This window comes from Mauremys reevesii, linkage group 24, assembly GCF_016161935.1.
Source record: "Mauremys reevesii isolate NIE-2019 linkage group 24, ASM1616193v1, whole genome shotgun sequence".
In the NCBI taxonomy this organism is placed as follows: domain Eukaryota; kingdom Metazoa; phylum Chordata; order Testudines; family Geoemydidae; genus Mauremys; species Mauremys reevesii.
Window position 1 is genome coordinate 6026176 of NC_052646.1, and position 276388 is coordinate 6302563.

General features: G+C 46.4%; 3 protein-coding genes and 1 long non-coding RNA gene across 7 annotated transcripts; 2 read left to right on the plus strand and 2 right to left on the minus strand.

Annotated features, from left to right (window-relative positions):
- Window positions 1–4905: 4905 nt before the first annotated feature.
- OTUD7B (OTU deubiquitinase 7B) lies at window positions 4906–88564 on the minus strand. Of its 4 annotated transcripts, XM_039513091.1 has the most exons (13): window positions 88391–88555; window positions 57966–58116; window positions 49775–49945; window positions 48459–48674; window positions 36603–36704; window positions 32992–33119; window positions 29780–29892; window positions 28194–28321; window positions 27374–27523; window positions 26358–26472; window positions 23945–24029; window positions 20839–22199; window positions 4906–5094 (listed from the first exon to the last, which is right to left on the minus strand). In XM_039513091.1, the coding sequence occupies exons 2-12, from the start codon at window positions 58048–58050 to the stop codon at window positions 20874–20876; spliced, it is 2619 nt and encodes an 872-aa protein (XP_039369025.1). In that variant the 5' UTR covers window positions 58051–58116; window positions 88391–88555; the 3' UTR covers window positions 4906–5094; window positions 20839–20873. The 4 variants fall into 4 exon arrangements, with proteins under 4 accessions (XP_039369025.1, XP_039369023.1, XP_039369024.1 ...); XM_039513089.1 differs by lacking the exon at window positions 4906–5094 and having other exon boundaries at window positions 16386–22199; XM_039513090.1 differs by lacking the exons at window positions 4906–5094; window positions 88391–88555 and adding an exon at window positions 70666–70682 and having other exon boundaries at window positions 16386–22199.
- An 8669-nt stretch (window positions 88565–97233) lies between these two features.
- LOC120390745 lies at window positions 97234–99718 on the minus strand. The gene is made up of 3 exons (XR_005591128.1): window positions 99495–99718; window positions 98113–98146; window positions 97234–97521 (listed from the first exon to the last, which is right to left on the minus strand). It is a non-coding gene; the product is annotated as an uncharacterized LOC120390745 (long non-coding RNA).
- Window positions 99719–118739: 19021 nt separating this feature from the next.
- VPS45 (vacuolar protein sorting 45 homolog) lies at window positions 118740–173427 on the plus strand. Its single transcript, XM_039512672.1, has 15 exons — window positions 118740–120138; window positions 121008–121142; window positions 123229–123289; window positions 125489–125568; window positions 126113–126181; window positions 128332–128469; window positions 128890–129000; window positions 131331–131465; window positions 131876–131989; window positions 132652–132819; window positions 140304–140462; window positions 141662–141769; window positions 142310–142431; window positions 152340–152471; window positions 172625–173427. The coding sequence occupies exons 1-15, from the start codon at window positions 120046–120048 to the stop codon at window positions 172710–172712; spliced, it is 1713 nt and encodes a 570-aa protein (XP_039368606.1). The 5' UTR covers window positions 118740–120045; the 3' UTR covers window positions 172713–173427.
- A 20770-nt stretch (window positions 173428–194197) lies between these two features.
- Window positions 194198–228476, plus strand: PLEKHO1 (pleckstrin homology domain containing O1). Its single transcript, XM_039512644.1, has 6 exons — window positions 194198–194472; window positions 195278–195424; window positions 213515–213655; window positions 214630–214734; window positions 217241–217342; window positions 217865–228476. Exons 1-6 carry the CDS (start codon window positions 194443–194445, stop codon window positions 218615–218617), a joined length of 1278 nt encoding a protein of 425 aa, XP_039368578.1. The 5' UTR covers window positions 194198–194442; the 3' UTR covers window positions 218618–228476.
- The last annotated feature ends 47912 nt before the right edge of the window (window positions 228477–276388 follow it).

Genomic DNA, 276388 nt, shown 5'->3' on the forward strand with positions numbered 1-276388 from the left:
ATAAAGCCCTCGTGGTTTTCATTCATGCTCATGCAATATAGATCAGCCAGCTCCAGTGGGCCGTTCCAGGGGAAATAGAGCATGCCGTGAAATTAGATTGGAAACCGAAAGGCAGGCTCCCCGCCTCACGGGCATCTCCCCATCTCAGTCCCGAACCCAAAGGCCTGTCATGGTACCACAGAGCCACCGGGCAGCGGCAGACACCCCCTCCCAGCTGAGATATAAAGCCATAGGGCCTGGCATCCCATAATAATTAACATCCCCTGGTACAAATAGCTAGAGTGAGGATGCAAACTCCGGTGTCCCAGCCAAATGTCAAAACACTAATCTCATATGTTCCTGCCCTTCCTTGTCTGTTCCATCCCTCTCCCCTAGCCTGCTAGTCTGGGCTCTGGGGCAGGAGCTCTCTCCTACGCGGTGATTGTGCAGCACCTAGCACAAGGGGACCATGTTTTTGACTGCTCCCTCGGCACTACTGTAATGAACATTAATAATGGAGAGCCCAGTCTGCGTGAGCTCTGGGCCTGGTCCCATGGCGACTGCATTCCAGGGCTGGGTGAGACGGGCGCTTGCATTTGAGCAGATGCTCCTCTGGAAAAGTGCAATAAAACCAGGTCACGACTGCTCCAGGGCAATTCATTAGGTACTCAGGGCCTGCCTTTCACCCTTGCTCTGCCCCCAGCTTCACTCCTGCTGGCTACAGCCCCACAGCAACTCCGTGGCTAGAGTAACGTGCACAGAACAGCAGGGGCGAGATCTTGGAGCAATAGCTCAGGTGTGAACAATCCCCTTTCATCTCACTGCGATGTTGGCTTTGAAGCCTGGTGGTGGTTCCAATGCTCACGTTAGCTATTTCGTTCTCTAATCCAATACTTGCAGAGGTCATTCCCACCGTCTCCTTGTGCTCACGTCAGGAGCTATTGGCCTGAAAACGAGAAGGCCACGCACCAGATTTGCTGAGGGAGGAGACTCCATGCACCGCAGCAGCACTGGCATTGTGATGCTGCAGAGCCCTGGGAACAGATAAGCCCGGCTTATTTGCACAGGCTCCAGGGTGTGAATAAGCATGTAGCTCCGCTGGGGCGTTTGGTTCTGGTGACACGGAGCAGCTGTGGGTCAAAGCCCCAGTATAGGCGGACTGCCCTGGGGTCCTCCGGCTAGTCCGTTAACCCATTTCTGGCCGTCTTTAGCCCAGTAGGGCTCATGCCCTTTCTATCACACTACAAGTGTAGTAGCATCCACTTCCATCAGTAGCATTTTGCTGGTTACTGCATAGAGAGAGACTTCCAAGGCTATTGTAAGTCAGTACGGACCCATGGACAGCAGTGGACTATGCCAATTCACACCGCCTGCCCCCACCCGCCCCCGTGCATGATCCACGGTGTCTGTAAACAGAGAAGTTCTGGAACTTAGTTCATTAACCAAGGCGGGGAGAGAGCACAATGGTAAAGATTTTGATCTTGTTTTGCATTAAGACTCATGCATCGAGTACGGCCTGGCTAGCAAGGAACTGAGCAGAAGCCATCATAGGTTATTGAGCTCAATACAGAGCTAACTGAGTGAAATTCTCTGGCCGGGTGACTGTATGGTCCCTGCCAGCCTTAACTGTGTTGAAGCTCTGTGAGGTGAGCATTTGCACCCCGTTAGAGGGTCCAAGTGACTTGCCCATGTCCACACAGCAAGGCAGTGGCATAGTCAAGACTAGAACCCCTGGCTCCAAGCACCTACCCCTGCAGCTCATACCCCAGACCCTGCCCCCGATCTGATGAGACCCCCGTTGAATATAGCACAATGTTGCTGTTACAGTTCCGGCCATCTGTGCCTATATGGATTTCACTTTTCTTCCTGAAGAGGCTCCTGCATGCTATATCAGCCCTTGTCTTGACGGATGAAAAGGAGCTGTTCCCCACGCTGAAAATTACTGGTAGCTTAAGTACAAGTAGTCATGACTTGATCACACTTATAATGTGCAAACAGAATAAAGTCCAGAGCAGTAATATAGATCCTGGGTGCTTTAAAAGGGCCAATTTCACAATGCTGAAAATAATTATGAGCCAGATCTGCTGGGAGGAAAAATTTAATCAGAAAACGGTTACTGATCATTGGGAATTGTTTAAGACTTTAGTAGATCCAAACAGCCCTGACTGAAGACAACCGCCCTATTGGTTAAAAACCTGATTTAGAGGGGAAGTGAAGGCAGCTATAAAAATAACATAACAAATGGAAGAAAGGGGAAGTTGATAGTACTGAACATAAATCAGAAGCTAGGAAGTGTAGAAGATTGATAAGGGAAGCAAAGAGATACGAGGAGAAATCTATGGCCAGCAGAGTTAAGGGCAACAAGCAGTACTTTCTAAAGTATAGTAGGGACAAAAAGAACTCTGACAATGGTATCGGTCCATTACTCGATGGAAGTGATAGGATTATCAGTAATAACGCAGGAAAGGCAAATATTTCTGTTCTGTTTTGTGGGGGGGGAAGAGACGTAATCACATCACATGATGTTGCTAACACTCTTCCCATTCCCCTAGTATTGCAGGAGGATGTCAAACAGCAGCTACTGATGTTAGCATGAAGAGGGGTTTAGCCAACTCTGCCAGGCTCTCAACCTGAGCTCTCAGGGCTTTCAAAGTTACTGCCTAGCCCAGTCCATCAGTTTATTATTTCCCTACTAGATGCACTCTCCCGCTTTGCTCCATCTTGTATATTTAAAAAATAAATACAAAGCTTAAACAGAAATGAAACAAAATTTCCAGCCACAAAAATGTCCCTCAGGGTAAGGTCAGGGCAGGGCAGAGTAAAGGGTAAAATAAGTTTCAGACTCGAGTTGATTTAGCTCTGCCTTTTGGAAAGGAAAATACCCACATTGTTTTCCCAGCTTACACAAATATTATCTGCTCCAGGTCTAGACAGGCAAGCTGCTGTGAAGAAGCCGGGCAGTCACTTGCGTTATGCAACATCTGCTGCAAATCAGCGTTCGACCATAAATTCTAACGGCACAGAGGGGTTTGTTCCCTTGCAGAGAGAAACTCCCCCAGCCCTGGGTCTGCGTTCCCTTGAAAGACAAACTTAGCCCCAGACAAAAACCACATGAGGCGCTTCTGTTCTTTTAGACACTGGCCAATTATGGTCTGAAGCAGATTATTACGGCTGAGAGCTAAGAGGAGATGACGCTTCAGAGGCCAGGCAGTGTGCGTGGAAGGGGGGCAAGCCCGTTAATGGGGAGAGTGGGAGTCACACATGATTTAGGACACAAAGAAAGGGGTTCATTCAGCCACCTGGCCACATGCATTCCAGGCCACGGGAGCTCTGTTCATGGAGGGTCAACGGAGCAGCCCCCCAATAAGCCTGGGGGTTAAAACCAGCTCCTGATGTCCTCACGCACAAGTAGCAGGCACTCTTGTTTATTAGGATAGCGCTTCAAGGCTCCAAGAGAGATCAGGGCCCTGCCGCGCTAGGCGCTGCACGTTCGCCGACTAAGAGGCCATCCCTTCAGGGCAGAGTTCCTAACCTACACCAGAAGCACAGCTGTGCCGTCTACAGTGCTGCCAGCTGTGAGTGAGAGGAAAGAATTTCTAGGCCTGGGCTAGGAACCTTATTTTTGCTCCGTTACTGCAATGCAGTTGCAATGTCACTTGCACCACAGGCCAGCCCAGTGACGGCGTAGCGTCCGAGACAGGTTGCAGCAGGTTAGAGCAACCGAGTAAACACAGAGCTATACATAGAGGGCGTGGTCAGCAGGTGAGTTTCCCCAATGAACAAGGTACCCAAGGCAGGCACTGCTGTGCTATAAAAATCACAGGGAGACACCAGTTCTAATTATATTTTGCTTGTCTGTAATGTGGCACAGCTGGGCTCTCCAAGCGCTTGGCAAAGGAATGAAGTGGTATTATACTGAAAAGAGAGATGGGGAAACTGAGGCACGGGGCACAGCAAGACACCATGACTCTCCTGAGGTCACACAATGAGGCAGGGGCCGAGCTGACTTCCAGATCCCTGCTCTACCCAGCGGATCGATCGCACGCGTGTATATATATATATGTATATATATATATATATATATATATATATATATATATATATATATATATATATATATATATATCTCCTTCCAGCTCAGATTCCTAGAATTCAAGGGTCTCAATCTGACATGCAACTTTAACGCGAGGTAAAGGAGAGGTAAATGCTTTCCCACCGAGCCACAATCATAGAAGGACCTTTGACTTGCTGGGGAGATGGTGGCCAGGGTGAACCAATGCTACAGATCCAGCAATGGCAGGGCAGCTATCCCCATCCTTGAACAGTAAGTTAGGCCCAGCCCTTAAAGCCAGGTTAGACTGTTTTGATTCTACACGGAAATAGTTCCCTCTGCTCCCGCACCAGGAGCTGGCTGTGTGTCTCCAAGACAGGGCTGGTGCTAGAGCCAAACACCCACACAACCCCCTGCACCCCCATTTCGATGCGGCCGTGCGCATTGGAGAGGGGGCTGGAGTCCAGTCGGCCTTGCACATCCTCCACAGCCGTCAGCTCAGGCTACGCTGCAGCCCCAGAAGCTAGAAACATCCTCTGGTGAGCAGTGTGGACATCTCAGGACAAACACAGGAGCCTGGGGCCTTTTGCTAGAGTCACTCACTCCTGGCAGGGGGCATGGACAGGGCACTGTTAGCTGCACACATTAGGACACCCCACCTTTTCCCAGGCAAAAAGCACCTACCCTTACCCAATCCGTAGGGCTCAGGGTGCAACACGCCTGGTCAATGTAAGTACCCACCCCCTTTTCCCAACACGTAGGACTCCAGGTGTATGTGACTTCTGCAGGTGCGCAGGACCTTTCACCAGTGAAAGAGCCTCACACAGTAATATCCTACATCACCTCAATTTATTAACCACCACCAAAACCAGATGGCACACGCTACCCAGACGGTGCTCACCGCTCCCAATAAGACAGGTGGCCAATCAGGATGGCCAGGCAGGATCCGGTCCATCTGGGGGACTCCAGTCTCTGCCCGGCGTCATTGGCAGTGTTGAGGTCTGGCCGCTCTGATCTTTCGGGCTGTGTCCTGGAGCTGGTACCCAAAGAACTTCCTTTTGGACCTGTTTATATGGTGAAATTTGAGTCTTTCAGCTGTACCTTAACCAATCCTAACATTGTGTAACACGATTCTTTAACCAGTCCTACCCCCCTTCCCTTAATTCATTTACACTGACCAAAATTAATTATGTAACAGACAGAAACAATTAAAGACCCAGAGACCATACAGATAAACAACAGGGAAGTGGGGACCAGAATGACAAAGCAAAAAAGAAGTGAGATTTCACAGCCACAACTCTTGAGAAGTGATTTCTTGCCAGACAGATACTGACCATCTTAAGATCTGGTTTTACCTGGTGACAGTGGGGGCCATTAGGACGGGGTCTCCTCCTTAACAGCCGGATGTTACCGTGTTTGAATGCAATTTAGATGGAATGTGAGGATGTGACTCCTGCTAACGGCTGCTGCTCGGCTGCTCTTTTCATCTGGCTGCAGACGAAGGCCTGATCCTTACAGCACCGGCTTGGCATTCGGGAGACCCGGTTTCCAGTCCTGCCACTGAGCTGTGGGTGACCTTGGGCAAGTCCTTTCCCCCTTCTACCTGTTGTCTGTATAGGTTGTAAGTTTCTGGGGACTGGGCCCTCCCGTCTCTTGGTAGGTTGATCCAGCTAGGCTGATGGGAGAACGGTTCCGGCAACCTAGCTACTGGCACCTGGGGGTGGGGAGTATCTAAAGGAACAAAAAACCCATCCGTTGGCGTAGGATGTGTCTACACTATGGTGGGGGGGGTATAGGGACATAGCCACTGCGTGCATAGCTATAAGGGGATTACTTCAAGCAAGAGGTGAGCGGAACACGGGCCCTGATCCCGCGCCGCCTCTGCCTCAGAAACGGCTTCCTTTTCCGAATCAAAAACGTGCGTGTCAGCCCAGGAAGCCGCCTCGGAGAGAGACGAGCCCAGGGAAATCCCAAGCCTGGCTTCAATGAAAGGGGTCATTATGCAAGACACCATCTGTTGGAAATTGCAGGAAGCTTCGGTACAGCCAGTTCTCAGGCACGGCTCCCACCCAGCGCTCACAGCAAAGCCGGCTGCCAATAGCCAGGGTGGAAAAAAGCTGACTGCAGGCGACGTCGTCTCAGCTGATGGGGAACGGCTCCCGGGGGTGTGTGTTGGGGGGGGGATTCTGTCCCCTCCAACTGCCGGAAGGCGTTGGGGAATCTCAGCCGCCTCTCGCTCCTAATGAAGATAGAATAAAAGGAGGAAACCGTTCAGCTGGAAACGGAGAGGCTTAGAAAGGTTCTGTGGCGCGCCCCGTGGAGCGGAATGTTAAAAGCAGGGCCTATTATGGACAGCGGATAAAAGGAGCTGGGGCTTTCAAAGGAGAAAGGTTTGGACGGCTGCTTTCGACGCAACCCGCTGTGCGATGAAAAGAACTCGAAAGGGATTAACCATGTGAAGACTAAAATACTGAGCAACACCCTCGTCCCACAGCCTGGGAACATAACCCCAGAGAGTCCCAAGTCCCATTTCCGTCCCTGAGTCAGGAACAGAACGCAGGAGCCACCCCGCTCTAACCATCAGCCCACGCACTCCCCTCCCTGAGTCAATAGAACCCCAGCTACCTGATGCCCTGCTCTAACCACTACACAGCACTCTCCTCCTCCAGACAGAAAGAGAACCCAGGAGTCCTGACAGCCTGTCTGCTGCTCTAACCACTAGCCCACACTCCCAGGAAAGCATTCCCAGTTTGCCAAAAAAAGGTGTGGGGGCTTCAGGCACATGCAAATTGCAGCCCTCAGACACTAGGCCACTTGAGCACAGAGGGAATGGGAGGAAAGCAGCAGGCATTTCTTTGCACCTCCTGCTTGCTGGAGGGACAGTCTAGACTGCACTGTACCAGCATCTGACAGCAGATCAGGCATCGGTCACCACCAAACGAGCCTTTTAGACCATCACCGGATTGCAGTCGCAGATCACGACCGTGACGGCCCGGCGCTGAAATGCAGCAGGCCTGGGGAGTCAAGGTGAAACTACAAGGGCTAGCAGAGGGGCTGACCTCTTGGGCTGCAGCTCTCTCAGGAGGATGTAGGCAAACAGGTTGCTCTGGCCATACTCCCCTTCACCAGCTGCCTGTGGGCACATGGAGCAAGGGCTAAATTCTGGTTTAGTCGAGGACCCTTCCCTCGGGGTCTCTGATTGCTAAGTTCGGAGCTCCTGGTTCTTCTCTCTCCCAGTCCTGCAAAAGGACTATAGGCTGCTGGTATCTGTCAACCTGCAGCAGCAGGAAGAATATTTGGTTCTATGTCCGTGATGGAGGAAATCTCCCCTTTTCCACCCCAGGAACATCAGCGGCTCTTTCCTTTGCAAAACACCTTTAACAGCTTTTTTTCCCCTGCACAAAGCCTTTGGGAAATCCCATTGACTCGATAGGATTAATGCCACTGAATTGTTTTAACCTTGCAGGTGGCATCATCGACACACATTCTGCTGCAGGATGCTGGCAGAACACAAGGGGCACCGGGTTCGAACCGGGAATTGAAGTGCTGATACAGAGAGGAAGGATGACAAGACACTGGACTAGCTCTCAAATCATCTGGGTTCAGTGCGCGCTCTGCCACACGTTCCTCCCACGACCTTGGTCACATCACATCAAGCCTCAGTTGCCCATCTATAATATGGGTATAACCCCTCCTCTCTCTGCCCCCTTTGGCTTGTCTGTTTAAATTGGGAACTCGTCAGTGCAGAGACTGCCTTGCACTAGGGGGTGGTCTTCACTGCAGAGCTGGGGTTACTCCTAACCCCACTCCTGTCCACACACCAAACCCTCTCACCCAACTTTGATTGTGCTTTCAACCCAGGCCAATTGGCACAGGTGAGACAAGTCCCCCAATGTCTTCCCAGTCCCCTCCCCTCCAAAGGGCCCAGGAAGGCAGAAATTCTCCCACAATTCACCGGGAGAGACTCAGCTAAGAGCCAAGGGTTGTGTCCCAGAAGCCCTAGCGACACACACGGGGAAAGCGCCGTGCTAGTGAGGCCGGGGTAACTCAGCCAGGGCGGTGCAGCGTGGCTGCTCTCACACACGCTAGCTCGGCGGTGTAGATGTCCCCTGTTCGCCTGGACAACAGGCAGCACCATGGGAAGGGCCAGGTGCTGCCGGAATAGCGTTAGAACTAGTCTTTTAATTACCCTTGTTTATTCTTTTCCTTTCCCCTTTTAAGTCAATCACGTGCAGGTTTTTAAAAAGTTAAGATTCTTTCACTTTACCCTCTCCCCCACACAGCTGTTAGTCCTGACTGTGAAATCTGCCTTATTAACTTGGTTTGGGTCCTGCCTATGGGATTCCCTGTTCAAAATGCAAGCTGTACTTCTGAACTGCCACCTAATACTCTAATGTATTTGGACACCAGCCTCCGCCGGCTCTGGCCAGTCAGTGCAGCTTTTCACCGCTACGTGTTTTCAACAAGAATCTGAACAAAGGCAAAAAGTTGAAGACCACCCCCTCTGGGATTGGCCAGTGAACGTGCTGTGAAAGTTCACCCGAAGACTAGGGGGATCCGATGTCCCGATTTTATAGGGACAGTCCCGGTATTTGGGGCTTTTTCTTATATAGGCGCCTATTAACCCCCACCCCCCCGATTTTTCACACTTTCTATCTGGTCACCCAACCAAAGACCCTGCTAAACTTTATCATTCAAACTTCGTGACTGGTAAAAAATTCCACAGGTTAAGAGTCAAGCAAGCGTGAACTCAGCCCTGAATTGGAACTCAAGTTTGATGGACCGGCTGTAGATTTAAGTCTAGGCTAACAGATACCATAAGGGATGCAGAGTTAAGAGAGATTTTCCCCTGTAAAAATCACAAGTGCTTGTGAGGGGGAGAAAGCAGGGGGAATCGCTGGAGAGGTTTGTTCTTTCCCACAGGGAGGCGCATTTAGGATCATTAACTCAACAAAATGTTTTTTCCTGTAATCAAAGATGGGTAACCGAGTTTAGAGCTGAAACAGTCACAACAGCTTTGCAGAAATTGGCAGTGTTGGGCCACAGGTTGGTATCAGAAATGTCTTTATTCACCCATCACTAGCATGTCTGCAGCACAGGACCGAGGCCAATGGAAGCAGAAAGGCCTGGTAGACACAGTTTTTGTCCCAGGGTAACTATGTGGGTTAGGTGATTAATTTTACCGATACAGTTCTAACGGTACAACTTCAAGCGCAGATGCAGTATAACTGCCTTATAGCCAGATAACTTATTTCCTTTCCCATATGGAAATAAGCTACACTGGTATAAACCCCTTTATCCTGATCTAACAGCATTCAAACGAAGGTGCCGCACTGCTTTAACTGTACTATAGTTCATTGGGAAGCTGTGCGCGTTTAGACAAGACCTTACTGCTGGTAGATTGCGAACAGGGACGTAGCTCAGTGATCTTGTTCTCTATGAGCCGAACAGCTGGAGCAGAAAACCTCGTGCAAGCTGCACTTTGCATTTAGACAGTCAATAAATGCCGAGCCCCATTGTACAGACAAGGCACAAGTCTTACTGAAGCCCTCCCCCGCCCCCCAGCAAGGCAGCCGTAGGTTTAGGTGGGAGGTGGGATGGTTTAGTGCACAGAGTAGCGGTCTGAGAGCCAGCTCCCTGGAGTCCCAGATGCTGCTCTGGCCACTAGCCCATACCACCTCCCCCCTGAGATTTGCAGAGGGCCATTTTGTAAGTGCACTAACACGTCTGATGCTAAGTTACTGCAACTTTTTAGCCGGCCACGGTGATCTACCGTAACTTACAACCCTCACTGCCTGTATCACAGCGTGGGGAAGCCGGCCCATAGCATTCAAAGCGCAGGCGTCAATCTAAACGGGAGTCGCCCAACGACAGCCAAGTCAGACAGAGAAGGGAAATTTTATCTGGTCGTCCCTGGCTTTGGTAGAGGAGCCGTGGCAAGACGGCACTAAGACTGAATGCAAGCAAGGACAATGAAGGAGAAGCTCCTGGCGAGTGGAAGATTTAAGATAGTTGCTCCCTTATCCTAGCTTGCTTTTGGTGTGAAAGTTTTTCCACCAGTGTTGACTGCACATATTCCTTTTATTTAGGCTTGTGCTCCCAGATGCTTGGTGTGCGTTTTGACTCTCTTTCAAACATTCAAGCAGCAGGAGATCATTAAAGCCAGGGCAGGGGACTGAAGCAAAGACCCATTAAAGAAAGAAAAAGAAAAGAAAATTGACAGTCCAACAACTTACGCCAATTGTGAACTCTCCAGTCAATTCCAGCCATTCCATTTTCTGTTCAGGGAGAACTTGGCTGCTGTCTGAACTTAGCTAAGAATCTGGCACCTCGCGAAAGAGGAATTTCCTCCAGGGTTAGAAAACAAACGCATTCTTTTCAATCGTACACGAGCTGGAGAACCCCAGCCCTCGCTCCCGCAATGGTTCAGTGCCACGAGTGCAACATTGAGACCCTGGGGCTTATTCTGGAAGTTCCAATGCCGCCACGAATTGGGCTGTAATATTTAAGTCTCTGCCAAGTTACTGGGCTCAGTGGCAGGGTAACAGAGCACGGGTTAGTGGCAGGAGGTTAGATGAGCCGGTGGCCAGTTCTGGCCTCAAATTCTATAACTCTCTGGCCAAGTCAGAGAGCGCACAGAGGTACAGGGTGCCCAAGGACATGTACCATAAAGGCCCGTTTCTGCTCCTATTAAAGTCAGTGGCGAGACTCCCATTGGCTTCAACAGGAGCATGGAATTGCCATACTGCCGTGGTTCTCAAGCGGGGGGTGGGGGAGGAGACACAACCCTGGGGGTACGCAGAGGTCTGCCAGGGGGCACGCAACTCCTCTAGGGATTTGCCTGGTTTTACCACAGGCTACACAAAAAGGACCAGCAAAGTCAGTACAAACTAAAATTTCATACAGACTTGTTTATGCTGCTCTATAGGCCATACCCTGAAACGCAAGTACGGTATTTATATGCCAGTCGATTTATTTTATCATGGTATGGTTAAAAATGAGATCAGCACTTTTGCAGTACTAGTGCGCTGTGACGCTTGTGTCTTTTTAGGTCGGATTTTGTAAGCAAGTCGTTTTTAAGTGAGGTGAAACTTGGGGTACGCAAGACAGATCAGACTCCTGGAAGCGGGACAGGAGTCTTGAAAGGTTGAGAGCCACTGACACACTGCAGCAGTCTATTGTGGTAGCACCTAGAGACCCCAACTGAGATCAGGGCCCCATTGTGCCAGGCGCTGCCTAAACCCACAGATTCTGCCCCCAAAGAACTTAACTAGACAAGCTAGCTAAAGGGTGGGTTATAAAGGATGGAAGGAGACCAAGGCAGACAAGGGGGATGACTCATCCAAGGTCACTCAGCCGGAGAGGGGCAGAGCCAGGAATAGTACCCGTGTCCTGCTTCTCAAATCCAGTGCCCTAACCACTAGACCACACTGCCTCATCTAGTCCAGTGTCTGAGTGGCCAACACCAGCTGCTTCAGAGGAACCTGTAAAACACCTACAGAAGGCGATTATAGGATAACCTATCCCCAAGGAAAGCTTCTTCCTAGTCCCCAATAGTTAGCCACTGACATGTGCTCTGACACAAGGGTTTATTATTCCTTCCAAATATACCCCTACTAGTATATTTACCCTTGTCAATCTGGATATTTTTGTTAGCTATATAAATGTCCAGTCCTGCTTTAATCCAGCAAAGCTCTTGGCTTCGCTGATATCTTGTGGCAAGGAGTTCCACAGTTCCAATGAATTGCACACCGAGTAGAAAACTGGAATATTACAGTTTGGACTATTGTATCTTAAATTCAGATGCTGACGTTCAAAAGGATTTCACAATAAATGCTAAACCCAGATCAGCACAGTGCAGTGTAATGGAAAAACAAGACAGTATTTATACATGAGCACACAGCAGATGCTGAATCTCTTTTACAGGGTCTGAATTTCTACAGCTATAATGGTATTACTGGGCGGAGGTTTTTTTTTAGGCTTACTCAGTTCACAGCTATGGAAAGAAACCGTGCTGCGTTCCATAAAGTTAATATCATCCAGTCCTCAGAAAAAGGGATCAACTCAGAAAATTATTTTTGCACCGGAGGGTGAGGGACAGGAAGTGAAGTGATGCTAAAAAATGGTTTGTGCTGGGAAAAAAAAAAGAGGTGACAGTTTGCGATCCTCTCCGCTGTGCTCAAATGTCTGCATGCGGCTACTAGAAGCTGTTGAAATGTTGGCTTTCAGTATGTTCCTATTGGAGGGAGAATTCACAGGCACAAGACGCGTAAGTATGTTTCAACCTCTCCACTTTCAGGGTTGGAAATCTATGGTCACGCAGTTTCACTCTAGCAGCCAGGCTATCATCCTTGATCTCACTGCCCAGAGAGAGTTGGTAGCATGGTTTGAGGAGGGCGCACGCCAGTGCTTGACAACTGTTTCAGTTTGACACACGGCCCAGCCTGGGACTTTTGCCCATCAAGTCAAGCTAGATGGAGGGTAACAATGGGAAGCAAGGATGACTAGCAATAGTCCAGATCCTCTATTGGGGGGACTTCCCGCTTTTGGAGGCTAAGTAGAATCCAGAGAAAGAGGAGGCCACAGAGCTGAGGATGTTTGGTTATGGTCAGATTTAGCTGGAACATATCTATTATGCTGTCATTAATATTCACTGTAAGCAGTGCAGGGGAGGGTGGCTAGAGACGCATGCATGGAACAGTCAAGGAGATGTTGGGCTGGGTGGAAAAAAAACTTTGTGGGCCTCTAGGAGTTTAGTCAGAAACATAATTGCAAGGAGTCCTTGACCATCACACTGTGCTCTGGTTGGGCCAGGTAACCAGGACTCTCTCTGGCCATCTGTGTGACCACCACACGAGCGCACGAGGGCTGAGAAAGCAGCAGCCAACCAGAAGGGCAGAGCAGTTAACATGAAGCTCTGACACCACACAGCAAGAGGATGCAGCTTTGGTACATGGCAGGTTTCGGTTATGACGAATGAGTGAAAGGGTGGGGCGGGGGGGGAGGAACCCATGGCGGAATGTCTCAGAGCCCGGGTCAAATGAAAAGCAGTGCAGACATTCCTGCTTGGGCTGGAACCCATGATCTGGAGACCCTCTCCTCTCCCCAACCTTGCTGGTTCTCAGAGCCCAGGTTCCAGCAGGAGTGGGACATCTACACTGCTATTTTTAGCAACGCAAGCCCAAGTCAACTGACCCAGGCTCTGAGACTTGCTGCCGCAGGGTTTGATTTGTTTTTTTGCAGCGTAGATGTACGCTGGGATGCTTAGAACCTTTATCTTGTGTCTGCAACAGGTTGAGGCCAATCCCTCTCCGGTCTTAAAGATGGGTGAGAAAGGGACCAGTGAGAATAAAAATAAATCAATCTAGGGATAAACATCACAGGATAATCCCAAGGTGCTAATCCAGGATGAGTGGTTAAGAGAAGGATAGAAAGTGGTGGCTCATTTGATACACCAACTGGAAAGCCAATATACTTTATTCATTTACTAAACTGCTAATTCATAAAATGTAAAACTACTACCAGGTATGGAGGCAAGACAAAGTTAGGAGACTGGCAAACAGCAAGAGATGCGCTGCTAAGCAAATGCATCTAAGTCTGCTCCATGCAGGTAACATCAGCATCCGAAAAAGGGGGAGGATTTGGGCAGGAAATCTTGGCATTCCACAAAGACCTTCCATTATTCATGCTCTGTGTTTCTAATTTAACACAGCTAACAGTGGGCACAATTCCAACTTGGTAGCCGATTCCAGCCCAATTGTCGACAATCCTCCACAAAGAATAATAAAAAACTAAAGTAGGATAAAGTGTGGATTTTCCAAACAGTCATCTGAAAGCATTTGCAAAAGAAACTCATGGTAAACCCGAGGCCATTTAACCCGGTTACTTATTACAGGCCTGACTCAAAGCCCATTACACTGAGCAGAAATCAATTGATTTCAGTGGGCTTTGGAACACAGGAGAGAGCCAAAGGAATTAATTTTGCACCCAAGTCAAAGCACTTAAGCATTGTTTAAAGTTAAGATGCACTTAAGTGCCTTTAAAAAAAAAAGACTCTGGGCCTTAAATCTTTATCTCATCACTAAAGCCATCCCCACACCTTCGACACTATTTTTTTTTCAAATTGACTCCTTTCCCAGATTTATATGGTTTACTTTTCTGCATTCCTCTCAGTTTGGATGGGGAAGTCAGTTTCACCATCTTGTTCTTATGTGTTGGCGCCAGCACGGCTGTGGTTAATCTTCTAACACGTCCGAGGACAGTTTACATTACAAAATCCTTTTAATTCAAACAACTGCACAGAACCATTTATGTATCGGCAATTGGAAGCTTTTCCCTGCCTTGTTTTTAGTAGAATAACCAAAATTTGTTACCCAAATAAAGGGAAACTGGACGTTTAGCACAATCCTATATAGTAGCACTGTCAGCTAGTACGAAATGGGATGCTACGTTACATACTTAAAAAGAGCCAACAACTAAAGTGAAGAAAATGGATACAAAAGCAGCGTAGCAAAGGCTGGCTAAGGTGGAAGTTTGAAAAGGTGCCAAGGGGGAGTGCAAGGACCAGATACACATCTAAACCCATGTCCTCTGGTCACAGAAGTTAGTGCCACGAATGGACATTCAGGAGAAAATGCCACACAATTTGTACTCTTGCACCACACTTCAGGAAAGATGTGGACAGAGTCCAAAGCTGAGCAACAAAAATGACTAAGGGGTTAGAAAACTTGACCTCTGAAGAGAAGTTTAAAAACTGGGCTTGTTTAGTCTTCAAGAAAGACAACTGAGGGGAGACCTGAAAACACTCTTCAAATACACTAAAGACCGTTATGAAGAGGACAGTGATCAATTGTTCTCCATGTCCACGGAAGGCAGGACAAGCAGCAATAGGCTTAATCTACAGCAAGGGAGATTCAGGTTAGATATTAGGAAAAACTTTCTAACTCTAAGGGCAGTTAAGCTCTGGAATAGGCTTCCAAGGGAGACAGAGAAACCCCCCATCTCTGGAGATTTGTAACAAATTGGAAAAAACAAATTGAAAACACAAAACTTTGTGGGCCTCTAGGAGTTTAGTCAGAAACATAATAGCAAGGAGTCCTTGAGGGTCTAAGTTTATTTGCTCCTGCCTCACTGTAGGGGGTTGGATTTGATGACCTTGCAAGGTCCCTTCCTGGCCTTCATTTCTATGATTCTAGTGTCTACTTAAGAGAATTCACTACAATTCCAGGATGAAAGATCTTGGTTGGGGTCATTGTGGATCGTTCTCTGAACCCATCTGCTCAATGTGCTGCAATAGTCAAGAAAGGGAATGTTGGGAACGATTAGGAAAAGGATAGATAACCGGACAGGAAATATAATGCCACTACATCATTCTGTGGTGTACACACACCTTGAATACTGTGTGCAGTTCTGGTCACCCAATTCTCTCTTTTGAGATGGGAACAGGTACAGAGAAGGGCAACAAAAATTATGCGTAAGGAACAGCTTCCATATGAGAGATTAAAAAGACCAACTGTTCAGCTCAGAAAAGAGATGACTAAGGTGGGACATGATAGAGGTTTATAAAATCATGACTGGTGTGGGGAAAGTGACTAGGGAAGTGTTATTTACCCCTTCACGTAACACAAGAACTATGGATCACCCAACGAGATTAATAGGCAGCAGGTTTAAAACAGAAGGAAGTACTTCTTCACACAACACATAGTCAACCTGTGGAATTCGTTGCAGGGGATGTTGTGAAGCCCAGAAGTGTAACTTGGTTCCAAAAAGAACTAGATAAATTTGTTGAGGACAGGTCCATCAATGGCTATTAGCCAAGAAGGTCAGAGATTCAACTCCATTCTCTGGGTGTCCCTAAACCTCTGACTGCCAGAAGCTGGGAGTGGACGACGGAATGGATCACTTGATAAATTGCCCTTTTCTGTTCACTCCCTCTGACACTGGCCACTGTCAGAAGACAATATAGTGAGCTAGATAGACCATGGCCTTCCTTATGCAAGAGGTTGACAGCCCTCCACACTGTCAGCTCGTTGGGTCAGGAGGACCATCTTTTTGTTCTGTTCGTAGAGCGCCAGGCATGACTAGTATCAGCGGGGTAGCCGTGTTAGTCTGGATCTGTAAAAAGCGTCTGACGAAGTGGGTATTCACCCACGAAAGCTCATGCTCCAATACGTCTGTTAGTCTACAAGGTGCCACAGGACTCTTTGAAGCATAACTAGGGCTCTCCTGCAAAACCAATAAATAATCACATACCCAGGCCGTTTGGTTTGTGTAGTTGCAAAGTTGCATCCCTGAGATCTGGTTTTAGCAATCCAAGAAAGAAGCAGACAAAACAGCCACGGCTGCTCCTCAGCGGTTGTTAGTTGAACTTTTCTTTTTATTGGTCAGTGAAATCTATGGTAGCATAAATGAAAGTATACCGTGTAATAAGACCGATTACAAAGCGCCATCTAGTGTTCATTACAGCAGTGCATTTAAACTAGAGTAAAAAGTTGCCAACCCAATATTTAAATAAAAAAAGTTTTTTTGTCAATAAGCAATTGAAGAATTAATTCAGGTCACTTCTCTCATGACTGGTGAAAACCAGACTATGTGCTAAACCTTTCTATGGAGATTCTCCAGGCCTGCTAATCAGATCCATGGCTCTAAAAGTTGCTCTTTAAAATCAAATGATGCAGCAGGGCTTGTAGAATTAAAGTCTAGTAGGTGAAATACTATAATGATGTATCCTACGGTGCTTTCCCTGCAACCGAGCTGGAGTGTAAAACAAAGGTGTAGGACAGTTAAAATGCTCTTTAATGGTTCATTAAATATTTTAACCTATAAAAAAGCCTCTAGTGTATCTCTCAGGAGCCAGGAGAGTGCAGAATAAGAGGCTGCACAGGAATATCCAGGTCTCAATAGCAAGCAACGTTTCTTCCAACTGCACCACTAAGTGCACTTGTTTTTAAGACCAAATCAAATGGCATCCTCCTCTTTTTCCATCTCTTATGCAAGTTCTCCAGGAGCCTGTTCTGCCTCTGGAGCGTGTGCATCGTCCCCACTAGTAACTGTGGGAATCCTGCCAGGCCAGCACAGAAAGGGAAAAGCCTTCTCCCGTTTGGTTCTCGGAAGAGCGGAGCGTTTGGTGCTCATTGTAAAACAAAGGTGCTTTGGAGTCCACACTGCTGCTCTTCCTCCCACCCTCCCAACCCACTCCCGTCCCCTTTAAAAAAATAAAGTACCATAAAATACTCAGCCCCACCACAGGAAGTTTAATGCTCCGTGAGCAATTGATTCAGTATGTTTATGCAAAGGAAAACTGATGGTTAATACTGTCTTTCAATAAATATAAAATTTATATTTAATCATCCCTTTTTCAAAAAAAATATTTTCACTATAAGGAAACATAAATGACCTGAAAAAATCCTAGCAGCTCTAAAGAAATTAAATCGATACCTCTCTAGTCAATTCATTATGACATAGCTCAGGCGGGAAAGCTTTGGAATCAGTTATACTCAGGGTAATAGTTGAAACTCTGTAGTTTATAGAAAAAATACTCTTCAAATTTTTTTTTTATTGGAAACTTAACTTTGTTTGAAGTTCAAATTTTTCTTTTGATTTAAAAAAAAAAAGCTATGAACTACACCTAAACCGCAATAAAAAATGTCAGACAAGCAAATGCCAGAAACTGACTGCGAGGGTAAGATCCTACAGAAACCTGTCTAATAACGGACAACACACAGCAGCCTGCGGTCAGGGCTCCATCCTGCAGTCTCAGCTCCCAGGGTAGTTAAGGGGAGTTCTTCTTGTGCAAAAATTGCAGAGCTGGGTCAAATGGGAGAACAAATGTTTGAGGAAACTTGCCCTTCACCTGCTAAACATCCACCATCTCTTTGCCAAACGACTGAGCAATCGGATCCTGGCATATGAGAGTCTGACTTTGTGTTTCTCTTTCACGCTTTCAGACTCCTATCCACTATGTACAGGTTTACATTCACACCACAGTACAGCAAGCTGGGTTCAAACAGTCTTCAGAGAGGGATGACAATACAGTCAAACTTCATTAATAAGAATATACTGTCAGTGAACGCTGCCACTGGAGAATTAAAGCACCCAGCTAAGCTGTTTTTAAAAAGATTAAAGGAAGAGCAGTGAATCTTTGTAGCAAAAGCTCAAGAGATTTCCAATGAATTTCTTTTAGATGAGTGAATTGATTCAGCTCGCCACTTCCTAGCTAGTCTGTTATTTTTAACTAGTATTGCGTGTGTGGAAGTCAGCCTACAAGATAAGTGAAGCTGCCCTAAAACCGGTGGGTTAATTTCAATTTACTCTGTATGGATAAGATTTTCTGACGCACCTAGTGCTTTTGGGTCTCAAGTCTTGGGGGCCCAGCTTCAGACACCTTAGAGGGGTCTGACTTTGAGAAAGTGCTTCTGAGAGCGAGGCCTTAGCTGGGTGCCCAAAAATCACTAGGCACTTTTGAAAACCCTTGGCTTACATCATCCTCCTGAAGCATGCTGCAGACTCGTTTCCCTGACAGCAGGGAGAACAGCCACTGTTCTTTCATCAGTTTGGTCTGGCTGGAACAACGCTGATAGCATACTGGAATCAACCCAGAACGGGAGACGAATCCCCGCTTAGAAAAGGACACAAGACAGAAGGCTGATGTTTTATCAGCGTAGGAAATATGGAGCTGCTGTTTCGGTTCCTGGGAAAGAAAAAGGCAGCCAGGGAACACGATGAGCATATAACACTCAAACTAAACACCTAGGGCATTATTCTGTTACACTCAGGCTCGGATACACCACTCTGGCAGTGTCAAGTAGTATCCATCAATTACAGTTACCCTACAGCTGTGTACAGGGGCTTCTGATTGTCTAAACACAAAGCAGAACCAGTTTAATTAAAAGGTGCGATTTAAAATCAATTTAGTGAAACCAGTGGAAGAGGCCAAGTGGACACGCCTATCAATAGTCACCTGGCTTCTAGCTTCAATCAGTTAGAAAGAAGTTTAAGCTAAACAGAAATAAGGCATTCCAGTCAAAATAATATCCACAGGGGGTTGGCACCATTTTAAATAAAACCTTATCTACACAAGAAAGTTACACTGGTTTAACAAACCAGTGTAGTTACGCTAGTGCAAACTCCTGGATGGACACTTATTTTAGTTTAAGAGCAGCTTCTTTCGGTTTAGCTTAAGCGGATTCCTCATTGGAAGAGAGTCCATCCATTTTAAAAGCACACCTTGAGTTAAACTGGTACAACTTTTCCCTATAGACAAGGCATCAATCAGTGCTTTAAAAGACATTTATGTTAAACTGGTGCAATGTGTGTGTTCAGACACAGCCTGTGTGTAAATGAGAATAAGGCTCGAAGGTCATTTTCCAGTAGAAGTATACTTTCACCTTCTTTGCTGATCCTTCCCTTCCCCCAAGTTAAGGACGATGGACAGACTTAAAATGGAAAATAATTGCATAGTTACGCCTTCTTAAACCAAAAAGGGGATGTTGCAAAGCTTTTAAATTTATCACTATGATTCGCATTTTATTTCAAATGTTCGCCCCTGCTCTGTACAAGACTGGAATGGGACAGCTCCAGTTTGGTTTCTACAGTTACAAATGTCTGTGCAAACACTGCAGTGCTAAAGTTATGCCCACCCTAATGCTGCAGGGGACTCAGGGAAGGTGGGGAGGGAAAGTGTGTTTAAAATTCTGCCATAGCTACGCTTTACTTGTCACAGCTCCTTTCGCCCTGGTATCAAAAAATATCTTTATTCCCCATTGTTCAAAAGTGAGCTGTGGCTCAATAAAATAGAGCCAAATTAATGCTATTCAGCAGAACAGAGGTAGTATAGAAACAGCTTGCGCAAGTAGAAAAACCAAGTTAGAGAGAAAGAAAGAGTGTGTGTGTTCAAATAGCAGCAAACTGGTATAGATTTAGCTTCCAGCGCTGCAGGGGCTTGACACATCCTCTCTACTTCGACTTCTCCACACTGATGGTTATTGCTGGGTGGAGACACCGACTTCATTTTCACATTGATTCTTACTAAGTAGGTTTGACTGTATCAGTAACAGAACGGTTTTGCACAGTACTTCTGTAAGAAAACGCAAACACTCGGTATTGCTGCCCTCCCACCCCCACAAAAAGTTGAAAAATAAAATTTAAAAAATATAGTCAAGCCCATCTAAAGGTTAGAGTCCTGAACCTGCTGCTAAGAGGCACGCTCAGAAGACATCTGATGGAGATGGGTCTTGAGGAGATGGCCCCCCTCAGAGCCACTACCCTGAAACAGTCCATTTCCAACTTTCAATTCTTTTCAGTACCAGCAAAGAATAAAAACAATGTTAAAATCTCTTATTAAAAAGGTCCATGATATTTCAACTAAAATTGCTGGGCTGTTTTGCTAACTCCTCTGAAAAGCTAGTTTAAATTAGTTTAAAAGTTGGAATCCAACTAAAAGGACACAGTCATGGTATTCTCCACGTGCCTTCACTTAAAGCTTTGGTCTTGTTGATTTGATCATTTTATAAGAACCTGGTGTCTTACTCCCTGCTTCGCCATGTGCTCTGACCCAACCATGCCTCCTACAGGGGCTTGCTAATCTTAGTCACCCTTTGCCAGAAGAAACCTGTTTGATAGCATCCCCCTCTCTCTTTCAGAGTCTCCTGGAAGGAAAGGTTTGTTCCCCCCACACCCCCTCGTTTTAAATGGATCACCACTATAACACTGTAGTGGAATCACATTTGCCACCCTAGCCAGCCATCCCCACCCTCCTATGAAGAGGGAGAGAGGAGCATGGAAAAAAAAGATTATTGCATTCCCCATACTTCATGGGTCCAAATGTCAGCATGAGCCAGACTCTTCAGAACCTGTGTATTAGTGCTTCTCGTTCCCTTTCTTTGCGTTTCAGTTCCTCTTTGTAACAGCAGGAGCAGAAATTCCCAGTTTCCGGATGCCCGTAAAAACTGCAGTTCGGCTGCTTGCATTTGGTCTGCTGAACGTTATAAAGTATTCGGCTTTTGCTTTTGTCCCCGTTTGCTCCCTTCTGCAAGCTGTCCTGCTCCAGGGGTTCCCTGGAGCCATTGCTGTGGGGGGGCGCGCAGGTAGGGCTGTCGCACTCGACGGGGTAATTTGGGGGTACATCCATCTCTGTTGGGGAGAACCTTCCCAGGTGGGAAGGGCTGGTTTGGTATGGGTGAGGCCGCCCCTGAGTGCAATGTCTGGGTAAGGTAGCATAGGGAGGAAGGCTGCTGCAGGACCCACCGGCTACCTGCCTCCGGGTATCTTGATAGCTGGGGGGATGTGCGCCTTCTACACAGTTGACCACAGCGGGCCGGGGAATGGTGAAGACCCCTGAGTAGCTGGAAGGAAAAGTTGTCATTTTAGCGCCTATGGCATGCTCCGAGGTCTGGATGCTGTAACTAGGAGGCAACTGGGGGTAGGATGGATTCAGTAGCACGTCCTCGCTTTTGTGAAGATTAGCCTCCGGCTCCAGCTTCTTGGCAGCGGAGCCGTTCGCAAAGGCCTTCTTCTCCACCTCCTTTTGCTTCTGCTCGGCCAAGAAGCGCTCCTCGGCGTCGGAAAGGTACCTCTCGATCATCTCTTCCTGGTACTGGTGCCGGTTGCTGGTCTTGAGGTGGCCAGCGAAGATAAACTTCCGCTCGCCCTGCATGGCAGCTCGCAGGATGCTCAGGCTAAGCTTCACATCATTGCTGTATTTATAGGGATCAGACTGCTTCTCTGTGGTCACTTGGCCTGGGCAGGTTTTCTCAGCAGAGACTGACAAATCCCCTTGGGAAGTTTCTTCTTTGCTGCCTTTCCTCGACTTTAAGGATCCTTTCTTCTTCTTCTCCAAGGTTTCCCCCTGCCCATTGCTCACACCTCCTTTGACGGTTTTACTGTGCATCAAGCCACCCATGTTCTTTTTTAGCTTACTTCCCAAAGTCTTGCCAAAGCTGCCCAGCTTATTAGCAACCGAGTCAGCCCGTTTCTTCTCTTTCTCCTTGTCTTTGTCCTTTTCTCGGTCTCTCTTTGGCTTCTCTTTCTCCTTGTCCTTGCTGCTCTTACTGCCACCGTTGCTGGTGGTACTACTGCAGACAGATTCCTTGTCCGACTCCCCAGATTCCGCCGCTGAGCGGGCGTCATCTCCGGCGGAAGCAGTAGGGGATTCTGGCTGGGCTAGCGGGGCCTAAGGACAAAGAAAGCAACCATTAGAGAAAGACAATTAGTTCAGCAGTTACGGTCTGCAGGCCAAATTCTGAGTGCATGCAGGTGCTCACGAGAAAGGCCTAAACACACACCAGGGGAGCCTTCTCCACACCAAAGCTGGCTCTCCCAAAAGCCGCAGACAGGAGCTGCAGAGGAGCATGCTGAGCCTCAAGGCTGCAAGTACATCACTGTCTGCTCCATAGCAAGCCCCTGCTCAGTTAAAACACAGCCCTGACATTACATTTACAAATTAGGCTCCGCAGATGCATCAACTTAGTGCAAGATTTAAATGGGGGAAAGCAAGACTTTAACTAGAGATGTCAGCGCGCTCTACCGGGGTGACCAATCTCCTTCTGGCCAGCTACAAAGGGGGATGCGTTCTGGAAATAGCCCTCACAGGCTGCAAGGAAGGTCACCACAAAGGACAAATGCAGGAATGTATGTAGCCCACCTAATAAAACAACCCAGGAATATAGTGAGGTGGTTCTTTATAGTGTGTCTGTATGGGATACAGAGCAGCCGTTTGAACGCTGGGATTCTGGAAGTCTGACGCAGTGGGTATTCACCCACGAAAGCTTATGCTCCAATACTTCTGTTAGTCTATAAGGTGCCACAGGAGACTCTGCCGCTTTTTACAGATCCAGACTAACACGGGTTACCCCTCTGATACTTGACACAATCTACAATAAAATGGTAGATATTGCTCAAGCTCAGACCTGCAGCCCATTTCACTAGGGGGCACTATACCCTCATAGTTCACTAATGTCATTTACTTGTAATGACCTGGGGCCGTCATGGCAGGTGAGGATTTAGACTCAAGTATTGTGGGCAATCTATGAGGGAGAGGGAGGGGGGCGTGGGACAGAAGGAAAACCATTACTTTTAAATGCAATCATTTGAGCTTTTTCCATACAGACCCGCATCTTGGCAGCATCTTGTTCTTTAAAATGATCCAAACTGAAATTTAACAATTCACATGGAATTTGGAGGAGTCATTCCAGGTCCTGAATTACCAACCCCACAACTTCCTTTTAAAAAAATATCTACGAACCTGGAAGAATTTAAGCCATGTTTTCACTGTTAATGCAGCTGTTGTGACTTGGCGAGATGACAGCATGGGGATTTCTGAAGTATGCTGAAGTATTCAGAACACTACACATGATCCCTTAAGGTTTAAGGCCCTGAAGTTCTAGCTGAATCACCTTAATATCTTCATTCACTTTCTGGCAGCTGGAAAGCAAGTGTCCAGATCCAGCAGTGTACAGAACATAGAATATCAGGGTTGGAAGGGACCTCAGGAGGTATCTAGTCCAACCCCCTGCTCAAAGCAGGACCAATCCCCAGACAGATTTTTGCCCCAGATCCCTAAATGGCCCCCTCAAGGATTCAACTCACAACCCTGGGTTTAGCAGGCCAGTGCTCAAACCACTGAGTTATCCCTCCCCCGCAGGTGGTGTAGTGCAGTAGGTTGAATTATCAGCTCTGTGTATTTTGAGTTTTAACATTTAATGTAAACTATTACTAAAGCGTGCACAGAATCCAAGAGGTCCATCTGCACAGCAATTTCTCTGCTCTTTCTGACCAAAACGAGGACAGCCAGGCCTTCTAATGGCAGGTTAAAGAAATGTACAAGAATGAAAGCAAAAGTCCATCCCCCCGTCTAGTCCTCTGTAGAAAGAAAGCATATCTGTGTTCAAAGGAGTAACATATTTCCTGTTTCTTTACCTGCATTTCACAGGGCAAGGTGATCCATTTAACATTCATGTAACTGTGCAGCAAATGTAGTTTTGCTTCCAACGATAATGTCACACTGAAAAAAAAAAAAAGATATTAAACAAAGTTACAATCCAGGGTCATTTTAGTAACTGCAGTTCGATTTTCCATATGTGGAGATTTAATTACATTTTAATTGCCTTTTTCTTCTATTAAAATTTACTTGCTAATTTTTATAATGTAATAACTGGATCAAAAGATATTTTGGAGCAGGGGTTCTCAAACTAGGGGTCGGGACCCCTCATCCTCTACCCTCAACCCCGCTTTGCCTCCAGCATTTATAATGGTGTCTAATATATAAAAAGTGTTTTTAATTTATAAGGGGGGAGGGGAGTTGCACTCAGAGGTATGCTATGTGAAAGGGGTCACCAGCATAAAAGTTTGAGAACCACCATTTTGGAGTGATACCTGTACTTATTTTTGTATATGAATTTCCTCCTTATATAATTAGCATTTATGTAAAATGTTAACTGGACAAATCAGCTTAAATTAAGCCCCATATTCTGGGTTTGTGTAAAAGGAATTTCTCAAAAACACTTCTGTTCACACTAGATTTGTAGAAGTTATTTCACTGAAGTTTTTAAATTCGGATTCTTCTGCAGTTCTGGAAACTTCAACAAAACTAGTGCATGAGAACCAGAAAGGAAAAAACTGACCATGCGCTAAAAATTTTAGTTTTATCAGCAATTTTATCAACAAAAAAAAGCAGCAATTTTCTCGTCTCTTTAAAGATAAATGTATCTTTGGAATTCATTTACATTTTTCTGATTTTACATAACGTGAAGCAAACAAATGCTACATATTCTTTCCATAAAAGAAAATAGTTTAAATATTGGCCACAATGATCTCAGTTAACTGAAGCTGAAAAAATGAAGTGGTCACATACATTTGCTGCATACTGATTTCTATCTTGTCGGTGTCCCTTTAAAAGGTAGCAGCAATACAAGAGAAATTTGAGCATCGTCCAGCATTCTAACTCAACCTTAGTAGCACACAGACATATCATGGCTCTGTTCCTGCCTACACAGACAGGGGAGTTATGTTGTTCTTTGGCATACCAGGGGATAAATTCCTATGAAATTAACAACTCACTTAAGAGATCCTGAGGAAGCAGGGATTAGGTTACAGCAAACATGCACGTGCAAAGTCAAAGAACAAATACATCATGCCTTCAATTATTCAGGAGAGCTCTATCTTAACTGGCTGAAGTTTGAGACTGTAAAATGTTAAGACACTTGAGCACACCTAAAGGGTCTTAAAGAGCAAAAGGTTAGTTAATTTTGTCCAGCAGAGGGGCCTTTAATAATAAACCCATTTGAAGTTCTGGAACTGAATAAAATAAGGCTTGTTTAATCCTGTGCAAGAATAGACACAAGACTGAGCTGTAGAAAGTTAACTAGTGCTATTGAGTTTTCTGTAAGCTTCCAAGGTCCTGAATGAGATTCTTAGGGCTGGTCTACACCAGGGGTGGGGTCGATCTAAGTTACACAACTTCAGCTACGTGAATAACGTAGCTGAAGTCGACGTCCTTGGCTGGACTTACCGTGGTGTCTTCACCGCAGTGAGTCGACAACTGCCGCTCCCCTTTCAACTCTGCCTGCGCCTCTCATGGAGCTGGAGTACAGGAGCTGATGGGAGAGTGCTTGGGGATCGATTTATCGTGTCTAATCTAGATGCGATAAATCAATCTCCACTGGATGGATCGCTGCCCGCCGATCCGGCCGGCAGTGAAGACATACCCTTAGTATCAGACACTGTTTTGTACTGTAATTATTAAAATTAAAATTATTGTATGTGAAATTGTCCAAATTCAAAAATATTTCTCTGTATTCATTTGGCATACAGGATTATTTTTGTATTAATGTTAAAAGGCCAGTCATTTGTATATGATGTGCACTTATTCCTGAAGCAGGTATCACAGAAAAAAATCTAAATACAGCTGGTTGGGAAATAAGCGTTTCCCTCCATAAAAATATGACTGTTTTCAATCAAAAGCCATTTTTCACTAAAATATCTATTTGGTCAAAAGGCAGTTGGCCCTTGAAAATACAGTGCTAGAAATTTTTCTACCAGCTCTAGATTTATAACTTCAGAGAGGTTACGTGTTCCATATAATATCGTACCTACATAAACCTGCTCCTACCTTAAGTACTTTGATCTTAAATACTTATTCCCACAGAGTCCTACGGCCTTACAATAATTGATAGCAGTCCTTTTTTCAAATGCTACATCTCTGATGATTTTCACACACCAAGCACAAGTTTGAAACAAGATGCTAGTAATTAAAGTTTCAGTTATTAGCTGGGGGATGCTAAGCGACAGAGCAGCTGCAGTCCGGCGGTTTAATTTCCAGCTGAGAACTCACCTTGCTAGTTTGACATTATCAGTGTCATCTCTGTCCCACTCCCATTCTTTCCCAGGATCCACAGCAAAGTGCACAGGAAGCAATTTGTGTTCAGAGTCAGTCAGAGGGATCACCGCTGCGATGGAAAGAGGAACGACACAGCTTGTTTAGGGCCAAAAGGGACAAAGGCCTGGCCAACAAGGTGGAAGTGGACAGAGGTCATGGGGAGCAGAAATGGCAAGTCACCATTTACTATTTCTACAGGGCATCATTTTCTTTGGAAAGCGAACAGAGCGTTAGTGAAAAGCTCTGGAGGGTGAAGCCAAATGTTTATCTACACAGTAAGTACAGCACGGACAAAATAAGCTTCCTTCATATCACCCAGCCCTCCAGTGTCCAAACCCTATCCTGGGAGGGTCACCTTTTGCAGTCAGTGATTCACAGTCTCTCTGGCTCAGCCTTTGACTGACACTACTGAGGAGGGTGTCAAATGCCAAAACATGCCTACGGTCTGGGACCTGTAGCATCTCTTAGATTGGCAGCCTTATTGCACATGACTTAAAGTCACCGGTCTTGTTCTATAAATAGAGATTCTGTTTTTCAGGGTTTATTAATTTAATTTGGGGATGGGTGGAGGTGTGTTTTAGGCAATTTTTGAGTTCTACGTAGATGTCTAAAAATTAGGTTTTTTCCCAGGGCTCTCTTTGTATATACTGTACTGAACTGAGTAATCTGTTTGCAACATTCCCTAGTGTGCTTTAACATGGTACTGTTTCAAACAGTACCACATTAAAAACGCACTAGGGAACCTTTAATGCGCACCAGCGAGGTCTACATGGACCAATTAACATGCAATACATTAGTGCTCTTTAGAAATCACCCCCACCCCATGGTCCACATGACTGGACCATGAAGACAAGCCTTTTGACACAAGTAACCATTTCCAGTGATTTGTCTACTGGATTTTAAAAAAAACGACTTTTTTGTATTGGGGCGTTAATTGGTGAAAACCAAAAATCAGAAGCCTTATGAGGTACCTTGATCTTTTGTGGGTTCCTTCTGCTCCATGGATACTAGTGCAGAAAAATGGGCTTGATCATACGCCAATACCAAAGGAGAGCGATGACATTTGTTGGCTGGAACCTCCAGGGGCAGATAGATGCCTCCAAACGGTATAGGAGCAAATGCTGAAAATAATTTAGAGTGCATTATTTTTCAGAATAGGTTATTAAGAACCATTCGTACTGAAACCTCTGACAGACTGAACCAACTTGTTGCACCTCAACTTTCACCTTCACATTAGATCCATTTATCTAAATTATTTTACCGGGGAGGAGGTAGACAACACAGGATAAAAACAGAGGTGCACAATTGCAGAATTAAATTTATCGACGCATCCTTCTTTTCTCCTCCACAAACACCCAAAACGTATACACACGAGATCAGTAATTGATTCATCTTTTCTGACAGGAAATGAAAAAGTCTGCTAGTGGAAAATTATGTTAACGGGGAGTGGAATTTCCCTTCTGCACAGGAGTACATGGGGGCAAAGAATTTGGAAAAAAACAACACGTACATGCTGTCTCAATGCCTTCTTTGAGACCTCATATTATAAGGTGTTTGTGGTATGCCTTAGCGCTTCCATCGGAACCAAACTGGTTCACTGCGGCAGCTCTGCATAACCCAGAGCCAGCGCAATGCATCTTTTCTCCCTGTCAATTTCAAGGCACAAAAAGCCCCTGTGGAACTGAGTGAAGGGAGGAAGGAAGCATTCCACTAAATTGCACCACATACATTTGAAGTAATAGAAGCAGCTTGGCAGTGGAGCGAAGGGAACTGCAGATCTGTGGGACTTACCTTCTCCCCCAGAGTCTCGCAGCATAGTGTCTGCCACTACTACAATAGGCCTCTTCAGCACATGGGCAAGAACAAAGACATGGAATTCCTCCAGGCTCTCGTACACTGGCTCTTCAGAGCTGTCAACACTTGGGAAATAATGGAGAAATGCGATCAGCCCTTCACCTCTTTCACCTTTAAATCGCCTGCTTTACAGACTTTGAACAAAGTATATATAAAGCATCCGCATAGCTCATATTAATATCAGATCAGAGATGGGTGCAAGCAGGGACTTAACCGATTTGAACTTTGGGCCCGCATGGATCCAAATCCAAACAATGAGACAATGACTCATCTCCAATAATACTAAGACGTGGCACTTCTAAGGATCTCAGAAGGTGGCTATTATTCCTGTTTTTCAGATGGGAAATGGAGGCAGACAGCCAATCCCTAAACCAATTAGAGGGCTGTAGTGCTGCTGAACTTCCCTGCCACCTGGAGCATCAACACGTCTGGTGCTGCAGTGCTCATTCTGAAGCCTCAGTGTTCCCAGGCAGAAGAAAGCTGGAACAAGGCTACACAAACACGAGTTGTGAGCCAACAAGATCCCTCTGAACTAGAGAAACACGCCTCCTTAAATGTTGTCCAATGCTGTGCGTGTACTGTGAAGAGAAAGCGTGCTCCACCATCAGAACGTAACAAGGATTTCATGGTAGCCTTTGCAGAGACATTAATCCTTAGGAACACAAATACGTAGAAGATTAAATTTCTTTCCTCTTCTTTGTTAAACTCGGCGTGTGGCTATTTTTACTTTCGTCTCTGCCATCTGGCTGAGAGGTCAGACAATAAATGAGAATTGTACAAACACTAGAGGGCATCAACTAATTCATCCGGGCCTTACTCATGAGTGAGGATAAATATTTTAGATTTAGGGCTCACCTACATAAACAATTCATTCATGACAAGCTGGGGTGTGACTCTACCTGCACTAGCCTGCCGCAGCCTGTCTGTGCAGACCCTGCTGATGTGCACTCACACCGTAGATTCATACCCCAGCTTGCTGCGGACTAAATGTTTGTCCAGACAAGCCCTTTGCTAGTATTTGTGAAGCATCAGAGGGGTAGCTGCGTTAGTCTGGATCTGTAAAAAGCGACGAAGAGTCCTGTGGCACCTTATAGACTAACAGACGTACTGGAGCACAAGCTTTCGTGGGTGAATACCCACTTCGTCAGACAAAGCGCTGGCTACAACTAGGGAACACGGAGAGGTCCTGCTGGCAGTAGCACTGAAGAGGCTCCCCATCACGGACCACTGTGCTCGCCCTAGACATACACACCATAAAAAGATGGCCTCTTGCCCCAAAAGTTCACCGTTTAAGTAGGGATGCGCCTGCAGCACCTTCTGGTCCCAGTCCTGAGCTCCCCACAAGTAATTACCACAAGTCACACACCAATGGTGTCCAGTGAGTTTTATGAGACCACTAAACTATTTTGATTTCGAACCGAGGGCATCTCAGGGGAAAAGAAAAACAAAAGCCTACTGAATTATGACTGGGCCACCAAACCCCTGTGGCATCTGCCATCTTTACACAGCTGTCTTCTACCTACCCTCCACAGTTGCCTCCGTTTGTACCATAATGCATGCGGGGCTCGCTGGATGCAAGCTTGATTAGCTCATTCCATTCCTTTTGCCACTCCTCTTCTGTGTAAACAAGGCCAGACTAAACAAAAAACAAAAAACCCACACAGAATAAGGCTTTACCAACTTGCCGAAGCAAGCTGCTTTAATTTGCCCCAGCATCGATTTCTCTACAGAATTTTGCAAAGGCTGCCAATATATTTCATGCAAAAGAGTATACAGTGATATGATCTGGAGGGTATACCAAGTAACCAGAACACACAATATGGTTAGAATCAGAATCTACAGTTCATGTGAAAGATAATACATTTGTAATGCACTGGAAATATGAATATTTAAAGCCAGAGAATTGGAATAAAACTTAAATATCCCAATATTACACCAAAGGCATCTTGATTCTAAGCATTAAGGATTGCATAACCTATTGATGAGAGAAGGTAGCAGGAAATTATAACTGGATTAGCAGACATGCAGGTTTTGCTTTAGAAAGCAATTTCCCTTCCCTTCCTACTGAACAAGAAAGCCGGCAGCAAAGTGTCCAGAAAGGTCCCACGTGTAAGGGCAGATTTTCAGAAATTATTGATTCTTTGAGGTGTTACAATCAAACTGAGTTTACATTTTCAGTCCCACTTTCATTTTAGTCTGCACACACTATAGTGCTTTCATTTATTCATTTCATTTCAGTTCACTTATGAGCACAGATTGGTCTCACTTGATGTACAGCACAATTCTGAAATATCACGGGGTCTTCCAAAAGAGATTGGTGCCCTATTGGACTGAGCACTGCAAAAAAACACATATGAAAGCACAATCCTTGCCTTGAAAAGCTGATACACCTCTACCTCGATAGAACGCTGTCCTCGGGAGCCAAAAAGTCTTACCGCGTTATACATGAAACCGCATTATATCGAACTTGCATTAACTCGCCGGAGCGTGCAGCCCCGCCCCCACGGAGCACTGCTTTATCGCATTATATCCGAATTCGTGTTATATCGGGTCGCGTTATATCGGGGTAGAGGTGTAATCTAAAAAGATTATTGGCAAATGGCATTACACAGGTGCCACCTTTACTACGTTTTCATTAGCTGTGGTTTTCAGAATTATATCATTCAGTAAGAGTTATATTTTGAGAATAAGGAATCTTCAACCTGCCCTCTTGGCTGAAGCTGGTATGTTGCTATGTTAACATCCAACATGCCCACAAAAAGGGACAATTTAAGGTAAAAAGTACCAGAAACCATCACATTGCCAAACAAAAAAGAAGTCAGACTGATTTTGAAGTTAGACTACACAAGATGTTATGCCAAACTTACTAAATCAGATTTCAGAAATCCCATTTCCCAGGACTGGAATAGGGGACTGCATGGTGTATTCACACCTCTCTGCTATCTTGTGCTCCAGAATCTGAGCTTCGGTTTTAGAAAATTAAACCACTAGTCTTATGAAATCATTCAAAATGTGAACCAAGAGTAACCAACGCAGCGATGTCTGCCCCTGCTGGTCTCAGGGAGGTGCTCACTCAGAAGTATAATGATGATATAATTTAATCGTCAGCATTGTTAAGTATTTCACAGCTGATCTAAGCGTGTAAAGAGGGGGGAGAGGATTACATTGTGGAGAGCGGCACAGTTCACTGTGCATCTACAATGTACATCTCATTACAGTGAGCTTATTTTGGGGAGGAGGGGGGAAGCTTGCACCACTAACCTTTTTTAATCCAAACCCCAATTTACAAGTCAACAGTTCAACTGCACCTTTAATATTTCAAACTGGATGCTCCACTTCCACTGAAATGAAGTCACTCCACTCAGAGATACCAATGCTATTTTAGTATCTTACTCTACACCCAAAGAATGTTTGTGCTTGTTGGATAACATGCTTCCCCAATTCTACTAGGGCTTTTACTCATGAACATAAGAACTGGTGGCAGTCATCACCTGAACTCTGGAATGTCAGTCAGTCACCAGGTGAACAATCAGACAGATCTTCCGAACAAAGGGACTAGCATGAGCCTGTCTTTCACAATACTAGAGGTCCGCATGGGGGGCAGAGGACGGATAGCTCAGTGGTTTGAGCAGTGGCATGCTAAACCCAGGGTTGTGAGTTCAATCCTTGAGGGGGCCATTTAGGGATCTAGGGTAAAATCTGTCTGGGGATTGGTCCTGCTTTGAGCAGGGGGTTGGACTAGATGACCTCCTGAGGTCCCTTCCAATCCTGATATTCTATGATTAAAGCACACGGATAATTGTGCTTTATTAGCAGTTTATAGCTGGAGACTGCACTCAGATGCCACAGACTGATGAGGTGCTGAAACTTATGCTTTTAACATTAAATGATGACAGGTCAATTTGGTTTTTTAAATATTCAGTTTTAACAAGGATGGCTCTCTTTCTAAAGCAGGAAATATTAATCTTATAGTCTTATTTACTAATTACCTTTTTTAAAAAAAAATATCAAACAGCTCTAAGGAAAACTTACTGTGTTCTTTAGCACCTAAACACAATGGTATTCTATCTAGCTACTCAAGGACATCTGGTAACTTTCCACCCTGACAAACATATGTCCTTGCTTTCTTGGGCTAGTGTCACAACTGTGATGGTCTTTTAATGTGGTGAGTGCGCGAATTTCCTTTTTTGGTGGTAAAGTCCACACAGCGCTCAGACAGAAGTGTCTCTCTGATCTTATCATAAGAGAAGCCTACACAGAGTATGATGCATTTCTTTTCTCTGAAAGAACTGTTTTGTTGGTAGTGACAGGATGTGATCCCTAATGCAGGCACAGTAGGAATGGCTGCAGCAAATTGTAATGTAACAATACAGGAAAGTATGAGCTTTCAGTAACGTTGTATTATCCTATTTACACTGGATCTCACGTGGGAACCTAACATTAAGAATAACAACGTACACCAATGCTGCTAACACAGCTGTAAGTCCACAGAACATCCTTACCATATGAAAATAATTTCTTTAAAAGTTTCACAACTGTACTGAAAATGGATGGCTACTTCCCTTCAGAGGAAGCCAATTCACTGTGTTACTGATTTGCCCAAAATACCCATTAAATGTTTAAAAAGCAAAGCTTTCACCCAAAGTGGAAGCAGCCCCCAGAACCATCTAAAATTCTGCCTGGACATGCCTCCTCGAGTCATAACTAAGAACTCAGTCTTCATTCCTTCTCTTACCTCTTTGTTCTGCTGTGTTTGTTGCCATCGCCACCGCCGCTTGAGAGCTTCCCTTTCCACACCTTTATCCATTAAGGTATAAAGCGATTTGCGAAGCATGAGATCTCTATCATGGAAACCCCACATACCTACATGCGGGGGAAGGAGAGGGGGGGAAAAAAAAGTATGAATAGCCACTGGCCTTTCTCCAGCCTCTGCCTTCTGAAGATTTGTCACACCAAAGCCTTGCAAGAGCCCTGTGAAGTAGGGAAGTGCAGAACAACCTCAGAGTTACGAACACCTCGGGGGACTGGAGGTTGTTTGTAACTCTGAACAAAACATGATGGTTGTTCTTTCAAAAGTTCACAACTGAACATTGACTTAATACAGCTTTGAAACTTTACTATGCAGAAGAAAAATGCTGCTTTTAATTATCTTAATTTAAATGAAACAAGCACAGAAAATTTCCTTACCTTATCAAAAAAAATTTAATTTTCTGTTTTAGTGGTTTATGTTTAACACAGTACTGCACTGTATTTGCTTTTTTGGGGGGGGTCTCTGCTGCTGCCTGATTGCATATTTCTGGTTCCAATGGAGGTGTGTGGTTGACCACTCAGTTCGTAACTCTGAGGTTCTACTGTATCCCCATTTTACAGATGAGGAAACCATGGCAGGTAGATAAAGTGACTTGCCTAAGGACATCTCAAGAGTCAGTGACAAAGTTAGGAATGGAATCCAGGAATCCTGACCCCAAGCCCCTAGATTATCCACAAGACAACAGCTGTTCGGCATTTTTCTGTAGCACAGAAATATGGAAGTTCGAGTTAAAGTTGCCACTTTTAATTTAAAATCCCAAAAAACTCAATGATAGTAAAGTATTGTGTCCATAAATTACTTGAAATCAATCAAGGGGCCAGGATAACACCTATTTACATGAGGCAGGCTGGCTTCACTAAGTATGAACGGCACCAGTCCCGTGTAGGAAATACTCCACTTCTGTTGACTTAACTGCAGAAACCTCAGAATATTAGAGCAACACTCAGAAGATTAGATCACTGGGGACTAAAACTTGGGCTTCTAAAATGGTCCCAGCCCAGGAGGCAGCATTCCTACACTACAAGTGTGTGGGGAAGGAATGGGTGGTTCTGCTACTTTAAATTCCCTTTGCAGATACATTAAGCTTTGCCAGAGGGAAGGGTAGAGACGAGTATTCTCAAGCTTCTGGTATCTTAGGTGCTTATCTGGCCCCCCATCACAGCAGAATCTGAGCACCTCACAATCTTCAACGTCTTTATCCTCACAGCATTCTTGCTATTAGCTTCATCTTGCAGATGGAGAACCGAGGCATTGCGAGACTACGTGAGCTGCCCAGGGCCACACAGGAAGTCTGGGGCAGAGAAGGAATTGAACCTGGATCTCCGAAGGCCCAGGCTAGGTCCCTATACCACTAGACTATCCTTTTCTCTCTGCATAAAATGGATTAAAACCAGAAGATAAGCTACCCTAAAGCAGAAGAGGATCCTGTTTATACAGCTCCCCAGCATTGAAGTTCCTTTGGTCCACTGCAACCAATGCCTTGGGATGCAAGACTTTTACTGTTCTTTATTATCCATGCTTTCTCCTTCACTATTATTATTAGCTTGTCCCACCCCAATCTGAAAGCCCATAATTTCAAAAGCTGACCACCGCTATTAAATTGCAGCTAATTTGACCCTATGGAGATGTCACCTATTCTCAGGGAGTTACGGAAGTCATAGTGATTAACCCTACTCCACAGAGGCCTTCAGCAGCTCACTTTTGCAAATCTTGGTGGCAGGCACGGTTCATGCCACACATATCAAGTCCATACAATCTTATCCTGAGATCTGAAGTCTCACCGCAAAGGTGATAAAATATTTAACACTATGATTTTTATGCAAGATTGACTATAAACCTCAAGCTACATTATTTCAGCATAACATTACTGGTTTCTAAACCAGGGGTGGGCAAACTTTTTGGCCCAAGGGCCAGATCTGGGTATGGAAATTGTATGGTGGGCCATGAATGCTCACGAAATTGGGGTGCAGGAGGGGGTGAGAGCTCTGGGGTGGGGCCAGAAATGAGGAGTTCAGGGTGTGGGAGGGGGTTCCAGGCTGGGGGAGGGGATTGGGGTGCGGGTGAGGGCTCTGGTTGGGGGTGTGGGCTCTGGGATGGTGCTGGGGATGGGGAGCTTGGAGTGCAGGAGGGTGCTCCAGACTGGGACCTAGGGGTTTGGAGGGGGACCAGGGCTGGGGCAAGGGGTTGGGGTGCAGGCGGGGATCAGGGGTGCAGGCTCTGGGCAGTGCTTATCTCAAGCAGCTCCTAGAAGCAGCGGCATGTCCCCCGCCTCCGGCTCCTATGCAGAGGCATGGCCAGGAAGCTCTGTGCACTGCCCTGTGCAAAGGTGCTGCCCCTGCAGCTCCCTTTTGCCGGGGTTCCTGGCCAATGGGAGCTGCGGGGGAGGCACTTGGAGCGGGGGCAGCATGTGGAGCCCCTTGGCTGCTCCTACGTGTAGGAGCCGGAATGGGGACATGCCGCTGCTTCTCGGAGCCGCGCGTAGTGGGGCAAGCCCTCGACTCCGTTCCCCAGCTGGAGCTTGAGGGCCAGATTAAAATGTCTGGAGGGCCACATGCAGCACCCGGGCAATGATCTAACCACCCCTGTTCTAAACACTGCTAAGGATATTCATTTACTACCAAAAAACCACTTTCATAGTGGGAGAACATATTTACCCTTCATTCATTTTGTTCCGAAATCCATGTCTAAAAATAGAGACACCGTGGTGGGGTGGGGAGAACCAGGAGTTTTAATATAATGGGACTAGGACAAAGTGGGGAAATGCTCCAGGCTTCACTTTAAAAACAAACAACAACAACAAAACCAGAACTAATCCTTCTCAAGTAGGGATGTTGGCACTATAAGAACTTTTTATTTCCTTCTGCTCTTAGTTCAGTCTTTCTTGGAAACACCAGTTCAGAAAATCATCCATGACTTCCCCACAGCTGCATATCTACCTCATTACTCTGACAATATAAATCCTTCAACCTAAAAAAAACCCATGCCCATTAAAAATGAAAGACAGGCTTAGCCTGCATCATCCTGCAAGGACTAATGCTGTTGAGGAAAGAATAAATCTCTTCTAGGGGTGGGTTCAAGAAAAGGCAGACAGGTGCAGAAACCAGAATTCACTGCCCCATCCTAGGTTATTCTGGACTATGTAGGTTTTCAGGAAGGGAATAACATACTTACACAGGGCCTTTCAAACCTTAGTCGTGTCACCCTCCCGTGAAGTAGGTGGAAAAATGGAGGCACAGAGGGCTGAAGGGATGTGCCCAAAACTATAAATCTAGGATTGGAAGTCAAATTCCTGACTCCTACTCCTGTTCTTAGATCATCTCCCTCTCTGAAATGTGGCAAGTTTTATTTCTCTCCTTTGATGACCCCACTTTATTTCCTTTATAACATGCTATGCTATTAAGGGAGGAGATAAAAATCAAGTGAGCGGTTGGAAGTTGTGCCTGCAAAACTTCTCTGCATCTGTTGATACCCAAGTGTCAAAAACTGATCAGTCACGACTGTTATTCACTTCACCATGAATTGTTTTGAGGTCTTACCCAGGGAGGCAGCATGAAGCAGGCAGTTCCCGTCGCCGGTCGTCGCCAAAGGAAGTAGCCTTTGGCAGCTGGGATCAACGTTAGCCCACCAGTTCAGGCGACCTGTGGAAATATTTCAGAGACCCCCCCACACTGTAAGCTCGTACTTGACACAGGAAGAACAATCATTGTCTTTGCCTGTTCAAAGGCGAAAGGTGGAACGGATTGTAGCTTGGGCTGTCGCAGAGCGCCTGACAAACAGGAATAAGCAGTTCTGTATCCACTTTCCAGTGGGGAAGGGAGAGGGGAACAAACATATTTCATTGAATTTCTGACCTAGATGACCCTTCCCCACCCCCCATCTGTTTTTCAGCAGAGAACAAATCTATCAGAAGAAAAAAATAAGGAAGGAGCTCAAAGTAACAAGTAAACGGCAGAGAAACCCTCTTACAGAAATAGCTGAACAAATAAGGCAAAGTGCCATTATGGCTCAGCTGATACCAATCATGCCTCTGAGCCAGAAGGATGTGGGACTCAAGTTATGCCTAAATAGATCGAGGTGGCCCACACTGCTGGCTGTGTCGGCTTTTGAACGAGACATTAGTATTCTCTCTGGCAGGGTCTGATGTGGGCCCTTGTAGACGTTAAAAATCCCTATAACACTTTAAACAAAAATAGCAATTGGTGTCTCCAGTATGAGAGAGAAGCTTCCCTGGCCACTCTGGAAAGCCAAGCCCTACCAGCTGTAAGCATATTAAAGATGTAAAAGGGAGGGATAAGAGTTGCCGTAAGCGACAAGTACATTAGGCGACACTGACGGGGGACAATAGGGGAAGTACAGGGATGGTGGGGTTTTATCATCTTTTCCAGAAGGTGAATGGACAATCAACTACTGTCTAAACTAACACGCACGCCAAACAAATCCATTCAGCACGACACTCAAACATTTAGTGCCTTTCATCAGACGTCAGGTTCTTTACAAGCTTTAATACAGTACATGAAACCACACAAACACCCAGGTGAGCTAGATTACCACACTGACCCCATTTTACAGCTGAGGACACAGGCAGAGAGGGTGAAGTGACTTACTCGAGGTCACACGAACTAAGGGGCAGAGCTGGAAACAGACTCCAGGAGGCCTGGCTCCCAATCCTGAGCTTTTTAGCCTTGAACAATTTTTCTGCTGATGTTCAACTGCAAAATGCTATTTTTAGTGTCTCCTGGTGGGTTCATCATTCATATCTTAAGCATGCAGGAGTATACTGTACCATGTTCTTTTTCTCTGCTCACCAGTTCAGGAACAGTACTTGGGAAAATTCATTGATCTCACCAACTAAGCAGCTTTGAAAGTCTTTCCCCACATGATTTTAGCAGCCAATATGTGAACTGTCAGATTAGTGCTTTAGACAGTTTAAAGCAGTGGTCCCCAACCTTTTTGTGGCCAGTAGCACATTCATGTTTTCAGAAGAGTGTGGCGGGCGCCAACACTTTTTCAAGGCTTATTTTGTATTTGTACATTAAATAATACAAAAAAATCATGTTTAATATTACATAATATATGAATCCATAAGATAAAAAGGGTAATTTTACATGTAAACGGTATTAATTAAATTATTCGGCAATTACTCTTTCACCTTACCATGGGAATTTGCTCTTTTTTATCTACTTGTAAGAAAAATTAAGGCGTTTTTACAAAATAAATATCAAACAGTTTTCATCTTAATCATTTTAAACAAGTAAAACACTGTTGAACCGCTGGTCCAAATATATTTATTATTCTTACTTTAACATAGAATGAAGCCTGCAGCCCCAGAGTTCTCTGTCCCCGGCAGGGGTGGAGCCCCGGCTTCTCTCCCCTGCTGGGCACTAGGTGGGCGCACATAAATGCCCCGGCGGGTGCCGTGGCGCACGCGGGCACCACGTTGGGGACCACTGGTTTAAAGACTGGGAATCCAAGCTCTCAGGTAGTATAAAGCATTTGAAATCACTGCAAATCAAGATATGGCCTCTCAGATCATCTGAAAAGCAAACTGACTTTGAAAAATTAAATATTAAGAATTGTGGTCATGTGTAGTGTAACTAGAAGAAGCTGAACACTTGTTTATACAAAGAAAACTAAGTTACTTTACAGTAGTATCCAGCAGAAAAATCTACAGAAGTGTTCCAAGCCATCTTTAAGCAGGATTCGGCTCGCCCTGTATTTTAAACCATGTCCTCTAACCAACGTGTTCCCCAGCTCCCAATGACCACTGTTAACTTCTCCACAATAGACCAACTGAATGTCAATCAGCAGGCAATAGGCTGGTGTGCCTCTATTCATACTCCAAATAAGTTGAATCAGCATGTGAGCCAGTCTTTAGAAAAACTAGGTCTCTTCCCAGCATTACAATTTAGCTTTCTAGTCCACAGAGTCAGTGAAGAGTCTCTGCTAATTATTAGCTACAGACAGTACTTAAAACTTAGGAACACACATTTCTTGTGATTTTTCTTTGCAGTCTGACCATCAACAGATGCAGAAGAACTAAATTAAGGAAGTTTTAACAACACAAAGGGATAAACAGAGAGAGCACAAAATGGAGCACTAACTGCAATCTGATGCCAATAATTTCTTTTCCTGGGACTAGAAAAGGAATCCACTCTAGATGAAAACTGTTTAGAACACAACCTCTCAAGACAATAGCTCCACTCAGAAAAGCAGGCTATTTTCAGTCAATATAGCTTCTGGCACAGCAAAGTCACAACCCTTCGCCAAGTGGAATGGTGCCAGAAGAGTAAATTGAGAAACAAAACAGCTTCTGACAAAAGCTAAACAAAATTTAACACGGCTGTAGTTACTCTTAAGCCTTTTGTCCACTTTACATGTTTTCCTGGGAATCTGTTCTCCTTTCAGCTACTAAACTTTAATGTGTACAAGGAAGTTAACTTTCCTGGCTTTTAACTGTAATGCTGGTTAGTGTCTGAAGAGATTGTGCCATCTCAGGCCTGGGCTACATATAAAATTTAGATCAACATAGCTATGCTGCTCAGAGGTGTGAAAATCCTTACATCCCTGAGAGCCAAACCTATGCAGACCTAACCTCCAGCGTAGACACAGGTAGGTCGATGGAAGAGTGCTTCCATTGACCTAGCTACTGCTGCTCGTGGAGGTGGATTACCTACAGTGACAGTAAAACCCCTTCTGTTGCTGTAGGAAGTGTCTACACTACAGCATTACAGCGGCACAGCTTCAGCACCATAGCCTAGACATGGCCTCTCGCAATGCAACACCAGTTTAAAGTCAGAGGATACACTTGAGAGGCATTTTCTATTTGCAGCCTGTAATCAGGATGTCCTACATACACCCAAAGGGACATACGAGTAGCAATTCGTACCTATTTCCACATGTGCCAAGTTATGCAAAAGTGGGCACCTCAACTCCATTCCCTTAAAACATTTCCAAAACCCATTTCTGAATGTTTTCCTTTTTCCAAGGTGATGGAAAGACCAAGATACCTGCTAAAAGTCTTGAAAACAAGACACCCAGACACAATTAGAGAAGCCTATCTTAAGAAGCTGTGTACTCAACGCTAGCCCAAAAGCAGGCCAGTTCTCTCTGCAACCTTAGCCTCAGAGATACAATTACACTACAAGTGGCTTTGGTTAGCAAGTCAAATGAATATGAGCACTGAGAAGTACAGCTAACAATAACCCAGGAATAGTTTTTTATACTTGCAGTGAAAATCCCAGTTTGCTCTTTTCCAGCCTCAGCGCTATTACGCTGCCTTACCATGGCTTAGAGATGGATTTCTGGTAATAGGTAGTTGAACGCTGCGGCAGACTTAAGTGTAGGGAGAGAGTAACCACAGGAACCTAAAAGGTGCCATCACTCAAACCACCTGTCACCCGAATTGCAGTAGCTAGTGGCTTTAGAGACTAGCAGGAGATGCACATTTCAAAGGGTTCGAAGTTTGTGTCAAATGCCAACACCCAAAGTCTTAATCTGATTTTAAACACCTAACTGTCCATCCATTTTTTTTTTAATTGTTATATTAAAAACCTCTGTAGTCACTCTTAAGCCTTTTGTCCACTTCACATGTTTTCCTGGGAATTTGTTCTCATTTCAGCTGCTAAACTTTAATGTGTACAAGGAAGTTAACTTTCCTGGCTTTTAACTGTAACTCTGGTTAGTGTCTGAATAGGTTGTGCAGTCTGGCTGAAACTACAGTAAAGAACAGAATTATCAGACACAGATGAACATTATTTGTTGGGGTAGAGTCAACATGGCTTTTGCAAAGGGAAATCATGCCTCAACAATCTATTAGACTTCTTTGAGAGTGTCAACAAGCATGTTGATTAGGGTGACAGTGGATATAGTGTACTTGGACTTTCAGAAAGCCTTCAACAAGCTCCCTCACCAAAGGCTCTTAGGCAAAGTAAGCAGTCATTGGATACAAGGGAAGGCCCTTTCATGGATCAGTAACTGGTTAAAAGACTGGAAACAAAGGAATAAATTATCAGTTTTCACAGTGGAGGGGGGTAAATAGCAGGGTCCTACAAGGCTCTGTACTGGGCCAGTGCTAAACGCATTCATAAATGATCTGAAAAAGGGGCTAAACAGTGAGGTGGCAAAGTCTGCAGATGATGCAAAGTGACTCAAAAAAGAGTTAACTCCAAAGCTGACTGAGGCGTTACAAAAGGATCTTACGAAACTGGGTGACTAGGCAATAAAACGGCAGATGAAATTCAGTGTTGATAAATGCAACTCTACATATACAAAACGATGAGGTCAAAATTAGCTGTTACAACTCAAGGAAGATCTTTGAGTCATTGTGGAGAGTTCTCTGAAATATCCGCTCAATGTGCAGCAACGATCAAGAAAGCTAACAGAATGTTAGCAAGGGATAGATAAGACAGAAAATAATGCCACTAAATAATTCCAGTGTATGCCCACACCCTGAATACTGCATGACGTTCTGGTTGCCACAAAAGGAAGTATTTCTTCACACAAAGCACAGTCAAACTGTGGAACTCATTGTCAGGAGATGTTGCGAAGGCCAAAAGTATGACTTGGTTCAGAAAAGAATGACAAGTTCATTGAGGACAGGGCCATCAATGGCTATTAGCCAAGATGGTCAGGGACACAACCTCATGCCCTGGGTATCCCTAAACTTCTGACAGCCACAAGCTAGGATGGGACAACAGGGGACCATCAATGATTGCCCTGTTCTGTTCATTCCCTCTGAAGCATCTGGCACTGGTGACTGTCGGAAGACAGGATAGTGGGCTAGATGTACCATTAGTTTGACCCATTATGGCCATTTCTTACTTTCCTAGTATTTGTATTACAGTAGCACTTACAGGCTCCAACTGAGATCAGGGTCCTCTTGTATTAAGTGTGGTACATACACATTGTAAGAGTCTCCTCATCCCAAATCTAAACAGACCAGGTAAAGCAGGGGTGGGCAAACTACGGCTAAGGGCCGCATCCAGCCCTCCAGATGTTTTAATCCAGCCCTCGAGCTCCTGGTGGGGAGTGGGGGCCGGGCCCTGCCCTGCTTGGGCGTTCCAGCCAGGGAGCCGGGTTGGGAGCTTGCCCTGTGCTGTGTGGCTCGGCTCCTGGAAGCAGCAGCATGCCCTCCTCTGGCTCCTATGTGTAGAGGAAGCCAGGGGGCGCCTCATGCTGCCCCCGCCCCAAGTGGTGCCAACGGGAGCTGTCGGGGTGGCGCCTGTGGACGGGGCAGTGTGCAGAGCTGCCTGGCCACGCCTCCGCATAGGAGCTAGAGGCAGGACATGCTGCTGCTCCTGGGAGCTCCTTGAGGTAAGCGCCACCTGGAGCCTGCACCCTGCCCGCCTCCTGCACCCTAACCCCCTGCCCCAGCCCTGATCCCTCTCCTGCCCTCCAAACTCCTCCATCTTATCCCGGAGCACACTCCTGCACACCCAACCCCTCATTCCCAGCGCCCTTACCACCACCCTGCACCCCAACCCTGTGCCCCAGCCCTGATCCCCCTCCGCCCTCCAAACCCCTCGGTCCCAGCCCCATAGAGCCTGCAGGCGGAGCCCTCACCCCAACCCCCAATTTCAGAAGCATTCAGGGCCCACCTTACAATTTCCATACCCAGATGTGGCCCTCGGGCCAAAATGTTTGCCCGAGATAAAGAAAGGGTGGGGCAGAAAGACAGACATTGCCATTCCCAATTTACAGACGAGGATCTGAGCAACAGAGAGATCAAGGGAGCTGCTCATGGTTCAGAGAATCTGTAGCGGAGCCAGGGACTGAATGCAGCACTCGAATCCCACTTCCTTAGCCACAACACCATCCTTCCTCTGTAACGAGAGAGCACAGCAACTACCACGAGCTACTTGTCCTCTTGCGTCTCAGACTGACGCGACCGATTTAACATCAACGCCCACCACCACATTGCTCATTTACTGTTGAGCACATTTTTTCCTCATACTGAATCACTGAGCATTGGGTGTGTTGGGTGGAATCAAAATTTAAAGTAGGTTAAGAGAGCGAAGAAATGAATAAAGAACAGCTTGGAAAGTGCAATTAAGAGAACTGGTGTCTGTACTGAGGCGAGTTCTTTTAAATATTAATCATAGCTTCTGCTTTTTCATAGTTTTTGATTATATATTAAATCGTAGTTAACTCACCCACTATTCTCCTCATCACAGCTAGGAAAGCCCACACAAAACGGATTTGACAGTCTGAACATTTTTACCTTTGAAATTTGACAGCTATGATGAGAGCCTATTCCAATGTACTGATGCATTTACAGTTAGCACTCTCCTTGAGCACAGGGCTTTTTCAACCTTCCAGAAAGTTACGTGAATTTAGGGCTCATATAAGGTGCTGAGTGACAGCCCCAGAGACACAAAGTCCTGTATCTACAGAAAACGTACAGTAGAGGCAACGGTGTAGTACAAACTTCATCCACAACTTGATCCATGTGGCTTAACCCTCGAGGAACCGTCTCTGTGGGATTAATTCCATGCCAGGGCCCATTCAATCATTGGCCTCTCCACTGAGAATGCCAACAGAGGGTCCAATTAGCACAAAAGGCAGTCGGGGATAAAGGGGTGGGGTTTGCAGCGTGGGCACCTGACCAGCAAGAACTGGAGAGGCTATATATTTTATTACAAATTCCTTGCGTGATCCAATTCCCAGAGAGCCATTAGAGACCCTTTTGAAACAGTACTGAACTAGCAATGAATCCGACTTAACTGTGATCCTAGCTCTACTCTAGCCAACATACTAGCCAGAATATTTGCAGCACCTCTGAAAGCTGAAAATGCATGATATGTAGTGCTTTGGAGGATGGCTTGGAGAAGTGTGTATGCATGTGTTTGTATATTAAACCTAGGCAAAAGGTAACATCCTGATAGAAAGAGACCTTTATTAAGGCCAGTGGAAGTCCTGTATTGATTTCTTTTATCACCCGATAACAAATGGGAGGTTTCTATTCTGAGCATAAGGCATCTGTTTGCCATTCACTCGCTACTCTTCATCAGTAGGGTAAATTGCATTCAATGACAGGACATGCTTAGTCCTAACCTCATCACACAGCAATTTCTAATAGTCTGCCTACAGATGGCAATTCACAGATGTATTACCATAACTTATAAATAGAAGAAAGCAGAAGTTCTCTTGCCAATATGCGGTGGGTCTTTTTTAAAAAGCTACTCAGCATTGCTCAACTGATCTCTAGGGAGGACTGACGGTCATGTGATTTAGGCACAAGTCTGGAAGAGAAGATCTGGAGCCTATTTCCAGCTTTTCCACAGTTTTCTATGCAATCTCGAGCAAGTAACTTCACCTCTAGCTGTAAAGGAAGGAAAATCCTTACAAGATGTGTAGTAAGACTCAGTCCATTAGCGTTTATGAAGTGCTTTAGGATGCTCAGAAAGAAGAATATTAAAAGGTCTGATTCTCAGGGCCTGGTCTACACTAGGAAATTAGGTCGGTATAACTACATCGCTCAGGGGTGTGAAAATCCACATGCTCTGAACAACGCAGTTAAACCAACCTAACTCCTCTAGTGTCAACAGTGCTAAGTCGATGGGCGAGTTCTCCTGTTGACCTAGCTGCCTCTGAGGGAGATGGATTACCTGCACCAGAGGTCACCAAACTGTGGGGTGCAGCCCTGTAGGGGGGCATGGAGGAAAATACAGGGGGACACAGCGAGCCCAGGCCAGTCCCCATGGGGTCAGGGAGGGAGCACCACCCAGCCCCTCCCCCAGCCTCAATTACCGTCCCGGCGCCTGTCCCTGTCCCCAGCCTTGGAGCAGTTCTGCCCCTAACCGGGGGCCCAACTGCCAGGTCCCACCACAGCCTGGCGACGGCTCCGTTCCCAGCCCCAGACCTTCCCCCAGCTATGATCCCCTTATGTCCGCACCCCGTCCCCTCCCCTCCCGGAGCAATGGTGCCGCTCCCGGCCCTGGTGGAGTGGGAAGGCGAGGACAGGGTCAGTGGGGCCATGACCCTCAAAAGTTTGGGACCACTGACCTACCCCACCGGGAGAACCCCTCCCATTCGCGTTCGTAGCATCTTCGCTGTAGCACTACAGCCCGGCATTGTTTTAAGTCTAGACAAGCCCTCAGTTACAAGAAGGCCTGTTTTCACCACTCTGGCAGTGTAAAGAAGCTTTAAAGTGGTTGTCAGTTACACTGCTCTTTTTACACAACCAGCAGCGCAAAGGGTCCTTTATGTAACTGAGAATTAGACCTTAAGCTTATGTCATCCACTAACGATACTGCACACTAAACTCATAATGAAGGAATTAATTTAAAATCTGAGAATGAAACTCAAATGTTCTGAATTAAGTTTGGAACATTAAAAATTTTGTTTCATACACAGGGTATTTCTATATTATAAACAAATGCCTACGGTATTTAAGTTAAATAAATACAGAACGTAGTTGCATTTCATCTTCAAAGCACTTTCTAGACATCTATTAATTCAGTCCATCACCACTATCACCCCTCCAGTCTGACAGGAATTACCCTATTACGGTCAAGGGTCTGCTCCAGCTCTATTGAAGTCAATGGGAATCTTTCCACTGCCTATAACCATAGTAATTCAGGAAAGAATCCAGGAGTTCTCACTCCCAGGTCATTGGTCTAACCACTAGATATGTAACGGGCTCCAGAGTACATAAGTTCTGCAAAATCATTTGAATAAAATATATTTGAGTCACCCAGTTACATTTTGAAACAAAATTATCCTCAATCATTTGTGTGTCACACATTCCAGATTAAAAAAAATGCGTATCTAGATATGACCCCAGGCTAAGATACATGAAATTTATTCTCATTAGAAAGAACGGCTTCACTACTGCTGAATGGCAAAGCCACAAGTAACAATATCACCCGTATCAAGTGTCAATTTCCAAAACCTCAGAATATTTATTACAGAGACACTCAAGCAGATTTGGTCTAAAATTTGACCTACCTTAAACTTTGTGTTACCCATTGAGGAAAAAGTTTTTTATTTAGAAATGTGTATCGGTGGTACAGGCAGAAAAAAGGATGAGGTAGAGTGCAGAGAGATTTAAAAAAAAAAATTCACACAGCAAGTGGGTGTTAGAACCATATTAGAATTTAGAAGACTATCTCCAAATCTCAAGTTTATTAGCTTGATTCACCCAGATTGTAAAATAAGCTTCTAAGACACCAGAATTCACTAGTCCCCTCTCCTACTTTATTCAGGGTTTCCCCACACCCCACCGCCAATGCTTTTATTAAAGCAGTACAGTATCTGAATTAAGCATCCACTACTGAGATGTAGGCTCTACCCTGTGCGCACACATAAAACATGCCTACACTGCTGGTGATGATTATATTTGACACAAATTTTCTGGCTGCTGGAGTGTGGAGATCAATGTCTATCATGCTGACCAAAACCGTCTCATTGTTTCCTTATACTCTCCTGTCAATTTGTATCCATCTGTTCTCTCTCATTATCTTAGATTGTGAGCTCTTGAGGGCATGGACTGTCTTTGTTCTATATACGTACAGAGCCTAGCACAATGGGGTCCTGGTCCACAACTAGGGCTCCTAGGTACTTTAATAATACAAATAAATAATAATAAAATACAATACATGTTGGTTTATACATTTCATGCTTCCCCCCTCTAGAAAGCCCTGGTAATGTACGTGCGTCCTCTCATACACAAACCAAATCTTACTTGCAGACTGCATTGTAACCTTTCATCAGTAGTGTGATAGGGAGATAGTGTGTTGAAACAATAAACACATCTGCACTCACTACGGGCATGTCTACACTACCCGCTGGAACAGCGAGCGAGCCAGCGGGGGGTGTGTGTGTGTGTGTGTGTGTGTGTGTGTGTGTGTGTGTGTGTGTGTGTGTGTGTGTGTGTGTGTGTGTGTGTGTGTGTGTGTGTGTCGATTTATCGCGTCTAGTCTAAATTGACCACTGAGCGCTCTCCTGTCGACTCCAGTACTCCACCAGAATGAGAAGTGCAAGCGGAGTCAACGGGAGAGCATCAGCTGTTGACCTACTGCAGTCAAGGCACCACGGTAAGTAAATCTAAGTACATCGACTTGGGCTATGCTATTCATGTAGCTGAAGTTGTGTATCTTAGATTGACCCCGCACGGTAGTGTAGACAAGCCCTGTGAGGTTTCCTCCTCAGGAAAACCAAAGTTTAGCATGCAGCTCTACTTGCACTACTTATGCATCAGTTTCATGTGTATTTTCAGGTTGCTGCACTAAGGTAGTTACCACGCATCTTTTTCCAAATCGTGCATTTTAAAATGTATTAACAGGCATCAATTGTGATCTGCTATTGTATATATTGGGTAAAAACCTCTCCCTCCTTTCTCACATCAATCACTGAAGAAATAGTACACAGAAGAAATGAAATCTTAGGTGAGGGAGAAGTAGGGAGTACTGCTGGGTAATTGTGAAGGGGCATCCACCCCACGCTGGCCTGTAAGGGGTTAATGAGCCCTAGGGAGGCTGTGCAAAAAGCAGCCAATAGGAGGTGGGTCTGTGCAGAGCAGCCAATCAGGGCCTGGTAGGCCCATATAAGAAGAGCTGCAGGGCAGAGCAGAGTCAGTAACTGCCTGGAGCTCAAGGAGGGACTATCAGGCTCCTAGCAAGAGGAAGGAGAGCCAGCACCCTGGACAGAGCAGAGCAGGGACCAAGGAAGCTAGAGAGAGCTCCTGGCTGGCCGCTAAGACTGGCACGCTGAGGCCCTGAGGTAAGGGTGAAGGTGCTGGGGCCGCAGGAAAATGGCCCAGGGAAATGTACTGCGAGGTTGGAGGGGACACAAAGTGGCTGCCATCTAGAGGGTCCCTGGGCCGGGACCTGGAGTAGTGGAGTGGGTCCAGGTTTCTCTCTCCCCCCCGCCTCCATGACAGGGTGGCTGGACAGTTGGACTGCAGTACTGGCCCCCCAGGAAGGGCAGAGAGCAGACTGTGCCATGACCAGAGAGCTGTGCCATGAATAAGATGCTGCAGACTTTGGAGTGACGTGGGTCCGGGAGCAGAAGTGACGGCGGGTGAGACACCACCGGGAATGGGTGTACCAACCTACAGAGCTGACCCCCAAGACGACCAGTAGGAGCCCCGTCACAGTAATATTTAGAAACATGATGAACAGATCACATACATATAGTGCCTACACACAAAAACAAAGTAGCTTTAGGCCCGTTTATGGCCTTCTCTCTTAACTCTATGGTTTGTTTTCATACTAGAGAGAGGAGCAAACAACTTTATCCTTCGTAGATACGGAGTGCATCATCCCCATAACATGTTCCATTCTTTACAGCCAGAAGCTTGTAAACCTGAACATTTCAGTCGGCACCGGCACAAATTGCTACTCCTGCACCAAAATTAGTGTTAAGAACAAAAACAACAGGGTAACACTTACCAGCCTGTTCCAACGCTACCAGCATAGACTGCTCGATGAGATCTCGCTCAATGAAGCTGCGAAATTCCTCTGTGTACACGGTGAGATCGGGTAACTGGAAAGTGCAAATAGGCATCTCCAGCAGATGTTCACTGCTACCATTGCTGGAGACGTGGGAGCGGGCCAAAGAGACAATGGTGGAGCTAGCATGGGAAATGCCCCGAGAGAGACGTTTCTCTGAAGCAAGAAGAGAAGAAACATTCAGATGTGAAGATAAGGCCTTATTTGTATTTCCTGGACCACTTTCCCTCGAAGTAAAAGCATTTTACGTAGTCTTCAACTAGCGTTTTAGTTTTGTGGCAAGAATCTGAAGTGCTTTAGCATACAGAATTGACGAGCACTTCTAATTCCAAAAGGGAAGGAAGGAAAACAAAACTGGGTTGTGGAGAAGGACCATAACCTACTCGTTAAACCACCGGTCTCTTGACTCGGTCCTAAGCTCCACTCCCATCTCTGCCCCTACATCAGCATGTGACCCTGGACAAGTCATTTCACTTCTCTATGCCTCAGTTTCCCCAACACTGAAGTTAAAGCCTTCATCAACCAGGAATTAAGGCTTAATTCATGGAAGTGCTTTGAGACCCTCAGATGGAAAGTGCTACAAAAGTGCAAAGCAACTTCAGTGAAGTGATTCTCAGACCACTCACAAACTGCCCGGACTGTACAGAGCCTCACTATCAGTTCACAGCAGCCTAGACTAGTGGCAGGTAAGGAACAGCACTATTTTAAAAGACCGAGAAGGGGTTCCAGCTTGAAGATTAAAAAGAGGCAACATCTCTTTGCTCTGGATTTGGCACTCATACAGCTTGTTATCAAACCACCACTTGAAGACTCACTAGGCTCAGTTTCTGTGCTTCACTTCCAAAAAGGTAAAGCCAATGGAAGTGGGTGGCAAACATGGCTTTGTGCCACCTTTTGCAATCTGTGAATTCTGGGCAGCTACAGGTGCTGAAAACAGCCTCTGACGTAAGTGGGAATGGCCCCTAGTTGCTCAAATTCTGACTTTCAGTATCTCATCCTTGACTGTCTATGGACAGCAATGCAGCCCTGAATCTGCTGAGGCTTGTAAAGGAGTAGCTTAGGATCACTTCTAGTGGCCCTACAATGTGTGTCTGCATCAGGGGAGTTTTCCCCTACCTAGATACCATCCCCTATATTGCCAAAGCAGGGGACAGAATCTGTCCCACTATATTTTAAAAAGGTTTGAATTCTCCTTTGACACATGACTGAGCGCGAATATGATCCAGTCGAAAATCCATCTAGAAATATTGCTTTACCTTGAATAATGTCATCTTGCCGCTGGAGCGGTGGCCGCACTGGTCGAGCAGCTTCTTTTTCCAAGGATTTAAAGTTGCGCCCTTCGTTGAAGGAATGCGGCAGGTTCCCAGCATGCACTTGCCTCAGCTGTTCAAAGTCACTTAGTGCTGCATTCACATCCCAGTTTTTACCTAGTTTGGAAAGTATAATGCAAACTCTCAGTATCAGAGAAAAAGAGTTAAACCACTTTTGAAACATACGCCCCAGAGGAATGCCTTAAATGCAATTTATCAACCTTATCAAAACACGAATTCTAATCTGGAAATAAACCATGAAGACCATGTGACAGAAACAGCCAGCAAGCCTAAAGTTCAATAGTACTCATTGTATATGCTTAGGAGTAGAAGATGGAACAGGGGAAAGCCTCTAACAGTTTTGTATTTACATCAATTTCACACTTTGAAAGATGCCTGTTGTGTCTGCACTGATCTTCAAACTTCCTTCACATTCACCAAGCACTTCCTATGCAGACCAGTTGGTCAGCTGATTGAGGTCAGACTCAATATTGTTTTGTAAGCCTCTTCTACTGTATTTAAGAAATTTATTACAATGTAAGCACCAATTGCTCTCCAATAAAGCTAACAGCACACAGCTTTCCATTCATCATCCACATCAGTGCAGGGCAACACTAGGCTCAAATAGTCATGCATGGTCAAATTCAGTTCTTTTAAAAGTTGACAATTTATTTGGAATTTAAGGTTCTGATCATTCATGTCAGGGATAGGAGAGATTTCTCCCAATAAGAGATAAAACCAAAGTATGAAAGCATGAAGAGTTGCCAGCCACACTAGTTAGCTGGAATACAGAAAAATCAGATGCACTACTAACTGAATGAGAAACAATGTAGCTCAATAGCAAATTCAGTGGGATTGACTGCATCCTTAAAGTCCTCTTCATTTTAATACTATCCACCAATCTGAAAGGATTACAGATAAGATTTATCATCAATATAAAATTAAACCATGTAAATCTTTCAGTATGCAATAAATTGACCTTTTAGAAACAATTGTAATTTTAGATACAGAAAAAACAGATGCCACCAAGTGGGTTATTATGTATGTTGAACCTGCAATACTGAGGATTTATTAACCTCTCTAGAATCTTAATACATTGTTCATTTACTGCTTTAAAACAAAGCCAACACATGCAGTACATTCATTAAAAGGAAAATAGTTCAACTGCTGATTGTCCATGACCCATTATAAGCCAAATCAAAGCAAGTTTCACAATATCTAATTTCCTAAGGCAAATATGCTTCTGAAGTGTTTAACTTCTTCTGAGAGATTTAATTGATAATGTTTAGTGACCGACTCTGCACAGCAATCTGCTTGGTAAATGATCACTTTTTTGAGTCAAGCTTTTTATTTAAAAAGAACTAGCATCAGGAATTTACTGACCCATTAAATCAAAACTTAATTTGCAATCACAAGTCAAAATCTGCCTCACTGGCAAACATACAAACCCAACAATTTCTACTGTTACATTGCTCAAACTTCTGAGCTTTTGAAGCAATACACATCTGTGAATACTTAACTATTATTACAACTTCTGAATTTCTATATTAGCCAAACAATTCACCAAATGCACCCCCATTTTCACAAATAAGACCTTAAGTTTATATGGAAGGATCCCATAGAGTATCAGTTGTGAGGATTCATAAGTATTCACAGATTTACAGGTTTCAGAGTAGCAGCCGTGTTAGTCTGTAGCCGCCTGTTCTTTTCACAGATTTACAGTAAGTTCTGCTTCCTAAAAGCAAAATCAATAGCTAGATCTAGTGTATTTTATTTTTTAAGTTGGCTCAGCATTGAATGACTTCATTATTCTAAATGCAAGATGGAGACAGATACAGCTGTTCAGTGAAACTGCTGCCCAAACTAAGTTTTCACCAGATTTGTGTTATAAGATGCAGCTGTTGGTCAAACTTCCTTTATATTTAAAAAAAGTGAATAAACTATGAAGTCAGCTAAACTAGTATTAGCTCACAAAGTAACTCCCCTGCACAAAATCCCAAAATATGAGAGCGCCTAGGGGCTTGTTTTTGGCTTCAAGTAGAAGCTGCAGGAACTCAGCACCTTTAAATAAGGCCTTACACGCATGCCCTGAAGATGAAACTCTAGCTCTGTCAGACTTAGGGCTTGTCTACACTACCGGATTGACGGGCAGTGATCGATCCAGTGGGGGGTCGATTTATCGCGTCTAGTCTAGACGTGATAAATCAATGGCAGAGCGCTCTCCCGTCGACTCCGGTATTCCACCAGAACGAGAAGCGCAAGCGGAGTCGATGGGAGAGTGTCAGCGGTCGATTTACCGCAGCGAAGACACTGCGGTAAGTAGGTCTAAGTACGTCAACTTCAGCTACGCTATTCGTGTAGCTGAAGTTGCGTGTCTTAGATCAACCCCGCACGGTAGTGTAGACAAGCCCTTAAGGAGAAAGGCAGAGTAAAGGGCCCTGTCCACAGACATACGTCTGTGGGACTGAGACGGACAAGGCAGGTGAGGGTAATATCTGCTATTGGACCAACTTCTGCTGGTGGAAAGAACAAGCTGTCAAGCATCACAGAGCTCTTCATATCTGGGGAAGGTAACCAGAGTGACCAAGCTAAATACAAGTTGGGATAGATTAAGCATAAGGGGATTCACACATGAAGGAGATCACTTAAAAAAAAAATCTGTCCCATTTCATATTTAGCTTGGATACTCTGGTTATCCCCACACCAGAAAAAGAGCTCTGTAAAGTTCAAAGCTTGTCCCTTCCGCCAACAGAAGTTGGTCTAATAAATTACCTCACCTACTTTCTCTCTAATGTCCTTGGACCAACACAGCTACAACACTACAAATAAATATGTAGGTACTGTCAACTCAAGTCTTCCAGCCAACGATAGCTGCTAGGTTAAAATACAAGGAGAGGAAGTTTGATATACATATAAACAAAGACTATAAAGGATTTTATAGATCAACACTAAACAGCTTAAAAGCTAAGACCAGCAACCACTAGATTGTTTATTGTAGAGTATCCTCTTACAAAAAACAGCCAGTTATCCTTAAATCACTGAGACTGCCTGAAATAATGGTTCAAATTTTCTGTCTGAATCAGACTGATACCCCCTGAAACTGTTATGAAAAGAAAGAGTCATGGTGTTTCTGCCCAAAGCCTCATCTGCAGTTAGCAGCAATTAAATTGGATTAATAGCATTCTTCTATATTGAGCCATTCCAAGTTTTAGGAAATAATTACTAAGTTTTAAAAAGCAACATTTAGAATTTAACCTGGAGGAGATTAGTGTGCTCATTTCTGTTACAACAATAATTCTGTTACCTACTACACCTCTACCCCGATATAACGTGACCTGATATAACACAAATTCAGATATAACACGGTAAAGCAGTGCTCCAGGGGGGCAGGACTGCGCACTCCGGTGGATCAAAGCAAGTTCGATATAACGCGGTTTCACCTATAACGCGGTAAGATTTTTTGGCTCTCAAGGACAGCGGTATATCGGGGTAGAGGTATACTGCATGAACAATTTTATATTCTGCTGCTACAAACTGCATTTCTCCTTTCTAAATAAAAGCCTGCATGAGAACTGATAAAACTTAGTTCAGCTACACAAGTGCCTGTTAGCCATCCCCAGATCAACTGCTCGTGTTTTACTTTAAATTAATAGTTCAAGAACTAAAAAGTTGGCCAAATATACTGAAAAAATCTGAGACAAAAATTTACACCAACCCTGTATTCCATATGCTCACAATTGTAAGAAACTTCACATATGTAATACATCACTACCATACAAACTGATGAGAGCAGATATGCTAACTTAATAGATCCTATACAAAAAACATTACAGCGCCTTCAGGTCATCAGCATTATACAGTACAATGAACTGCTTGCTTAATATAAGTAGATTTACACAGCTCTACTCCAGACAAGTTTTATTATTGAAAAAGTACATTTTATCTTATGCATAAAATATTGAACTAGACAAGGATGGGAAGGAGCCAGATAAGGAAGCCAAGAAAAACTCTGGTTATGATATTTTATATTATCTTCAGGGTGTCCTACAAACTCCCAGACTATTTGGAAGAGACAGTCATGCCACTAGTCTTTCAGACTGTAGCTGTCCCTAGATTAGCAATAAAGTCTTAGATTTAACCCCACCACAACACTGCCATTTTTAAACCACCACTAATATCAGATATTTATATAAATAAACTCTTACTATAACACATTAGTAAAGTAATTTAGAGAGAAGAGGAGTGATGTAATATCTTTTATTAGACCAATTTAATAAAAGATATTACCTCACACACCTTGCCTCTAATATCCTGGGCCCGAGACAGCTACAACAACACTGCATAAAGTAATTTTGATAGACATGTAAATAAATATTGTGGAAACTAAATTTTGCATGCAGTTATTTTGGAGAAAAGGGTGCTCCACTGGGCACTACTGTTTAAATATTCTATTATAACTTAATATACATGTCTGTGAATGATAGTGCACTATTTAAGTAGAGGCTAAAGAAAATTTTCATTGAAAAGTGAGCGTGGTTTAAGTAGCTCATACCCATATGGTTTCTGAAAGCAAATGGCAACATGAATTAATCCAATTTCACACACAGACTGCATTGACATCTGAATAACCAGACTGAAAATAAAGGGGTATTCCAGAGGTTAGAACTTCAGTGGAGACAAAAAGGAAATTCACCATGGACATCTGAGATCTGTCAACTATTTCTCCAGAATATTTTGTTTCTGGAGGCCACAAAAAGAAAATCTAACAGTGCACACTAACTGGAAGACAAAAGAACTTAAAACATTAAGCATGGATGATCTTGCCAAATGACATGTTTTCCAGATTCTTTATTTTTGTATTGAAATCCTTACACCTGAAACTTAACACCAGGTCTTGCCAAGCAAAGCCATTTACACTTAACAGCATTAGTAAAGTTAGATTCTAATCAAACTACAAAGCAGGTATAAAAAACTGTAGCTGTGTGTCTGGGTGTAGGAAAGGTAATAATTAAGATACAGGATAATGTGTAATCAGAGTCAGACAGCTTGAAATTCATATGTTCAGCTCCGTATAGTGGACACAAGCATATGGCTCTTTATACACAAAAGGGGCCATACTGCATATTTTCAGCCTTCTTAAATTGTCAAGGTTTTGGATAATTTAACTTTATAAAATATTTCTATTCCAAAAGAACACAGAACCACCACAGGAATCCCCACCAAAATCAACCTAGCTGCCTTGCTCGACCTCTCAAACACTGATTGGCAAATGCAATTAAATAAGGTTTTGTATTAAACAGACTACACATTGCATAACATCTCACTAAGGTATCACCTTTCCTATTCATCCACACAGCTACAACTCATCACCTCGCATCTCGATTACGCAACATCCTTTCCCCTGGTCTTGACAAATGCAATCTTGTTCCCATCATATCCATTCAGAATGCTGCTGCAAGGATAATTTTCCTACCCACTGCTTTAACTATGTCATTTTTCTCTTTGCATCCCGCCACTGGCTCCCTCTTCTCCATCATATCAAACATAATCTACCTGTCTTCACTTACAAGGCCCTTCACGGCCTATTCCCAACCCTACATCTCTCTCATTCAGTATCAAAGAGTCAACTTCTATCTGTCATCAGCCTCCATCACTCGCTTGTTAAATATTTAAACAGGCAACCTCATGCTTTCTTCCATGCTACTCCCCACACTTGGAAGGAGTGCCTCAAACATCCACAGAACAAACTCATTTTCCTTCAAAAAACTCATCTCAAAACTCTCCTTTGCTGCCATGCTGACAGAAAGACTGGACAACATTTAGATGGATTGTGTGCTGAAACCACAGTCTACAATGCTGACCCACATGGTCATATTGCTTCCCTGCTGGTCTCTCTCTACCCCTCTGTTATCTCATCTTATACTTAGATTGTAAACTCAGGGACTATTTTTGTTCTGTGTTCATACAGTGCCTAGCACCACTGATCCTGGGCCATGTCTGAGGCTCCTAGCCACTATGATAATGCAAATAAAAAAACCAGAAGACTGCAGTTGTTCTGCTAGTGTATTATGAAAATTAATTAAGATTACAGCTGTCAAAATAAATAACCACATAAGTATTGGAGTGGGAGAGAAAAAAAATCATAAAATACCTCTCCATCCCAAGCTCAAATATTTCCCCTGAAAGACAACATTCAAAATCCTTAAATGAAACAGTAACTTAAATTAGAAACCAGAAGACATATAAACACACCACAAAACCCACACTCGACAGACTTCCTTCCAGACAACGTTACCATCTGTAAACACAAAGTGAAATCCTGGCTCCAGTAAAGTAAATGGGAACTTTGCCCATCACCCAAAGTAATTTGAAGAGCAAAAGCTCTCTCTCTATATGAATTATCAAGGGGGAAAATGGGAGCTAAGAGGTGAAGCAATTTGCATCTACATTGACAACTTTAGGGCCTGTATATCATTACTGCTGTAGCTCCAAAGTGGTAGTAACCGCAGAGACACTAGTGCAAGTTGGGTGTAGATGTTCTCTAAGTGGGCTACATGTTAGCACTAGTAGTAAACTGACAACATGTCCCATTAAAGAACAAAAAGCAGATGCATCCTAGCATCGTAACTTGATTATAACTTTAAAAAACCCACACTGAAGTACTACCTACCCGAAACTGGCATTTTAAAAACATCTATAGTTAAGATAGACAGTGGTTGGGAGAAGACTTGCTCATTTTTCCCCTCAATACTCTGCTACTAGGTTGAAAGTGTTTATAAATATTAGACGGGAGACTGGACTGAAGTGTGATGTCATTTTAAACAGCTAAAATGATACACACAGTTCTGTTCATAACAAAGATAGACGATTAATCTACACCAGTGGTTCTCAGCCTTTCCAGACTACTGTATCCCTTTCAGGAGTCTGATTTGTCTTTTGTACCCCAAGTTTCACCTCTTAAAAACTACCTGCTTACAAAAATCAGACAAAACATACCAAAAAAAAAAAAATAAAAGTGTCCCAGCCCACTATTACTAAAAAATTGCTTACTTTCTCATTTGTACCATATAATTATAAAATAAACCTACTGGAATATAAATACTGTGATAAACAAGTCATTGTTTGTATGAAATTTTAGTTTGTACTAACTTTGCTAGTGCTTTTTATGTAGTCTGTTGTAAAACTAGGCAAAGCTCTAGATGAGTTTACGTACCCCTGGAAGACCTCTGTGTACCTACAGGGGTTTGTGTACCCCTGGTTAAGAACCACTGACCTACACTATGCTTCTATGAAAAAAAACCCACAAAAATTGCATGTTATCAGAACTGCTACATAGGCAAGAGCTAATATTCATACACTGATAAGAAATGTAGAATTAATTTAATGAGAAATAGCTGTTCCGAACTAGATTTTACAATTCAGATTGTATTTGCTTTGGGATCTGTATGTCTAAAAGCACAACACATCCCCACGGTTGTATACATTTTTGGAAGCTGTAATTTTTAGGATAAAAAGCTGTCCGAGTACTAAATGCATGGACGATTACTAATCTGAGAGATGAGACAAATTTACTGCATTTGTATAAAGCCTTAATCCAAGATCAAGGTTAGGGCAAAGTAACAGAGTAATAGCAGAACTTTTCTGCTAACGTTTGCAAGTGAGTAGTTCAGAGGCAAAAAAGGCACAAGTGAAATTCACACCTTCACAACACGATCACTCACAAAAGTCTGAAACAGCCATATGGTAGAGTACACTGAAACTACACGAAAGGCTCTTTTCCCAGTACAATTTGTTCAAGCTTTAGAAAACACCTCTGATCAAACCGATTTTTTTTAGCCCTTTAGATGGTTGCTTATGGTGTGCACCATGCATGAACAAAAAGGCATATTCCAACACTATACTTTTGTTTTATGCATTCTACCCCAGCAATCATTTGAGGTCCGTTACCGTAGTGACATGGAACATGAGATCAAGCCAAGATTTCACTAACTGTACTACAAAGGTAATCTTAATATGTGTAGTACTACCCCCACTGACAGCCGACCTGCCCCTCTCTTGACTCCTTTTTTCTATCATTTGTACCAATACAAAACCTACTGAAGAATTAACTATTCCTACCCCATCACTCACTCTTTACCTTCAAGTAGGTCTCTGGCCAGTCCTGGCTCCGCCCCCGTTGAGCGAACAAAATCCGACAAGACGACATCCATATCCAGGGTCATGTGATCATGAATTCCTTGCAGGCAGTTGGAAACAGCTGGGACATAGATCAAAGCTTAGTCTTCAATCTAAGAATGAAATGTACACAGCTCATGTTACAAAGTATAAAATAATTAGCCTGGCAATGCAGGCTATGAGCAAACTGGGAAGTATCCAATAGCAGATGGTTCATTCTCATCTTTTAAAAACTCATTTTGTTTCAGGATTAGAGGTGGCTGCTTGCCTGACTGTTCACTAATTGATAGCGAATATGAATTATGTTGCTATTCCTGTTTCCTGGAACACCACCCTAATTGTTTCAATACACCTAAATTATGTGACAGAATCATAGAATCTCAGGGTTGGAAGGGACCTCAGGAGGTCATCTAGTCCAACCCCCTGCTCAAAGCAGGACCAAACCCAACTAAATCATCCCAGCCAGGGCTTTGTCAAGCCTGACCTTAAAAACCTCTAAGGAAGGAGACAGGAACCATAACGGCTTGTGAGACCAGAACTTTTTAACTAAACCTAAATTAGATGTTATCCAAAACCAGAAACAGAGTGGCAAAGAATATTCAGTGTACAGATATGTGGCTTTACTAACTAAAGGAATATAAAAGCTGACTCACTTAAGAACAGCCATTCCTTTAGTCAGTAGGACTTATTTCAAAACAGTAGCCGAGTAGTTAGCAAAATAAATTAGTTTATCTAGAGAATTTGCAGAAAGGTTTTCTTATCTCGATATCTGTACTGAGAGCAGTTCATCCTTGACCTCTCATCTAGAGACATTCCTCTTCAAAGCATGTTTGTAATTCACAAGAAAAAAATTACAACAAACCGATTTTCATTACTAGATGCAGTCTATACAAAACAAACTACTTTTCAGGCTAAAAAATTATCCTTCCTTTGGACTAGAACAGTTTACCAATCAAACTTTGTACTAGGCAGAAACCATTTCAGCATGCACTTGCTTTAAAAAAAAACAAACCATTAATAAAGCTTTGAAATAGACAGTGAACAGCTTTATTTGCAAAACTTTCCATTCACATTTTTCAGTTACAAAACCCTCCAAGTCCACCTTGTAAAGACAACAATGATGTACTTCAGGCTTGGTGGAAATATGAATCAGCTTAGCAGCCTTTGCAATTTTCCGTGCAAGACCTCTTTCTGCCTATAGTCACTACCCTCCTCAGTAAAAGGCCTCTGGAAAGAGGTATACCAAAAAAAGATCCATCCAATGGCTAAATCTCTTCCTATGAATCAAACAAACAAGCCAATCCTAAAAATTTAAGTCCAGGCGCAAGATTTATGTAATTTAAATGTAAGCAATTCCAAAGATTTGAAAAGTCACATGTAAGGTATGTGCTCCTACTTAGACATACAACTCCAGATTTGCTACGTTCCTCTAGGTAAAAATCAAAGTATGCATCCACAGAAGTTTGGACCAAGCAAATATCCTGGAGAAATTAAGCAGCACTGTAGCTAAGGGGCTAGTTTCAAACCTCTATTTTCGGGGAATATAAACAGTTTGAAAATTTCATTCTAAACTGAAACTTGGCATACAAATCAGAGCGGAGGAAAAGTGCGTGTAAGATTGATTAAGATAAGATATTTCCACTACTCTACCAAGACAGACTAACCCATTTACCCTACCAAATGTCAAAAGTTTCTAGGCCTATGAAAGATGAGAACTGCAAAATGGCATGAAGATCTCAAACTCTAACTAAAGTAAGCAAACAAGCAAGCATTAACTTTGAATTTTCTGTCTTTTTTGTTATCTTAATGTAATTGTGTGTTTGCTAATTACACATGGATTAACTTCACACACAGAAAAACCACAATATTTATCACCACTTGTGCAATTTCTGGACTGTCCTCATTTGTAGGCTATAAAAATATTAGCATATGCAAGTATAAAGCAATTTTTTTTGCTGGCAATATGTGGGGACCCTTGCTTTGGTTATGATAATCAGGTGTAGAAACGTCTCTACGTTCTAGCTCTGGGTCACACACTCATATCCTTTACATGCCACCTAACCTCTGACAGATGCTATATTCCGTGTTTACACAGCTTTTAGATGAGAGCTTGTGTATTGCTGGAACCAAAGATAATCTCATATTTCCTTTTGATGGTTTCAGCAATTTTTTAAAAAGTTACATAGCAAAGCACTGACCTTTGAAATGTAGAAAAAAAGCAGCAAAAACAGCCTACACCCATTCACCCAGAGCATTTACAGTTGCTTAGAAAACTCCCTCATGCAAACGAACGTCAATATCTCAGAAGCGAAGCAGACGGAAAACTTCAGTTCCGAAGACACAGTAATGAACTTTAAGCAGACTAATTGCCAGGGTTCAAATGAAGAAACATCCACACCCTCATTAGTTTTTGGGTTGTGTGTTTTTATGTAACACATCTACTTGCGGTTTCACCATCACTATGGCTACAGGGAGGGAAAGCTGGAGCTGCACCATGCAGACTAGAGGTCACGATCTCATAATCCAGACCAAACTAGACCAAGACCTCGAAACTCTGTTTAGGATAAGAGTGTGCTTTCTACTCACCACACCAATGCCCAATATTTTTACAACAAATACCTCAAAGAACTGAAGCACAAGCACACATGCTGGCCATAAAAGCAATAGCTCATACAGAGATTAAGGTCAGAAGGGACTGCCGTAGTCAACTAGCCTGACATCCTGTTTAGCACAGGCCATTGAATTTCACCCAGTAATTCCTACATCCACTCCAATGACTGGTAGCTGAACTACAGCACATCACTAAATCAAGCTTGGATGTCTTAAAGACCTCAAGTGATGGAGAACCTATCATATCACTTAGTTAATTGTTTCAACAGTTAACTACCCTTACAATTAGAAATGCACACTCTGATTTGAATTTGACTAGCTTCAACTTCCAGTCATTGATCTTATTTCTTTAACTGCAAAATTATCTGATTGCTTCACAAGTGTAAATATATTCATCCTCGACACCTCCTGTGAGGCAGAGAACTACCTCACCTCCTTCTTTCCCAGCCCCCAATTTAACAGACAAGCAAAGCACAGAGATTTGGTGGTTGATTCAAGGTGACACGGGAAGCTTGCAGCAGATCTAGGATCTCCGAATTCTCAGCCAGTGTCTTAAAACAGAAGAACTAACACCTCCTCATCTACACATGCTCTAAAGCAGATTATAAATAAGATTAGCTCAACTGAGGAATGTAACCCATGAGTTGGGTTTCCTGCTTGCTGTAAAAGCAACAAACACTAATGCAAAAAAGTGTTAGGACTGGTTTTAACATACACAACATTTACATTGCTTGCAGGATGCACTAGTGGACGCTAAGTCCTTTCTGTGCTCCCTGAAAGCTCATCCACAGAATCAAAGATGCTTCACAGGAAACATTTTGTTTTAATCTCTTCCCTTCAAAATCCAGTTTACGTAACACTTTTCACTGCAAAACAAAACAGGTTTTAAACAGAAAGTCTAAGTGTCCTTTTTTTATTTTAAATGTACTTTTCACTATGTATTCAGTTTTACTTTGCAACTGCATTCATCCTGCATAATAAAAGTTAGTTCAGTCAGTTTCACTTTCAAGACACACATTAGCACAATGCTGAAGTTACTGACCACAACCAAAACAGTGAAGTGGGTTAAACGCAAATAAACATCTCACTATTTTTGTCTTTTTTTAAATTCAAGACTAAGTTATTTTCCATCATGTGTTTTTTAAAAACCAAGGCCCACCTTTTGGAAATAAATGACCCAATCTCTCCCCTCCACCCCCATTAGTGCTTCTCTGTTAGATTCATACGACTAACACTGTAAATAGGATCAGAAAAGCTTCAGATAAATCAGTATCTGAGACTTGTTTTATCATTGGCTTCAGATTTGGCTATACCCCAAATATGATCATAATTCACTTTCTGAACCCAAATTTGCCGTGAGTGAGATGGGATACCATCACTTCTGTTTAAAGTGAGCCAACACTGAAGTTAAACCAGACAGTCACAACAGAGGTTAGCCTCTACCTCCTCAAGTTCCTCACTAATTCCTAAGCGATTGTTTCCAGCACTGTGTAAACTCTGAAGTCTCTCTCTCACACCAACAGAATTTGGTACAACAAAAGATATTTCCTTACCCACATTGTCTCTTAAATATCCTGGGACCAACATGGTTACAACACTGCATGCAGAGATCAGTCTCATTCACTCACTGAGAGATAGTGCTACCACCTCTAACACACAAAATATAAGAGGAGGAATTACTGACAAGTCACAACATTTACCCACACACTCAGATTAAACGGAACTGTTGAAGGCTTTCCTACAGCCAACACATTCACACCTAAAAAAAGGTTTCAGTGGTGGCCGTGTTAGTCTGTATCATCAAAACGAATGAGGAGCACCTGTGGTACGTTAGAGACTAACACATTTATTTGGGCATAAGCTTTCGTGGGCTAAAAAACCCTCTTCATCAGATGCACGCAGTGGAAAACTGAGCGGGGGGGGGGATGGGATAGCTCAGTGGTTTGAGCACTGCCCTGCTAAACCCAGGGCTGTGAGTTCACTCCTTGAGGGGGCCACTTAGGGATCTGGGGCAAAAAATCAGTACTTGGTCCTGCTAGTGAAGGCAGGGGGCTGGACTCAATGACCTTTCAAGGTCCCTTCCAGTTCTAGGAGATGTGTGTGTGTGTGTATACACACACATACACCCAAATAAATGTGTTAGTCTCTAAGGTGCCACAAGTACTTCTCATTTTTTACACCTAAAACAGTTGTTACTCTTAACAAGCTATTATGAGACACCACCATTTTCTTGTCTTTCCTTGCCTTTTACAATGGATACTTAGTTTATTCTACTTATGCTAGAGAAAGCAGACATCTTGGGGTACCTAGTTACTACTACACTGTACACCTACTTACTATACAGGTCAACCTCATTTAGGGACTGGCATACAGACAAACCGCAACAGTTTAAAATCAGATTGAAAACTGATTCAGTGACACTAGGGCAAACCTTTATGTGGACACATATTGATCTAAAACGGGTTAGATCTGTTTAGCTTGCACCTATAAATGTACTAATAGAAGCTAAACCCACATAAACCAGGTTTAAACCCTATTAGGAGAGTCCACAGAGCCTTTTGAACCAATTTAACTGAATGGATTTAAAAAAAACAACAACAACAACACCTTTAATTAAGCCAGTGCGCAAGTTGCATTTAGACAAGGGCCTAAACCACAACTCCAAGCTGCGCTGTAACTAGGTCCCCCAACACAATAGCTTTTTGTATTGTGGATGGGACCAAAGTGCCTTTCACAATGAAACAGCTGTGCCGGACAGTATCAATGCAGCAGTGCTCAGATGCATTTATTTCTTGTATCAACAGTACCAATGGAAGTGCCACACACACAGCACTTAAAGGTCTTTCAAGGTTAATCAACTCCAGAATTCATCCCTGTCAAGATTTCCAATGCAGTGAAAATTTCAGATGCAGTAACAGAGTTGAGAATAAAGCACAGGAAACACAGCATCAGACCTCTTTAGCATGCTGAGCTACATCAGCCGAGACCATTTAAAAAAAAACAAAAACAAAAAAAACAAAAACAAAAAACCAAGCTTTTGTTAGCTTCTGAATGGCCAGAAGGATAAGCTTGCATTGCAATAGGAATAATAAAAATAAGTGAGGCTTTGTTTTTTCTTCCTGTCAAATGCAGGATAGGCAAAAACACACAAAAATCCTCTTATGGACACAAACGAATAGTACTAGTAAAGTGATGAATACAGCTTCCTTGATCTCCAGACAAACGTATTCAGTACTTCAGAAAGATGACCAAATGGTGCTGCCATATAAGTGAAGGGAGCTCAGTAAATATTAAGGGACTGGGGAATGCTTCCTCTTGTTTCTGCCGCCAGTAATAGGAGTATGTCTTCAAAATCAACACTAAATGCAGCAGCTGAACATAAACATCCTCCCTCAAAGTTCTTTACGGAACCTATTTTCCTTCTCCAGTTGACATCTCAAGTTCTCTAGCAGCTTGCGCCTAAAGGCAAAGGCATTTACTCCAAGGCTTCTTTACATCACTCCGGCAGGGTAAATGGGCCTTAAAGTGAGGGTATGTCTACACTATGGAGGCTATGAGGCCATGTGTTGGCACAACCCCATAGCACAGATGCAGTCTACACCAACAGGAGTTTCTGGCAGTATAGGAACACCGCCTTCCCAAATGAAGTTAGCTCTGTCAACGGAAGCCCTCTTTCGTCAACATAGCTGTGTCTGCTGAGGCTTTTGTTGCAGAGCTACATCGGTATTTTTCTTCCATACCCCTCACCAACATACCTATGCGGATATATTTTTCAGTTTAGACCAAGCCTTAGAGTAATTATACATATAGAGACAGATTCTAAGGCTAGAAGAAACCACTGGGGTCATTTATTCTAGTCCTTCAGCCTGTGTTATACAGGAGGTCAAACATTCCTGAAATAATTCCTGTTCGAACGATACCATCTCTTTCTTAAAAAAATCCAGTCTTGATTTAAAAGATTCCAGTGATGGAGAATTCATCACAACACTTATCTGTACATTAGTTTAATTAAATTGGTTTGAGTAAACCAATGCAAACTCCTGTGTTGACGATCATTTCAGTATAAAAGCTCGTCTATATGCAGAAATGGTATCGTTAACTACACTTGTACGGTTAAAGCAGTATAACCTCCCCTTCACTCCCCAGATGGATGCAGTGCCTTCTACTAGTATAGCTTCCCCTGTACAGGAAAAGGAATAAAGCTAAACCAGTCTAACTGCTTCCATACTAGATGAGCTGGTATAACTATTTTGGCAAAAAAAATTCACATCCCTATGCAAAATATTTGTACCAGTACAAAAACTGGGTAAAAGTGTAGTTTGTTTGGTTTAACTTAAATGTGTTCCCAACCAGCTTGAGCAAAGTTGAAGAAAACCAGTCTTAGGGCATGTCTACACTGGGTTCACAGTGGCACCGCAGTAAAAATCGCTCGTGTAGCTGCTCTATGCCAATGGGAGACAGCTCTCCCATAGTCTAATAAAAGCACTCCATGAGCAGCAGTAGCTACGTTGACGGGAGAAGCTCTCCCGCCAACATAGCATTGTGCATACTACCACTTATGCCTGCAAAACTTATGTCACTCGGGAGGTGTTTTTTCACACTCCCTGAGCTACGTTAAGTTTTGCCAACATAAGTGGCAGTGTAGACATGGCCTTACTCTAGCTCAGGGATCGGCAACCTTTGGCACGCGGCCCATCAGGGAAATCCACCGGCAGGCCGGGCCAGTTTGTTTACCTGCAGCGTCTGCAGGTTCGGCCAACCGCAGCTCCCACAGGCCGTGGTTTGCCGTTCCAGGACAATGGGGTCTGTGGGAAGCGGCGTGGGCCGAGGGATGTGCTGACCACCGCTTCCTGCTGCCCCCATTGGCCTGGAACAGCAAACGGCGGCCAGTGGGAGCTGCGATCGGCCAAACCTGCGGACACTGCAGGTAAACAAACCATCCCAGCCCACCAGCGGATTTCCCTGACGGGCTGCATGCCAAAGGTTGCCGATACCTGCTCTAGCTTATAAAAGTGTCCACATAGGCATTTACATCGGTTTAGTTATACTAGTTTTAAATTCACTCTAGGTTATACCAGTGTAACTCTGTGTAGATTTACACCACTTTAACAATGCCAGAAGTGTGTAACGGGGCCTTAGCGTAACTGAGAATCAAATCAATAGTATTTAGTACCCAAGGCATAATTTGTTTCCCTGGATGCTATGACCCAATCATGTAACTACAGAAAAATTTAAGAAATGTAAGAAAACAAGCTGTGTAAAAAAATTAGGGTGAAATTTAAAAGGCACTTAACTCACTTAGAAACAGGGCCCCACTGGAAGTCAATGGGATATGCAATCATAAGTTACAAAGGCATTTTTTTATTTATTCTTACAATGTTTTAGTTTGCTTTATTTAGTCTGTTTTACGCACACAGGGATTAAAGCATACTGGGTTTCTGACTTGCTTTTTTTTTTTTTTAGTTTCTTCGATATTACAACAGGTTATATAATTCCATCACATTTACGATTTCTGATTTGCAAACTTACTGTATAAAAAACATTCAATTGATGCATCTGAAGAATTGAGCTGTAGCCCACAAAAGCTTATGCTGAAATAAATTTGTTAGTCTCTAAGGTGCCACAAGTGCTCCTGTTCTTTTTGTGGATACAGACTAACACGGCTGCTACTCGGAGACCTGTCAATTGTTATACGTTATCCTTCTGAATTCTACAAATACTCAACATATTTAATAGTTGAGAAAAAATATTTTTCTATTTGGCTACTTACATTTTAAGCCTTTTGAGGATGTTATATGTTTATAAATTATGTAAACTATAGTGCTGTGTGTGAAAAAAACAGGTTTCCGTTTTTGTGTAAAATGAAAATAATTTGAAAATGCAGTTCTCAAATTCTCCTTTAGTGGGGTCCAATGCATTCACTGTCCTAAAGGCCTGTGGTAAGATTCCTAACTGATAAAATACACTTTGGCAGAAACAAGTATCCCAATGATTTGGGCAGGTTTTTTTCTACAGAATTTTTTCTTCTTGTGAATATTTGCCAAGTTCTATATTCTTTTGGGAGATCTGAAAATATCCCATTGATGCTTCCCTTGAATATGTTTCTCTCTACTCATTTAATTTCACTGTTGAGCTTTCCAGGAGTAAGCAATTTATTTAAACATTAAGGGAAGCATGCTGGCTTTCCAAATTACATTTTCAGACAGCCATAAAAGGCAGTTCCTTAACACATTTTTTCCCCCCAAATCAGGATGTTTGTTATTTTGAAACACTTTGAAATGATTCCCACTAACTTAAAGGTTTAGCCTTGGAAGCTTTAAGCCCATGTCTGTATTACGGACAACAATGACACTGGAGCTGCTGTAGCACCATACCCTAGATGCTTTTTCCAGCGACGGAAGTGGTTTTTCCCATTACTGTAGGTAATTCACCACTCCAAGCAGCAGCAGCAGCATAATTCTTTCATTGACCTAGCTGCGTCTACACTTTCAATCAGGTTGGCAGAGCTCTGGGGTGTGAATTTTTCACAACACTGAGTGCTGTAGCCATGTCAACCTAACTTTTAAATATAGATGAGACCTAGGTTTGGTTTACAAAGATACCAGAATCAGTGAAGCTTCATAACTGATTACACTAGCTATATTAAAGAAGTATTTCACAGAATTTCAAAATGGGCATCAAGTATATGAACCAGGTGAGAATTCCTTACAATAACCCTCCTTGCTGTGAAAAGACCAGGCGGTTGCCTCCCAACAATTCTTTGCACTCCTTTTTGGTACTGATATTAAACCCTTTGCCCAAAGAATCCAGGATGAACACTGAGATAAAATAATCAAAACTGTCAAACACAATGCCCCTGGGGGCACCTGCTTTGTCAATAGATTTCTGGTACCAGAGCCATCGAACATTACAAATCAGATCTATTTCACCCATAGGTTAGATACCTGTGGGTTTCTTGGCTCAGACTTGGTAGTAGTGCCAGATACTTCAATGTTTCAAGTTGGCCAGACCATCTAAAAATAGGAGTGGCAACTACTTCACGGAGTAGTTGGGATACTTAATTCATTAATATTTACAGTGCTTTGAGATCCTCATTTGGAAGGTACTGTGTAAGAATGTATCAGGGGGTAGCCGTGTTAGTCTGGATATGTAAAAAGCAACAAAGAGTCCTGTGGCACCTTATAGACTAACAGACGTATTGGAGCATGAGCTTTCGTGGGTGAATACCCACTTTGTTAGACGCATGTATAAGAATGGTGCATTATTGATTTTCCCCTAGAGAGGGAGCTCTATACACAGAGGTTGAAGAATTTAATTCTAAACTGGACCTCACAAGAAGTGTTTACCTTCCATCTGGAAACGTGCATGGAATAAGGACTTCAGTAGTCAGATCACCTGAGAAGTAAAGAGCTGCATCAGGAAGTCAGTATGAAAATACTTCCTATGGTTTGAATGGCACAATAAATATAAGCTTTCCAGACTGCTTATCCTCAGATACGGTTTTCCTGACATTATTTTAGATAACATGTTTTTTGTGGCAGGAATAGTCTTCCAGCAAGTCTGCACAGTTTCTAGCACTTAGGGTACAACTGTCAAAAATACCACAACCAGACCTTCAGATTTGTAAGAGCTGTAAACCCAAGTGACAGTATCCTATTTCCTCAATGAAAAGACATGGTAAATTGGTTTTGGGATATCTTAGCATACATGACATTACAATCTACACAAGTTAATGTTTCTATAGTTATTTCCACTCCTTCAGAGCCAGCTCCACCTAAATCAGCCTGTCGTTTGTAGCCCAATTTAAGGAAGCACTTTGCATTCAGACAAGCAACTTGCAGAGATCATTCTAGCAATTAAATTAAATGGGCCATTGGGCCTTCAGTTCATAAATGTTATAGACTATTATAGTCTCCTCTGCTTTGGTCCTCTAGTCTCTACCCTCATTTTCAGCTCTTATAGCCTGTTTTTTTCCTTCTAATGCAATTCCCCATAAATTTGCTCTGCTCCCCTTCCAGTCTTGGGGTACATCCACTCTAGAAACGCTGCAGCTGCACTGCTGGAGCATGGACACCGACAACAGCGATGGAGTGGCTTCTTCTGTCACTACAGTAAATCCTGCGAGAGGCTGTAGCTAGGTTGACAGGAGAATTCTTCCATCAACCTAGCAATGTCTACACTGGGGTTCGGGCTGGCATAAGTACATTGAACAGGGAGTGAATTTTTTTTATTTATTTATTTTAAAAACAGCCTTGAGCAATGTACTTTAAGCCAACCTAACTCTGTGGACCAGCCCTTGTTCTCCACACGGGACCCAGTCACAACTGTATTAAAGTAAAGGTCTAGCGGCCTTGCTGCCATCCTACTTTTGTCACTGTTCTCACATGCACTCCAGTTGACTTACTGCTTGTCAATGGCACGACACTGAGATCTATGTTCTGTGAACTCGGTCTCACACATTTCTGTGTTCAGCACATTAAAAACAACTGAGGTATAAAACTTATGTAATGAAAACAGGAAAAATAGTTAGTCACCAGTGCACTGAAAATGCAGTAAATTATAACTCTAATACAGAGGTCGGCAACCTTTCAGAAGCGCTGTGCCGAGTCTTCATTTATTCACTCTAATTTAAGGTTTCGTGTGCCAGTCATACATTTTAATGTTTTTAGAAGGTCTTTTTCTATATGCCTACAATATATAACTAAACTATTGTTGTCTGTAAAGTAAATAATGTTTTTAAAATGTTTAAGAAGCTTCATTTAAAATTACATTAAAATGCAGAGCCCCCGGACCAGTGGCCAGGACCCAGGCAGCGAGCGTGCCACTGAAAATCAGCTCACGCGCCACCTTTGGCACGTGTGCCATAGGTTGCTTACCCCTGCTCTAATGGAATACAGAGACCATAGTAATGCTCACTGATTGGTTACTATTGAGAACATTACATCTTTACAGCTTGCAACTTTTAAGACACTTTATTTTCTTGACATTTTCGCTATTATCCATGGTTTATGCCAACAATAACCACCCCACTAGATCAGACATTTCATGGTAAATTGACTGGTTTGACAAAAGGCCGTAGTGGAGAACCATAGAGCCCACCATAACCACTTAGCAGGAAGTGCCCTCCCACTAGAATAATACATTAATTGAAGCAACTTTAAACCCTTCTTCCTCTTGGTCAAACACTTCAAAACAGTAATAGTTTATTTGTCTGGACATTTCCCCTCCTCCAACATTTAAGTCTTGCTTGAATTTATGATATTACAGACTCAAATCCTACTGTATACAACCCCAGAATTTGGCAAAACAAATCTCACTAAAATTCAGTTTCGGAACCTGGCACTGGTAAATACATCTTGCAATTATGAAATTCATACAAAAGTTCCATATATGCTCACTCTAATCCTCTCATTTTACTGTTTTTGTCTTCTATTCTGTTTCAGGCAGCCCCTGGGGCAGTCTCTCCTTGTCCCCAAACACAGTATCTTCCCCCTCCTTCAAATCTCTCCTAGCAATCCCCCATAATCAATAAGCCCATCACAATATCTTTTTTCAACTGCTGTCCTGTGCTCTTCTGCTTTATCTACTTAGATTACCAGATCTTCAGGGCCCAGAACATTTTACCTTTGTAAAATACTGTAAGTATTTCCTCAATACAGCTTTCATACATATTTTCCTAAAATGCTGCCTAATTTCAAGGTACAGTAGGTCCTTCCAAGTCTAACCTACCAGTTTGGTATGTACACCTCTACCCCGATATAACACAAAATCAGATATAACGCAGTAAAGCAGCGCTCCGGGGGGGACGGGGCTGCACGCTCTGGCAGATCAAAGCAAGTTCGATGTAACGCGGTTTCACCTATAACATGGTAAGATTTTTTGGCTCCCGAGGACAGCGTTATATCGGGGTAGAGGGGTATTAAATTCCAGCCTTCAAAATCAAAAAGAGGAAAACCATGAATAAAAGATTTAATGCAATGAAGTTTGATTAAAAAGGCAATCCTCAGAGTCAAAAGAAGAGCTGTTTAGTAAAAAAACAAGCAAAAACAAACCTCCCACAGTTGTGGCAGTAGCAATGCCACTAGCATCTCAACAACTGGAGACTTAGCGATGTAAACAACACCCCAGCCTTATTTTAGACTATTGAGAATGATGTCAATATTTTCCTCGAATGGAGCAGGACTAGTCATTTTAAAACCACAATGCCCAAGACTGTTAGGAATTCTCAAAGTTCAACGCCTCTTCTGCTATGATGCAAACTCTGAAATATGCATGCAAAACATGAGGAGTGATCCATGTAGTCAGGCTGATAAAATGTCTTGTGCTTCTTGATTAAGAAAACCTCTCTTTGAGACGAACACTGGAAAAAATTCCAAGTCTGTAGAAGACAAACACCAAATAGCAGGAAACAGAAGGATCCACTATAATTTAAACAACCTAATTTTCAGACACACCAAACAAATTACGGTACTATAAAGATATCAAATCAGCTATAGAACTTTGCTAAATATTGAAGGAACTTGTAAGAGAACGTCAAATGCTGCTAGTTCGAAAAAATTTTGATTTTTTTTTAATTACTTTTTTCTGGTTTTTATACAATTTAAATGAGCACTGCTCATCTTGACAAGATTACAACAACGCTGCTTACAAAAATCTCATTTTGTTTTAAGCAGTCTGAAGTACTATTTATTAGCACCATTGCTGATTTGTTTCTGAAAGGCATGTTAGGATGAATATATAGGTGCACCTTTACATCTCTGCAGATGAGAAGCGTATACAAAACAAAGTATTCAGCTCCTGTCAGTACCTCAAGCTTCAACAGCACATTACAATGAAAATTAATTTGTAAGCTACTGTATCTTTACCATCAGCCTCTTTATCTTCACTGTCTACCACATGGACACCTATTATAAGCATATTAACATGACAGCTCATTGCAGTAAGTTCAACTGGCAAGTTCTTCAGGGAAGCCTATTGAGAGGATGAAGTATCTCAGGATCTCTCTATGAAATCTGTATGATTTCACTAACTTTTTTTTTAAAAGCTAGAACTAAATTATGACTTAATTTTATCACTCTTCCTATTCACTACAAATGGGCAGTAAGTCAGTTCAACCCCAGTTTGGTCTCGATTACCCAAAGCTGCTGTTAAGTTTACTGAAGTCTGGTTACATCTCAGGAGGGATGGCTTTTTATGCCTTCTCGTAACTTTGCTTGTTCATAAACAGACATAAGGTTGCTTAGCACTGCCTTGTGCCCTTCTAGACGGCGAAAGGTAACTAAACTTTACCGTAAACCTCTGAAAACCCCAAAACATACATTTAACATGTTCCCCCACACCCCTAAATATATTCAGAGGTGTGAAGGGGCTCAATCAACAAAATGGGATGATCTCAGCAGAATGAAAGCACAACATGGAGATGTATATAGCCAGAAACAACAGCTCTAAGCCATGTAAATTGTACCATTCATCTCAATGGGAGTTCTCCATCCCCTTCTGAATTCAGAGGTATGTGCCTATAGCATCCACTTAGCCACTGTATCTACACTCTACCCCATTGCAGACTTCAGGGGTGTGAATACAGAGTGCACCAAAATGTTGCACTCCAACAGCCCTTTGTGGATGCTGCTGCAAACTAAAGGTACCTAGCTTGCGTTAACACAGTCCACGTTTTGCAGGGAGCGCACAACATTTTGGCACACTACAATTTGCACCCCTGTAGTCTAAACCAGTGGTTCTCAACCAGGAGCCTGGGGCCCCCTGGGTGGCCACGAGCAGGTGTCAAGGTCTCTGCCAAGCAGGGCTTGCATTAGACTTGCTGGGACCCAGGGTAGAAAGCCGAAGCCCCACCACATGGGGCTGAAGCCTGTGCAACTTAGCTTCGTGGGGCCCCGGGTAATGGCCCTGTTTGCTACCCCCTAATGCTGGTCCTGGCTTTTATATGCTAAAAACAAACAAAAAACAGTTGTTGTGGCACACATGGGCCGGGGAGTTTTTATAGCATGTTGCAGGGGCCTCAGAAAGGTCGAGAACCCCTGGTCTGAACTGCAGTGCAGGTAGACAAGCCCAACAGTCTCATCTCCCCTCAATACTGCATGCCTGTGGCATGCACTGCGCATGCCTGTTCTCAGCTCCCCAGCCCAATCTCAGCACTGCATGCCTGTGTCAGGCACCAAACAGCCCTGTTCTTACCTCCCTGCACAGACTCAGACTGCAGAGTTCAGCGAACCCCTCCTGGCACAGTTCCATCCTGTTAAGGACTCTTGGGTACATCGCTCATCTCATTTTCAGTATGGCAGCCTAGCCCCATGTCACGGTACCAGGCTTCATATCCCAGACAGTACCACCCACCAAATTCTCCCAAGGGGAGGCTCAGACAGTCAGATGGCATCATGGGTATGCTTACAGGCTGCTGACCCTCATCAAAATTGCACTTACAGCTGACACTATTAAGCTAACGTGCTCAGGCTCTTGTACAGCAATACCTTGACACATTTCTGAATGGGTCCTTCATTCCACTGAATAGCTGAGATCAGGGGCACTCCAGCAATATGAGTTTTATGACGGTCAAAGATTAACTGCTTTTCCTAGCTCTGCCCCAAGAAATGTTAAAAGAATTGAAAAATCTAAAAGCCAGATCATTTTTAGGTGTAGCTTTATCTTGAGAAACTTCTGGACCAAATGTCCCCCAAACTCGTTCCACTAACCCTATTCCAGGCCCCAGCGAGGCATACCAATTCTCAAAACAATCAGAGAACGCACATGGCGTTTATAGCATTCAAACATCTGCCCTTAATGTGGGAGCATGGCACAACCTTAACTATGATGCAGCATGGGTGACCCCCATAAACTAAAAATATATATTAAAAATAGATCATAGATGTAGCCTTGCCTTCACAGATCTCCATGTGCTTTGCAGACATCCGTTAGTTATCCTAATAGAACCAAAATACCCATCTCATAGTGATGTCATGATGGCTACTTAGCATTTTACAGACATTAGCTAAGCTATAAAAAGGCTAATTAACTTCACTGTTATGACACATTGGTAAGTATTTGCTGTCTTATTTTACAGATGAAAAACTGAGAACACAAGGGAACGGTCACACAGTGACAGCGTGAAGTACAGCCAAGAACAAACCTCAATTTCAGTACCTTGGTCAAACCTCTGGACAACATTCCATGATTCATTTTTCAAAAGTAGCTTAAACTCAAGAAAATAGTTGGGAAAACAGAAGTCCTGTTATCTTAGTACACACAGGAATTGGTTTTATTCAATATTCTACTTCTACTGCAAAACACGAAACAAAGAATATTTTTAAAGGCGCACACACGCAAGCTTGAACTTATTACAGCTGACACTGAATTATAGTAGCAAATCACCTTGCAGAGGGTCTTCTCAACTTTTATCACATCCTGTTTAAGCAGTTTATTACTTGATTGTGTCAGGCTGAGACCTGAATATTTGACTAACTTAAACAACTGTAGATTTAAGTCTGGGTAATCAGTGGGGGAATCCAGTCCTGATAAGTGTTCCGCATCTCCAAAGACCAGGTGCAAAGTGTCAGTTCAGTTTCAGTTGCTTTTCTCTGCTCCTCTAACTAAAAACTTTTAAAATCCCAGTGGACTTTCAAGAATTGACCTATGTCCAGGGATAACTCAGTGGTTTGAGCATTGGCCTGCTCAACCCAGAGTTGTGAGTTCAATCCTTGCGGAGGCCACTTAGGGACCTGGGGCAAAAATCAGTACTTGGTCCTGCTAGTGAAGGCAGGGGGCTGGACTCAATGACCTTTCAGGGTCCTTTCCAGTTCTATGAGATAGGTATAAGGGGCTTGCCCACTATACTAAATTTTTTTCAGGAGGTTGGACTAGATGACCTCCAGAGGTCCCTTCCAACCCTAATATTCTATGATGATTCATGTATTAGGTTTAAAGAATTCTGCCCCAAAATGAAGTTAAAAGAATTATTATTGGGATTGAAAGAAAAAAAATGAAATACTTCTAAAAAGATACAATAACCACAGGGTCAACAAGAATGAGGAAAAGAGTAGAATAAAGGCTATTAGTACATCCTGCACTTATCCGGTGGTGCGCATAGGTATTTCAGCCATGGCATATCATTATACATCACAGAACTACATGCTGAGGGTTTCAGTCTGATTCATGGATCGTTCCTTTGTATTTGGATAGAAGATGATTGGATTTTTGGTTATTGGATTTTTAATTTGGTTTGTCCTACTCTGTACATACTGTCACACTGCAAGAGTGTGATTCAGGCACCAATATCAGTTGAGGAAACCAGTTGCTCCAGAGTCGTACATCATTTTTTAAATAAATTGCAGTGCACTAAAAAGGGAGGGACAGGATGGCAGCCATGCTAAGTGAATGAATTAGGCCTGGTCTCTGATTAATCTCTGGAGGCATATGGTCAAATCAAGATTTCCTTTAGCAGATCAGTTTGTGACATTTTAAATGGTTGATTTTTTTTCCTAGATGCGAGCATTATATTTTAGTCAGTCATTAGAAGTTCAGCACCTTCCTCTGATACTGGCTCGTCGCTGACCACCATGTGCTGTGCTCAAGGCATATCTCTCACAAAGCAGAGATCGGCAAATTGAGTGAGGGCTGCTGTAAATTGGGAACTTACATCAGTGTAGCTACATCTCTCAGGGGTGTGAAAAATCCACACCTCAGACACGGAGCTATACTGACCTAACCCCTGATGTAGACGCTGCAAGGTCAATGGAAGAATTCTTCTGTCGACTTAGCTACACAAAGGTGATCCATCTCTCCAACAGGCATAGCTAGGTCGACAGAAGAATTCTTCCACTGAACTTGCACCGCTTGGGTGTGAAAAATGCTGCATAGTGCTTAGGTCAGAACACTCCTATCCCACTGGAGAGAACCACCATGCAAAGCTGTGTGCTGTTAAAACACCACCCCAGAATAGCTGCATTTGAGCAGTGGGTAAAGTCACCCCTATGTATAATTTATAAAGCTTTACACACACACACACACACACACACACACACACACACACACAGTTATAACCATGCCATTTTTATTGGTCAGAAACTAAGTATATCTGGTATGAACACAATGCTAAATTCAGAATAGTTCTGTGGTCTCTTATGGACCTCTTGAGAGATCAAGCCCCGATATAGGTTTATGCAAAATACTATATTGAGTTACACTATAGAACTTTTCTGCCAACAATGACAGAGTCCTTATGTCCACAGCCTGCAATACTGGAGTCATTTGCCTTGTCAATACCACTTGTCAAATTAAAAAAAAAAAAAAAAAAGCTATACATCAAACTGTTTTTAAAGACCGTTCCCAGGTTTGCATTTGGCATTGAATCAGATCAGTGTGCCAGATGCTATATCGGTTGTACACAAATATGAATGCAAAACATTACAGATTCTCAAATTGGCAACTGCACTTTCAACACGACTGATAAGAGCCTCTTGCATTACAATTGTTTAAGAATTTTAATAATTCGGCTTCTATAATAAGTCGACCTTCAGAAAACTGGGCAATCTTGATTCTGGCACAACACTAGCAGACTGAACAGGGGGTGGGGGGGAATAAAGGTTTGGTATTTATTTTTGCCCAACTTTATGTAATTACTCATGAAAAGACTGAGTGCACACATGAACACATTGTTTTGTTTAAGGTTTCTCAAGGTTTAGGTTTCAAGAAAGAACATTCTTAAAAGGATGCTAAAGGATTCTGAGCCTGTACACTGACAATCCAATTTTTGGGTCAAATCCAGTAGCCCGTGGAAGTCAAAGAGACTGTTCATGCAGGTAAGTGTTGCAGGATCAGGCTCTTAAAAATGCCCAAGAAAGCATTTTTGTCTTAAAATAACTATGAAACTCATAGTATGTGCACACCTGTTTGTTTACAATACTTGCTGTCAATGTCCCATTCACTCATCTCTGATCACACAGGTGACTTATTTATACAACACCCAGCACCTCATTGGGAATCTTTGCGATTTCAGCCCAAAAAATATATTTCATTTGCCAAAGAATTTAAAATTGTTTATCTGACTTTGCCTTTTATTTTTAAAGGTGTTTATACTTGAAGAACAGCAACCAAAGAAGATGTCTATCCTAACTGCAAGTACATTCAAACGTTTCCTGTGCTGTTTAAAATAAAAATATGTACATTGAAATTGGGATGGGTATGTGCAGTTCCCAGCCCAGTTACAGAAGCCTGCTTTTAATAGGGCTTGGGTGTGTCAAATGTCAGAAAGACTATGTCATAAGATGGTCTAGGCTGTGAGGTATAATGGAGGAATTTAATGCAGATGTACTTAACATTAGTAAATGTACACCAGGGGATAGTGAGGCAGGAAGCAGACTAAGTGGGTCCTAATCTATCTCTAGAGCCTATGATTCCAATTTTTTAATGACTAGTGCATTCTCTAACCTCATAATATAGGATTTTTTTTTTAATATGGGGAACAGCTAGGCACAAAACCTATACCATGATATTTAAGTTATGATACAACTCTAATGCTAGCAACTTCAAAGCTGAGTAACCTTTAAGTTTCTCTCTTGCTTTTTACCCCTTCCTTCCCTTCACCCCAAATTGTGCATGCGCAATATTTAACAAATGATCACTACTTAAACATAGGGTTAGCAGCCATAACTTCAACTGTGGCTCAAAATATTACACAAAGGCATTGGGAAAACAATATTAAGATTGCACTGTACACTATGAGCCACATGTAGCTCTGATGTATAATAAACCTTACATGAATAATACTCCTTGCTTGGCCACCACACCCACAGAAATACAGAAAACGAATGCCAAAAGTACTAAGTCACATTAAGAACATCCATATTCACCACTACGAAGTTTAATTCCCTTATTCTTCTAAGCAGTGAAACAACAGATATGTAAATGCACAGAAAAGGAGGCCTCACCTTTAGCTGTAACCATACCCTGATGGAGCCATTTAAGTGAGGAGCTGGACGAACCTATCAGGAAAACTCAGACAGGCCTAGTAGCTGCTAATCTCTGAACAGGTGGTGAAAAACAATTTTTACGAATCAGATTCAGAAAGCAGACTGCATTCACTATGTATTGGCCATAGGGTTCCTCCCTGGACTCACACAGTAGACAGTGCAAGAGACAAGCCCACAGGACTGCCAAACTGGGTTGAACAAGGCTATATTGATAAGGTCAAGTATTTAAGTGTACAAAAATCTTTAGACTGTTCACGCAAAGCTTAAGCACACAAGACAATTACAGAAGTTAACAATCCACTTTTGCAGCCCCCAGCAAAAGTTAACCATGTTGCAAGGACAGTTATAAATGTTGTAGTGCCCCTGGATGGTTAACACACAAAAACACAATTGAGTATTACATACAGGACTGAACTACTACAAAACTGTAGCATAGTATATTGTAAACAGGCAATGTCTATACTAGACAAATCAGTAAAGCTGTACTGGCAAACCCTCCTAACGTAGAACGTCGACACGGGTTATGCCAATATAAAAAAAGGGGTTTTGACAGCATACTGCAGCTACACTATGACTTTTGCCAGTACAGAAATGTCAAAAATATCACACCCCTAATCAAAATTATACTAGCAAAAGGTTTTAATGAAGATCGGGCTATAGACAAGTTTAAAAAACCCAAAAAACTAAAAAAAGAAATCTTGAGCATCCATCCTTTGGGGTCCAGGAGAGGAAAAAGCTGTTAATAGTTTGTATTAGTAACTTGCTGTCCTCAGGACAATCCTACCTTCAAACCAAACCCTTTAATCAGTGCGTTGTATATGAAGCTCATATTCCATTTGCTAATGTTTAGAGCCAGGTTTTCAGAAAGGATTGAATAGCATTCATTCAAATACAGCCCCAAATACAAACCGAGGCTGATCTGTCAGTGTCCTTCTGAGTTACATCTGCTTTTCTGATCATTTCTGAGACACGTACTAGCCAAACTTTCTGAAAAAAGGAGTTATTTTCCAAACCATTAAGCTACGCAACAGAATTACAGTGTTAAGCACACATCCTATTCACTGGTTTCAGAGTAGCAGCTGTGTTAGTCTGCATCCGCAAAAAGAACAGGAGTACTTGTGGCACCCAGATTGAATCTATTTCCCCATGTTAAGTATCCTCACACCTCTTGTCAACTGTCTGAAATGGGCCATCACCACAAAAAAGGGTTTTTTTCTCCTGCTGATAATAGCTCATCTTAATTAATTAGCCTCTTAGAGTTGGTATGGCTACTTCCACCTTTTAATGTTCTGTGTATACATCTTCTTACTATATGTTCCATCCTATGCATCTGATGAAGTGGGCTGTAGCACACAAAAGCTTATGCTCAAATATATTTGTTAGTCTCTAAGGTGCCACAAGTACTCCAGTTCTTTTTATGGTACAGTATCCACTGTTACCATAATAGTGGATACAAGTAGTACCTTGCAATTGTTTATGTAGCAAAGTAAGATTAAAAAATTCTGATACTAATTAGCATGCTACAATCAAAACAACAAACATATGGAACCATAATTTTGCATGGCAGTTTACAGAGACTAGAGTCATGGTCCCTGTCCCAAAGACAAAAGGAAAGAGAAAGGGAAAAGAATAAAACTGCAATTGATGAAGTATGTTTATTCACTTACTGTAAGTTAAGCACATTATATACATTCTTAAAGTCACTTGCGTCTTCCAGAGCATAATGAACGAAGTATCAAATTTTACCAAGCGTCTTACCAGAACACAAGTAAAAACCACCATAACAAAGGAACTGTTCGTGCCTGCACCCAATACACTAGTTCTAGGATTGAGAACTTGAGAGTTTTCACATGATCAAATATACACTTTAAAATGTAAAGAAAAGGAAGTGGGATGAACAGCTGCTTTGTTAGAACTTTACATTTTACTGGAAAGTAGTAGTTTATGATTTCATAAGGGCCACTGCACAAGTATTAACACTGATCTTAAATGCAACCCTGTGTTGTACATCTTAGCTAGATCCAGAAAAATATCTCCAAAGAAATACATTAGGAACATGAAACTTAAAACATATACACCCCTTCCCCAGCTTTACTGGGTGATCTTCTTGTGTGAGAGGAAGCACAGACTAGTGGATAGACCATGGGGCTGGGAGCCAGGACTTCAGGGCCGTAATCCCATTTCTGTTATAAATTCACTGTTTGTCCTCTGTGGCTCAATATCCCCCTCCCCTCCCCGTAAAACTTGAATAAGAGCGTTTTAAACAGGAGTATTGTGACGCTTAAATGTTTGCAAAGTGCTTGGAGAGCCTCAGATGACGTGACAAAAGATGCAACTTTTTAAATAAATAAATAAATAAATGTGAGCTATAACAAACACGCCTACAAGAACAAGACCTACAATTTGAGACAGCATTGGAGGCTGACCAAGTTGAAAGTGCCCATCATTTTTTTTTTTAAATATTCAAACATTTTTTAATTCTGAAATAGGACTTGTGTCACCCATACCATAACCCTATGAGGAAGTCCCTGAACACGAGACAACACAACACGCCATCGGGAATCAATTTCATCAGTTAAAGAGCAAGGATGCATCTGGATGCAAGCACTGTACAATGTTTTCTTCTTCCCTTATCACAATGTACAGTTACACGGAAGGAATCACCCCAAAGAGGTGTCTTGTACTGTGAAACCCCATGTGTGCTGCAATGACCTGGCATACCTAAATCTTAACTTTACTGTCAAAACCTCAAACCCAGAAACCTGCTAAAAACCTGCATTAAATCAGGACTCTACCTTTAGGGCAGAGTGAAGTGGTACATTCTTTTTGTTTCTCCTATAAATATGGCCTCCCTAGACTTGCACTGAAAACCTGCCTGAATGGAATATTCATGATAAAATCCTGAGGCTAGGCAGGAAAGACTGCCGTGTGTTAAGCAGTCCAACACCTGTACTGACCAAACCCTGCTCCTTATCAAAACAGCTATTCGCAAAGCAAACTACACAATTGGCCTTGTTCCAGACACATGAGATCCAAAACACGAAGTCTTTCAGGGTGGTTTCTAACTTGTGTCACATCTGGCCTTTAGACACCTCTCTTCCTTCCCAAGCACATTGCTGATAAGACGTATGCAATGTTGGTTAGGTGTCTAATGTATTCTAAAATAGCCAACACACACCAAAGCCAGATTAGTAACACAATGCAGAGACTACAAACACAATGAGCCTGATGTGATCCAACACCTTTATTATATTTGCTAAGTGCTGACTATGTGTTTAGCATTGTATAAAAGACAATATACAAATAATTCCTGGTTATTGGGCAGCCTTGAGGAAGGATACCTATTCTCCTCCCATTGCCAAAAACCCATCAGTTCAGATAGCCCAAGTGAAGATCTGTCCCAGTCTGAGACATCCAAAAAGCCAAAATGTATTAAGTTTCAACTTGAATGACGATTGATTGTCATGAGGTACTGCAGGATAGCAAATTGTATTCTTCCCCCCAAGTGGGGTTTTCAGACACAGGAGGCAAGACATTTTTAAATGAATATCCTGGGTCCAAAAAGCTACATGCACATTACAAAAAGCAGCTGCTAAGCAAAAATAGTAATAATGCTAAAAGTAAGTAGTTTCAAAACATTTTGAAACAGAGGTGTGTCCCCTTTCTAAATTAAGGAAGTTTTAACTTTTGTAAAAAACAGCAACTACACTTTTTGTAAGTTGCATCTTCCTAATTAATTGTATTTTTGTGCTAGAATTAAAATATGACCTAACCAATTTCAACATTAAGGCTGATAGCATAAGATGTTTCAAACCCAATTGGGTTTGAAAGAGTCTAGAGGTTAAACCTCAAAGAAGTATGAAATGCGAAGAGGTCTCTAGACAGAAAGGAGGCTGTCTGAACAACACTGAGGTCCTACCCACATCACCACTATCTAGTAAATGCCTGACTGACTTCACCCTTAATTTCATGTATTAGTTCTAAAGTGTTTCTCTCTCTCAGGTTAAATTAAAAACCTCCAGCTTTCAGTTTCAGAGCACCGCCAAGACAGAGTAACTGACCAAAAATGCAGCAAGGACTGAAACTTACATATTAACATAATGTATACTTATTATTATTAAAGTACAGTGTTTCATACTAAAAACAGTGAACTGTGTGTGTTCAGTGACTAATTTTCAAACAATACTTGTGTCCATCTAAGTTTCAACAGTATTATTTAGCACCATTCATCCTGTGGCTCCCGAGGACAGCGTTATATTGGGGTAGAGGCGTATATATGTACAGTACATGTGTAATGCAGTCACCTGTAGGGGAAACGATGGCAATCAGTCGTAACAACAGCCTACAGGAGGCTGCACAACTTAAGGGAGGAGGAATGGTTGGCCTGAGGTACCCAGAGTAAACCAGGACTCTTATGAAGACTGCCATCGGATCTTTAATATCCATGCAACGCAGACAGAATTCTGGATTGTAAGGTTTTGTCCCAAAGACCCCTATACTGTAACATTCACAGTGTTGCATTTAACCTCCTCATGAGGGTGACGGGCTGTGCAGGCAATGGGAAGACAATGCAGAAATGAGTGTGTGAAATGGAAGTTTTACACAATTAAGCCTTTTTTATGCTAGAACTTGACAAAAAGAAAACACAGTAAAAAAAACTTTTTAAAAAACATTACACTTCCAAGAACAGCTTAAGCAATGTATGCTCTCATTACATTTCTAAGCATGGGTAAATACAGACTCTCACATGTTCTTACAGTGCCAGAGCCAGTTAGCTTCAAAGGCGCCAAACAATGTGTGAATGATCCCTATGCAACCGTAATACTGTTTCTTAGCCACGCAGTTACATTACAGATCATTACAGTAATTATAATACCTAATGAATCACGTTAGAATCTTTCCCCCACTTCAGCCAAGTAGGAGGCACTTATCTAATATAAACAAACACAAGTAGTTTTTTTTATTGGCTATCTGCATGGATAGAAAGTTTGAGAAAACTGCACCTGCATAAGAGTCAGGGTTTAGGCTGGAAATACTTAGTGGCCCGATTCTCAAAACTACTAAGCTGTCTCAGTTCTCACTGACCTCCCATAGGAGCTGAGTGCACTCAGCACCTCTGAAAATAAGGCCATAAGAGATTTAACTACACTACTAGGCACTGATTCTTACATATACTATCTTTGATTTAGTAAACTTCTGGACAGTATAGATATTTCTTCTGTTTTCATGCAGCTTACTGGACATATTAAGAAGTAACTTATGGTCAACCTGTTTAAAGAACTTTTACAGCTGTGATACTTGAGGAAAAAACCATTTAGGCAAAGATATTTACTTGCCTGATATTCAGCATCTCTTTTTGCAATACTGACCAAAAAAGACAGCAATGCCATTCTAGACTGCAAAAGCATCATGTCGGGGAGTAAAGATTAGATGTTGCTCTGGGATGCCCAGAACTTTAAATGGTCTCATCAGAAAGATTGCAAACTCTGGAGAAGAGTAACAAAAAGTTAAGGTGCTGGAGAGACCAAGTCCCAAGGAAAGTTTACAGAGCTAAATATAACCCACTCATACCTGCAAACACTTATATTAAGTTTGGAGGAATTTCACATGCATAAAACACAAATGGTGAAATCCTGACTCAATTTATTTCAACAAAGTTACGATTTCATCCATTGGTGGGAAAGCAGTTTAGGAGGATGGATATAATTACAGATAAATAAGATGAAGTTAAACAAACGAAAGTTAATTCTGAGTGTCTGGAAGTTCATTAAACTATGGAGCAGTCTCCCAAAGCAAGAGAACTGGACAATGCATCAGAAAACATATTACAGGGCTCAATCCCGTGTTGATTAGGGGATGAGCTAGAAGGGACCTAAAAGGTCCTCAACCCTAATTTCTATAACTGACTCCTTGTGCTCGTATAACTTTCCCCACCACGCAGTATAGTGTTTCCTGTTGCTCCATCCTGCAATGAAGCTATAATACTGTTTTTTGCAGCAGCACAGTCTGGTGCTATGGCAATGATGGGGAAACTGTAAATAGAGTCTATGACTTCATGGCAGGATCAACCAGAAGACAGGAAGGAAGGGAACAAGCCCTTAAAGATGTGCATGCATAACAGATTTCTTCCTTGGATTTACCTTTAAAATATATCAATTTAAATACACTACCAGCTGAATTCACCCACTCCCAGTATAAATTGATTTCTTTAGTACATAAAAATGGATAGACATTTTAAAAAAATTCTTCAAATCTGGCATTCCGCAAAGGGAGATGCAAAAGGTAACTGCTGTTCCAGCTGCCACACAACTACTTTGCCAGTACATCTTATTTTTCATTAGCAACACACTCCTTTTTCACCATCAGATATCTCCCGAGCAAAGGCTGCCATTCTTGCTAACCTGTGGTAGCATTTGGTTATTAGGACACAGGAGCTCATCACCAAACAAAAGCAAAAGGAAAGGTTTCACTCCTACACCTGAACACTCAGGAATGCTTAAGTATTATTCCCATTTTAAAGACAGGTAAGCTGATCATAAATTGTCACAGCAACTCAGTGGCAGACATCAGAATCCTGTGTCCCTAGTGTAATCACTAGACAACACTGCCTCCTGAAACCATACAGAATACCTGTCCCGTTATGACATTCCTTACATAGCGACTCCCACTATCGAACATCAATGCAAGGACTGTTTCCCTTAAGCATGGGTTTGTCCAAGCTGTTCAATAGTTGAAGTCGGTGAGTCATGAGCCTTCTCACCCACAGTGAAAGCACACAGAATCTACTGTTCTGCAGTGAGGTAACCTTTAATTATCAAGGCAAGGAACTCCCTTTCCTCATCAGATTAGGATTTGTAAACTCAAGTCTTGTTTTTAAACCTGTCACTGCCTCACTACGCTCACTTCAAGGCAATGAATTTCTTCTAGCCTGTGTACTCATGCACACAAAGCGCATGCTGCACAGCAAAATAAAGCCTTTGCTTCCCAACATTTATCAGCAGGATGCATCTCTATCTTGTATTGGCACCATTAAAAATAGCAGGCACGTGACAGACAATAGGCTTCTAATAAAACTAAATCCTTAGTGTGACCAGGCAGGATGATAGCATAGTCCATTCTGATTTATATCAGAAAGTAGTATTTACATACAAAGATGGCATTTGCAAGCCATGTAGATTTCTAGTTTGTTAACATTAATCCTATTTGGTTCACATCAGAGTAGCGTAACCAATTAAAATGATTAGTTATTACTCCCTTGCAAGTGAAAATATTTTAATAACCTAACCATGAGGCAGGTGGCCAGAAGGAACCAGTGACATCACTGTCCCGCTTGTTTATCATTAAAAAGCAACCCTCAAACCTGCAAGTTCTGCACTGTTGCCCTTATCCTGTCACTGTTGCCCTTATCCTCACTCACCCACCTGCATTTTATCTTAGATACGAGCTCCCTGGGGCAGGATCTAGAAGTGCAATGGGTGCCTAGCACAATAGAGAACCATCGTGACCTGTGGGTGCCACTGTAATTCAAAAGTAGTATTTATTATTCACAACAAATACCAAATGAGAAATGAACAACCCTCTTGGACTTCTAATAGTGGCTTTATCCCCTCTCGATCTTTTTTTTAATATTAATATAATTGTGCAAGAAAGTATGTATTATTTCATTTCTATAGGACCATAAAACAAAATGACATCTTGTCTGACTTGGCAGCCACCTGCAGAAAATAAAAGTTGATTATTCTGTTCAAGAATCTAAACCTGCAAAGTGCTGAAGATGCCCCAACTTCCACTGACCACCGTGGGAACTGAGATTGCTCAGCACCACTCAAGGTCAGATCCTTAGTGCTCTTTATTAAACTACTTTGGCCCTGATCTTGCAATAAGTTTTGCACAGGTAGACAGACCCCTCTGCTTGCACAGAGCCCCACTGACTTCACTATGAGTCTGGCTAAGTGGAGCTCTTTGCAAGAGCAGGGTCCTAGTCAAGACCAAGTTAGAAAACACTGACTGAGCAGCACGACTTCTGACAGACATTTATGCAGCTACTGACTTCCATTAGAATTAACATATGCACTAGCGTTTCTGGCAGGACAAAATATTATAGTAGAATCTTGGGCTATTTCAGAGCATGCCCCAATTAGGAAATATTTTGCAGAGTGCAAATACGAAGGTTTGATTTTATTTTTTTTTAAAGTTCGCTTGGGTAGTATTTGGGAGGAAACCTATTAATTAAGGTTGCTAGAAGTTTGCTCCCACTTTATCTTTATGAAAAATAAAGATGTTCAAGTGCATACACCTCTACTTCGATATAACACTGTCCTCAGGAGCCAAAAAAATCTTACTGCGTTACACGTGAAACTGCGTTATCTCAAACTTGCTTTGATCCGCCGGAGTGTGCAGCCCCACCCCCCCAGAGCGCAGCTTTACCGCATTATATCCAAATTCATGTTATATCAGGGTAGAGGTGTATTTCTTCTCTACCTCAGGCCTTAACGTAAGTAACATATCCCTGGTGTCATCATTAAAGTTCTCAGGGCAGGAACCTCACCTGCATCTTTGTTCGTGAAAGGCCTAGTATACTGAGGGTGCCAGCACTTACTGATGTATCATAAGCATTAGAAACTTTGATGAAGTCCATCTCCCTGCCAGGGCAGTGCAAAGTCCCCAGTTGAGGACATGTGACAAACTCTTTACTGCATTGGAATTAGTCAACAGATCAAGAGATAAATAGGACTGAAAGTAAAAGACTTTACATTGTGAGTAAACACTGGGAGTAAACACCCATTTTTCTTTTGAATTCAAGAGAAGAACCAATGATGCAGATACAGGGGAATGCATGATCATTCACCTATAACCCTGTGGATGCATATCAGGTGCAGCAGACAGGGTTGGACTTGATGGTATAATATAGCTTTTCCATCTTTAACTGCTGTGAGCTACTGAGGGTAGCCAGTCTAAAAATACACAAGAGTAGTAAACAGATAGGGCTAGGAATCCCCATTATGTTCACCCCTATCCACACCATTAACCTATGAATTACAGACACAGGAAATCTAACAGCCTTTACTTAGTCATCAGCATCTCCTAAAGTTTCTGTTCGCACTGCAACTTCAAGTTAACAGGTTTGTGTTTTACACACACACACCCCTTTACTAATACTAATACTAACTTAGCACTTGTATAGCATTCTAAAAACAAGCGGGCAGCTCATCACCCTTTCGTACCAAGACTGAAAGGACACTGTATTAGAAAACCAAAACAACCCTCTGAGGACACAATAACAGCACTTAAGATAAAGCTGTTTCAAAGCTAATGACATTGTGACCAGTGTAGCCTAAGGAAGATGTTACCCAACTTCAACCTCATTTATCAGAGCTGACTAGCTTAAGAGAGAAAGTTTAGTGAGACCAATTAAACAAATTAAACCTTGCATTGAGGCATCAGACACATGGGTCCCTAACTGCTTATCACAGGAGAGAGTGAGTCCACAAAGCAAACACTACCTGCAGCTGTTTGTCCAACAAAGTCACCCTTAAGCGTATTGAAAACTAATAAGAGTCAAGGAGATAACACAGAAAAATAAAACTCAAGAAGGGAAAAATCATCAGCCAGAAAGGGGGTGGAGGAGAGGGAGAGTTGGCCCCTGCCTGGACAGAGTAAAGGGGAAAGATGGAGGAAGCTGTAGTGAGAGGGGAGAGGTGTGAGGTGGAAAAGGAGAGTTGGAGCAGAGTGAGTGAGGGCGAGCAGGGACCTTTCTTAGGGCTGCGTTACCAGCTGGACCGCTTGTGGGCACCATGGGGAACAGCTGACAGTGATGGGGCAGGGGTGGGACAGGGTGACCAGATGTCCCTATTTTATAGGGACAGTCCCAATATTTGGGGTATTTTCTTCTATAGGTGCCTATTACCCCCAACCCCTTGTCCCGATTTTCCAGGTGTGCTGTTTGGGCACCTTAAGGTGGGATATTGGGGAATAAGGCAGCAGGGAAGGGAGATAAGGGGAGCATGGGGGGGAGTGCTCTCGGGAAGGAGGGGCCCTGGCATGATGGGGAAGACAGGGGAGTAGGGACTCCTGGAAGGGGCTGAGGCCGGGGGTTCGTGCAAAGGGCTATGGGGGGCGGGAGGGGGGAGATGAGGCAGGGGGTCGCAGGGATGGAGCTAAGGGTGAGAACGGAGGAGGGGGCTGAGTCAGAGACCTGGGAGAGGTTGACAGGGGGAGTTTATACATAGGGCTCGGAGAGAGCACCCAGAGGAGGGCCTCAACAGGGGGACTGGGAAGAGCCACTGAGGGGAGCTGGGCAGGGGACCCGGAAGGGGGACCGAAGAGGGGGGCGCAGCATCAGACCCAAAGGGGGCATTGAGGGGGGCTCGGTGGGGGGGAGACCGGGAACAGACATTAAGGGGAGCTCGGCAGGGGACCTGCAGGGGGGACCGAAGAGGGGTGCGGCGGGGGGGACCCGGAGCGGGGGACCGGGGAGGGGCTTAGCAGCGGACCCGGAGGGGACACTGAGGGGGCGCGGCGGGGGGGGGCCGGGAAGAGTCATTGAGGAGGATGCGGCAGGGGACCCAGAGGGGGACTAGGTGGGGGGGCGGGAAGATCCACTGAGGGAGCGCGGCAGGGGACATGGAGCGGAGGGAGCCGAAGGGGGAGGCGCGGCAGCGGACCCGGGAGACCCGGAGAGGGGCTCGGCGGGGGCGGGACGAGCCATTGAGGGGGGCTCGGCAGGGGACCCGGAGCGGGGGGCGTGGCGGGGGGACCGGAGGGGGGGGCGGCAGCGGACGCGGAGGGGGGAAGTTACCCGTGGCCAGCTCCATCCCCGCGCTCGGGGTCCCCGGCCGGCGCTGAGGGGTCCCCGCCCGGGGGCGGGTGTCTGGCGGAGGCCGCTCTGGGCTTCGGGACCCTCTCGCTGCGCCGCCGCCGCCTCCTGCTCGCCGCTCGCTCGCTCGCTCCCGTCTGGGGGTGGGGGTGGGGCTGCGCCACTCCGAACCCTCCGCCCGCCGGGTTTCCGCCCGGACGTCTTTCCCGGGTACACTGGCCACTCGGACCCCGCCCACCTCCGGCCCGGGGCCAATCACAGCGCTGCGCCGCCACCCGCCACACTGCGCCTGCGCGCCCCGTGGAGGCGGGTGTGGGCTTGATGGGGAGGGGTCGCGCGCGCGTCGCCAGTGGCCCATTCCCTGGCGCGCGACCGAACCCGCCCCGTGCACCACCTCGTGCGGCCCTTCCCCCGTGCACGTGCCAACACGCACCTGCCCTCATTGCAACCCTCCCCCGTGCAATGCATCCCTCGTCAGCCGCTGCGCAGCTCCTCCCTGGCAGCCTCCCGCCCCCAGCATCCCCTACCTACACAATACCCCACAGCCCCCGTGACAACGCTGTGCTGTGCCACGCAGTAACTCAGCTGGCGGCTAGGGGTCTATTGCAGGAGTGGGTGGGTAAGGGTCTGTGGCCTGCCATGCCCAGGAGGGCAGACTAGAGGCTCTTGATGGTCCCTTCTGGCCCTAAAGTCTGGGTGTGCAAAAAGCTTCGCTGTATAACGCACACCACCAGAACACCCAAGTGCAGCAATTGCCAGGAGTATCCTTCCCCTGTTCTCCCACCCTGCGCACAGAAATACTTCCCCTGTCCTTTACAATTTGCTTGTTAGGTCAGCTCCCTTGCTCAAGCTGTCAAGGCCAAAAAGTATTTGTTTCCAAGGTTGCTAATTTGAGATTTTATTACAAGTCTCATATTTGGTGTTCTCAAAGCCCCAGCTTCTGGAAGCCTGTGACTAGGTGAGAATCTCAGCTTTCATTAAACAAACCAGTAAGTTTCTAGCCTTTATGGTTCTAGAGAAATGCTGGAAAATATGATCCCAACGGTAGCCTAAAAGTTCAGAAACCACAAAGCAAAGGTAAAGAACCAAAAGTATTAATTTAAAAGATCATTTAAAAAGTAATGCTTATTTTTAAGCCAATTTCATAGTGGGAGGGGGAGGCTGATTCATGATTTTTGTATGGTTGGGGTTGGTGCAGAAACTGCATTTCTGGAAGAAAAAAAACACTTGCTGAAACAGTAGAAATGAACAAATCAAAGTGAGGGGTTTTTCTTTGCGTGTGATAAGGGAATAATGATGTCTAGGAGTTGTGCAGAAGACACAGACAGATGCAAAATGGTCATGAATTTTACATCCTAGCACATGTTCAGCAAAGACCTGATCACTTGCCCCATGACTCTAGGTTCTAGGCAGAGGGGTTACCTGAATATTTCAGACTGGTAGCATGTTAGTCTGTATCAATTTTAATTGAGCAAATACATTTTTTTTAAAATTAACCCCCTCTCCTCCCGGTTCCCCCAAAATTCCACTGTTTCACTAACTTATTAATTGCTCTGTGGATTTTGCTCCAATGTATAGCCTCTAGGTTGAGATCAAACATGGAAAATTTCAGCCCGAAGGGAGAATCTGAGAATGTAATTGAGAAGCTGGATGGTCCTGTGGGGTTACAATGCTGGGCTGGAACTCAGAAAATTTGGGTTCTGTTTCTGGCTCTGCCAAGGGCATCTCTGTGTGTGACTTCGGGGGAGTCACTTCATTTCTCAATTCCCCATCAGTAAAACAGGGATAAGGCTTCATTTGCCTATTTAGATTTCAAGCTCTTTCCAGCAGGGATGTTTCTTGTTATGTGACTGTGCAGCACCTACCACAACAGGGCCTTGATGTTGGTTGCGGCCTCTAGGTAAGAGCAAGCAATTGCTACTTTTGGAGATTGTTACTTAATGGTGCCTCTGTCTGGTGCACAAACAACTCAGCGCTATCCTGAAGCCCCCACCCACTATGAAGAAGCTCCTCAGTGCAACTCTCCCCATAGCAGCTACGTGGTGAGTTGGTGTGCAGCAAGCCAGTGTGTGAATGTACAGGGCCATGCACTGATGCACTGTGTGGTCATTTACCATCACTCCAGGACTTTCACTGCACAGTAGCAGTGTCCACATGGTGAGTTAGTGCGCACCAAAGTGGCACGCTGTAGCTTCACGTCCTGGCTTTCTGTGCACTAACTCCCCATGTGGATGAGCCCTGAGTAAGGGCTGCGTAATGGTCACTGAGATGCTGACGTACAGCAATGCAGGGAGGATATTCCATATGGCAGGAGCTGCGGAGGAGAAGGCTCTTGCACCAGCAGCAGTGAAAATTCAGGGAAGGGTCTGGTTCGAGCAGGGAAAGTGATATTGGGTCCAATCCTGCTCCTCTTGAAATCACTGGGATTTTTGCTACAGATTTCACTGGGGGCAAGAGCAGGGCCTCAGGGCCAACCCATTGCAAAGCTAGTGGAAATGTCCGAGGCCTGGGGAATGTGGTTGCTCTTAAGTATGATATTGTATTATATGGACTAATGGCCTCATCCTGAGATCCTTCCTCTGGCAAGCAGTCTCACTGAAGTCAATAAGATTTGAAGGAACTAAGCCCCTGACAGGATCAGACCCTTAAGCAGGACCTTCCAAAAGGTCATTGACTCATACCCAGTATCCCTCGCCCCCTCCACTCTGTCCTCTCTCCAGCCTGGAATCCTTTTAACCACTGGGGGGGAAAGAGGGGAGGGGGAATACCTAAGCCTTTGCCATGAAATCATAAAAGCTCCTTCTTCCTCCCTCTCTGCAATAGCTTTGGCCTCGGTGCCCCAGGAAGTCTGGGGCGTAGAAGATGAGGAAGCAGAGGGAACAATGCTCTGTGGGCTGCCCTGGCGCTCAGACCCTGAAAGGAAAGGGACGGCTTGTACCGTATGGGCTAAGGGGCACCAAGTGCTTTGCATTCCCCCGGCCGTAGGCTGCCAGCACTCACAGGCGAGGCATGCTGAAAATGCACCGCATCAGCTGCCATTCATTTTATTTTTAAAGGCAGGGAGGATGCATCCTTACAAAGCCAAGCAGAGGTCCCCATAGCCACGCTGCATGGGATTCTGCCGCAGGCCCAGAGTCACTCTAGTGGTCCCTGGATTGAGGTCAGGATCTGTCCTGCAGCAATGGGGAGTTATTCAGGGCTGAGAGAACCCTGCTAACCCTGTCCCAGACTTTCACGTAGGAAGGAGACCTCACTGCAATGCATGTGTAATAGGCCCACGTTTTCCCCAAGCTCTGGTGAGCGAAGGATGAGGCAGCGCTGAGCGACTGGCCTGCAGCTACACATCAAAGTTTAAAATCAAACCAAAGCACCGAGGGCGACAATTGCCCGGAACCCATCACAGCATGTCAGCAGGGTGAAATCAATACATCATGTGCTAGCTGCGGTTATTCTGCGTGCCAGTGGGCAGGCGCTAACAGACACCAGGGTCTAGTGGTTAGAGCAGGATGCAGGGAAGCTGATACTCCATTGCCCTGCACTTTTGGGAGGTCCTTTACATCCACACAAAATGTTACCGTTCCCCTTGGGTAGCTTTCTGCATGCACTTTGCGCTGCCAGAAATACCTCCCCAAGGAGCAAGGGACTTGGAGTCAGGACTAGCGTGAAATTTTTTTTTGTGGGTTGAAAACCATTTTCGATTGGAAATTGTCAACCAGCGGAATCAGATGTCAAGCCAGAGTCCAGCTAAAGACGTGTCTCTCTGCACTGGGGTCACATGGCAGGGAAGAGTGGTTGTAGCCATGTGACTGGCCTTCCAGCACCTACATTTATCTGATGCTCTTTTTTCTTGCCTCCGCTTCCCTAGAGCACCCACTTCCTGTTAACCAGGCCCTTTTCTGGGCGGGGAGGGGGGGTGGTGGTCTCATTTTGGTTCCCTAAAAATTGAGGTGCCCCACATTGCTGGATGCCTTAATTTTCGTTGGGTAGAATCACTTCTTAAAATCTCCAAAATGTTTCTATTGCCAGCATTGTTTATAACCAAACCCATGTGCTAGGGTGCCCGTAACAATCCCAGCACAGCAACGGAGCCTGGGTCACCCCTGGTACTTTGGGATCTGACAAAGCATGACCCTAGCGCTGGCTGGGTGTCTGATTGGGGACAGCACAGCAAGGCTTCACACCGCCCCCTGCAGGCGTCTGGTGGATGTGGTGCTGGGTTGAGACAAAGGAGGGAGATTGGGTTTGTGTTCCTGGTTCCAACCTGTTGTGACTAGAGGCAAGTCCCTTTCCCTCTCCATGTGTCTGTTACCATCCACAGAGGGTGGGAGGGGAAAGGGCCTAGCACTTACTATGGAGATGTGCAGTGCACAGCAGAGTGATCATAGCTGGGGCCTCTAGAGTCCAGGCATTACTGTAATACAAGTGATTTGCCAGGACTGATTCTCCAGGTGTCAGTTTTATTTGCTTTGGTGAGTGTGTTTGGTGGGGGTGGAGTTAGTTCTTATTTCTAGCCCCTCCATCAGCCAATAGTAATCAACATATCATTTGTATTAAGGGGCAACGTTGTGTCATGCTGAAGAGTTCCACCCCAGAAGTGGCTGCATTTCAGCAGATGCCCAGGTGTGTGATCCCAACGTCTGGGGCTGAGCAGCATAGATGTAGTTTATTTTTACAACTCCCCCTAGGGAACGTCAGGAGGATTTCAACTGCAGCCCTTCAGCCCCAAAGCACAGATCCCTCCCCCTTGAGCTAGAGGAGTAACTGTTGTAAGAGGTTGCTGTCTTCTGTGCAAGATGAAGCCAAGCCTTGTACTTTGAGCCTGAATCCCACACTACGACACACAGCTCCCTTTCTTCCTCTCTTTTCTAGCACCATAGTGGGGAATAGCACCTTGGCTTCTGTCTATAATAATGCCTAGCTCTTATATCATCATTTTTATCCATAGGTTTCAAACCCTGTTACCAAAGAAAGTCAGGTTCATCACCACTCTTTTAGAGATGGGGAAACTATGGCACAAAGTGACCTCCCTATAGTCCTGCAGGAGGTGAGCAGCAGAGTGAAGAATCAAACCCAGCTGTCTTGACTCCTGGACGAGCCCCATAGCCACAGGGCCGCACCGTTATGCCACTGTCAACGTTCCAGTCCAGTCATATTGCTGTAGAAAGCCAAAACTAAGCCACCAAACCCTGATAAATGGGCTTGTATTGCTCAGGGGGCTGGAAAGCCAGGATAGGGGGGAAGGGATAGCTCAGTGGTTTGAGCATTGACCTGCTTAAACCCAGGGTTGTGAGTTCAATCCTTGAGGAGGCCGCTTAGGGATCTAGGGCAAAAATTAGTCCTGCTAGTGAAGGCAGGGGGCTGGACTCAATGACCTTTCGAGGTCCCTTCCAGCTCTAGGAGATTGGTATAGCTCCTATTATTATATGGAGGTCACCTAGTCCAATCCAGCTCAAGTCAGTAGTGACAAGAGGCTGGAACCATCTAACCCCTCAGGGATGCTTTGATGGGTTTCAGTTTCTATGGGCCAAAGAGCCAGCCCACAAGGCACTGATCAGCTCCCTTGCCAGCCGCCTGAGGACAGAATGGACCTTTCCTAACATTAATAAAGGGGAAAAGTCCTTTTTCAGGCAGAAAGGTCTATCCAGCACAGTTCCATTTTCTATTATATGAGGGTATGTCTACACTGCAAGGTAAACCCAGGCCCAGACTCAGGTTTGAGCCCAACCCCCCTCCCATTCCCACACAAATCTGTCTGACTCCGGTCAGCAAGCACTCAGGACCCAGATCTTAGGACCCACCTGGAGAGGGGAGTCCAAGCCCAAGTCTCACCTGCCATTTTGCAGCAGGGACACAACTCAAGCCACAGCGCCCAATCAGAGGGTCTGTGTGGACGTGTTAGCACGGCTGGGTAGGATGACCAGACAGCAAGCGTGAAAAATCGGGACGGGGATGGGGGGGTAATAGGAGCCTATATAAGAAAAAGACCCCAAAATCGGGACTGTCCCTATTAAGTCGGGACATCTGGTCACCCTACGGCTGGGAGACCTGGGTCCAGCAATTGTAAACCCAGATTTACGATGCAGTGTAGACGCTCGTGCTTGAAAACACCAAGTCCTCATGGGCAGGTTCTTCCGCCCCCAGCTTTGCCATGCAGCATCGAGGCACCCTTAGGTGCCCATTGCATTAGGCACCATATGCCCATTCAGTGCCCAGGAGGCTTCTGGAGCTGAGCCCTCCACCCAGGAAGAAGTGACACTTGGCCCAGAACCTGGTTTGGGCCCGTTGCTTAGGGCTTCAGCTCTGTTTCTTCTCATAGAACTAGCACAGCACATCAGCCACCCCTTCCCCCAATCCAGGGTCTTGCTGCAAAGGACCACAAGGCCCATAGGCTTTGTCCATGATGACACCTTTGCAGGATCAGGGGAGAAGCTTTGCTTGTTAGCTTTGTGCCATATATTTCCATTTTCCATCCACACTATCCTCTCAGTCCCCTTCGGTTTCAAGCCCACCAACAAGTTATCCTCCGTGAGTTTATAAGAAGCTCCACTGTATGCAGAGAGGGGCCCCCTTCTCCAATCCAAGGCTGCTCTTCTAATCAGAGGAGCTGTTGCTCTCAGGCCTGTTTCAGTGGCAACCGTCCACGTCAGTCAGGCAGGATGGGGCTCCTCATGTGGACAGCTCAGCTGACCCAGGGAATGAATCGCAGCTTTTGTTCTTGTCCAGCAACCTGGTGTTGTTTATGTCAGACACAAAAGGATTGTTTATCGTGTCGGAGGCATAGAAAAGTCCAGCAAAGAAAGGAAAGGCTGTGCCCTCAAGGCCGGCCCCTCTGAGGCTGGGTTTGATTTTCACTGCGGTGTTTAAGCAAAGGGCAGATCTTTCCAAGTGACTGTGATTTTACAGAAATCGACAGAAACAGGATTTCAGATGGTCCCAGCTCCCCATCACTAGTGCGTTGTGTGCAATTTTCCTTTCTCAGCACTTGCAGGTTTTGCTTCTTTCCAGCAGCCTGGAGCACACAGATCAACGCAAGAGGCTCAGAGTATAAGAAAAAATAAAAAGTCTGCTTGTCCCTTTTCTGCCAGTTCTTATTTAAGACCCTCTGATTACATAGCCTAGGAGAAATTATTTTGTCAATGAACTCACCTCCGCCAACACCACAGCGGGAGCAGAGAAACGGGGCTTCCTCCCAGTTCAGTTAACATCGGCTTACATTTCCACAACCCCTTTCATTCCAAAGAGATTGACAAAGTTAAAGGAGCCACGCAGAGGGACATCTCCACTCTGCTGCTGAAATGCAGCCACTTCTGGGCTGAAACGCAGCAGCTGTTGTGACAGCATACACATCATCATCATCATAATCATCATCAAAAAAACCCTGATTCTCACTGATGGCAAGGCCATTTTACACATGGGGAACAAGCCCACCCTAGCTCAGCGTGTTGGGTCAGGTGGAATCACAAGAGGTGAGACAGCAGCAGGCCAAGTGACACAGTGAATATGAGAGACCTTGAATTGATTCCAGGAGGAGACACACACAGAGATGCACATTCTGCAGCTAAGATTCCTCCATTTGCTTCCTAACAGCATGTGTCCCACTCTGGCGCTATCTAGCATGATGGGGCTGCAGGTCAATATTCCTGCCATATGTGGCAGCTGAAGCCAAGCTGCTGCTAAAGCAGCTCTCTCCAATATATATGCAGCAGGGCATGGGAACCCTGCATGAACCAGCTTTATGCTGAACTTTCACTCGGCCTGCACAATTTTCACCTTGTCACTATCCCCGTTAGCTCATGGTTTGTAGGACTCTGGTTTTGTAGCACTGCCTTCCCCCGCCTCCCGCCCAGTCTCTGTGTCACCAATCAAGCTTTAATAATAGCTGTTGGAAAACAAGGGCAAATTCATACTCGGCTTCTCTGGCCTGCACCTTGCACAGTCATTTGCACTGGTGTAAAGTGAGTGAAAGACGCTGCCCATTCAGACCTGGTAGCATTTAGATCTATTTTCCCCTGGTGTAAATGATTGTGCAAAATGCAAGGCAGCAGAGTATCAGGCCTTCTGGTGACTCAAATGTGAGTCTGGCTAGTTGCAAATGGTGTAAAGAGCTTCAGGATTTGAACAGCTGAGTGCAACACCGTCCCCAAGAAATGTAGCTCTTTCAGATGGGCTGGCCCAAACTGCTAACGCCAATCCACCTGAATTTGGGGTGACCTTGCAAACGAGCCCCTTTGCGGTTTCTCCCAGGCTGCCCCTCAAGCTCAAAAGGAGCTCCCTGTAGACACCCACAAAGTCACCTCTTTGTCCTCCTTAAAACTCTCCTTTTCCGTAATGCCTACAAAAATCTTGATAACAGTGAGACTGCTGGTTTGCTGGAACTACAGCCCACCATGCTGGCCAATACTGTCTCATCGCTTCCTTCTGCTCCCCTGTCTGTTTCTAGCCACCTGTTGTCTCTTGTCTTCTCCTTGTCACTGTAAGCTGTTTGGGACAGAGTCCATCTTTGCTCACCTAGCACACTGGGTTCCTGGTCCCTGGCTGGGGCTCCTAAACGCTACCCCAATGCAAATAACACCTGGTCCTTTTCGTCTATTGATTTAAAAGCACTTTGCACAGGAGGTCAGTATTATTGTCCCCATTTTACAGATGGGGAAACTGAGGCACAGAGAGGGGAAAGTGACTTGCTCAGTCATCCACCAACAGAGCCAGAACTAGAGTCTCTATCCACTAGACCACACTGCCTCCCATAACACAGAGTAATAATGACATGCGCACCCCAGAGCCAACTTTGCAGCTCACCTCGTGTCTAGCTCTAATAATCAGGCTACAGAGAGGTCGAAGACTAAGCTCAGGAAGCAAAGCCACAAGCTGTATCCCCCCCGGCAGCTGTGCACGAATTTCACCTACCTATGTGCATCTCAGTGCTGCTGCTCCAGTCAAGTGAATTTACACTTCTGGGTGTCGCCCTCAATTTCGTCTGCAGCTCTGCAACTTTGTGGTCCTGTCACTGCAATTCAAGCCCTTCTGTGAAGTAGCCTTGTCCTGGGATCCGGGTAGACATCTAGCAATCCTAATCATTCCCGTCAGCAGCTGCTCTGGCAGTACTGAGGCCAAACCTGGAAGCAGAATGGTTCCTAAAATACATCTTGGCACCTTTGGTGGCTCGGCGGAAACTGGGCCTGTTCGTAAATTTCAAGAGCCAGGGAACTAGTTTTTGGAATCCAAAACTAATAGGAGACGCCAGGTGCTGCCTGAGCAAGCTGGGATGGCAGAGGAACAAAAGCGCAGGCACTGCAGCCCAATGTGCTGGAGGCAATATTCTCACTCGGGGCAGTCAATGCACAGAGCCTCCAAGGAGGTATTTTCAGGTGGTTCCCCTTTCAATTCTGGGGCTGGAAACAGCTTACAAACCTGGTGACCGATTTCCACGGTTTCACCAAAGAAGCAGTGAGAGGGTGCAGTGGGACCCAGTGAGGGCAGGGCAGCACAGTAACCTGGCATGTTGCAGTTCTGGGGTCTGCTACTAACCTGCTGCATGACTTTGGGAAAGTCACTTCCCCTCTCCCACCCTTTGTCCGCTGACAGTGGAAGTTTCGTTGGGGCAGGGACTGTCTGTGCAGCACCCAGCACGGGGTGGGGGGGCAGGACTTTCTTGGGGTATCTAGGTGGCAGTGCTTCGGAACTATTAGTAACGATGCTGTATTTACCAGACCTGCCTGTAACGTGTGCTGCCAGCATCTCCTGCAATGAGAATTCAGCGAAGTAGATCAATGCCCGCATCAGTGGAAGCCAGTCACTGACCACTGCATACATCATCCCACTATAAACCACACCCTCCCACTCAGCGTAGTGCTCTGCAAGGCTGTTGAGAGAGACGTAAAGGGGAGACAACTGTACCGGGCCTCCCCCCCATCTCTGTAAATAAAGTGAAATGGGAGGGGTTGGGGTGCTAGCAACCATGACATACCAGGCCTCACATTCCTCTTGATGAGCCTGGCTCGCTGCTCCCTGCTGCTGCTCGCAGAAGTGTCACATTACAACCACCTCAAGGAGCGAGACCCTTTCTTGGTGCAGCAGCAGGACCCTCTCATTAGCCAGCACAGTGGAGGCACCAACAGTGGGTGGGCTGGTGAACAGGGCTAGACACCGTCACGCTCCCAACCCTGGTGGAGTTGTGGGAGTGCCTGCTGTTGCTGCCACCAGAGATGGGAAAATCGTAACCAAAAAAAGAGGGAGTGTTGGTGCAGCCCAACGGGTGACACTCATGAAGCACTAAACCAGGGGTCGGCAACCTTTCAGAAGTGCTGTGCCGAGTCTTCATTTAGTCACTCTAATTGAAGGTTTTGCGTGCCAGTCATACATTTTAATGTTTTTAGAAGATCTCTTTCTATAATAAATAACTAAACTATTGTATGTAAAATAAATAAGGTTTTTTAAATGTTTAAGAAGCTTCATTTAAAATTAAATTAAAATGCAGAGCCCCCCGGACCGGTGGCCAGGACCCGGACAGTGTGAGTGCCGCTGAAAATCAGCTCACATGCCGCCTTCGGCACCCGTGCCATAGGTTGCCTACCCCTGCACTAAACTCTCCAGACCTGATGCTCAGTCACCCGTGGGCCCCTTTCTGCTCCGGCAGAATAAAGGGGCCTTGAAGTGAAAAGAGCCTTTTGAGGATCCTCCTGTGCATGGGAGGAGTTAATGTAAGTTAGAGCAGCCTCAGGGCTATCTTACCCCAGGAGCCTCCCAGAATACATGGAATGCAAATGTGTCTTAAAACCACCTTCACCCACCCACCCACACTAATCCCGGCCCCCAGTGTTGAAACAAAGTAACTAAGACCAGGCCCTCCAGGTCAGCCCACCCCTCTGTGGACTCGAAACCAAGGTTGTGGGAAAGGGACAGCACAAACGAGGCTCCATGCCTGTCTCCCTACACTCCACCTAGGCAGGGAGCTGCCTTGCAAGATTATTGATATCAGGAAGCACAATGCCATCTCTGATGACAGGCGCTGGAGTTCTCTAAGAGCTTGCATCAGTCACTTCTTATCGCACAACATGATGCCGTCAGTGGTGCCAGGCCAAATTCTGACCTGATGTAAGTCGGTGCAACTCTGTCGTCTTCAACAGTTTCGCTCACTAACACCAGCTCTGAACCGGCTGCTCCTTTCCTGCCGAGATTCTTTATGGATTTTTGTATTCAGATGAAAACTTTTTGGGAGCTTCCTGGTTGGAAACGTCTCAGTAGCCACCGCGTGAGTTGATCTTCAAAGGCGAAACAGATCATAATACTTTGCACTTCTAAAGGGCCTTTCATCTGAGGTGCTCGCATACTTTACAAATGTTAATGGATTAACCCTCTCAGTGCTGCCTAAGTACGTTTTATTGTATCAATTTTACAGATGCAGGGGGAGGAACCTGCAGCACAGAGGTTAAGTGACTTACCCAAGTTTACACAGTGAGTCAGTGGCATGGCTGGGAAGAGAACCCAGGCATCCTGATTCCCAGTGCCCTGTTCTAAGCTCTAAAAATTGGAAGAGTACAACTCTGATTCTCCAAATTCCACATAACCAGAGGCTGGTTGTGTCCCTTGGGTTTGCAAAGTCTGAGCATCACTCATGAAAATTAACTTTAAAGTAATCTCTGTAAGAGGAGCTCTGCATATGACATCGAGTCTCAGTCAAGAGGTAAAGAACTGGATATGCTGGAGCTTAGAGGCTAAACGTGCCGGTGTGCTGAAAAACATTATTATTATTTGTATTATGGTAACACAGGAATCCCAGGCACGGACCAGGACCCACAGTGCTAGGTGCTGTACAAAACACAGAACAAAAAGACTATCCTTACCGCCAAAGAGCTTACAATCTAAGTAAAAGATGAGAAACAACAGGTGGATACTGACAGATGGGGGATTACTGTGAAAGAATGAGATGATATTGGTTAGCATGATAGGCAGTGGTCTCAGCCCACCAGCTGTCCAACTGGTGTCAAGTTTTTTGCAGGCATCACAGCAAAGGAGAATTTGAGGGACAATGAGATGGTTTTGTGGCCGACTACTGGGAATTTGCTCCCATTTTTCCCAATCAGGGCACAAAGTACAGAAATGCTGCCTGAAGAACAGAGTGACTGCTGTTGGAAAAGGTTTCAACCCCTTTGGAGAGTTGAACTAAATGAAGGAGCCGAGCAGCTGGTACTGAAAGCAATGATCCATCTTCACTTGTTTTCAGTCTTTTGGGGTGAGATTCGACCCTTTATCTGGTTAGTTTTAACTGGATTGTCCTCACCGATCAAGAGAGAAAGATGGAAAATGCGTGAGTGTGGCTGCCCTGGCAAATGCCAGATACAGAGTTCCCCAAGGTGGCTGCTCCAACTTGGGGGAAGCCCGGGGGTGGTTTTGCCAGTGCAGGTGCACCCTGGCATATGACCTTTTCTTTGCAACCCCCCCTAAAGGATAAGCGAATGTTAGACTAAAGCAGATCTATTTGGATAAATCTTGCTCACCTGTGAACTGTTACATTTAACTGGGCTACAGCTGGTGCTCTCTGTCTGGGTTTTAATGCCTTGGAAGCAAAAAAATGAAGAACTCACAAGAACAGTATGTTCTTTGAACTAAAACACCAAGTTTGCATTTATTTGGGTATATTGGATCTATTGTCTTTGTCTGCTATAAGCTACAGCTAGACAAAAAGAGAAGATGTGCATGCATGAAGTTAATAACTTCTTGGGTCAGATCCTCAGCTGATGTAAACCAGCATAGCTCTATGGACGTCCATTGGTTTACTCCAGTTGAGAATCTAGTCTCTTGTCTGTCTGTCTGCACATGGACTTTCCCCTTTGGGTCACTGCAGGTCTCAGGGGATTAAGGAAATAAAACTGAGACTCCCCCAGTGTTCACATACGGTATATTACATAGTGGACTTAAATTTTATAACAGCAGCTTAAAAAGTTGGCCTGGATGAATTCACGGGGTGGGTAACTGGATGTGGAGCCTTTTCATCTACATGTTGCCAGTTCAACTACAACCCAGGTTGGTATTTACTAAACGTTTTTCCCATCCAATGTGAAGCAAGTTGTAGGTTTCAGTTAACTTCCCAGAGGGCTATATCTGTGTCCCTAAGAGGGGGTCTTTGCGGCTTTGCAGCTGAGTCAGGAGATTAAATAACAGCACAGTTCCAATTAGCAGAGTACCTGGGACCTTAGCCACTTTCTGGGACTTTAGGTCAGCTACACAGAATGGCTAAATTCCCATCTACACTAACCATTGTAACTGGGCCAGGGGGTAATTGTATTATTTTTTAGTAGTTCTGCAGCACTGTAGATCTCTATGTATGGCACTAAATAAAGCAGCGGACAATGGAATCCCTGCTCCAAATTGTTTGCAATCTATAACTGAGAATAACATGGGGTGGAGAAGGAAGTGCAGGAGGCCCCAACAAGATGATCACTTCAGAGACTAATGAATGCTGCTTGCGGGTAACTACGTCTGTTTCATTTATGAGAGAGAGAAATGTAGTTTGAGAATGGACTCGAATGAGGAGTGAGTTATAAGGGATAACCAATGACAACTGAGTCAGTAGTGTAGATACAGAAGAAGCAAGGCAAATAAAGATTGGTCAGTATCAGTAAAATACTTTTTGCTTATCCTGTAGGGTTCAGCATTTCAAGTGACCTAGGGGATTTAGAATGCCCCATTCCTATTAATATTAATAAGAACTGAGGCCCAGATCCTCAAAGATATTTAGGCTCTTAACTTCCATTAAAATCAACTGCAATTAGGGGCCTACATACCTTTGTGGACCTGGCCCTGAATATGGAAATCTCAACCCAGCCTTCCCCCTGCCACCCCCGCTATTTTTTATTGCAGTCAAGCTTTTTAGCTCGATTCTCCCAGTTACTAAGACGCTATGTAAACAGGCTCTTCTTGATAACAATATTCCATGGCTCCACAGGCAATAAAGACTCAAAGCTCAGGTTCCATGGAACAGGCCCAACATAGAGATTTTCCGCTTCCTTTGGAGCATCAGGGATTGCCCATTGGCAGAAGTACTGTACTGGTGGCTCAGTGGTCTGTTCCAGGGCTTGGTGTTTCTGTCTTTACAGCCTTCACAACAGGCTGACACCAAGGCAAACAGGAACCTTTATGGAAATTTACATCAGTAATATTAAGGGAGATTAAGATGCAAGTCCTGGGTCAATGCTATGACTAGTGGGAGATCACATAGCTATGTTAGGGGACATTAGTATAAGAAGAGCACAATGAAGAGGATAAGGGATTGGAATAAAAGGGGATAAAGACACAGGAACAGATGGCCTGTGTGCCAACATACTAACGTAGGTGAGGGAAGACATTGGTTAAGCTAGAACTGCTATTGTCTGCGCTTTGGATAGAAAATATTTCAGTGGAGAGAAAAAGATCACAACAAAGCACCGGGGTTTGGAGCATGAAGCCTTTTCAGCTTGAATTAGAATCAAGCAGTTAATACTGGACTGATTTGTGAAGGAGACAATGAGAAGTGACTTGATGATAAGGGTCTTAGCTAACTGGAAGGCACTTGGGTTAGTGAAAGCTTTTCTTGCCTTAAAACTTACTTGACTTTTTCCAAACAGCTCATGGAGTGGGTAATTAACTTGATACAATTGACATATCTATGCGGCTTCCAAAGGGCATTTGATAAGGTTTTGGATAGAAAAAGACCTTTTGTTTGTTTGTTTTCCCTCTCTGTAAGAGAGGAAGCAAGAATTAGATTATGAAAAAAAATAATGAAGTGATGCAGCCCATTCCAGATAATGAAGTATGTACATTTTCCAAATGACCAGCAGGAAACCATAAAACACACTTTACTGTAGGTCTGTTCAATAAATGCAGACTATCCCCAAGGCAGTTGAATACAGCTATTCATATTTACTAATGACATATAAATGGGTAGAAAAAAGACATGCATACTCGTGGTACAACGGATGGATTTACTAGATGAGAAAATGAGAGGTTTAAATGGCAGATGACATCTCATACATCATATCAAGACAAATCAAGTTATGGCTTTATGGACCAGCAGCTCTCCAAAGATGGGTTTGATCGAAGTCCCAATGTAGTGAATAGGAGTCTTGTTACTGACATTAATGGGAGTTGGATCAGCCTTGTGATGAGGAGCTCAGTAGAGAAATAAGTATGGTCCGATGGTAATGGCACTGAGAACTGGGTTCAAATCCTTGCTTTGCCACAGACTTCCTCTGTGACCTTGGACAAATCACTTAGCCACTGTGTCTCAGTTCCCCATCTGGAAAATGAGAATAATAGTAATCGTTCCCTCCCCTGGGTGCTGTGAGGATAAATACATTAATAATTGAGAGGTGACAGACACTACAGCACTGGGGGCCACGTAATAATAGCTAGCACTTTTCATCAGTGGATCTCGAAGCAATTTACAAAGGAAGTCAGTATCATTATCCCCATTTTACAGATGGAGAAACTGCGGGATCCAGCAACGGAGCCAGAACTAGAACCTATGTCTCCTGAGTCCCAGTCCAGTGTGCTAGCCCATCGGAGTACCTTAGACAGATAGCTAAGGAAAATGAACCCATTAAATATACTAGAATGTTTCCTAGTAAATATTCTAGAAAAACAGAGGAAGGAGAAATATCACAAAGAAGGGGACATAGATGCATTACTGTCGATAAGCACCTACTATATTTATCAGTTTTTCATGAGCTATAGCTCCATTCTATTAGCAGCTCTTTAAACAAGTTGTTACTTTTGCTGGTGATCTAATGATCCTCCATAGCTTATTACCCCTCTAGTGATATGATAGGAAAATAATTTTGTTTGTGCATTGAAACTTTTAATTTATGGGACCAGATCCAGACCTGGTGTGAGTGGAATTCTAGAGCTATATCCTTTTACACCAAAGATGAATTTGGCCCAGGATGTCAAACTAAGAAGTACAAGAGATGCAATATATTTTCTGATGACATGCAGAGACCTGCATATTTTGAATGTGGTTAGTCTCCCATGACACACACAGACAGGCAGTAATGAGATCCAAGGAAACATTTCCAACATGCATTTCTCATCATAAGACTCTGCTTCTTTTAAAAATTATTCTATCCCTCACAGAGATGAAACTGACCTCATTTCACTCCTAACATATAGCAGTCTGACAAGAGGGTTAACACGCTGGGTGTGGCATGATTATACATAGATCTGATCCTGCGATCCTTTCACATGCAGTGCTGTCATTGCTTTCAACAGCAGCTTTGCACATGAAACAATGACAGAATGTATAGAAGGATTATCGTCTATGGCTTGATATCTGATCATGTGTCTCACTGCAGTTCTGGCACTTCCCACCCGCAGGCATGGAAGCTTTATAACTCAAATGTTGTACATTTGCTAACCAGTTCATCATGCAGATGTGATATTAGCGGAAAACAGACACTGATGTCAGAACAACTGAGACAGCTGGTTCAAGTGGGCACATCCAAATTTTTTTCTAACAGTGAATCCCAGTGTTTATGACATCTCAAGTGGCAACATGTAAACATAACATGGAAAGTTATTCCATAACTCTGTTTTTGTTTTGTGCAGGATAGTTTCTTGTCCTCCCTGATATAGTTTGCAGTACTACCTCTTATCTTTGGGAATTCATTTATAGGTTTCTGATTAAACAAGCCAACTGGAGCAGTTATATATGAATGTCACAAGTGAAGGTATGACAGAAATCTATGGCATAAATTTTATAGCTGCAGGAAGCTACTTGATACAGGTCAAGTAAGTTACTCAAAGAGAATAAATGTCATGTAAAGAATGACTTTGTGGAGTCTCACTCTTATCAGGAGAAACCACCCCCAAGCCAATCCCTTAGGTTTTGCTGTGTCAGTATCTGGAAACTTGTTACTCTGAATGGCTGGCATAGAAATCTGTAACCTAATGAGACGGCCCAGCTATACAAATTGGACCAGGATTATATGCTAAGGTACAGCTAGTGGAAAGTGATTATTTTAACTGAGAATTTAATAGAATTATTTTGAAGAAAATGACAGTAAACCCCCTTATCCATGCAGAATCTGCCTCTGTCATCCTTCCTTTTGAAATGAGAAAAGGAAAATCTATTTATTTTTAAATGACAAGGGCCAGATTCTGATCAGTTTACTCACACTGAATAGCATTTTACTGAACCAGTAATCTCATTAATTTTACTGGGATTGGAGTAAGGAGCCATTCAAAATAAGGGTATACAATCTGGCTCTAAGAAATCCTCTTGTCATCAGAATGTTTTAAAGGTAACCAAACTAAAATAAAGCATCAGTGGGATTAGAATAGATTTTTATTTTTAATATATATTTGAATAATTTGTTCAGTAAGAGTTAAAGTGAAATAATGTCAAATACGTTGTCCAGCAGCCAGACTTATTAAAGTGAAATTGCTCTTTTACCATTCAGACTCATCCTGTGAAGAGAAGGCAAGATGGTTACCATTTCCTCGAAATACAAAACAGTTGCTGGAAATGTCTTTTCTAAAAATAACAGATTAGCTTCCCATAAAGGTACATGAAATTTTTCACTCTGCACGTTTAATAAAAGAACCATCGGAGCTATTTTTAACTTGGACCACTTCATTTCTGGTAGAGGTGGAAAGTTTTTATCATATTCTTTATTAGTTAATTTGGAAAATCAGTAGACCAGAATAAACCAATTCCAGTTAATAAAACATGATTCGTTTCTATGCCGTGGAAGTCCAAGCATGACTTCGGTTTATCACAAAAGCTAGATAATGTTTTTGTTGATTCTTCCTCAAAGCAATAATGGCATTAAGATACCAGTCTTCTGCAGTTAGAAAAATGCCACAGTGGGAAAGTATTTAAGGAAAACCCTGGGCCTGATCTTGCAATCCTTTTCTAACAAACCTTTAGTGACTATAGTTGGCTTTAATGAGCCTACTTATGAGAGCAAGTATGGATTGCAGCACTGACCCTACCAAAGCAGCCTTGAAGTTCTGGAGAGCTCAATTCAAATCCCAGTTAAGGTGACAAAGGAATAAATTTTGTGGTCTCGCTCTAGTATGTCCACAGTTACTACTGATATTTGGCCTGACTGATGCTGTCTGAACAGCACAGGGTCAGGAGAGAGGGGCATTGACAAAACTCTGTAGGAGGAAGTTTGCATAGCACCTGCCTACAGTCTGCTGGATTCAAATGAGGCAAAGCCAAGAGATCTTGATTACCTGTGCCAATGACTCTTCAACTATACAGCTGGGTTTAGAAGAAAAACAAACAAATTAAACGACATATCAATATCTCCAGCATGAGATCTACGCCACCTTTTTATTCAACTACTAAACTCTTTTATTGAACAACTATTACGCCACTCCTTTCAAAGCACTATAGTTTTTGCTACCGTATCTTACATTTTTCAATAGGACTCTAATCTATAATCAATATGACTATGCATATTGCACCAAGACGGTGCTAGATGCTTTAAAATATTTGTATTTGTACTGCAATAGCATGGAGGAGCCCCAGCGCCCCATTTACTAAGTGCTGTACAACACAGAAAACAAAAAGGCATTCCCTGACCAAAGAGCTTTCAGGACACGTAAAAAGACACAATCCTGCCACCGTTGATTTATAAGCTAGGCTCAGGCCACAATTTACAACTCATTTGGGTGTCTCCATTTTTGAGTGCCTGACTTTAAACATATAGGGTGAAATCCTGGCTTCATGGAAGTGAATGGGAGCTTTGCCAGAGATTTCAGCAGAGCCAAGGTTTCACCCTTAGGCTTGATTTTCAGAGATGCTGAACACCTGCAGCTCCTGTTGAGTTCAAGTGGAGTTATGGATGCTTAGTGCCTCTGAAAAACTGGCCCTAGGTGTCTCAAGTTGGGCATCCAAACATACAAAGAGGCAGCCAAATCCTTTGATACCAATGAAGTGGTTACATAAGAACAGCCATGCTGGGTCAGGCCAATGGTCCCCTGAGCCCAGGATCTTGCCTTCCGACAGTGGCCAGTGTCAGATGCTTTAGAGGGAATGGACAGAACAAGGCAATTACTGAGTGATCCATCGCATGTCGTCCAGCCCCAGATTAAGATACTTTAACAGCAAACACTTGAACTTCAGTTTTTGGGTGTATTTCACATCTCTTAAATGTGAAATTAAGTAAAAACCTATGTACAATGAACTTAGAAACAAAGTGCAATGTTTTTAAGAAACATTCCGTTTCATCATATGGTACCTTGAGCTATCTTCACCAGTCTGAGTTGCAACAGTCCTGTGTTGCAAAAACAAACAAAAGCCGATTAATTACATGTCTTTTGCATCCTTCTTTAGTATGATATTAGTTTTAAGATCAGAAAATCAAATCTACTTTAAGCTTTTAAAATTCACTTTGGCAAATCCAACACAATACAAGCCAGTGAATGAACAAAAAGACATTTCTTATTCTTTCAAGGATGATTACAAAGATGAATTTCTAAAGAGGAGACAACATACTATGCTTATTTAGTCAAAAGTAACATCACTGACATCATTACAAAAGCATTTCCACAAACAGAACAAATAATTAAATAAGTGCTTTGCAGACATTATTGAAGCATTTTAAACCAAAACAGGCCCAGAAAACAACAAAATGCAATTAAGCCCTAATTTAAGACCTGATTTTACAATCTGATGCTAGGATGAGCAGTACTTCATGCTACGTGCAGTCCCACTGACTCCTAGAGTAAGGGAATATGAGTGGCAAAATTTGGTCCTTAGAAAATACCTTCTTATGGAAAAAGCTTAGATCTTTTAAAAACATACAAAACAGTACAGTATAAAGATCGCTAAGTGTGTGTAGCTTCTTGGCGTACAATAGTTCTTACAGGAATATATCAAGATCTCATAAATTAGCAAAGTGAAATAAAACACAGTCACACAATTTTACAAGATGAAGATAAGGAGAATTGCTTAATTTGAGCTGAAAGGCAGGATTTATCCATTCAAAATTATACTATAAATAGTGACGTTACAGTGGAGGTGCACTGGATTGACTATGTTTAACCCCTTTTCTTAGCTCTCTCATGCTAGGAATAGCTTCTAATCCCAAATGCTATTCTTACTGAGATTAACAGGGACCAAGAGCTGTTCTCTGTTCTTCAACATTAATGAATCAGAGCCGATATTCTTTAAAAGAAGTATTAGCTCCTTTCCTGTAAAAACAGAAACCTTTCTGGTACTCCAAACCAAGGGCTACAACAGTCTGATTTGCCAGGCGCTGACTTCCATGTTTAGTTCTGAGTAACAGAGACACTTGGTTCTTAGGCAGTTATAAAAGCCTGTAATACAGAAGTTACAATGCTGAACATGCCGCTTCCCTGTACAGAACAATCTGATCACTCAGATTTGATACAAACTGCTTTGGTAACAGTTTGAAGTCAAAGCCACTTCCCGGGGTTGGAAGGAAAATATCTCTGCAGCTGTTTGAATGCACCACTCTCAAATTAGGCGCAGAAGCAACAGAGAAGTTGGAGGAGGTGAGGAAGGGAAGCACAGAAAAGAAGAGAGTGAGAAAGCTTTTAAAAATATGAATGATAAAAAAACAGGTGGCTTAGAAAAACAAAGTTGTAATGCCATCTTTCTTATGGTTAGTGTTATGACCAGGAACCACTGAACAGATGAGATGCAATAGGTAGCACAGGACAAAAAAAGGCATCCTTGAATACTAGAAACTGACAAAGGAAAGAAATAAGTGGAACAATCAGTATAATACTCCCTTGCCACCTATAAAAACTGGACTTAGGCCCAGATCCTCAAAAGATATTTAGCCACCTAACTCCCATTGATTTTAAAGTACAAGTTTCTGTTTGACAGGGATTTACTCATATAGGTTATATGCCTGATGGCCAAAAGGAAACATCATAGCTTTTTTAAACAACACTACAATGCTCCCAGAAATCTGCTTTTTAACAACACTGAAGAGAGAAGCTACAAGGAATTTCAGGATGTCTCTACTCTACTCAAAATACATTTGGATTTCGTCCACTCTGTTCCTTGAGAGACTCCTCCTATTACATGGTAATCAATCTTGCATATGTGCTGGCTGCCTGACCAGTTCCAGCAGTGGCGAGTTTTCCTTTGTTCCACATGTCTCAAGGCCCATCCTCCTCACACTAGGTTTAATGTTCGCTTTTGGTTTCAAGATAAATCTCTGCTCACTGCCTCTTATGAAGAGCCTTTATTCACAAGCTGAAATACTCATTAGGCAAGACATCCCAGTAACTGGTTATACAAGACATCTGAGCAAATTGATAAGCCCTCTCCATCTGTGGAGCCCTATTTATTACCTGTATCCTCAGCACAGGAAATACCTAACTAGAATGGCATTTGGGCTTGGATCACATCTATAGCTGCTCCCACATTTACAATCTTGAGGAATTAATTAGGAAAGTAGCAGGTGGCAACCCTCAAAATGCCAAATGCTTAGAGAAGGTTGCCAGCCAATGCCTTTGCCACTTGACACCCGGGGTGTGTGCTCAATGGTTACTCCCACTCTCTTCACTGATTCACATTCATTTTAAGGACAAATGTAGCTACAAATAACTCCACTGAGACCAAGCATAGCTGTAGCAATTAGATAAAGCAAGTAACAAAAGCTAGGGATGCTTCCAAACACACTCTTAAATAAGATCCATAGAAAAGAACAGAAATGATACCAATAGTTAGAAAAATGGAGGTCCTGAGCAACCGTGATCATTATTTATTTATTACACATTTAGAAAAGCACCCATCCCTGCTTACAAAAATGAAGAGCTATGTCTGTCTGTCATAGGTACTTACATGACCCCAAACTGAGCACCACAGTCTTTAATGCAATAGCCTTGCAATTCTCCTGAGAGGCAAGGAAGTGCTATTAACCCCATTTTACAGACGGGGAACTGAAGCACAGAGACATTAAGTGACTTGCCCAAGGTCACCCAAGGAGTCTGTGGCAGGAAATTGAACTTGAGTCTCCTAAGTCTTAAGTATTTGCAGGTATGGACCCTGCCAAAACCTGAATCTGTGTTGACAGGGAGTTTGGTAATTGGAAATCAGATGTTCAGACCACTAAACCATCCCCATTTATTTAATAAAGGTCTCTCAGGTCAATGCAACTGAGATATTTGCAATGTAGATCTAATTCTGGATATAAATTTTCTATTGCACATCTATGCAGAAGCAAAGAGGTTGGATGCTGATAAGTCTGGATAATTCACTAGATGTCTTAGTGACAAATTAACAATAAAGACATGTATATAGCAATTTTCATCAGAGGATCTCAAAGCACTTTAGAAAGGTGTCTTAGTATTATTCCTATTTTGTAGATAGGAAAACTGAGGCATGAGAAAGTTAAGTGGCTTAACCGGTGTCACACTGAGTGGGTGGCAGAGTCCAGGGGAGAAATAAGAACTCCTGAATCCCAGTGCCAGGTTCTACTCTATAGATCACTCTCATACTGAGAACTGGTTGCACAAACATTTTTAGCAAGATACACAGAGATTTAGCTATGCAACTTTCAAACAGTAAAGGTAGGCGGAAGGTTGGACTCTCAACGCACCACACTGAAAGTTCACGCCTTAAGGGATCTAAAGACTATAGTAGGCTGCAGAATCCTTCACAAGTTATTGCTATTTCAATGTACACACAGATTTAGGGACCCATGTATCACAGCTATATACAAAGGACTCTGAGCCTGGCTAATCCTGTCCAAACATTTCCAAAAGACTCTGTCTAGCAGATCTTCTTATTATATTTACCAACTTGTAACTCACCTTTTCTTATTATTCCCTCCTATGGATCTTCATTAAACCAGGTGTAAGGGGAGATGAAAATGACACACCCTCTCTTTCAGAAGAGATTTACCCCAAGGGAGAGGCATGGTAGTGACACTGCTTGCGGTACTTACTAGTTTGAAATCCCACTAGGAGTTCCTCACCAATCCTCCCAAAAGCTGCTAAGGGGATGCCCTGCCAGCATCATCCACACTTTAGGCAGTGCTGGCCCTTTACAGCATCCCTCTAGTTGATGGAAGACTGTGGCCACTTAAATCAACATGGAAACCATCCCAGTAGTGTAAGTACCACAAAAACACAACATTTACATGAAGTTATATCTAATGAATTGCAATCTAATGAATTCATAGAGAGAACAGTTGTTACCTTTTCTCCGATCCAAGGGCGCCCTCTGTCTGAGTGCTGTAGAAGTTCAAATGCAAGTATAATCATTTCAAAAAACCATCGATCATTCAGGATTAGCCCTTTAAACTGCAGCTTTTGGGTATTTATAATATTAAAAACCCCAGACTGTTTATGTTTAACTTGCTATTTGCCCTCGGCTCCTACAAATTTATTGCTAAATGTAGGTACTTCAAAATTAAAATGTATAGTTAAATAATGGTGAAGTAGAATTGCAACTTTCTTTGAAAGAGTTCCCTTTAAAACACAAAATGTATTTTACAGCCCACATCTGAACATTTTAAAGCCAAAGACAAAAGGTTCAACTGTGACTACCAATTTGGGGTGTTGGTCCTGAGACAGTATAGACCTGACCTACAGTGATGCTCATCACCCAGCACTTCAGTTGAAGTCCACAGGAGTTGTGAGTGCTCAGCACCTCTGCAAATCAGACATGATCTATTTTCAGAATGTTCACCTGAGAGTTATTCAGCTCAAACTCCACAATATGCGGAGTGATGACATCATGGTATTATCTCACATTATCATTTCCTTTCAAATGGTAGCTAGTAAATGCCACCTGCTCCACTGCTCACCTCACATGTTTGGTTGATTCCCTCGGTGCTCTCTTATCTGTTAAATGTACACATGTATTATGGTCTCTCTAACGTTAGAATTTCCTGATTTCTCAGCCTTAACACCACATTCACATTACTTGCTTTGTGATGTATTTTAAATTAGCATGCTGCTGTTCATGCTCTCGTATTAGATCAATGTTTTCAGTACAAACCAGTGAAAATTATGGCAGGGTATAAGGCAGCTGAGGCACACACTTGTAGCCTTGTAACAAACAAAAAAACATGACAGCCAGACAGAGGAAAGTACTTTTATAACTATCTTAAATGTTCCTCGCGATCTCTAAAAATAACATACCTGAGCCATTCAAAAGCTCTGACTCTTCATACTAAAGGAGAGACAGTTCATTTCAGTCAATCAGAAAAAAGTTAGGCATTTTTGTGAAAAAATCCACTTTGGGACATAACCATAAGTACTCCATTCCTAAATGCATCACTTGCATCTTTTTTCCGTAATGCAGGCAGAGGAGATAAGACAAAGATGTATAATTGCTCTTTCTTTGCTTCATTTTGGGATTCATAATTTTTCTGTCTCTGATAGTCTTCTAATCCCTCTAAACAAATGGAATGAACTCCAATCACTGGTATAATTAATGTCCCTGGGCTTTTTTTCTTGGGTCTGACTATTTTTATATCACACTAGTTGATAGCACAACAACATACTCAAGAGGGGTAATCCCATCAACCACCTCCCCCCAGAACTGTTAGTAATACAGATATACTCACCCAGAAATTGGTGACATTTAAGTAATTAGATATCTCGCCAGAAAGCCTCTCAATCTCACTTTGAAAACAAAGCAAAATGCAAGCAGACGTGTCACTCACCAGAACTATTTTAACTTACAAAATTGATGAAGACATCAGTTTATCCTGGAATTATAGCAGCTAGAAGTTGGAAAAATTTATTTTTCTAGCTGAAATTCATTCACCCCTGGGCAGCAGAATTACAAGTCCATTTAAGTTTCATACTATGGGCTTAAATGGGCTATAGAACTTTAGCTGGCTCATCTGTACTGGGGGAATTTAATCTATTGTCTCACCCCAGTCAATGTAGAGATGTTCCCATGGCCCTAATTTATCAGAGCACTTAAGTACATGCTTAATTTTAAGCATGTGCTTAAGTCTCACTTAAGTCAGACGGGCTTATGTTCTCCAGTGGTTTCTCATGTCAAGTTTTCAGTGACTTAAACAATGGCCTTAGTTGTTCCACAGTATACCAGAACACATTGTTGAGAAGTTTTCCTGCTATTCAGCCTACATTTACATTTGTTTAATTTCATCCCATGTAGGAAAACGGAAAACAAGCAAAAACTGTGGTTCAAGGGGAATTCAGATGCAAAACAGGCACAAAAGTGAGCCGATTTTTCTAAATGACCTCTGACAGGAATGAATCCATCTTTTGCAAAAATTGGAAGTGCTATTGAAAACAAATACATTTTAGCACAGTTGTGGACCATTTTAAACCCTGTGTAAGAAAATGCTAGTGCATCAACCTTACTTTTCATATTCTTCTTTCTTTAATGCCCAATCTAGGAAGAGAAGGGAGAAAAAAGGAGTAATTAATTTTTCCACCAAAAAAACCCGGTGAAGTTCTGTTTATCAAACTCCGTACAAGTCCCCATTACTTTCCAACATTAAAAGATCTATGCAAATTTTTCCACAGATAATTTTTTTGTGTGTGGACGTTTTTGTCTTTCACTAAGTCTGTTCACAAACAATTTAAAGCCTGATCCTGTAAAATGTGGTGTGCAACATGTTGTTTTCTACGTGGTTCCATGCAGGTGCAGTCCTCTGTCTACATGTTGCAGGATTGGGATCTAAGACAGCCATGCCTTACCCATGGATTTCTATGCAAAGTTCTATTGACTTAAAGGTTAAATGTGGGTGCTCAGCACCTCTGAAGCTCAGGACACATATTAGGTGCTAAATTTAAGGCATCTAAATTTAAACATTTTGGCCAGAGTATATACCTGAAAGTCCAATTCATTTTATCAGTGGTTAATTTTAAAATACATATCCAGTTTCTTAATTTTCATCATTTTTTCTACCATAATTTTGCATCTAAACCTTTTCAAACCCACACATTTCATCTTCAATTCTGTTTCTAATCCAGCTGGGAAACTTCTAGGTTCTTTTTAGATTACGTACCTTTAGTTTTATAACGCAGCCTTGAGTTCTAATGAAAATGAAACAGAATGAAAATGGTATTAGGCACAAATATAGAAACATTAACACTGAAATCTCTCTATATTGAAAAAACAGAATTAGCTAAAGTGATTTCTGTAATTATTCCCTGAGCAACTGCAGAGAGCTGTCATTCATTTAACCACTTAAAAATTGAAATACATTATGTAAAATATATACCGCATTTTTTAGCTTCCTATTTTCTGTCCTCAAAGCATCAATTTCTTGGACCTAAAAAAGAAAAATAAATATATCAATAATTGTGCTGGGAAAATTTCAACATCTGTGTCACCTTAGTAGCTCTTGAAATTAATGTCAGCTTTTTCAGGGCTTATTACAATATACTTGCCAAATTTTAAAACACCTATAATATTGTTCTTAATTCTATAGGTTAGGTATATGCTGTAAACAACTTTAAGAAAGTTAACTCGTTTACTGATGCTGTATAAATATAATCACATTGGGTTAATAAATATTGTAATCACACAGGCTCTGATCCTGCGACGTGACTTCATTGGTGCTCCATGCAAGAGCAGGATTCTACAGAGAGAGTATATTCCAGGAACAGAGCCATTGTTTTAAAAGTATAATGTAATTAGCAGAATGTTACTACCCAAATGGATCACAAAAATGAAGCCAGCGAAGAAATATAATGACTGTTGTGAGGTTTACTCCTTCCTCAGTGTCACACACACAGTCATGCCATGTTACCAACAAAGCCAGATTTCATAGAGTTTATGACCAAAAGGGACCATTGGATCATCTTGTCCGACCTCCTGTGTACCATGGGTCATTCAATTTCACCCTGCTACCCCTCTATTGAGCCCAATAACTTGAGTTAGACTAAACAGTTGTGTGCCACAGGCAGAGAACAGGAGAGACCGAGGTCAGGGGTGGTGGAACAAAGGGAAGTAGTGGGGACTAGCACCCCTGCAATGGAGATATTGTGGGAGCTCCATCCCTGTGTAAACTTGCATGCATCTAGGACAGCGAAGGGAGAGTTGGAGCCAGAGGGGCTGGAGCTGTTGCCGCAGGACCCAGGGTCAGGCTAGGGAGTAGGGAATGGGACCCAGAGCAGCTGGAACAGGCTTGTGAGAAGTTTGCAATCCCTGGAACCCACCTTCCCAGCCAAGAGCTGGCTCTCAATACCTCCCCTCACTCCCGCTCCTATCCCTTGACCCCATTCACAGGGAACTTCACCTCACCCAACTGAGGTGCCCTGGTCTGATTTAGTTGGTTGTTCAAACTATAAACTGAGATTTTAAGACTGTTACAGTCTGTCTCATTCTGGAGATACTACTGGATTCCCCTCTTATGCATCTAAGTGGAATATGCCATGTTTTTTGGCTTGAGCACTGTGTCCCTTCACATGTAGGAGAATTACTTTCTTGCTGGTTCTGTTTGTTTATGTTGTGTTATCTGGTGAACAGAGGAGTCATTTTTAGCAAAAGAAGGCCTTGCCTACACACAAAAGTTGTACTGCTTTATTATTTTTATTTATTTTTTATTATTAATTATTATTATTATTATTATTTTTAACAGTTACACCAGTATAGCTTCTTCCCCTTCCATATGGGAAGGGGAATAAGCTATAGCAATATAAGGCACCTTTATACTAGTGTAAGAGCATTCACACTAGTGATTGTACAATATAACTGTATTAGTAAAAAAACCACCACCACCAATAGATATAGTTATACCAATCTGAAAACTGTGTGGACCAGACCTCACAGAGTCTCAGCTACATACACGAACCTCAGTTTTCACAAGCTGAACATTAATAACATATATGTAAATGTCTTCAGAAATCTTTTTTTGTTGTTGTTATGCATTACTTACAGACTGACTGCTGTCTAAAAAGGAACAGATTTCATGGACAAGTCTCTTTCTCTGATCCTTATTTTTCCTACAAAATACAGGAATTTTAGACTATATTCATGTTTTTAAATGTATTTTGATGTATATTAAGAGTAAATCAAACAATAAAAAGTGAACTAGAAGTACAAAGGCAAAGCATATGAAAGAGCTCAGCTTCTCAGAAAAGGTACTTACAAGATTTGCAAATAGGTTTCATTTTTCACCAGCACCTGCTCACCATTTTCTGTATGAAACATGCATACATTATATTATTACACTTTAATGAACATCATAGCTCTTTTTCCAAAAATGTTATAGTCAGGAATAACAATAGTAGCAGGATAAGTGTCAAACAGACCCAGGGCTTTAAAGCAAAAACTACATAGGGCTCAAACTTGCAAGTTGTTCCATGCGGGCAGACCCCTGCACCCTCACATTCACTTCAGTGGGGTGCCATGTGGGAACAGAGATCTACCCATGTGGCTCAATTTACAGGAGCAGGGCCGCAGTTTGCAGTAAGACAATGTTATGTCCCAGCAGGACAATGAACTGCTTGTTTTAAACTTGTCTTTCGACTGACCTGGAGACTTATGTAGCCAAGGGCCTGAGTTCGGATTTCCACTCACACTGATGTAACCCCAATGATTTAAATGCAATCATTCCTGATTTACAACAACGTGAGTGAATGGAGAATCAGGTCTAAGGCTTCTTAAGGGCCTGAGATGTTGAATACCTCTTCTGAGACTGCCTTCAGTGGGAGTTGAGAATGCTCAGAACCTTGCAGAATTGGACCCTAAATTCTCATCCGTAGTTGCTTGTTGGCTAATATTATGTTGGAAATAAATTACTGATTGGAAAGGTTGATCTGATTATTTTGTCATTCCTGAAGAGTGATTTTAACAACTATCATTTCGGCCTCGTGCCTTGCCGTGTGAGACACCTCACATAAATAGAGCCAAGGATTAGAACTTACCCTGTTTTTCAAGTAATGGCATTTTGAGAGTGGAACCTGAAATCAGAAACAGAGATGAGTTTAGGCTACAATCTACAGTTATTCCTTCCTTGTAGGGATGCTACAATTTTTAACCTTCATACCCTATGAGGTCTGTTTCTAAGAGCTAAGTAAAACAAAATCCACAGATCAGCTCTGGTGCGGGATGTATAAACCCTCCTTGGATAAGTACTTGTGGGGGTAGTCTATAGCTTCACTTTCCAGGAGCTGAGCTAACTAGATGAGCTAGATGACCAGAACTCCCCATGGACTTGGGGAGGGGGTGCTAAAGGGAGAACCCCAATTCCACCCCTTGTTCCTCATCCTGGAATTTGGGGTGGAGGAGGCTGTAAGAGAAAGTCCACCCCGTCCTTCTTTACCTCCCTGTAATTTGTGGGGTGGCAACAGGAGGCTCTCACATGAATTCCTCCCATGTAATGGGTGGGGATGAAACATCCCCAATCTCCCCCTTAATCACACCCAGAGATTTGGGAGGGGGATAGCAGAATCTTCACAGCCCCCCCATTCATAACCAGGAATCTGGGGAGTGGCTTAAGGAAAACCCCACTGCACCCCAAGAATTTGAGGGGCTATAGTAAGGCTCCCTCACAACCCCCCCTTTAGTTATCTCCTAGGGGGGCTACAGTGAAACCCCCACAGCTGCCCCACTCACCCCAGGGATTTCAGGGGCTCCCCATATCCCTCCATTCACCCCCCATGAATTTGGGAGGCACCAACAGCTCCCCCATTCACCTATGAATTTGGGGGTTATAGTGAAACCCCATCAGCCACCAGGCACCCCAGGAATGTGGGGGCTCCCCAGAGCTTCCCCCACCTCCCTGGAATTTGGGGGCTCCCCAGACACCCCCAAGCATCCCAGGGACTTGGGGGGCTTCCCACAGCTCCCTCATTCACCCCAGGGATTTGGGGGAGGCACAGTGAAAATCCCCATATCCCCCCCGGGCCGGGCCGGTCTCTCCCCGCCCTGCGCCCCGCACCCACCCGGCCCAGGCGGCGGCCTCTCGGTCTGCAACGGCCGCTCCGCGCTCGAGACGCCGGTTCCAACGGCCCGGGCTGGAACGGGGGGAGGGCGAGGCCGCTGGGGGAGGGGCTGTAGCTGGGGTGGGGGGGGGGACTTGTCACAGGGGGGCAGGAGCAGCCTATGGGGGTTAGCACTGGGGGCAGGAGCAGAAAGGGAGATTGCACGGGGAGGGCAGGAGCAGCCTATGGGGGCTTGTCACGGGGGCAGGAGCAGCAGGGAGGATTGGCACTGGGGGCAGGAGCAGCCTGGGGGCTTGGCACTGGGGGCAGGAGGAGCAAGGGGATTGCACGGGGTAGGAGCAGTTTATGGGGACTTGGCACTGGGTGGGGGGCAGAAGCAGCAAGGGAGATTGCACAGGGAGGGCAGGAGCATCCTGGGGGGGGGCTTGTCACTGGGGGGCAGGAGCATCCGGGGGGGGGGCTCAGTGTGAGTCAATAGAAGTTCAAGGTTGTTGCTCAACCTTTATACAACCCCCTTTGGCCCAAGCACCTAGTCAATATTTGGGACTTTGGCAGGTTGTTTCTGTCAACAGGAGAAATTAGGAGTTAGGTATTTCTTTGGTGCGATCCTGTTTATTGACAAAGAATGTACACAACGTCTTGTTTCCCTAAACACAATAGAAACAACAAATAGCAGGCAGTTTCCTTGCTCAGAAATGTAGGTCTGCCTTTCCGTCGAGTACTGTGTCCAAAAGAATCTGTCTCTTGGCTTTGTCCCAGGGCCACGCTCATCACAGCTTCTCTTGCTTTCTGCCTTTCATGCACAGACCCACTGCAACCCCTAGCCCCAGTGTTTGCAATCTTTCCCCAGGAAAGCTTCTGTCATCCTTGCCATGCCGCCCATTGTCTTGGGATGTGGCTTCCTACCATTTCCAGCTATCACTATCCAAAGGGGCATTTCATTGCTCCTTCCATTTGGCCTGAAAGAAGGGTGGTTGGCCCACCCATCAGCTTTAATGAGGTCTGCAATTGTCCATAGCATAACACAGTGTTTTTTTTCTCTCCCAGTATTAGGCATACCATTGTTTTCTTGTAGGTTGAGCGTCAAAATTGTGCGAGCTCTCAGGGCTCAGGCTAGAGCTTTAGGCCAAAAATAAATAGAATTAAGGGTTGTGGGAGAATTATCATTTGGGATCCTGTGCCACTGTTTGTCTTGTAGTTCAATGATTGCAACAGCCTCCGCACAGTTTGTCTGGAAGGTTTTCTTTGCAGCCGAAATAAAGTTTAGATTCTGAAGATCCTGATGATTTTCAGGGGCAAGAGGGAACAAAATCTCCTCTAAGCTACCAAAATGATGCCGGGTGTCAAGCGGTGATAATATCATTGAGGGTGATTTGCTGGATCTCAGGGAATCATGCAGGAAAATGCTTCATTGCAAGAGGGTGCTCCTTTAAGCACTGTTCCAAAGTTAATCCCCGGTGTGGTATCCCTCTTCCACATGAGAAAGGCTTGACAGCTCCACAGTGTAAAGTACATTGACAACACACCCACGCTGCAGGAAATTGAATGCATTTATGCTGAGGCTGCTGGGAGTTGTAGTTGCGACCGCTTCCTACGAAAGAGGATGGGTGTTGCCCGGTAGTACAGTCCTCCTCCTTGTGAACTACAACTCCCAGTGCTGCAATAGGAGGAAAGAAGGAAGGAAGCAGCTGGCTGCATAGGAGAAAGGAGGAGTTGGTTGCTCCGTGCCTAGTCTAGTGTATTACCCACTGCAGAAGGGACAGGGAGGGGAAAACCAATCGCTTGCAAAAATGAATGTGGTCTTTGCAGTGAAGCAATATGTGTCCAAGATGATTGAAGACAGCGGGCCTGGGATGAAGGTCCTCCTGATGGATAAAGAAACGGTGAGCTAGGCCGCTGTGGCTTCTGTATTTACAATGGCATCTCCTCTGCCTCTGTCATTTTGTCTTTCACGAGCTATTGGGGGTTACACTGGCTTCTGCCCCGACCACAGGCTGCAGTTTTCCTCTTGGGAGGGTGTGGATCTACAGGAAGATAAATATCTCTTTGCTGCTCTAGTGCATGCCCTGCCCAGGGAGCAGAGGGAGCTTATGGCTTCCTAGACCCCCCTCCTTTCCTCATCTTGCCTCTAATAATTTGCAGACTTGCTGTCCCTTCCTAATAGGGTGACCAGACAGCAAATGTGAAAAATCGGGACACGGGGTGGGGGTAGTAGGAGCCTATATAAGAAAAGGACCCAAAAATCGGGACTGTCCCTATAGAATTGGGACAGCTGGTCACCCTACTTCCTAAGCAGCTTGCTCCTGGGGGAGTATCCTGCCAGTGCTGGGCTAGGGAGCAGGCTGAAAGCAGTTCTGCTTTGCTTCCTCAGTGGGACGAGGAGCAGGTTGGAGAATGGGGTATCAAGAATTGGTGTGAGAGCTGGCTGCTCTCAAACACCAATAAATCCTCTGCTGTGCCCACACCATGAACATGCTTTGCAGTGTTAGCCCAGTGCACCGAGGGCTGCTGCACACCTGCGTATTGACATAAAATTGCAATGAATTATTCAGGGAAACTGAGGTACAAGAGGTGAAATGATCTATCCAGGGTCACACAGCAAATCAGCGGCAGAGCTGGGGAAACTGAACCCAGGCATCCTGACTCCCAGTCCTGTGCGCTAACCATTAGTCAACACTCCCTTGTCTCAGTATCTCATGAGCCTGTCCCAGCAAGTCGACATAACTTGGCTTCTCCTTCTTTCTCCCTGCAGACCAGTATTGTGAGCATGGTGTATACACAGTCAGAAATCCTTCAGAAGGAAGTTTACCTCTTTGAGCGCCTCGATTCTTTGAACAGAGAGACTATGAAACACTTGAAAGCGATCTGTTTTTTGCGACCGACAAAGGTAAGCTACTTTTGTAAAAGCAGCTGCTGTCAGGATTGGCATTTTCTCTGCCCAGGTCCTATGTACAAGCTGAGCAGATAATGCTGGTATCTAAGGCTCTGATCCTGCAAATACTTTCCCACGTGCTTAGCTTTATGCTTCTGAGCAGTCCCAATGAATTCATCAGGCCGTCTAATGTGTATAAAATTAAGCACAAGTTTGTGTTTCACAATCAATGCCTTAGTTTGATAGCTGTACAAATTTTACCTTGTCCACTCTCCTGGAGTGAGTACTTTAAAAAAAAAAAAAACAACCAAAAGACCTTTAACCCTCCCCTTCTCCCCCCAACCCCTACATGGCCCATTATACAGTGTTGGCAAGTTGATGTTGTACCTGGGCTAGTAAATTTCCTGGTAGTTTTCATCTTTGCAAAAACGATTTCATTCATGAAATGAATTAGATAATGAAAGCCACCAACAATTCCCTGTAACTTCTTACCGAGCATGCTCAGCCTTTTGCCTAAGTTGAAGGAACAAACCCTGCTCCAGTTTGGATTTGGAGTAGTATTGCTAACTCAAAATATTCAAACATCAATCATGATATTTTCCATCTGATTTTTAAATCCTGTAAGGTTCATGCTTTCAAGCTATTCTCTTCAACCACAAGGGGTTAGAAACTTACTCTTTCCTTCTTTTCTTTTAATTGACAATGGAATTTTCATGTAGTCACATGACTCCAGGAGCTGGGGCTTTAAGAAAAATGCAGAATTGTGAGAGGTGGCATCATGTGGGAGCAGTATTACTATGAAACAGAATTCTGTGGGACACGACCCACCATGCAAAATGACACATTTATTTAGTCTATAATACGTGTCTATAATGCTCACTGTAGTAGCTGGGGGTCTGACTGCTAAACTTGCAGGATGGGTTCGATGATCCTGTAGGCTTTTCCCATATCTAGTTCCCAGAGGGAGAGAGACATCTGCCTCATGACTTACTTTTTCTTTCTTACTAATACTGCTTAGCACAAATGTAGGTCAGAATATTGAAAGAGCCCAGTTTCCAGCTAGGCCCCAAATAAATGGCCAGATTTTCAGATGAGCTCAGCAGTAAGGGGCATATCAGGGGCTGAACTCTTGAAAATCTGCTCTTAACTGTGTCCCTGGAAGCTATTGACCATTCAGGAGAATCTGGACCTGCTTTAGGTGCCTAAATGGGAGCTGAGCCCTCTTGGAAAATTTGGTTCCAGTTGTGGCGCTGAGCACGTGGAAATCTGGCCGTGAGTTCCTTTGAAAATCAGGTCAATAGACTAGCCTCAAAGGGCAGGTCTTGGACGGTTTGTATCTCCTGAGGGAGGCCAGAGGATTGGAGCCACGAGCTCTGATACATGACCACTGTGGAGGACATGGGTTTAGCAGCCAAGTCAGCTGCATCCAGGGCTGCTTGCAGGGAGGTCCTTCCTGTAGATTTTTCCCTCTTCTCTGAGTGAGGAGAATTCCAGTCTGGCCTCTTGCCGGAGTAAGTCCTTAAACACTGAGAAGAGCTGGTTTTTCAAATTTTTTGGTCTGAAAATGTCAGTTAGTCAAAACCAAAACCTTTAGCGGTGAAGGGTCAGTTTTGATGAATTTTTACTTGCAATTTTTTGAAAAATAAGTTTAGAAATTGTTGAAACATTTAGTTTTGACTAGTTCCAATGAAAAATCCCAGTTTGAAATGCCTCTATTAAAAATTTTAAGCTAATTATAGTTTGAAAGTCCATTTCAGTTGCCTCAAACTGAATTCCGCCCCCCCCCCCCCCGGAATTCCAGTTTGGGAAGATTCTCAGAATTTTGGCTTTCGTCCTGTTTCGGGAGGGGAAAAATTCTCAATATCTTGAAATATTCAAAGGACAAGCAAACCGTTTTCCACCCGGCTCCAGTATTGAGTGCTCCCAGAATGGTGGTGCTGCAAAATCCTGGCCTCCAGTGATTTTTAGCAAGAGCACAGTGATTTGCAGAATCAGGTCCAGAGTGCTGCCATCTTAGAAGCATTAATTAGTCTAATCACCTGTTGCATAATTATTGGGACATTTTCTGATTTTTCTCTGTCTGGTTTTTCCTTTTATCCAGGAGAACGTGGAATACCTCATTCAGGAGCTACGAAGGCCCAAGTACAGCATCTATTATGTTTGTAAGTATGTCCTGGTTCACCAAGTATTTCAGATGCTCTAGGCAGACTCTGGTATGATGCAAATATTTTCTTCTAAACGTGAAGCATTCTTAAAGTCCTTGTTTCTGTACTCATTCAGCAGCCTTCTGATCCTCAGTCTCACCTCGGGAAGGCCTGATCTACATAGAGATTTTTGTACAAATTTAAGTCTTTTGGTGTGGGTTGTTTTTGTTTTCATTTTATCGAGAGAGTCAAATCTGTACAACCCTAAGCTATACCATAAATGGACTTTATACAGGGTTAGCATATTCCCTCAAAATTTACAAGAATAAGCTATTCTAGTATAAACACCAGTATAACTGCGTCCACACTGGGAGGTTGTACCACTTTAACTATACTAGTTTGAAACTAATATAGTTAAAGCATTTCATAGACACAAGCCCTTAGATGTTGCTTCCCCTCCTCGTGCCACTAGTCTTGAGTTTTTGCAATATGTCCCTCCGCTCCTATCTCCAAGTAACCTTACGCCGAGCTGCTCGCCCTTCCAGGCTTTACTTCAGGCCCATCAAAGGCACTTAAAAATGCATTGTCCTTCAGAGTTCTTTCATCCAAGGATCTCAGAGCAATTGGGCAGTGGGTTGCTCTTATTCTCCAGTGGGAGAACTGAGGCACAGAAAGGTGAATCAGCTTACTGGAAGGTCACACAAGAAGCAAGTGTCATGTTCAGAAACAGCATCCAGGGGTTGTGATTCCTAGCACCGCAATCTTACAACCAGATCTCGCTCTCAGCTGCCCACATCAGCAATGCCCATAAGCTGTGCAGAGCAGCCTCTTGTAAAATTATGAGAGATTCTTGTCCTCTTCCTCAGCATTTTCTCTTCTCTGACACGACCAAACCGGCTGCCCTAGGATTGAGGGAGGGGGCTGACAACATGAATGCTGACCCCACTTGGCAATATATTCCACAACCAGCAATAACACTTCACGCTTCTAAGGCTTTACGTCTTCACAACACTTGACAGACATGAATTAAACCTCCCACTGGGGGTAAAGTAGGCCATTCCCATCCCTATACAGGCAAGTCTCATCTTACTCTGGGGTTACGTTCTGCTGGCAGCCCATACGCATATAGTCAAAATTATGTATAGTCAAAATTACATTGAGCGTAATGGCGGTGGAATCGCCTGCACTACAGGTCCAGTATTTAAATTGTTATTTTTCTCTTTTTTTTGTTTTGTTTTTGCCGATCACCCAAAGCTGAATTTGCATGTTAAATGCGCGTCAGATGAGACTCGCCTGTATTACAGATGGGGAAACTGAGGTAGAAAGGCTGAGAGAGTGACGTTATTTCGCTTTGGATTTGAACCAGAGCCAAGGTTAGAATTTAGTGGAATGGATTGGTCCATAGGTGCCTAGAACAACTAGACTGAACCTTTCATTGACTCTGGCCCAGCCTGGTGTTTCTCAAGTATTGTGGTCATGCTGTGTAATTCTGGAACTTCTAGTCATACTTAGTATTGGGTTTAAATTCAGTCCTCTTAGAAAAAGGGTTGGGAACCTGTTTTTTTTTTTTTTCTGCCTTGTGAGATTCATGGGAGTGGGCTCAACCAGCCACTAGATGTCATTGTTGATCTGTACGAACACAATGAAGCCGGAGAAGAAACACTTGTCTAGATGAAAAAAATGCAGTAAAAAGCGTCGGTGGCTCAATACAGATTAGAAATAAATGAACACAGTGGTGTCTCGATGCCCCAGCTGTGATCGAGGCCGCACTGTGCTGGGTGCTGTACAAACACATTGCAAGAGAGGCTGTTATTGATTTATTGAGTATATCATGGGCTTGCTGCTGCTGCTGCAGTTCAAAGTGCCGTTAGATCGGGAGTAACATAAAGGGGAAACATCCATGCCACTGTCCATGCTGTACCCGCCCTGTGACTAAATGCAGGAAAGCTTCAGTCTCCGTGGCCATCAACCCAGTGCCCTGAGTTATCCCGTGACATTTAATGGGGAAATCTGGTTACAATAACTATCTAGACTGTATTAATAATCATAATGAATGCAGACCTAGGGTCAAATCCATCCCTGCTATGATTTGTCCCCTACCCTTTTCAACTGGAAGACTCTCGATTACTTTTTGTTCGATGGCTCCCTTGTATATTACGCATTAACTTCCGACCCCAGCCACTATTGACCTGCTGTGTCTTACATGTCTCCTTTCAGATTTCAGTAACGTGATCAGTAAGAGTGATGTAAAGTCACTGGCTGAGGCTGACGAGCAGGAGGTTGTGGCGGAAGTTCAGGTGCGTGTAATATTATCTAATATTTTACCATGACTCTCCCCATCCCAAAGTACTTTCAGAACTGATCAACAGGCTACATATGCTTGTCGCTGCAGCCACTTCTGGGGAATAACCTCAGCAGCCATTGAACAGTATGTGCACAACAACACTATGCAGCAATTTAGGACTAGAAGAATGTATACATTGTCTAAAAATAATCGGCCCCAAGCTGCCACAGCTCCTGGTTCCAAGCTCCTCTGCCATAGCAGGGTTGGTACGTAGCAGTCCCATAGCGGTGACTGACAGGCATACGTGCAAAAGGTGGAGTAAAAGCCATATATCAGGAACAGACTGGAAATGCCAGCAGAGATAGGAACTCTGAGAGTTGTGGAGGGAGGAGTGGGGATCGCTGGGAGTCAGTGGGGCTGTGAATCACTTACGACTTTAAGGACATGGCCCTATGTTCGTGTGTTTGGGCTGAATAGCTGGTGTTGAAACATTTGCTCGCATAGGAGGCGTAAGCGTCGGTGCGCCGCTCACTGTATTTATTTGTGTTCCTTGGCAGGAGTTCTACGGAGATTACATTGCCGTGAATCCACATGTGTTTTCCCTCAACCTCCTGGGCTGCTGCCAGGTATGGAAAAGGCTAATGCTCCTCTAGGGTCTCATTTTGGCTGATAGCTGGGATTGAAGGACACCAGAACATGCTCACAGCTAACTGGACACCCTGGGAAGCTAGGATGTTCTAACGTGCAGCCCTTACTGTGGAGCTGATCGTTTTGTCAATAAATGAACGGCCGTGGATTGGAGGTGCTATGTAGATCGTCCTCCCCCTTAGTGTTAAGTGGACTCCCTGAGGGGCAGGGATGGGGTACTTTGAGCCTGAATTGCTGTCCTGCTCGGTGGACTTCAAACCCCACAGCTGTCTAGCAAACACCTTAATCTCTCAGGCGTCAGGGTGTTTGTCTTCCGTGCAGCCGCCTGGACGGTTTCAATTAGAAACAGTTCAAAGCCATTCCATAAGGCCAAGACCAAGCAGTAAGAATGAGTGAAGATGCACATAGGGCTATTTAGAAACCTCCTAGATCGTCTCCTGGAGGAGGCAGGGAACCTGAAAGAGAGAGGAGTCAATTAAGAAAATACTAAGATCCTCACGTTTATTGAACCTCATGCTTCAGGGTATAAGCCAGTAGAGATCAGGATGATTCCTAATGTGGGTTTCTTGTGCCTTCCTCTAAATCAGTTGGTGCTGGCCACTGCCAGAGACAGGACACTGGGCTAGATGGACCTTCAGTCTGATTCAGTCTGGCAATTGCTATGTTCCTCCAGCAGTCAGGAAGAACTCCCTTTGAAATCCACAGAGGTTATACATGAGTAAAGACAGCAGGGTTGAGGCCTGTGTAATATCATTGAAATAAAATACTTCAGAAGATCCAAATTAATTTTTTTTTCTGTGTCCAGTAAATATCTAAGAGTGCTACTGCTCTGCCTTTGAATGTAGGCTCTGGACACTAGCTGAAGAGAACTGTATATATGACTAGATAGCTTTGAAAAGCATCCACTAATTTGTGTTGTGTATCACATTTTGGACACTCAATTTGAGACCCCTATATCCTGAACTCACTTGTATCAGCACCTTCGGCTTCCTTTGACTTCAGTTTAGATTGCTCAGGACCTCTGAAAATCTGGCCTCATGTTGAGCACCCCAAAAACGGTGACACCCCAAATTAGCAGCTGCTTCAGCAAATGGTGGCTGCGTTCCCTCTTTCCTGGCGCAGTTGCCAGGAATCAAAAGCAAGTGGTCTTGGTTTTTTGCTAGCAGCTGTGCTTATCTAAAGGATGATCCCTCTCCAATTGAAGATACTGGTAAAACTCCCGCTGACTTCAATGACAGCAGATTCAGGCCTCTTTTGATCTTGCAGTATCCTTAAAAACTGCTTTTTCTTCCTCAGCACTGTGCTAGCTTTAAGCGTATGTTTCGTTCAGCATTTGGGGAAAATCTCACCCATGTTTTTTCAGCAGTAAAGGAGCTTGTTTCACGAGACGTGGCCAGTAGTTCAGAGCCAAAACTAGGATTTGCTAGGAAAAGCACATTTTGACATAACCAAATGCAAATCAAAACGTCTTGTGCGTATTTTGGTTTTGTTGTAAATTTGAGAAGCCATTAAAGTCAATATCCCCCGTGATGTGAAGAAGCCAAATGCACCAGCTGTTGTGCCTGGGCTCAAGAATCTCCAAAGGGAAAATGTCTAGAGACGGAAAGTGAATTGGCTCAGCTTGAGTCTCTCTCCAGGGCCGAGTGGGATGAGCAAAGTAGACTAGGGCCCTCATCCTGCAAACACTTAACGCACGTGCTTAACTTGGCTACCATGAAGAGTCCTGTCAATGGGACCTCGTACCTGGCCTGAGCACAAGTCCTGTGGGATCGGGGCCTAGATTGTTAATACTCTCTGGGTTGTAATCATCTGTGCTGTACTTGTCAAAGCAGGTGAAGAATCATAGAAATGTAAGGTTGGAAAGGACTTCGAGGTCATCTGGTCTCCTTCTCCTGCCCCAAAGCTGAGACAGGACCAATTTATTCTGACAGTGCCCTTAACTTAACTGGCATTGTGGAGGCCTACAATTTGCCTTGGTCAAGGTGAAAGCAAAACCTTTCTCCTCCTCTTGCTGTTTCTTTTCCTTCTGTATTAGGCTTGGGGACCCTCCATTTCTCTCTCAAGTTAACCAGAAGAGGGGTACCGGGCAGTACTGGAGTTTCTTTATGGGAGTATTCTTCATTTGCAGGGTCGCAGCTGGGATCTGGCCCAGCTGTCCAGAACAGCCCAAGGGCTGACTGCTTTGCTCCTGTCTCTGAAGAAGTGCCCCATGATTCGTTACCAGCTCTCCTCTGAACCTGCAAAGAGGCTCGCTGAATGCGTCAAGGTATGGAATTGCCCTGCACTGAACCTGGCAATCTGCTTGTACTTCCTGTCACAAATCTGCAGCGTGTAAGAGGAGAAAAATATTCTTTTGGGGGCTGCTGTTCTTTGAGATTCCTGGCTGTGCCACTGATCTGCTGCATGACCTTGGGCAGGTGGCTTCCCCTTTTGGTGCCTCGGTTTCCCCACCTGTGGAACAGGCAGGATGCTTGTTCCCTAACTCTTAGGGGTGTTGGAGATTTACGAATAGATTCTTGTCCAGCTTTTTAAGAACCCTGGCAAAATGCAAGGTATTCCATTATCAGTGCTTACTTATAACAGCACACTCTCTATTTGCTTCTCACTGCCTAGCACCCAGGCTGCAGAGAATTCTTCCCCTCTGCAGTTAGGACTGACCAACTTCTCTGGCTTTCTGCCCCTCCAGCAAGTGATTACTAAAGAATACGAGCTGTTTGATTTCCGGCGCACTGAAGTTCCTCCGTTACTGCTTATTTTGGACCGGTCTGATGATGCCATCACCCCACTTCTGAACCAGGTGAAAGAGCTCTTGCTCGGCTGGAAGGGATGGGAGAGGATGGGAACGTGGGATGCTGAAGTGCCCATGGCACTCTGACACTAGCTCAGGGTCCTGGGGTTTGGTTCACTCAAGGGAAAGGTTTAAAGTAAAGCACAGTTCCCTCCTTAAAAAATTCTCACCGTCTCTGGCCTAGTTTTCAGTATCACCAGATCCTGCTGGCTTCGGTGGCAGATCCAGGTGGCCTCCTGAAACTTCAGCCATTTGTGTATCCTAAAACATGCTTTAAATGCAGGGCCTAAACGTCTTAGCCGTGTCCCTCTTAACGGATTATTTGTAGCGCCGACTTGGCAGCACATCTATCAAATGACCTTGCAGCAGCGTGTTCTCCCTGCTGCGTTATGGATGAGCACTAGCATGGGTTGTGTGGCGGGTGGTGGTTTTTCGAGCAGCATCGTGGCTGTGCTGCAGACTTCGCCATCGAACAGCCTGGTATTTGTCTCCTTTGATTCTTCGGGATGCGTTCGGGCGCCAGTCGGCCTGATGGTTGGGTAATAGCTGTCTCTGCAGCAGTACGTTCTCACCGGGCAGACAGTACTGATGGTGGGACATGCTGCTGGGAGCTGAAACACCTCTTCAGTTTTCATCCAGTCCTTTTTCTCCTTCTGGCCGGGGGAATTTTCTCAGGTGACTGGATGGTTTAGTGGTGTGGAAAAGGAGCCTCTGTGCCTGCGTGGGCACTGATTTAAATCCAGCACAGGTCAGTGGGGGCAGTAAACTCTTAGCTTCTCCGGCCTGCGTGAAATGAGTTCATGGAGTCTCAGTCCAGTTCAACGGGCCAGTGCCCCAGCGACAAAAGCCACCATCACAGCCGGCCCTGAGCTTCAGCAGAGAGGCCGAGGACTGAGCGGGCCATGGGACTGACCTTCCCTTTTACCGGTAAGGCCCCATCTATGCTGCAAACACAGCTGTGTCGGGAGACCTGGTTACAGCACGGCTACTCCCTGGCCCACTCCTGCTGTTCCAGCTTGTAGTGTAGATGGGACTCTGTCACCTAAAGCCTGGGACATGCACTAGTTATGGAATGTGGGAGAACTCTGGTCCCCCGATGCAGTTGTGTTTAGCGTAGCTGGATTCTCAAGAAGGTCTCTCTAGACACATTCCTGTAGACAGCTTCCTGTCCCCGGCACTAGATGCTAAATGTGCCTGTGGGGTGACTTCATCTGCTACTCAGATCAAAAGGTAGGGAAGAATTTCTCTACTGCCCTGGGCCCTTCTGGCTCATCGACCAGAGTGATCTGGCAGTGTCACAAGCCCAGTGAAGCCCCAGTTTGTAGGGCTAAGGACTGCAGGCAGGATAGGTCCCAGGAGAATGTTACCTATGGTACAAAGACTTCTTCAGACCCAGTGCACAGCTTCAGATGAGTGTAAGTGGGGCGGCAAACATGTCAATGCTTTGATCAGCTCGCAGACTTCCCTTCCGATAACATTAGGCTTCTCGGGCTAAATATATAATGCACTGATCTCCAAAACCTCCCATTCCTCCTCCTGCAGAAGAGCAAGCAGGAAACAGTATAGCTTGTAACAGCAGCGTCTCTGCAGCCAAAAATACACTCCTGTTCACGGGCAGAGAACGGGGAGATGATGACAGCAAGCAAATGGGTTCCAACAGGAATATTAATCCCCAGTGTCACGTCTTGGTTGCTTTTGAATACAAATACAACAAGCTGTCTGGAGCCGTGACTGTGTTCCTGGGTGTCAGTACAATGGGGCCCTGATCCTGGATCAGGGCCCCAAGGTGGTAACTTATTAGCAAGAATAAATGCGCTATCTGTTGCAAGATGCTGGCAGTCGGCCTGGGGAGTTTCCATTTTACAAGGTGTAAGGCATCAGGAATACTGTCTGTCTTGTTTTAAAAAACATTGGTCTTGATTCTCATTTCCGCCACCGTCTCTGGCAGTGCAGAGGTGCTTTAAAGTAGGTGCAACCCTAATTCACTTTAAGGGTCCCCTTTGGGTCCGACTACTTGTGCATGGCCGGTCATGTTGATGGTCCATGCTAGCTCTACTCTTGCTCGCTCGCTAAAAATAGCGGGGAGAGTGTGCCGTGGGACAGGCCTCACTGCAATTTTTAGCAAGCTGGCTAGAGCGCAGCTGTACGTCTACATGAGCTAACAGTCCCGCTCCCAGCTGCAATGGAGGTGTGCCCTTATGTGCTGCCAGAGTGCTGTAAAGGGACCTTATTGTAAATACAAATTAGGCCCATTATATTTTAGTCTTGATTTAAATTGGTTGTGATTTAAGTCAAACGTTTGTCTCTCCTTCCCCCCCCCCACCCCCGACCCTTCTTAGTGGACGTACCAGGCCATGGTCCATGAGCTGTTGGGGATTAACAACAACCGAATTGACCTCTCTCGAGTACCCGGCATCAGCAAGGATCTCAGGGAGGTGGTTCTGTCTGCTGAGAACGACGAGTTTTACGCCAACGTAGGTAGCTGGGTGCTGTGATGGGGAGGGAGAGCTCTCAGGCAGTCTAAATTGGGGTCTGGGTTCTATTCCTGATTCTGCCACTGAGTCGCTGTGTGACCTTGGGCAGGATCTGTCCCTGCTCTGTGCCTCAGTTTCCCCACTTGCATATGATGATGATGATGACCGATGTCCCAGGTAAATTCATAATTATAAGCAAGCAGTGTCCCAGGCGGGCTTTAGTGCCCATTCATATTGCTGAAATTAAACCATTTTATATCCCAGAGCTTGTCGCCCGCCCTCAGAGTGCAGCATGGGAGTATGCAATAGACCTTCCTAGAGCTTTGGGAGCTGGGGGCGGTGATTTCCAAAGAGACCAGATCTGCCGAGAGCCGCCTTCCCTCCCATCCCCCTGTGTCTGTCGTCCACAGAACATGTACCTGAACTTTGCAGAGATCGGGAGCAATATCAAGAACCTAATGGAGGATTTCCAGCGGAGGAAACCGAAGGAGCAGCAGAAGCTGGAGTCCATAGCTGACATGAAGGTAAAGAGGACGTACGGGATTGACCAGGCATCTTAGAACCAATCCACTGCAGGACATTGCAAATCACCGGCATTTACTACATCCCTGCTCCGGGCTCCGATACTGGTGACTCATTCTGTGGCATGTAGGCACCTGGGGGTGGAAGCCGTCTCTTTGGGCTGTGCTTGTACAGCCCTTGCACAGCAGGGCCCTGGTCAAGGACTAGGGTTTCTAAGTGCTACTGCAATACAAAGAACTACCACACCTGCACCCTCCTCTCTGTCTTAATAAGATCCTCTTCAGCACAGCCGCCCAGCTCCAGTGCACCATGCAACATGGGCTTCTCCAGCCCCCAGTCTGCTGTGGTTCAAGATTTGAAGTAGCAGCAACATCTGGGTGGATTTCCACTAGGAAACCCTCTAGGTGCCAAGAGAGTGAGCAGCTGCTTCCTGTAAAGATTCCTTCCAGCTGCAGAGCTCCCCCTGCAGGGGACACCATGCAGAGGTTCTCTGGGGAGACCGGGAATACCCGCCCTGCAGCACTGATCTCACTCAGGCCGTAACATCAGGAGTGACTCCACTGAAGCCAGTGGAAATGCACTGATGTAAACCCAGTGCAAGTCTTGGTTACTATCTTCTGCTTGCCATTTCCCAGAGGTTTGAATTTCAACTTCCCCATTACAGGCGTTTGTGGAGAACTACCCGCAGTTCAAGAAGATGTCGGGCACGGTATCGAAGCACGTGACTGTGGTGGGGGAGCTCTCCCGGCTGGCCAGCGAGCGGAACCTGCTGGAGGTGTCAGAGGTCGAGCAGGAACTGGCCTGCCAGAATGACCACTCCAGTGCTCACCAGGTAACCCAAAGCCCAGAAGCCAAACCTCCTTTATCTGTTTCCAGCAGGGTTGATCCTGCAGCCATTCTGCTTGTGGAACTAGTGCTAACGTCCGTGGGAATTGTGCACGTGGAACCTACGGGGCTGGGACCTCGGATGGTAGAACTAGCTTCTCCCCCGCCATCCGTGTAATTCACACAGGAATGAATCCTGAGTGATGATAACTAACACAAATGGTTGTCACAGTTTGCAAGCCACAATCAGCTGAACATGCTCTGTTGCTATATTTGGGGAGCGTCTGAATAATGCCTGAAGAGTAGGACCGTGGAATACAACTATCCTTAGCCTGTCTGTTCATCATGTGCAGCCCCCGTCTCACGGCAAGTTGCCAGTGCAGCCATGGGTGGGATGAAATTTGAGCATCCCTCTATGGTGGGACCGTTGGTGCTTACAGAAGCTCGTAGGGGTGCTTTGCTGGGGGACTTGGGTTGATTTTGTTAGAGCTCCAGTTATTCCTATTGCCCTCTGTGGCAGCTATGCCCAAGCATCCTTATTGGGCGTGTCTATTTTTGGAGTGAGAGTCCCACGTCAGATTTACTAGGCTAGAGGCAAGAATGTTATTTCTCAATCCCTGGGGGGCGCTTCTGAGCTCCTTTTGAGCCAAGTGCTAAGTCTGGCTTAGCTCTTGCGTGAGCTAGGGCACGTATCATTTGCTATGTTCACGTAAAGCAGGTGGTGAGAGAACTGTCAGTTGCCTTGACTTAAAATGAGTCCTCTGGTGAATGCCCCATGCGTACAGTTGATTAAAAAGAGACGCTGTCAGTAGCAGTCCTTCCCTGGGTTACTAATACTCCAGAGATGAAGATGATTAGCATAGAAAGGATTCTGACCGTTTTCTTTTCCCCATTTGGGCTGTTTGCTTGCATTTTGCACTTCACTCGCCTTCACAGGTGAAACCAAGATTACTTCTTTAGCACTGTAGGTGTGCGTGGTACTTTGACCTAACTAGACTGGTTGGTTTCATGTTGTGGTTTGCAGGCCGGGATCATGCAATGAGCTCTGTGCGAGTGAACACCTGCAGAGACACGTTTTGCAGGTGACTAGATTAGTCAGTTTCAGAGTAGGATTTGCAGGTCTCTGTGACACAGTGAACTCCAGGTTGGGTGGAACCCTCTGTCCATGAAAAGCCCCAGTGGTGTCCATGAGGCTGCATGTGGTCTGTGGGGTCCAGCTACAGAATTGGGACCTTAGTCAGTTGCACTGATTCTCCTGCACTAGCACCATGCTTCTGTGTTTGGGTTTCCAAAGCCACAAGGAAATGACTTAAGACAAAATCAAGAGTCTTTTCATTAACAAATTTTGAGACTTGGTCTGAAATTCAGTAAAGAGAAGTGCAAAATACTATACTTAGGGAGGAAAAAAAATCAAACGCACAGCTACAAATGGGGAACAACTGGCTAGTCAAAGTACCGCTGAAAAGGACCTGAGGATTTTAGTGCATCACAAATAGAATAGAAGTCAAACATGTGATGCTGTTGTGGAAAAAGCTAATATTCTGGGGTGTATTAGCGGGCGTGTTGTATGTAAGCTGTGGGAGGTCATTGTCCCACTCTGCTTGGCACTGGTGAAGTCTCAGCTGGAGACTGTGTCCAGTTCAGGGCACCGCTCTGTACGAGGGATGTGGACAAACTGGAGAGAGTCCAGAGGAGAGCAACAGAAATGATAAAAGGTTTAGAAAACTTGATCTCTGAAAAAAGATTAAAAAAAACCCTAGACATGGTTAGTCTTGCGAAGAGAAGACTGAGGGAGACCTGATAACAGTCCTTAACATATTTGAAGACTTCTCAAGAAGATGGTGATCAATTGCTCTCCATGTCCCCTGAAGAGAAGACAAGAAGTAGTGGGCTTAATCTGCAGCAAGGGAGATTTAGGTTAGGAATTTAGATTATATTAGGAAAAAACTCCCAGGCTAGTTCAGCTCTGGAACAGGCTTTCAAGGGAGGATGTGGAATCCCCATCACTGGAGGTTTTAAAGAGCAGGTTCGACAAACCCCTGTCAGGGATGGTCTAGGTTTACCTAGTTCTGCCTCAGCACATGGAGCGGGACTAGATGACCTCTCAAGGTTCCTTCCAGCCCTACATTCCTATGATTAACATTAACCAAAAAAAAAAAAAAAAAGTCCCAAGCATTTTTATTCCTGTTTTAGATGTTGTGAAATCCCAATTTCTCTTATTTCTATTTGAAACCAACCTAAATGGAGCAAAACTATATGTCTAGTGTGTCTCTGCCACTCTTCCCTGTACACACAGTACTGGTGAAATAGCATTAACGAACGTCATAATTTATGACTGCGTCACTGGAAGAATGAACCGGCCTTACAGCTTTGAAACTGAAAAGAATCAACGATTTCAAGCATGAAATCCAATTGTGCTCAGATTGTGTTTGGGGAAAGCCCTTGCCTGTGAGCCCTGCCCTTATTTTGGGTTTGGGTTGGTTTTTTTTTTTTTTTTTTTTTAACAGTATGGAGCTGCTTAACTGAAGGATTTCTTTGGCAAAAGGCTCAGAAAGGCTTGAAAAGGGACTTCTGTTTGACAGCTGAGTGTGTAGACTGATGCCCTGACCCCTTGATGGCTCATATAATTCCATGACCTGCCCCAGAATCTGACAGTATGTCAATAATGATGTGTTGAGGCTGTTGACTAAACAATGCTGCTGTTTTGTTTTTTTCCCTGAAGGCGACTGTGTTATGACACACACAGAATGCAGCCACAGACTCAATATTTATCGTTTTTAAAATGCTGCTGATCTATGTGCTGAAAATATGACTTTCAAAAAGAGATTTCACTAAAATGAAAGCTATATAGTGTGATAAATGCTGTCACACAGTAGGAAAGTATTATGTTAACGATCAGCATTTGCAAAGAATTTGAAATGCATTTCTTTCTAATCTGTGGTGTTCAGTGCTCCAAGAGGGTGGCTCTGTGATATTAGCTGTCCAAATAGTCCAATCTGTAGGCCAGACCCTCAGATGTGCACATACAGAGCCCAGCATAGTTGGTTGGCGTAAATCAGCATCATGCGGTTGAAGTCAATGCAGCTATGCAGATTTATGCCAGCTGTGAATCTGGTCGATCTGTGTTCATTTGCTGTGTTCTGATAAGGATGTACTAATGTGGAGTCTTAGCCGTAAAAGGGACTTGCTAAAACACCCCGTGGAGTCCCTGGCTTATGCTGTCTCATGGAGCAGAGGTGATCTAGAAACTCTTTATAAATCAGTGTTTGAATTCTCATTGCCAGTACCATGTGCACCTGCTGCCATCTTTCAGCCTCTCACATCAGCAGTAACAGAGATTCTGCAAAGTGCCTAGCACGTAGTGCTAACAAAAAGTACAAAATAAATCCTGTCAGCTGGTGATGCACCCCGTGATGGAGGAGGCAGAAGAGACTCCATCTTCCGTTCTTGTAGCTGTATCAGCCCCTGCAGGGGAAGTGGGAGTAAGAACTTGTTAGGTAGCAATGATGGGGCTGGAAAACAGATGCTAAGAGCCCAATTCTCACCTCTGTCTTATCTACACACAGTTTTTGTATCAGCATAACTCCTTTGGTTAGAAGTGTGTGTACAGTTGTCCATTTTCCCCCCCCCCTCCCCCCCCAAGATAGTTATACTGCTACAGCCCTTGCTGTGGATGTAGATACACAGGTATAAGAACATAACAGCAACCATACGGGATCAGACCAAGGGTCCATCCAGCCCAGTTTCCTGTCTTCTGATAGCGGCCAGTGCCAGGTGCCCCAGAGGGAATGAACAGAACAGGTGATCATCAAGTGATCCATCCCCTGTCGCCCATTCCCAGCTTCTGGCAAACAGAGGCTAGGGACACCATCCCTGCCCATCCTGACTAATAGCCATTGATGGCTCTATCCTCCAGGAACTTATCTAGTTCTTTTTTTTGAACCCTGTTAGTGTCTTGGCCTTCACAACATCCTCTGGCAAAGAGCTCCACAATAAAAATGCCTTATAGCAGGATAACAGGTTTTCATTCCCATGTGAGAATAAGATGTACTGGTATAAGCACATTTATACTGGTGTAACTGGGGCCCCGCTAGGGGAGTATACTGTTTTAACTATACTGGTGCAGCTAAAATGGCATAATGTTTTGTGTGTAGACAAGGACTTGCACTAAAATCCATTTATACCGCCATGGCAGTGTGAAGGGATGACGAGGAAATTAATGCTGCTGGCAAGAAGCACCTTTTGAGATGTGGTATCTTGTGCATGTCTTCTGGACTCAGAGCAAGATGAAAGCTTGTTAGAAGCATTATTGGACAGAAGCTGATCCTGCTGTTGGAAATGAACAGGCACAAACTAGTGTACTTTGGTCACATCAGGCCTAGAGATGGAAATAACCTTGAGAAAGTTAGCATGGAGGGAATGGTGGTGGGACGACCAGCGAGGAGGTGGATAGATGGTGTGCGGGCAGATCACACTGGGAGTGTTTGATGCCAGCAACAGGTTGAGAGAGCCTCTGAAAATTCTGCTATGATGTCACCAATATTCCAACATGAATAAATGGGTTTTACTTACGTAGTATGAAAGGGATTTAAGATGAGTGCAAAGGGTGAGGTGCGCCCACCCTAAGAACCCTTGATGCAGTCAGAGCGGTGTAAACGGGCTTTATTGTAACTGAGAACTTAGGGCCTGAGCGCGCACAAATGTTGAGTAAGAGCGTGCCGTGTTTTCTGATAACGGATGCTCTCTTTGGGAGATCTGCTGTGATTTTTTTAAAGTGGCCTCTAATCAAGGATGCTTCAGTGTTTGGGTGTCCATCTTCAGACAGAGCCATTTGTGTCCCAGGCTGAGCAGTTCCAATGGAAGCCAACAGGAGCTGCAGGCTAGATTTTCAAAGGCGCCTAGGTGGCACTTGGAATCAAGGCCCACTGGTGAAAATATAGGTCTCACCTCTTAATGTTCTACCACTGATTGGAATCCCCCCTTGGCCCTAAGCCTGGAAGGACCGAGATGCACCTTTACGAGCAATGGGGCAGCTGCATTATGAACCGCACACTTGAGAAACCTTTTGGAGTATTGGTCCAACTTCCACTGCACAAGGTTTCCTGGAGTGTGCTGTGGCCACTTGGCTAAAAGAGACTATGGTACAGCCAGTGCCTGACTGGACCTTTGCAGCTGGCTTTTTTTAAAACATGGAAATGCCTGTGATCGGTATCTCTTTCGCTGCCTTGCCCCAGGCTGTTCTCTGTCACAGTCTTCTACTGGTAGCATAGGGGAAAGGCCACAGAAACAATGAAGAATAACCCAGTGCACCAAAGAAAGAAGGAATTGTTCTCTCTCTGATGTCATTTCAGCAGTGGATAATTTCACTTGCGCCCTAGGCCCCTGGAGTACAGTGCGTTTCGGTTATTCCTTCCCTGGTCGCTTAGTAAGTGTGACATTGTACATGAGTCTCTGAAGAGACGACTGCCTGGAAGTCTTCTCCTGTGTGGACAATTGCTTTTCTGTTTCATCGGCTGCCCGCTTTCTTATATGGACGTTGTCACTAGGCACCCAGCCAGGGATCCAAAATCTGCAAGCAAACATCCCTGCAGGATTTATGCTGGGGGTGAAAGCCCATTGACATGAACAGCAGTTTTGCTGTTGACTTCAGTGGAGCCAGGATTTCACCCTACACTTTCATGGCTGCCACCTAATCCAGTTACAGCAACTTGTGTCCGTAGATGGGAACCCGTTCGCAATTCGACTCAACCAAATTTGTGCTTCCGCTTTGCCTGACTGTGTCTGCGCTAGTGCATTCTGGGGGATATCCCATAGCACCTTAGCAAGCGCTAGAACGCTTGGAGGTCTGGCCTTTCCCTTTAGGAGGTGAGATCACGTTCTCTAGTTCATCACAAAGACGGAGCCTCCTTCGTTTCTGTGCCTTTGCGCTGACACAGGCTGGCTTTTCTTCTGATCCTGTGGCAGATTAGTAGTGTCTGGAGGATCCTCCAGCAGCTATCAGCCCCTATCAGGAGGGCTGCAGGCTCGTTCAGTCCTTGACGCCTGTTCTCTGGCATCTGGCACAAAGGAGAAAGTTAAGAGGTTTATTCATCCCCATGCTCCCTTAAGCTTCTGCCAACTTGGCTGTGCTGTTTGCACCGTTATCTCGAGTGTACAACTTTGCAGAGTCCCACAGCAAGTGCACACTGAGGGGGGGCGGGGGGAGGAATGTATGTTGGGGAGTGGGGAGAGAAGTAACGACGCTGTTTCTTGTAATGGGAAGGAATAACACTGGGCTGGTAGATCCTGGTCAAAGGCCAATTTACACAGAATATAATTGCCCATCTCAACCCCCTAGGCAGCTAATGCAATGGTCCCCCCCCCCCCCCTTTTACCCATAATGGAATCTGTCCCTGGGAGCCATGGTTGGGATCTGGGAGCGGAGCCACGGCTGGGTCCAGGACCACAGCTGGGAGCAGAGCCGCAGTCGTGGCCGGAGTAGGGCCTGAGGCTGGAGCTGCAGCTGGGGCAGGGCCAGGGGTGGGGCTGGAGCAGAGCTGGGGGCAGAGTGGGGCTGGCCCCACCCTCCCATGGGGGCTGGCTCCGGCCCTGCTGCGTCCCCGTAGAGGGGACTACTGAAACTCTTTATAATGTGGACCACAGCTTAAGCCTGGCCTACACTACGGATTTAGGACGACGCAAGGCATCTTACATCAACCTAACTATGGAAGTGTCTGCACTTAAATTTCACTCCCACCGACGTGACTGCCCGGCTACAGTGATTTAATAATCCCACCTCCACAAGCAGTGTGGAGTCACGGTCGATGTACTTAGGACAGTGCAGTGTCAGTGCAGATGCTGTGTTGCTTACGTCGACTGTTACTGGCTTTCAGGAGCCTTCCCATAATGCCCCGTGCTGACAGCGCAATTGATACTAGCGCTCCTAGTGAGAACACGCTACACCGGCACAAGGAGCAAAGTGTGTACACACACACACACACACGCGCGCGCACACAGGCAATGTCATTACTGCCATGGCTGTCTGCTGACGTAAGTTAGGTTGACTTAATTTTGTAGTGTAGACAAGCCCTTAACAGGCAGACTCCCTGGTGGACACCTCCCGTTCTGTTTGCAGTATCATGTCCCTGTGGCAGCTAAAGCGATGGATTGCATGGGAACGTAATGTAGGAAACGTGATGGCAGTACATTTTTGTTGCCTCTGGTGCAAAAACCATCTTTCCTTTGGTGCTTCATTTCCTCCCGCTCTTCTCTTCCCATCGCATACTTCTGATGCCCTCTCACTTTCTCCTCCTCTCCCCCCTGCATGCTTCCTCCTGCCCAAAGATTGCCTGAGACTTTGCCTTCTACACGTGTGGCTCTGTTGTCCTTATGCAGCAGGTCTGAGATGTGATTTACCCAATTGCTCTAGAAATGCAGGATCTAATGCGCAGGGCCAAAAAACCAACCCAACCCTTGAATGCTTGTTTGGGGGGCCCCCTTCTATCCCTGCAGAACGTGCGGCGGCTCCTGCAGAATCCCAAGGTGACCGAGTTCGATGCCACGCGGCTCGTGATGCTCTACGCCCTGCACTATGAGCGACACAGCAGCAACAGCCTGCCTGGCCTGATGACGGACCTCAAGAACAAAGGGGTTTCAGAGAAGTATCGGAAGGTAGCCGCAGCTGTTGTCCCAGTTCTGGAAGGGTGGGTTAAATAGGCAGCAGATAGGAAAACACTGGTGGGGGCGAGGGGGGGGTTATACTCAGCTAGTATAAATTGTCATAGCTTCACTGGAGTCAATGGATCTGTCCCCGGGTGGGAGCTAATATCTGAATTACTATGGGATGTTGTCTGTATACCTCTCCTCCATCCTTTGTGTTAATTGTGAGCTTTCCTGGGGCGGGCACCTTATCCGCCTCGCACATTGTACAGCACCTAGCACAATGGTGCCCTGGTCTGGACATTACTATAAAATGTACAGTTAATGATCTGGAAGAACGTCTCTGCTTCTGAAGTTTGTCCCCATCTCTCTGGATACTGCTGACTTCTCCCCGCCCGAGGCGACTCTTACCCTGGCTCAGATGGGTGATCAGATGCGGGGGTGACGAGAGCCTTATAATTAGATGGAAATTTCTGAAGGACAGTCCTGGTATTGCCTTTTGAAATGCCCCAAATGGTCTTGGTTGATGTCTGCAAAGCGCTTTTGAGAGCCGCTGTGAGAAAGGAGGATGATGCCAGTCTATACCTCCGAAGCCCAGGTCCCATACCCCCCCCCCACTCCCTCCTCCCAAGTAAACCACTCATTTCGAACAATTCAAACCCAATGCAAAATCCCTATCCCTGCTGTTCTTATTTATTACAGTAGTGACTGGGGCCCTGATCCAGGCCTGGGCTCCATTGTGCGAGGTGCTGTACGAACTCTCACGTGGGTAGGCTGGATTTGCTAACCCACTTAGGAGTTCTGGCCCCATGGCCTATTCGGTTCTCTGCTGCGGTGTTCTGCTTGTAATTTCTGCTGGTCTCGGACCCAACACCGAGAGAGGCTTGGTTGGGGGTGGCTCCCCACGTGGCAGAGAAGTTGCGGTATGAATAGACCATAGAGATTAAACTCCCCTCTCAACCCTTTGAAGGCACCTCACCAAGGTAGGGCCAGGGGTATGTTGCTGGGAGCTTACGGGGGACACTTTCTCTGCACCTCTCCGTGGCGTGTGTCGAGTTGGGGCTAGCTGGAGTCCCTTTTAGCTCCTTGGGCATTGCTTCAGCACCTTCATCATTGCTAAATCCCCAGAAGTTTTCCTGAAGCTAGTTCCTCATGTTAATTGGTCGCTGGTCTCTCTCTCTCTCTCTCTCTCTCTCTCTCTCTCTGGACAGCTGGTGTCAGCGGTTGTGGAATACGGTGGGAAGCGGGTCCGGGGCAGCGATCTCTTCAGCCCCAAGGATGCTGTCGCCATCACCAAGCAGTTCCTCAAAGGACTGAAGGTATTAAGAGCTCTGCCACGTGTTCCCTGGCAAAGCCCAGACAAGGACAGGGAACGTTTAGGGGACCCCAGGGGATCCACGTAGCACTGCTGTGTGGCTGTCACATGAGAGCCAGCACCACTCGACAGAGCTGTCCCTAACAGCGCAGGGCGGATGGAGTGCATGCAGGTCGATGAGAGGGCAATGCCCGGGGACACCATGCACCACCTGCAGTGGCACCTTTAGTCATTCCTCCTGTCGGCTTGTGTATATTTCAGCCAGGGCTGCCCTTTAATAAGCAATCTCCAGTGGCTCTTGCCAGCTCCGGGCATGGAGATTAGGTTGTGGGGTGGGGCTGGTGTACCCCTTCTTTCCTGGCTTTCAGAGGCTGAAGTATTTGTGTGCTTAGCGCACTGCGAGGGCACGAGGCAGTTGGTCTGGGCTAACAATCACTGCGTCAGTTGGCAGCTGTTGGTTCTGGATCGTGGTTTCGCTGGCCCACTCTCTCCGCTTCCTGCCTTGTGGCATCTGAATTAAAAGCACTTTCCCTCTGTATTGCAGGGCGTTGAGAACGTGTATACGCAGCATCAGCCCTTCCTGTACGAGACTTTAGATCAGCTCATCAAAGGAAAACTTAAGGATGGCCAGTACCCCTACCTGGGTCCCAGCACACTCCGGGACAGGTACGGAGGGGGCGGGCTGGGGACAGGAGAACCCCTTTGGGGTAAGAAGGGATAGTTAATACCCGTGTCCAGTATGCTCAGGAAACATCGTGATGTTTTGTTGAATGACAACTATACGATGTGGAGGGGACTCCATAGCACTCGGTCTTGGCCTATCGACGTAATAACGTCAGAGTTAGCCCAATGCTGAGCGTTTCTGGAAATCTCCCCCTATATTTTTCCCTTTGCCTTCAGACAGCCACATGCATGGAATTGCCCTGTAGCTCTGCTTTACGAGTATTAGCCTGTTTGTCAGTTTGATTCCTTCCAGTTGCCTCAAGACAGCAGCGCTCTCTAGAGGCAAAGCAGGGAACTGAAACTTGGTCTCTATTTCCCAGCTCTGACACTGGTTTGCTGTTTGACCATAGGCAAGTCGCTTAACATCTCGGGGTCTCAATTTGACCAAGGGCAAGTCATGCCTGGCCACCCTGATTGCCTTCTATGATGAGATAACTGGATATGGGGAAAGCGGTGGACGTGATGTATCTTGACTTTAGCAAAGCTTTTGATATGGTCTCCCAGGATATTCTTGCCAGCAGGTTAAAGTATGGATTGGATGAATGGACTATAAGGTGGATAGAAACCTGGCTAGATCGTCGGGCTCAATGGATAGCGATCAACGGCCTGATGTCTAGTTGGCAGCTAGTATCAAGCGGAGTGCCCCAGGGGTCGGCTCTGGGGCCGGTTTTGTTCAACATCTGCATTAATGATCTGGATGATGGGATGGATTGCACCCTCCGCAAGTTTGCAGATGATATTAAGCTGGGGGCAGAGGTAGATATGCTGGAGAGTAGGGATAGGGTCCAGAGTGACCTAGACAAATTGGAGGATTGGGCTAAAAGAAATCTGATCAGGTTCAACAAGGACAAGTGCAGAGTCCTGCACTTAGGACAGAAGACTCCTATGCACTGCCAGAGGATGGGGACCGAGTGGCTAGGCAGCAGTTCTGCAGAAAAGAACCTGGGGATTACAGTGGACGAGAAGCGGGATATGAGTCAGTAGTGGGCCATCATTGCCAAGAAGGCTAACAGCATATTGGGCTGCATTAGTGGGAGCATTGCCAGCAGATCGAGGGGAGTGATTATTCCCCTGTATGCAGCAGTGGTGAGGCCACGTCTGGAGTATTGCGTCCAGTTTTGGGCCCCCCACTACAGAAGGGATGTGGACAAATTAGTGAGAGTCCAGTGGAGGGCAATGAAAATGATCAGGGGGCTGGGGCACATGACTTATGAGGAGAGGCTGAGGGAACTGGGCTTAGTTAGTCTGCAGAAGAGAAGAGTGAGGGGGGATTTGATAGCAACCTTCAGCTACCTGAAGGGGGGTTCCAAAGGGGATGGAGCTCGGCTGTTCTCAGTGGTAGCAGATGACAGAACAATGGTCTCAAGTTGCAGTGGGGGAGGTCTAGGTTGGATATTAGGAAAAACTTTTTCACTAGGAGGGTGGTGAAGCACTGGAAGGGTTACCTAAGGAGGTGGTGGATTCTCCATCCTTAGAGGTTTTTAAGGCCTGGTTTGACAAAGCCCTGGCTGGGATGATTTAGTTGGGGTTGGCCCTGCTTTGAGCAGGGGGTTGGACTAGATACCTCCTGAGGTCCCTTCCAACCCTGAACTTCTATAATTTCCCTGTCTGTAGATTGGGGATAATGCCTGGCCTAGCTCACAAGGTGGGTGTGAGGCTTTACTGCAATATTTGAGAGCCTCCCTTGAGAGCCGCTAGCACTGTAAGTGTAAAGTGTGATTATTCCAGCTTTTTGTGCAGCTACTGATGGATCAGATCTCTGGCCAGTGGAGTCCGGGCTTGCTGGAAGAGTTAGAATTTAGTACCGCTCTTCGCAGGATGGTGCAGTCAGGAAGGGGAATGGGGACAGACTGGTGACGCACACAGATGGACGGACAAACCCGGCTGCACTCCCTCCCTCTCCAGCTGCCCTCCTCTGCCCTGGCACTAAGAGAACAAGAGTCCTTGGAACTGCCGGAGAAATGTCACACAGCTACTCTCTGACCTGCTGGAGTGGCCGAGCAGGACGAAGGTTTAAAACGACCCGCTCTGTTCTTTGTCAGCCTGGTATTTGCTAGGCCACGTGCTGGGCTGTATTGCACTCAGGCGCTTCCAGAGAGCCTGGATGAGATGTGTAGACCACTGCCCCACGCCTCCAGGGTGTTCATCTGCTGAAGTCACCGTGCGCCCTAACCCCATTCCAAGGCACCGGGGCCTTCTTTGGAGAGAACCAAAAACAGCCCAATGGCTAACGCCCTCCTGAGCTGGTGGTGGTTATTTCTGGTGAGAATCTGACCTTTGCCCAGTGTGGCTAGTAAGCTGGCTAGTAGTCCTAACTGAAAAAGAATGGGTCTGCCCTATGGCCATGAAAGGCAGGTATAGGTTCCAATGATTTAATGACATCTGAGAGGAAATCATGGCCTTGTGGTTTAAGGCACAGAATTGGGAGGCTGGAGACCTGGTTTCTATTCCCAGCTCTTGGTCCAGTTACTTAGGGAAACTAAGGTATGGAGGGGTCATCTGTAAATCAGAGTTTCTGCTTCAATTATATACTGGTTCAGGGTGCTCAAGCCACCTCTAATGAACAGTCTGCTTAGAGGATACGAGCCTGCCATTGCTGCAAGCTTTGAGTTATTCCTTTGGCTCCTGTAGTAGACACCTGTGCCTCTGATGCTGAATACCCTAAGTTCACTCTCTGTTGATGAACCCCGGTGGGTTGGCACAATGAAGCGCTCGGCGACCCTCTGCGGAAGGCGCTTTACATGCAGAGTGTTGCAACGATCATCACTTCCCTCACATGCTGGATCCTGCCAGCTTTTATCAGCAGCTGTCACATTTTGCGAGCTAATAATTTTCAACAAATCGGGTGGCTGTTGCAGGGCAAGCTGGGTTAAATTAAAACTGCAAACTCCTTTAGAGCAGAAGGGACGCAGACTTCGGGCTCGAGGTTCAGTGGGAGGGGAGGATGTGTGTCCAAGAATGCTCGTTAATTTCTCTGGCTCTGGGAGGTACACCCTGCACGGCTTTCGCTTCCTTCCTTAGCCCCACCATAGGGTGTCGCGATCCAGCTGACACAAGTGAAAACATATTTCAGAACGGAAAAGCATCCAGATTCCAGCCTGACAGCCAGGGCCATTAACCACTTTATTTCTGAGTGAGAAAAGAATTATGGGCACAAGAGATGAATTGTTTGTCTACGTGCCAGGAAATCTCTGCCTAATGCCAGATGCTCCTTTAAAAATCCAGCAGTGGATTTTGGGGCTTGTGGAAGGGGCTGCTGGAAAGGGAAAGGCATCTGGTTGTCCCAGGATGGGGATGAAGGCAGCAGAAATGCAAGCGTGTCCCTAGGAATGTCAAGAAATGCAAGTCATCTCCTAGGAAATGCTCCAGCCTGGCCCTTGAGAGATTGCTCTAGGCTGAGATGGGACTTCAGTCTCTGTGGCCTCTCCGCTCAACCTGCCAAAGGGGCCAGTTCTGTTCTCTTTGACATGGGCATTTGCCCAGTGACTCTGAAGTGAGACCCACCAATTCATTTCACACAGGCCATCAAACAGCAATAACTGTTCCCAGCCGCTACAGATCTGGGCTTGATTGGAGCCAGTGAGGTAGGGGCAAAGGGTTCCTTGAACCAGCCAGCCCCTCCTGGCTTCGTTTCAACCCTCTGCCATTAAACATGCTGGTTTCCAACGAGATGCCCCCAAAAGGGCTCGTCTCCAGTGGGGCGGCCTAGAATGCAAGAATCTGGCCTTGGGGATTTCCTCAGGGTTTAATTTCCCAACGAATAAGAAGGTCAAAAACAAAATATAGCTAAGCTGGACGAAAACCAAATTTCCATCTTCCCCCACCCCCCAATAGTACCAGCCTAACCTCGTAACTGACATAATCAGCACAGGCAGTTCTTATGCCTTCAGTAAAATAAACTCCCAAAGGCAGTGGCAGAGATACCGAACCATGTTTGGCCCTGAGCTCTTCAGAGCAGGTCTTCCCGTGGGTTAGTACAGCACCTAGCACGGTGATCCCAACTGGAGCCTCTGGGCGCAATATTAAATACCGGCTGCATCGTGGAGCCTCACGCAGATTGTCCGCTGGAGGCTGTAGTGCAGGGGTATGAGATTAGCTGGGCTGTCCCCAGACAGTTAGGTGTACCCAGAATGCCAGCACCTTGTTGCAGCCCCTTGGGATTGTTTAGAATTACAACTCTTGTCTCTCTTTGTCAGCGGGAGACAGGGTGGCCTAGTCCACGCAGCATTTGGCCTGTGTCTCAGGAGACCTGGGTTCTATTCCCAGCTCGGCCACTAGCCTGCTGGATGACCTTGAGTAGGACACAGCCCTGCCCTGTGCCTCAGTTTCCCTATCTGTAAAAGCACTTTGAGAACTACAGTTAGATGTGCCAGATAAAAGCTGGGGGTTATTTTCACCTTTCTTAAAGTACAAAATAATTAATTCAGTGCTTGATGATGATGATGATTTTTTTTAGGGCTGGGCAATAGATTCTGAAAGTTGGCCTAACTTGGTCTTGTCCTGCTTCCAAAGGGCCGGGAGTCCTCTTGGCAAAACCCACTAGCACAGCTGGCCATGTCGGCTGAAAGGCCAAGGACCAAGTGGGCTACATAAGCCGACCTGCCGCTTGCTCCCAGAGGAGGTCAGAGGGTGGCAGTGTATTTTTCCCCCAGTGCCACTGTGGCACGAGGTTCAGCAGCACTGGCTCGGGGTGGAGCGCCCCCTGGAGATTCATGCACCGCTTCCTGCTGCACCACTGGTTCCAGGCCCACCGTGCCTCATGGGGCTGGCTCAGACCACTGGGTGGTCTGCCTGCAGGCACTGATGGGGGAGAACGTACCCCAGTTTGTTTAAGGTGCTGGAGCACCAGAAATCCAGGACTCAGTGTACAGATGGCCTGGTGGTTACACTACTAGTCTGAGACTCAGGAGACCTGCATTCAGTTCTCTGCTCCTATCTGAGTTGCTTAGGGCACGTGTACACTTCAGGCTGGGGGTGATTCCCAGCCCAAGGAGACATACCCATGCTAGCTCTGATCAAGCTAGCGCGCTGAAAATAGACGTGTCGGTGGGGTGGCGGGACAAGCTAGCCAACCCAAGTCCAGTCCCGTCTGAGAGCCTAGTGATGTACTTTGGCGGTGAGCCCCGGCCGCCCCTGCACTCAGTCAGACCTAGTGCAGGAATTATAAACACAGCTCTCACTCTCTGTACGACGGGGATCATAATCCAGCTCTCCCACAGAGGATAAATGTATTAGATTGTGAAGTACTTAGGTTCCAGGGTCATGGGGGCCACAGACGTACCTTAGATAGATAGATTGATGGAAAATTAATCAGGCCTTAAAATCTATCCTGAAACATTCCAAAGGAACTGAGAGAGGAGCCACCTTAAACTTATTATAAACTTCACAACATTGATAATACATGTCAGGGAATCCCTTAAAACCCAGCCCAGGGCAAACAGACTAGATTGTTGCTGCTTGTGGTTTCAGCGGACGGCATTACAGTGATTGACGCGAGTTCAGCTAAAGGGCAGGATGAAACGCTTTGTATTTCACCATCAAAGGGAGGCAACTGCTTGAACAGCAAAGAATTTCTCAAGGCCTCTCCGTGTGAGTGGACGTAATAAATATTATGCTCTTGTGGGGGAGAAGCTTCTGGTCCAAATTAGCAGCAAGGAGGGGAGGGGAATCTCTGTAAAGCATCGAGCAGGGTTCCAAGCAATTCCACTTAATCTTTCGCTTCCAACTCTCCTTCTCCTGCTGTTTAAATGTCATTCTCCTCCTATTTGCCATACAAATGCAGGCCCATCAACACTACTGCTTGAGTCATGCTAGCTACAGCTCTCCAAAAGCTCATTGTTCGTATTACAGTAGCTCATAGAGGCTCCAGCTGAGATCAGGGCCCCATTGTGTTAGGTGCTGTACATACATGTAGTCAGAGACTGTCTGTTCCCCAAAGGGCTCACAGTCTAAATAGACAAGACACAGAGGGTGGGAGTAAGGAAGGGTGATTATCCTTGTTTTATAGGTGGGGAACTGAGTCAGAGAGAGACGAAGTGACTTGCCCAAGGTCAGAGAGAGTCTGTAGCAGGGCTGCGATCCCACGTGTCCCAGCCCAGTAGCTTACCCACAAGGCCATCTTTCCTCTTACAATGCTTGTCAGGCTTGATTCTGCCACACTCTTGTCTGACAGTGGCTTTGCTGGGCAGCTGGGCAGCTTACTGTGGTAGCTAGATCTGCGCAATGCGGTGCCAGTTGTGGGGGTTTCTGTGACCTGGACTCCACTCAAATGAGGATTTGCCCTGTTCAGAATAAGAATACCACCGTGTTTGGAAACCTGGTCTGACCAGGATTCCGTAAAATGGGTAAGGTCCTTTCTTCTCCGCAAATGGGTGGAGACCCACAGACAGGGGAGTACAACTAACCAGTGAGACAATCTTGGTCAGTGACACTAGGCAGCGGTCTCAGCCGAACTGTTGTGAAGGTTTTAGCGGCATCAGGGCAGAGAGTTTGTGGAAGGAGGGATTTGAAGGCAGATGTTTAGAGGGAGCTCCCTCCTCACTTGTGTGAAAAGCCAGAGGCCGATCAGAGGCGAACGTTAACAGCTCCATAGCAAATGAAAGATGAGGGTAGGTGGGGGTGGACTCGGACGGGCCGGGTATTCACTTTCAATCAGCTGAGGTTTGTTTGATGGAGAAGGGGGAGCAGTGGAGGGTTTGAAAGAGGGTTGACACCGTCAAAGTAATTTGGTCCTCACCTCTTCTCCCAAGTTGGTATCAACTGCGGAGCTAAGCTGCCTGACTCTGATCTGCCTCTTCTGGGTCATGATGTTAAGTATGACTAGACCTCCCCAATGTATCTGTAAGACCACTAGTGCTTTCACTGAAGCTACTGCAGGGGTAGTGTGGGCAGAGGAGTAAGGTCAGGATGAGCTGCGTTGATACTTACTGTTTTCATGTGCATTCTGGGTTCCTCCTTTGCTGGGGTGGTTTTTTAAAAAAAATCTGTTTAGCACCATTGGAAGCAGCCAAGATCTGATTGTCCCTGGGTCCAGAGACAAAGAACAGCCAATGCCAGACCCCTCTGTCTGGGCTCCATCTGGGCAGTAAGCCCCCCGCTGCTCCCTCCAGCGAATACAGTGCCCTGCTGTGCTGCAGCCGCTAGGCTGATCGTGCGTGTTCTCGGCCTCGTGCATTGGGATCGACTTCCTGCACAGGAACGTAGCCCTGACTTCTAGGGCAGGCTCGCTGCCTGCCTGGGGCGGCTGTACCTCCTGGGATCTGCGGATCTCAAAGCACTTCATGGTGGTGGTGCAGGGAGCCTTGGAAACAAGGGTGATTGGGCGGTGACAGTAAGCAAGCCTGGAGCATGCTGGGATGTCGAGCTTCAGGCTGGTCGTTCTGAAGGAGCCAAAGGGAGATAGTTGGGGATTTGGGAATGTAAATCCCTTAGGCCTTGTGAGCTGGAGCTGCTTGGAGACTGACCCCGTGGATGAAGTGGGGGTGGGTGACCGTGTAACTAAGGGACTGTCTCCCTCTGCTAAATTGCTTATTTTGTTTGCCTGTTGCTTTACTGATCCAGTTACAGTCACTAGTTCAATTTAACAGATGTCATTGGCTGGTTGGGATTTGTGAGACATAACCACTGTGAGCCCCACAGCAGATAGGTGTTATACCTGCTTCCCAAAGGAGCAAACACCACGTGCCCTGGGGTAACCGAGCAAGTCGCTAGCAGACCTGGGAACAGAGCCCCAAAGTCCTGACTCCCAGCTGTGTGCTGGACCTGCAGCCACACTTTCAGCTCTCCGGTAAAGTAGGGATTTTATCTATTAACCTTGCAGTACCATGCACCCCCCCCACACACCCCTCTTTCAGTTATTACAAAGCACATTGTCAACTGGTGCCACTGGCCTCTCTTTCTAGCCATCGGTGATTTGGCTGATCTCTCTTAGGCATCACAGCAGAAGTGGGTCTTGAAGAGGGATTCAGAATTGCTCTTCAGTACAGCAGACTATGGTTTGTTAGATTTCCCCCTCCTCCATCCGCAAAAGAGCTGGGCAAATTTGCATCCAGTTTCCAAAGAGGCCAGCTAAAAGCCATGGCCCAGCAGTCTCCATCCTCCAGGGCTGGCTCAGCGACTTGCATCCTTGCTCATGCGTAGAAACTTCGTCGTGTGCGGTAGTGAAACATTTGAACCTGCACATTCTGAACATGCAGTCGCTGTATATAGCCTGCTTATCTTAAGGCTGCAGTGCAGAAGATTTCACCGCTTGCTTTTGTTCGCGGGACTCTAACTCTTCGGGGAGCGATCGCTGCACAGAATCCTGGCTCGCTGGGAATGTTGTGAATGCTACGTACACTGTGCTGCCGAAATCCTGATATTCTCCCACCGTATAACTGCTCCTGACTGACAGCCCAAAACATCTGCATGATAAATCGCATCGTTGCGTCCGCAGAGCTCCAGTGCGGAACAGCCAGGCTGGCGTGTTCATGTGCCTTTTCAGGCCTTTTCGACAAGGGACGTCTCTCTGATTAAAAAAACCCTGTCCTTTCAAGAGAGCTACACAGCTGAAGCTAAGCCACTATCAGCTGTTCCAAAGAACAGCACGAGGAGATTATACACTGACTGCAGATGAAACTTGTGTTGAAGTCTGTTGAATGCCTCAGGAAGCAATTTCTCTGTTTAACATAACTCTGAGAACCATGTTTTCCCAAGTGCCCTGTAATATTAGGTACCTAAAAATTGGCACCCAGGATCTGATTTTCAGATGGGCCAACTACCCGCAGCTTCCAAGAACTTCTAAAATCTGGCTTGAGTTGCCAGATTCTGGGCACCCTATACGCGAAACTACTTTCTGACAGTTTGGGTCTTGCTTCTGATCAGGAGCTTGTGCGGCCCACGCAGACGAATTGCTGCCATTCCGACTGTTGCAGCAAGCGGCTCTAATCTAAGCGAATACCTGGCTGCCGAACAGAGATCCAGCTTGAGGGGTTAGAGAGCACAGCAGGTAACCAGGAGGTTGGGTCAAGACTCATCTGCCCTGTAGAGAGATGCTTTCGAACTCCGCAAGGTACGTTATTGGAGTCGCCCGAGAGGATGCACAGCACCGTCTCCTGTAGAACCCGTGCAGTGCGCTCTAGGGTTCACAGATCTCTTATACGACAGCAAAGGTGGCTCACGAGCCAGGACCAACCCCTCGTACCTCTGAGCCAGCTGGGTGACTGGGGGAGTGAGTGAGAAATGGGGTAGGGGGTGTGAGGAGGGAGAGATCGAGGTGTCGGCTTTCTTGGGGAAGTCAAAATATTCAGGGCCACGTGTCTGTCTCTGCGCGTACTGAGGTGAAGGCACCCCAGCCTGCAGCTTCCCTGCAAAATCCTGTGCTCCTAGGCTCTTTAGGGATTATAATCTCAGGTGAACTAGGCATAATCCCACCAATTCCATAATGAGCCAGAAAGGCTGCAGCTGAGTCGAGCCAAGACCAAGACGGGTCGCTGCCCTCGTTTGACTCCTAAATTGATCTTAATTTAACAGCCCCAGCAGGGTCATGCTCATGCATTAAACATTGGTGGATGTGTCATGGTGGAGGATGGGGATACAGATCCTGCCTGGGTGTCGCTCAGGAGGCGCTACCACTTTTTCAGAACCGTTCGCACATTGTGTACGTGTTTAGCAGGGTATGGTGTTTAAATGCCACATTATGTGCTACTGCATCATTGCCCCTCCAGGGTCCCGTGCGTCACAGAAATTCGATATAGGGAAAATCCACTGGCTTGCTCAATCCATGTCCCTGGCCAGGGCAGGATGTAACCCTAGGCTGTGTTGTCTAATGCTTTGTCCTGCTTCGTTTAAAGAGCTCTCCCTTTTCACTGCAGGCCTCAAGATATTATTGTGTTTATCATTGGAGGAGCAACCTATGAAGAGGCGTTAACTGTGTATAACCTTAACCGCACCACCCCTGGGGTCCGGATCGTGTTGGGCGGGACCACCATCCACAACACGAAAAGGTAATGACGACCGGAGCCCTGTCCCATGGGTTTGAAAATGGTTGATCTGAGTCTAGGTCTGTGACCCAGAGGAGAATTTCAGCGCCCCAGGGCACCGCTGAATAGTCGGATCTCTGGTCTAACCCTACCTGCTAGGGGTAGCCCCAATGACTTGTTGGCTCTGGGAGAGATTGTCAAGCTGAAGGTTTAAGGAACTTGAAAGTCAAAGATAAAAGTTCTGGGTACAGAGAGGTGTATGTGCATAGTTTCTCCTGCTTTGAATGTGCTGCCCACTGTAGTATGAATGGGAAGGTAAGGGAATGCCCGGAAATCCACACCACACGCTTGATTCTGCTCTCGGTCGCTCTGGCATAAATCAGCAGTGAATCTGCTGAGGTCAGTTGCGTTCCACTGGTGTAAGTGAGATCGGAAGCAGGCTCTGTGCTTGCAATCTCTGCGCTGTCTGCAGCTCTGCACAGCACCGACTGCTCTTCGCGTTGCTCTCTTACGAAAGGAGCTTTCATTCCCAACCTGCCAAGCACCTCAATCTCCTCCCGTAAGAGATGGGCCATTTGTACAGGCTTGATCCTTCAAGACTCTTGGGTGTGCTGATCACCCTTAATTCTCCTTGCTCCTATGTTACCAGTGCTGCCCCTGAAACATTCCAGGCAACTAACTTCTTCGTGGCTTTGGGCTGGGCAGTGCCAATGGCATAGCATTTCCACCGCAATGGAAGCAGGTGATCCAACCCTAAAATTCCCTCTTAGTTCCTCTGAATACCATCTTGCTTTCTCCAGAAAGCAACTGGGACTTGTGTGATGTTATCAGCTGATGAAACTTATGAGCCCAGTTTCCAAACATGGGCACTATTTCACAGACCCGTGTGCTGATCAAAGCATCCACGTGAGGATTCGGTTATCCTAATAAGGGGGAAATTAGACCATACATCTGTACCACACTACCACCTCCTGCCAGCGGGTGGGGGAACAGACAGGAGTATTTCCTTCTCTCCCATGCCAGCTGCTAGCTAAGCAGAGAACCAAGAATTCTTTCAATTCTTCCTCTCAATATCCCATTCTCTCCCTTTCATAATTAAGTCTCCCCAGTTGATTGGGAACAGGAGGGTAAAGTTAGAAGGAACGTGACAGGTGACCTGAATCCATCCCATGTGCTCTGTCACAAAATGTGGTGAAATCTAAGTGCTGGGGCAGTCCCTGGAGTTATCCAACAGCTGCTCTGAACTTAAAGGGCCCACTCTGCTCTGTAGGGATGGATGGGAGGGGGAGGCTTAAACCTCATTAAGCTTAAATGCAAACTGTATCATTAAGGTTTCAGAGTAGCAGCCGTGTTAGTCTGTATCCGCAAAAAGAACAGGAGGACTTGTGGCACCTTAGAGACTAACACATTTATTCAAGCATAAGCTTTCATGGGCTACAGCTCACTTCATCGGATGCATAGGATGGAACATCATTAAGGTGACGTTATATTTAAACGTTCAGGCTGCAGTATTCAAAGCTGACTAAGGGCTTTGGGCAAATGGGACTTGTTTAGAATGAATGGGAGTGGAGTGTCCAAACCCCCTAGACAGCTTTGGAAAATCTCTGCCTCTCATTCTGCAATTCCTGAGTGTTAACATTCTCCTAGACACTCTAACTGGCCTGCGGTGCGCACCCCCACCCCCCACCCCAAGGACCCATCTCTGCCCTCGGGTCCAGCCATCCAACCCACAAGGGTTCACCAGCTGGACCAAGTTTTCCAAAAAGTTTGTGAGCTTCTGTCAGTTCTATTCTGGTAGCGCCTAGATCAGGGCTCTATTGTGCTAAACTCTGTGCAAACACACAGGGTGAAACAGTCCCCATCCAGAAGAGCTTGCAGTCTAAATGACATCAAAGCATGTGGAGCGATGCATTTGGATACATTCAATCTATTATCTTCTCTCTCACTCTCACACTCACACTCACACTCTCTCTCTCACACATACACACACACACACACACACACACACACACACACACCCATTTTAGCCCAATAAATATTTAAACTAAAGGCCAACGACCCCATCTGACCCTCAAGCCATTATTAAGTGGACAATTTTCATATAGGCACCGTGGCAGAGGTTCATGGCCTCGATTCAGGTTTTTGAATGTGAATTGGTTTCACTTGGATTTTCTTACATAAGTTTCACACAGCTTTATAAGAGAGCCTAATGGGGGTGTGTGTGTGTGTGTGTGTGTGTTGAAGTGAGTTATAAAAGGTTAGACTCCTGAGCACTTTTTTGATCTTTCTGTTACTAAGACCGATTGAGATCCTTGAGTTTGTCACGATCTACTTAGCTTGACAAAGAGAAGGTGAAGGGGTGACTTGATCAGCCTCTAAGTATCTACATGGGGAACAAATATTTAATAATGGGCTCTTCAGTTTGGGAGAGAAAGGTCTGACATCAACCAATGGCTGGATGTTGAGGCTAAACAAATTCAGACTGGCAATAAGTCGCACGCTTTTAACGGTGAGACTAATTAACCATTGTATCAGTTTCCCAAGGGTCATGGTGTTTCTCCATCACTGCCCATTTTAAATCAAAATTGGATGTTTTTCTAAAGGTTCTGCTCTAGGGATTAATTTGAGGAAGTTCCCTGTGCTCCTGTATAGCAGGCCAGACTAGATGGCCACCGTGGCCTTAGGATCTGTGCATCTAAGACTTGAGTTCAAATGTAGAGTGTATGTATAGGCAGAGATAATAAAGTGGCTTGGCTTTTAGGCCATATAGACGCATTTTTGCTACTGTACCTATTATGCTGGACTTTTAAATGCCTCATTTCTGCACCTCCATCCTAATTCCATCTCCCGCAAGATATAGTCAGGTTGCACAGCAATAATTTGTATCGTATTGCACGATCCAGTGGCTTTCACCCCCACTCCCACCAAACATATTTTTTTCACATATGTGCAGCAGTGTCCACGCTGAAATCTGTTAGTTTTTCCTTCAGTTAATAAAGCCCTCGAATTGGACACCAGTCTAGATGCGAGTGGCTCTTACGAACTGGGCTACAAAGGCGAGTGTGTATTAGGCCACATTTTGACCAAACCCTACCCAAACTAGCCAGCTTTCCAGTCTCATCCCTTCCCCCCCTCTCCATTTTTAGCCTTTGAGCTAAACTGCATTGCTAAAAATGGAGAGAGAAAGTACTTTGCAGTCCTGCTCGCTGCTCCTTGTCCGATAGGCCCTCAGGAAAAAGGGAATTGCTAAAATTGGAAAGATGCAGCCGGCCTGTAAAAATGCAACTGCCGTGAAAACATCTGGCTCCATTGCTCCTGAATCACTTTGAAAACCAGCTTCCTGGTGTTCCATTTACTCTAATTCCCAGCAAGCAGCCGAATGCACATTCCCTCCCAAATGCAAGAGCTTGTGGAAGCCGAGAAACCCCAGGTGTGGTGCAAAGGCCGGCAATGCACCCCTGGTTGTTTAGATCCATTTCCCAGCTGAATGACCGCTTCCTCCAGGATTGGAAACTGGGTCAAAGCCCTCCCACCTGGTGGCTATTCACCAGGGATGTTTAGAGGCGCTAGATGCCATAAGCAGCCCGGGCCCCCAAAGTGGAGAAGTAAAGTAAAACCCACACCCTATAGATCTCTAGTTTGGAAAAGGAGCCTGAACCCCGTAACATGGTCTCAGCAGTGGCTTGTTTAATACTGAAGCTAACATAATACTGCTGCTTCCATAACATCGTCCATCAGGCCATTGCAGAGCGTTTTACACACACTGAGGCTGTGATGCTCCCCCAAGAGCTTAAAGGAGGTAGGCACCTAACTCCCATGGGAAAATGCCAGGCTAATTACCTCATACTGCCTCTCCCAGCAGCCGTGGTTCAGCAGAGCATTTAAGCATCTGCTTAAGTCCATTCCTGTTCAGCCAAGCACTTACTCACATGCTTAACTTTAAACGTGTGCTGAATTCCCATTGGCTTCGTCGCAGTTAAGCATCTACTTAGCATGGTGCTAAACAGGGAGCCTTTCCTTACCTGGGGGAACTCTCTGAAGTATGTAGTAACTATCCCTGCCTTACAGATGAGAAACTGAGGCACAAAGTGGGGGGTGTTGTCCTAGGCCAATGGCAAGTCAGTATTAAAACCAGGAACAGAACTCCTGGTCTCTGACTCTTGGAGGCCTGGGCCTAAGCTCCTCGCTCTAGGAGGTTGGCCGTGGCCTGAGCTTAATGGCTGACATCTGTGGCGGTGTCCAGGCTGCAGCCTAGGCAAGCTGCCAGAGTACAGCGCCGTCTGAGAGCCTAGGTACGTGCTCGGGCAGCTAGTCACGGCTGCCATGCCGCTATTTTTATCGCCCTCGCTTGAGCAGAGCTAGCGCATGGACTTCTGCCCAAGCTGGAGTCATGCCCCCTGTCCGCAGCGTACACATACCGCAGGCTGTACTGTGACGCCTCGGTAGCACTAAGATGACACACAGTTGCCAATCCAGAATCCGCATTTTGCAGAGGCCCAGAGGGCTGTCCTGCCAAGTGCCATCACTGCTGTTGATATAAGCTCTTCCCAGGGTGGATGGGGAGAAAGGGCGGGGAGGGGGGCAGATGCAGTTACCAGAGAAGACTGGGGAGGGGGGCGGTGGCATCTATCTCAGAGACATGAAACTTTAGCCTTTCCAGCTAGTGAGTTAGTCCTGACACATCCCTCACTGCACATCTTCGAAAGGCAGATTCCCCTCACTACTGGCGTACTTGGCCATGTGCTGCCCACAGTTGAATCCCTCCTTTCTAATGACTCTGAAACAGAAGCTGTGGGAAGGGTTGGAGGAGGCTGGAGGCTGCTCCCCAGCTTGAGGGCCAAGAGTTTTTTCTTAGAGAACCTGCAGAACCTGGACAATTGCACAGAACAGTTAAAAGGACATTGTCTATCTAAGGTCCTTGTCTGGCCCTGTCACCACTGTACCTGAGTGCCTCCCCCTCTTTCATGTATTTATCCTGTGCACCCCTGTGAGGCAGGACAGTGCTGTTATCCCTGTTGTACAGATGGGAAACTGAGGCATGGAGAGGTTTAAGAGGCTTGTCCAAGGTCACCCAGGAAGTCTGTGGCAGAGATGGGAATTGACCAGAATTTCCCCCCTAACCACTGGACCATCCTTCCTGTCATGCCTCCCCTTGCAGGTGGATATGATCCCAGGCCTTGCCCCGGTGGTTGACAAAGTCCCCCCCCCCCCCCCCCCCAGCAACTCTGCTACAATCCATGGTGCACTTTAGAACAAGGCACCCGTTGCTCTTGAGAGCCCGTTGAATTTTAGATTCTTCGTTCTCGTCCCACTATCGCTTTGCACTTGCACAGTGCCGTTCAGCCAGCATGCTCAAAGCCCACGGCAGCTATTTGTTTTTGTAGGACCTGCCTCAAGGTCATCTCCCCACTTCCAGTTGAATCCCGTACCAGGCAGCTCTTAATCGCTGTTTCTGAAACTGTCCTGAAAAGATTGTGTTACATTTGCAGCTAATCCATGTTTAGATGCACCCGTTGCTGACACCTGTTGTCAGCAAGAGGTAATTTTGCCAGTAGAGACCAGGTTCAAGTGTTGAACACCTCTAAGGGCGCCATAATCCCGGAACCCCCAATTTGTGTCACTTGAAATTTTGGGAAAAGCTTCTGCCTCATCTCCAGGTCCAGTCTACCCATTTTGAGACTGATCAGATGTTTTGGTGAATGGCAAAATTAGCCTTATAACAAAAGCCCCATTGCAAATCTTGATGGCTTGACAGCCTCTGCGCCGTAATGAAATACGGAGCAATGGCAGAGCGTAACCGATAGCGGAGATCTCCTGACAGGTATAACTTTCACCCAGTATTGAAGGCTGAGACCTGCCTTGAAAGAGGATCTGTGTAACTGATTCACCAGTGAACTAAACTACATGTACAGTGTAACACTTGGAGACAACACGTATTGGAAAGGCTCTGCAAAGTAGCTGCAATACCATTAACACACTCCACTGAACAGCTCCGCATCTCCTAGCTGTGTCCCTAGAGCAGAGGGGAGGCAGGGCTCTTTAACCATGTTTTCCTGTCTGTTTGATGGTAGGCTTGAAGTTTCACTGGCTCGGCAAGGGAACTTCTCCAGATGTTTCCTCCAGAGGCTCTTTACTGTCTCCCTTCTAGCAATTTAGGAAAGACAGGGTGGCTGTGGCCCTGGACCCTACCCCACCAAAGCCCGTAACCCCAAGCTGAGAACCACTCACCCACTTGGTTTTGAAAAAGCCACCCTTCATTTTTAGTACTCACTGCATGATTCTGCATCTGGGGGTTGGGGAGCAGGTGGAGAGAGAGTCAGTGTGTGTGTGTGTCGCGATGGCACACACATAGGCAGGGTCCCTGGTTGTGAGGATAAGGAGCTTCTGTTTGATACAGATCAAAGTCAGCCAAGGGCTTGGAAGAGTGGGGTGACGTGGTTGGACTAGAGAGGACTTTGGCAGCAGTGTATTGATTAGGCTAGAGGAAGGCAGAAGAGGTTGCATGGTCCAATGGATAAGGCACTGGACTGGGAATCAGGAGATAGGGGTTCCATTCCCACCTCTGCCACTGATCTGTTGTGTGACCTTGGGCAAGTCATTTGCCCTGTCTGTGCCTCAGTTTCCTTTCCCACACTTTGTCTGTTTAGGGTATGTCTACACCATACAAGCTGCCCAGAACCCAGAGGTTGTACTTGCATTGCTAGCCCATGCTTCAGCTGTTCCACTGCATCTAAACTGCCTTTTTTCAGCTGTGCTAGTGCAGGTCTGGCTACCTGTGCTGCAATCACACTTCAGATTGCAGTGCAGACACACCCTTAGATCGGGACAGGCTCCAATTCTGTGTCTGGGCCTTGCTCAGTGGGGTCCCGATTCTGGCTGGGACTTCTAGGCACTAGCGTGATTCAATTAAACCTGGAGCAGCCTTGCTACGAGATGACCTATATTAGCCGTAGCGATGGTGTTAGAATTACCAGGGCCCTGCAAGGAAGGTAAACCACAGAGCTGAGAGATGGAAAAGCTTCTGTTAGGGATTTATACCACTGCCCATCACTCTAGTATCTAAGCACACACTCTACCTGAGTGCACACCAGATATTAAACCGATCTAGCATTTGGCCTTCGCTGAAGCGTCAAGAAGAAGGAATTTGTCAGTGAAAATGACACACCGGGATATAGACAGGGGTTCTTTGCTCTGATCACCCAAGAGGATGCCAGAATGCTGACTGTTCTTGTAGCTCCAGGCAAAGTGCTGCTAGTTTTTGTAAATCAGCTGGCACGTTGTCTTTTTGGTACGGGATCCCAGAAGCCAAGTGCTGGAGCCACCCTTACAGGCTGTGCTTAGATTCCTGCTGTACCGAGTAACGTCAGCTAGTTAGGCCTTCTCCCCTGACCGCCGCTTGGCGCCGTGTCTGAATTATTTACAGAAAAGGTAGGATGCAGTAACACCATTTGCATTTCAAAGGAGGAGAGAAAAAAGATGGATGTCGTGTTATCGCAGGGTCCTGCCCACACATCTCTGGATGGGGATTAGCAGGGATCCTCGTCTGAAAAGGACATGATTCGATTTTTTTTTAATTTATTTTATTTTATTTTTTGCTCTTTTTCACCCACTGGGTGAGGCAGGCATCACCGTAATGCTGATAAAATCAGTGCTTTCCATCCATAGATCTCAAAGCATTTTCCAAAGGAAGGTCAAATATCAGAAGCTCTAGGATATAGAGAGGGGCAAAGTGACGGGAGCAGAGCCCAGGTCTCCCGAGGTGCAAGGCACAGAAGGGTCCAACCCATAGTGTATGAACCTGAGTGTCATAGACAGCTCAGACATCTTTCTCAAGTCCCTTTTCCTCTACAGGTCACTGGTTCAGATCCAGCCCGGATTGGTAGGGATTGAAAGTTCTCTGTCTGATGGTTCTTTGGTGTCACATAGATGAAAGGAGTTAGTGTCTCAGACCAGTTCCCAGGGGCCAGGCTTTCCTCTCCCCAAAAGCCAGCCACTTCAGAGCTGGCACCAACTGCTTCCCTTTGGGCGTTCTCAGAAGATGAGGCCATGGCTGAGTGATGGAACAACGCCTGCCAGACAGGGTATCGAAAAGATCGAGCAGTGACTCCATTAGAATATAAAGACCTTCACAGGGAGAAAGTACCAGGTACTAACGGGCTCTTTAATCCAGCGGAGAAAGGCAGGACAAGACCCCTGGGCTGGAAGCTGACACCAGACAAATTCAAATTAGAAATAAGGCACAAACTGTTATCAGCGAGGGAGAGTCACTGTTGGAACAAACTCCCAAGGAAAGTGGTGGCTTCTCCAGCTCTTGATGTCTTCAGATCAGGACTGGGTGTGTTGCTGGCAGCTGCTTTAGCCAAACAAGTTACTAGGCTCAGTCCAGGGGTAAGTGGGAAGAATTCTCTGGTCTGGGTTATACAGCAGGTCAGACGAGATGATGCAATGGCCCCTTTAGACCTTACAGTCTAGGAATTTCTGGGTAGTTACAGCATGTCTGCAAGCGCCGTGATACAGGATGAGGCCACAGAAAACGTCTGTAACAACGTGAGCAATGCATTGAAAGGAGCTGGCTGACAGGGTATCCCGTCGTTTTGCATTTGGCCGTGATCTCTGGTCTTATAAACCATTCAGGGTTGGGCGTGGGCCAGTACTTGGATGGGAGAGCTCCGAGGGGAAAATCCCACTCGCAGCAGGGAGAGGGTCAGGGAGCACAGCAGGAGGGATTCTTCCCCGTGTTCGTGCTGAACCAGTGTTTCCCCCATGGTGCTAGGAGAAGCTGTATTGCTGGAGGTGAGAGCTCAAATGGAGGGTCTGACCCCTTGAGACAATTCAGTGAATCCCAGTGTTGCGGCTAAATTTCAATTTGGCTAACACCGTATACTCCTTCCCACCTGAAATTCCTCCTGCAGTCTCTATTGGATACATCATTTTTCTTGTTGCAAAGCATTTGCCGTCCATTGAAAGCGACTGCTGCGTTCCAGCCCAGAGGTGATTTGCCTTTGGACAATAGACTCAGTAATTCCTTTAGTACCTTACAAACTTCAGGAGCCTTTCAGACAAAAAGCACCATGGCAATGTAAGATTATTTACTAATGGACTTTATATATATGAAATATGGTAAATTTGCTGAGCATTATTGACCCTGCAAGAACAGAACCCTAAAGCCATTTTGTCGTATTACACCACGGTGGCTCCATTCTAAAGAGTCTGGGGGATTTGTTAACGATCTGTTCCAGAGAAAAGGGCAAACGGTTATAATCTCAGATCCTTTTGGATTCATCGCTTTTTTTGTGTAAATATTTGCAACTTACTTAGAAATCCCAGGATGTGAGGTTTGTAGATTTATTTATTTTTATGGCCAGAAGGGAACCTCTAATCTTCTTGTCTGATCTCCTGCATAACCCAGGCCAGCGACTTTCCTCCAGTTCCAAACTTCAAACAAGGCAGATTTGTCATTATTAAATATTGAGGGAATCAGACACGTATCTATCCCCTGGGGTTTCTTTGTGATATCTGTGCACTAGACCAGTGGTTCTCAGCCAGGAGTCCGGGGCCCCCTGGGGGGCCGTGAGCAGGTTTCAAGGGGGCTGGTATTAGACTTGCTGGCGCCCAGGACAGAAAGCTCAAGCCGGCCCTGGCTTTTCTATGCAGAAAAACAGTTGTTGTGACACAGGTGGGCCTTGGAGTTTTTATAGCATGGGGGGGGGGAGGTCTTAGAAAGAAAAAGGTTGAGAACCCCTGACCTGGACACTTCCACTTCACCCCCTCCTCACTGACTGCACCTCACGAGGAGGTTTTTAACAAAGTGCAGTGGGATCGAAAGCTGTGACCGAGCTGTTTAATACAAGGAAGCCTTCCCAGGCTTTTACTGCATTTCCATCACATTCTGACTCCTCTGGTAATCCACTGGCCTCCCTGTAATGAACTAGCTGTTATTCCTCCTGGATTAGAGCTGATATCTCACAATAAACAAGGAGATTTTTATATTAATACTCTGAGCAGCCAGTGTGAGCACGTCAATTCTCTGCTTTCGTCGTTCTTACCAGTCCAACTTGCACTCTCTGATCAACAGCTGCGTCCGTGGGGCAGGGGAAGCCAGGCTGCTTTTTTGGTTGTTTGTAACTAAGTAGGAGACAAATGCGCTTTTGGAGCTGGTTGTGTTATTGTGGTTCGTGTCTTTGTGATGGTGTTTGTTTAAAATACCCCGGGCATTGTACAATGTTTCGGCGTAAGCCGAAGGTGTGGGGAATGGATGCTTTAGTGTGGGGGCCTGTATTCTCCTTGGCATTAAGGCCCCTTTGCTCCACTTTGGCAGTGTAAAGGGGCATTAAAGCGGGCAAAAATCTGTGTATGTAACGTAAAGGAACCTTTGTGTAAATGAGCATCTGGCCGGGTGGAGATGGGGGGAGGGTAGTACACACACTCCTATATACACACACAACTAGACTTTGCTCACTTTGTGTATATATCCATCCATGCACAGTGAGCGAAGTGTGTGTGTCTAATATATATTTATACACACAGAAGAGAGTGTGTGTGTGTGGGGGGTGGTGGCAGTGGAGCATGCATTCCAAGGAATTCCATGTAAGTAAATTACACTTCAAAAATGTGACAAGTTCCACTAATCGAGTCCATCCTTGCAAATGAATGAAATGCCTGTGATTCTTCAAGGAAGAGGGGGGTTGTTTGCTAGACTATTACCAACCTGGAGGCCCTCGGGCCTTAATGATACTAAAACTGCAGATAAAATCTTCTAACGTTAGTGGGAGTTAGGCTCCTAAATACCTGTACAAATCTGCCCCTTAAGCTCTGATCCAAAGCCTGGTGAAATCAATGGGACCCCATCAGCTTCAGCAGGGTTTGAATCCGGGAGCACAGGGCCTGATCCTGTGAAGTACTTAGTGCTCCTAAGAGATGCTGAGTGTTAACAGGAATGGAAGGAGCCGGCTGCTGCACAGGATTGAGCCCTGAGTATCCCTGTGTCCTGTACAGTCTGTTTTCAGCAGGGCTCTTAGCAAATGTCATTTTGCAGCAGCTTTAAGATCTGCGCTGCCATCCCTGCGCTCGCCCTTGCTGGCAAAGCATTGCCCTTTCATTAGCCGCATTAGTGTTGTAGCAACAGCTCCTCTGTAGAGCCTGGAGCTATTTAAACATTAAAGCGTCCGCTTGGATTAGGCCTGAGTGCACCCAGAGAGAGCAGTACCTTAGCTCTGAATAGGGAGCTTTCCCATTTACATTTAATTGGGACCTTTCAGGACATCTGTTCCTCCATGTGACCTTCCTCCACTGGGACAGCACATGGGCATGGCCCAGGCTCCTTCCATTGGTCAGTGACCAGCGTGGTGCTTCTTTTGTGTGGAATTCAACACCCTGCCTGCAAGGGATTTGAAATTCAAGCTTGGGCTTGACAGAATCCCCCTGCATCCCAGCGCCTTAGTCACTGGTCAAGGCTTTATATATTAGGTTCAAGGAGAGCAGGCTTTTCTCTTTGGGCGGTTTGCCCGTAGCGGTTCTCACTCCAGCAGCGGGTGCCAGGATCATTTCTCCAGCATTAGTCTCGGCTGATAACTAGTAGCGCAGGGCCAGCTTCTAGGGCCAGACTGCAGCTTCTTCCAACCCGTTGGGTTTGTGTCCATCCCTTCCTCTGCCTGCCTTGCTGCTTCATGTGTTCCTCTCCTGCATGATAGATCGGGAGCGCTCTGTACGGATCACGGGGTGTGTCGCTTCCCAGGGGGTTCTGAGTGCTGGCAGGCCTGTGGGTTTTTTTATCCTGGGATGCCGCAAAATAATAACAGCTGATATTTTTTTAATTGCCTTAATGAAGAAGTGCCCCATATTCCCATGGGAGGGGCATCGCTTCGCATCTGATCAGCGTCTTTGAGAGACGCAGATCTTACCGTAGTGTCTGAGAGATGTGGACACATGCCCAGTTTATGAGAGTAACCATAGCACTAAACTCGAAGGGGTAAATCCTGGCTTGGCCTGTGCAGCCATAGCAGGGAGGTGACACTAGAAGATGTCTTTCCCTTCAGAGATGCCAATGGCTGGGTCACACGAGATCTCTGCTGTATGTTGAATCGGGCTGTGCGTATAGATCAGCTGGGCAGGGACATAGCCGCACGTAGGGGTGTGAGTTTTGCAGAGGACTCGTTCTTTGTGGTCCAGCATTTAGAGCAGAGGTCTGGAAGCCCAGGGGCTCGGCTCTGTTCGGGTCCTGGCAGCGCACTCCTCGCTGTAGTGTCTTGAGGGTTGTGTCGCAGCCTTGTTTTGTGACCTGCCTCCTGTCCGTGCTTGCCACCTTGGCAAGTCATAGGCACAAGCCTCAAAGGAGGGGGCCTGATTCTCGATTGCACCAAGGCCTGGTTATCTCGCTCTGGTGTAAATGAGAATCCAGCCCGATGTGTGGCCTTCAGACCGAGTATCTGAGCATAACTAGGGCAGATGGTGCAGTGGGTGGAGCACCAACTCCCAAGCTAGGAGACGCATGTTCCAGTCCCTGCTCTGTCACAGACTTCCCGTGTGACCTTGGACGTCGCTTTTGTCTCTCTCTGCCTCAGTGTCCCAACCTGTGCAATGGGGGGTAATAGCACCGCCCTGCTGCATGGTGCTGTGTGAGGATAAAAACATGAGATGGCGGGGGGCTCAGGCATTACAGTGATGGAAGCCAGATAAGCACGATAGATACGTTTGCAGATCCCCTTGACTTCATCTGGAGTCATGCATGCTCAGTTTCCTTCCATTTAGAAGGAACAATCAGTTGCACACCTACAAAATGGGAAATGGCTGCCTCAGAAGGAATAATGCGGAAAGGGATCTGGGGGTCGTAGTGGATCACAAGCTAAATATGAGTCACCAGTGCAACGCTGTTGCAAAAAAAGCAGACATCATTCTGGGATGTTGTAAGCAGGGAGTGTTGTAAGCAAGACACGAGAAGTAATTCTTCCGCTCTACTCCACGCTGATTAGGCCTCAACTGGAGTATTGTGGCACCCAGAACTGGACACATTTCAGGAAGGATGTGGGCAAATTGGAGAGAGTCCAGAGAAGAGCAACAAAAACGATTAAAGGTCTAGAAAACATGACCTGTGAGGGAAGATTGGAAAAAATTGGGTTTGTTTAGTCTGGAAAAGAGAAGAGTGAGAGGGGACATGGTAAAAGTTTGCAAGTATGTAAAAGGTTGTACAAGGAGGAGAAAGAAAATTTATTTTTTCTTAACCTCTGAGGCTAGGACAAGAAGCATCAGGCTTAAATTGCAGCAAGGGAGGTTTAGGTTGGACATTAGGAAAAACTTCCTAACTCTCAGGGTGATTAAGCACTAGAATAAACTGCCTAGGGAGGTTGTGGCATCTCCATCATTGGAGGTTTTTAAGAGCGGGTCAGACAAACACCTGTCAGGGATGGTCTCGATAATACTTAGTCCTGCCATGAGGCCCTTCCAGTCTTGTGATTCTAGTGCAAACCAGGTCTTTACCCTCTCTGTGCCTCAGTTAACCTGCCTGTAAACAGAGGATCATATTAACTCATCTCCCCACAAAGCTGAACATTCGTGACTGTAAATGCTTTCAGAGCCTCTGCTGGAAAACACTAGCAGGATATAAATACCTGTTAAGGAATTTTCCATGTCTTTATAATAAAATCAGACAGGCCACCTCCCTTGTTTTTAAATTAGAGCTGGCCGATCTGCTTAAAAATACCCTTGTTATGACTTATCAAAAAGGTTAAAGGGCCTTTGTGGCCGTGTTGTGTGCGTGAAGAACACCAGGCAGTGACTCACCGTAAAGATAGACCTGGTGTATGAGGGATGACCTGCCACATCTGTCTACTTAATGAAATGCCTTCATAGCAGGCCTACATTGAAGATTAGGTTCAAGGCAATTTCTCTGCATCTACCTGTTGGTGGAACCACTTGCTAAATATAAACCTCTGACTCGAGCTCCCATCTGCTTCTTTATTTAGCATAATGAACAGTAATGGAAGGGCTGAAAAGCTTGGGGTATTAATGGCAGATCCTCTTTTTATATATATACATAATTTAGTCTTTTATTTTAAATTTAATTTTATTTACTGTGCAGGCAAATGTCCCTGCTTGGCATGGTTCCAGTCCTGAATTTCGATCTTAATCTTTGCAATTGCCTGCAGGATTTGGGGCAAATCCGTCCAACAGAATTAAGTCCAGAGCTGTCATGAAAATGTCTTGGGCTTTATCTACTGCTTCCCATCCTGAAGGATTTTAAAACTGTGTCTATATCATGTACACAAGAGTCCTTCGCTTGTCACCGAAAGGCAGCCACCTCTGGGGTGGAACGTGGCAGCTGTTTAACAGCCACCTGCAATACTGTTAACCAGTATTGGGTGCGGAGTGAAGAGATGTGGTACACTATTGAAATGGGGGAGAAGTCCAATAGAATGGAGTTCCCTGACATGGAATTTGGCCAGGACTCTGGAGTCTAATGTCCTGTCTCATACAGAAATTCCCTGGGATTGTTCCCATCTCTCTGTGTGCCAATGGCTTTCTCATTTCCAAAAATCTGCATCTCTGGCTCCGTAGTACCTCTTTGCTCTATGCTCAAGCATTGGAGTCTGCGCTGACTCCAAAGAGAGCCCCCCACGACTGACTCCCCCACGTCCTGTCCTGCAGCACACGCTGGGCCACTGGGGTCAGTTCTGACCGGGACGGAAGAGCGCCCCCTACTGAGTCACCTGTTCAATTCAGCCACACCCACCTGACCGATTTCTCTGCTTGCTTGTTCTGGGCAATCCTGCAGATCTCAGAACTTGCCTAGTACTTCAGGAAGAGGAAACTGCAGCAGGGCAGTTAAAACCCTGGTCTGTCACCACAGTTCCTTCCCCCTCCCTTTCCTTGGGCTGCAGGTGGCGAGAGCTATTTCTCCCCCTTTAACGAAATTCACAGTGAGGGTTGGCCCTTTGCTAGGCTGTTTTCCAGCACTGGAGAGTTGTGTGCTTTTGACTGGTAGAGTTTCAGGAACATGCGGCTTTGCAGCCAACGGGTTCAGGGCGCAGGTTAAGCACAATCCTGCTGTGACTAATCCCAGGGAATGTACAGAGTGACCCATTTACCCAGTTACAGGAATATCCCTCCTGTTTTCCATGTGCCACTGCCCAGCCAGGGTGTTCTACTCAGCAGGGCTCCTGTAGCTCGAGCTGAGTGGATACAAGAAGTATTTGGTGCTTTATGTGGTTTTTAACATGCAGCTGGAGGCTGGTTATCCGTCCTAGCTACATGGATGTAAGAGTAAATGTGTGGCTAGGGGTACATGAACTGGGCAGATCTTTGTCCAGCTCTCTGCTTCCTGATCTTTTACCAGGCTTCTGATCTTTATAGATACAGGCGCCTGCTTCAGTCACTTTGTTCCTGTATCTGGGGCTTCACGACTCCTCTGTGCTCCTTGTATTCTTGGTCTGGGCAGAGGCCCACCTGGCCCCCCGTATAAATTGGAGTATGAGTTAGAGCAATCTCAAGGCTGCTCCGAGTTGCTCTCTGATTCCCCAGGGAAGTGGAGAACAGCTACAGCACACTGCACGGTAGCTGTGCCCCGATCCACCCTCCGTTGTGGGGGCTGGGAGCAGGACCCTCATATGTTCCACTCTAATTGGGGAGGGCCCCCTCCATGGGGAGATTCTCAAGGGGCCACTTCTGGCCCCTTTTGGCATGAAGGCGCATTAGCATAGCTGTGAATCCAGCTCCTGGAGATAAAGCTAACGAGCAAGAGTCCCCTTTAAAATGAAAAGCAAGTCATTCCCTGTGGTTTTGTTATGGATTCCATCTGCTGCCTTTAATACCTAAAAATAAAACTGGGAGGCGGAACTTTACAGCTGCATTCAGAGAACTGAGCGGCCACCATGTGCACGGGCCCGGCTCTCCTCACCATTAATCGGGACGTTACCCGCTCTAGAATGCAGGGCTTAGAATGGTGCAGGCATTTGCATCTGGTTCGGTGCTTGATTTCAAAGCCTCATGATTCACCACCTTGGCAGGCAGCCCCGGATTCTGACGATCTATTTCAGGGGAATAACATTTCCACAGGAATTTTTTTTTGTTTTGTTTTGCAGTGTCACCTGATTATTTTATTTTTTTTAAAAGGGACTTTAACACTGAAAGTAACTTGATCAGCGCATTGAGGGAATGAATCAACCTGGTAATGGTGTAGAACAGTGCGTGCGTAACCATCCTCCATGCATCCCAGGTCCTGATTAGATCTTACAGGGGGCGTCCCTTTTGTTTTCAAAACTCTTGAGCTGCTTCATAAAGGCTATGCCGGGCCAGATCCCCAGCTGGTGTAAATGGGCATCGCTCCGTTGGAGTCGCTGGGGCCAGACCTCCAGCTGGTGCCAGTCAGCCCCACTCCATTGGCTTCAGTGGGGCAACACTGATCTACATCAGCTGGGCCTCTGGCCGCATCTGTGCTCGTGCAGACATACAGGGCTGAAGGTGTGTGTGTTCCCGGCTCAGCACTTCAACCCAATCATGCGATGCTTCTCCGACCTCACCTGCGTTGGGGGCAGTGTTGTCTCAAGATTAGAGCAAGGGACTTGGTCGGCCGGACTCCTGGGTTCCAATCAAGCCTCTGCTACTGCCTACTGTGTGTCCTTGGGCAAGTTACTTCTTGGAGTAGCTCAGGGTTCTCCGGTGTGGACCGGGGGCAATGAAAGCCAGCTGATGGGGAGGTGGTGAGACTGAATGAATTGTCAGTAAAGGGCTTTGAAATGCTTGGCTGGAAGGTGCTGTGTGAACAAAATTAAGTTGCTTGCTTGCCGCGGTGTTAGCGACTTGTGGATATTCTCCTTCCTTTGCCGTTCCATGACTGGTAGGAGACGGGATCCCACCAGCAGCAGAGCGTTTTTGCCTAAGTCAGACCATGTGTGCCCTGCAGTTCACACCTGTAAAGTGTGTGGGGGGGGGGGGGGGAGAGGGAGGGGCGGGAGTTTCCAGAGAGAGTAAAAGGGGCCTCTTGGCACTAGACTAGGCCTCAGAAGATCGGGCTTCAGTTCCGGGCTCTGCCACAGACTCCCTGTGACCTTGGCCAAGTCACTTCCCCTCTCTGTGCCTCTGTTCCCCGTCTGTACAATGGGGAGAACGCTCCTTCCCTGCCTCATACGGGGGCCTGGGAGGATGGTCATCAATCCAGATGCAACGCTGTGCTATAGTTATTTATACTGTTGTAGTGTCGAGAGACCCCCAGTGAGACCAGGGCCACATTGTGCTGCACAGACACAGGCCCTGCCTCAAAGGGATGGTAACAAAAGATGGGTGGGGAAACTGAGGCACGGAGCAGGGATGTGACTTGCCGAAGGTCATCCAGCAGCTCAGTGGCAGAGCTGGGAACAGAACCCAGGCCTGCTGGGGCAGGGATGCTGGCTTCTTTAATTATGACGGGCTGGGTTAAGTGGAAGCAGAATGCAGGACCACACTGCCTGTAGATACTGCAGGAGCCACAAAAAAGCCAACAATGAATCAAAAACAATGCAAGTGGCTTCAGCCCGTTATCCTCTGGGGTTTGTTTTTCTTGAAGGGATTGAATTAAAGCCCCAAGCCTTAAACCACTTTGGGATGCATTTAAACCAATGTGTTCCCAAGGTTTAGCCTCTCGCTCGCATGCGCCCGTCCGGATTAAGCTTCCCTGTGATTTGTGATGGGTCAGGCTGCCTGACTGGGTCCTTAATGCAGACAGTCTCCGGTTGGTTCCAACAAGCACCCACGTTCACACATCCCTGCTTCTCCTGCTAACACGCCCACACCCACTAACACCCCCCTCTGCAACCTCCTCTTCGAACTGTTGCCCTACCCAGCTGCTAAGTGACTCCATATTCCTAGCAGGAGCAAACCTTTACCCTGGCAGCGGGGGCGCGTTTCAGGGTTTGGATAATCCCAGCCTCTTCAGACCGTCTGATCACAGAAGGGGTGAAAGTGCCAACTCCTCGAAGCAGCACCCGGCCCAATGGGGCCTGATCTCAGCTGGGAACACTAGGCCCTATGGCAAACGCTGATCACCAGTAACGCCTCGCCTTGCTTGCTAACAGAGAATTCTATCTGTACCGCCCTGCCCGCGACGAGCTCTCCCAGCACTTTGCAGGCATTCAGAGCGGGACTTTTAAAAGTGCTCCTTGCCCCAACTCTGCTCCTGTCCAAACCAATGGGAGTTTTACCCTGGACCTCTATGGGGCCGAGCTGGGCCATTACCAAGCACTTCAGAAAATCCAACTCTCTGCAACCTGCGAGAGGGGCAGCTTTGATCCCCGGCTGTGCAGTTGGGTGGGTTGAGAGACAGAGGGAGGAAGTCATGGGCCAAGAGCATGCGCTAGACAGGGGCTGGAGTAGAACCCAAGAGTCCTGAATTCACGCGCTCAGGGGGAGCTGCCATCTCCCCAGAAGATTATTACACTAACACGCTGCCCCAGCCTTCGCTTCGCAAGCTCCTTTCCCAGAGATTGCTTTGGGGGAGAGGGGGTGTCTGCCAACCATGTGCATTTCACGGGAGCTGGCCTCTGGCAGGTCGGTTCTCCAAGGAGAGGGTCACTGATTTGCACACTCTGCTCTGTGTAAATTCTTATGCTGTCATCGTGATATCTGGGCACGCAGTAATGAGGGTGCGCTCCCTAAGCTTTTTGTTCGGCAGGGTTTGGCTGAAGGCTGTGTTGGCCGGTGGGGATGGAAAGGGTTTTGATTTATGGCCAGGTTTGTTAATTACTCATCTGCATGTGATCACTTAATGAGCCTGGCTTAATGGTTCTGAATTCTGGAGGCACTCAGATGCCTGCTGATGTCTCACTGGCTTCATCGGCACTTCAGCACATGTTTAAAGTTAAGTGTGTACTTAAGTCTGGGGCTTTTTAACATTGCCTAAGAGATTTAGGCACTCAGCTGCCCTTGGAATCTAAACTCCCTTAAGCTCCCCTGCCAATCCCATCCGTACGTGCTTTTCCAACTAGGGATAAATTTAAGCACGTGCTTAAACCCTTTGCTAAATTGGGGCCTTCTGTCTAACGGGACTTGCAGTTGAATTAATTGTCAGAGCTCCCAAGGGGTCTGGACACGATTTAAATCTAAACCAATGATCTCCCCACTGACCGCATAGACTTGTGAATGCCCGGGATGTAGAGAGACCCTTGCATTGTGTCCAAGTCTGGCTGGTAAGTGAGCTGAGAAGCAGTGGCCCAGGCAGCCAGAGGGACCACCCCCTCGCAGGAACCCCGCCAGCCCCTAGCGTGAAATGTCAATTAGCCGGAGGTTACAACCCTCGCCTCTTCCTGCTCCAGCAGCTGCTCGGGAAAAGCCGGAGCAAGTGGCTTCCTGGCTTTTTGAGCGAGTGGATACTGGCAAGGGAGAGCAGGGACAGAGCCGGGGAGATGAGTAAATGCTGCCCTGATCAGGCGGTGGTGTGGTTCAGAGACCAGGGCCTGCTGCTCTAATTCTGAACGGCTGGGCTGAGTGAAAGCCTCAGTCGGTTCTGCTCTGCGGGCTGGTCGTCAGTGCAGTCAGTCCCCAGGCCTGGCATGGTACTTGGTGTGTGCAAGCTGGTTGGCAGTGTGTGCACCCTCACCCCCACTCTGCACTTCAGTGTCTCCGGGGTTAAATCCCCAAGGCACATTATAGGAGAGGGAAGAAAGCTGCTATGGTCTCCCCCTGCATATCTCCTCTCTGACACCCCCAGAAATCCTAGAGCCAAGCCGGTGTCCCTGCAGGCCCCAGGGATGCACGAGTAGCATAGGCGCTCACAGGCTGGCTTGGAAAGCCCAGACCTGGGTGCACTCCGCCGTGAAGACAAACCTTGAGCAACTGCCAATGCTCACCCGTTCTCCCACTGACCCGGCTCTTCTATGCCTCCCCACTTGGAGAGGAAGCAGCACGTCTGGAGGAAACCTGCGAGTGAGGTGGGGCATTGTCTGGGGGACTGAGCATGACAGTAGGAGGCTGGGACTCCTGGCTTCTATCCCTTGTTCTGCTGCAGACTCCCTTGGGCAGGTCCCGGCCCCTCTCTGTGCCTCAGTTTGTCCAGATGCAAGGTGGGGACATCCCGGGGTACTGAGAGTAGGCACAGAGCTCGGAGCTTGCAGAGCGCTCGTTGCCTGCATGGAAGCCTCGAAACCAGGTGCTGTCTCCCTGGAGAATGAAACACTGGCGCTGGGCTCCACTAACTTTAACTCTCTGCTTGGCAGCTTCCTCGAGGAAATTTCAGCCTCTGGGTTCCGCGGCCGGGGCGCCGAGAGCTCTCAAGTTACAGCGAGAGCGAGCAGCAGGCGGTGAATGCAGGGGGCCGCCGCCGCTTCCCATCTGGAGCTCCCACAGACTGACCAGGCGGCGGCGGAGCAGCGCTGGGTGCTCCCGCGGTCCGTCCTGCTGCTGGACAACACGCAAGATGGCCTCTGCCTTGATGCGCCGTGCCGTGCCCGAAGTCCCAGCATCCTCAGCGTTACCTTCCTGCTCGGCTCTTTAATGGGGCGCGGTGGAATGAACCGCAGGGAGGTGGCGGAATCGTAGATCCCGGGGAAAACGTTACCTGTGGGTGCCTGGCGCCTTTGAAAACTCAGCTACTCTTCGTAACCACAACTGGCCTGTCCAGAATCTCCAGTTTCCTGCGTCTGTTGGTCCCTCCAGGTAAAGGCTGGATGGGCTCTCGCAGCCTCTGACTCTATTTGTTTAATTGTCTGCAGCCCAGCTCCTCACCGATAACTTTCAGGGTCTGGGCCTGTATGTTTGGAAATTCATTAAACATCCCACTCTGACCAGCTCTTATATTTTAAATGATTCCAGATATTTGTCCTCTCACCTCCCCCCTGCCTTTTATAATATCCATGAAACTAGCTACTTTCCTGACTGGCCCCGTTCTCGAGCCCCGGCGTCCATGGGGGGAGAGAGCAGCACGGGCCCCTGTCCTCCTTCCGCCTTTCTGTTCCCGTGTTGTGATCGGGAAAAGTTTGTGTGACACTAATAAAAATCAAATTCAGTTTTCTGGCAGAAACGACGGTTTTGGTTTTGTGATGGTTTGGGAAGTGTAGCCTGAATTATAACCCCAGGACAGAAGCGGGGGGCTGGCAGCCAGGCTATATCGAGTGCTAACTTTGGTCTCGACACTGGCTCTGTGACCCCAAATGAAGAGTTGCTTCTGTGCCTCAGTTTCCCTATTTGTAGAAGTGTGTGATGACGCCGTTCTGGCCAGTGGATCACAGCAGCCTGACCCTGTGAGTTTGACAGCTGGGCAGTGGGGCCCTATGCTGGGACAGGACTGCCACCTCCCTGGTTACGCCTGGCTTCTGCCTCCGGTGCTGGAAATGCCAAAAGCTCCATCCATTCTTCTCCGGGCTGCAGCCTTAGGCTGGGCTCAGGGGAAGAAACTGAACTCTGAGTGGGTTGGGAACAGAGCTCCAAGGCTCCAACTCCTTCCCCTCCAGCCACCCAGGCCAAAATCCTTAACGCTGTGAGTGCCGCGGCGGGGCTGGGGCTAGGGCTAGCCCGTGGGATGGGAAACTGAGGCCCTGCGTCCTACCTGCCTGCAGCCAGGCCTTGCAGTCCTGCCTCCTTTCACAGGAGCGAGCCTCTGAGATCCTTCTAAGTTAACCTGAGACTTTCCAGTGACTCAGCCACTGCGTGAAGCCCACGGTAAGGGAACGTCCGCACGGGAAACGTAGCTGCTTTGTCCTGACCATCGTGCCCAGCAAAAACCTGCCATCCCTTGTCCCCTCGGGCTGTGACCTCTTTAGATCTCTTGGTCTTGGGGGGGTAGCGGGGAGGGTTGGAACGTGCAAACTTCAGGCCTTGAGAGCCATGCAGGCCCCGGCTCTGGTTCTGGTACGTGGTTCCTAAAGGCAGCTCCAGCTGTGAGGTTGAGATGCCAGCTCAAGCATGTTGCATTCTGGGGAGTAGCTAATGCCCCATGCTGGAACCAGAAAGGAGCCCACCGGCGGCTAGTGCCAAAGGAGATCCCATGACGATGGCCCTTGCTCTTCTGTCTGCTGTCAGTTCAGGAGCTGCCAGACCATCCATTGCCCTGGCCTAGCAGAGGTTGTCAGCTGTAACCCAGCAGCGGTATCTGTTTTCCAACAGCTTCCCTTGGATGGTCCGATTTCTCCTTTGCAGCCAATGGGAGGTAGAGTCCAGCTGATGCAAGCTTGGATCTGCCCCTGTCCACAGGGGAATCCTGGGGAAGTTTCTTGGTATTCAGGCGCTGGAAATCTTTGTGCAGAGCAGTGTGCTCCAGGGCTCGGAAGAGGGAACTGGAGTTCAGGACTCCTGGGTTCTGTTCCCAGTTCTAGGAGGGGAATGAACTAGAGGCTAGAACTGGGAAGCTGGACTCCTGGGAGCTGGGGAATGGTCTAGCAGTTAGACCAGGGAAGCTGGAGTCCGGACTCCCGGGTTCTGTTCCCAGCTGTGGGAGGGGCGTGGGTTAGGGACCGGAAGTGGGAACCTGGGTTCTATTCCCAGCTCTGTTATCAAGCATGTCTTTCTGTAGCAAACTGTCCCCACCTTGTAAACCAGAGAGAACAGAGCGTCTGAGGAGTTATTCACTTCTTATCATGGCACGTTGAGGGTGTTAAGAGGGCTAACAGGGAAGTGGCAAAATTTGCAGATGATACAAAATTACTCAAGATAAGCCCAAAGCTGGCAAAGGGTTACAAAGGGAGCCCACTAAACTGGAGGAGTGGGCACCAATTGGCAGATAACATTTAGCATTGCTAAGTACAAAGTAATGCACATTTGGAAAACCTAATCCCAGCTCTCCATACAGAGTGATGGGATCTAACTGAGCAGCTACCGCTCAAAGAGATGGTGGAGTCATTACGGATACTTCTCTGAAAACATCCACTCTGTGTGCAGCAGCAGGGGAAAAGCGAACACTGTTAGGAACCATTAGGAAAGGGATAGATAATAAGACAGAAAATATCATCATGCCACTATATAAATCCACTGCACACCCACACCTTGAATACTGCGGACAGTTCTGGTCGTCTCATCTCCAAAAAATCTATATTAGAATTGGAAAAGGTTCAGCGAAGGGAAACAGAATGACTAGGGGTATGGGACAGCTTCCATCCAAGGAGTGATGAAAAAGACAGACTGTTCAGCTTAGAAATGAGATGAGTAAGGGAGCATATGACAGAGGTCTATACAATCAAATAGTGTGAAGAAAGTGTTATTTACCCTTCACATAACACAAGAACCAGGGGTCACCCAATGAAATGAATAGGCATCAGATTTAAAAACAAACGTAAGGAAGTATTTCTTCACACAACGCACAGTCAACCTGTGGAACTCCTTGCCAGGGGATGTTGTGAAGGCCTAAAGTATAACTGGGTTAAAAATATAAATAGGTAAGTTCCGGGAGGACAGGTCCATCAAAGGCTATTAGCCAAGATGGTCAGGGATGCAACTCCATGGTCTGGGTGTCCCAAAACCTCCAACTTCCAAAAGCTGGGACTGGATGACAAGGGATGGATCACTCGATAATTGCCCTGTTCTGCTCATTCCCTCTGAGGCATCTAGCACAGGCTACTGTCAGAAGAGAGGATACAGGGGTGGATGGGCCACTGGTCTGACCCACTATGGCCATTCTTATGGTGTTTGAATTCATAACTGTCTGGTTTACTTCCCCAAAGTGAGGACATTCAGATCCCGGACCTTCTCCACCCATCTAAGAACCTATTGGGCGGACATACATATGTGGTGAAACGGCTCCAGGACACACTGGAAGAGATTCGAGCTCCCACAACGTCACCCGCCTGAGGATATCCTCCCTGTTCACCTTCTGGGTTACAATCGGCCCCTTTCTCCCATTTCACTGTTTTAGTGACAACGGGGAGCTGGCACGATTTTGATCCCCTGGCCATGTTGAGGGTATTGCATCTAGGGAGTCTGTGCTGCTTACTAAGCCATTCTGCACAGCAAGAACCCCCGGTGTTATCAGCCCGTGGAGCTCAAAGGCAGGGGGTACCCGCGTTGCTGGAGCCAGTAGCGAGGCAGACAGACGTAATGAAGCAAGATGTCCTGGCTAGATTAGATTCAGCCAGGAGGCCACAACCAGAGTGAGCAGCTCCACTCCATAGCAAAGAGCTGCATTGCCTGAGGATTTGGTGCGGGGGATTCACTGGTGTTGCTTGCAGTGGTGTAGTGACCCTTCTGAAGCTGCACCCAGCTGTAGGCAGCTTCCTTTCCCTGCATTTGGGTATCTCCTTCCCAGGGGCTGGCAACTGCAGGCTTTTGGGGGTTAAACAAGCCCGTTGGGAAATCTGCCAGACCCATCCCCCACGCATATATCTGATCCAGATTCTCCCGCCTTCCCCCGCTGAAGAGTAATAACAGCCCGTGGGATCAGAACGCCCCCCTCCCACTTTGCACAAGCTTAGATTAGCGCTAGCTAATACGTGTAAGGTGGCCTCCTTTCTGATTGAAGTGTCATGGTAAACAAGCAGCTCAGTTTAATCCGAAGCAGACACGGACCATTCAAGCCTTGGCTCTCCGGCTGTCTCACCTGGAAACGCTCCTCCAGGGAAGCCAGACCCTTCCCCTGGGTCTCAGGCAGTCAGCCCAGCCCACCATGGCAGAGCCCTCCCCTGCGGGCAAAACAAATCGCTGTTCAAAACCAGGTGAACAGAAACAACAGAGACTGGGCTTGTGATCTGGGCTGGGCTGGGCCGGCGCCAGCGGAGGCCCCGGCACAGCTGGGAGTGTAATTTCTCTTTCTAAGGACAGGATACTTTGCATTTGTCTCCAGGCCGCGAGCTGTGATTGAATCCTTCCCGCCCTCTTCCTCTCCCGCTGAGCTCGCTCGCGGTTGTTCCTGTTAGGGAAACTGAGGCACGGGGAGAGCCTAGGAAGGTGTCGAGCAGCTAGACTGACTTCAAGACGGGGCAAGTCCTCTCTTGGTTTGGCCAACAGACCGAGGACTGAACTGGGGCCCTCCACAGCTGAAGAGTGAAGGCTGCCTGGCTGCCGCCAGAACAGGTTCATCTCCCAGGCAGAGAAGGGGGACCTCGCCCATACACCCCAGTGGGTTACTCTGCATGGCCCAGCAATTCAGTCCCCATTCCCTCCTAGGGCTGTTGGGTCTCAGTCCATCTCCCAGCAGACAATCACCCATCAAAGCCAGGTAACTAAAAGGCCCCTTTGGCCGGTTCCAACCTGGTCTAGTCTACAAGCCGTTGGCTGGAGCAGAAAGACGCATGTCTCAGTCCCAGTCCCACTCTTTTGCAAGGATTAAGCTGATGGGAATTGGAAAAAAAAATCAATCTGGGTTGCAGCAGCTAGTAACGAAGTCGCGGAGAGACCCTCCCCCCTCTTTGGAAAACAAAACAATGGACACCACCTGCTCCTGCCTCTGCTGGGCTTTCCTCATGAACAATTCCCAGGCTGCTAGGTGCAGGGTTATTTGCACCATGCAAACCCCATCGCTACTCCAGAGTCAAACGGGACTCAAAGTTGATGCCGTTTGCTCCAGCGCTGAGCGCTTCTTGCAGCACGTCAACGTGAATGGGCGCAGTTCTCCACGGTGCAGGCGTTCGCAGCAGGGCGCAGGCCGGCGTACAGCGCTGCTGGTTGCACTTTTGCACTCGCATTGGTGTAAGACGACTGCACAATGGGCAGGCCAGGCAAAGAGTCGGGCCCTCCAGGATCACACCCAGTGCGAAATAAATAAATAACCCCCCTCCAGTGCAGCTAAATGTAATGACGCCGTAGGATGACCTCCTGGACCCCTGGAAGTCAATGGGAGTTTTGCCATTGATTTCAAAGAGGCCAGAAATGTCACCGTCAGATTTTTAAAGGCTGAAAGGACCATGGTGATCATCTAGTCTGACCTCCTACCTAGCCCAGGCCAGAGCATCACGCTCAGTGATTCCTGCATCAAGCCCCTCGCTTCTGCTTGAGCCAGCGTGTATCTTTCAGAAAGAGACACCCAGCCTTGAGTGACAGCCTCTATGCAATGGAGAATCCCCCATCTTCCTGGGTAAATTGTTCCGACCATTAATCCCCCTCACCCCTTAAAGGTTTGTCCTGCATTTCCAGCCTGAATTTGTCTAGTTTCAGTTCCCAGACACCAAATCTCACCCTCTCTTTGTCTGCTGGATTGCAAAGCCCTCCGCTCTAAACGTGCTCCCAGGAAGGTACCTACAGACCAGGATCCAGTCAGTTTCAGCCTGCGGCACAGCCACCTGCAAGCCACCTCGCTTACAGGGGAAGGCAGATGAGAACAAAGTCCTGGAGGGCCCTGTTGGGACTGCTTTTAGGAGAAGTTTGTTCTCCTTGCTGGACAGAGGAGCGTGTGACTGTCTGGTGTAGGGCATCCTGAACTGAATCCCCTGCACTGAAGCACCCGCTTCCCAGGGTAGTTTCTCAAGGGAAATCTCCAGGCTGGAGAGGAACCAGTAGGGCCATTGGTGAGAGGTGGGAAGAATGCCCGCTAGGCTGGTTCCCTTTGTCAATCCGCGGGTCCGTGGCTCAGCCGGCATTGTTCTGTGCTCAGAAAGGCAGCACAGGAGCGGAGTCTCCGCCATTCAGACTCTCACTCCTTTCCCCAGCATGAGTGATTAATCCTGCCACAGATCTGGATTTATTGGTTCGTCACAGGCACTCGCTGCCAAACAGGAAGGGCCTTGTAATTCCTCCTTCCAGGCTGTAGTTGTGATCCACAGGGACTGCGGGATGAATAATCTCTCTAGAGGCTTTCGTCCCCTACCACCGGATGCATGCGGTGGACACTCACACTGACATGATGCAGCCACCTCTGGGGTGGAATGTGGCAGCTGTTTAACACAGCAGCACTTGTGGGCAGGAAGTGAAGTGTGTGTGTGTGTGTGTGTATATATATATATATATATATATGACAGTGCTGGGGGGATGCAGTGATGGAGAACAAACAAGATTCTGCCTGGCAGGGAGCAGCAGCATGAGCCCAATACACCACTTACAAGCCTAGTTTTGAGGACTGAGGCTTGAGACTGGCCCAGGCCCTGAGTGGCTCAGGCTGGACCAGCAGGGGGGGCTGCAGCTCAGGATTGAAGTGCACTGGGGCGGGAAGGGGAGAGCCCAGGGCTGGGATAACGGGGTGGGAGGGCTGTGAGTCAAGACGCAGGGGCATCAACACAACTAGAGGAGCAGCCCAGGGCTGCAGTTCAGTATTGAGGGGCACCAGCAGAGCTGGGGTGGGAGCCCAGAGCTGGGCTAGCACTAGCAGGCAGGCTGTGGGTCAGCACAGATGTTTGCAGAGCCTGAAGGAAGAAGCCTGCCCAGGGTCTGGCACTAGGGCTGTTAAATCACTTTCATAAGTGCCAGATTCACCCGCGCAGGGGGAGCCGGCTGAGCCAATGAGAGAAACCAGGAAGCCAGGCGAAGCCCTGCAGGGAGCAATCCCAGGAGCTCCCAGGGGTTTGTTCAGCTCTCACTACCCGGGGGCCAGCGGGTACAATACAGAACAGCCACGTTAGCAGAGTAAAGAGAGGAGCTGGGAACAGGCTCGCCACCCACAGTACCACTGCATCTGACGCCCCCCTTAATACCTCTTCAAATGGTCCCCTATTCCCCCCTCCACCACAGCGCAGCCCCGTGCCAAGCTGCGATCGGCCCGTGGGGGGAAAGCAACCGGCGTCAGCTGCAAACCCTGGATTCTCCAGCAGCTGCAGCCAGACGCCGAGTCCCCCCTCTAATGAACAGCAGCTGGGGGCCTGCTGGGAAACTCACAGACTTGGGACGAAGACGCTGCGAGTTCCCAGCTCTCGGCGACGCTGCAGTCCAGTGGGGTCCGGGTGGGGAGAGGAAGCCTGGCGGGGGGTGTCTCTGTGTCCCTTGTTCCCTTAGTAAGGCAGCAGCCAGGGGCGGGTGGAGTGATTTACGGCCTCTCCTGCAACTGTCACTGGGCCAGCTCGTCGCCGGTGGGGTGTGCACGTGAGATGAGCTGCTTGGGACTCAGCCAGGGTGACCAGATGTCCCGGTTTTATAGGGACAGTCCCGATATTTGGGGCTTTTTTTTAATTTGGGCCCCTATTACCCCCAACCCCCCATCCCGATTTTTCACACTTGCTGTCTGGTCACTCTAGGCTCAGCCCATCCCCAAGCTCTGCATTGCAACTTCCCTTCCCCCCATTCATTGGCATTAATTCGGCCCCCCACCCGCTCTGCCGGCGGCTCTCCGGCGCCTCCTTTTCCCTCGGTCTCAGGCTGCTGAGCTACAGCCGCGTATGGCAGCCCCCCGCCCAGTGGAGTTACTGGGGTGAAGCTGGGGCTGGCTCGGAGCCTGTGCATTATTCCTACAGAGAGGTTTCCAGAGGGCCCTTCGCGGTAGCGTGGTTTGTTAGGGAGCGAAGCCCTGTGCAACGATCCTCCCACTTCAAAGCGCGAAAGAGGCAGCAAATCAGCGGCCGAACTGGGCCTAGAACCGGGGAATCCTGACTCCCCGGCCCCTGCTTTATCCACGCGAGCCCATGTCCCGTCCAGTGGCACACCCAGAACGCTACAGCCCGCCTGTGTCCTCTCAGCAACTCTAACCACAGCTGCTGCCTTCAAAGGCCCAACCAGCCCTCGCTAATTGTCATCCCGGGGCGATTACTAGACCCTGGAGGCTTATAAGGCGCTGTCAAACTGCGGCATTATCAGCAAAGACGGCGCGGCCTCGGCTCGGCGATAGATCTGGGAATTAACGAGTCCGATCGGGTGAACCAGCGCCTCAGTCCCTGCTCACTAGCTCAGCGTCACCCAGAAATTCTGTGCCCGGGAAGCAGAACAGGGGCCAGAGGACAGCAAGGCAGCGGCTGTGGGCTTTGACCCACCAGCATTTTCCTTTTGCCATCTGAGCTTCCAAAGTGTCTTGGCTTTTGTTGCTTTGAAGTTCAGACGCAAGCTGGTTTCGTGCAGCTTGGCCGGCTTGCGCCTGCATGTGACTGTGTGCACGGGTGTGAGAGGGTCTGCGTGAGGCTGGGTGGGTGGTGCATAAACTCCTGCGACAGCAGGCACCGGGAGGGCTGTCAAATGGACCCCCCCCCAAAAAAGTGATTCGAATTCCACGCTGAAGCCAAGCACAGGGCCGCCCAGAGGATTCAGGGGGCCTGGGGCAAAGCAATTTTGGAGGCCCCTTCCATAAAAAAAAAGTTGCAATACTATAGATTACTATATTCTCGTGGGGGACCCTGTGAGGCCTGGGGCAAATTGCCCCATTTCCCCCCCCCCCCGGGCGGCCCTGGCCAAGCACCCGCCCTGCACCTGCACTGCTGCCGTGCTGCAATAGGCAGCAGATCTGAGTTAAACACCCAGGCGTGGCCCCAGGGGATGCAGTAGAGGACGGGCGTGGGATACCCACAGAGCAACGCTTTCCAGAGCCCCCCAACTCAGCCCAGACCCCAGCAGGGCAGCATTGCCACACTGCGGAGGCCCCGTCCCTACTATCCACCCGGCAGATGCACCCGGCCTCGTGTCCTGGAAAGAGGAGCCCAGCCAAGCTTCAGCCGCCACTGAGCATCTGGCCAGCACGGGCATCTTCCCAGGGTGTTACCCACTGAAGGTGCATCCCTGCTGGCCCTTTGCTTGACCCAGGAATAGCTATGGAGAGACCCCATCCACTCTGCTGCGCAAGCGGGGCAGCTGCTGCTGCATTTCTATCTGCACCTTGGCTGCTGGGCCCTGGCACACAGCTTCCCAGCAAAGCCATCCAGGCCGGGCCATAGGCCCAAGGGCATCCTGTGGCCCCTTCACATCATCTCCCCATCCTGAGCCGAGTTTGCAACACCTCCCAGTTCAGTACTTCTCCCCCACTTTCATTAGCATGCCGGCTGACTCCCCCTTTCAGCTCATTACATTACCGTCTCCACTCACGCTGGACCTGCAGGAGGGGGAAGAGGAGGTGGGGGCCTTTGGCAGGTGGAAAAAGCAGCATTTCACTGAGCAGAAATCAAACCCTCCAAAACTAGTCTCTAAATTACAGTAAACTGCCGAGAAACGCGGGCCTGATTCTCGTTTACACCAAGGCCCTTTCGGACCAGTTTCGGTTCGCCAGTTTTGGCTGGATGTATTCTTGGCGGTTTCATCATGTGACATAATCTTTAATTAAAGAGGTACTCTTTAATTCCTGGAGACTCTGGGGCCATCCTGGAGGGTTGGCAACCTGGATAGTTGGTTAATGCGCCTAGGGAGGGTGTGTCATTGACATGCAGTTTATGGCCCCTCTGGCATGCCAGGGTAAAAGGGCCGGGGAAGCAATGAGAATCAGACCCCCAGGCGGCTCTAGACACAGCGTTTGTGCCAGAACAACGAGAGCTATGTCTGCCCATCGAGCTGCTACCTGTGTAGCTATTCCCAGAGGAGAGAGCACGGGACTAGAACTCAGCAGACCTGGGTTTGGTTCCTGGCTCTGCCACTGGCCTGCTGGGCGACCTCGAGCAAGTCACTGTCCGTCTCCATGCCCCATCTGTACAATGGGATTAATAATTCCTCCTTTGTCTGCCCGGTTGATTTAGACTGTAAACTCTTCGGGTCAAGGCCTGTCTTATTGTGTGTACGTGCAATGCCTACCACAATGGGTCTTGGGTGAGGACTCTGGGTGGTGCTGGAAAGCAGATAACCATGTCACCCGAGTAGCCAGGCCCAAAAAGACTTTGGGTGAAATTTACCCTGTGCAGATGGGTGTGTGTGGGTGTGACTTTCACCCGTTAGGTGGGATTTCAGTGGCACAGTTGCCTTGCCCAGCAGTATATTTTCCCCATTTCCTCTTTCCCTTTGCACCCTGTCATGCAGCAATTATCTTCAGAAGCAAGAAAATCCATATGCCCTAATTAAACTCATTTCATGTTGTAAGCAGCAGCCAGCGCAGTTACATGCTCGCTGTCCTGAGGCAAAATTATGCAAAAAGGAAGAGAGGGAGAAGGAAATAAAAAAAAAACAACCCAGAGCATTTGTTCCTCTGATTTTGCTGCGAGAAGATATTTTGGTAACTGTTTATTATGAATCAGCGCATCATGGGGAATGAAATTGCAACATCCGAGCCCAAGTGAATGAATAGGAGGTTCAAGGACAGCAAGCCAAGAGATAATTTCTTTAGGAAGAAGATCTCCTTTCATTCTGCCTGATGTTTTCAAGGTCTTCCCCCCGCCTCCCTTCTAAACAATGCCAGTTTTGTGCCTCATGTAACAAACCTCATGATTACCAATGATTTCCTGCTAATCCACCATCCCTTAAAAATAAAATCTGATTGTGCTGCCAAACATGGCCTGGGAACTCCACTCCAGCTAGGAAGCCACACGTTCCTTTTCCCTTTTCATTGCTCTCTCCAAGGTTGCTCCTTGGTAAAAATCCAAAGAGCCTATCACCCTGGTGGTATTAAAACTGCAGGACCCCCGGTCAGGGTCAGGCTCCCTTTGTGCTAGGTAGGGTGAGCAGACAGCAAGGGTGGGGTGGGGTGGGGTGGGGGTATAGTTATGTATATAAGACAAAGCCCCTAATATCAGGATGGTCCTGATACTATTAGGATGTCTGGTCACCCTAGTGCTAGGAGCTGTACGAACACAAGCCTTGATCTTCTGCTGTCAATGCAAGGCAAGTGACCACCCCAGCCTGAGTTCTTGGTTCCACCCAGGCCCCTCTGTGCTGCTCTGGTGATGGGGAGTGGCCTTAATGGGCACGTCTACACAGCCCACAGCAGCACGCCTCCGCGCCTGGGTCACCAACTCGGGCTGGGGCTACAAACCACTGTGTAGGTGATGTGGCTTGGACTCTGTAAACCCTCTCCATCCCTGGGCTTCAGAGCCAGAGCATCTACACAGCAATTTTCTACCGATGGAAAAACCCCTTCCGTTAGCGTACGCCACGTCGACACTGCGGGGTTACGCCAGCACAGCTATGGCACCGTAGCTATTCCGGTGGAGTCTCCGTAGTGTGGGCATGGCCTTAGTGAGAGCGAGAATTCAGACCTCAGGGCTACGGTTGCATTTTACCTTGCGCTGGGGCAAGCGACTGCACGAGGGGCAACACGGTGGAGAATCAGGCCCTAGCAGGGGAATGGCTGGGGCTAGCGGTGGGGAATATGGCAAGTCTCAGCCTCTAATCTTGTCATCTCCCCTGAGGAGATGCTGAGGCGTCCACTGGGGTCGTTATGCTTGGCCGCATCAGGAGCAGGCTTCTAGAGATGGAGTCAAACTCCCGCCTGCACAAATAGGCAAGGACGAGGCACCACTGAAATTCCACTCAGGACCCTTAACATGTGACTTAAAACGGTCTCTAGGCCTCGTGCTGCCCCGCTGCCTGGGGGGGAACGGGTTACAGATTGCTTCAGCAAAACCTAGCTGAGACCGGGTTGTGCGAGGTGCTGGTGAAGGCAGTCCCTGCCCCAAAGAGCTTACCATCTACATAGACAAGACAAAGGGCACGAAGAAAAAACATAGGCACCGAGAGGGGAAATTACTGTGTCACACAGCAGAGTGAGGAATAGAACCCAGGTGTCCTAGGTCAGTGCGCTCCCCACTGGACATGCTGCTTCACAGCTTGAGGAACTTTGTGTTTCAGCTCAGCTCTTTGTATAGTCTGTACAGTACCTAGCACAGCGAGGTCAGTGTCCAGGATTGGGGCTCCCAGGCCCTCCAACATACAGGTAATAAGAACATAAGAATGGCCCTATTGGGTCAGACCAAAGGTCCATCTAGCCCAGTATCCTGTCTTCCGACAGTGCCAGTGACAGGTGCCCCAGAGGGAATGAACGGAACATGTGATCATCAAGTGATCCATCCCCTGTCGCCCTTCCCAGGTTCTGGCAAACAAAGGCTAGGGACACCATTCCTGCCTATCCTGCCTAATAGCCATTGATGGACCTATCCTCCATGAATTTATCTAGTTCTTTTTTTAACCCTGTTATGGTCTTGGCCTTCACAACATCCTCTGGCAAGGAGTTCCACAGGTTGACTGTGCGTTGTGTAAAGAAATACTTCCTTTTGTTTTAAACCTGCTGCCTATTCATTTCATTTGGTGACCCCTAGTTCTTATGTTATGAGAAGTCGTAAACAACACTTCCTTATCTACTTTCTCTACACCAGTCATGATTTTATAGACCTCAACCATATCTCCCCTTAGCCGCCTCTTTTCCAAGCTGAAAAATTCTAGTCTTATTAATCTCTCCACATACAGAAGCTTTTCCATGCCCCTAATTGTTTTTTGTTGCCCTTTTCTGAACCTTTCCCAATTCCAATATATCTTTTTTGAGATGGGGTGACCACATCTGCACACATTCAAGAAGTGGGAGTACCATGGATTTATATAGAGGTAACATGATATTTTTCTAAAACAACAAGGAGTCCAGTGGCACCTTAAAGACTACCAGATTTATTTGGGCATAAGCTTTCGTGGGTCAAAAACCACTTCTTCAGATGCATGGTGTGAAAGTTACAGATGCAGGCATTATATAATGACACATGAAGAGGCCTCCTCTTCCAGGCGGTGCATCAACTCATCTAGATATTTGCCTAGTTTTACAACAAGCTACATAAAAAGCGCCAGCGAAGTTTGTACAAATAAAATTTCATGCTGACAATGACTTGTTTATACTGCTGTATATACAATACACTGAACTGTAAGTACAAGATTTATATTCCAATCGATTTATTTGATAATGATATGGTAAAAATGAGAATCAGCAATTGGTCAGTAATAGCGCGCTGGGACACTTGCATTTTTATGTCTCACGTTGGAAGCAAGTAGTTTTTAAGGGAGGTGAAAGACAAAACAGACTCCTGAAAGGGGGACGGTAGCCTGGAACGGTTGAGAACCATGGCACTAGCTGGTAGGTTACTGATCACTCAGAGCAAGGGAACAGAGAGTGTGGAATGAAGTTGCATTTCCTCTGGTTCCCCTCCTCCTGCACATTGACCCCTGAAGACCTGAATTATAAGCCCCTAAATCACTGTAGCCCCACTGGCTTCATTAGAGCTAAACCCCACCCAGGATCCAAGCCAACATTTTCTCGACGTAGCCCTGTGGAAGCATATTCAAGCGGAGCTCCTGGCCCGTCTGCATGGCTTTCCTAAAGCACCCCCTAGATATGCCGGCCATTCGGCCAGCTTTGAGCCACACCATCCTCTTTTTCTATGGTTTTGTCCTGTCTGGTACCGAGACCAAGCCGGACGCGGTTTTGTTCTGTATCCTGGAGGGACTGGGCGAGGCCATTCTGAAGCGTGCCCCACTTCGCCCCCACCAGCATGACCTCACTTGCACTGTGCGTGCGGGGTCACACCATGCCCAGAAGTACCAGGAAGTCCGGTATTCTGGGGAGGCAGCACTGGCCACCCTAGATTTATCTAAGCCAGGTATAGAGAGACTCCCTGGGGGGCTGCGGGAGGATGTTATTGCTCAGTGGAATCGTCAGGAAGTTTTTCAGGGCGAGCGAACATTTGCACCCACTTTAAGGCAGGGTGGTGCAAAGGGTCCTTGGCACCAGTGAGAATTCACGCGGTTGTTTTTGGAACACTCGTCCTTTCTTTGGCAGTCCCAGGCCTAACCCCCCTGGGTTTGCCATTCAGTTTCATTGTCGCGGCATTTCACGTTGGAAGTGGATTGGGCATTAAAGCTGTAAAGCATTGTATGAGAACCCAAATAGAACAGACTTAGCTGCACTGCAGAGACGTGGCTGAAGCTTTCCCAAAGCGAGGGCCGCTTCTTTTTTAGCTCCTTTCATTGCACATTGTCTGGAGAAATTGATTACCTGCCGATCGGAGGCCATTGGAGGGGTGCTCATTGGGAGCCAGCCATTGAATAAAGTTTATTCAGAAGAAGATCAGAAGAAGCCATTGGGAGCGACCTACTGACCTTTTCCTTTGATCTCTGCTAGATGAGCAGGGAGCAGTGAAGCTGGAGCCAAAGTGATAACACAAAGCATGCTGGGAGTATCAGTCCAATTTTAAATGCAACCAACAGGGGGCCCTCTCCTAGCCCCTCAGCTATCAATTGCAACCAATTTCTGTCTCCATCTCTAAAAAACTCAAGAGTGGCTGTCTGTCTGTCTGTCCCGGCACCCAGCCAGGGAAAACGACGCTACCCCAGGTCTTCTATTTAGAAGCGCCGCTGACTTAAATCTACAAAATCTGTTTCACGTCAATGATGTCAGCCTCATAGCAACACTACACGCCAGACATGGGATGTTCAGGCACTTAAGAAAAGCACAACATGGGTCTTTTATTAAGGCCCCTTCATGCCTGGAGATCTCCCGTCTGTTTGCATATTTAAGGGAAAGGGGTTAAAGCAGCTGTGTGACTTTTAAAAAAAAGCCTAAGTGACTGAGGCACCTAAATACCTTTGGTGATCTAGCCCCAAGAGCCTAAGTCCCATTGACTTTCAGTGACACGTAGGCTCCTAGAAGCTGGATCTTCATGGATATTTAGGTGCCTTAATGCACAAAGAGGTGCCGTGAGAGATCTTCAAAAGTGCTGGGCACCTACCTCCCATTTGAAAACCTCACTTGGCATCTACCTGCTCCTTGAGGTGCTTAAATAACTTTAAAAATCTGGCCCCAAGTGCCTGAGACACTTAGGAGAACGTTGCCCAAGACAAAATACACAGAGCCAAGCATTGCGCTCAGACCAGTCACGTTGCTGAATAACTGCATCATCTTCAAATGGACTCAGTATTTAGGCAACTGTCTTTGAGAGCAGAATTTGGCTCCTAGTTGCATGAGTCAAGGTGCATTACAAACCTATACTGCTCTGCAGGGATCCCTCCAACTGGCACTGAAATGCAGCCACCGCCAGGGGGTTCAGCTGCTCAGAACAGGAGGTGAAAAACCAGCTTTTCCAACTGGAGCTGCAGGAGGAATTGTAGGGAAGTAAAATGTTGGAACTAGGTGATTAACTCCCCATCTCATGCGATGAGGCCAAGGGATCTTTAATAACCACAAGTGCTGAGGAGCTGGATTGTATGTCTCCTTTGAAAGATGGAGCAGCACCAGTGCCACAACAGGATTTGAAGACATGGGATGAGCTTTTCAAAAACAACAAGGGGGCTTTAGACACACGACTCCCATTACATTTGCGCCTCTAAATCTACCGATCCCCATATGCATTCATCTAATTATAACAGAGTAGACTCACCACCGGCACCCCCTTGTGGCAGGCCTGGTGTAGCAGGCTCTCCTTGTTTGGCGCCACCTGCTCCCGGTCTGCCTCTTCTTGTGACCTGGCCCCGGGGTAACAGAGAAGCCAATAAACAAAACACGAACAAACATTACTCTTCACGCCAGACCCGGGCTCACTCCTCCATGGATTCTTCACCCCTTCCTGGACGCTGCAGGGTCATCCGCCCGTCTTGTGCAGAGCGACAGCTCCCAGGGCTTTTTCCCTGGAGGCCCAGCTCCAAACTCAACAATCCCTCTCCCCCTTGTGTCGGGGGTTTCTGCACCACCTTTCCCGGTGGCTGGGAGGGCAGCCCAGACCCTGTGGTGAGCAGCGAAGGTCTTCTCCTATTAGCGAGTGAGCCATGGGCAGTCAGGCCTAGTGATCAGAGCAGGAGCTGGGAAGCAAATCCGATCCCAGGGCCAGAGCAAGGAAGCAGCAGCCAGCCCAGGAGTCACAGCCAGAACTGGGAATTAAGAGCCACGCTGAGGGTCAAAAACAGAGTCAAAACCCAGGAAGCCGGCCCCAGGAGCAAGCAGAGGTAGCACGGACAGAGCAGGAGCCAGGCTGGGGAACAAGGCTGGAACAGGGCTCGGAGCAGGGTGGGAATATGGCTGGAGCAGCAGCAGGCACAGGGAGGATGGCAGCTGCAGGCAGCCACACATTACAGTAAGCAGCCAGAGAGCTGCTGCTGGGCTAAAAGCCAGCCAGCTGCCCTTCCTGACCACTCAGTCAATCAGGGAGCCTGCTGCAGGCCAGCTGCACTGGTCGGGTTGCCAGGAGATGGACCCCGAGCCCCGGCAGCTCCCTCACTGCCTCCCTGGACGCCTTCCTACCTTGGCCTTCCATCAGGCCCTTTCCCCCAGTCCCATTCACCTGCCTCTCGCTAGGCCTTTCTTCCAGGCCCTAGCACCCAGGGCAGGACTGCAGAGTCCTTCCCCCACTCTCCCTCCAGCCCCCTCCTCAGCTGGGCTTCATCTTCAGCTGGGCCCGGCCCACCCTCCAGGTGCAACCATGTGCGCTCATTGCTCTGTCTCCAGTTAACGCTTCCATTACCACGGGGGGAGGGGGACCTACTCCAGCACAGTGAGATACATGAGTCCCCATCCTCACAGGATCTGAGCACATATTCTAAGAGCGAAGGACAAAACCCCACCATCTCCTTGCTTCGGCACGAGGCTCCAGCTGCTCACAGAGAGCACCCGACCTTGCCCTGTTGGTTGGCTTTACCGCTATACGTTGTAGGACACAAAACAAGCGGCTCAAGTGGCTGAAGTTTTGGCGCTGGGCAAATGTGTTATTTTTTTCAATCTCATGATTTTAAGACAATCTCCTGATTTTGGAGGGGCCTGACTCGTGATTTTTTTTCTGGGTGTGGGGCTGGCCTACGTCATAGTCTCTCCCCTGTCCCTTGAGAATGGTCCTCTGAGACCAGAGTTATGGCAGGGGGAGGGAGAGCTGGCACATCTGCTGCTCAGGGATGTCCCTGTTCCATGGATGGAGGCTATCAGCCTAGGGGGCTCTCCATCTTGGCCGTTAAAACAGCGGGTGCTGCCCAGGGTTCTCTGCTCCGGCCCCTTCTTGCTGTTGAAAGGGAGGCGATGTGGCTAGTGCATTGGACTGGGACAGAGGAGACCTGGGTTTTAGTCCCAGCTCTACCCCTGGCTGCTGGGTGACCTCTGACAAGTCACTTCCCCGCTCTGTGCCTCAGTTTCCCCATATGAAATGGGGATAACAACACTCACCTGCTTTGAGAATGGGGACAAAAGACATATCTGGCTTCAAGACTAAGCTTGATAAGTTTATGGAGGGGATGGTATGATGGGAGAGCCTAATTTTGGCAATTAATTGATCTTTGATTATTAGCAGGTAAATATGCCCAACGGTCTGCGATGGGATGTTAGATGGGGTGGGATCTGAGTTACTACAGAGAATTCTTTCCTGGGTGCTGGCTGGTGAGTCCTGCCCACATGCTCAGGGTTTAGCTGATCGCCATATTTGGGGTCGGGAAGTAATTTTCCTCCAGGGCAGATTGGCAGAGGCCCTGGAGGTTTTTCGCCTTCCTCTGCAGCGTGGGGCACGGGTCACTTGCTGGAGGATTCTCTGCACCTTGAGGTCTTTAAACCATGATTTGAGGACTTCAATAACTCCAACATAGGTTAGGGGTTTGTTACAGCAGTGGGTGGGTGAGATTCTGGGGCCTGCATTGTGCAGGAGGTCAGACTAGATGATGATAATGGTCCCTTCTGACCTTAAAGTCTATGTAGTCTATGAGAGCTAGAGATTATGATTATTGTTTCTTTCATCCCGGCACCTTTCATTTGGCTTCTGTATTTAGCTACTTCCCTTTTCATAATGGGGAAGCTGCTGGTAGGTCTGTGCTGAGCCCCTCAGAAACCCACTCCTGCAGGAGTCAAATAGACCAGCACCTTCCATCAGCACTGGATTCACTTTGGAAAGTAAAGGTAATCATCATAATAAATATACAGTAACAGCCCATACAGAGCAATTTTCAACTGTAGAGTGTAACACTAAACAGCAAAGCTTTATTATCCCTATTTTATAGATGGGGAAACTGAGGCACAGAGAGGGCAACTGACTTGCCCAAGGTCAGCCCAGTGGAGTGGGAGAAGAGCCCAGGTCTCCTGAGTCCTAGTCTAGGGGCCTAGCCACTGGTAACTCATGCTATAATGCTCTGTGAATGCCGACTGAAAGTATATCTAAGGCCCTACTTAATTTGCGGAACTTGCAGATCGTGCAATACTAGGCTTCCACCACATTTTTTATTTTAATTAACTTACTCTGCACAGTCCGCAATTTTGCACACATTTGGAGGTTCACAACACACAGTTTTTACCCCATTAGTACAGTAGTTCCCCATTTATCCGAGCTGACAGCAGCTGGGGCTTGGCCTGTCGGCCTCACACATCAGTGACTGAAATATAATTGCAGCAAAATGTCTGGTTATCAAAAAAATTAGCAGGCACAACTTAATACTTGAGTGTTTATATTGTTCCAAACAAATAGGTCTTCTCCGGCTTTTCCAAATGACCACAATTAATAAAGGTCCATTATTACTTTGCTGTGATTTTCCATATCTTGTTCACAACTCAACTGCAATTATTTGACAATCATCTCGTGATTCAAGCAGGGCCTTAAGTAGATCATTATTGTTATTATTTGTTTTGTCTCACTGTATTGTACAGTGTGGTTACTGTATATGCATTGTTCTATGTTGTATTGTTCTATGCATTGTGGTTATTATTTTTAGTGACTGGCGTTGCGGTAGCACCAAGGAGCCCCAGTCACGGTCCAGGACCCCCGGGTGCTAGGAGCTGTACAAACACACAGTACTAATGGACGGTCCCTGCCCCAAAGAGGGAGCTGACAATCTGCGTAGGGGCTCCATCTTAGTTAGCAGTCCGTGATGTTCTTGCACATACTCTGTGTAGCCCACAGCACATGAGAAGGGGGTAGTGGTCTATGCTGCAAACTTATGGCCGTGTAACTCCATCAGTCAGGAGTGTGGAAAATCCAACGCAGTTAGTCCAACCTAACCCGCGGCCCAGACAGAACTATGCCGGCAGGAGAGCTTCTCCTGTGGCCATAGCTACCGCCCCTGGGGGAGGTGGGGTACCCACGCCGACGGGAGACGCGCTCTCGTCTTCACTGAATGCTACAGCACTGTCAGTGTAGACAAACCCTAAAGTCTGGGGAAGTGTCACTGCACGGCGTGCCCCCCTCTGCCTCGGTTTGCTCTGCAGTAGCCTCCCTTCGGTAACTTGGCCATCTGGCCAGGCCATCATTCAGCCCCCAGGTCCAGGGTTACGAAGTCCAGCAGGACCACTGTCCACATGCCCTCTCTGGACGGTGGTCAGCCCCAGCGTGGGGCTCTCTGCCACTATACTGCTGGCTAGCAGGGGAAGCCAGCCCCACCCCTACAGCAGGGTCCAGCCCACGGATCCTATAACCAGCAGCCCAGCTCTGCTCAGTGCCCATCGCTGTCACTCCTACCAAGCCTCTCCATCTTCTCGTGCCTGGTTCTGGGTTTACTGTGGGCATGTACTCTGTTCCCTGTGGCTACCGCACCCCCTTCTAGCTCCTTACCAGACTCCCTAGTCCAGGGCAGGCTCTCGGGGTGACTCTCCCCCTAAATTTCCCCTTGCCCCCTCATGAGCCCAGCCTCCCAGAGAATGCCCACAAACTTCTCCCCTGACAGTCTGCCTGTCTTTAAAGTGCTGTCCCAGCCCTTCCCCAGCTGGGCTTCACTTTCAATTAACCCTGGTCCACCCGCTCCCAGGCAATGCCCAGTAACTGGCCTCTCTGGCCCTCCTTAATCCCACCAGGGCTGGCATGGGGTGCACACCCCAGCACCGGGGGTCTCCACAGACATACTAGCCACTGAAAAGGGGGTGAAAGACCCATCGCTCCCTCCGCAAATGGCCTTGAAATACTTTATATTCCAAGTGCTCAACGTCAATTTTTGCTTCCAGCACATCATGTATTAAGAGGATGCTAACAGCACAACACAAGTACATCATCAGTATTCTCATGGCATTACTTCCAAAGTACTTGTGTTAAAATATAGTCGGCTATCAGCAAAGGGTGGGTGTGTGCCAGACTAAAGAATCAGGTTGAACATTTCTACTGTAGGGCTATCTATCTATCTATCTATCCCCATTCACCCTCTATCCATACATCCCCAATCCCCATCCACCCATCTATCTACCCACCTATCTATCCATCCATCCCCATTCACCCCCTCTATCTATCCCCATTCACCCCCTATCCATACATCCTCAATCCCCATCCACCCATCTATCTACCCACCTATCTATCCATCCATCCCCATTCACCCCCTCTATCTATCCCCATTCACCCCCTATCCATACATCCTCAATCCCCATCCACCCATCTATCTACCCACCTATCTATCCATCCATCCCCATTCACCCCCTCTATCTATCCCCATTCACCCCCTATCCATACATCCCCAATCCCCATCCACCCATCTATCTACCCATCTATCTATCCATCCATCCCCATTCACCCCCTCTATCTATCTATCTATCTATCTATCTATCTATCTATCCCCATACACCCCCTCTATCTATCTATCTATCAGCAAGGTATGTGAGCCCCAAAGATACCATGACCCCAGTCCCGCTGTGATGGTTCGGGTATTACAGGACCCGATGAAGGACCCCCACAATGAGCAAAACACCAATCCCAGGCAACACCCCCCAAGCCAACCCCCCTGCTCAGGGAGTTTGACAACCGACCTCTGAATTGTCGCCGTCTGAGCCCGTCTTTACCGGGCACTAGCCCTGGCGCCAATGCCCCCTCCCGTCCCTCGCACCCACCCACCCTTAACACCAACAGGAGGGAGGGAATTGCCCCCCCCCCTTTGCTTAGACTTCAGCAGCTGCAGCCCCGCTCGTGGCTGCGGCCCCCCCGGGCGCCAGCCCCTGAGCCAGCGTGGGGGGCTCCCCAAGCTGCGTCTTGCTCGCCTGGGACCTCTGACAAGTCCCAGCCCTGCCCAACCCCCCCGGCTCCAAGCCAGCCGTGAGTCAGAAACAAAGAAGAAACCCCTTTGTGGGCTGTGATTCGCCCTTTCTTCTGCACTCGGGGACGTCACACTCGCCGGGCTATAGATGGAGCTGTGGGGTCCGAATCAGCCCTTCAGTGCAAACCCATGTGCCTGGCCATGGAGGTGTGTGCGCGGCTGCTGTGAGCTACAAAGGGCGAGGGGAGAGAGAGGGAGAGGAGGTGCCCTGTGCAGCTCCCATATACCCTCCCCCACCACCCAAGAACAGACACATCCAATCCAGCCTCATTGCTGTCAGGAGCTCCTCTCTGATCCCCCCCACCCCAAACCCCTCCCCCTCTCCCCTCCAGCCTGATCACACTAAGGAATGATGAAAAAAAATAATTCTGCAAAAAGGGTGAGTTGAAACGGCTTCTTCTTCGGGGTGAGGGGTATTTTGGGGGGGGGGATTTTCTTTATTGTTCTGTTGAGACTTCCTCCCACCCCTCTTTGCAAACAGAAAAAAGAAAACTAAACAACAACAACAAAAAACCCCGACCCACCCCTTCTTTCTTCCTCTCCAGTTTCTCTGTCTCTTCCTCGACTTGAATTTGCCAGGAAATCCAGTCCTGTTGTGTAGTGTAAAAAAGGATGTAGGATCATGCGGTTTTCATTTTGATTGCAAGGAAGGCATGAAACTCACACAACAGACATTGTGTATCTCTCTCTCTGTCTCCTATATGGAGAGTCTCCGTGTAGTGTACCTCTGGATTTATCTGAGTGCCTTTCCAGAGATGGCAAATAAAAACCCGCGCTTGCATTTCACCCCCAGGAATAAATTCTTCATCAAAAGCTCAAATATGCAATTTGCACTGCAGTAAAAAATCAATTAGTTGGAATTCCTCCCTCCCCGGTAGCAAATGCATGTTGGTTGAGATGGATGCAACATCACAGCCGTTCTTGTCTCATGCACAGAATGAGACAGAGCTTGTGATTTTTGCTCCATGCCTTGGGTATTATTATTATTTTTGCTTCGGTGTCTGCAGGGGGAATCTCTGCAGAGTGAAACTGGCAAAGTACCTAAGTCTCAGCATTGGTGGAGAGTGGGCACGGTGGGGGTGAGGGGAGGACAAACTTGGAGAAAAAGGCAGGGTGCAGGATAGGGGAATAAAACCTCTAATAATCCCTTTTCTCTCTCTTCCTCCCCCCCCCCTTTGTGTCAGGGGCCACAGGATGGAAACCAGCAATCCATGCAGCCAGAGAAGGTCGGCTGGGTTCGGAAATTTTGCGGGAAAGGCATTTTTAGGGAAATCTGGAAAAACCGTTATGTGGTTTTGAAGGGAGATCAGCTTTATATCTCAGAGAAAGAGGTAGGATTTGTTTAATTTGCCTCTCCTCCCCCATCCCCCACCCTCCTTTTGCCTTTCAAAAGCAAATTGTGCAGCCAAAGCGTTTATCCAACACCTCCTGGAAACCCAGGAGTCTCCATCCGTGGTGTTTATTAACCATCTTGTAATTTGCTAGCTGGAGAGTTTCTATGGGGAATTCTCTTTTCACTGTCTGGCTCTGCATTGTCAGTTCAAACGAGACCTGGGCTGGGTTTGTGTGTCGATTCTAACAACAACAACTGCCACAACGGTGCCCTGGAGTCTCCCACAGAGGACTGGCGGGGAGACATTTTTCCAGCGTCCCGAGACATGGAACGATTTGCTTGGCATCTCTCCTTTCCCCATAGTCACGTATTTCCTTATGTCTGCCCTCCGTTATCGAGTTCCACAATGGCCTGGCTTGCAGCCTCGCACCCTGATTGTTTTCCAAATGGAAATAACAGCGGGGTTAGGATGCCAGACCGACCGATTTACAAGTGGGGGTTTTAGGTTCCAAGCCCAGTCCCTTATCACTCAGTTGTTTTTCCAAAGCAAGGGGCACAAGGAAAGTTTAACCACTGCTTTGGCATCCTGTTAGTGCAGAGGGTGGGCAAAGCACCCCTATCTCAATTCCAACAATCTGAGGGTTTGGGGTTGAATGTATTGGATTTAATTGGATGTGGCTTTCTGAGCACAGGTATTGCAATCTGTGACTGGCCTGGCCTAGCTGATGGTGGCTCATCCCTTCCCTGTTTCACAGACGTTGGGATCCGTAAATCCACCCAACTGGGGTTTTTGTTTGTTTGTTTTAAACCAGATGGATCTTTCAAAACAAAATCTTGGTGTTAATTGGTGCCACGTGTACAAGAAGCGAGGAGGGTGTCGGTGTCCGGACTGGGGTTACAGGTGTGAATGAGGATGCAGAGATAGGCCAGGATGTAGATAACCAACCAAATCCCTCAGCCAGGGGTGCTGGAACAATTTGTATAGTGGGGGTGCTGAGAGCCATTGAACCCTGTATATGATGGAATCCACTTCAAGCCAGGGGTGCAAAATCATCCCCTGCACCCCTAGTTCCAGCACCTATGCCCTCGGCCCCATCCCGCAGCACGGTTCACACCAGCAACCCTTACTCATGTGGGTACAGCCAAGGGCAGGTCCCACTGCCTGCATGTCTGGTAACATTGCCCAGGTTATCGAATAAAGAGCAAGAGAAACAACAGAGCCCAGACATCATTGAGCATGGCAGAGCATGTATGGATCTGAGTTTATTGCAATGGAGAGATGATTGGAGAACAAACTGGGGGGCGGCTGGTCTGAGCTTCCCATCTATCAGCTTTTCACAACTCACTCCAAACGTGCTCTCGATGGCCACAGAAACAGGGCATGGCTGGGGCTTATTCCTTGGAAACTAAATGATGCCTGAGAACTAGGGGATCAGCACATTAGAAATGCATAGACAGTGAGAAAACAGACAGAGAGGTAGATTAGCTACTGTAGCAAGATACTCTAGATGGAAAGACTGATACTGATCATGTGCTGTACGGACAGACAGATAGATACGCAGATCTGGAGACATAGATAGATCATTGCATTAAATGGTTGGGAGAATGTTTCCCTATTCACTGCCTGGCATCCAACTGTTGCATGTTAACTGCTCTTCTGCACGGGGGCCCCGATTCAGGAAAGCACGTAACCACACGCTTAACTTTTATCAACTTCTTCAACTCCAGTTGACTTGGATGGAATTTAAGCACGTGCTTCCGTGTTTTCCTGAATCAGGGCCTAGAAGAGAAATTCACTTTGCCGCACATAGGCCAAAGGGGCGCTGATTGCTCCACCCGAATACTGTGAGCCATCCCATCGGTGCAGGTAGGCAGGGGCTGGGAATAGCTTGTATTATTGGCAGACAATAATAACGGTAAATTTACAGCGAGCTGCAGGGATTATGCTGAAACACCCAGGCAGATGTTTAATGGCGCTGGCAGGACGCTTTATGATTCTCCGAGCAGCTGCGGTAACATCACTGGGACTGCTCACGAATTTCCTCATTTGTAGCCGCCTAAGTGGTGGAGCTGAGTTTGTGCATTTCCAGGCAAGAGGGCAGAAAGCCATGATTCAGGGGCGAGGACGGGGAGCTGGGGAGCGCTCACCCATCAGGTTGTTCAGAATCAGAAATGTCTGGTGAAATCCTGGCTCTTTTGAAACTAATGGCAAGCCCCCATGGCCTTCCCTGGGGCCAGGGTTTCACCCTAGCACGCTAGCCCTGGTGTGGGAGGAAGAAGCCTCCCCGGGGGTGACCTGAATGTAACCCATATTGCATAACCTTCCTGAGTCTGCAGGGGAAGACTGAAATAGCCAGGAGCTGAGAGGCCCCAGTGCACATCCTTATTCTTGTGAGCTTTATGGCAGCTGTCCTGTCTGTGAGCCCACTGTGTGGGAGAGGGTCTGGGTTTTATCCTGTGTCTAGAACTTCCAGGGCAGGCAGAGTTCCCCGCTTCCAACTTCCCCCATCCCGTGCATGCCCCTGGAGCACTGGGGGCAAATAGATGGATCATCTGGTTAGCGACCTGCTGCCGGATTGGTCAAGGATTAACATAAAGGCCCTGCCCGGTCTCTGGCATTGACATCTGAGTAGCCCGGGCCCAGGAATAGTAGTGCTGGATGGGGTTGGGTTTAGAATGACTGACACTCGGAGCTACTTTCCTCTTCTTTGAGGAGCTAAGGGGCAGGTTCTAAGAAGGGGGTAAGGAGCTGCTGGCGGGCAGCTCCCGTCCGTGTCTTTGTGTGGTAGACAGGCCCAAGACTCTGCCACGGGGGGGCCATGCAAAGCCCCTGGGCATAGCGGAGAAACTTGCGTGTCTGTCTGAGAACTCACAAGTTTGCGTCAGTGTCTCAGTGGATGGCGTGTGTGTCCGTGTCAGCGAACATGTACATAAGGAGAAGTACCACATCTATCCAGCGTCCATCACCATAGTACTGGTGTGCCCAGGGCAGGTGTTTAAATGAGCAATATGCATGTGAACAGTCATGTGAGTGCCAGTTTCTAAATGAGTAATGTGTATCCGTGTCAGTGATCAGGCATGTATCCAATGGTAGGGAACAACAAGGCGTGTGAACGAACATGTGCATGGAAGACTGTGTGCATTTGGGTATGAATAATGCACGTTAGAGAACATGTATGTGTCTACCTGGAAGAAAAACGTGTTTGTGGATATATGTGTCTTAAACGGGTAACATCTGGCTGCATATGTCAGCATCAAAATGAATAATTTGTCTCTGTGAACGTGTGTGTGTGTTTGCATGAATGAAGAATGGGCACATGTGCCGGTGGGATATGTCTCTGAGTCTCAACATATGAATGAACATGTGTGGGGTGGAGCAATTCTCCCTCATGTGACATTCTGCGGACAAACCAGCAACATCTGTGTGTTCTGCCTGTGTGCATGTGGTGCATTTGTGTGTGGTGCATAAAATGGTCTCGCTCTGTACTTCTAGGGATAACACTCTTTTTAAACCAGATCTTGTGCCGTTTAGGATCTGACCCCGCTGTTGCTCTCTTTTGGCCGTGGTTGGCCTTTAGATCTCTGGACATTCTTGAGCACAAATGTGAACTCACAAGAATGGATGGGAGGACGTTTCTGGCTGCACTTCCTCCCTCTCCAAGCAGCAGGCCCGTAGCCAGTCCCCCATTCATCTCCTCCCTGAACCGCTTGCCATCCCGTGCAAGCTCGCTTTCATGGAAGCAGGCGCCTGCAGCACCTACAAATAGGTTAATAAATCTGGGTTGGGCGAGCAGAGCAGAACGCAGCCTCTTTTGTTTTTTCACACACCAGATTACGCCCAATGGAGGAAATGGAGCCTCTGCTGTGCATTCCTGCTGAGTTGAGGTAGCTTTCCACTGACAATACTCCGCTACTAGGAAGGCCGACAGGCAACCCTGGTGAGGGGAAGGGACGATGCAGCTGAGGAGGGATAGGAAGAGATGTGAGCGGGGATAGCTTGTGGAGGTTGCCTAGACTTTGGGGTCTGTTACAGCATCGCTCCATCAAAGGCAGCTATGTGGATTTGCGCCAGCCGAGGACCTGGGCCTCGTGCCCTTAAATCTCATATTAACTAGGAAATGAACCTTGATGTTGCTGTCAATTTCTGTAAAATGGGGAGAATGACACTGACCTCCTTTGTAAAGGGCTGTAAGATCTCCTGAGGAAAAGTGCTCGGTAAGGACAAGGGATTATTATTTAGGGGCCCACATCGGAGCTGGGCTCTTCTGAAATCCGAACCCCATTGTGGGTTGAAACCCCTGGCCCTAGTGTATTGAGTTCTGCCAAGAAAAAATGAGAACAGTGCAAGACTTCTTCTGCCTCTAGTGCCACCATTAATAAAGCCATGCACCTTTTGCTGGTTCATCGGCGCACCAAACACTAGCAGGGGCCGAAGGCTTTGTGTATCCGATTGCCTCGACCTAACCCACAAATCTTTAGCCGGTGCTGCAAATTGGTCCCATAAACTATGCAAAACCTTTGTTATTTTGCATTTGGTCGGTGGCCAGAAAGTTCCCATTAACAAAACACAGGCTGATTGGAGTTGATTTCTGGTAAGAGGCAAGGCATTTTGCATTCCTTTCCCCTATCTCCCTCCCCGAACCCACATTTCTGGTAATTGTTCTCTTCTTTCTAGCACTGCTTTGTTATTGATTTACACTCGGGAATAACAGTCAGACTAACACAGCACACAGCTGGGCTCCTACCACTTCCTGCCAGGAAGCCCACGGCCATCAAGAATGGACTCTGTGCTAACAAGATGTTAATGAGGAAGTGCTTTTCTGGTGGGCTTCCTGAAGCCGCTAATGAAAGCCTTGCCTCAGCGAGCACAAGAGCCCTCGAAAAGTTGGCTGTGCACTCGGCTAGTGTTTGCTGCAGCACATCTGAACGCTGGTGAGCTGCGTGTGCTGCCTGGGAGGTGTGTGTTGTGTTGTTTGTGTACGTGGTGGTGCTGCTTGTGTGTGTGTTTGGAACAGCACAGGCTATGGGGCTGGGGAGCCCATCTGGGCCAGATCCCGACCCACTTTGAAGCACTAGGTTGCAATGCTGCTCAGGTTTGGCCCGGCCCAGTCAGGACAGTGGGGTGGCTGGGCCAGACCTGAGTGACTGGTGGTGTGACCTGGCACGTGGGATTGCAGCTGTGCTCTTTCACTGGCACTCCGCAGCCCCTGTTGTGTTGCGTGTGTTGACTCTGTGCACTGTGTGCGCGTGGTGGCGCTGCTGCGTGTGAGGAGTGGGCTTGTGGTGTGTGTTTGGAGGAATGTGCCCGTTGTGGGAGCAGTGGCGTGTCTCCTCGAGTGTGGCGTGAGTGTGCCTTGTAGCGTGGGTGCATGCTCATGGGTGTTGCCACGTGCATGGCAGACGTCTGTTCACGTTGTGCATTGGAAGGCGTTAGAGGTGGCGCAGTCGTGTGAGTGTGTACGGGTGTGACAGTTCTGAATGGCCCACCTTCCACTTCCCCACCAAGTCCTCTGGACCGGCGTGGCTGAGGGCAGCCCTGATGGGAAGTTAGCACGGGGGCTGGGAACTGTTCCCCCCTCCTGGACTATTCCTTATCCAACTCCCTCCCTGCCACCTCTCCATTCTCAGAGTCTAGTCCCTTCCCCTCCATCAACCCCTCTGCTGTGCCCTCTGCAGCAGATCCCACACTCTGTCCTGTCTACACCTCCCACCCTCCCATCTCCTCCCTAGGGACAGGGCTGGAGAACCCAGGAGAAGCACTGAGATCTCAGCCTGTACCTAACCTGCTCAGCAAAGAGTTTCCTCTGGGTTTGCTACACTGAAGTCCTGTCTCTGCCCTAATGCTGCTGCTCAAAAAGTCCTCAGAGTGGGAAAATGTAAGGGACTTCCCCACAGAGGGGACATGCCAAGACTGGCCCAGGGCAGACGTGCATGGCAGAGCCTTGTTCGTGCCCTAAGAGACGCCTGATGGGTCACTTTACGGTCTGATAAGTCGCTTTGCATTAGTCGATGCTGTGTCATGGTGGTCCCAGGCCCCAGCATTGGTGGGGAGGATGCAGGAGACCTGAGTGGCAGATCTAGGAGCGAGGGCTGGCGTAGAACCTCAGGGAGGGGGCACCGTGTCCTATTCGGGGCAGGACTGCAGACAGCGTGGCATCATCCTGGCGGAAGCGGTAGCTGGCGTCCCCGCTTGCGTAGGTTGCATGGAGCACGAGTCTGCACAAATATCATTCATTTGCTGGCGAAAGGTACCGGCCTGAAGGCTGCTCTGTTCACAGCCGGTACGGTGTTAGCAAGCCCTCCACGACTCCTCCTCCCTACAAGCTAGGAGGCACTGCGGCCTCATTGATAAGAGCAGGGCCTCTGGAGACGTGGGTTCTCTTCCAGCCTCTGCTGCTGACCTGCTGGGTGATCTTAAGCAAACCACTGCCCTGCTCTGTGCCTCAGTTTCCCTCATGTCTGTCTCAAGCATAAGCTGCATTTGGGCCTTCGTGTAGTTGACTGCCAGGCCCTCTAGATTTAGTTCACTTGATAGTTACCCCCAGCAGCCTTTTGAGAACAGGTTTTTTGCTTCCTTGTCCCAAGTTTCTGCCCAACAAGGCCTGGGCCAGGTAGTTAGACCCCTGTACCCCTGTGCCCAGCCGGGGATATTATCTCCCGCTGCGCTACAGGGCTGACGCTGCAGTGCTCGGGGGGCAGCGGGAGGAAATGAGACGGGTGTGGAATGCGGGGTGTGTGTGCGAGGAATGGGGAGGATTTGACCCGCTGCCGGAGTTTTAATAACGCATGAGTGATGATTTCAGCAAAATGCCACCTGCTAGCAGCAAACCAAATTAGCATGTGTGGACGCTCTATTCTGCCGACAAGGGCCTGATCTGGACTTCAGTGCCCTAAACACCCCCGGTCTGGCCGGGAGAGCATTCCACCAGGGCAGGCCCGGCACAGGACTCCATCACACACCCTGGCACGGGGGTGAGAGGGAGGGCTGCAGCACCATGGCCTGGATGGCAGAGCCTGCTGTAACTCAGGCAGGTTCCCACGGAGTGGGGGGGACTCTCCGATCCCCAGAGCAGCCAGGGTCAGGGGCCAGCAAAAGCAGCTTGAAGCCCTCCCTTCCCCTGGATTGTGAGTGCTGTGCCGTGCTCCTCCAGAGGGAAGGCACAGAATCTCGCCCTGTGTCGTAGCTGCACCAAGGAGATGCGGATTTATCTTTAGGCGATGAGGGGGGGACGCCCTCCACCAGATGCCAGTTTAGGGCAGGATTTATGTGCAGTATCCCATCTATCACAGCTGGGGTGGCAATGCTGCCTAGTGGATAGGGACACAGTCACTACATGAGAACTCAGAAGCTCTGGGTTCTATTCCCAGTTCCCCTACAGACCTTAGGCAAGCGTGCTCTGCGCCTCACTTTCCGCTTTGTCAGGCTTTTCTACTTAGATTGTAAACTCTCCCAGACCAGATCCTTAAAGGGATTTAGGCACCTGACTATCTTTAGGTGCCTAAATTCCTTTAAGGATCTGGTCCTATGTCTCTGCGCAGTCCCCAGCGCATTGGCGCCTGCGCCTCGGCTGGGCTCTCTAGAAGCTCCTGTAATATAAATCCTCATCCTCATCATCGTAAGTGTCGTTAGTGGATGCTCCATTCATGGAACACTCCCTCACCCCCCAGCCCTCATTCTTATTTATTATTTCAGTGCTTGTGAAAGGTGCCAGATCGATCCCTTGGAGAAGGAATCCCTTTGTATGCGCAGAGCGAGGGAGCAAGCTTCCCCATTCGCCCCCGGGCCTTTCTACGGGACGGCCCGCACGGGGGGCGGGCCTTGACAGTGAGCTGAAGGCGTGATTTCCTGCTGGAGCAGACACCTCTGGGCTAGCTGCAGTGGTGGGACGAGCTAGCCACTCTGAATTGGTCCCCATCCCAGACGCTAGGCACATACTCAGGGCATTTAGCCCGTCCCGCCCCTTCTGCACCACTCTCTTTCTGGTGTGAGTAGGCCTGAGAATCACCCCCCCAGCTCGAAGCATAGACATACCCTGTGTGACCTGTGCACTAAGCTGAGACCCACCAACTCATTACACCCAACAGCTATTAGATAGGAGTGATTGCCAGCCAGGACCAGATGGGAACCAATGACCCCAACCAAAATCCCAGTCCCAGTTCCCTGAGCCATTCAGCTTCTGGGTTGCTACAGTGTGGGATGCCATGGGGAACCCTAGCATAGGTGGGTCTGAAAAAATTCCTCTCTCCCTGCTGCTGACATGGGTCTTTGCAAATGCCCTGCTGGGCTGAGTTTGATCTTGGAAACAACCTTTGCTGACAAGGAACGTGCAAGAAAGAAAAATAGCCGAGCCAAGGGAGAAAGCAGGACTGGGAGAGGAGGGGACAGGGAAGGATGCAAGATATGCAGAGCCTTCAGCTGCACAATGCTTGCACTTCACAGCCCTAAACCGTGCACCTAGGGACTGCTCTGTCAGCAAAGAGCTCCCAGCTGTTTAGTGCAGATGCTGGCCTGTAAAGGCTGATAGCAGTGCGTAATTTGTGCCAAGGCTTGCCAGGGCTGGCACCTCTAGGCTTGGCAGTTCATAGCCCGGGCACCTCTTTCATTACAAATTACGCACTGGCTGATACCACCCCTACAGTCTGTTCAGACCCTTCCCTCAGGGTGCAGTTTGATTTTCCAAAGGAAAAGCTCACAAAGTAACCACAAAACAAAGGTATTCCTCCCCCAGCGGAGCACAGCGGGCTGTCCTCAGAACCCCCTTACTCCTTGTGGCTCTCCTCATCTGAGCAGTGTGATCTGCTCCAGCTTGACCTGTCTGAAGCAAGAGGGTTGTTTGTAGTGACGGGAGCCCCTGAGCACTCCCAAGCGGGAATGGATCCGATGTGGTGATCTGAGGCAAACTGGTTTTCAAGGGGCTGTCTGCTGCCTTCTTGACTCCCCTGTGGAGTTTCCACTGGATGCAGCATTCTCTTTCACAGCCCCCTGAGAGGTAGGGCAGTGTCGTTCTCCCCATTGTACAGATGGGGGAACTGAGGCATGAAGGAATTAAATGACATGCCTAGCGTCACCGTGGCACCATGTACCCAGGACTCCTGAGCTAATGTAACTCTGGATTTCTCATTAGCAAAGAGACTTTTTAGAGGCCCACTATGCTCTTGAACACACTTATATCATGCGGCTGGGGGTTCCAAAGGAAAATTTTGGATTTTGTTAAAAAAAAATTCCTTTGATCAGTTTCCAGCAGGGTTGCCTTTTGGTTGCACTGAGCAGCTCCTTGGTCTTATCAGAAAGGGTCAATTGAAGCATGTGATCTACTTTCTCTGTCCCACTCCTTGTTCTTCAGGCCTTTATCAGGGATATGTAAATCTGAAGAGGCACTGAGCTTCTTTCAGACCTGCTGTCTTTTGGAAGAGATGTGACAAACCCTGGGCATGTGGCATCCTAGATCCCTGGGGTCATTGTAGTCACTAGGGCATTTTTCACAAGAGCTGCTGCGTCCTAGCCAAACTGTAATTCAAGGGGTTTACATTCTGCCTTCCTATATTCCCCCTGGAGTTTCGAATGGTGACAGTATTCATTTCACTTCCTGCCCGAAACCGCTGCATGGCGTTAAACAGCTCACATATTCCACTGAGAGGGGCCTGCATTTCAGTGCTGGAGGAACATCTGGGACCCAAAGCACCAGATAAATATGAGGCTTAGTCTTCTGTTCTAAAGATATACTGTAGTCTCGCTATGTGTATAGGGTAACTTAAATCATTCAGGGAGGGGGTGTGCCCTATGGGACAGGGCACTAAACTGGGACTCAGGGCTCCTGGGTTTTATTCCTGGCTCTGCCACTGGACTGCTGGGTGACTGTGGGCAAGTCACTGCTCCTCTCTGTGCCTCAGTTTCCCTATCTGATGCTATCACAGATTCCAAGGCCATTGTGATAATCTCGTCTGATCTCATGTATAACACAGAACTTCCCCAAAATAATTCCTAGGGCAGATCTTTTATATCAACCTCCTTGGTAAGGCACTTTGAGATCTACTAATGGAAAGTGCCAGATGAGAGCTATGGACTATTATTATTCATGTAATTTTTTCTGGTTATCCTCTGCTAGCAGGTAGGCGGGTAGCTAAATGCATAGGGCCCTACCAAATTCACGGTCCATTTTGGTCAATTTCATGGTCATAGGATTTAAAAAATCATAAATTTCATTATTTCAGATATTTAAATCTGAAATGTCACGGTGCTGTAACTCTGATCCAACTCGGAAGGCAGCAGTGCAGAAGTAAGGATGGCATGGGATGGTACTGCCACCCTTACTTCTGCACTGCTGCTGCCTTCAGAGCTGGGCGCCCGGCCAGCAGCCGCCGCTCTCCGGCTTCCCAGCTCTGAAGGCAGCGCAGAAGTGAGGGTGGTAATACTGCGACCCCACTACAATAACCCTGTGACACCTCCCTCCCGCAACCCTCTTTTTGGACCCCGCATTTGAAAAACGCTGGTCTCCCCTGTGAAATCTGTATAGTATAGGGTAAAAGTACACAAAAACCAGATTTCACGGTTCATGACACGTTTTTCACGATTGTGAATTTGATAGGGCCCTATAGATGCATAGTGCATTCACATGTCAGACAACTGAGGATCAAACTTACAGGTTGGATTAATGGCACAGCTGCTGTAAGGATAACATCGCTCTTCACTAGGTCATTTCATCACCGTATTGTTTACACTGGCTACCTCTCTGTCCACCTAATTGGATCTGCTTGGCAAAGGAAAAGAAAATCCTTAGCTACTTAAGCTGTTTTCCGAAGCTAAAAGGAGAAGCAGGGAAGCCTCTCGCCTTGGTACCAGTGAATTATATTCTCAGCTTTGTGTGGCAGGGGCCGTCTTTTTGTTCTGTGTTTGTACAGGTCCCAGCAACAGGGTCCTGGCCTATGGCTGGGACTCCCAGTGACTAAAATCACCATCATCTCAATGCATTGAGTTTTAGCTTTAAGAACCAGTGACTCCAATCAAGGACCAGGCCCACTCTAATAAGAATCCTGGCATCTCATCAAGCACTTTCCGTCAGCAGATCTCACAGCACTTTACAAAGGAGAGCTAGTATTATTCTTCCCATGAGACAGATGGGGAAACTGACACACAGAAAGGTGAAGTGACGTGTATGAGGTGACAGAGCATTTACAGCCCAGATGTCAGACCTGTGACAGGTGTGGTAAGATGTTGATAGATGTTTGGCTGCGTGTGTGTGTTCCCTCTGTGTGCTGCCCCAGCCCTGCGCAGACAACTGGCACGGCAGACCTCGAGTGAACCACCCAATGACCACAAGATCCGTTAAGGGACGAAGGCACCCAGACAGGTTTATTGTCGACAAAGCACGGTACTAGTATCCCACAGACTCAACTGGACCATTAATACATGTATGCCTGTAACAATGGACCAGCTCAGTGAATGGCAGGACTTTCCATTCCTCCCTAAGGCCAGACAGAGATACTCCCTCTGAGATACATCTTTATACCCCAATACAAACAAGTTAATACTGCCCCTTTGACACAACAAGTTACTGCCCCCTGATGTCACTAGTTATCATCCATCATCTTGTACATACTGTATTGGTTTGATTAAAATATCCTGACCTTATCTTTGAGGAGGGGTCAGTGTGTTCCTGTTCTCCTTGGGGAATGTTTTTATACCATCCTTGATATCGGGATGTTCTGGTACCACTTGATATCGGGACGTGTTTACATGAGCGCTCTGTGCCTAGCACTTCTTAGCAATGTGTATTTCTGCAATATCCGCCCTGTTCTTGCCAGATTCTGTGAGCAGGTCCTGCCTCATGCCAGGCCTCTGATACAAGGGCTTATGTCTCTTCGTACTACAGCGGGCAGCTAGACGGACAAATAGAGTGGGGGATGAGGATGAGACAACAGAATGAACACAGTGTAGCATAATGTAGGCTTGGCTTATCGCTTGCCTGACCAATACCCACTTAATGCGGATGGGAGCCGCCCTTGTAGACTCCTGTTCATTTTGGGCCACGTTCTGCCTGTTTAAATTATTCTTATTAGGTATTAGTTGTGTTGTGGTCGTGCCTCGGAGCCCCAGCCATTAGCCAGGACACCGCTGGGCTCGGAGCTGTACAAAGACAGAGCACAAAGACCATCCCTGCCCCAAAGAGCTACCAGTCACAGGGAAACCTGTGCAAATCCATTGGCTTCAGGGAAGTGGCATGGATGGCAGTGGATCTTGGTGTGATGAAACATGCTGGATAGATAGCACTGGAGGCCTAAGGCCTCAACAGACCAAATACAATAGCAGGGCAAGCGTCCTCCCCAACCTGCCTTGGTTACATGTCTCACCCTGCCCGGGAGAGAACCCCCTCTAAGAGGGAGGGGGAAGCTCAGTCTCCATTTGCATCCTTGCCTGGAAAGAGTCAGGCTGATTCTCATGGTGGCATTACCCCCTAGGACCTGGGCTGAGACCCAACCAAACTCATTTCACATAAGCCAGTACACAGGCAAAGATTTCCAGCAACTGAATGGGGCAAAATTCGAAGACAAAATGCTAAAGGAGGAAAGCTGTATATCCCATTCTCAATCCCCAGAGACAGCCTTCCTTGCTTTACAGCATTTCAAGGAACCAGATCAGATTAGATAGAGAGATTAGTCCATGGGTGTTTATCTGGATACACAATTAGAGTAGTACAAAGAATATAGATTAGAATTATGCTAATCATAAATCATCATGTTTTTACCTTCTATTTTGTTTCTTGCAAAAGAATTAAGTGGCTAGTGACTTTGGTTGTCCAACATGAAGCACTTTAAATCCATTAGCAATTATGACAGTTTCCAGCAGCTAAGGATCTGATCCCTGCACGGGGGCTCAGCACTGTCTGCAAATCAGGCCCCTTTAAGTGGGTTTCAGATTAGGCCCCCCAGAAAAGAGGTCCCCAAAATCACTACTCACTTTTGAAAATCTGAGCCCCAAACTCTTTCAACTGAGGAAAAAAAATTGAACAATCCTAATGAACAGTCTGAGTTTGGGGTTTACTCTGGAGAGGCAGAGCCAACCAGAGCTGCGATTAACTGGGTTGGGTCATCCTGAGAAAAGCGAAAATCAAGAGCATTATTCCACTCCTCGCTGTTCTCCTTATAGATCACTCGAGCTGATGGAGAATTTACACTTTATTCCCTGGCAGGAATAGCCGCGGTATTTCATTAAGCCTCTTCGGCTGCATCCTTCCTAGGTCCTCAAGGCCGCCTGAAATGTTCTTCCAAAGCAATGGGTGTTGTTTGACTATCTGAAAAGACATAGGGTCAGGTTCTCTGCTGGGGCCATTGGCGGTCCATCCAAATCAGTGGAACTGCTCCAGTTTACACAAGAAGAGAACTGGGCATATCCCATATAACCCTCTTCATCTGGACGTCTCAGGGAGCACTGGGAATCTGGAGAAACTGAGGGTTGGCCTGAATAGTGGGCCTAGCTGTTCGTGCCAAAAATACCCTACTGAATGGAACAGTGCAAAGTAGAGAGACACACAGTGGCTCAGAAGAGGCTATATGCATGGAGCCCCGGCTTTAAGGCGATCGATAGCCGGCCTTGTGAACTATCTGGCATTCAAGCGATTGTGCTGGCTGAAGAGTAGCCTCTTTAAAAAAGACTGGGAGGTTCTCAGGCAAAGGCGGTGGCAGCTCTAAGGGACAGAACCAAACTGCAGGACACAGTTCCCTGGGATTTGATAACTCGGGCTTTGCTGAGGGTGACTGTTTCAGGTGATTCATTTCAGAGGCGGGTGTATTTGTCAGTGTTCCCTTCTCTGAAAGGTGGCTGAGGACTCCTGGACGTGATACATTTCCACCCACTTGCTCCCTTTTTTGTGTCAGTCTGACTTTCCCACATGGGGCAGAGGTGGCCGGCTGGTACCTTTGAAATACCTAAGTGGATGGTTCCCTCTTTGGCCTTGCAGTTTGCTCACTGAATCCACCATCCAGCTCATTTTGCTTCTCTGCTTATTTCTCTCGCTACATCTCGAGGCAGCAGGGAGGTGGGAGGGATCAGCTGTTGAGTCCTGTTGTGATCCGAGGCTTTGGGCACCTTGTGAAAACAATGTCACAGGTGTGAAAAGTGCGTCACTGCGAAGGGACCGGATTTCTCAGTGCCTCCACGTCCCCTTCACACCACTCTGGCAGCACAAAGCCACCTTCAAATGGGCTAAATCACAGCTCCACTCAGCTTACGTCCCCTTTCCACTGCCAGAGCCTTGGTATAAACTAGAACCAGGCCCGGGGTATTTATAGTGGTACAAATTCAAGCTGGGATTTTCAAAGCAGCCAGCTCCCCAAAATCCCGTCCCTGCAAATGAAGGATGGGAGCAAGCCCCCCGCCCCAGAAATCAGTGGGAGTGCTTCCGGGGGCATCGAGCTGGAGCAACGGGCGCAAGTAACCAGCAGAAAACCAAATATTGACTTGCTGCTCATTAAGTGAGCCTCCATTCTGTGCGCTGACTGAGGCCGGGGTCCTGCGGGAAAACCAGTCAGTGATCATGGAACTAAAGACAGTGATCATGTAATTGAGGACTGTGTTATAAAAAGGAGCCGGGTTAAGCCAACCACCACACTTTGACAATTGCTGCTGTGTATTATAGTTATTCATGCCACTGTCTACTCTAGTGATACACTGTGCTGCATCCTCTGTAAAGACTGGCTGAATCTGGATTGCAGTGCGCTAAGCTACAGGGGTGCCCTGATATTGAGGTGTTTGTTCAACTCATCAGCAAGACAGGGGCCATTTGCAAACCGTGAATCCAATCCCATGTTTGACTTTTAACCTCCCCAGAAGGGTGGCTGAATCCAGGGTTTTGGTTTGGGCCTGTTGTGCACTTGTGTTCTCTAGAACTTTGTAGGCGTTAATCCGTGCCAGAAGCAAGACATTTGAGATGCGCTTTCTCCATCGCCTGTGACAGGTGGCAAACTTGACAGGGATGGGGCCAGCACTTGCGTGCATGAAAGGAATTATGGGTCAGTGTAGTCCCATGGGCCTAAATGAGCCGACATCTGGAATTAGGAGTAATTTGTTGGCTGGAGTGTGACAGCAGGGGAGGTCTCTTTGCCCATCGCAAGTGAACAGGGCAGCGATCAGCTGGATCCCTCGAAAGAGACGGTGTTTCGGAAGACACTGGCAGTACATGAAACCTCTACGGTGCACAGACTATGGGATCTAGCCCACAGTTGGGTTTTATTCGTATACTGCCTTGTTCGTGTATGGATAGATAGTTACATGGTTTCCATGACAGTCTTTGCTCAAACTCCATTACAAAGCCCCATGACTGCTTGTAGGGCCCAATTCTGCTCCTGCTGACAATCAGTGGGAGCTGGGCGCCTAACTCACATAGGCTCCTTTGAAAATCCCCTCCTATAATGGGGGCAGGCTCAGACTAGATGAAGCCTGGAGTCCCAGGAGCCTGGCCAGGACTCAGGTCCTGTTGTATGCAAGAGGCCAAACCCCTTCCCCAGTCCCCAACCCAATCTATCCACCTGGGTGGTCGGGAATCCCCCTGGGGAGGAATGCACGGGCTGATCCACAGCCACTGCTCCACTCCAGGTGTCCCCTCTTCCATAAAGGCCTTACAGTGGATGTAAATTAGTTATACCCACATTAAGGGCCCTTCGCACTAGAAGGGTGGCCCAGTGGTTACAGAACTAGCCTAGACCCTAGGATCAAGTTCCTACTCCAGCACATACTTCCGCTGGGCAAGTCACTCCCTCGCTCTGTGCCTCAGTGTCTCCATCTGTACCATGGGGATAATAGCACCGCCCTGCCCCACAGAGGGATGTGAGGATAAATACATTAAAGTCTGTGAGAGACTGTGATAAGGGGGGTCAGATAGGTACACAGGTAAGGTAGATGCAGCATAGAGGGACCATAGTATGAATGAGAATCAGGCCCTGAAAATGCATTCTCTTCTGAAGGGGTTGAAGCAGCCGATGAGCTAGGCTAGCAGTCCATGTCCTCCAGTAATTGTGTGGGTTCCAGGTTGCTGTAGCCTGTGCTTTGATGGTGTTTTCCTGATCACCTCTTCACGATGGATGAGGCTCAGCAACAGGGGATGTGGCTTCTTTGCCGTATCAGAAACCTGGGACTGGGTCCTGAATCAGCTGTCGTTGTGTGCTGTAATAATACAGCCAGGTTAAAAATAGAAAGTGTTAATCTTGATCCTCCAGAACTTTTGTTGTGCCATCTTCCGAAAGGCACTGAGAGCTAATGCGATTGCATCTACTAAACTAGAGACACACGCCCACTCACTTCCAGACGCTCCGGCACACGCACGCACACACACAAAGGGACATAAGCACGTGCACAAAGATGGAGCACCCCTTGCTGATGCTGGTGTGACTCAGGAGCAGTCTGGCTCGGCGTGGTCAGCAGGGGGACACTAGTGTGAAAACGATACGGAAGGTGGAGTGTGCCTGAATTTTAGCTCAGCAGATCGTGTGCAGTGTTTTGGCACCATTTGGAGTTGATTTTCGAGACAGGGAAACAAGACCAAAGTCACGTTTTTCAGCACTGAACTAGATATATCTTTTCCTCCAGCCTATGCCCGCTGCCAGGTCCTATGCACAAGCGGCAGGGAGGGGTGTTAGCCAGGGCAGGGATGTGAACAGTTGTGAGCATCCAAGGGAGAACTGTAGCTTTTTCTGACATGTTTGTCTGCAGATAATGGCCACCGTTGTGTGTGTGTAACCCGCTGCCTGGCACAGAGCACTTGCAAACCCACCCCGCAAGCCAAGGAGTGGGATCTTATTCATCTCACAAAACGGGGCGAAAGGTTTGGTTCTCTTGGACGGGGCAGGGGGTTCTTGGGACTTATGGTCTGGGAGGGGGCCCTGATTTTAAGACTCCCGAGGAGCTGGATTTTCAGAGCTGAGCAGCTGCCTCTGCTGGTCACTTCCGTTGGTGTTGTGGAAGCCCTGCCCAGGCTCTCTCACATGGGGATCTCACCGCTGCTAAAAGAAGTTGAGGGGAGGGATAGCTCAGGAGTTTGAGCATTGGCCTCCTAAACCCAGCGTTGTGAGTTCAATCCTTGAGGGGACCATTTAAAGATCTGGGGCAAAAATCTGCCTGGGGATTGGGCCTGCTTTGAGCAGGGGGTTGGACTAGATACCTCCTGAGGTCCCTTCCAGCCCTGATATTCTATGAAATACTGAGGAGCCCCATACCCATCATCACATTAGGAAACACTGGCCATGAGCACTAAGCCGGGGGGGGCGGTAGCATTAACAGCTTCCTTACAGCACATGTTGCAATTTACATTGTGTGTGGTGCTTTTAAAAATTGTATCAGTGCCTAGCACTCAGGCTGTGATTTTCAGGGGCTTGAGGAAGTTGGGCACTCTGCCTCCCAGTCCCAGAGGAATCAAGGAGGAGATTTTCATAAGGGTCTAAATAGAGGCACACAAGGCAGGTTGGCTTTGAAAATCCCAGACTAGGGTAGAAATCAGAGGAGCAGGTTTTCAAAGTTGCAAAGGACAGTTAGATAGAATTTGACCTTCAGTGGGAATCAGGTGCCTGTGATAGTTATCAGACCCCACATCACTGTAGTACTTGAGCAGCACCTCACAATCTTTAATATACTGATCCTCACAACCCCCAACTCCCGAGTGCCATTATACAGAGGGGAAACTGAGGCAGACAAAGTGACTTGCCCAGGGTCACACAGGAAGCCAGCAGCAAATCACAGATTTGAACCCAGATCTCTTAACTGCCAGGCTAGCGTTCTAACCACATCTTTCCTCTCAAAGGGTAGGTGGACACCTAACACCAAAGTGTGCCCTCAAAAATAAATGAGTTACTGCTCTGACATCAGTACTGGGTGGACTACAGACAGTGCTCTGGCATCAGGCATGGGGCTCTGGAGATATGCAGTGCAGCTTCAACAACAGAAAACAATTATAAGCACACACAGAGCGTTACACCACACATGCTATAAATGTATAAACCCTGAGAGGTTCCAGCAAAGCCATCTCACCAGTAGCCAGTCTGGAGCGGAAGACCTTTGTCGGCTGTGGCCCACAACTGACAGTTGCTACGTTTTGCTTCGTAGGTCAAAGATGAAAAAAACATCCAGGAAGTGTTTGACCTGAGTGATTATGAGAAATGTGAAGAGCTCAGGAAGTCCAAAAGCAGAAGCAAAAAGAACCACAGCAAGTTCACGCTAGCACACTCCAAACAGCCTGGAAACACGGTACAGCTTCCTTCGCAGCTGGTGCTCACCTTCACCAAGAGATCAGGCTGTATTGACTATGGCAGCATGAGTCAACAGCCCAATCCCCTCCTTTGTCTTTCTCCAAGATCTAGTGTCCCCCCCCTCAACTCCCAAATTATCGGGCTGGGCACAGGGATCCCTGGGAGGAATTCTCTGGCCTGTGCCGTGCAGAGGGTCAGCCTAGATCATCACAATGGTCCCCTCTGGCTTTAAGACCTATGAACCTCCACCTGTTGGAGGCAGTAGACCCTGCAGTGACGAGTGATGCCATTGACTTGTAATGGCAGCAGAATCAGGCCTCTGGCCTCTCTAATTAAATAAGCCAGTCATTTAAATCCAGATCCTTGGAGTGGAATGTTGTGAAGGTCAAGAACTAGATAGATTCATGGAGGATAGGTCCAGCAATGGCTATTAGCCAGGATGGACAGGGATGGTGTCCCTAGCCTCTGTTTGCCAGAAGCTGGGAATGGGTGTGAGGGGATGGATCACTTGATGATTCCCTGTTCTGTTCATTCCCTCTGAAGCACCTATCACTGGCCACTGTCAAAAGACAGGATACTGGGCTAGATGGACCGTTGGTCTGACCCAGTAGGGCCGTTCTTATGTAGTCTAAAGGAGGGACAGGCAAAGCATTTGGGATTGTCTCAATGTGGACCAGAACCTTCACCAATAACTGAACCATTTAGCGAGACTGGAAACATTTCAGCTGTTAGTGGCAGTCGTGGGTTGGCTGGTTGGGTGTGCGTCTTCCCGAGAAATAAAACAGGCCCCCAATCAGGTTCTCTGCTACCATAAATCGTGGGCTGGGTGGAGCTGCGCTGGCTTGTGTTAGCGGAGAATCCAGGATTTGTGCATATTCCCACACCCTTTTCTTGGTGGCTTCACAGTGGCCGGGGACCGAGCCGACGCCCAGGCGCCACACACAGCACTGACATGAATTCCCTCTCTCCTAGGCACCCAATCTGATCTTCCTGGCCGTCAGTCCGGAGGAGAAAGAGTCCTGGATCAACGCCCTCAACTCCGCCATCACCCGAGCCAAAAACCGCATCTTAGATGAGGTGAGAACGTCTCTCGGGGCTGGGCCCCAGCTCTGTTGTCTCAGCCTTAATCTTCAGTGAAGCCTTTGGCTTCAGCTCTCCTGTCTACGGTGCATCTACACAGCAGCCAGTCTCCCAGCCTGGGTCGGCAAACTGCTAAAAATAGCTGTGTAGAGCTCGTGGCTCAGGCTGTGAAGCCTGAGGTGGGGAGTGGGCTTCAGAGCACGAGCCACGACTTAACAGCACAGTCTGCACAGCTATTTTTATCATAGTAGCATGAGCCCTGTGATCCGGACTCTGTCAGCCCGGGAGGCTGGCTGCTGCAAGAACCTGTTTTGGGAAAGGCCCCCCGCACTTCCAACCCCAGCGCAAGCACGTCCCTCTTTCTCAGCCTCAAACCCAACGGTGCAAAGCCGCTGGGCTTTGGCTACTGGCAGTCGGCGTGCGGGGGGATCGGCGTTCGCAACGCTGGCTCTGGTGGACGCTCCGTGACCATCTAGCTCACAGTAAGCCAGCAGTGATTGCATGCCGTGCTGCATGACTTCCATATGCCTCAAGCGACTCCTAGGTTATCTTCAGGGGCTGTCTATCCCGGCAGAACAGCCTCCTGAGGCAGAGCCCCATAAAGCACCCAGGGGGTCACCTGGACAACAGATGAGATGCGAGGCCCATTTTGCCCTCACTAAAGTGCACAGGAATCCACCCTATTGTCTGTCTTATCTGTTTAGACTGTGAGCTCCTTGGGGCAGGGACTGGCTCTAGATACGTGTCTGTGCAGGGCTTAGCTAATAGCCAAGGATGAATTTGGGCCTTGTATTTTTAACTCCCCGGAGAGTAGCGTCCCCCACCCCATCCCTCCCACCTCCTCATTTAAAGTCCCTTCCTGTGGCAAGTGTGATGCAATGGGGTGAAGATGAGAATGAGGCCCTGAGCAAGGCCTCGCCTGCACCCAGAAGTTAGCTCAGGCTGGTTTTTAAGCCAGTGAAAAGCCCTGTGTGGATGCATGTCAGAGACGGAGGCGAGGATGGGTCAGGCCTAGAGGTTGGAGTGGTGGCAGTCGGGCCCAGGGGTCAGAGCTGGAATCAGGAGTCAAGAGCAGGGTGGGAACAAGGTAAGAGTAGGGCTGGGAGCTGGGCTGGAGCAGGCTAAGGCCCATGAAGTCTGCCACCTCTCTCCGACACAGGACGATTCCAAGCCATGAAGCTACGTTGGGCATACTGAGCTGCTCTTTTTCCCCTGAGGCTTATATACCTGCCTTGAGAGTCACCTGACCCGCTCCCTGCTTGGGGATTGGCTGGAGCCTAACACAGGAATGACTCATCCCCTTGTGGAGTTCAGGGATGACTCCTCACCTCACAGTGCACTTGTATCATTTTAAAGCTGGCTGTCTCCATTCGGCTTGTGCCTGTCGGCGTGGTGTGCACAGGTAACCGGACAGGCCAATCCAGCTGTTCAACAATGCGCTGTGCGATAGCAGCAGGAGGACGAACTGTAGGGGCATAGGCCAGCATGGGGATACGATCTCACTCCATCCTGTCACTTCCAAAGTGGCTGAATTATTGTGAACTAAAGTGCAGGATGAACCAAAACAAGGCTGTTTGTGTGAGGATGCAAGGGAGTTTCTGCTGGAAAAAGCAAAGATGTATTGGTCCAACTTCCCCATGCAAACAAGGCTTACATTTATCAACCCAAGCAAAACTGATGCAAACCAGGTTTAAATTGATAGGAGTGTCCACACGCAAAGTGGCATCTGTAATAGCCTATCAGGTGGTTTTACACTAGCCTCTCCCTCACCCAGAACTCAGGTGTGATGCCCTGTGATCAACCCAGCCCACATTCACCCATAATTCAAATCTAGGGATTTCCCTATTGTGAATTGTTTTACACGGAAGCTGGTCAGACACTATGGTGATGGGTGGCAGTATAAAAACCTCAGATAGATGGTTAGAGTCTCCTAATTCTCTTGCCTTTGGCTCCACCAAAAGCTCTACCAGTTAGCTCTCTGCAAATCCTTTCAAGAGCAGACAGCACATCCCATGAATCTTTGCCAGCGTCTGGAAGGTTTGGATGAGTTACCGTCAGTGGAATTCTTTTGCCGGTCCCAAATAATTGATTCCAGTTCAAAGCAAGTTTTGATTCAAATGGTGTTCGGCGAACATTAGAGCTCTTGGGTTTCGCTGGTGCATTTCATAATGCAAAGCTGGGGTTGTTTATTAGCTAGCATATTTGCCAGGGGTGACCTGCAAACTGTATGTTTGACTGTCAGATTTGCAGTTTGCAATTCAAACAATCTGCCGGCCGAGAGTTCCACCCTGAAGAAATGAGCAAATTTTTCTGTACAGTGGCAACACTGGAACATGTTGCCATCAGCTCGTGGACAGATCACAGATGGAAAGACAAAACTGGTTAAATAAATTATGCACCAGGAATTATCGACCCAGCTCCAGTTGCAGAGGCAGGGAGTGATGGCTTGTGGTTTGCATTTCTCAGGCACTGGGATGCTTGATGACTTTTATTGTCCTTGCAGGTGACTGTTGAGGAGGACAGCTACCTCGCCCATCCGACCCGCGACAGAGCGAAAATCCAGCACTCCAGACGGCCTCCGACACGGGGACACTTGATGGCTGTGGTATGTAGGCTAAACCCTGGGCACAAGTTCAGACAGATCATCTCCGACGTTAGCAATCCCTTATATATTTATTTATTTTGAAATGGATGGAAGAAGATACAGAGTCTTTTATCTCTGGATTGAAATGCAACCCAGGTTGGTGAGGACTGATGGCTGTTTCCTGGCCCATGTGAACTGAAAAGGCATGTCCTATTGTAGTTCCTAGTACAGAAGTGCCTTACAGGTGGGAAACTGAGGCATGGGGTAGATTGAAAGACTTGCCCAAGGTCACAGGAGGAGGCTGTGTCTGAGCTGGGAACTGGACCCAGGTGTCTTGTGCCTCAGCCACTAGTCTACCCCCACCCCCCACACCATTCCTCCTGGTGCCTGTTTCCACGCTGGCAGGGATGGGCTAGATGGGCTCATTAGAAATCCACAGAGAGGCTGATTAGTGCCATTGTGGCTATGACGCTCAAAGTAATGGGTGGGCGGCCTCTGCATCCATCCGCTCACAGCTCCCGCCTTTCTCTCCACGCTCTGCAGGCATCTACCTCAACGTCGGATGGCATGCTGACACTGGACCTCATCCAAGAGGAAGACGCCTCTCCCGAGGACCACGGGACCTGTGAAGAGAGCTTCCGGGTAGATCTGGATAAATCCATGGCGCACCTCACTGCCGGCCGACGCCGGTCGGATTCGGAGAACGTCAAGTCCTCGGAGAAAGGCCGGTCAGTGAGCCTGCCGAGACGGGAGGCGATCTCGTGGGACAAAACTGGGAAACGCAACGACGCCTTCGAGAAAGGGACCATGTACACCCCGCAGGTCCCCAAAAAGCTCTCGCACTCGGAAAAGAACAAATGTGCCTCCATGGAGGAGATTTTGTCTCGCCGGGACTCCTCTGCGCACCGGGCAGTGCTGAGGAAGGGGCTGGAGGCTCAGTTTGCTTCGGGTGAGCCAGAGCAGCTGGCCCGGATACAGGAACTGGTTGCACTGAAACTGGAAAAAACTCAGGAACTGCTGGCGGAGGTGAAGGGCTATGGGGAAGGGAAGCGAAAGACAAAAGATTTTGCCGCTGCTGCCACCACCACCTCTTCGTCTTCCAAGTCGGACTCTGAGAGCATCTTGCAGGAGACAGAGAGGTTGCTGGGCGAGGCCTCCTCAACCTGGAGCCAGGCCAAGAAGGTGTTACAGGAGATTAAAGAGCTGAGGGACCTGTACAAACAGTTAGAACTGCAGCCGTCGGACCCTAAACCCAAACAGATCTCACAGTCTCAGTACAGGAAGAGCATGATGTGAAGGCACGCTTCAGGGTGGGGTGGTGGTGATTTCTTTTTATTATTATTTACAGTGTTCGAAACAGTACAACGTGCCTGTTCTCATCAAAACTTCCTCCTCAAGCTTCACCCCTTCCCCTCCCCAGATCTCCCCCTCGCCCTCCGTCCCCAGATGAAACAGAAGGTGTTCCAATAAATCAGTTTGGATTCCTACTTTTTTTCCAAGTATCCTTTCTCTGCATTCTTGGGCTGCTCGTGTCATGCTTGCAGGATGGAAGATCACCAAGACCTGGAAAGCTCCCAGCACACTTGTGGAGACATACGCACAGCAGCAGGGGTAGATATTCTTCCTCTATAGAAGCCCTGGGTTTGCTGCTCTGAACCCAGAGCTGCAGTTCTGTCTCCTGCGTTACAGCTCTTTGATCAAGAGCATTGGCAACTTGGTTTATGTTTTTCCTCCTCTTTAAAAAAAGAGTCAGCACATGGAGGTCCCCGTTATCCAAAAACTGTTTGGAAGATGCTTGCCAGTGACATCCAAGCCCGGGTTGTCTGAACGAGGAGATTCCCAGCCTGGAATGCAGTCTGACATGTCGTGAGAGGCATCGGGCGCTCCTTCCTGGACTGCAGTTAACAGGGCTCTTCCCTGGCATTGTTCCTGCACTGATCCCAAACCCTCTTTTGCAAACTCCTGTGGCAGGCAGCTGTTAATACATGTGGTACATATACAGCCCTCCGTACGGAGGCAACAGGTATGCAATCTGTGTTAAAATTAACCCTGTCTGTCAGCCGACAGCCGATGCTTCGGAGACACCCCCTGGCCCGGTGCAATGAGATTTAGCAACCACAATGTCTTCCTTCTTGTGCAGATGATCAAAGCCTGGAGTCCAACGGGCAGTCATTATTTGTTTTTCATTGTTCTTTCCTTCATTTAGGCTGGAGTGAAATGGAAAGTCAGGGTTTGGCACAGAGGGCAACAGAAAAGCTGAGAATTGCCGTTGGTTTAATGGGACTGATTCTGCTCTCGCTCACACTCCGTTTACACAATCGAGCCTCACACAATTGTCACTTAGCTGACATTGACGTGAGGTCAGTATCAGGCCCACTGAAACTCAAACGGATCCCAAATTACAGCTCAGATATCCTCGCCTCGCTGATGTCTAGCACTTTTCTAAATAGGTAGCTCAGCTTTCATGCACTTAAGCAGCAGGACAAGAGGGAAATAGGCAAAGATTTCTCTCAGGGCTTAAAGTACACTGGCAAATTAACATCAGTTGTTTTTTCTAAGAAATCTAATTTCCTTGCCTATGTTGCAAAGAACCCCTGAGAATATTAAAAACAACTGAGTTTTAAATGACTAATTTCCTTTTCACTGTTTACATTTTGTACCTCTCATATATTTGAAATGAGGGGAGTTATGTTGACGTCTGAGTCTGGTCAGTTTCACTCATATTGCCGGCTAAGGCTGTGATGTTTGGGTTGCAAAACGCTGCAAGGAAATGTTGATCTGTGTTTTTTAAAAGCTCCCACCAGCTGGAATTAAATAACATTGGTGGCAATATTTCTATTGGCCTGAGCTTCTTTAACAGCTGGTTGTTTGCAAAGCTTAAATTTGGGGCCCAATTTCACCTGACAATGTCCCTTTAAGTTATTCATATCTATTTTCAAAACCTATCCTTCAAACAGCAGAAGAATTTCTGGCTCATTTCAATTCTTATCACAAAGTCACACAGTCATGCCGTTATGATAGAAGTGGGGAGATTTGGCTTTTACAGAATTTAGAAGTATCCTTTTCTTGATTTATTTTTTTTAAACATGTTGGACCACGCAACGGGTGCATTTTTATAGTCAGTGGAATCAAATTTCATCCCTTAAATAACAAACAAACAAACAAACAAAAAGGAAAGATTAAAAAACAAAACAGACATGTAAGCCATTCTGACAGTGCCCTGTCGGTTTGGAAGCAGGTTTGTCCTACAATGAAAACTCACATGTCACATAGTTGTTAGAGCTGGGCAAAATTTTGCAACAGGTTCTAAGCTTGGGACCAGGTTTTGCCGAGCTTCACCAACCTTCCCGCTAACCTAGGGTGGACTTCTGGGCAAACGGGGTCGGGCAGAGTTATGGTTTGTGGACAGAACCATTCAGTATGGTTTTGCATGGTTTTGACCCCCGAATTGGGCAGCTGTGGGTTTGGTTCAACCCAAAACTCCTGTGATACAAATCCGGTGAAGTGAATTCAAAAAAGAAACTATCACACCAGTGCCCCTGAAAACCAAAACAGGCAAGTTTCATACAGCTCTAGCCACGGCATTTATGTCCAGACACCATGATTCTGCATCAGCACAAAGTCATGATGTGATGCTGTGAGATCACGGTCTCCTCATCATGCCACAGTGACATTGCTCTGCTCTTACCCTGGAGCATCCCAAAAGGTAGGGATGCAAAAATTACCCAATCAAAAACTGGGATGAGTGGCGACTCAAAGGAACTGGAATCCTCCCCAGCCAATCAAATTCCTAAGGTTCCCCTTTCCCATGACATCAGAGGAAATGTTAGGGGTGCGAGGGGAAGAGGTATGGAGGGCCACCTCCCACTCCTTGCTTCTGCGCCTGGGTCCTGAACATCGCCATGGTTTTCATGACTCTTCCGTGCCTTGGGCTCCTCCAAAATGCCTATGGTAGCTGCTTCTGGGTGAAATTCTGGCCTCACTGACATCACTGAAGCCAGGATTCCACCTTCTGACTCAAAGCAGAGCTAACTTCACAATTTTGAGGGTCCCAACAAAGGGGTTATTTTTGAGATGCTCATTCCCCTTCTGTGTCCCACCTCCATCTCTCCTCCTCCCTCCCTGGTCAATGAGCCTAGAGAGCACTTGGCTCTTACAATCCCACGCTGTGGCACAAAGAGAGGCCCCAAAGCTGGCCAGGCCTGTCCCACTCCTTTGGCCTTTCCCCCACCCAGCAGCGTTGCCAGAGAATTTGGTAAGACGGCACATTTGCATTATCATTTATTATTTGTAGAGCGGGCTGGAAATTTTTCAATGGAATGTTTTTCCTTTGGAAACCAAAACTTCCCAGGGGAACATGTCTATTTTGATAAAATTTTGTTTCCGGGGCAAAAAAGTGAGGGGGAAAACAAGAGTTTTGATGAGTTAAAAACATTCTGTTTTGACATTTTCAGAATGGAACACGTCAGTATTTAGTTTAGAAATTTATATTATAAAAATGTAAACACATTTTCAAACGCCAACACTGAAACAAGAGAGACAAGGTGGGTGAGGTTGTATCTTTTATTGGACCAACTTCTGTTGGTGAGAGAGAGAAGCTTTTGCGCTTACACAGAGCTCTAAAACATTTCAATTGGCCCCAAACCAAAACTGTTTCAGAAATGTCATTTTCTGGAAAATTTTGAAATTCTTTGGTTTTGTTCTAGTTGGTAACTACGCAAATTTAGAGATCACCGAATTTCCTGCAAAACAGAAATTCCAGTTCCCACGCAGCTCTAGTCAGGTGTCAGGACTCATTGTGTGAGATGCAGTACATTTTTATTGCTGGTTGGTCTATGACAGTAGCGCCTAAGAGTCCCAGTCATGGATCAAGTCCCATGGCGCTAGGTGCTGTACAAACACAAGACAAAGAGACAGACCTTGCCCCCAACATGGGATATAATTCCCCCTCCATTCACTTTTAATCTTTTATTTTATTTTAAATTTCACCAAATGTTCCCCATTTGTCAATCCCTTTTGTGGGATTACAGAGAAAAGCCAAATACAAGAGAGAGTGGCATGTGTGGGGAAAACATGCCAGTCAGTTTAGCACTGTTACCTTCCTTCCCGAGCACATCTTCCCGAGTTAAAAACAGCATGAGGAGTTGAGGTGGGGAAGGGAGATAGTGTGTGGGAGGAATGTTCGGGATGACTGGGGGTCTGCGGAGGGACGGGGGGAGTAAAGAGACCAAGGGGTGTGATTCTCCATTCCCTTGCACTTTGTGCAGTCATTTGTGCCAGTGCAAAGCGGGTGCATTTTACACCCATTATGCACAATTGACTGAACAAGGGGCAGGGCAAACAGAGAACCCGGCCCCACATCCTGTGTGTCTTTGATTCATCTGATCTTTCACAGCAAGTTGCAATGTTTGGTTTTAAACCTTCTGTGCATCAAGAAACAAAAAATTGAGCCAGTTTCACTGATGCTCCATAGTCAGATCTTTTCAATCAGCTGTGCATGTTGGGAAGCAGCATGGCCTAGTGGATAGAACATTGGACTGGGACTCAGGAGATCTGCATCCTACTCCCAGCTCTGCTGCTGGGTGAGCTTGGGCAAGTCACTCTCTGCCTCAGTTTCTCCAGCTGTGAAATGGGGAAAAAGATACTGACCTTCTCTGTAAACCACTTGGAGATCTACTGATGAAAAGTGCTCTGTAAGAGCTACATATCATGATGCTATGACTAGCTGCTCTCGAGTTTATAAGGCATTGCACATTACTGTGGAACGTTTGTATTGGTATTAGGTTTTCTGGTTCTGGAGCGATTGCATGGACATTGTTTTCATTGTATAGCTAAGGGACTGTCTGACCAAGGTTGCTAGTGGCAGATGGCCCTCAGAGCAAGCCTGCATGCTCATTTCTCTGTTATACTGTATCCCATGCTCCTGAGGTCAAATTCCAGTCCTGCACTTCATGCCACATCAATGCCATTGGCAAACTGCGGAACCAAGGGCTACAGAGAGCATGGCAGTAGCGAATGGGTTTGCAACTGAAGGACTGTAACTCCCAAAAGACAAACCCAACAATCATCCAGGGAAGGGAATCATTCTCCTGTTCTCACTGAACTGCCACTGAAATCAGTGCAAACTATTCTGGGGGTATGTCGGGAGAATAGGGGACCTTAGAGTTTTTCCCCCACACCTTCCTCTGTAGCATGGTTTGCCTGCAGGGATCCTCCATACATCTCAGCTAATCAATTCCCTGCCACTGCAAGAGCTTGGGGGTAGTGGGGGCCCCTTGGTCCCACTCATTCTCTGCCTGTGGTGCAGTTTCGTTTCCTGCAGACTGGAATGTTTTGGTCTAACTAAAATCTTTGGGAGCAGCACAAGAGTAACGGGGTGAAATGTGATCTACAAGAGGTCAGACTAGATGATCTATCTGATGGTCCCTTCTGGCCTTAAACTCAAGGAGCCTATGAAATAGGAGGGTGAGGAAATACGGCTTAAGGTCCCCTGTTCTAATGGCATTTTGTGACTCCCACGACCCAAAGTGACGGTGAATAACGCGGTGGCCGTGGTGCCCTGGTTCTCCATTGCCTGCACCGGGTGTGATTCACCCCTGTGCCAAGTGGCCGTATAACACTACTGAATCAGAACAACAGTGTTTGCACCCACTTTACACTGGTCTAAATGGGGTGCAGGATGATTGGGGGAAAAAAAATCAAGCTTGGGGGCTTCAAAGCTAGTTTTTCACTCAGCGCGGTACGCCCATCTGTCAGCTCTGCGCTCAGCCAGCTGAGACGAGCTCCTGTTTAGCTTGAGCTAAAAAGACAGAGCAGCAGGCTCAGCTTTAAAATTCCTCTGTGGCTTTATTTAATTAATTAACTTAGTTTAAAAAATGGGTCCAGAATTGCCCCCGGCACCGGGCAACCACATATTCATGGCTCTAATTGCCAGCAAATTTTCATTAACACTGAAAAAAAGAGGTCATGAACAAAGCAGCATGGAAAACGCTACGTGAAGGGGTCTTTTATATCCTTGGCTCCCCACCCACTAAGATCAAATCAAGGGGAGAATATGCCCAGAAGCCAATCACTTTTTTTTTTTTGCATGCCTCTTACTTAAATCTTTTACTGCTAGCTCCTTGATTCTCACTGCACCTGCCAAAACCCAGTCACACTGCAATGAAATCATCGCTATATATGGCAGGCACTGCTGGTTCCCCCGGCTGCGCCTCCTGGGCTTGGCAGGTGGAGGACACCTCGAATGGTACATTCAGGAGCTCAGCAGTCGTGTTCCACCTGTATGTGCCTGGGCATTCAGCATAGCGGGTGGGTTCTCCCTGAAAATAGCAAGATGGCTAGGTATAGTCAAAGGGTTAAAAAGAAATGGGTATTCGATGTTTTTATTAAGTTTGATTTAAAAAACGAGATCCATTTTGCATAGAGCCCTTCATGCCAAGCCTGAGCTGGCTAAAATGGCATAGCCCACGAAGGAGAGCACTTGACAGGAGCACCACCAAACCACAGCAAATGCCTATGGCTCCCATGAGCACAGCAGTGCAGCGACACTCCAGGGAGCGGAGGCATCTGGAGGGTTGGTTTGGAACTGGGGCAAACGCAGCCCCTGAAAAATTTCACACCCTGAGCACTGCGCTTAGGTCAACCTCACCCCCAGTGTAGAAGCAGCTGGGTAGACAGAAGAATTCTGCCATCTGGTGAAATCCATGTCTTTTTGCGTATATTTTTATGTTGGAAGAAAGAATCACAGATGCTAAGATTGTTTTTGGCACAAAATTCAAGAAGTCTTGTGCCACTGTCTTTCGTTGTTCCAGTTTTATGTAGGCCGATGACTGTTTCCCAACCTCCTCTTTCACTTCTGATCTGGGCATTAAAATCTCCCATAATCAGGACAAGGTTGTGGTTTGGTATTTCTTTCATTACATTGTTCAATTCTGCATAGAATCGCTCTTTGTCCCCTTCATCTGCATCGTTTGTTGGAACATATGCCTGGACTATGGTGTCTTAATGTGTCAAGAATGGAATCTAGCTGCCAGTAGCTTATCTGATATTGGCTGCCAATTCATAAGTGATTTCTTTGCATATTCCTGATGATTCCTACACCTCTCTCATGTTCGGTTCCACCTGACTATAACATTGTTTTTTCTCCAGATGTTATCATACTTTGATCTTTCCATCTAAGTTCACAAAGTTCTAAGATGTCAATTTTATATCTATCCATTTCTTTGATTACCTGTGCTAATTTTCCTGCACTATTCAGAGTTCGTACATTCCAGGTAGCTATGGATGTACTCTTCTCGGCCAAAAGAATTTGGACCATTGAGTGGGTGACTTCCCGATGGATTTGATCATCCACTGTCATAACACTTTCCATCCTCCTCAGGCCGTGATTTGTGGTTTATGTGGTTTATGTGAGTAGTTTCTGTAGCTAGAACTTTTTTTTTTTTTTACGGTGACGGGAAGCCACCCCATCGACCAACTCTCCTACATTTTGATCCGGGCTTGGGAACCTCCTCCTTTTTCATCTGGGCTTGGGACCGGCACTGGCGGAGTTATATTATATTATATATAAACAAAAAGTTGTTTCAGACTGAAATATTTAAATTTTTCATTCCAAACATGTCAAATCAGGATGTTTTGCTATTGTCAGAACTTCCCCCCCCCCGCTTCCCCTCCCCCCCAAAAAAACGAAATTCCAGAAAAATCAATCCCATTTTGTGGGAACCTCCTATTCCAGTGGAATATGGTTCTATCAGAATTTGTCTGCCCAGCTCTCCATCTGGCTGTTCCTCTGTTTACATCTCCCCTAGCTCTCTGCAGAACTACTCTATCTCACAGTTCCCCTTTGCAGTGCAGCAGCTACTGGTCACCAAACCACCCACTCCCCAGCTAGTCTCGTTCTCTGCTCAAAGCTTAAAAAAAACAAACCACCAGAGACCACAGTACTCCTCAGCAATGAAAATCACCAGACCACGGTGCTTTCCTGTGCAGCGCAGCTGGGAAGAGTGTTATGGCAGAGCAGTGACTCTCAAACTGTTCTGGTGCAGCTCACTTCGAAATCTTACCCCCTAGCCTCCATTCCACCAGCGTGTTTGTTGGGTCACAAGGGACAGCATTAAGTGGGCAAGGCGGACTTAAAAGCTGGGACGGTTGCATGCATCTTGTTGCTCCCGTCTAAGGGAATTGGCTTAGTAGCTCTGAAACCTTAGTTCTATTCCTGGCTTTGCTGCTGCGTGACCTTGGGCCAGTCACGTCAGTGCTGTGCCTCTGTTCCCCTCCCCCACCCTGTGCAAAAAGATCATTGTAAACCTGACTCTCCTTGGTAAAGAGTGTTGAGAACTGCTGTGAAGAGCGAGGGATTACTGACGTATACGACCGAGGGCCTAGAGGCCCCAACCCAGATCAGGCCCCCATTGTGCCTGGTGCTGCTCAGACACAGATAGTCCCTGCTCCAAAGAACCCCCGGTGTGAACAGACAAGGGGTGGGATGGGGAAACTGAGGCACAAAGAGGGGTTTATACCACCCCTGTTCAGTAGAGGTCTAGATGGCATGGAGGTGAAAACCCCAGTACACTAGTGCTGACACCACCGATGCTAGAGCAACAGTGGGAGATTTTTAAAGAGCTAGTGTAGACGAGGCTCTATTGTGGTTTTGTATCTAGTGGGTTTCACTGAGTTTAGCAATAAGCCAGACCTGGGCTTGTCTAAAACTTGTCCCCCAGGCTGGCTTCATAATCTGCCCCGATCTTGCCTGAAACCCAGCCCTGGGCTTGTTCAGAAGGTCTTAACTTCAACAAACCTGACTCAAGTTCAGGACTCATAACAAAACCCAGAATCTTGGATGTCCTCACACAGCCATGCCTGTGGTGCCCTCAGAGAACTGCTTGTCCTTAAACCAGTTCCCTAGGAATGGTTCCAGTTTGCCTAAAGCTCCTACTCTGTGCTGTCTATCCTTTTATTTCAGAGAATCGCTCCCTGTATTCCTTTTCCAGGGAAATATTTCTCACCTCCCCCCCCCCACTCCTAAACACTCACATCCCTCCAAAAAAATCCCTCTTAAACCCAGTGGAGTACAGATACATCCCTATTTTGGCCTCTCCAAATGTCTCTGTCTAGTGGGAATGAACAAACACAAATACCCCACAGCCAGTAAACAAGATGCCAACTTTTCTCCTTCCTCTGCCAGCAGACTGGGCCCCTCTGATTCTTGCAGGCTCCTATTCCTAGCAACCTTGGTGGAGGATTATTTATTTATTTTTGTTTCTCTCTCTCAATAGTAGGTTGGACACTGCCAGTCCAGGCAGACGCCAGGCCCGTAAGTGATTAGTTTAGCTTCCTGCCCATATGCGCCTCCTCTCCTGCTAAACTGACATTGAATTTCAATTTGCAAGCTGGGAAATAAACAATGGTCCCATTCCCCCTCCCAATAAACACTCACTGACTCTCCAGAGGACTGGTAGATGGTTGTAGCTGAGCTGCAGGAAACCACAGTGGAACAAAAGGCTGCTGGAGGAATGGAACATAGGGATGAGGGTGATTATGATACAAATGGTGGGGGAGCCACTGGGGAGTGAGAGAGAAGAGCTTTTGGAGAAGGCAGTAGGACTCTTTAAAAGCAACGAAACGAGAATACAAATAAGCACCAGCGCCAGAGGAGAGGTGGGATAATCTCTTGACAGGAGGCACATGGATCTCTCCCAAGCTGGTTTGAGAAGGGAAGAGAAAGCGAAGGTGTCACAGACCATTTCATGGTTAGAGAAACGGAGGGAAACTGAGTGCAGTGGGCAAAGCCAGTGCTGGGCTCAGAGTATATTCCAAGCAGCTGAGACACCTGCACACAGATCTATAAGGGCAGGGCCCAAGGGCTAAGTTTGGTCCCATTTCCGCACTCCACCCCTAGTCAGCAATTCACTCTCAGGTGCTTTGCTGGACAGGGATGCGCTTAAGCACCTGCTTAAGTATTTTACTGAACCAGGCCCCTCAAATGGAGCCCACAGCTACTCCCGCCGTATCCCAGGCAAGCCAGGACAATGCTGATTGGCCAGTAGCTATGTCACAGAGTGTGGGGGCGTCAGGGCCCTGCACTCCCCACTTCCTGCGATTCGCCGTGACTCTCAGCCAGCCGGTAAAACAGAAGGTTTATTAGACGACAGGAACACAGTCCAAAACAGAGCTTGTAGGTACAGGCAACAGAACCCCCCTCGGTCAGGTCCATCTTGGGAGGCAGGGCGCTTAGATCCCAGCCCTGGGGCTCCCTCTGTTTTCCCAGCCAGCTCCAAACTGACACTCTCCAACCCCTCCTCTGGCCTTTGTCTCTTTCCCAGGCCAGGAGGCCACCTGATCTCCAACACCTCCAGTTGGCACCTTTGCAGGGGAGGGGCCCAGGCCATCAGTTGCCAGGAGACAGGGTGTCAGCCATTCTCTGTGCAGGCCCCTGCACACCCCTGCCCTCTAGGGCTCTGCAACAATCACACACCCTTATCCCACCACCTAGATACTTAAGAACTGCAGAGGGGAAACTGAGGCACCCACACAGTATTCAGAGAAAACATTAAGAACAGTCCCACTTCGTCACAGGTTCTTATTGCTGCTGAACTCCTCCAATGAGCCATTTCTGTTCATCCGTCAAGTGCGGGTGGTGCTCAGGGCCATGCGAGTTTTATTTATTTGTGACAAAAGCAGAGGCAGATTGAGGTCATGACGAATTGCCACAACAGCCCCGGGCACTGCACATTTCCAGCAGCCCCTCTTACAGGTTGCAAACTCATGATCTGGCTTCACCTAGTAAATAAAGTGACCGATTCTTTTAGTTACGATGTAGCAGCTGCTCTAAAAGCAATGGGCTGGATTCTCATCTGGTGCACTGCGGGCTTCCATGCAGCCATGTCACTTTATATCAGCTGGGGAATCTGGCCACAGATTGTTTTAAGAGTGATGCATCCAGATAGAAAACTATTAGCATTCTGAGTGTGTGTGTGGGGGGGGAGCCCGCGTGAATGGACACAGACCCCTCCCTGCAAACAATCCCCTAGTACTGCAACCTAAACTGAGGTTAGAGATGAGACGAGGCACAGAGTGTTTCACTAGCTGTGAGGGATGCAGTAGGCAGGTAGAATTGTAGGCAAGATCTTTATTGAGCATGCCACAATGCCAATGTTACATGCATAAAGGACAGTGTTTGTCCAGTCGTACTCTGGCCACCTGTTTGAACCACCAAATAGGGTCCCTCCTGGAACTGGACCCTCTATCTGCAGTCTCACTCATCATACGCCACACGGAGGAAATTCTGATCTGAACTAAGTTTGGGGGGGATATAACTGGGTTTTGGTTCCAGGACTTAGGCTCAGCACATTATAGAAGCAGAGACCAGTTACAAAACTTAGATCCCATTGGAACTTCTTCACAGTGCAAGAAAACTTGGATATTGGGATTTGGTTCAGACCCATCTCTAATAAAAGTACCACCCGAGCTCCCTTTCCTGGGAATAACTTCCATTTTTAGAGTGTTTTGTATTATAAAGAAGCTTTTTCCTTTTTCACCCTACTGTTAACAGACAAGTGTATTTTTGTATATCCAATACTTGAAGGAATCAGATACCACTTTCCACATCTCATCTTTATCTCTGCTATTGTAATTAAAATTCTGCTGACTTCCTTCCCTGATGTATTTCCTATCTCTCATCTGCTGCCCTAGACTCACGTGTGTGAGAACTGAGACGGTGAATGAAAATCAGTCCCTCACGATTACAATACCTTGTGCCTAAAGAACCTCATGGTTCTGCCCCCAACTCAAATAGCAAGTCCTGGCTCAGAGAGAAGGGTGGGATTTTCAAAGGAGGCTAACGGGAAAGTAAGGAGGGATTTTCCAAACTGTCTAAGTGATTTAGGAGCACAAATCCTATTGAAAGTCAAGTCATTGAGGCCCAGATCCTCAAAAGGTATCTAGGTACCTAACTCATTGATTTCAATGGAAGTTAGGTGCCTAAATACCATAAAGGGTCTGGGCCTTAGGCACAGAGGAAAATTCCACCACTTACTCCCTTAGTTGTCTTGGAAAACGCCATCTTAAGAGTGCATTGTATCCAGGGGCTTTGAAGGTGCTACACCCTTTTGCTACAGCCACTCAATGAAGAATTTACAAATGTGATATGATTCTATTTGCAGTGTTGCTGTAGCTATGTCGGTCCCAGGGTATGAGAGAGACAAGTTGAGTAAGGTGCTCTCTGTTATCGGACCAACTTCTGTTGGTGAGAGAGACAAGCTTTTGAGCTTACACGGAGCTCTTCTTCAGGTCTGAAGCTCCAAAGTTTGTCTCTTTCACCAACAGAAGTAGGTTCGGTAACAGATAGTACCTCATCCAAATTGCGTCTCTCTAATAGGGTTATATTGTTGCTTGATTGGTCAATTCTTTTCTTTTCTCCCCATCTGTATTTTGTGTTTAAAGTTCTCCCTCTTCCTCTCTGCTTTTTTTGTGTTCCTTTCGGAAAACAATCTGCACTGATTTTTATGTAAAATAAACCTCCCACGTGTACAGACTCTGGGACATTGCTCCAGTCTGTTGCAGCTCTGTTTACTTTGATTGATTTTAAGGCTGTGACAAAAAAAATAAAATAAAACGAAAATTTAAAAACAAAAAAAAAAGGAGGTGTCTTTTTTAATGAGTTTTGCTTCACTAGTACAGATGCTTCTTTCCAGGTATAATACTTGGAGCATCTGTAGCATCTTTCCATATGGATGGATCAAATTCTTTCCCAGGAGCATTTCTCAGTTGTAGCACTTTGTTTTGGAACAGGTAATTAGACAGAGGGCATTACAACAAAGCGGAATGCACAGTATTGCTTACAAAGGGAGACATGGGCAATGATCTGGAATCTACCTCTGTACAGCCACACGCCCCATATCATGGAGGTTAACCCTTCGGAATCCAGCTTTTCAAAAAATCAGGCCAAATGGAGCCCTGTGGTAACTCCTTTCTCAGCCTGAAGTCAGAGGCTGTGACGCGCTGCAGATCTCGACTAATGGTGACCACAAGCAATAAGCCATTTCTAGTCACCCATCTGTGTCGATGCAAGTAATGAGGCGGTGGGTGTTTATTTGTGGTGTCAGACCAAAAAAATCAGGTGCAGCCCTTTGCAACCCAGAATGTCTCCAACAAGATGTCCGTGTGTGGGTGCCCCTCCAGCAGCTCCTTTTGAGGCACGTTTGCATGCCAATAACGTAGAGCATGTGAAACAAACTTGATTTCTGCAGTCATGGAATCATAGAAATGTCTGGCTGGAAGGGACCTCGAGAAATCCTCTAGTCCACCGCCTTCACCTCACCCCCTGCGCTGAGGGAGGACCAAGTAAACCTAGACCATCCCTGGCAGGTGTTTGTCCCACCTGTTCTTAAAAACCTCCAATGACAGGGATTCCGCCACCTCCCTCGGTAACATATTCTAGTGCTTAACTATCCTTGTAGTTGTACCATGTAGATGGAAAGACATCCAATTACTGAGCAGAGCGAGGAGAAGAACGGCTTGGCAATATGGCCTTATTCAGAAGCGCGCATGGTGAATTCCCCAGCCCCTGCTGATCAATTGGTAATAATAAACATGGAGACTGGTTTTCATCTAACAAGCGGTTTGCTGAGCACTGCAGCATGCCCTGTGCTCTTAAAGGGCTCCAGGTCCATTGTCTGTGAACCCATAACTTACCGGTTCCCAAAAGGCCTCAGAGAGAGAACAGAAGAGAGTGCTTTTCGCTGGCGGGGGTGGGGGCAGATTGAGTCTAAGCAGTACCCATACAGGAGAGAGAGCTGACTATATCTTCTTAAGCCTGCTGTGAATCTGCTTTGATACCACTTGCCTTTTAGAGGTTCCAGCATTGCATTGTGCAGCAGCCACAGATTTGGGCTTGGACCGAACACTTAGATTGTCCGCTGTTCATTTCTGTTGTGTTTGTACAACACCTGGCACCACGGGGAGTTTTGGTCCAGGGCTAGGGCTGCTGGGTGCTTCTGCAGGACAAATACATAATAGTGGACTGTAGAGGGGTCGACTGACCACTGGCGCACGACCTTGTGGCTGGCTGTGGCATAGCAGACTCCTCTAGCACGCCTGGTGATGGTCGTGATGGGCCTGTGGTGGTCCCCCTCATCTTGCGACTCAGCAGGTCACAGTTTGGGCCTGCAGCAATCACCATTTTCTGCAACCTTTGCCTTTTAACTGCCCAGGGTTTTCCCGCCCTCCAGTGGCCTTCCCAGGCTTCCTTGCCAGGTCTTCCCCTCCCCCTTCCCCACTCCTTCCTCAGGCCTTCTTGTTGCCTAATGTCAGCACAAGTTCCTTCTTGTTCTTATTTCAAAGCAAGGGGTTCCTTAGGGTTAGGGCTAGCTGTGGCTCCCAGCTTCAGGCCTCTCAGCCTTTAGACCAAGAGAGGAAACTCCCAGCTAATTCTCACCTGGCCTTTCATAGAATCATAGAATATTAGGATTGGAAGAGACCTCAGGAGGTCATCTAGTCCAATCCCTTGGACCAACACTAACTAAATCATCTCAGCCAGGGCTTTGTCAAGCCGGGGCTTTAAAACCTCTAAGGAAGGCGATTCCACCACCTCCCTAGGGAACCCATTCCAGTGGTTCACCACCCTCCTAGTGAAATAGTGTTTCCTCATATCCAACCTAGACCTCCCCCACTTCCCTGTGCGCCTTCCTTTATGAAGCCCCAACTCCTCCTGAGCTGGGTTTGATTGCCAATTATGTCTCACACTCCTCCACAGGTGCCACCCAATGGGCTAATTGGGCTCAGGCTCCTGTTAACACATACTTAGCTAGTGTGGGGTTTATACACCACATCCCATGGACCAAAATCCAAGAGTGAGCACTTCCAAACTCCGGGAAATCTGAGCCATGACTGGAATTGTGCAAAATGGTCGTCTCTTTGCAATGGGCTTCACCCAAACCTTGCACCACTGGGCTGCTTGAAATCTGGATCCAACTCTGGTGGCTTGAGCCCATCTCTGCTCAGTAGGTGGCAGAGCCTTTACTGGATGGAGTGGTTGTTTCCATCTCGTAGCTTTCACTACATCTCACCCACCACCACTGCTGCTGCTGCTTTCAAACAAGGCATGAACACGATTAAGAAAAAGAATTTGGGATCTTTAACAGCCACAGAGAGTACCTAAAAGATGCTGGGTTTGGGGACACCCACACAACCAAATGCATGGTATCCAAATGCTGGGTCAACGACTGGCATCGACTTCATGGGTTCAGGGAGTGTTCGTATTTCAAAGCCGGAGCTTATTCGCTAATGGCTTCTCCATTGGGAAGTCTGCTGTGTTTTTGGCTGGGGGCCCGGGAAGGGTGCAGAAGGGAACACAGAATTTGAATGGAGCAGGCCCCTTTGATGCATGGAAACCCTTAAAATACACCCCGTCACGATTCAGGGACAGAGCAATAATTTCCCTCCACTCGGCCGTGCTGTCCAAGCTCTTAGTGTGTTTATACTTATTGGGGAAAATCCAGCACAGCAGCATCTTTCAGCTGCGAGAGCAGCAAAAAAAACATAAAAATCAATCAATAAAAAATAAAAGCCTGTTACTGTGTTGCTATGACTGGAAGCTTTTAAAAACCAGCTCAGTTTCACGGTGGAGATTTGCAAAGCAGCAGGTTGGTAGGCTAGTTGCTCGCTCATTGCTGCATGGAAGGTCATCGGCGTCTGGTAATACTTCTATACCTGCTGAGCCTGAGAGCACCATTGACCAGCCTTTCAGACAGGATTCATTAACTCCACAGAGGAAGGGATTGTGTGTAGGGAGTGAGGAGGGGGGGTTAAAAGGGGGGAGGTTATTAGAGGGCAGACAGTAGCTGGGAGCTCAGTGAGGACTTATAGTGTCTATTTCCATCCTTTGCAGCTAATCTCACTCTGGGTTTCGATTGGAAGCACAGAACCGTTGCAGGGAGCGATACCCACAGGGAGCAATACTCCATTTTCTTCTGTTTTACGAACAAAGCCCCCTTTGACTAGTCCTGCTGGAATCACCAGCAAGCCAGGACTTCTTTGCTTTGGGCGGGTTTAGTACTTGTCAAAAGTGCGGGATTGACAGCTCTGGGGACAGACCTTCTCTGCTCATCCGCGCAATAAGTAGCCTTCAGGCCGCAGCACAAACTCATATGCTGCCCCTTACCGATGGGCCACAGGCCTGGCTCCCACTAATCACCTCTGCTTTTAAGAAGGCTCCATCTCAATCCAGCCCAGTCTCTCTCCAGTCCTTGGCCTCTCTGCTAATGCCACCAGCCAGGAGACAAGTTAATACCAATTGTGATTTAGTGATGGAAACCTGCCTGAGAACCAACAACTTATTTCACATAAGCCACCAGGCAGCCATCAGATGGCAGCATTTTTCATTACCTACTGGCTTTTACCTTTTAAATTGCAAGTTCAAGGACAGGCCTGTCTCTCACTCTGTGTCTATGCAGCGCCTGACACAATGGGGTCTTGATCGCAGGTGGGGCCACAAAGCACTGGTGAAATACATGTAGTCATAAAGTTAAATTGTGATGTTGGCATTATGCCATACAACTATCACAGACATTAAAGCTGGAAAAGACCCACCCGACAGGCACTCAGATACCATGATGATGAAGGCCACAGTATAAGAACCTGAACAGAACAGATACCAGTATTAGATCATCTTTTCCATCCTCCAGGGGTAATTAATCCTGGCAGTCTATTCTCCAGTGCCTTGTCCACTCCTGTTAGATGACTCAAGCCACAGAGTTTCCACTTCTTCTTTTGGGAGACCGCTCCATAATAATAATACCATAGATCTTGGTGTTCCTGATAACTTAAAGTACGCAGAATATTTCTGAATCACTCACATAATAGTCTGTAGCACTTCACAGGACGGTCATGGGAACTGGCCCTTGGAGAGATCATGCATCCAGGCTCCCTGTGACAGGCCAAATACAGAGTAAAATAATCTCTCTACTCCTACTCGAGATTCCCTTATTTAGGCATCCAAGGATTGCATTAATCCTGCCAGCTCACATCAGCTGATCATCCACAACGACCTCAAATCTTTTTCAGAGTCACTGATTCCCACAGCAGACAGGATCCCCCATCCTGTACGTATAGCCTGCATTCTTTGCTCCAAGATGTATACATTTACATTTAGCCATATTAAAATGCATATTGTTTGCTTACACTCAGTTTACCAAGCAATCCACATTGCTCTGTACCAGTGACGTGCTCTCTTCATTCTTTACCACTCTCCCAATTTTTCTGTCCTCTGCAAGCTTTACCAGTGATGATTTTATGTCTTCCTCCAGGTCACTGATAAAAATGTTAAAACACAGAGAGAAAATCCTGAGACGAGCGCTCCTCAGGGGAGCTGGGTAGGAAGCTATTCCCCGCGATGTCTCCCTGGAGAGCAAAGGCTCCCAGAGAGATGAACAGCCCACGGAGCACAAAGAGAAAGAGCTCCAAAGGGGAGAGACTACAGAGCTGTCCCTGAGACATACCCTGAGTCTGCAGGAAAGAGACTGCAGAACTCCAGGCCCTGGAGATGCGTGGATCTTATAGTGGAAGGAGAAGGCTTGTTTACATACCCTGAAGGGGCATTATTCACTTTGGACAAGCCTCACCGAACTTAATGAAAGCCTACTGGGGAAACAGAGGCAAAGACATAACTGCAGTTCCACAGCAGACAGCCAGGGGGTACTCCAGAGGTAAGTTCCCGCCATTACAAAGAGTGGGTCTGTTCTCAGCTACCCCAGAGTAAGGGCTTCATTCCAAGTCCATTGAAGTCAATTGGAATCTTTCCATATACATATGACAGTTCCATTGCAATCATCTCGTCCCGTGCATAACGCAGGCCAGTGAGTTTCATCCAGTGATTCCTACCTCAAGCTGAATAACTTGTAGTTGAGACCCAGATACCAAAGCCCAGGTTCCAAACTCCATGAATGGGCCTTTCACGTCACTGGACTCACCAGTGGAGTTACTCTAAGGTTACACCTGTGTGACCGGGAGCGAGATTTGGTCCATTGTAACTGCTTTAGCAGTAAGTGGCAGTTTTCATAAAGAAGCTGCATAGGCTGTTTTTACAGGTAGAATTTACACAAACTGAGCTATGAAGAACCTATGGTAAAAACAGATATCGAGTAGACAGAAACATGTTTTACCTATGAATTGCTATGTTTGCTCTTAGAGACATAAAAAACCACAACATTTTCTCAAATATCAGATTTAGCTAAAAACATTCACCAGATGTAGGAGCCAGGATGTAGGATTTACATCCCCCCGCCCCCTCCGGTTACAAATCTGAGTCTAGTTTTATTAATTCTGCTGCAGATTTACAAATCCTATTAGAGATTTACAAATCACACCAATCTACCCTAAATGAAAAGTCCTGATTTGCAAATCCACGTTCTACACTTAGGATGCAAGGCCATGTTGCAATAAACAACCTACTTTATAAACCCTGTTCTCATATTTTCCTCTCAGATGCCCCAGTTCTGAGCTGTCTTTTAAGATGCACACCTTGGCGACAAGGGGAGAAAGTGGCTTTAAAGCACCTTATCTAGCTATCCATCCAGCCCCATACACATCCCTCTAGCTAGTTAGTTTTTATGCTGATGCTCATCACCGTAGTAGCTGAGTGCTTTGCACAAGGAATGCCCAGCAAATTGCAATGTCCCTACTGGATTTCATGGAGCTTCTGCACATCTTCATTTTGGGGGTAAAATAAGCTGCTTCCCTGTAGTTCCTTCAACACAGTGAGCTACTAAAGAGCACAGCAAGCAAAAACTGACCACAGGGCACACGTGACTGCAGTAGGTCTGTCGTCACCTAACTGCAATTCACTGCATGGAAAGGGGTTCCTAGTGGTGGGAGAACCTCAAAAGGTTCAGAGTTTGGGTCTGATATGGATAAGCACTCAGAAATCTGGGAGTCTGTGCAACAGGCTTCTCAGATTTCCCCATCCTTCCTGCATCAAGATGGTCTGGAGATACTTGAGGAATTAACTCGTTCCCCATGGCATTTCAGTGCTTTGGATCCCACGTAGAACCCAGGAGCACTAAAATGAAAAATAACTGAAAGTCATCTCTGCTGCTTTGATTGGTGCAGCATTAGCATTCAAAAATCACGAGCCAGACCCCAAAAAATCATGAGATATGATTTTAAGCCTTTTTTTTAAAAAACAACTTCTGAATTCTTTATATTTGTCTCCTGGTGTCAGAGCCTTTAGGGGCCAAATTCTCTATCTTTTCTCTGCAATTGTGAGGGCCAGAACTTATGAGTGTTTTTAAAGTGAAAGCTGAGAGTCTCACATCATCACCTGACTCCAGGAGCCTGGGTCTTTAAGAAAAAAGCATAAAATATTGTGCCAGTTGGTGACACTAATTACGACTGTGCCAAAATCCCCTTCCTAACCACGCTGACCATGTTGTCCCCATCCTTTGAATCGCTGCACTGGCTTCTCCTTCCAGGGTCTTCGCTTTCAAGACCTCTCTGCAGCTCCACTGCAGCCTTTTGTTACTCCATCCCAGGCTACCTTCTTAACCACCCCACCCCATTTTGTTTCCCTCTGGTTCTGCGCTTTCAGCAACGCTGCCCCTTTATGCCATCCCCAGCCTTTGCATCGACACAAGACATTTCTGAAGAACTTCAAGTCTTGTGGTGAACCATCATGCAGCCTCAACAAAAAAGCAAACAAAAATAGCACAGACTTTTTTTTTTTTTAAACATCATGCACCGACATTTTCTCGACTCTACACATGTGGGGATAAAAGTCACACAAAGAGGAGAAAGTCACACACTTGACAAAAAGAGGAGCAAGGAGAGGCCGTTGTTCCCACAGGGAGCTGGCTGTGTTGTCCAGCTCTGTCTATTACTTCAGCTCCAGAGACAGACATTTGTTTTAGAACAACAACAACGAAGAGCGGCCTGGCACCATAGCACAGAATGGGCCAGTCTGGGTAGATCTCCACATGCCAACAAATTATGAGCATGATTATGACTGTGTTTTAAAACCACACACGAGGGGTAGAGTGGGAGGAGGGTCATTTCTTTCCAAACACCGGTGACACCATGGGATATCAGCTGAAATGTGCTGGCTACGTGCACGGTTTTAAAATAGCTTGGATTTGCTTGACAAATTCTGAGTGTGTGGGTCGTTTTGCTTTGCTTGTCAGCTGCCACTCTGTGGCCAGCGAGATCACTTCCCTTAAGTCTCATTCCCCCCCTCTTCTTTTCTTTTCTTTCTTTTGCTGTCTTACTACCTCTGGTCTGTCTGCCCAGCCAGCCAATCGCTGGCTTACTCAAGCTCCGCACCATATAAGGAGAAGTAATGCTGAGGAAATCCTGAGCACGCATGTACTCACACACACACAGAGAACTGAGTCACCTGACCAGCAAAAGGGACACTAACAACAGGCAAACTGAAGCAGAACTTTTGGTAACCTGCCCTCCATTGGACACACTGCTTCATTGTAGTTCCCCCCTGATCAGTATTGCTGGACACTGTCTGGTTTATTTGTGAGCCACAATCTGGGGCGGAGGGGTTGAAAAATACAAAGAGGAGCAACCCTCGATCACATGTCTCAGTTTCACAAGTAATAATAAAAGCCACCCATCACTGGATTGCTGAATTGATCCAAATGCCACCTTTCATTATCATGTGTCCCATCAATCGTACACCTACTAAGCGAGGCAACAACCTCCTGTCACAGCAAAAAGCTTATGTCAGCACTGCACCGAACGCTCCTGCAAACAGCATCTTGTCTTGTGGAATCAGCGCCATGGAGACAACAGCGGTATCCATGTGCAGGAGGTGGGAGGTAAGGGGGAGTCATCACTGCATATTCCTTAAATTCTGCCCAGTCCAGATTGAAGAGAAGCAAAACTTTACATGTGAAACCCTTTGTTAACATCTGCAAACCTTCTTACACATATTTCGTTATTTTCACGCAAAGAACCAGAGTGGCTTTTGCTACACCCAAGAACTCTGTTGCTTTTAAGATCAGAAGTATTCAGCAGTTTTAACAGTACCAATCTACTTCACTTCTACACCAGGTCAGGACTGCTGGAAATGAGCCGTGTATCAGAAACATGGGTGTCAGGGCAACATTAAGTTATACTATCTTTTGAAAAGCATTCTGGTGCACAGGTTGGGGTGGCACAGGGGAATCAGAAACTGGGCTCACCCAACAGCAGCGTGACCTCAGCCTGGATCAGAAGTGAATGAAAATTGTTACCATCTGCTGGCTGTTCAGTGACCTACATCCATGGCTCTCAGCTAGCATTGGTTAGGAAAATGGAGGTATTTTTCCCACAGAAGATTTTGATGGGGAAAAAAATTCTAAGCAAAATTTTCCACAGAGTTCAAGTTTTTCAAAAACAAAAACAAGCAAACAAACAAAAAACCCTTGAAATATTTAAATTCCGAAATGCTGCCATGGTGCTTCTTGGGATTTGTAGTTTGGGGTGCTTCATCTTCCCGTTCCCCTCCAGAGGCCAGGCCCCCTGGTTAGATTACATCACATCTCCCATGGTGCACCACGGTCTCCCCTCTTGTGAGTATACCAGAGCAGTCACATGGCTGTGCTGCATCATGGAAAGCAGACGCCTTTCACACAAACTCAATTTTCCATCAACAAACAGTATCAATGGGAACATTTTTATGAGCCCTAGTCCCAGCCTTTTCCATCCGGGGACTCCCCCTCTCACCACACTGGGATTTCCCTTCTGTTTTGCAAGTGAGAAGGACAGACCCCCTAGCACAGAGAGGTTGTGACCCATGCACTGAGAACCCCTGACCTATATGAACTGCATTAATGGGTCTCAGTTCACTTCCCAATGGACGGGTGTCTACAGCTCAATAAGCACCATCAACTTCGGTACTGTTAGGCCATTTAGCCAAGGTTGACTAGACCACACAGGCTAAGAGTCTCCTCTCGGTCCCTTCATTGGTAGCTCCATGACCAGGCTGAGACATATTGGTGCAAGGGGAACAGCCAGAGGAAGCTTGTTAGATTGCGTAGTGTTGACTGTGTTCTTCCACCACTGGATTTCAGTCTCCAGGGTCGTTAATTCACAAGCACTAAATTCTCATGAAAAAGAATAAATGTTCAGTTGTAAAACTATAGAATAAATGAGATGGCAGAGAAGTTCCCAAAATGTGGCCCTTAAGAGCGCCAGCTGCTATTTTGGCTAATGTACCAGGTCCTCCAGAGCTAAAAGACTGCGCTGTTACAGCTTTAGCAAAAACTCCTTAAAACATAGTATCCTCTACAGATCAGGCCCAGAGAAACCTTGGCAACCATAGTGGTATGCACGGGGGTAGCAGCAATGCTCAGGTTTGGCCCCACATCTCCATCACGACAGAGGGGCCACAGGACCAAACCTGAGCAGGCAGTGGTGTGGCCAGTGCTGCTTCTCCTCGTTGGTGCTGTGGGAACAGCTCCTGCACCAGGCCTACCCCCTGCCCGCCCTTGCCCCGCTTCCAGGAGCCCGTGTCCTCTCTGGTCTGCCCGCAGAACTAGTGAGGACCTGATCAGGGAGCCAGCCTGGAGAGAGGTGGAAGGGAGCCCTGGGGAGTACCATGTGAAAAATTTCGGGGGGCACCCCTGCAGCGAGAGACCTGTACCACACACTCACTGGTGGATCACAAGAGGACTCGGTTCTTTGCAGAGAGCTGGCTGGCCACACGGTACTAGCAACTCCTCCTGATTCCCTGCTCCTAAATTCCATTCCGAGAACCTACACGCGCATTAGATACTCCCCTAATGTTCCTTTTCCACGTGAGCCATTGCTGTCGCTGTCCAGGAACATTTGTGTGGTTGTAATTCGGAACGGAAGCGGCAAATGTGACCATCTTTGTGTTAAAATGGGGTCCATGCTGGAAGAGTTCCAGGATCTCTGACTCAGATTTTAGGGATGCTAAGGTGACGGCCACCATCTTTGGCTAACACACCGGAGACTGAACCAGGGAACCTCTAGAGCTAAAAGCATAAACTGCTGCAACTTGAGCTAAAACTACTCACATGCAACCCATAGCCTAAGAGACTGATATTCTCTGTGGCCGTGGCACATAGGGGCCATATAACATATGCTCACCAATGGGTTGCACTTCATAATCAACACATTCAAACCGACACCCCAGTGAAACAGACATTTCACAGCTGAAAAAATATGTCACCTGGTGACGCCTCCTTGTGGTTGCTCTGGGGGTCAGCTCTCACCCAGCCTGGTGTCCTCTGCAGTCAGTTACTCGAGCAGTGACCCCTGCCCCGTGCTCTCCTCAGGACTCGGGGTGCTCCCTCCGGCCAGGTCACTGTGTAGCTCCCCCGATACGGGGTAACAAAGTCTCTCCAGACCAGCTGTCTGGTTGACATCTCCAGCGTTCCTGTGCCACTTGCCCGTGGGCGGTAGGGGGACCCACGCCTGCCCTCTACGCTGGATTCCAGCCCAGGGCCCCTACAACAAGCAGCCACGGTCTCCACAGTCCTTCCCCTTGCTGCTGTTTCCCTGGGCTTCTTCCTACCTAGCCCTCTCAAGCTTCCTTTCCCCTCAGCTCCTCTGGGCTTGACTCTTCTTCCGGGGCTACACCCCCAGGGTTTATTCTCCCTCTTGGGTTTCCTCCTGCCCCTCCTCTCTGCCCCCAGAGAGGGACTGCAGACTCCTTCCATAGAGTCCCCTTCTGCTGAAAACTTCCTGGCTTTAAAATCCAGCCTAGGCTTCTTGTTCAGTTAGGCCTGACTCCCCCTCCAGGTGCCCTAATTGGTCCCTCGGGGCCTGTGACAGATACATATCCCATCGCACACATAAAAAAGGCAGAGTAATTGTGCTGCGGTATATTTTGGACTAGGTAGTAAGCACACCGCAGCAATCAGGGCCCCATTGCACTAGGCCCTGTACCAACACAGCAGAGACAGGCGGTCCGTACCATGAAGAGCAACTCAAGAGATGAGGTGAATACAACAGCAAGACAGACACATTGAGGCAAACGTCTGTCATGCTTCCGTGTACTCTGTAAGCAGAAGCCTGATTCTTTTGTACCCTAGGCCCCTTTACACTGTTCCAGTAGCGTTGAGAGGCTTTTAGGGGGATGTGACTAGAAGTTACACCCACCTGAAAGTCCCATTACGCTGCTAGAGTGATAAATAGAAACCCTTTGCATCCTGCACTTCCATCTTACAAAAATATGGTGTATGGTAATAAAACTTGGGTGGGTAATTTCATATTCCTCCAGAAGTGTTCAGCCTGTGAGGCTTCCACTGCAGTAGCAAACAACATACACACACACACATACACACACACAAACCCAACCACCACCCAGCATCAACAATTGTGAGTCACACCGTCAGGCTTCTGATGCTAGCGTGGTGGGTGGATAAATGCAGGTTTCTGATCTGACTGTGAGTACTTGCTGTGCGCTGGCGAGGAGAACAGAGCACCAGAAGGGGGTTTTTATTTATTTATTTTGGTACAATAATAATCTCTAGCTTTTATATGGTACTTTTCATCACTAGATTTCAAAGCATTTGACAGACATATCGCCTCCATTTTACAGATGAGAAAAATGGGCCACAGAGAGGGGAAGTGACTTGCCCAAGGTTACCTAGCACGTCAGTGGTAGAGCTGGGACTACTCCTAAGAGCTCCTGAGTCCCCACCCCAGTGGTCTATCTGCTTGGCTATACTGCCAGCCAAGGCAGGGTATGCTGAAAAGATGGAGAGAGGTGGTTTATTTCTGGAACAGGGCAAGAGCTCTGAGCCCATTTATTCCAAACATAGACATCAGAATACAGTGGAATAATTTATGCCAAATACATTTGGCAGGATTTGAATTCTGCCATCCACATCATTATTAATTATTATTATTATTCTCACTATTCCCAGAGGCTCCAATCAAGGGACCCGGCCTCATTCACAATGTTGCCAAAGCTCATGACTTAATCACAAGTCTCACAATATGTGTTGCTGTTTTTCAAGCCTCTGCTCCTGGATTCTGGTGACTATGAGAGAATCTCAGCTTTCGTTAAAAGAAAAATAAATACGTTCCTAGCTCTGCAGAGAAAAGCTGAAAAAAATGTGACCTCTAAAGGCTCAAAAACCAGAAGGCAAATAAAAAGCACCCCAAATTTATTTTTTAAATTATGATTTTGTGAAGGCCTGACACAGGATGTTTGAAGACTTTGGGTTAGCAACATTCATGGTGTTATCACTTATGATGTATATATCTAAAGTATCCCAACTGATTTCGCTGGGATTACTCTGCATTTACATGGTGTAGCTGAGAGCGAAATTTGGTCCACTATGTGGAGTTGGTTCAGCCAAAATAATCTGAAAGGCTACATCTCCCTTTATACCCCACTGTTACAGGTGAAATGAGCTCGGATGTTCTTGCTGTGACAGCCTGACAATAGGCAGCCGGCAGCAGGGCTCCTTCAAATGTAATCCACTCCCGATGGTCCACTGGAAGAGCCCAGGTTTAATTAAAATAATAATAGCTAGCTCTCAGTAGATGCCCAAGCATTTCACAAAGGAGGGCAGTATCATTATCCCCTTTTTACAAATGGGGAAACTGAGGCACAGAGCAGGGACATGACTTACCCAAGATCATACAGAAAAGCCAGGACTAGAAATACAGGCCGCCTGTGTCACACTCTAATGCTCTAGCCACTTGGCTACACTGCCTCTCTAATGACAACAGGAGTGGGCACTGCAAGACATCCCTCCTAATAGGTATAACGTATATCTGATTTTCACTTTCCATTTGCTTGTAGTCCCTCTCTACCCCCGTACTTCTATGTAATCCCCTCCCTCTGGAGCTTAGGTAGAGCCCAGGTTCCACCCACCACCTTCAGATCAAAGTGCAAAGCTCATCTTTTTGCCTTCCCTTCGTGAGGGACGCCGGAAAATGGCCCTAATAACCCCTTTTTTTCTTATTCTCGTGGACTACAACTACCATCCATGATGATGTACAATATAACTTAGGAAGGAGTAAAGCATAGAACCCCAGGAGTGGCCCTAGCCAGGACAGCGGGTTGTAGGCAGTCATGCCTAGTGGTTGGAGCAGGAGGTCAGCGTCGAGATGAGCACAAGGAGGCAGAGAATGCATGGGCTGAGTACTTTGAACAGCTGCCAATCCTATGCAACTGCAGAGCTTAAGAACAAGCCACCTGATTGCTTTAGCTGATCAGGTGTTTCTGCTGTGGCCCAGCAGTGCCCTTTGGCTGCCTGACAACCAGGGCTACCCTTACACTGGAATACGAGATTTTATATTAGGGGCTTCTACATATAGACCCTAATTCAGAAAAGCATCCATATTTTCATAGATTCATAGACTGGAAGGGACCTCGAGAGGTCATTGAGTCCAGTCCCCTGCCCTCATGGCAGGACCAAATACTGTCTAGACCATCCCTGATAGACATTTCTCTAACCTACTCTTAAATATCTCCAGAGATGGAGATTCCACAACCTCCCTAGGCAATTTATTCCAGTGTTTAACCACCCTGACAGTTAGGAACTTTTTCCTAATGTCCCACCTAAACCTCCTAGGAGAGCACTTAGGCAAATGCTTAATTGTCATCATGTGATTAAGTGCTTTCCTGAATCAGGGCTATAGGAAAGGAAACAGCATCATAAGCAAAAAGGCACTGATTCATCTTTTCTTATAATTCCCCATTATTGGACTCAGTTTTAACAGTGTGCTTGGGTCTCTCATTACACCACAGGTAATTGAAGCTGGCAGTGATTTGGTTAGGATTGACATTTTTGCTAATACTTTTGTGGACAAACACAGGCAGGGTAATTTCTCGGGTGAAGAAAAGCATAGTTCGGCCTTATTTATTTTTGTAGCTATAGCGTGTGTCATACAAAAGAGAGAGAGAGGAGACAGAGCACCAACCTAACTGAATGCACCAGATCCCAGCCTAGACAGACAGCGATACGTAATCATGTGTGTCCCTACAGACCAGCTATTATACAGACAGCTTACAGAGTTGAGGTGTGTCTGGGAAAGGAGTGAAACAAAAGTTAGGAGAATCACTGTTTTGACTTGACCCTGGTCTAACAATTGGTTGAATGAATGTAGCATCTAGGAAAGGCTTTGGATACTTATCCAGCCATCATTGCTGTAGTGTGTGAGCATCTCACACCCTGTAATGCGTTTATCTTCATACACCCCTTTGAGATAGGGAAGTGCTACTATCTCCATGGTAGAGATGAGGAACTGGGTACTATGGACTAAATGCTCAGGAGGAGTTAGGTTCCTAACTTCTTTTGAGCATTCGGTCCTAAGCAAGTTGGTCAACATGATACTGGGGCCCAGTCTACACCTAAAAATTAGGTTGACCTAGCTACATTGCTCAGGGCTGTGAAAAATGTTGTGTTCTGAGCACTGTTGTTAGGTTGATCTAACCCAGTGGTTCTCAAACTTTTGTACTGGTGACCCCTTTCACATAGCAAGCCTCTGAGTGCGACCCTTCCTTATACATTAAAAATACTTTTTAATATATTTAACACCATTATAAAAGCGGGGTTTAGGGTGGAGGCTGACAGCTCTCAACTCCCCATGTAATAACCTCAAGACCCCCTGAAGGGTCCCGACCCCCAGTTTGAGAACCCCAATGTAATCCCTGGTGTAGACGCAGCTTGGTCAATGGAAGGATTCTTCCATCAACCTAGCTACTACCTCTCGGAGAGGTAGATCGCCTGCATTGACGGAAAAACTCCTTCTATCGATGTAGGAAGTATCTATATGACAGTGACCCAGCTGCAGTGCTACACGCGTGCTGCTGTAGCATACACATAACCTAGGAGTCTGTAGCAGAGAAAGGAAGTGAAGTTTAATCTGCTAAAGCCCAGGTTAGGGCCCTAACCACTGGCCCATCTTCAAGTCCCTTACTAATAAAAGAGGTACAATATATGCTTCCTCCACAGCCAGCCCCACCCACGTCCTCCTGTCATTGTTCTGCAAGGAGCACCTCTAGACAGTCTTTGTCACCCATTCAGATCCTTGGGCTCTTCCTTGAGGCTGCCAGTTAGTAGTGTGGCTTTTGTGATGTAGATGCCTTCCTACTGCAAACTGGACTGAGAAGGACACATTTCACATAGGCCACCAAACGGCCATCAGACAGCCTCTGCCTTTCAAATATTATGAACCTGGACTGAATTCAAATCAGCAACCTTTGGATAAAAGTCTCTTTACAACCTCAATTGCTCTAAGACAGCAGCTCCTCTAATTTGAGAACAATTTAAAAGATAATTAATCGGAACATAGGAATTGCCAGAGTGGATCAGGCCCAACTCCCTTGTAATGTCCTATATCAAACATTGACCAGAGGATAATTCAGAGGAAAATACAAGAACTCATCAATAGGTAGATAGGAAATAATCTGCCTCCCATATTAGGTCTCATCCGTGTCTCTTTATAGTCAGAGGTTGGCTTAAACCCTGAAGCATGAGTTTAATATCCCTTCCAGAACTGTTAAAATTAATTACGATAACTCCAGATATTCTCTGTATGTTCAATTCTTTTTCGAAATTTGACAAAATTCTTGGCCACAACAGCTTCAGGTAGCAATGAGTTCCACAGTCCAATGTTCATAGTTAGCATTCAAAATGCTTCGTAGGCTTTGGTGGCAGTGGTCCTACAACACGGCATAGAAGCAGGATCTGGCTGCAATTTTTCTACCAAAACTTTTTTGTGGAAAAAAATGCAGAATCAGGTTGATTGAAACATTTTGTGAATTTGTGCTGTTTTCGGCAAATTGTTTTGATCGAAAAAACCAGAAACGTTTTGGTTTTTCAATTCTAAATGACTTTTTGTTTCAATATTACCTTTATTTTCAGTTTTAAAAAATTTAAAAGGGGAAAAAAACTGAAATCAAAATGAAATGTTTCATTTGACCCAAAATAAAGTTTTTTAAATTTGCAAAAAATTCAGAAACATTTCACTATAGGGTCGAGCTGAAAAAAAATGTTTTTTTTCTTTCTGATTTTTTGGAACTGCCAGTGAACTGAAAAATCCATTATTTACACAGCTCTAGCCAGGAGGTCTTAAATTCTAATCATGTCTGACTCCCTCTGTAACTTTGGACAAGAGATTTTGACCTCAGTGCCTCAGTTTCCGTGTCTATAAAATTAGGATGATCCTTTACCCAGCTTGCAGGGATCCTAGGGGGAATAATCCATTTAAGAAGCACTTTGAAGAAGCTAATGTTGTTTTTCAAGGCTACAGCTTGTTCCTGGGAGTCATTAACAGGTCTCAAGGCATCATGACCATTCTCTCTTGCTTTATGGCTAGATGGGGGAATTCTGAAACTTCTGTTGTAACGTGGTGTTCTGGTATAGAAAAGGTTGAGAACTACTGCTGTTGGCTATTCTCTTTGAAAATATTTATACCAACAGGGCTCAGCACTGAAAATCCTCTGCTATACTTTTGGGTATGTAGAGTCTCTTGAGGGCTTCTACAAACTATTTAACTCAAAAACCTATAGAGTCTTCCACTCAATTAATTTTTGATGACATGAAAGCCGAACAATGCTGTGTTTTGCCTCTTTCCAAATCTCCCGACTCAGAGGAAACCGAATGAAATTTCTTTGCCCTTCCTGAATTTCCTGAGTGCATGGGAGGGGTCGGACAAGTCAGAGTTCTAAATGCCGGTGATCGACCCTTATGACGCTAGTGGCACGGGAGTTATGCATATAAATGACTTTTGCCTGTTCCTAAAAGAGCTGTATATTTCTGGAAACTCTTCCCTTCAGGCTGATAAAGAGAAGGAGACGGCTCTGTGGTCAGAATAAAGGATTCATACGAGCGTCACACACAGACAGAGGGTGATTATTCGGAGCTGCAATAATTAGTGACTGACAATATGATGCTGAACAGTGCACAAGTGCTGGCATTGACTGGAACTGCCGGGGGAGATGGTGGATATTGTACTTTAAGGGACTGGGTTTCAACAGATGGGCCCAGTGGCGGCAAATGTTTATCATAGCTGTTTAAAGGAGAAAATGCTAATACATTGGAAGTGAATGATTATGCTCAGGGAAGTGGCCAGCTTCTGCATTTTAGGGGATGGGCATTGTTCTTCCTCCCAAGGATGATATTAAAAGTCACATATATATCTTTTTAAACCTTATCACCTTGTGCTATGATCACATTGGATCTCACAAGCTACATAGGGTCAGGCCAAGAGCCTACCTGAATACGAGACCGCCAAGGAAAACCCAAGTTGCCACCTGTAGTGGTCTTGGTCAGTATTGACCTATTACGGTGATGACAGGTGCTGTGCTATTGGAGGTGCCATGCTATGGCTGAGATATAAAACGAAGATGCTGACCACTTGCCGTCATTGGAGGTCCCTTGGCTCTTTTTGTAAGAGAAGAGATGCAAACGCCAGTTCTGTTGCTTTTTGCTGTTCACCAGCTGCTGTGTTGTATCACCATTTTAACAGTGGGTGAAGTTGATCTCCACATATCCCTTATTTACTACCCATGCTATTATATGGCTTAATGACATGCTTTGAGATCCTTAGAAGCAAGGTAAGATTGTGAGGTTCTCAAATATGGTAATGAGGGTTCTATGAGTATCTAAAATAGATAGATAATACAATTAAAAAGCCTGTGAATTTGAGGCTTGGATATCTCTGGTGGTGGGAAGGAGACAGGCTTTCTCTTCCTGTTCTTGTCATACCCATGCTAGGTCAGGACCACAGATACCCAACAGCTGTCATACCAGACATCTTGACTCCAGGAGGCTCAATCAATCATGCGATTTAGCTGATCTGTCAGCTGAAAGGTGCTTCAGGACAAGATGGTACTTTAGCTTCTCCCTGTCAGGAAATGGAAATCCAATTCCCAGAGCAGATGGCTCAGCTAGATCCCTTCCAGGTATCTCTGAACTGATGAATGGGAACCAAGTTGTGAATTCTAATGGGTTTACACACCAGTTTGGATTCTGTGACTGGCTATAGGAAAAGGATGATTTGATGACCGAGAACATCTTCTTTCTGTGTTAATCTCCTCATTGTCTGTGCATGATTCTGGTCCAGCCTACTTGTAGAACCCCATTAGTGGACTGTCTGAGCACCTCTCAATCTTTCATCGGGGCACTGCTATTCTCCACACTGCACATATGGGGAACTGAGGCACTAAGAGGCTACCGGGCTTGTCAAAGCTCACTCAGGAAGTTGGTGGCAGAACTGGGAATTGCACCTGAGTGTCCCAAAACCCAGCTAGTCCTCCCCCTCCTCCAACCACTGGACCAGCCATCCTTCCTCTCTATCAGGATATCATCTAGGTTATTTTAGTGGTGCCAATTACCATAACATCTGAGCTCCTCCCAAGAGAAATTAATAACACATCATAATAGGCCAATAGTCTAAACTGTCTACAACCACTAGATAATAGAGGAGAGGGAACCAGTATGTTCTAGGGCAGGGGTTCTCAAACTTTTTCTTTCTTTTTAGTGGCCCACCTGTGCTACAACAACTGGTTTTCTGCTTATAAAAGCCAGGGCAGCGTTAGGGGGTAGCAAGCAGGACAATTGCCTGGGGCTCCACTGCACACAGGGCCCAGTGAAGCTAAGATGCTCAGGCTTCGGCTTCAGCCCCAGATGGCGGGGTTTGGGGTGGTGGGGCTTTGGCTTTCTGTCCTGGATCCCAGTGAGCCTAAGGCTGGCCCTCCTTGGCAGACCCCCTGAAATCTGCTCGCAGACCCCCAGGCGGCCTCGGACCCCTGATTGAGAACTGCTGGTCTAGTGGGTAGCGCTAACACCTGGGAGTCAGAACTGGTTTCTGTACCGACGGGCTGTGCAAGATGGGAAAGTCACTTAATTTCTCTGAAACGCCCTCCCACTTCCGGTGAACCAAGCGCCCTCACCTTCCTCCTTCACACCCACTTGGTCCTATATAAGCTCAGCATTGCCAACGCTCTGTGGTCAAAAATCATGAGTCAGGCTCCTAGACATCATGAGGTTGCATTAAACATCACACGGTCTTGTGTTACAGAAATAAAATAAAATACATTCTGATTTATTTTATTTGCCTGCTGGTTCCTGATCCTTTAGGGGTCAACTGGGGTCACATTTTCAAGCTTTTCTCCACAATCAGGAAGGCTAGACATTTACTTTCTTTTAAATGAAAGCTGAGAATCTCACATATTCACAGGACTCCAGAAGCTGGAGCTTTAAGAAAACCACCAAATATTGCACAACTCATGCTAAAACTACAAGAGTTGGCAACACTATCATCTTATTTCTGACAAGGTCTCTGCACCTTCTCAGAGGTTGCCCTATGTGACATATTCCTCTCAGATAGGGCGTGATCAAACTCTTTCTGAAGTTGATGGAAGTTTTTCCATTGATTTCAATGGGAGATGAGCTAGCTAGGTGATTATAGGATAAAGTCTTCAGGCCAGGCGACAGTCCTATTAAATGATCTGTAAAGCTCGGTGCATATTTAAAGTTCTGTACAAATAATAAAATATTCTGTCCCCTATTGAATATTTCATAGAAATAAATCGGAGAACGAGGAAAGGAAGTTCCCTAACCTCTGATGGATTCTCCATCTCTTGATGTCTTCAAAGTGCCTCTCTGGAAGATGTGCTTTAGTCAAACAACTTATTGGGCTCAATACAGGGGTAACTCGAGGAAATTCTCTGGCCTGTGATATACAGGAAGTCAGACTAGATGATCTAATGGTCCCTTCTGGCCTTAAGCTCTATGAATCCAAGCGTGGTGCCCTCTTGTGCTAGGAGCCGTACAAACACAGACTGAGCAACAGTCTCTGCCCCAAAAAGTGTACAGTCTAAACAGACAAGACAGAAGATGGGTTGTTATCACCATTTTTACAGAAGAGGCTTTCAGACACACAGAAGATGAGTGACTTGTCCAAGATTGCACAGGGAGTCGATAGCAGAGCCAGGAACTGAGCTCATATTTCCTGAGATCTAGTCCAGTACCTCTCCCAGCTCCCCACAGCTTTTTAGTCGAGCACCCCTATTAGGCCAAAGTTGGAGCCTCTTTCCCTGCTCCTCTAGCCAGATTAGCAATAGTATAGCTAGTGAATTTACTCATACACAAAAGGGTTTCTTAGGTTTCTTGTCTACACTGCAGAGTTGTCAACAACTACTCCCCCTCCCCCCGCAAAAGACAAAAGTTTTGCTGACGCAAGTGGCAGCGTGAATGCAGCTTTGTCGGCAGGAGCGCTCTCCTGCCAACAAAGCTAACACCGCTCACAGGGCTGGAAGTATTTTGTCGGCAAAAGTGCCGACAAAGTACTGACAAAGGGTGTTTACACACGCTGACTTTTAGCGACAAGGCTGTGTCGAAACAGCCTCGTCACTAAAAGCTGCGTGGTGTAGACAAGGCCGGAGGGAGGATATCTGAGAGGTGTCTCCCTTTGATTAGAGCAGAGTTGAGGGGAGTCTTGTAATCCATGACATCTAAAATGCTTGGGGACTAGCATTTCCTAGTTAGGTGGATAGAGGTGTTGCTTTGAGGTTTATAGTGACTTTTAAACACAGGAGTTTATGAACTCATATGCATAAATAGACTGATAATGTTCCCCAAACCAAAGGAGCTGTGTGTTCATTTTCTAGGTCCATCAAAACAACTTTTTAACTCTGCATTCCTAGTGATTTCCCAGGGGAATCAATTTATCTGTCCCATTGGGCACAAGTACATGAAGCACATTCCTCTTCTGCCCTCTGTTTTCTCCACAGTTTGCAATGAAAAGTTAAGCTACCAGCTAGGAAACAAGAAGCAAAAGATTACATGTTCTCCGGGTGATGGCTGTCTGTTCCAGCATGTCGGACACCCTTCACCTCTTTTGTAACCACAGGTTAATTTCTCTAGAAATTAACCCTGAGCAGAGGTCCTTCACCAGATCTATGCCCTACGTATTCACTTAAGAATGGACTGCAGACACATCTGGGGTGGGACATGGCATCTGTTTAACAGTGCACAACAATGTTTTATAACAGTTGAGGGTGGGAATGAAAGGAAAACCCCACAACCAACTGAAACAGGAAGGGGAGTTTAGGTGAACAGGTCAGCTATCACTCAGGTCTTTTTTGTTATCTATGCTTTTTGGGTTTCTTCTTTCTCTTGAGCATCTCTAGGGTTTTCCCTAGATCAGTTGAGCCATCTTTCTTTCTAAATGGCTTCCATCAGTGGGCATCTGAGCCTTTGCACATATTTCTAACTTAAGTCCATGCTTATTAGAAACAGGATCTGCCATACCAGATCTGACCAGTGGTCCATATAGTCCTTGGTGAGGATTTAAGTGGTACATTGGCTTTATGCTGCTTCTCAGCACAGGGATGAATTTTCACTCTGAATGACTGTATGGCTTTCCTTAGCATAAATGAATCACCAAAAACAGCTTGCGGCCTTCTTTGATTCCTCTCGATTTCTTTTTTTAAAAACTAATTGTGTATCTTTTAAGATTTCTTGAAAACAACTTTTTAAACAGCTTAAACCCCCTCTCACCAGTCGTACTTCCTCTTCTGACTTGCTTAGCAAGCTTGAAATGTTTCCACTAGTAACAGAGTTGTCTAAAATAAAGCACAAATATTGTAATCCTAACCACAAAAAAAAAAAAAGGCTCCTGAATTCAGAGAAACTTGGAAATCCACTCTTGTGAAATTTCCAGGATGGTTCCAGCACAGAGGTTCGTATAAATTCAGTTAAGCATTAGAGGAGCTGCAGGATGTATGGAGTATTGTGTACAGTTTTGGGCACTACACTTTAAGAAATGTGTGGACAAATGAGAGAAAGAGTCCAGTGGAAAGCAAAAAAAGTAATAAGAGGGTCAGAAAATATGACCTGTGAGGAAAGATTGAAAGAACAGGGTATGTTTAGGCTAGAGAAGAGACATTTGAGGGCAGAACTTGATAACAGTCTTCAGCTATGTGAAAGGTGGTTATAATTGGTTCTCCATGACTGCCAAGGGGAGGACAAGAAGTAATCAGCTTAATTTGTAGCAAGGTAGATTTAAGTTAGATATTAAAAACAACTTTCCAACTGTAAAGATAGTTAAACACTGGAACAGGTTATATAAGGAGGTTGTGGAATCCATGTCACTGGAGGTTTTAGACAAACACCACCATCAGGGATGGTCTAGGTATACTTGGTCCTGCCTCAGCTTGAGGGGATGGACTAGATGACCTCTTGAGGTCCCTTCCAGCCCTACATTTCTATTATTATATTAGGGCTGCCACTTACTGGAGTTTGATCACTACACCTCCCACCCTGCAGAGTCCTAGAGCCCAGCCTCCATCCCGAGCCTGGAAGCCTACACAGCAATGAAAGAATCCCGCAGCCCAAGCCCCAAGTCAGCCAGCATGAGCCAGCCATGAGTGTCTAGTTGATGTGTAAATATACCTGACAGGTCCTGAAAGCGATACATTGACCAATAAACATCCCAGTAGTAGTGACGTTTACTCATGAGAGCTAAGACTAACGGTGGAAGGGTTGGAATACAGTAACTATAATTAACTTACAGGGCAAAAATAGTGTGCACTGATAGATGAAGCAAAATGGTCTTGTGGTTAGAGTACAGGCCTGTTGCAACTCCCTTGGTGTGATCTTGAATGAGTCACATATTTATTCTGGGTGAAATTGACCCCTATGCGAAAGGACAGCATGAGACCTAAGTCCTCAAAATAGGATTCACATGATGCCTAGCATTCTCCTGATTCTCTGCACAGGGTTGGATTTCACCCTCTGTACTTCTGCATCTTCCCTTGCACAATGGGGATAATGACATGTGCCCCCCTTTGTACAGAGCCCTGAGATCTTTGCCTCAAAAGAGTTCAAGAGGGGGCAACATATTATTCATTAACTGATAATGATGAGGATTCTTATTGAACACTACCCTGCACAAAGCACAGCCCTGGAGAGCTTCCCTTTACATCTGCACTGAAAATAAAAACCAGAGGAAGCAATTTAGATCAAAAGAGGAGAGGGGAAGAGGTTGGCAGAATTGGAACAGGCCAGGTGCTTGCTACAGGGGTAAAGCGATGTGGGTACCAGATAGAAGGGAGCTGGATAAGAAGGATTGTGAGCATATTTATGGCCATCTGGCACCTCTAATTATCCAAATGATGAGGCTGCCTGAGCATTCACTGAAATGGGGAGAGGGAGAGAGTCTGTTTGGGCAGAGGCTCTCAAGTGCTGCATGCTTTTGACGTATGTTTTTTGGAAATGTTTTATATCACTTACAAGATTATTTATGTAACTGGGGAAGTATGAAAATGAGTCCAGAAGGAGATTTAGAGGCTATTCCTTTTGAAATTTCCTTTCATGCTTGTACCAAAGAGACAACAGGAAAGAGAACTGATGCATCTGTAAGGCAGCGTGTTCTGTGACTAGAGCACTACATCGGGAGTCAGGAGATACTGGCTCTTATTCCTAGTACTGCCACTAACATGTTAATTCTTGCAAACTGTATCTTCAGGCTTGTGATATCTGGTGATTATCTTAAAACCCCAGCTCCCAGAGTCATGTTGTGTCATGAGAATCTCAACTTTCAATTTAAAAAGACAAGTAAGTTTCCAGTCTTCATGGTTGCAGGGCAAACTTGAAAATGTGACCAGAGTACATCCTAAAGTTTCAATAATCGGAAGGCCAATAAAAAGAACCAAACTGTTATTGTTATAATTGTATTATTTAAATGGGGATGCAAAATGCACTGTGTGTGTGTGTGTGTGTGTGTGTGTGTGTGTGTGTGTGTGTGTGTGTGTGTGTGTGTGTCACAATTCAGGGCCACGGCACCTGACTGAAACAAGGGCTCTGGCCAATTAACGTCCTTCAGACCCCACCCGGGGGTTTTCCTGTGGTCACAAGTTCATCACAGCTTCTGCTCAGAACAAGCACATACAGTCTAATGCGGCCTGAGTAGGCCCAAGTCTTCCACCCTTCCCTAAGGATTGGGCCCCCCTTGGACCAGCAGTCCTGTCTGTTTACTGGATCAGACAGAAAGCCCTGAGTCAGTTTAAACTCAGGCTATTTATCCAAAAATCCTTCCTTTGTCTGCGCCAGCGCTGGGAGAAAGCTCTCCCAGCGCTGTCCGTACTCCACCTCCCTGTGGGGAATAACGGACAGCGCTGGGAGCCGCGCTCCCAGCGCTGGGGCTTTGACCACATTGGCGCTTTGCAGCGCCGCAATTTGCAGCGCTGGAGAGGGTGTGTTTTCACACCCTGCTGCAGCGCTGCAAATTTGTAAGTGTAGCCAAGCCCTGAGTGAATTTGCCTAATCACCCCCTCTGCTCTTAATTCCTGGAGGGCCATGGTCTCCCTCCCCCATGGAATTACATACAATCCCTTGCCCATAATGATACTTAGACTTAATTCAATAAGGCTGAACTTAATTTCATAAGGTTTGTCCAGGATATTGCAGGAAATTGCCATCTCTGTCACACAATGCTCTTCCAGCAGAGACGGGATGCTTAGATGAATCAGTGATTTGATCTGGAGTGGCAAGAAGCAGGATAATTTACTTAACAGAACGACTGTCTGATTTGACATGGCAATTCCTACCTTAGTAATTATACGTATCTTCTTGTGGGAGCAGTACTGGAAAATAAGCCCCCGTAATAGTGCACAGTGCTCTCTCTTGCCACTGAGCCAATCTCTCCCCACCAAAATGCACTGGAACATCGGGTCGAAAAGGGATCCTCGTGGCTCCAGTCAGCACCGCCAACTGGGCGGTTGACTGTCCGGTTGGCGGAGCTGTGCAGCGGGGCTGGCAGGGTCCCTGCTAGCCTCCGCACTGCGCAGCTCCCGGGAAGCAACCAGTATGTCCCCTCTCCAGCTCCTACGCATAGGGGCAGCCAGGGGGCTCCACACACTGCCCCCACCCCAAGCCCTGCCCCCGCACCTCCCATTGGCCAGCAACCACGGCCAATGGGAGCTGCAGGGGAGGCACTTGCAGACAGGGCAGCGCGCAGAGACGCCTGGCCGTGCCTTCATGTAGGAGCCAGATAGGGGACATGCCGCTGTTTCTGGGAGCTGCTTTAGGTAAGCACTGCCTGGAGCCTGCACCCCTGACCCCATCCCACAGCCCTAGCCACAACCCCCTCCTGCTCTCTGAACCCCTCAATCCCAGCCCAGAGCCCCCTCATGCACCCCAAATCCCTCATCCCCAGCCCCACATCAGAGCCTGCACCTCCAGCCAGAGCCCTCACCCCCACCTTTTAAGCAAGTGTTCTATCGGGTCATGAGATAGTCTCATGGGGAGCTCCCTCGGTCTCTCCTCGGCCCTGCTTCCCGTCAAAGCATAGCTTGCAGGTCTTTTTTCAAGGACCAGCAAATCATGCCTGCAGAGTAAATGCACAGAAGTGAGCAAAGGATGGGTGACTTCGGATAAGAAAAGCACTTTTAGAAGCAGCATACATACCATTGCTTGTGGCAACAGACAGGGGGGACTAATAACGCTGGAAAAGTTCACCATAAAATAAAGTAAGGCTGAAAGTGACTGGACCTCATTCTCAGCTCCAACATGCATAGTTGCCAGGAGGCAGCGTTCCTATGAGTGCAGAAGCTCCTCAAGGCATGACATTGGCATTATGAGCAGGCCTGGGCTCTCTGCTGCAGGTACTGCAGCACAAGCAATTACAATTATGCAGCCTCAGGGCTGGGACACAGCCAAGTTTTCTGTTTCACTGTTCACCCCCCCAAGATGCAGCAACGGATGCTTTTAAGAGCAGCACTAGAATTCAGTTGCTAGGCCTCCTTCATGTAGGCCAATCTCCCCTGCTGATGCTTCCTCACCTGTCTAAAGCACTTTGAGGTCTTTGGATGGAAGGTGCTGACTGAGTGCCAAGGATTGTTTTTAGCAGCCCAGCCCTGCTTGTAAAAGAGAATTAGGGAAAGTCATTTCATGCTAAGGACTTACTAAGGGACAAATTCCATCCTTTGACTTCAGTGAGAGTTGGATACATGTATCTGAGTGCTGAAATGGGCCGCCCATCCGCAGCCGCTCTTTAGCCTTTCTGAATTAAGTTTACCGGAGAGCGAACAAAATCTTGTCTTGCTCTGCCTTCTGTCCAAAGATGTACTTCGTCAGCTGGCTTTAGGAGACATGTTTATGTAGAGGTGAGTGATATGCCTTTGTACTGTTATATGGTAGTACGGGGCATGTCAGAAGTTACTGGGGGTATGTCCAGCGCTCAGGATGGATAGCACACATGCTTCTGCCAGCAGCAATGGGGAGGGGAAGTGTATGCTGCTCTTGAAATCTGTAATGCACACTTGAGAGTGTACCCCCAGCCATGCACCCTCTGCAGTATTATATCAGCAGAGGATGCGATGCACCAGGTAGCATTTCTCCTTCCCCTACAACTGCCAGCCTTGACAGGTTTTGGCCTCCAGGTCTCTTCATTCCCAGTCTAGTGTTCTAACCACGGGACCATCCTTCCTCAAAAGTGATGAAGAGTAAAATGGACTTTTTATTTTTACAAAAATTCTTTCAGACTTAATAGTCCAAGACATTATCAATAACACAGGGAAGGGATTTTACATAGATATATGATTTTTTTAGCTGCATCCCTTTAACTGCATTTTCTCCTTGTATTGTTTCTTACTGCAGAGATTGTGGAGAACAGTGACGTTATTATGGAGCAGTGCTATAACTCTGATATAGCTTTATTTTTTAATGTCCTTGCCCAGAAAAGAATACATGTGGCCAATCTATTGTGCAAAGTATCCATGGCCAAAGGAAGTGGTTACAGCATGACTTCGGGCCTGGAATCTTACTGTGAGAACACCTGACTCCATTTACTCATATGGAAAGTCTATTCAGCTTGCACCAAATGGACACTGAAGAACATGTCTGAGTTGCAATGCTTGTGTTGTAACACTGTCGCTTCAGAAATGCTCACACTAGTTTCCACTCACTTTTTTTTTTAACCTTTCATTTTCCTGTTTAATTCTGCCTAATAATCAGTTGCTATTTTAAGGCACACTGACTCACACTCCAGACTTCCACTTCTCTTGTAGTAAGTACCCTCTTCAAGTGTTCTGAAATACTCCTGGAGCAACGTTATGTACTGTTGGCACTGATTTTAAATGCATCCAGAACACCCAATGGTTAGAACTGATGGCACAAACAAGTTTAAGTGAGTTAAAACACCCACAGACCTTTGCCCACCATTCCCCACACCTTCTGTGAGAGTCAAAGTTTGCACAAGTGTGTTTTCTCCTTATTTTTCATTTTTGTCTTCTGCATTTCCAGGGTCCAGATGCGACTGGCAGCACTGAGGTACCCTATGAAAGTCTTTTCTTGTGGGGTAGATTTTGATGAAGCTCTCAGGGGAAATTAATACCTAAGGTATGTAAAATCATGGAAGCATGCAGTAAGCTGTAAAGACAACAGTTTTCAGTACTGTGAACGGGTGACTTGCACTCCTGCACTACAACACAGTCTGTGTCAGGTCAAACACCCTTTTCCTGGGGTTTCACTATTAATAATACAAAGCAAAGTCCAGTCCAACTCTTTAGTTATATTCCCTGTCTGCCTTAGTGCCTCTAACAGGACAGCCAACCTCAAACATCCCAAAATCATGAGATTGGCTTAGAAATCATGAGATTATTTTAAAATAATTATGCATTTTGTGTTCTTTTAGACTTCTGTTTTTTAGCCTTTAGGATGCATTAGGGTCACATGTTCGTGCTTTTTCTGCACATCCATGAGGGCTGCATGCTTACATTTTTTAAAATGAAAACTAAGAGTATCATGTAGTCACATGACTCCAGGTGTTGGGGGGTTAGGAAAAATACCAATTATCCCAATACTCTTGATAGAAATGTGAGAACTGGCAACACTAATATAACTATACATGTCTGCCCGAAGCCTGTGAAAACAGATGGACATTGCAACATGCCTGCAAGGTTAATTAAATCTGGTGTATCAAGGAGAAAAGCAAATGCCAGATTGAAGGATACCTCATGGAAAATGCTCCTTCCTGTTTGCCACACACAGTGCCTGTGGGAGCATGGGTCACACAAGCTACTGAGAATCTTATGAGTATGTTTGCTGTCCAGAACAGGCAGAGCCAAAGGTAATGTGTTTGTTTACTCCTATAGATTACAAGAACACTTAGCAGCCTGAAGCCTGATAGAGCACATTAGATTTTGAAAGAAAATCGAAAACTTAGTTCTAGGAATGGAAAGGACAAAATAGCTTGAGTACAGACAGTCCTGGATAATAGTTTCTGAAGAGATTGATTAGATTGCCTCAGAAGGAATAACCATCCTGGATACTTAAAGGAAAGTGATATTATCTTACATCGGACGTGGATAATTTCTACCCACCCCCGACCTCCACTTCCCTTTCTTTTTTTCATTCTGACTCACCAATGTAAGGATTTGCTATTCTACATTACTTGTGCCCAGATTTCACTTCTCAAAGCCGTGAATTTCAGTGCTCTTTGAGATGAGTCATCATGTTGAAAATAAGTCTCTTGGTGCAACATTAGAAAATCCCGGTGACTTGAAAGTTCAGAGACTGTCTGTGTATTTGTGAAGTGTTAATTCCACTCATGTTTTCTCAAAGTGATACAGGAAAAAGAAGTTGTATTGAGTTTTACTTTTGGCCTAAGCCAAGGAGAAATTATATAATTGTTTCAATTTCTTTTCCAGAACACAACTTGATCTGTAATATCTTAACTAAGAATATAACCTTTCTACTAAAGAAATTCTGTTATGTTGATACACAAATCACACATTGTGCTGTAAAGGCATATCACAGTTTGGACAGAGGACACCTATAAAAGTTTTGGTTATTGCTACAGTCCCATTTCTTGGAAGTCCTGGGACTGGTAATGGGATATAGAGCCTTTCACAATTAAGCTGATGAACCAAATCCATCCCAAGGCCAAGCTGTTACCTTTCTCTTGGCTGTTCAATAACCTATGTGAAATTAGCTGCTGGGTTTCACCCCAGTTCCTAACGGTCAAGTGTCCACATCACAGAGCCTATGACCATAACCTGGCCCTGAATGCTCTACAGCTGTAATTAGGCTAACAACATTGATGTGATTGTCAGCACCTTGGCTAACACACCAGGTATTGAACCAGTGACCTCCAGAGTAAAAAAAAAAAAAAAGCATGATCTATCACAGCTTGAGCAAAACAGCCAAGCTTCCTTAGCTACTGGTGCAACAATCATCACCTCTGTATATGAGGCATAGCAGGGGATCTATAACCTACACTCACCAATAGCTTACATCTATCTATGGATAGAGCAGGGTTAGAATTCAAAATGATCGGGAGAAATGGTCTGAAATAAATAGGATGAAATCCAATAAGGACAAATGCAAAGTACTCCACTTAGGAAGGAATAATCAACTGCACAAATATAAAACGGGAATGACTGCCTAGGAAGGAATACTGCAGAAAAGGGCCTGGGGGTTATTGTGGATCACAAACTAAATATGAGCCAACTATGTAGTATCACTGCAAAAAAAGCAAACATCATTCTGGGATGTATTAGTAGGAGTGTTGTAAGAAAGACACAAGAAGTAATTTCTCAGTCAACTGGGATGAGGCCTCAACTGGAGTACTGCAACCAGTCCTAGGCACCACGCTTCTGGAAAGAGGTGGACAAATTGGAAAAAGTCCAGAAGAGAGTAACAAACATGATTAAAGGTCTAGAAAATATGACCTATGAGGAAAAATGGAAAAATATTGGATTTGTTCAGTCTAGAGGAGGAGGATGGGGGACATGCTAACAGTCTTCAAGTATGTAAAAGTTTGTTATAAAGAGGAGGGTGATAAATTGTTCTCCTTAACCACTGAGGACAGGACAAGAAGTAACTGGCTTAAATTGCAGCAGAGGAGATTTAGGTTAGACATTAGGGAAAACTGCTCAGCTGTAAGAGTAGTTAAGCACTGGAACAAATTACCTAAAGAGGCTGTGGAATCTGTCATTGGAGGTTAGACAAACACCTGTCAGGGATGATCTAGATGATATTTAGCCCTGTCTCAGTGCAGGGGACTGGACTTTATGACCTATCAAGGTCTCTTCCAGTCCTTGATTTCTCATAGACTCATAGACTTTAAGGTCAGAAGGGACCATTATGATCATCTAGTCTGACCTCCTGCACAATGCAGGCCACAGAATCTCACCCACCCACTCCTGTAACAAACCCCTAACCTATGTCTGAGTTATTGAAGTCCTCAAATCGTGGTTTAAAGACCTCAATTTCTGTGGGTTTTCCCTGAGCTATGTGCTTAAGGATTTTTTTTCTGATATGAAGATATTATAACTTTGCTCATCTCCCTAAAGGGAATAGTTATGGAACTATGTTCTAGGTTTGTCTAGACCATAATTATAACACAGTTCGGTCCCATTTACACAGGTGAAATTAATTCATGTTCTACTATGGTTGGAGCATCACCATATTAAAGAACCACGCTTAAATCCTGCAGAAGAGGGCTCCACCGTAGAAAGAATGCATTTGTTTGCAGATGTAAAACATAGCAAAATGAAATTGCTTTGTAGAAATGGCACACAAGGCAGAATTTCTTTCATTTGAAATCCGGTGGCTCATTGACCAAAGGGACTATAAATCGTTTAAGTGGATACACTTGGGTCTCGTTAATCTGAGTTTAATTCATCCATATGTCTGAGTAGTACCCAAAAGTGGGAACCAATTTCGGATTTTAATCTGATTTGAAGAGGGACTTCATTCATTGCTTCAGATTAACAGCATTTGACTATATTGTATCTCTTTGGTGAAAAGGAAGTCCAACCCTTCCAGGAACTCTGGCTATGTACTTGGGTTGCTGGCCTGCACTGGGGTCCATGCTGCCATGCCTTTACTGCTAACGTTACTCACACTACCTCGATTAAAACTAGCGTGGGGATGCCTGCCTGCACTACAATTATTTATACCTTAATTTGAGGTGCAGACATATCCTTTGTCATGTAGCTAACACACTGCAGCTCCAATAGATAGGTTGAATTGAAGAGGATTTGTTGAGCTCCAGCGCCTGCATTTTTTTAAAAATTGACAAAGGGCAAGGAATAGTTTGGATTATTATGGAGATTCAGTGCCATTGGGCAAAATGTTTGCATCAAACCTCAAACCCACCATGAGTGGACAGAGCCGGGGATTCAAGGTGCAATTTGTTTGTGAACCTCTAGTTGTGCTCACAAAAGTTTGGGAATTATGGGCTATGGTTGTTGACATATCCATGAAGCTGATAAATCTCCTTCCCCCCAGCCAACCTCCCTCACCACCCCAACAAACATAACAGCCACTACACAAGACTAGTTAAGGAGAGGAAATGGTTGGCAGATGGGGGTAGAAAGGGACTTGCAGTGAGGGACTTCATGCAATTTAAGTGAACCTGCTTCCTTTTTGACAGGATCCTCAGTTGGCAGGATTTAGTTTGCAGATTCCAACAAACACTTGTAGTGTTTGATGAAAATGTGATGTTCACTATGAAAACAGTAGCTCACTCCAGAGATAGAATGGATGAACTGATCCTTATATATACTGTAGCTTGTGTAATATTTCATTACGGGCCTGATTCTCCATCATTCAGCACCTTGTGCAGTCATTCACACCAGTACAAATTGGATGTAAAATGTTGCCAGTCTGATTCAGTGGTGTAATCTGTAATGTAAATGCACAAACAGAGGGACAACAGAGAATCAGGCCCTATGCCTGTAAAGTACTTTGGGATCAAAGGTGCACATACTTGTATATTACAAAGCAAACACTTGCCACAGTGTTGGGATTAAGGATTGTCTCAGAACCAGGTAAATTTAGTGGTGATAACATGAGAAAAGAGGACAAAATACACATGGCCTGTAACAGTATCATCTCAATTTGTTAGCTCATTAGACTTTATGAGCTAAGCACGGTTGGGCCAGCTTAGTATTGGGATGGGAAGGTGCCAAGGAACTCCTATGTACTGTAGGAAGTCGTGCTGTTGCTCAAAGACCACAACTACCTCGGTAGACTGATTGATAATTTAGTAAATGCCACTTTTCCACAGGAGCCAATAATGAGCCAAGATTCCATTGTAGAACTAGGGGGCACTGCTGTTGACGGTGCTGTCTTTTTGATAGTCATAAAACTAAATTCCTGGCTTCTTGTGGTCATTAACAAATCCTGTAGCACTTTTTCTGAACCCCGGTACCTGGGCCAAATTCCGACTTGAATGATTATATTCTACATACAGAAATATCCCCCATGGTTTCAGTTGAATATAGCACTCTTTTTCATTTCCTGCCCCAAACTGTTATGTAGATTGCTGTGCATTGTTAACCATCTTCTGTCTCACAACAGAGATGGATACACAGTGACTCACAAAGTAATTCCAAGTAAAAGGCTAAATCCAGAAGGTCTTACTGAGTTGTTACTCAGTCCTTTCTCAGGCAACATTATGGATGAAAGATGGTGTAGTAAGAGGAGGCCCTGAGATATAAACCTTGGTATCAGAGGCCCAGTATGAGGCCTAAGACCTGAACTAAAGCAATGGTCAAGACTTTGCTGACATAAAGCAAAGTTAAGCTGTGAGCCAGAGGCAAGCCCTGCTCACAGAAGCTGGCAAGGAAAGGGCTGATGCTGCAAAAAGAAACATACCTAAAAGGTACTGGACACCAGATATTAGAATGTTCACATACTTGTACACTCCACACAGATAATAAGGAACAAGCTGACCCATCCCAATGACAGGGCCAAAAGGGTAATATGATGGATAGAGTTGTTTTGTTTGAACCAACATGTATAAGGTGAGAGGCGGCACCTTACTACGTAGAGGGGTTGCACCTCAATACGTCAGGAGTGATGTGTAACTTGTTTGTACCTGTGTATAAGAATGTATCCCTGGGATGGTGTCTTTGTCCGGCCTAGGGGGCAGTGGAAAGTCCCACCACTGACTGAGCTGAGTCCATTGTCAGGGAGCACATATGTACTAGCTAGCCGCACCTCAGCAGCACCTTGGACTTCTATGCCGGGGAGCTGGAGACCGTGTTTCTCTTCGACAATAGTCCTGGCCGACGTGCCTTCGTACCTTACTAGAGTCTGATCATTGGGGGTTCTCTCGGGGTCTGCTGTGTCAGCTATCTGTGCAGAGCTGGGACAGCACACAGAGGGAACACATGCACGCAGCCGATTGATATCAACATGGAACAGAGCAGAGCACCACACCGGTAGCATCTGACGACAGATGGTATAATTATTATTTTCTTGCAGTGGTGCCTAAAAGCCATGGTCCTATTGTGTTAGGAGCTGTACAAACATAGAACAAGGCTATGTCTACACTGAAAATGAACGTGTGATTGTAGCACAGGTATCCATATCCATGCTAGCTGTAATCTAGCTAGTACAGGTAACAATAATAGTGTAGTTGTGGTGATATGAGCTTCAGCACAGTCTAGCTGCCTCAGTACAAGCTCACAAGGGAATCTGGGTATGTGTTCAAGTTGCTAGCCCATGTTGAAGGGTGTGCTACCACATTTACATTATTATTGCTACCTGTGCTATTAAAGCTAGCATGGGTGCTACAATCAGACATAAGAACTGTCATATTGGGTTAGACCAATGGTCCAGTATCCTGTCTCTGACAATGGCCAGTACCAGAGGTTTGGGGGAAATGTACAGAATAGGGGAGTTGAAGTGATCCATCCCTGTCTTCTCCTCCCAGCTTCTAGCAGTCAGAGGTTTAGGGTTGCTTTGAGCATGGGGTTGAATCCCTGACCCTCTTGGCTAATAGCCATTGATGGATCTATCCTCCATGAATTTATCTAGTACTTTTTTGAGCCTCGTTATACTTTTAGTCATCACAACATCCCCTGGCAATGAGTTCCACAGGTTAGTTGTGCATTTTGTGGAAAAAGTACACACCTTCACTTGCTGTGCAAACACCCCAAAATTAGACTTGGAAGCCTATGATTTTATTAGTAAATATCAGTCAATATCGATTTCACCATCCACACAGACTGACAAAAAATATTTCCATCGATAATAACTGAAATTCACAGACAGGCAAGTCAGAAAAATGCTGCTTGAGAACTTATTAGAGTTTGATTTAAAGGTATTTACTTGGTATATTTTGACTTGTGATATTGACAATTTGTGTTTTAAGAGTTAACTTTAGCTCTTTGAATCTCAGTGTCTACTGTCATTAAACAATTATTGTCCGACCCTTCTCCATAATTTCCTGCAACTGTAAAAATGTACATCATTCAAAATTTTAAAAAGCGTAAACTCCACAACTGTGAACATTTAAATAGATAAAAATGTTTAAAAATAAACATTGATATTATCCATCAAAAAAAATTTTTTTTTAAATTGAATTCTGCCAAGCCTACCCAAAAGACATAAATATCATTCATTTGTAGGTGGCTGGAACAAATATGCTTTGGTTGTGTTTAGCCCTGGTTTATTTCTTGATCATTTTCCATCTTCTGTGAGTGTCTGGTTTTGAGGTAGGTAATACTTGTGCTCTAAACAAATTCAAAGTCGGCTATATTTAGTAATGTAAAGATAGCGGAGATCCTGTACCAATCTACTTTTCCTTCGAGACAGTCCAGATGCGAGGGCAACATATCTGTGTTATCAGTAGGCATTTCCTTTACATGGATTTCTCCTCACATTAGTTCATTGTGTCCAAAGTTTTAAAATGCAAAACATGTTCCATATGTTCTCTCTGCACAGTCAGTGATGACATTTCTCTTCACATAGCTACTACCAGCAAGTGGAGGAGGCTTTTTCTTATACACTTTTTCCAGAGTATTCTTCTTCCCTGTTTTTTAAAAAGAAGAGGATCTGACATCTTTTCGGTCTGTACCAGCATTATGCCCCCGAAGCTCATGGTGGAAATGAGGAAGCTAAGGAAATCCCCACTCTGAACTAGAAGTTACCTGGCTATAAATAGCCAACAATTACTCAGCCAGGGAATGTATTCTCCTTTCTTTGACATATTGGTCTGTGGGTTGTTATCCTCATTTGCTAAATAGATTTATGACATGCTATTTACTCCACAACTGTGTGATGTTCGTGCGACTCATTTTACCCTGTAAGAATTTCACAACTAAATCACTGCTTTGCACCAACCAAGTCTTCTCTCATTTTCCTTTGCCCATTTTATTCCCCACTCACTGGAAAATGTCACATGGCCCATTTCCACCTTCATTTATATCCATTTGTGCATGTAGAAAAATGCTGAATGTTGCATACTGGGGCTTGAACGGGAGATGAATGTGATGAGCACTTTGGCTTTGGAGTAAGTCTTCCGTAAACCTCCCCTCCGCCATTTTAACCTCTAATGTGACTGAGTCTTGACTTAAAAAAAAAATCTATTAAAAGAGTTGCTGTGAAGCTGTAATGAGTAATTTTGTCAGCAAAGAGCTCTGCTTTCCCCAGAGCCATACTTCATTTCCTTGGAAAATCGGATGTGCAATACCATCTCGGATCATTGGCCAATCTAGTTTAGCATCCTGTCTCTATTGCCTAATGCCCCAGACTAAGAAGAAAAATCATGCACCCAGTCAGTTGTGCAATACTGTGCATGGAGGGAAATCCCTTCCAGAAACCTGCATAGATCATTTTGTGCCCTGAAGTGTGAGGTTTGATTACCTTATCTTAGCATGCCTGATATGGCCCGTAGCTGAAGCTACAGCTGTGTTGTGCCTCAAGGGCTGCACTAATTTGCACAGTCTGTAAATGTAAATCCAGTCTTTTAGAAAAAAACACAGCAGTATTTGAGATGATGATTTCCTACTGCAGGATATCTTCAGGATAACTATATGACCACAGGCACCATAGAGTGTTGGGAAGAACACATGGTTAGGCATCAGGAACTGTTAAGTTCTATCCCAGCTCTGCTACTGACTTGCTTTGGGCAAACTTCAACTCTCTGATTCAATTTCCCCATCTGTAAAACACAAATATTAAACATCATACCTAAAGTACAGGTGTGATGTGAGAATTAGCAAGTAAACAGCTGATCATTCCTTTGAACATGTAAAGCACTGTATGCTAAGTGCTCAGATACGACAGTGATATTTGTCTCTAAATAAAAAAATCGAGGCCTTATTTTCCAGGGTTTTGCACCTTGCGTAGACATTCACACTGTTTAAAGTGGACTGAAATGCTACCATTCTGATCTGGTAGTGTTTATACCTACTTTGCAAAGGTGCAATTGACTGCACAAGGCAAAGACAAATTAGGCCAACTCTCCTTTAATTCACACCCACGGTGGCATACGTCACCGAGTACCTCAACCTGCTAATGTTTATCCAAGTCCTTGGTTTTCCTTAGGAATCAGACATTAAAAAGTGCATAAAAGAACAGTGGGAAAATATTCACTATAAAAAATTAAAATATTTTGGTACAGGGTCTTAGGGAGGAGTTGTTTGGGTTTTTTTGGTTACCAGTTGAAAATATTCAAAATGTCTGTTTTTAAAATAAAACTCCATTATAAACCCATCAAAATGTTCTTTCTGCTCATAACAATATATTTGAAAAGCTCTTAAGTAAAGCAAGCCACCTGCTCTCAGCTTGTCACAACAAGATATGTAGACTATCAAAGGAAATGATGTTATATGCGTCATTGCTTTCTTTGGTAAACAAAAATAATGTAATTAACATTCACATTCCCAGCAACGACAATTTAAACAAAACAAAATGACATCGTAGTAGGAAGCCACATTCTGCAGAAATGCTAGTGTTCAGAGCTGGAGACCACTCTAGTTTTCAGGCAATTAGCTGAACAAAAAGTTACAGTCTTTTCATACCAGCATGAGACATTGTTTGCAATCTAACTTTGCAGATCCTGCTTTTCCCCCACATTGTCTGAATGAAAGGAAAACTTAACCCCTTTGCACCCTGAATTCTTTGCTACTCTATGTAAAAAGTTCTGTTTTGTTTTGTTTGATAGTGTGAACCTGAGTTCACTGATGTTTCCAGTTCTTTAAGAAATGATAAAGAGGGATGTTCTGGTATAAAATCGTCCTGTTGAAGTATGCAGAGCTTTCCAGGTGGAATTAGAGTATCCATATTTGAAATGTAAGAGTTAAGATCCACCTGTGCATGATACATTGGTTTGTACAGAGAAACAGTTTCTTGTGAAGCTCAGTTAGATAATCAGTGCTGGGTGGATCAGTGTGGATTAGGGTTGATCTTCCTCAGCTGGCTCTTTTTCTGAATACCATACAACTTAAAATTCTCAGACATGCAGTACATACTGTACACTCAAACTATTAACAGGCAGGTATCAACTCAGCATTTACTTTTAACACTGTGCCAACACATACAGATGCTCTCATAACGCTATGAGAGTGGAAAGCAAGGTTGGGTCTGTTATCCAGTAAGGGTCACTTAACTGAAATAAATAAATAAATGGAAAGTTGTTTGACTTACATCTTTTACTTGTATTGTAAACTCTTTGGGGGAGGGACCATCTTTTGTCCTGTGTTTGTATAATACCTAGCACAATGGAGTCCTGGTCCATGACTGAGGTGCCTAGGTTCTACGGCAATACAACAGAAATAACTAACGAAATAATGCCAGGTTTTAAAATTGAAATTAGTAATACACGTTTCATTTTAAAAAGTAACATTTTTTTAAAATAAATAACAACAACATGCCTCAAAGCATGGGGTCATGCCTCATAATGCACACAAAGCATACAAAGTGTCCCTTATACCTACTGCTACAGAGAGTGTGACTGAGGGAAAGAGGCCATGTCCGGGGCCTCCCTGCATCCCAGCAATCATGAGCTATTGTATCAGCTTCTTGAGACTGTTGACAGCTAGCACAAATTAGATCAGCCATTGAGCTGCTCTAACTGATGCCAAGGAACTGGAATGGGTACAGGCAGCCCAAGATTTGTAGAGTGCAAAGATGGCCTAAAGCCACTTTTGAACTCCTTCTTTTGATCTGTGCTATATGCCCCTTGCCCAGAGCCAAGGACATGGGTCAAGATGTATTGGAATCTGGCAGAGCCAGCCTTAAGTACAAGCAACACTAGTGCCTGTTGGATTCCTATGCTCTTGGGGACTCCTTACAGAGTTGGCATCTCACAGGCTAGTTTGAGCCTGGCTGGTCAGACAGAGCTGAAGCAATTCATGAAGGGGACTGTAGTGTCTATGGATTACGCTTCCATATTAAAGATAAAGGCTCCTGCTGTCTGCTCCATTTTCAATACATTCGTCAACTGGGAAAAGTTACCCTTACGAGCCTATTGGGAGAAGGAAATGCTCTAAACCTTCTGGTTTCAAACAGAGCGTTGTCTTGTTGCACAAGTGCATTTCGCTATTTTAGGTGCATCAGTTTGGAACTTTCTGACCTGGAGTTCCTAACTTTATTCTTAATAACTTTTTAAAATATTGCTTCCCCAAAGGGGCAGTAAGTGCCATGAATTAGGCGAGATAAATCTGAGTGTCTGAGATCAGTTTGGGGAAGATTAGAGCCACAGTCTGAGCCTCAGTTGTGGCGGGGAGGGGAGGGGAGAGTTAGAACAACCAGGTGATTTTGTAAACAGCTTTTTTTGGAAGGGAGAAAGGAGGGGGCTGCATCTGGGGAAACACTTGTTCAAATGAACCAAAATTTTGACCACTAACCCTTCCTGACACCCCCCATTTCAAGACAATCTGAATAAGCATATGGATTTTAGAGCACTTAGAATAGTCAACCTTTCAATGGAAAGTGAAACCCATAACAATAGCAGACTGCCATTCTGCTATAATCCTAGTATTCTAAGCCTTTTGAAGGGAAATGTATCAATTCACCAGACTAAGATCATGACTATAGCAGTACTGTCAACCCATTCCATTCAATTGTGGATTCTTTAAAAAACATAGTTTGGGCTCTCCAAATCCATCTTACACAAGACTAGGGTTTGAAATAGCTCCATTGTAAGCTGCAGCATGAACCAGCGGAACTGGATGCAGACTGTAGCAGCTCATCACAGAACTACTTCATTAAAATGAGGAAGGAGCAGCCTAGCATCCCAATCACAAAAGCAGAAATACCTATACTAGAAAAAATAGAAGTAGTTGGTAGCCACTATAAGACTATGGGTCATTAGACTGAGAAGTACATTATCGTGCTCAGGGCATTCCAGTCTCTCTAGCAGTAAGGGAAAGTACAGTTCCATTTCCTTTGCATTGTGTCAAAAATGTACCTTATTTTATAAATAGATCATTTATAGCCTTTTGGTGTTGCTGTATTTAGCTTTTCAGTAGTTCCCTTGCTGGATATCAAGTCAGTAACAGGAAAATAGACAAATCATGCATGAAGAAGAATCTCACACAATGACAGATCCAGAAGTATGGGCATTGTTCTGTTTCTTTTTATTGCCACGATAAGGTCACCCTCCAGAACAACTTGTGCTGTTTCTATGCCATGACTCAGCCTAAAGCCAGACCAGGAGGGGTCTAGAGAGAACAGCAGATGCCAAGTGTTGCTGCAAATGGTTCACTACCAACTTCTCAAGGATCTTGACCAGCAGAGAGGTTCAAAACTAGATGGTATTTAGCATCCAGCGTTGCTGGGATTATTATGGAACAAGTCAGACTATTGTGTGTTTTAGGGTAGTAGGCTGAGTGCCCTCTCTAAGGAGTTGTTAAGTATTTGTGCCAGCCAAGGCACTCTCTGCTGGTTTTGATCAGCAAAGATAGGCATCGGTCCAGATTGCAAGTGGTATCGTGACAATTGGCTGACACTCTAGGGATTAAACTGGGGACCGCCCAAGCAGTAAGAGCCAGATGCTGTAGCAAGAAACTGTAATAAGCATCCTCTGTGGATGGAGCACTGAGGGGAACATATAACACACATTGACCAGTGAGTTACAGTGGCACAGGCTTTTTTCGGTGCTTCTGCTACATCTGTCTGATGGCCAAAGCTTTTGTTCGTTATGACAGAGATTGGATATTGTAACACACGCGCTACTTGGGCCATTAGTGCACTTCTCAGATGATGGAAGCCACTGCATTATCCTAGCTTATTCTTTACATTAAACGCAAAGCATGCATGGTGGCTCTATGGCGCATATCTTTAATACAGCTGACGAGAACAGTACCTGTCCAGCTAACATGGTATATGCAAGTGAACTTGTGATGCAAATAAGGCGCCATGAAACAAACAGAACATGAAGAATTATCTTTGCAGTGCCAACACATGCTTTCATAGAATATCAGGGTTGGAAGGGACCTCAGGAGGGATCTAGTCCAACCTCCTGCTCAAAGGAGGATCAATCCCCAACTAAATCATCCCAGCCAGGGCTTTGTCAAGCCTGACCTTAAAAACCTCTAAGGAAGGAGATTCCACCACCTCCCTACGTAAAAACCCATTCCAGTGCTTCACTGCCCTCCTAGTGAAAAAGTTTTTCCTAATATCCAACCTAAACCTCCCCCACTGCAACTTGAGACCATTACTCCTTGTTCTGTCATCTGGCACCACTGAGAACAGTCTAGATACATCCTCTTTGGAACCTCCTTTCAGGTAGTTGAAAGCAGCTATCAAATCCCCCCTCATTCTTCTCTTCTGCAGAATAAACAATCCCAGTTTCCTCAGCCTCTCCTCATAAGTCATGTGCTCCAGCCTTCTAATCATTTTTGTTGCCCTCCGTTGGACTGTCTCCAATTTTTCCACATCCTTCTTGTAAGTGCAGGGCCCAAAACTGGACCCAGTACTCCAGATGAGGCCTCACCAATTGTTCGAATAGAGGGGAATGATCACATCTCTCGATCTGCTGGCAATGCCCCTACTTATACGGTCCAAAATGGTGTTAGCCTTCTTGGCAACAAGGGCACACTGTCAACTCATATCCAACTTCTCATCTACTGTAACCCCTAGGTCCTTTTCTGCAGAACTGCTGCTTTGCCATTTAGTCCCTAATCTGTAGCAGTGCATGGGTTTCTTCCATCCTAAGTGCAAGACTCTGCACTTGTCTTTGTTGAACCTCATCAGATTTCTTTTAGCCCAATCCTCTAATCTGTCCAGGTCCCTCTGTATCCCATCCCCACCCTCCAGCGCATCCACCACTCCTCCCAGTTTGGTGTCATCGGCCAACTTGCTGAGGGTGCAGTCCACGCCATCCTCCAGATCATTAATGAAGACGTTTAACAAAACTGGCCCCAGGACTGACCCTTGGGGCACTGCGCTTGATACCAGCTGCCAACTAGACATGGAGCCATTGATCACTACCCATTGAGCCCGATGATCTAGCCAGCTTTCTATCACCTTATAGTCCACCCCTTCTCAAGGCTGAGTTAAATTAGATAAGAAATGTGACAAATACAGTGTATTGTAATTTTTTTTATATTTAAGCTCTGAAGTCCTGAGGCTAAATCATATCTACCAGGGTCAGCCCACTATATTTCAAGCATACTTGGAAAAATTAAAAGGTCAATACTGTTTACTGTAGATTCTTCCCTCCCCCTTTCCTATTGCTGCGGGTATGGCACCTAATCTTCCAGGGCCGCCCAGAGGATTCCGGGGGCCTGGGGTCTTCGGCGGCGGGGGGCCCCACTTTGGCGGTATTTCGGCGGCGGGAGGTCCTTCCGTTCTGGGACCCGCCACCGAAGTGCCCCGAAGACCCGTGGCGGGGGCCCCCCGCTGCCGAATTACTGCCAAAGTGGGACCCCCGTGAGCGGCCGTGCACTTCGGCGGCGGGTCCCGCTTCGGCGGTAATTTGCCGGCGGGGGGTCCTTCCACCCCGGGGCGGAAGGACCCCCCGCCGGCGAAGACAGGGAGCAGAAGACGCTCCGGGGGCCCGGGGCCCGTGAGAGTTTTCCGGGGCCCCCGGAGCGAGTGAAGGACCCTGCTCCAGGGGCCCCAAAAAACTATTGTGGAGGCCCCTGCGGGGCCCGGGGCAAATTGCCCCCCCTCTGGGCGGCCCTGTAATCTTCAGCCCAGGGGGGCAAATTCTAGTATAGTCCTGTGGATTTACTAGACTCCCAAGAATATATTGGCAAAATATAGCACCAGTGGACTTTATAGTATGTCAGACACGAACATAAAAGAATGAGAATAAAATCTTCTGGACGTCTTGTGCCTCAATTGGAAAGTAAATTTAAGAAGAGAAACAAACTTTTTTTTTTTTTTCATAAATTTGGAGTACTGGTGTCACAAAGCCATTGCATACCAGACAATGTAGTACAAGAGTCTCCAAGCTGTTATGTGAATGAGGTCTTTCAGACATTGCACACTGCTCCACTTGTTCCCTAAAGTAGTCCTTTCTGATAGCTAACCTCTCAGCTGGCGAGAACAGAGGAAGCTGGATCAAGTGCCATTTGTCTGTCAACTATCTATCTATAAACTATCCCTAACAGATCTTCCTTTCTGTATTTTCAATTATGTACTTTTTATTGCATCTAACAATATAGGAAAAGACATGATATTCTTTTAAACTGAAGAAATCAGAGCTTGATTACCTCAGATGTCAGCTGTTTGAGAATAATTTGCACCTCTTAGGAACCAGCTCCAACAAAAATTCGGTCTGAGCATTGGGAATCTATCACAACTAGCTTGTACACTCTAAAATCTTAACATAGCAAGAAAGAAGTCATCTGCCTCTCCCCTCCCTACATCAAATAATCCTCAAGTGAAAGGGCAAGATAGAATATTTGCAGAATGTATCCTTTTCTGCACTGGTTCACTAAAGAGAAATTTGTTAACTGTATGTTTATAAATACTGAGCTTTGTAAAGATAGAGTTTTCTAGGAATAACACCAACAGAAGCTGGTCCAATAAAAGATATTACCTTGCCCACTTTGTCCCTCTCATATCTTGGGATCCACACGGCTACAACTAAACTGCATATTGCAGGCTTAGTTCACTTGCAAATGGAAGTGTTATTACTGTAGCAATGATGTGCATTTCGCCATGTGAAAACTGATCACTCCTTCTCCGGACTTGAGTTCTTCAAATATCATTACAGACAGAAGCAGATGTTATTTGCCTTACTGCTTTATTATCCTACAAATGCTGAGATTAATTAAATGAATTGGGCTAGAGATTGCAGAGCCTTCCAAAAGGAGTCATTTTAATCTATCGTTTTGGATTCCTTACAAAAAGAAGATAGCTAAAGTATGGTAAATCTGTGATTTCGTCTGTGAAAGATATCAAAGCTACTTATTGGTTACACTTTTGTGCGGATGGTGCCCTCTAGTGCTTGTTCTTTTTACACAAAGGGTCTGGTTCTCATTTACATTAGGGCCCCTTTACACTGCCTTAGTGTAAAGGAGAATCAGACCTTTGTAGTTTAAAAAACACAATCCATAAATTATCATGATTAAAGAAATATATACATCCTTTGGGGGCTTTCATTGGGATTGTAAACTCAAGGATCCCTCCATTTACTTATTTTTTAAAATATAATATTTGTATTATGGTAGCATCTAGAGGCCTCAGTAGTGTTTCAGGGGCCTAGGGTGACCAGATGACCCGATTTTATAGGGACAGTCCCGATTTTTGGGTCTTCTTCTTATATAGGCTCTTATTATCCGCCACCCCATCCCGATTTTTCATACTTGCTATCTGGTCACCCTGCGGGGGCCCCATTGTGCTAGGCACTGCACACACACACACACACACACACACACACACACACACACACACACACACACACACACACACACCCCAAAAAGGACAGGCCTTGCTGCAAAAAGCTAAGTACCATCAAAAGCTCCACGTTGCAGTGACCCTTCCTTCTGGGTGAAGTGCAAATGTGGGTCTTTCTTGTAATCTGCCTGTCAATGCCATTTCACACATCAGCCAGATGGGGTCACTCAAGATCAAGATAAAAAAGATCCCTCCACAGCACTCAAGACTCTGGTGAGAATACAATCTCTTGGAAAGGGATATGAATGTCTGGATGTCAGTTCTAGGTAGGAACCTTATTTGTGCCACTAAGCATTCAGGCAGAAATAAGGTTTCAGTCTTGCCTTCCGAATACATAACATTGCTGTGTATCTTGTATCTAAAATGGTAAGCACAGTAATTGTGGAATATATTTGCACGTTGCTTTGTGAGATTTTCTGCACATAACTCCTAGTTCCTGAGTGGATTTCTCTACATTACTATCCTCTTCACGCTACCTCACACTGTTCCAGGAAATGTTTCTGTCTTTCAGTAATAGAATATTCCTGGAATTTTCTTTGTACAGAAAATGTTCTGCTCTAATGTAGAAATTATGCAGAAATTTAAGCCTAAAGCTGTGCAGAAATTTAGAGCACAGGTGTATTCATGTTTTCCCCTTTCCAGTCCTCTTCAAGTAGCTACAACCAGTCTATTCAGACCTGTGACTCAAATGAGGGCTAACTCTAGAACTCTGTAAATAATAGGGAGGCTCTCTCTCTTTCAGGGAAAACCTCCGTTATCAGTCGATGTAACATGTTAATATTGGAGATTTCAGTAACAACAAACCTTATTACCTCTGGCAAAATACATCAACAGAGATGGAAATATCCTCACTATATGGTAAGATAAAACTTTGTCAATCTTAAAGAGCACATGCTTCAAAGAAAGAAAGCCACAAACACATGAATTTATCTTTAACACCAAAAACATTAAATGTTTCAGGACAGATGATCTAAGGCTCCAGTCCCACGTTGACTTCAATGGGAGCACTGAGTGTGCCAGGGATGCAAAATCACATCTTGAGTTAGGAATTAAAATAAAAAATTGACTGCATATAAAAAAAATTAAGATCTGGATCATCCTAGATGGATTCACACAGGAAGAGGACCTCCTGTGTGTGGATTCCGCCCCCCTTATTATGCAAAAAGAGGATGGTTTCCTCTTCTGCAGCACGTCCTTCCCATGTATAACTGTACTTATGCAGCTCTTGATGGTCCAGAGGATGGTAGAGCAGGTAGAAGCTACTCTCCACAGCACCATCGCAGTATCCTATCCTCTACACCAAGATTTTTGTGAGGAAATCTAGGTGGGAGGTAGTACAGTTGGGAAATGAACTAATAGGTCACCTCAGTAACTACTAATGATCAAATGCATGGGGTCCACACAATGGCAGCATGACTCTTACAGAAGAGGGGGTTACTCACCCTGTGCAGTAACTGAGGTTCTTCACTGTATTTGCAGTAGCATCCCTGCA

Coding starts and splice junctions, on each gene's coding strand:
- OTUD7B (XM_039513091.1), bottom strand. CDS start 58,050: ATGACCCTGGATATGGATGTCGTCTTGTCGGATTTTGTTCGCTCAACG. Junction 48,675..49,774: donor GCAAGATGACATTATTCAAG/GTAAAGCAATAT, acceptor TTCTTGCTTCAG/AGAAACGTCTCTCTCGGGGC. Junction 29,893..32,991: donor AAACACAGCAGAACAAAGAG/GTAAGAGAAGGA, acceptor TTTTTTGTTTAG/TCTGGCCTTGTTTACACAGA.
- VPS45 (XM_039512672.1), top strand. CDS start 120,046: ATGAATGTGGTCTTTGCAGTGAAGCAATATGTGTCCAAGATGATTGAA. Junction 131,990..132,651: donor AGTCCATAGCTGACATGAAG/GTAAAGAGGACG, acceptor TCCCCATTACAG/GCGTTTGTGGAGAACTACCC. Junction 140,463..141,661: donor TTTCAGAGAAGTATCGGAAG/GTAGCCGCAGCT, acceptor CTCTCTGGACAG/CTGGTGTCAGCGGTTGTGGA.
- PLEKHO1 (XM_039512644.1), top strand. CDS start 194,443: ATGATGAAAAAAAATAATTCTGCAAAAAGG. Junction 194,473..195,277: donor AAAATAATTCTGCAAAAAGG/GTGAGTTGAAAC, acceptor CCTTTGTGTCAG/GGGCCACAGGATGGAAACCA. Junction 213,656..214,629: donor CCAAACAGCCTGGAAACACG/GTACAGCTTCCT, acceptor CCTCTCTCCTAG/GCACCCAATCTGATCTTCCT.